The following is a 272,752-nucleotide window of genomic DNA, read 5'->3' as shown; positions in this document are numbered from 1 at the left end:
ATGCTGTATGCTTTAAGGGAACTTTGAACAACCAACAGCAACATCTTTATTAGTTATAAATATAACCTTATTCTCAATGCATAAATCTAAACATGCTAAATTAGAACTTAACAAATTGAACAAACACGACTCCCACTATTCCACAGCTTCAAAACCTGCTAGCACACCCATTTTAGCAACATGCCCTTTGAACACTGCAGCTGGCACCGGCTTATTCAAAGGATCTGCAATCATAGAACCAGTTGCCAAGTAATCAATCTTAACAAGTCCTGCCATTACCTTTTCTCGAGCAATGAGATATTTAATCTCCAAATTCCTTGTTGCAGTTGACCTTTTGTTGTTCTTAGAGAAAAAGATGGCTGCATTGTTATCACAGAATATCTGAATAGGCCTTTGAATTGAGTCTACCACTCTCAATCCTGTAATAAAATTTTTCATCCATATTGCCTGATTGACTGTTTCACAACATGACAAGTACTCAGCAACCATAGTTGAGGCTGCAACTATATCTTGTTTAGAACTTTTCCACGACACAGCTCCTCCTGCCATAGTGAAGACAAAACCCGAAGTTGATTTTAAATCATCAGGACATCCTGCAAAGTCAGCATCACTATAACCTTCCAAAACCAAACGTTCAGTTTTCTTGTAAATGAGCATGTGAGATTTAGTTCTTTGAAGGTATCTCATAACCCTTTTCCCTGCATTCCAATGTGCTTCTCCAGGGTTGGACTGAAATCTCCCTAGAACACTAATGGTAAATGCAAGGTCAGGCCTTGTACAGACCTGAACATACATCAAACTTCCCACTAATGAAGCATATGGTTTGTCCTTCATGTTCTCCCTTTCAATCTCGTTTCTTGGACTTTGTTCTTTGCTCAGTTTATCACCCTTCGAAATTGGCATTTCTGTGGTTCCACATGATGCCATATTGAATCTTTTTAACACTTTCTCTATGTACCCTTTCTGCGATAGTCCCAGAAGTCCTCTCTCTCTATCTCTTTTGATTTCAATTCCCAAGACATACGAAGCTTCACCCAAATCTTTCATTTCAAACTTGCACTGCAAGAAAGACTTAGTTTCATCCAATAGGCTAGAACAATTTGCTGCTAAAAGAATATCATCCACATAGAGCACTAATATGATATAAGTGCTCCCACTGACTTTCAAATATATACAAGCATCAGATGGATTTTCTGTAAACCCATGCTCCTTAACAACATGATGAAACTTCAAATACCACTGCCTAGATGCCTGTTTTAAACCGTAAATTGATTTATTCAGTTTACATACCATATTTTCCTTCCCTTCTTCTTTGAAGCCCTCAGGTTGTACCATATAAATATCCTCCTCTAATTCACCATTTAAGAAGGCTGTTTTTACATCCATTTGATGTAAAAACAAATCATAGTGTGCTACCATTGCCATGATGACTCTGAATGCATCTTTAGTAGACACTGGACTAAATGTTTCTTTGTAGTCAATGCCCTCTTTCTGTGTAAAACCCTTGGCAACAAGCCTTGCTTTGTGTCTTTCCACATTTCCATTTGAGTCTCTTTTGGTTTTAAAAACCCATTTACAACCTATGGGTTTTATTCCTTCTTTTAACTCTACCAAGCCCCAAACTTTGTTTTCCTCCATCGAGGACAACTCACTCCTCATTGCATCCATCCACTTATCTGCATGAATGTTTGAGGTTGCTTCTTTGTAACTCCCAGGATCATTAAACTCTGACATATTAAAGTCTAATTCTGCCATATATACAAAATCTGAACAGAAAGTGGATTTTCTTACCCTACCCGATTTCCTCACAAGCGGTGCAACCTCACCAATACCCATACCATCGTGTCGGTGTTCATTGCCATTCACCTCAACCATCTCCACGTGCTCTCCATAAACATTTGCATGCTGCTCTAGTCGGTGCTCCAGTCGGTGCTCTTGACGGTGCTCTTGTCGGTTCACATGGCTGCCATTTGCAGCTGCATTTTCCACGTGCCCTTCCTCATTCTCTTCATGTTGTTCATCATTTAATAATGCCTCAATTTCATTACCATTCACTAGTGCGTGGTTGCTGCCATGTTGAATTAAATAATCATCATTTCCCATGCTATGGTCCACGTGATTTGGAAGTTCAACCACTGACTTGGGTACAGTTTGTTGTTGGTCATATTCAGCCCATATATCTCCTTGTTCTTCAAAAACAAATTCTTCTGTCCTCGAACAGTTTTCAGCATCCATCCCTAGTTCCATAAATATTGCTTTGCCAGTCTCAACAATTTTCATGTCATGATTGGGACAATAAAACCTAAAACCTTTAGACCTCTCAGCATATCCCACGAAATAACAAGAGAGTGTCTTAGGATCGAGCTTCTTGCCATTAGGGTTGTAAACCTTAGCTTCAGCCTTGCATCCCCAGATATGTAAATGATTAAGGCTAGGTCGCCTACCTGTCCACAATTCAAAAGGTGTATTCACAACTGCTTTGGATGGCACTCTGTTAATAATGTAGTTAGCAGTCTTGACTGCTTCTCCCCACAAAAAATTTGGCAAGTTCACCTTGCACATCATGCTTCTAACCATGTCCATAAGGGTTCTGTTTCTTCTCTCCGAGACTCCATTCTGCTCAGGTGTACCAGGAGTGGTATACTGTGCTACAATGCCATGATCTTGAAGATACAATGCAAATGGTCCTGGTTGCCTGCCAGTTTGACTTTGCTTACCATAGTACTCACCTCCTCTATCAGACCTAACCACTTTGATCTTCCTTTCCAATTGGTTTTCAGTTTCAGTTTTAAAAATTTTAAAGACTTCAAGAGCTTTTGACTTCTCAGGGATTAAATATATACAACAGAAACGTGAAAAATCATCTATAAATGTTATAAAGTACTTGTTTCCATCGATTGTTTTTGTAGGAAAGGGGCCACAAATATCTGTATGAATGATCTCTAAAAGTTGTTTGCTTCTAGTTGATCCTTCTTTTCTTGAATTAGTCATTTTTCCCTTGATGCATTCTATACAAAGTTCGAAATCATTAAAATTCAAGGGTGGTAAAATTTCACTTTTGATCAAGAGTTCCATTCTCGGTTTTGAAACATGTCCGAGTCTTTTATGCCAAAGATGGGATGACTGTTGTGGTTTTTCATGGTTCTTTTCAACATTAAAAATCACGTTTTCAACTCTTAATTTGAACTGAAACATCCCGTCACATATAGAACCAGTGCCAATGTGAGAAGAATTGTAAAAGATGTTGAAGCCAATTTTATTTAATGTAAAATAATAACCTAGCAAAACAAGTTTTGAAACCGACACTAATTTCCTCCTCATGGAAGGTACATAAGCAACATTTTCCAAATCCAAATGAAAACCAAATTCTAACTTAAGTCTAACAGTTCCTAAAGCTTTGACTTCAACCCTTCTTCCATTGCCCACCAAGACCTTCACTTCATCTTTATTTGGTGTTCTCCTTATTGTGAAGTCCTGCAATGAATTCGTAACATGAATAGAAGAGCCAGAGTCAAGCCACCATGCATTACTAGGTATGTCAACTGAATTAGACTCAAAACAAACGAAAACATTTTTACCTTTTTTCACTTCTTGCTTGGCAAGCCAAGCTTTGTATTTTGGACAATTTTTCTTCATGTGGCCTGCCTTTTTGCAGAAAAAACATTTGAAAATACTTGGTTTGTTAGGTTTAAAAACTTTCTTAGAGGAGGAAGTACTTCTGGTAGCATCTTTTCTGACAGTATCATGGTTACCATGCTTGGGGTTTTGGTTGTAGCTTTGGACATAATTCACTGATTCAGCCCTTTCTTTCTCAGCCCTTTCTTTCTTAATTCTGACTTCCTCACCCACACATATGGAAATCAATTCATTGATGTCCCACTTAGCTTGCAGTGCATTATATGAGACTTTTAACTGAGTGTAACTTTCAGGTAGAGAATTCATAACTACATGAACCAAAAAAGTCTCAGAAATTGGTACCTCAAGCATCTTCAATTTTCCAGCAATGTCCACCACTTTGAGAATATATTCCCGAACACTTTCAACTCCATCATATCTAATAGTGGTGAGAGAATTCATCAGGTTACCTGTCTCGGTCTTCTCGGACTCCTTGTATTTTTCTTCAATGGATTTCATAAGATCCTTGGCTTTGGATGTTTCTGGGAAACCCCCGCGCACAACATCAGTCATGGTCCTTCTGATAATCATGAGAGAGATTCTGTTTGCTTTCTGCCATTTCTCATGCTTAGACCTTTGACTTGCTGTGCATCCTTCATCGGGCAGCAGTGGTTCATCACTCCTTAGTGCCAAATCCATATCCATCACCCCAAGAACAATCTCAAGGTCTTGCTTCCACTTCTTATAATTCATTCCAGTCAGTGGCTCAATGGTATTGAGATTCATGGAGCTTGGATTGACACCTTTAAAACCGCAATATGCAAAGAAATTAAACTTTAGTCCCATATCCATATGTCACAGTTTCAACATCTTTGAATGTTAAAATTTATGAACAATTTTCTTTATCACAATGCCAACATATCCCATGAACGAACCTGACTTTGATCATGACTATAAACCTTTGTGGTTTTGTGGTCATGTCGGTGGTCATTCATGGTTTTAATGAAGCATTCTGCCACTTAGAATTTGATATATAAACAACGGTTCATCTTTAGATGATCAGTGTTTACATATCAAACTCTAGTGCAACTACTGATGTCCAAGTTTTTGAAGATATGCATTTGAACACAAACAGCTTTAGCTGATATATGCTCAGTACATGAATTCCCTGATAACTTGTCATCAGTCCATATTCTGTAGAAACAAAATTGTTCTTGATGCTTTCATCTTAGGGTTAATTGGTATGTGAAAGCTCTGATACCAAATGTAAGATTAGATTAATACATAACTTGTTCACTAAAACCAAATAACCACTAACCTGTAGAAACCATGTCGGCTAGAATGCGATCGAGATAGGCTTCTTCTGCAACTCGTCAATCTCAGAATGCAATTGCTCAATACTATGGGGCGTGAGGCTCTTTTATTGCGTGTCAATTGAGAGTGCAGGGACCCTATATTTATACCTTATGCAATGGTGTTCAACTAGGAGACTTCCCATAATGTTAGTCCTAATTGAACTCAACCTTATCATGCAATCCCAAGTATCCATATCAGATAATATAACAGTAGTATAGTTTATCAGGATTGTTTAGCTACATTCCTTATCGTACACACCTTTTGGTAGCTTACAAACAAAGTCATACTCGAACTCTATAACCTCAAACCTTAGATACATGTATTAACAAGTGTGCAGCTCTCATGAGACTTACAAGTAATGCTTTAGAGAGACCATCTATTTAAATCATATTTATAAGCTGAGTAATGCATTTTTTTGGTGGAAGCAAAATGGTTCAAATCCGGGCAGTTGCCTAGGGCTGAAGGGTACTTGAAGAATAATGGAATTATTTTTTGGGAGGTGAATGTGGTGATGGCCCACATTGTCTCTCTCTTGGGTGAAGGTATATAACCAATCGAAGTGTGGAGCTCTTGAATGGCATTGCAGCCATTATATCTTCAACAGCAGCAATTCTTCGGCTTTGGGACGAGTTGAAAAGTGAAAAGGTAACTATATGTGAGAGGATGTGAAGGTAAAAGAGTCTCAAATTGGTGAAATGAGAAGCTTTGCAAGGATTTATAAGAAGTTGGGTACCTCCCATATGTTGCCAATTGGTTTTATGGTGGAGCTTCAACTTTTTTCATGACATCAGAGCATGTTGGCCACGTGTGAAGCCCAACGGCTACATGTGCTCAATGTCACCCAATTCATATTATTTACGTGTATGGCTTGAAAATTTGTCTCACATGAGTGGCCGTATAAGGATATGGAGATAAAAGAGTTTCACATCGGTGAAAAGAGAAACTTTGTAAGGGTTTATAAGAGATTGAACAATTCTCCATATTATCAATTCAATTTATGGTGGAACTTCAACTTTACTCATTGCATATTTACAGTACCATTTATATCAAGCACCCAAGTAACTAAATGTCTGTTCATCATTGCATATCTGAGGTTCTATATTATGTGTGGTGGATTTCTTACCGGCTTCATCACACAAAAACTATTTGTCCATCAAAATTTGTGGCATGCGGGTCTGCACATAAAGCACGTGAGATTTTCTTATCGTGATACTGATTGTAGAATGAGAATCAAGATGGGCACGAAGCTGAACAAAGAATTGGTGTATCCTACAAGCAGCCTTGAATCTTGCAAGAATGGTGCAATTAATGTATGGCAACGAGGACAACCTACGCCTTCCATGAATTTGGGAAAATATCTTGTGGCCCCAACATTTAGTAGTTTTGTGGTAGATTCTCTCTAAAGCCACGTGTTCATAAATTACTCTAATTTCTAAAACGTGATTTTTTGTGTAGTTTTGGGGTTTTTTTTCGTACCGTCGAATTTTTTTGCACATGGGATTTCGTCGTATAGCCTTGTACAGTTGTACTGGTAGACTTGTAGTCCACACAAATAAATCAAATACAAAAATACCACATAGTACATTTGGAATGGACAACACATTCTAAACGCAAAAAAATAAAATGTTTTCATCTAAAATTTATTATGTTGAAAGTATGAGTAAATTAGGTGATGCAAAGCATGTGTGGTCGTTAAGCTTCACACAGATTAATTTATCAAAAGTAACCTAATTCCTTATAAACACATTCGAAGTCCTTTATATTCCTTTTAAACACATGCAAGTTTGCTCAAGTGATGCGGGAGGGCCAAGGCCACCTACAATCTCTGCATGGCTCCGCTCCTAGTTAGAAAGAGTGTTTCACATTTTTTTTGTTATCAAATTTCTATTGTATGGTCGAGATTTTCTTAAAAGAAAAAAAAACAAAAAGAGTCACATGACTAGTGATTTACACACCATCTTTCCATTATAAATATAATCCAAGACTCTTTGGGTTTGTCATTCTCATTCACTTTGGGTTTGCTCCATTTCTCTCTTCCTACTATGGCATTTTCTTCTCAGGCCATCTTTGCTATGTCCACTCCTCCAAATATTGCTCAAAAAATGAACCTACATCTTGGGCACTCTAATCTCATTCAGCTAGATATATCCAAACCTATGTCCACTATTCCATTAACTCCACCTTGTTTGCAGGATGACATTCGTTTCCAGCATGAACAAAAGTTGGAGGTATTCAGGAATCTATTGAGCAGAGTAGGAGAAGAAAGTTTGAACATGATCGATGCCATTCAACGTCTAGGTATCGATTACCACTTTGAAGAACAAATTGACCTAATCATATCTAGTCATGCTAATGCCCTTTCTCATCAACAAAATGACCTTCATGAAGTTTCCCTTCGATTCCGGCTTCTCAGACAACATGGTCACTTCGTGCCCGAGGGTGAGTAGTATAATAAAATTTCGGTAACAATTTGTTTCATATATGTACATAGTTTTGTAGATTGATACCCGGTACCAGTCCATCACTCCCGAGCATAACTTTTGTTATTAATTACAGATGTGTTTAACAATTTCAAGGAAAGAGAAGGAAAGTATTTTAAGCAAATATTAAACAGTGAAGAGGTCAAGGGACTGATGAGTGTGTATGAAGCTTCACAACTAAGCATGGAAGGAGAAGATGCACTTGATGAAGCTGGAAAATTGAGTGGTCATCTCCTAAACAGATCACTGTCATATCTCGGTCCTCATGAGGCCAGACTTGTGGAGAACACACTGGGGTGCCCCCATCACCAAAGCTTGGCCGCATTCATGGCCAAGAACTTTTTGCTTCCTAATTCCCAAGCTGGCATGAATAATAGATGGCTAAATATGCTACAAGAAGTGGCAAAAACGGATTTTAATTTGGTTCAGTCCCTACACCACAAGGAGATTGTTCAAATTTCCAAGTAAGTTAATTAACAATGACTTTAGAAGTAGCAGAGATATACATATATGGGGTGTTTTTCTGTCGTGCGTTTAACTGCACCTTTTAAAATACTGTTAAACTTATTAGAGATCATGTTGGATACATATCTATGAGGTTGAAGTACCAACAATATCAGTAATATTGAGAATATATCCGCATTTAAAAAGTATACGTTTAACTGCACTACTTTAGAAACCCTAATTTGTCTGTTTATTTTATCCAACAAATTAATTAGGTGGTGGAAAGAGCTGGGATTGACAAGGGAACTGAAATTTGCAAGAGACGAGCCAGTTAAATGGTACATTTGGTCCATGGCATGCCTAACAGATCCAAACTTGTCAGAGGAGAGGATTCAGCTCACAAAACCTATCTCATTCATCTATTTGATTGATGACATTTTTGATGTTTACGGGACGCTTGATGAACTCACTCTCTTCACTGAGGCTGTCAATAGGTAAAATGTCCTGTAATTTCTTAATTGGCTTCACCAGTTTTCACCACAAATTGGTCAGTAAATGTTATGCTGCAGATGGGAAATTGGTGCTATAGAGCACTTACCGGACTACATGAAGATATGTTTCGAGGCTCTCTACAATATAACGAATGAAATCAGCTGCGAGGTTTATCAAAAGCACGGGTGGAACCCGTTACATTCGTTGAAGAAAGCGGTGATATATTAAACCAGATTAGTGTCATGAAATTTAACTACTAGTTTGCTCAAGAAAGGTTTAACAGATATTTCGTTCTACGATTACGTGCAGTGGGGGAGTCTGTGCAATGCATTTTTAGTAGAAGCAAAATGGTTCAAATCCGGGCACTTTCCGAAGGCAGAAGACTACTTAAAGAATGGTATTGTTTCTTCTGGTGTCAATGTGGTGATGGTGCATATCTTCTTTCTCTTGGGTCAAGGTATAACCAAACAAAGTGTGGAGCTGGTGAATGAAACTCCAGCAATTGTGTCTTCCACAGCAGCAATTCTTCGGCTTTGGGACGATTTCGGAAGCGCAGAGGTGATTATATATCATTAGATTCATATCAAACACTACAAATAGAGTAAATGTCTTGTTCATATCTCTCAAAATGTGATTATTTTGGCTGAAGGATGAGAATCAAAGTGGGCACGACGGGTCATATGTAAGGTGCTACTTACAAGAACATCCAGGTTCTTCCATGGAGGAAGCACAAGAAAATACAGTGAATATGATTTCAAAAGAATGGAAGAACCTGAACAAGGAACTGGTCTCTCCAAATTACCCTTTTCCGGCGACGTTCACCAACGCTTCCCTTAATCTTGCAAGAATGGTCCCGTTGATGTATAATTACGATGACAACCAGCACCTTCCATCTCTTGAGGTGTATATGAAATCCATGCTGTATGAAACTGAATCTGTGTACTAATTATTCAACGCTATAAAATTGAAGAAATTATTGAAGCTTTCACGAATTTAAATAGTAAAATTTAAAAGGTCTAGCAACAAAACCACAAATGTTTCGACAAGCAAAACAGAACAAAGAACAACAGAAATACATTAGTCCGAAGGCAACTGCAAATTGTAACGCCGGTAAGTATTTGTGTTCCCAAGCTTCACAATCTTCTTTGCTTCATTGATTCTGGAAGCCTTAGCCAGGCCGTCCACCACAACCTGCAATAGCTCCACATCGATAAGGAGGCGCCTTTTGAAAATTTCCTCGCCGAGTTCAAAGGCAAAGTCCAAGTCACCCTTCTCACAAACAAAGGGAACAAGCGTCTGGAAAGTCCATTTCTGCAGAGCACAACTACTCTTCACCAGTTCTCGGTACCACTGTTTAGCTTCTTCCAATTTCCCCTCATTAACAAATCCCTTGATCAAGGCATTGAAGCTAAACACATCAGGTTTCACTTCCTTGTTCCTCATTTCCTCGAATAACTCAACCATCTCGTTAGTTTTCTTCTCCGAAGCCAATCCCAGCAACCTGGCATTGTAGCTCCTAACATCAGGCACAACATTCTTCTCCCCCATTCGACTCCATATTTTTTCGGCTGCCAAAAACTGATTATTCGCATACAACCCATTCATGATCGTGTTGAATGTGATCACATCCGGCTCAACACCCTTATTCTCCATCTCAACAAGCATTGAAACCGCCGATTCCAACGAACCCATTTCACAAAACGCCTTGACCACAGTATTATACGACACCACATCCGGCTCAATTGACAACTTCTGCGAGACCCCTCTAAAAACCTCAGCAACCTTGTCGAATTTCTTGGAGTTAACACAAGCACCCAAGAGGGCATTAAAGGACAAGATGGTGCGCTCACAGCTTTTCTCAGGCATTTCGTCGAACACCTTCTGGGCATTTTCGAACATGCCAGCTTTCCCGTAAAGCGTAACCAGTCGAACAGCGAATCCCTCCGTGGAAAAGTCCGGGTACTGCTTCTGGTCCTCCAGGATCTCCTCGATCCATTTGAAACGTTTGGCGGCTGCGAGACGGCGGACGGCGTCCTCGTAAATGGGGGTTTTGGTACGGAAGCGGTAGAGTTCGGAGGACTTCTTAAACTTCTCGACGAGGCGTTTCAGGTTGCGCTCTTTGTAGAGGTTGGTGGAGATGACGCCAATGCTGTTGGTGGTGGCGGCGTTGGATTGGGTGGCGGTGCAGAAGGCGCGCTGGAGGAGGCGAGAGAACGACATCGTCTCGGAAGTGGTGGCCGCCGGGTTGTGGGTTCTTTTTGTTTATACTCTCTTTGGGTGTGGGCTTGACCGCAGCCCAAAAGAAAATTGAACCCGTTAAGCATATTGGACTACGTCAAGTGATGGTTTAAGGTCAACGAACGCAAAGAGAAGCCCAGTCTTTTGCCGTAGAAGTTTTGGGGTAAATGATGAACCGCGAACAAATTAGGGCTCGTTTGGAATTATTTTTGACATAGCTGAAGCGTTTTTGTGAAAATATTTTTAAAACCAATATTTAGTAAAAATATCAGTAAATCGCAGAAAATCACTTGAAATACTTTCTACAAAAAGCACATAACTAGTGGCTTTTTGCAGGAAGCACTTTAATTGCTTTTGGAACTTATAAATATTTTCTCTAAAAGCTCTTTCAATTATTTTAAAAACAGTTCCAAACGAGTCCTTATTTGAAGATATGTACAATTTGGTTCGAGTCCCGCTCCCTTTTAGTGGGCGATTTATAAAAATAATAAAAAAAAGGACTAAACCCCCCTTTGCAAGTCTTCAGAGCTTTGTGGTATGTCCCAACCCTAAGACGATAGCTTCCCCTCCCCGTAAACTTTTAGAAAACAAGAAGATATGTACCATTTGGGGTAGCGTAGTGGTGCATGTTTTGAATTGCAGATGAACTTGTTTGGTTTTTGCCCTTCCTCTGTTGGCAAAAGTAATGTGACATGAATAAGTACACGGAGCACAGCTGAGTTGCTAGACAATATTTAGAAAGAATGGCCTTACAAAATGTACTCTACACTCTACGAGAAAGGAATATTGTCTGCCCTAACAAACCTTCAAACGTTTATGTACTTTTTCCGGTCAACAAGACCACCAGGCATGACATGAATATATTCAAAAACAAAAACAATCATTGTGATTTTTGCACTCTATTTTTTATTATCCACTCTTACTCGTTCGTTTAAACTATTTGATATGATCAATTAAAGGAGAAATAAGGGTTAGATAAAAGCGTATAAAGAGAAAACTAGTGTGAAAATTTACTGCCAAACACAAACCTCACACACGTGTGAATGCTAGATGTTGAAATCAAGCTACTTCTTGTTCCTCTCTTTAAACTCATCCGACGGATTAAATTGAACGATCAAGATAACTACAGTAAGTGTATATATTAAAACAACCCCTAACCAATTGGACGTACTAAACTGAATGTCTAGGACATTTCTCTCTCCCTTCCTCTCTCTCTCTAGTTAGTTAGACTCTAAAAAATTCCTCTCCCTCACACACAATGGAATGATACCCTTGTGAGGACCATCTATATGATTTCATAACAGAAACTACTCTCTCTCTCTCTCTCTCTCTCTCCCACTTGTTAAAACTAACTTTGATCAAAACATATCCAGAAATATGAACTCTGTGAGTTGTGTCTTGGATGAATTATGCTTAGCAGAAGAAGAAGGCAGCGGAGGGGGAACGATGAGCTTCAAATCCAAAACTGACAGCGAATTCAAATCCAAAAATCTGTTCGCCGAGAGGAGGAGAAGGGAGAAGCTAAGTGGAAGGCTCCTTGCACTACGCTCATTGGTCCCAAATATAACAAATGCAAGTACTCAAAGCCCTTGATTGCCTGCCTTAAATTTTAACAGTTTCCATTATTAACATGAGTATCTCATCTATGGTTTTTCGCCGTGTTTCAGATGAACAAAGCAACCATTGTTGAGGATGCCATCACTTACATCCAGGAGCTGCAGCAGAAAGTAGACCTCCTCCAGGACCAGATTTTTGAGATGGAAGCATCATCAGAAGAAACACTGGAGCCAAACACAGACGAAACTCATGCTGATGCAGCAGAAGAGATGAAGAAATTCGGGATTCAGGTTTCAACAACCAGCTAACAACTAAGCATATTCAATCTCTTAGAACAATATAGGAGTTTTTTTCAGCTCATATATTTTCAATGTTGTTGCTGGTTTGGCAGACAGAGGTGAATGTGACCAAGATTGATGGGAACAAACTCTGGGTGAAGGTAGTCCTCGAGAAGAAACGAGGAGGGTTCACAAAACTGATGGGAGCCATGACCACCTTTGGCTTCGAACTCACTGACACCAGCATCACTACCTCCAGTGGAGCAATGATGGTTTCATCCTGTGTAACGGTAAGTCATCGCAAAAACAAAGAAAGCTGTGAAATTTTATCTGTACCAGAAGTTAATATAAATTCTAATCATTTTCAGGGATTCTCCTGCGAAATGCTCGAAGTTGAGCAAACCAGGGAATTGATGCTGAAGATCATCAATGACATATAGAGCAAAATGGAAGGATCAGATCATACAATCACTTTCAAACTACAACACAACACAACTTGAAAAACAACTAACATTGTTTTCTGTTTTGATTACTTGTTAATTTCACTTGGCATATGGCAATCCAGAAGGTTCTAGGACATCATGTTTTTATCGGAGCGATATTCTAATTTAATCTAGATGAAGTTATTAATTAAAGAAATGGAAAATTGTTTGGCTATAGCTTGACAACATAAAAGAACATAAGGGACTGCACCATCCCACGAACGTGTCAACAAAAACAAACACAAGCAAATACCACAAGACAGCTAACCAATATTGCAGGCTTAGGGACCAAGCAACTACTGAGACAAAAATATAAAAACCCCAAAATTTCCAATTGAGCAAAATTCCAAAATTGCACCATTTGATTCCAAATCTTAGCCTCACTTTTCCATTCCTTTTGTTTACAATCCTAACAAGCTTCTATGAACATTCAATCTTTTTTTGCGCAAAATTAAAAGAGAAAAATACCCACAAAACAAAAAGAGGAGAAAGATTATCTGTCAAGTGACAAAAGATCAAATCTTCATCTCTGGGCCTGAAATCCAATCTTCCTTCCTCCTTCACTCTTCAGTGAAATGCCTGCATTGCATGGTTCTAATGTCAATTTTACAACCTTAATGCTAAAAATTGCAATAATGCATAGGAAACGATTTCCACATACTCATTTTCTCATTCAACGCACCCTCCTAAGATTTATTCAATTAAAACGCCACATAAAAACCAGGATGTACTTAGGAGAAAAGGGTGTGCGGAAATTACTTCCCTTCACTAATACATTGGATCAAAATATCAAATAGACAATTGGAATTCAATTGTGGGGAATAAGAATTCCCAAAGTCACATTTCATTTCAAAGATCTGTACTATTGACTAAATTTGTAGAGAGAGGAGAGAGAAAAAAGATGGGATTTTTTTGTACCTTGAGATTGAGGCTTGCAGACCGGGGGGTCTTCAAAGAGAGAGAGAGAAAGCTGCTTATGGGCAACACCAATGTCAAACAAAATCAGCCCAGAAGACGGATCGCTCACTGAGATTCCCTTCACCGGCAGCCAAAGAAAAAGCTCCTCCTGAGTCAAACCCTCCAAGCCTCTGAGCACTCCATAGCTGAGATTAGCTCTGACTACGCTTTCAAAGTAGACTCTGGTCTCAAACTTGGTCATGCACGAGCGGTCCAGATGCACCTCCAGGCGGCCCGTCTGGTCGAGATTGTATGACTTCACATTGTCCGGGAAGAGCCCGGCGGGGAGGCCTTGGCTTTGGAGGAGGTTGTGGAGGGTTGAGGTGGCGGTGGGAGGAAGAAGGAAGAGAAGGAGATAGAGAGTGAGCAAAGATATTGGTGTCAGAGACATTGTGCGAAGGAAGGACAGACAAAAGCTGAATGTCTGAGGTTTCAAAGAGGGTTTTTATTTAAGGTCATTAATATACAAATTGAAAAAAGGGTACAATTTATTTACTAGTTTTTTCATTTCTTTTTTATAAGTAATATTTTACAGTAATTTATTACACAAAGTGTCTGGACGGACATACCAAAAATGTGATGTGGTAAGAGTAATATTTTTTATATGTTAAAATTTTATTATATACTTTTCGAAATCATGTGATTGTCCATCCACACACACAAAATATCCTTATTCTCTCCGTATTTTGGTTACACTCACCTATCCTAGCTAGGAGAACTTTTTTAGTGTGTTAAGAACATGACCCGGTACCAAGTGTCATAATATAAGCGGTTGAAAATTATTTTTTCAAGTATCCAACAATTTATATTATGACACTTGTTGTACATGACCGTGTTTCCAGCACACTAAAAAATCCATCCCTTGCTAGTTGCACATCCTTGTGTCTAGTGTCATGTACTTCCGTCAAAGACAATTAGACAAGAATCTCTCATGTTTAAGAGAGTAAAATGTGATACTTCTAGGAGGTGCACACTAGTTAATGATTTAGTGATACTTCTTTTCCTAATTAGACAAGAATCTGTCATGTTTAAGAAAAAATGTACTCAAATTGAGGTCTACTGTCTACCCTGTAACGGTACTCAAATCAAATTAATGATCAGATATAGAATACTCCAAATTACCATAAAACCACGAAAAGTGAGTTCCTTCTTTTTAAATGCTTCAGTTAGATTTTTTCACAAGGTTCAAATTCGTTTTCTTAAATACACAAGTGAAAATTGGTGTATGTAATCATATTTCCGTACATAAACTTCATTATTGTTGTCAAATTTTTAAGGAAGATTATTTTGTTGATGCATCAAGCAGCATGATCGTTTATAAACCATCAAATCCGACGTATGCTTTCTTGATGAACCTTTTATCATTATGTCTTCATAAGGTACACATGCTTCCATTCGATGATTTTGATCCATGCATGCTAATGGTCCTTTCCCTCCCAAGTTTGCCTGCTGATGCCTTAACTGCTGTCATTAATGTCGCCTTAACAGAGAATGTAATTAGTAACAAGAATTGATTAAGAACAAACAAAGATTTGGAGAATGTTTTGGAGTGCTTTTACTCTTTCGAAACGCTTTTGATATTGTTCGAAAGAAAAACTTAAAAGTATTTTTGGATTGTTAATGTCATTCATAGTGCTTTTTGGATGGCACCTACCAAATGCATTTTCATGAAACACTAATTTTTAGTGAAATTTTCTTTGTGCTAGCTTCTAACAAAAACACTTTCAGTAAAAACACTTCAAAAACAAAAGTGCTTACCACTTTATAAATAAGCACTTCCAAAGAAGCTTTTATTAAGAAGGCTTTGTCCAACATTATTATTCATTCTTACAAACAAAGATTCTGACTTGAAAAAGTTGTGGATAACAAGAAGACAGAGTTCTTACAATCTCCAAAATATATTCAGTTTATCCAATCCTGCCTATTGTAAATAGTTGCTTCCTTCATCCCTTATTTCTCCATACGGATTTGAGCTTCCGAAAAGATAATCTGCAGTTCCTTTCCATGGATTCCCATATCTTCCTTCACCACTACCAAATTCATAGCATGAATCACCATTTCCATTGCCTCTCTTAAAATCACGAGCCAGGCAAGGCCAATACCCAAACAAACTCTCACAAATATCCATGGCCTCCAGTCCATATCCACTAGGAACTTGATTATACACTTCCTGCCCATGTTCATAACTACCCTGCACAACTTCTTCACTTTCCTCAACTTGATTAGGGCTTTCTTCGACTTGACTTGGCTGATCTTCTCTCCTCTCTTGGTGCTGCTTCTCTTCTTCAACCGCTTGCATCGGTTGGCTTCCATTGATGGGTTTTGGTGCTTGCTGAGAAGGTTCTTGCTTACCACTCAACGGCACGATAGAGCCATCAGTGACACCTTCTAAAGAGGGGGGATTTAGTGCAGCAGGCCCAGAAGAACGAGGATAACAAGTTTCAAGTGAAGGCGAAAGGGGCTTTCCGTAAGTTTGAACAATATCAAATCCACCACCATAAGGTGTAGGATCATACTCTTCAAATTCAAGCTCATTAAACTTGGAAGAAACGGAATAAGATATCATAAACTGAGTCACTTCAGCATCATAACTCGGGTTATAAACATTTGGGTAGTAATTGATGGATAGAGGTTTTGTGTAAGAATTTTGACAAGCATAATAATATTGAGATGGAGTTGGATCATACTGAAACAAGTTTTGGGTGGGGGGCTGATGGCTAGAATAATAATACGAGTTTTGGGTGGGGGGCTCATGGCTAGAATAATAATAAGATGTTGGTCCTTGATCTAGAGAAGCATGATGATCATGAATATCAGCATAAGGGGTTAAACTATACTCACCAAGATCACCAGCCTCATAGTAGTTGGAGCTGTAGAATGCCATTTATGAATCAATCGACACGATCCGTAGACGATTTTCTCTCCTTTGATGGATTCCAGATGTTCTAGGATTCGTGTTTCCACAACTTCAGAGGAATTACACTGAATTCTACAACATCAAAGTGAACCCTAATTTTACAATTGCTTGTGATATCTATTGATCTTCTAACTGAATTCCCATACACACAAATCTTATCCAGTTGGGAAGAAAATGTGCGCCTCACCAACTCATGTGCAAGAAAAAGGAAAAGTGGGTTCACTTATGAGAGAGATCAACATGTGAAGAGGACAAAGGATTAAGGATTTCATAAACATATGATTAGAGAGGATTACCTTTGCCAGAAAGTGGATTGAGATGTGACTGAAAAGGAATCCTGAGAAATTTCGCTTGAAAGATGATGAGATTCAACAAATTTTCTAGCCTTTTTGTATTTTTTCGGTTGCATAATTTCCTTTGCTTAGGAAGGTGGCAAGCGTATAAAGTCATGGCAGCATGTGCGGATTGCACTCTGGTCAAGTGCTGTTGGCTTGTCAATGTCATATTGGTCCCCACTAGAAGAAATGGGCACATCAGACGCTACTTGTGCTTGGCTTTTGACACCGAAACCCTTGGATTGGATAATGGCCTGGTTGCCACTTGACAGAATAGTGCAAGCGGAAGTGCAATTAATTAGGGAATGACCTTACTAGTTTTGATTTAATTTTCAGTGCATATTCCAAAGAAAAACTAATGAAAATTGTTTGAAAACTTTGAGTTTTAACGATAAGGACAAAATAAAGGGTAAAATGTATAGTACTATGATTGACTTTTTAGTGTAAAAATATGGTTTTTCGTTAAAGTAAATAGTACCAGAAGATTTTCGTTAAAGTTCTCTATTCCAAATAAATAATGATTTTGTTTTCAACACAATGCATCAAATAGCTAACTATTGATTTAGTGATATTCTTCTCTTAATTGTGATTTTGAATCTCACACAATCAGCAACTATGAGAAAGAAAAAGCATCAGTTGAACATTAGAGAGAGGGAGGTGTGGATGATGTCGTTTGAACTATCACCCTGCGTTGAGTTTTTTTAATTAACTAATTAAGGCTCATTGTGTTCTTTTTTTATTTATCGAAAAACTAATAACATGTTTACCAACTTAGAACGAGAAATGTATTGGATTAAAAAATAGATGTAATATCAGGAAATTTTCCAAGTAAACGTGTAATATCAAATAATTTTTGCTGAATATAAGCTCTAGTCTTTGATTTGTTATGGTTATGCGGAGAGTCAAGACATTGTGCAATTTTTGGCGAGATCGACAGGACAATGGGCCAATAGAAAAAACATCAACCCATATACAATATGAACTGGGTCAGAAAAAGGAAAAAGCAACTCAACTCAACTACAAAACCTCCAACTTCTTTTGGGTTGAACCAAATCAGGTTCCAAGCCTAAACCCTAAGGGGAGCCCAAGGCGTTGAATTCAACCATGCAAGGTCTGACCTTGGTTGCTTGACTTCTTCTTCACAATTGACTTAATATAATAGGTTCCAAATCTGAGAGGATCTTTGTGAAGGAAACAAGCATGAATTATCAACTATTGCAACTGCCTTTACGTATTTGGTACATGATTTTCTGAGTACTTACAAGATTAGGTGCATATTACATCACTAATGTTGTCGAGTACAATTGAAGAAAAAGCCTAACCGAATACGTCAACGACAATTTTATCTCCTAAACTTATGAGTCTAAGGGATATATTTTGTGATATTTAAAATTAAAACAAATGGCCTCTAATTTTATTGATTATTATTTTTCCAAATCTTATAAGTAATAGTAGTTCAACAAAACTTGTTTATTTTAATGCAAGGACAAGAACACAGGAAGGTACGTAAAACATATAAACCTTTGTTTATAAGATTGGGTTGTTTTTCTAGTTTATGTATACAATTAAGTAAAGAAATTGGTTAATTTTGAACCTTTATGGAGATGTTGATTCGGATTTATGACCTAATTTAAAAGTGAAAAGAGCAGTCCCACTAAACTAATATCACTTTGTGTTGAGAATCTCACGTTTGATCAAAATTGACAAAACAAATTTCAATATATTATACAAGTCTATTCCTAAATACATCGAGGTTTATTAGGATAAAATCTCACTCTTGATGGGCTAACGGGTGATTAAGTGTTGAATCATACATACAGTATGAAATTTGGCAATTTTTCTATAAAAAAAATACTGATCCGTCTAGGACAAGGGGTATATCACATATTTTGATTTCCTTAATAAAATTAGCATAAATGACAATGTTGTCTCGTCTTATTCCCCTTGCATAATTGTCTCTTAGCTGTTGTATATATGTGCAACCCTCTTTGATATTTAGTACTTTTATATCATGATATGTACAGGGCAAATGACTTAACCATCCGACTTCTTCTGTTCTCCACCAGCTACGTACAGAAGCTGCAACTTTTGCCATAATTATATGTGAATCTTCCTGTACTATTAGTTTTAGAGCAACCTAATCTTGAGATCAATTGTCAGCTCTCTCACGGTCATGCTTGTGATGTGGGCTACACATTTTATACATAAAACTTAGATTTGAGAAACCATGCATGACCTCAGATAAGGGACAAGAAAGAGAAAATCAAGAAGAAATGTATATATTTTTGTTGCTTTTGAAGAAAGAAAAGAGAGTGAGAAAATGTTCATTCGTTGTGCCAAAATATTTCTTTAACAATTATGACATTAGAGAAAGAAACAGAAAGAGCAGGTCCAACCCATCTCTTTTTTTTTTTGGACAAACTAAGATACTTTTTCATTAAACAAAGAGATTAATACGAGGAATAGAGAGTCCAAAAAACATCTCCAACCGAAATACAAGTCCATCAAGAAAAAGCAAATACAACACAAAGTCGAAAAGGCATAGCTAAAAGACAACAAAAACCCTAAAAATAAAGAGGAAACCAGCAACCACCACCAAATTTGACGCGCCTCCATCGAAAGGCCGCCACCACCAAAAATCGAACCAATAGCAGCAATCGGATCAAAGGAAAATGGGGGTGAGCGAGCCACCCGCGCTATGAGCGTTCCCATAATCCTACCAAATAGTGCAAAAAGCATTTTAACAGCCACCCAAAACCCAAGCACATCACTGAGGAGAAACACCCGAGGTTGAGAAGCAGTGGTTGGTAGTTGTGGACTCACGACGGAATGAAACATCGGAGCAGAAAGGTGTCTACAGGTTCTGATCTGAGACAAGCTTAGAGAATTGAGACAAAGCTCAAACAAACTGAGACAAAACTCAAAGAAAGCCAAAATGAAAACAGAAAAAAAAAAAAAAAAAAAAAAAGCACCGTAGGAAAAAAAACAGAGGAGGGAAAACGTGACAGGGGAAGAGGTAGGACTTGAGGGTATGTGGTAGAGGGTTGGGTTGCACATGAGAGAAAAGGGAAGAAGGGGAATGAGGATGACCAGAGGGCGAGGGTAACAGGCTAGAGAGGAGAAGAAAAGGGGTAGCAGCAAGGGAAAGTCGGCCGACTCCAACCAGAGTAAGGAGTCGACGACGAAGGCTGGGAATTTAGGGGGGGGTTCCTGCAAGAGAGAAAAGCAGGAGCGGCTAGGTCCAACCCATCTCTCAACTCCATTTTAATTACCACCATGAAACCAACAAAAACTACTTCCTCATGTTACTTTTAAGTCCATTGAGATATATTCCAAGTCCTTTGATAAATTACAAGAAAGTTGACTTGCTTAAGAATTTTATGTATCATGCACAATCACAATCACAATATACATGTATGATATCATATGTACGGGACGGTCATCTATCGACCCACATCTTGTAATCAGCCCTATAAATTTAGAATCATGTATTATTTGGGCACATATACCTTATTCAGAGATTATTACTTCTACTCATAAGTACTTTTGCCATAATTTTTATTAGAAATACGTTGAAAGTTTACTGAAATTCCAACTACTAGCAATCTAAGAGACACTACTTGAAAGTGCTTCTCGAAGAAAAGCAATAAAATTTGAGAAAGACCTAAAGGCTAGTAAAATGAACTATATAGGATACATTTTGTCATTTGAGAAACCTAGGATACATTATTACAACCATGAATGATGAGCTCTACTCTACATCTACATGAAATGAACGCTACATGCTTTTAATTAGTTTAAGACGTAAAAAAGAGCATAATGAGCTGGGGATATTGAAAGATTTGCTTGAAGAGCATGAGACAGGGCATGACACATATTTCAATCAATGTCCCAGTTAATTAAACCGAGCGAGGATCCTCACGAGATCCTCTTTGTGAGGATCTTGGGGATCTCCAATTACATTCTTTCATTATATATCGTGCGGTCAGTTTTTGTCAAGTACTGTTTATATTCAATTTTAAATAAAAAATTTACAATAATTTTTTACCACACGATGTACGATAAACGGATGTGATTGAAGGATTCAGCGAGGATCCTCCTGGAATTAAACCTACATATTAGATTAGACTTAAGAATTTTTCTTAATTAAAGGGTTTAGCAGATGTGGGACCTAATGATTGATGACTAAGGGAATGTTTTTATCTAACATATCCATGTCAACCTCATCACACCACACGAAGGAGGACCAAAGGGGGGTGACTAACTTGGTGACGTTTCATATATTGGAGGTCAACAAAGCTAATGATTAATGACTTGTCATTCTTTGGAATATAGGAGCCTCCTCTTTGGTGGAAAATGTATTAGAAATTAGTTGAATTAGACTCGTGGAAGTCAATCTTGAGAGAGATGGCTATTGAGAGGGAACAAAACCTTATTTAGAATATAATTGCAATTTGGGTAATTAGAGAGAGAGAGAGTTGGTGAAGACGAAAAAGATTAGAACAAGTAGACACAACAGCTGTCCGATCAATCAAAATGATAAATTAAAGAAGTAGTAGGACTGCACGAAAAAGCAAATTTTAGAGCTTTAATTTTGCACTTTAATCATTTTTCAGTTGAACATGCCTTATCCCCACAGATGAATACAAATTAATACGCTTAGTTGCTCACTAAGATAAACATAATGTATTATTGCGTGTCTATAAATACCATTAGCTGATCCAATTCCCATTAAACTACTATAACCACTGCTATGGCCTTGCCTTTTCAAATCATATTTAATCGAATTTCTTGTTAGTAACAACGGCAATCAAAACTAGATTAATTGACAGAATACGATACAAATACACCGTTATATGTGGACAAATTTATACTTGTATTTGTATCATTAGCAAAAAATAAAAATAAAAAAGCCTTAATAAAAAGTATCATAGAAGCCTTACTCATAAAAACTCAAATTGACGGGGAATCTGCTCTCGGGTCGTTGCTCTGCTGCGTCTGGCCCGTCCTTTAGGCACCACAGCCTTCGACCACTCATCGCAAGGGCAAGAGAGGCAAAGGTACTAGGGCTCATGCTTGAAACAAGGTTTAAGTCCCTCACTTTCATTACATCGATATGGATTGCCTCGCGAAATAGTAATAAAGCTTTTCTATAGACATTTGAAACAAGAAAATAAAATAAATGCAAACAAGAAAAAAGAAAGAATGGACGGCTCTCACTTTGGTGCGTGTTTAACTTAGTTTGGGGTTGACTATAAGGATACTTAGCTAGACAAACACGTTTGATTTACAACACAAATGGTCCACTACCTTAGATTGGACATAAAAATCGCATGGTCAACTGGTGGCCATTCGAACTCCTATTGTTTTTATAATGAAAAAAACAAAACAAAAAAAACCATCACTGATCAATTTCTCATTTTTCCACCTTGTTCTCATTTTTCTTGTTAATATCATTTTTATTAGGCATGCCACGTGATGGCGACTATTCCAAGAACCGCGTAATTTGGGTTGTTCAAGAGAGAGAAATATTTGGATATTGGAGAGAGATTGTGTGTAAGGTGGGTCAATGGGATGGATTAATAGGGATTGCATGATTTAGATTGAACGGTTTGGATTATTTGGTTCACGAACTCTGGAGTGTCAGATTCTGAAAGGATTTCAATATGCTATTCTTACTACATGTGAATTCATTTTGTGCACACCTCAAGACTTGCTCAGCATGACATCATTACTTTCGTTATACAATTGCATAGTCGATAACAATATGAAATAGTAAATTATCACCAGTGCTAGCTAAGGTTAAATAATCACTTAATTTCATATTATTGCATGTATGAGAGAATGTTGAAGATCATACACGCATTATGATTATAATAAACTTAGGAACATATCGAAATAATTACGTTCTTCTTTTTATGTTTGAGATAACCCAATTAGTGCACGCGCCTATAATAATAGATGCAACTTAGTGCAATGATCGTAGTTAATTGCATAACATATATAATTAATTAATATTAAGCAATTAGTTATAAGAACAAAGATGAACAAAAACATTCGAAGGTGTGGTAGGGAGTCACAAGGCGTGACATGAGCATGAGGGTCCAAAGTGGTCAGTTTTTTGGAGGAACATTTCTGAATGCATAAAAATACAAGAAGAAGATCCAAAAGTTGGATGGCTGTGACCTAATTTCCATGTCTTTATCAAGACAAAAAAGAAAGCGAGTACATCGTGTCTTACTCTCAAGTGCAAAGTCGACTCTTCTCTTATCCCATGCCATTAATTAGGGTAACGACTTTAAGTTATAAGAGAAAATATTTTTAATGCAGCATCTTGTGCCAAAAAACACTTAAGGAAGTAAACATTTTGTAATTAGTACTCGGTAAAAATTTGACGTAACTGTCGAGACTAGTGGTCGATACTATTTGACATAATTAACTTCTAATAGTTGCAAAAGATTTAAGACTTGTTTGAAAGTAATTTTAAAAACATAAAAAAATTGATTCTAAAAATATTTTTAACAAAAAAATTTTTCAGTCATTTTAAAAGCTTCCAAATGAAGCCCTTATAATTTAACTATAGAATGTTTAATCTGGCCTCCTAATTAAACTATATAATTAAACTATATAATTTAAAATCTTCTCTCCCTAGATCGCTTAATCTGGCCTCCTAATTAAGTCGCATTTCTAATTGTCCTGCGGGATTACCATGGTTTTTCTTCTACATTTCCCTCTATTTTGCAGGAATACCACGTTTTGAATAATGGATTATTTAATGAACAAAGATGCCGCCCATGATTTGGTTATGAGATTGGACGGCTGTGATTGGATGAGAGGTGGGCGGTCTGGCTGGCTTCGTCGTGTTAGCTACGGGAAATGACAAAAATTGAAGGAAAACCCGTCTCTCAAATCTCAGGGCCATTTGACTGTTGTCGAGCTCAGCCAAAGTTTGAGAGGCCCCAGTGTCGACGCACGCGTGGCTGCCCCAATGGGTCCCGGTTGACTCATTTTGCTCTCAAAGGATAAGTCATAAGCATGCTTAACCAGTTAAATACTCTCTAATTTAAATCAAACAAGGCATATCTGTAATTTACTTGAATCCTTTTTTTTTCTTCTGCTGGAGTTTTTTATTAGCAGTCCGAAGATCTTCTTTTATATCCTCTTTTTCCCTTTATTAATTTTTTATTTTTATTTTTTAAAAAGTTTTTTTGAACCCGAAGCTTTTTTGAGAATTTTTTTTTTTTAATAAAGTGATAGTGTTAATGAGAGTTAAATAGTTAGTTGCGGAAGAGTAATCGTTAGAGTTAGAGTTCGAACCCAAACCAAAATGCATATGCATAAATCATGATTGCTTTTCACCACTACTATACACAATTTGGGATGCACATTTTTGTATCATTTCATTAAAAGAAACAAATTATTCCACACGTGTGCCGAAGCTGACAATTTTGTATGATCAGGATGTGTCAAAATATATTTGCTAATTCTTTACATCATTATTAAGGAAAGCAGTTGAAGAAACTCATGGATCTGACCTAACACTCCTTTTTAGCTCCATGTATAATTGCAGTCAACCATTTTCTTATTATTTTTTGTGAAGAATTAGGTGAACATCATAGTCACTAACATCTGAATGAAATGTCAAAAAATATGGGCTGTAAGAATGCGTTTTGCTTAGTTGAGAATGAAAACTCGTCCCTGCACATTTGCCCTAATTGACCGCCATCAATAATATTTATTCATTAGAAAACTAGATTTTAATCCTTAAATAAGATGAAGTTTAGAAAAATATCTTATACAAGATTAAAAATTAATTTTAGTCCCTAGACTCTATTTAATGTCAACATATGTATTCAATCTCTTTCCTTTTTATTTATAACTGTATGGTGTTTATAAATTAAATTTTATGAAAATATTATAAATTTTAATTCTCTCTAGCATATGGGCACACACAAAGTGTGAGAAATTTTTTTATTTTTGTTTTTGAAATAGAAGGAGAGAGGAAGAGAGTGATGGGGAATGTGGGAGTGGGAAGTTTTTTTTTTTTTTTTAATTATAGATATGTTATGATTACATGTAGGTGAGCCTTTGAAAAAAAAAATAGCAAAATTTGGTTGTGTGAAATTACATTTTTACCCCATATTTCTTATTCATGTTATGTTTTAATTAGAGGGTTAAACTGATAATTTAATAGGGTTTTGGTTGACAATGAGTGTTTCATTAATTAGTACAGATTATGGTAAGTACCTTATATAAGATAATATTTTCGTAGAGATTTTTCGGTAACTTATGTTTTTGCATATTTTCTTATGTGCCACTAATTCATTACAATATATTTAGATAAGAACATTTCAGTACACTAGTTTAGTATAATATACTTAGGTACTGACATTTTGGTACACTAGTTTAGTATCATATATTTAGGTACGGAATTTTCGGTACGCTTATGTTTTTGCATATTTTCTTTATATTTAGGTATGGACATATTAGTACACTAGTTTAATAAAATATATTATGACACAGACGTTTTGGTACACTAATTAGAGAAAGTTAAATAAAATTAATGAATTAAAATCTGTATAATAATAAATTTAAAATTTAATGTAATAATATTAAATAAGATATCCATTAAATATTAAAAATATATATATAATATGAATTTTAATTTGAATTAAGTACACGTTAATGACTAAAATCAATGTTCAATCTAACGTCAGGTTTTTATTAAATTTTAATATTCTTTAAAAATTAAAGTTCAAAAACCCCTTATTCATTATATATAAATGTGGTCCTTGCTAGTTTAAAAGCCCCAATTTTAGTGACACATCCGGACCCGGATTGTCCACTAGGACTCCGAATCGAGTTGTATTGGCTGACACCTGAAATGTAACAAAGTCATAAGGTGTAATGATATGGGATATGTGAATAAATTAAAACCTAGAAGTGTCTAAATACAAGAGTGCGTTGTGAGCGGGAATGAACCAATTTCACATGTGACGTCAGGGCATGAGTAAAGTACAGTAGAGTGGATTGAAATCATACCATCGGAGGTAATCTCCAATACCAAAATTTGCCACGAATCCTCGTCGATATGAAAACTCTGCTACTAGAACCTGAAGGGAAAAAGAAACAAGAGTGAGTGGGCCTGAAATAACGCTTTGATAAAAACCTTCTAATGTTATAATCCCTCGCTGTAATACTTGTATAATTTTCAGGAAATCATACTACGTATAAGTATGAAATCAAATGTAAATCAATAATAAATCCAGGAATATTCCAATCACTACATATCGGCAGTAGCATAAAAATCAGGTACTCATCAATCTATGATAACACGTTAGTTGGAGTTGCCTAACGCAACATGTACGACTCATAAATCAATCTATGATAACACATGAGTAGGAGTTGCCTAACGCAACCTGTACGACAGTGTCGGAGTTGTCTATTGCAACATGTACGACAGTGTCGGAGTTGCCTATTGCAACCTGTACGACAGTGTCGGAGTTGCCTAGTATTGCAACTTGTACGACAGTGTCGAAGTTGCATAAAACACAAATATATTCATGCCATAACTCATTCATTCCAGATAACACCATAAACTCACCTGAACTTACCTGCACAACCCGAGTTCACCTTAGCACTTCAAAGCATTCACAACAATTATATATAGGTAATATGCGTATGGATATGCCATGATGCAAACTCAACAACTTCATAGTATTTTAGAATATATAAAGGGAATTGTTGTTGGCATAAAATGCATAAATCAATTTAAGAGCGTTTGTGGAACTATCATTTTTATATATACGATTAAAAAAAAAAGACCCACTTACCTAAGGTCCGCGCTACGACTCCCTAGCACGAATATCAAGACGTCACGAACAACCATCACCTAGAACAAATATTCAATTACGTCTCAAAACTCTTATCAATAAAACACGTAACTTACATAAAACACATCCCAAGGACGTTCTAGAATGATTTGAGACCCATTGACCAAAAGTCAACCATCGGTCAAAGATCAACGGTAGGGTAACAACCCTACATAACTAAATTCGGAAGATCTGTATCTCGAATTTCCAATTTGTAACTTCTAAAGATCCACATTATACTTCTACGACATCATACTAAAGTTTCATTACGATCCAACAGTTGGATCTCTACCAATTGCCAATTCAAGAGGAGGTCAACAACTAATTTTACTAACTTTGAAATCCAATTCGGGAAGATCCGTTCATAGGATTCCTGATCCGTTAGTTCCAGCAATCCTCAAATATTATATTCTTTAACACATTAAAGTTTGGTGGGGATCCAACGGTCGAATCGTCAATTCAAGTTTTGATCAAGTGATGTATCATAATGAAACTAAGTTCAAATAATCAAACCACTTCATACAGATTTCAATTATGAATTCAGGGCATCTAATTGGACTTAGAAAGATATCGTCGGCCCACTGGCCATGCGCCGCCGTCGCGTATGGCGGTTGGCAGCCCCGACTCGCCGAAAAAGTTCAACTATTTCCAAAAATTACCAAAAATTACAGACAAATAGATCTCAGTGAGTGGAGAAAGTTTCAAACCTGTGGTCAAGTCCAATTTGGCTGGAAAAAGCTCCAATTTCACTCAAACCCGCCGGAAACCCTAAGATGGGTGTTCTTCGATTCAACTTCCTCGATCTTCCAACGCCCTTAAAACTGATTGGGTCTTGTTCCTAGGTCCAAGGGGAGTTGATTAAGGGTGGTGGTGAGTGGTGAGACTCGCCGGAATGGCGGAATCACCGTCAAAACTTCATTGGTCACCCGCATGGTTTTACACGGTTTTGGACCTAAAAACCCTCAACTTTGGGTGGAATTGGAAGATGGGAGATGGTGGAAGAGGTTGCAAGTGATGGATAGTTGAATTTCGCCTGGAAAAATGGTGGAAGTGGCCAAAAGCCACTCCGGGTCGGCGCGGGTAAATGGGTCCACAGGATGGAGGGGAAAAATCCTTTTTTTCCTCTCCTAATTGGCTGATTGGTTGCTCCTCTCTCCTCTCATTGGTCCCTATCTTCTCTCCTTGAAGCTGATTGGCTTCTTTCCCACAAGGTGGGAGTTCAAATAATTGAATAATCTAAAATGTAAATAACCAATTTCAAACGTCCATAACTATACCGTTATAATCCAGAATCGCAAATGGCTTTCACCTATGCGTTCGTACCAACAAGTACTACACAAATACACCAAAATAATAAGTCATACGTTTCTCTAGATAATGATCAATGGAAGTCAAAGTTCTTGCCTCTAGGGCATTTTCGCCAATTCACGCTTTTAAAATAAATAAAAACGTAAAATTAGGGATTGGTTGTCACAAACACCTTGACCCTAATTGTCCACTAAGGCTTCGAATTGAGCTGTGTTAGCCGACACCTAGAAGGTGACGAAGCCATAAAGTGTAGTGATGTGGAAAATGTGAATAAATTTAAACCTACAAGTGCCTAAATACGAGAGTGCAATGTGAGCAGGAATGAACCTATTTCACACGTGATGTCAGAGTATAAGTAAAGTACAGTAGAGTGGATTGAAAATTATACTATCGAAGGTAATCTCCAATACCAAGATTTGCCACGAATCCTTGTCGATACGAAAACTCTACTTCTAGAACCTGGAGGGATAAAAACAAGAGTGAGTGGCCCTGAAAATAAAGCTTTAATAAAGACCTTCTAAAATATATAACCCCTCGCTGTAATACCTATATAGGGTGTAGGAAATCATACTACATATAAGTATGAAATCAAAAGTAAATCAATAGTAAATCCAAGAATATTCCAATTTCTACATATCGGTAACAACATAATAAATCAAGTGCTCATCAATCTATGGTAACCCATGAGTAGGAGTTGCCTAACGCAACCTGTATGACTCATAAATCAGTATATGATAACACATGAGTCGGAGTTGCCTAATGCAACCTGTACAACTCATAGGCAACTCCGGCACTGTCGTATAGGTTGCAATAATAGGTAACTCTGACGCCGTCGTACAGGGGGCCTAAAGCGGACAATATCGTGTTACGGCGGAGTCAAGTTGGGGATGTGGTGGGGGCCCGAGCTGGGATGTGACAATTTGGTATAAGAGCCAATCCTGGCCGGAAGTGTGTCGACGAGGACATCAGACCCTTAAGGGGGGTGGATTGTAACATCCCACATCATCAAGGGGAATGGATCCTGTAAGCCTTATATGTATATTCTCATTTCTACGTAGTATGAGGCATTTTGGGAGCTCAATGGCTTCAGGATCCATCGGAACTCCAAGGTTAACCGAGTTCACGCGAGAGCAATCCTAGAATGGGTGACCCACTGGGAAGTTCTCGTGTGAGTTCCCATAAACAAAACCGTGAGGGTGTGGTCGGGGCCCAAAGTAGACAATATCATGTTACGGCGAAGTCGAGCCCGGAATGTAGTGGAGGCCCAGACCGAGATGTGACATTTAGTCTATCAGCCACAAATTTGATGCTCTTCTTAAATTTTCAAAGTGATCCGAATTTAGAAATATCAGACTCCCACTATGGAAAATTGGAGCAGCAACTCTATTATTTGTCAAGTCAACTGCGCTTGCTGAATTAACCACCACACTTCAAGGAGTAGCTAGTGTTGTAGAGCTAGCCTTCTTGAGTAGCTAGTGTTATAGAGCTAGCCTTCTTGAGTAGCTAGTGTTATAGAGCTAGCCTTCTTCTCCCGTAACTTCCCAAAGTCCCCAACTTGCTGGCTTAAAATCCTAATCCTTTTGATCTTTGTGGTGAGATAAGCATGGCTGATTGCATTCGGTATTTTTTATGGTTACATAAACTTCTGATTCAACATTGTTGGGGCTGTCTAATACAGCGTTAGAATGACAAATTTACTGTCGAAATTTAAGAGATAAGACTGATGATCATTTGACCCAGTGATATTCAGTGCTAAAAGAGGTCTTGAAGTTTGTTAGAATAGGAAAAAAAGATTTGATGAAAGGAAGAAGCCTATGTTTTAAAGATTTCAAACCATGAAAATATTAAGTTATTTTGAAAATAAGCATACACAACACACCATTTTCCTATACAAGGCGTTAGGCAAATATGGTGTGCTTCACAAATTACAGTCGTTAGGTTTGCTTTATCATATGTTAGTTTCTTTAATCTGAATAGTTTGAGATGTCATTGATATCATTTTAATCGCTCTTTTATATGAAGATTATAATCAAGTCAAGTAAATACTTTGTTTTGAATTTAGTTAATGTAAACTACTCATCATCCTTCATTGAAGATGCGAATAAAAATGCAAAATTACAAGTGCCACATTACATTTGTTGAGGATCAAATAGCATATGAAGACTCTGAAAGTCACTCGCCCCTTGCGATGTCGTGGGGTTAGAAATTCGAAACATAGAAGCGTAGCCTAATAACCCATAATCATTTATACGTGGTCCAGTAGTCCCCCATGGGTCCTAATCTTTGGATTTTAATACTAGGGCTTGGACTTTTCCATTATTATTCTAAGACCCTGATCAAATTTCTACCGTCTGATTTCAACACAGACCATTTAAAAAGAAGTAAGTTATTCGTCTAAAACAGTGAGGTGGTGGTCAGATCAAACACCATCATCATCATCATCATTCATCCCTTTATTCACAAGCATCACCATAAGAATTTTCCACACAAAAAAAAAAAAATATATAGAATAAAATAACTATAAAAAATGAAAGGCAAGAGACGAGGGCATAAAAAATATATGGATAAAATATAATAAATAACAATAAATTCAAAGCTAAAAGAAAACGCAAAGAAAATTCGATTCAGGACGCTCTTTGTCCAATCATCTCTCTTAAAAAAATGTCAACCGGATTCCCGTAAAATAATTTGCATCTACTGTATCCGTGCCCACCGTAAGGTCCTAACCGTATGAGATATATACTTGTATAAATTGCAACTTTGCAAAGCTCACATAACCATATTTCATATTTCCTAATTGTGTGTGTGTGTGTGTGTGTGTGTATATATAGTTATAGCCCCTCCCTCTCACTCTTATATGATCAATACTTCTACTTCATGAGACCTCAAACTAAAGGCAAATTAAGAACACGGGACAAGGGTGACCGAATCGTTATACTTTTGCGCTGAATACTATTATGGCGGAGGAGTTTCAAGCCAGGATTTGTGGCGGCAACCCATGGTGGAGTTCATCGAGACACGTGCTGGCGGCGTCACCGTGTTCTGTGGGTTTTAATGATCATATGGGGGGCTTCGGGTACCCCAACGACATGGTGGACATCAAGGCAACAAGGTCTTCCTGCGGTGAGATTAATAACTCGGTTTCTGATGACCATGACGGTGGTGATCATAGTAATTCTATTGCTAATTTTGATCAATATCAAGATGTTCAAAAGCCTGATCATGATTCCACCTTGCAAATGATAGGTTTTGGTCTTTCATCATCGTTATCTTCAACACCCTCAGATTTCAACCAAGCTTTGCTCCTGTAAGTTCTTTTAATTCATTTGCTAGCTAAATAGCTACTTTTCTTAATTAGTTGAAATTCATGCATGAGAAGACCCTTAATTATTTAGTCTTAGTTGTATTCATTGATTTAGAAAAAAAGATCAATATGATATGAACCTTCATGATTGGGAAATTGAATTCATATATAGTACTAATTAGCTTTATGTGGAAATTGAATTTTATATCAACATCACTAACTTTTATCATCTTAATTATCTTGCTGTAGTCGCAGTAGTAGTGGAAGAGGTGAGAGCAATTTTCATAATTCTATGCTCCAAGAAGATATGGGTATGAACACCAAGTTGAACACTGGCGCCCTAGGCGATGAAGAATCATCTTCTATCATAAATGTTTTCAAGCCCATGAATCAAGATTTATCTTTAGACCAATTAGGTTCACCATCGTCTTCTGGCTTTCCTATAAGCTCATCGTCATCAGCTGCTATTTCTTATGGCTTCTCCTCAGCCTTAATGTTGCAAACTCTATTTGATTCTGAACCAGTACCTCAAACCCAACCCCAACAATCAGTTTTCAACAACAATCAGTTTTCAAATGGCCCGTTATTATCACCTTCTCCTACTAGTAATTGTTGGCCGCCGAGATACTCTCCAAACAGTTGCCTAAGACCCTCATCGCTACCAAAGCAGTTACAACCTGGTGTTGGTGGCGGTAGCTTGCACTTTTCCAATAACATTAGTACACCCTTCTGGAACGCCCCCACTCCCGCGGCTTTAAATCAAGACAATACTATTCGATCTAGTAATGATCTGTTTTCCTCCTCACAAGCACAGTATACAACACCTTCTCTGTCACCTTTTCATGAAAAGAAACCCAATTCCAACAACTTTACCACCAAGGTAAGTAATGAACCTTACAGTTTACCTCTTCAACATATAGCTAGCTAGCTAGGGTTTATGACCATATGTATGACAAAAGGGTTTGAGACTAATAATTTAGATGTTGAAATTTATGACAAAAGGGTTTGAGACTAATAATTTAGATGTTGAAATTTCGAAATTTCAGGCCAATACTAATGGAGATGTCCAAGACTCAAGCTCCTCTGTTGTAAAGAAAAGTAGCAGCAGCGCCTGTGAACCTGTATTCAAAAGAGCTCGAATTGAAACACCTTCACCCTTACCGACTTTTAAGGTACGACAAACATATCTAATCAAAAGCTTTTGGCAGCAGCCATCGATTGATGAGCTAGCAAGCTTTTCTTTGTCAAAGTGATTTTTAAAATTTTAATTAAAGCTTGATTAATTTGTTATTGATTAGGTTCGGAAGGAGAAGCTTGGGGACCGGATCACTGCTCTCCAGCAATTGGTTTCACCTTTCGGAAAGGTAGAGTTTTGTTGTTTTCTTCTGTACCTTTTCAAGAAAAAAACACTTTACTAATTTGCTAAATAGAGGAATTCATCAAACTTACCTTGAATCCTTTTTGTTTTTCTTTTTCAGACTGATACAGCTTCTGTCCTCCACGAAGCTATTGAGTACATCAAATTCCTCCACGATCAAGTCAGTGTACGTTCCTTTTAGTAACTCTATTTATTTTTTTTGGGCTTAGACTTGTTAAATTAAGAAACCCTAGTTGCCTACAGAAACAAAATAATTAATTGATTAATTTGTTTTCCGGGTTGTTCTTCATAAAGAAGGTAGACCTAATGAAATTCTTTATGCAAGTCTGGACTTAGTTCTGATATAAAAGTTTTTCTTTATGTAATATTTCAGGTTTTAAGTACTCCATATATGAAAAATGGAGCTCCCATGCAACAGCAACAGGGTACTGATAAAATGGAGGAGGCCTCGGAAGGAGCACAACAAGATCTACAAAGCCGAGGACTCTGTTTGGTTCCAATTTCAAGCACATTCCCGGTTGCTAATGAGACCACAGCTGATTTTTGGACACCATCATTTGGAGCAACTTTCAGGTGATCAGAAGAGAAGAGCTGAGGAAGCCAAGGCCTAAAGTGCATGCTGAGCCAACTGCTAGCAGGACTAATGATCGATGTAGAGCTAGCAAGCGATTAAATATTATAGACCATTTCAATTTTTATGTAAAACTAATTAATATAAGTTATCAGTTAGGAGATGAGTTTGGAACAGGAACAGGTGCTAAATTTAGCGGAAGTTGATATTATATTAGGGTTTAGGGATATTAAGTTGTTGACAATAGCTGAATTTAGCAGATGGGGTGTAAAGAGCTGCCTTTTGTTCCTGTTCATGTATGTTGAGGGTTGGCACCACCACCTTTCCATTATCTCAGAGAAGAGAAAAATAAATAGATTTAAAGCGATTTGAATTGTAGTTAATTGATTTATATAATGTATGTATTGTTGATTGTTGTAAGAACAGGAGGGAAAGATGAGTGAGTGGAGGTCATTTGATTGGCGTTTTCACTTTTTCAATTTGTTTAATTTATATGTTTGGAATGTGGTAGTGGGAAGTCAGAGGACGGCCCACTGTGCCTGTTTTTAGGGTTTCTGGTGAATCTGGTCATGAGTCGTGAGAAAGAGAGAGTGAGAGAAAGAAAGATAGTGCATGCGCGAGTGCATGTATTTGCGCGTGTAAAACATCAACCCTGACAATTTATTTATTTTGGGTCAAAATCAACCCTAACATTAATATATGTTTTTATCCTTCAATTTCTTCCTATGGAATGGCTAAGCAATTATAAGGATCGTCCATTAAACATGTAAAGAAAAATTAGTTGAAATGATGAATTTATAAATTTTAATAGTTGACATAATCAGGTTTTTTTTCTTCTCGTATTTGACCGATATTTTTTTAATATTTTGGTAGATATGATGTTTGTATTTAATCCATATATCATCAATATGATCTATAAGTCATCAATATTTGGGTTTGATGAGTTTATCAATTAAAATTTGTAAAATAATTATTTCAGTTAATTTTCTTATATTATATATAGCGTAACACCTCATACATGTATGCATGTTTGTGAAGAAATACATTATGTGTTGATCAGGTTGTGAATCTGAATCATCAATTATTTGCTTGGCAATATAAATGTATGTCCGGTAAAATAACGTTATCCTCTAGTGTTGATTATTATTTTTTTTTTTGAACAAAATGTTGATTATCTTTTAACTTCTACGATTCCATAATCTACATAATATTAATTATATCCTTGGTGGCAACTAGAACCAGCAGCTTCCTTTGATTTAAGGAAATTTTAACAAAAAACTCATAATACTGTTCACTTTAACGAAAAATCATATTTTTACACTAAAAAGTCAATCCTAATACTATTCACTTTATCATTTTTTTTGTCTTTATCGTTAAAACTTAAAATTTTCAAATTTTTTTCATTAGTTTTCCTTTGATTTAATTATTCATTTTGTTTTCTTGTTTTTTGGTGTTTGTTTATGTATTGGAACTTTTGTCAAAGCATGGCTGCATGGGGTGAAAGTTTACACCGCTTTTCCCAACACGAACAGTGCCGATGTAACACTATATATGTGTTGTTACTTTCAGAATTATGGCTCATCATTTGCAATCTAAACGACATATTTGATAATATCAAATATTAACCAAATATATACAAAACTCCTGACCAACTATAGTCAATAGAGCTTACAAACTTGTGCTGTCTAGTAAACATGAATTATATTCGTTAACTCCATATATACACAATGGCGAGGCTACATAGAGACAAGGTGGGGCATCCGCCACCTCCTATTGCTGGAAATTAAGCCTAGGAGCGGTAGTTCCGCCCCTCTGGTTCCGTCGGAAGTTATGGTTGTTTGGCCTGCTTTCTAGTTTCTGGGTTCCTACCGCACTGTTTTTTTTTTTTTTTTTGAAAAATCCTTAACCAAACGAAGCGTTTCAATTAGTTGATTAAAAGAAAATAATTGAAGTGGGGACCACTGGTCCCCGTTACCTCTGCCTTCACACGTCCCCCATTCCCTTTTTAAAACCAATAAAAAAGTAAAGGTTTTCGTGTTTTCTTTTTTTCTTAATTTCTTAATTTATATTATAATTAACCCTAATTGATTAGTTAATATGAAATTTTGTTTAGAGTAATACACTAATATAGTTATTGATTACTGATTATTGATTATAGATATGAATCCTATTGTCACATTCCGGTTCGGGGTCCACCACATCCCGGCCCCGCTCCACCACCGTAATACGATATTATCCGCTTTGGGCCCTGACCACTCCCTCACGGTTTTGTTTCTGGGAACTCACACGAAAACTTCCCAGTGGGTGATCATGGGAGTGCTCTCGTGCGCTACTCGCTTAACTTCAAAGTTCCGATGAACTCCGAAGCCAATGTGCTCCCAAAATGCCTCGTGCTAGGTAGGGATAATAATATACATTTAAGGATCACTCCCCTGGATGATGTGGGATGTTACACCTATAAATGATTATAGATATGAATCCAATAAATGATTATTGATGAATGAAATTGTTTTTTAGGGTAAAATTTGAATTCTTGATTCTTGATTAATTGAATTGAATTTTGTTATAATGAATAATTCATATGATTATTGGTATTGATTAATTGAATTGTTGGTTTAATTAGTTAGTAGTCATATGGTATATTTTACTCTAGGATTAAGAGTCTAAGACCGGGAGGAAGTAGTGATCTTGCAAAGGAGTTGGTGAAGATCGAGAGGTGTGCAAGCTATATGATAGTGTATAAGCTTCTTACATTAGTTTCGATGTTACTGGCTGCAACCGCTTTAGTGGAGAGAGTTTTTTCTGCTATAATGTTGTGAAAACACCATAGCGTACAAAATGGGAGATTAATGATTGAGTAATAGCATGATTGTTTATATTGAGAGAGATGTATTTGCTTTTATTGATAACGAGTCTATCATGCGACATTTTTATGACATGAAATCTCGTCGGCAACAATTGAAATTTGTTTGTATTGATAAATTATGGAAGACACTACTATATAAAAGGATTAGGTTGTTGCCATTTTCTTTAACCTTGCACTCTTTTAAGTTCGCACCTCCTCCCGATAATTCCTGGCTTCGTCATTGTATATATATGCTATAACTTCGAAAAAGATTCGTACCATATAAGAGTTCTTTTTTATTTTTTAATTGTCAAAATATCCAAATCAGCATTAACAATAAAAAAAGACAGCAACAATGTTTTTCTATCGAAAAGTCAAATCTAATGTGGTATGACATGAATTGGCAGCCCTCACCCTTGTTGCCAAGATTGAATCCAGGTTCAAATTTTCTTAATTGATTATTAAATGTATTTTATTAATTTTATTATTGTTTTTTGTTTAAAATATTTATTATAATAGTTTAATTTGACATATTGGGTGGAGAACAAAACTCTAAAAAATGTCAAAGTGCCATATAAGCTGTCAAATTTAAGATTTATATTTAAAATTTGACATCTTAAGTACTAAAAAAAATGACATCTTATTTAGAGATGCTCTAAGGTGCATGTATGTGTGTGTGTGTGTGTATATATATATATATATATATTACTAGTCATTGTTTGTTGAAAGTTGCTCTGAACAAATTTTGAAACAAAGAGCCTAATCAAGAAGAAGCTTAAAATTGAAGAATCCCTATCAAAGATGACTAATCATGAGAGAAAGCAAAAGAAAGGTACTTTAATGGTTCAAAATCTGTTGGGATTGGTATCTCTTGGCGCCCACTCTTTTTGTGACTTGTGAAATTGATCGGCGAAAGGGTGTGATACCGAACACTTTGAAGCATCGGGATCAATACCATTTGATATAGCTAGCTCCTCTCTCTCTCTCTCTCTCTCTCTCTCTCTCTCTCTCTCTCTCTCTCTCTCTCTCTCTCTCTCGATAGAATATTGGAATTCTTTAATTATTTTTACTAGATTGAGATCCTATCCGGATTTCACACTCAAGAGTTTGCAGATTGAACAATTTGAACTGTTTAATTTAAATCTTGCAGTCTCTATTAGTAGATTCTACTAACCCACCTCACACACAATCTCTCTCTAACCTTCAAATATCTCTCTCTCTTAAACGTTCCAAGTTGCTTGGTCTGTAAGCTTTGGAGTGTGAGATCTGAAGAGGATATTAATCGCGTACTACTAGGGTTTACTTATTTGAAAAGAAGAAACATAAAACGAATACTTAAAAGGAAAGCATCTTGGCATCATTGTGTTGTGTTGTTATAAATAAAGCAAAATCTACGACTTCCAGCAATTACAAAACTTTACTTTAATGGATCAATACTTCTTTTTCTTGTTTTGGCTAATCAATGTAAAACTCTATTTTCGTCTTCTCCTTGACGTTTTCCAGCTTCGAAAGGCTTATTTCTTTCTAAAATTGAATCTTATTTTCCAACCCTTAAATTTTAACCCTCATTATCATTACATAAAAGCTTATAATTGAGTTCTGAGTTTGAATTACACATACGTGAGTTAGACTAGTTAGTTATAATAGTGTGTTCACTTTTTGGCACACGGTATGAATCTTCTTTTTAAATGTTAAGAGTAATTTAGAGAATTACGTTTTTAAAGAAAACACAGCAAAATTTGAAATACATCTACTTATGTTTTGAGCCCAAGTTAGCCGATATTGGCCATGGGCTCACTATTTTATGTGGGTGCCTAATTTACTCTTTTAGATGAACATCCCATGGGATAGCATGAAAACCCCTGTGAAAGTAACCCTTTGAGCTCAATATTCGATTCCTCCAATGTAACCAAAAAAAAATAAATCCTGTAAACGTGGGACAACAAACGCCTTCTGCGTATTATGAACTCCATGACCATAACTAGAATATCCTGGACCTGAAGTGAATGTGATAAGATCGCATAGACCACACTCAATCACTCATCATGTATGTTACAACCCGTCCATAATTTTATTTTATTTTATTTAAATGTGAAACGATCAAAATGTCCTTAGAGGGTATGTGTCGACTTTCATTGACTTACTGGTCAGGACACGTGTGACATATTAATTAGTATATTCTGACAGCACTCGTTATTATGAACGATTGATCATAAGCGTAACGAAAATTAGAACTAGAAGAAAGATTTTACAGAACACGTATAAATCATTTTATGTAAAGTGGAAAAGATAATAGTACTAGATATAAAATATTAATGATAGAATAAAATATAAAGAAAGAAGAAAAATGAGAGGTGGAGAAGGATTGAGAAAGGAGTCCCTCTTCTCTTTATTTTTTTGGGGTTGGTTTGAGAGGACACCCATGGGGAACGAGTCCTGCAAGTCTTGTCACGCCCCGATCCCGACATACATCTAGGATCGACACATGACATCACCAAATACCCGTATCTCAACCTACCCCGCCTTCGAGATATGTACATAGCATAATTCAAGATCCAAATCTCATAGAAATTTTTGTATAATTTATGGCTGCATCTAACCTCCTCGTTAGACTGCCTATGTACCCTCAATAGAGATCAAGCCATTTGTAGTTCATTGTTTCACTACAATCGAATATCCATCACATAAAACGTTTTGTCCCAACAATATACCACAATTCATATTATGCGATATATCAAAGAACAACAACGAAACACAACATATTTTCTAGCCATATTTATCAACAAGTCTAATCATAACAAATACAATGATATCCAACATAACAATCCCACATGACGATTAACATTTCCACTTCATCCATCACATAAATCATCATGTTTCACATATCACCACAAATCATAGTATGCAACATCTCAAAGAATGGTCAACGAAGCACAATGTTATTATCTAGCCACATTGGTCAACAAGTCTAGTCATAATGGCAACAATCACAACCAACATGATTCACAGTCACATTAATCAATATCACATATCATAGATCGAAATGCAGGGCTAGAGCGACACAGTTTGGCCTAAGACTACATTTCTGGAAAGGGGATTTTGGACCATCCAACAGAATCAAAGCACCAAAGGGGACTCCGGACCATCACTCAACGGAATCCAAATTAGGATACGATTCCAGACCATCACTCAATGGAATCACGAAGTAGAAGAGATTCCGGACCATCACTCAACGGAATCCAAGCAGAATTCAGTTCCGGACCACTCAACAGAACCGAACGGAAGTCCAAGAAGCATAACTACGGCTCGAAGGAACAAGACATGATTCAAGTTAGTCAATTCACGAAGACTAAACGAAACGAAACAATATCGAGCAACAAATCCCCATCACAATGGGTTATCAGTCTATTACCAGACCTCACATCACCCAAGCAATTCAATAAGTATTTCAATCACATGTCACAACCATTTCAAATACATATAAAGTCAAATTACATTTCCCTACATCATACCAATCACTATGTTTCCAACATTATATCTCAATCCATAGCTTGTAACATATCAAGGAATCATGAAGCACAATATTAATATTTCATTACGTTAATCAATCAGTGAGATAGCATATCATTTCACGAATTTAATTAAAGAACTTTACATAATTCCCTACTTGGGTTATGAATAATAACATGGAAATTCTAATTTATATTCACAAGATCCATTGTGGGTAATTCCTATTCACTTGAATCTAGGGTTCTAGACTAATCTTATGGGAATTAGCGAAAATAAGGATTTCGGACCACTCAACGGAATCCAACAACATCAGGTTCCAGACCATTATCTTATCATACAAGCATAAAAGTTCTACATAAACTTCTCATAAGATTTTGGGTTCACATCTTCATAAAAACAATCATATACATCATACTAATCATACATATCTAACCACATTTCATAAACGTTTCCAAGCTACAGTCGATTCACAATTAATAAACATAGATCGATGCTAAAAAAAATAAAGATAACAATTCAATAGAAAGTACATTTAATAAACAAGTATAACTCAATATGGTGCCACTAATACATATATCGAGACACGTCAACTGGAAACGACACGTCATCGTGATGAGCCAACTAAGCTCCATCAAGCCTCAACAACAAACTAGAGATAAGCGACACCCTAGAGTAGAGCACGTTGACTAGAACATCAACCGTCGATAAGGTAGGTTCATTAAGGTCAACAACCTAAGGTTATTCAATCCAGAAGATCCGCACATCGGATTTTCGATCTGTAAGTTCTCAAAGGTCCAACAACTGACAACTAGGGTGTTCACAAAATTGTACAACAAACCAATGATCGGATTGTCATCAATCACACAAATAAGTAGCGGTCCAATTTGATCACCACACCAAACAATTGAATTTCGGGAAACCGAGCTAGACATAGGTTCACTAGGTCACTAAAAGGTATTTGGTACTTAGACAACACTCATGGACAGTCCCACGCACCGCCACACACGGGTTAGTCAAGGTGGAGGGTTTAGAAACCCCAAATTTTCAACATTAACTAAATAAGCTCAAATTTACATGGTAACTAGAGCTCAGCAAGGGAAACACTTTTCACAACTAGGCCGATGACAAATTCTAACCGGAAACCGTCCAAAATCACCGATGAAAACCGGATTTCTAAGGTTCTACACACCCAACTCTAAAATGAAAACGAAAGCAAAAACTAAGCATACCAACTTGAAGATTATAAAGAGTAGATGAAGTTTCATAACTCACTTGAAGGAAATGGTTGCCGGAATCGCCGGAAAAATGACAAAACCGCCGGAAAACCCACGGGACTTTGCTGCCTCGAACTGGAAAAATGGATAAGAAAATGGAAAATATAACACTACAAAGTTGTAGGGTTTGTCAAGAGCTTTCCATGGACACCAAAATCACCCAAAACAGAGATCGGATGAAGGAGATACAAGCAGGTCAAGTTTATGGTTTTATGGGTCGAAAACGCCCCAAAACAGGTCAAAAAAAATCAAACCCCTCCTTCCTTTTTTTTTCTTTCAGAAAACTCCCCCCTTTCTAATTGGTCAATCCCTCTTTTATTAAACTCCCTTAACCTTTAATTCACATGTGAGAATTACATAATTCCCACAATATATAGTTCACAACTTCAAACGTCCGTAATTATACCGTTATAACTCGGACTCGCAAACGGCTTTCGCCTATGCGCTCGTGGCTTCGAGACCTATTCGAAAACGTTACTTGTGATCTCAAAAGGTCAATGAATTTTTGATAATTACCTTCCAAACCTCAAACTTCGTTAACTAATTTAATTAAAATCTAAATCCAAATAAATTAATATAATTTCTCAAAAATAAATCTCATTAATAAAAATATGTAGATTATAATAGTGAAATCTAGGAACGGGATCTCACAAGTCTGATCACCAAAAGAGTACCAGGGAAGAGAGAAAGAACTGGGAGAGGATGTGCAGATAGTCCTGACGAGCAGCCTTACGAGCTTATTGGTTTCTCCCCATTAGTCGACCCAAAAATAAAGAGAAGAAAGGACAAATGGAAGGAAGGGATTAGAAATTAATTAGGAGCGAGAGAAGGGAGTTGAGGATATTCGTATCCTTCTCGCTTGGGATGTTAACCTGCAGTATGGGTTCATATTCTCAACTCTCTTTATCCTTTCCATTTAGCTAATTCTTATTAATATTTCTTTCGGTTAATCTGTCGTGGATTAGCTATTGTTTGCAAAACTAGTATTATATATATGCAAATGCCTAAACCCTGGAATGGTATAAAAGCCGAAAGGGATGTTTTGTTTAATAGCCCTGTTTCTGAAGACTTGTATTATACAGAAAGCTATATTGTTGTATTACTACCCTTGGCAAAGTATTTCGACTAGTCCACTTCAGGAAGCTGGTTGTTTTCCAAACGATTGTATACTGAATACATAATTACTTATAAAGAGAATATATATGCAGGTGGTTTTATCTACATGTGTATCAAAGTATATGCATATCTTCCTCAATAAATGTTTACAATCCAATCGGATTGGTTTTGAAGAAAACAAGCTATTTTATTTGCTACAATTAGTCCAGTTAATTATTATCAAACCATAGTTAGATTATTGCATTTATATGTACTATTGGCTCTATGTTTTGATATAGAATTTGAAAGGGGTATGCATATAGTAATTGATTGTGATTGTATTTAAATTATATTGGTTGGTAAGGTTAGTGCTGGTATATATATCAATAGTATGACAAATCTGATTCGGTGTGATTACTATTTTGATAAAGTGCTTCATGTTTATACGTCACTTTCTTTGTTTGAATGTTAAAATGGGTGTCTTAATAAGTATACATATCTATATGCATTACTACACTGAAACCAAAACCAATTTGATGATTCACGTTCTGAAGCTATGTGCCTATATGTTTCATAAGGGTTACTATGTTTACATGTATGTAGTAATGACTTGCAGTGGTGATAGGAGTTTATTGAAATGGTGAACTACAAATAGCTTGATCCCTATTTAGGGTACGTAGGTAGTCTAACTATAAAGTTAGATGCAGCCATAAAGCATACGAAAAATTACTACAAAATTGGGACTTGAGTTGTGCTTTGTTCATAGCCCGAAGGCAAGGTAAGTTAGATATACGGGTTTTTGGTGGTGTCACGTGTCGATCCTGGAAGTATGTCGGGATTGAGGCGTGACAACGTAGATATTCAGCAATGGGAAGCCACTCGTGCCTTTGATAATTGTGGCTCGTAGGCCATGTTTGGTGCATATGATTGGATAGCTTACAAGATTCTAAGTTACGTTGTTTGGAATGCTGAGGCTTAGGCCATGATTGTGTATTGGATTGGATAGCTCACCAGATTCAAAGCTATGTTGCATCACCTTAGCGTTCATGGGATAACTTCTGTTTTACATGGGAGGACTGGCCTCATTTGATATCCGAATGTGAAACTTCCCACAGCCAATGGTATATCCAAGTTAAAATGAAAGGTGTAGCAACCGGTAAGAGACCTATTCTCCTGTAAATTTTACATTGTATAAGGTATCCAAACTTTAATCTTCAGTAATAGGCACAGTTTATTCGATATAAAACCTGTTACAACAAATACATTCGACAAAGCAATTTATTCTTTACGAAAACACGAAAATGCAAATTGAAAACTGGACTCAGAATCAAGAACAAAAGAAATGCAAGTATAGAATGCTAAACAGCGATTGTCTAATATATCATCATAATCAGGCAGATCCCTTAAGCTTCTTCGCGATGCCAGCGAAGTACTTTCCCTGGTGACAAGCAATTTCTAGTTCTAGATCAGAAGGTTGTCTTGTGCCATCCCCAGCAAAAGTTCCCGCACCATAGGGGCTGCCACCCTTGACCTGCTCCATCTCGAACATGCCAGCTCCGGCCGTGTATCCGATTGGGACAAAGATCATTCCATGGTGAGTAAACTGAGTAATGGCTGTCAAGCTGCACAGTTTCAAATAAATCAAAAACAGGTGAAGAAAAATCACATCGCAAGTATTTCAGTAAAGAGCAACGCCATAGGGATAGAACGAGAACAGTTCAAGAAATCCATTTTCGTTTTATTCTTGTACATCAAGACACCTAACGGAAAGAAATACTCATGTTAGCTGAAAACTTACGGGGTAGTCTCTTGTCCACCACCTTGAGATCCAGTGCAGTAGAAAAGTCCAGCAGGCTTGCCTGCAAGTGCGCCTTTGTGCCATAAACTTCCAGTTGAATCAAAAAATGCTTTAAATTGTGCAGCCATCATTCCAAATCTGGTAGGGAAACCAAAGATTATCCCATCAGCCTCAGCAAGTTGCTCAGGTGAAATTACAGGCACTTCACTCTTTGGTGGTGCACCCATCTTTGCAAGAACTTCTGCTGGCAGAGTTTCTGGTACCTGTTAAGGGGGCCAAGTATATTGAACCGGGTTAATCACGTTGAAATTTTGCAGGGGAGAAATCAATATCCCTTTAAAAGACAAATCCCCAAATCATCATGAACAGTACAAACTCGAGTCAGCTTATTTTTTATCCAAAACTACGTGATTCTCCGACATCTAAACTGCGCAAACCAAAATGTGAGGTTTAAGTAAGCTAGCGATTCTGGACATCTATGTATTCTAGAACCTTAGTTTCTATACATCAAAGATCAAACTAGACATTTTGAAAGAAGGTGCCGCTTTGAGATAAACTACAAGTCTACAATTGGTCGTTGCCAAAATGTGAAAGGAACGTTTATGTTTCTCAAAGGGGTAAAAAAAGAAAGAAAAAAACAAACCATTTCCTGAGATAACTTGCTAAGAACAAAATTAATGTAGCCAAAATAGTACTCTGGCTAACAAATGTTTTCTGTAGCTGTGATAATTTAGCATGTTGATTCGATGAAAGAGAGTGACAATTTCGTACCTGCCATAGTTTGGCCTCTACTCCTTCGACAGATTGAGCTCCTTTCAGTATCTCTTGTGCCAACTTGGCAACGTGTCCGTACGTAGAATAGTACCTGTAAAATGCATAACAATATTTTAAAATTAACTCAAATTTGTAATAGCAGTTAACATTTGGTGCTAAAATGTAACAATCTTCTTCGAAAACAAAAACAAAACATGATTTTGCCCTTGAAGTTGCTTGCGCATTCTTTCATTACATGATATAATCGAATAAATGTGGTGTAAAAATGAAAGTTCTGTAGTACTACAACGAAAAATGTTTTTATTCAACTGGCCAAAAGAATATGGTAGGACAATGACCAATGGGAGACGAAGCTCTGAACCAAGCTTGCCAATGACAAAACATGATTACACTACCTTCAAAGAGCCATAAACTTCACCTGTATGATTAAGTGTTTGATCATTTCACAAGAGTGTAAAATAGAAGAAATGTAAAACAGTTCAGAAGCAAATGTATATGTTGAAAGGAACTAACATGCATATCAATATGAACAGAAAGAAAGATGCATAAAATGATGCATGCTGGGACCATGGAAAGTAGGAAAGCAGAGGCCGTGCATCTCTCACTCTCTCTCTCTCTCTCTCTCTCTCTCTCTCTCTCTCTCTCGGTTTATGATTTCAAAAGGTAGGTCAGATATCACAATCACTTTGCGGTTGTTACTGGACATCAGCACAATATCCTTTAAACCTCAAGTCTTTTAATCTATTCCAATTACTAATCCCTCCTTTTCTAGTTATTGACCGATACACACGGTAGCGTAAAGTTCACTTTCATGCATCGATCATGAAAATTGAAGAAAAACAGGCCTCTGTCTCCCACTACCCTCACCCCACTCAAGACCAGGAGCAAGAACACAAATAATTGGAAATTTAGAACATTAAAAATACCTAGAAGAATACAAGCTAGACACTTAAGGCCCTTAGCCGCAACCTCACTTATTTTGAGAGCAGATAAATTTCCCCTAATCTTTTTAGAACTGGATGATAAACTGAAATCGATGGGACGATACAAAAATTGCAATACTTTCTCCCCGGATTCTTTAAGTTTGACTTTGATTAAACAAGAGGAAATTCTCCCAGAAAGTTGTATTTTCTTTTCCTAAGGAAGATTAAGGAAACAAATTAGCACTCCCAAAGTAAAGTAATTAACACCAAATTGATTAACCTTAGCAGATGTTAAGGAGTGATCATTTACAAATAAATGTTTCAATATATGTTCATCCCAAAAACAAGTCAACACAAAATACCAATGCAAATTCCCCACCAACCATCTCAATCAAAATGCCAATCTTTTTAATTACTTATCTCACAACAACTCAATCCATCACCTCCCAAGAAGCAAACTTGATCAACACAGAAAAAGAGATTTCACCTTTATTCATAAAAAATCATACATATTTACTTAATATAATGAAATAAGCAAAACCCAGAAATCACAATATGGGAGGAAATAAAAACACTGATTAACCCAGAAAAGGTTTCATCTTTATTCATATACAAGTCAATGAAAAAAACTCAGAGAGCATAAAATGGTAGCAACCAGAAACACCATGTATCTTCCACTCTTGGCACTAAAACATGTTAATGAATCACTCAGCACCAACATGCAGAGAGACAGAGAGAGAGGGAGAGAGAGACGAGACGAGAGAGAAACTTACACAATGTAGATTTTGGTGGCCATTGATGGAAGAGTTTCTTTTTTGTGCGTGCGCTGGTGTTTGTGAGTGAATGAAGCTTTGACAGGAGTGCACCAACCATTGGGGGGGACCCCTATTTATAACGCATCCTAAGCCTAAGCTTTGTGTGTCCAAAGACTTGGATTAATCCTTAATTTTATTTTGTATTTAGTAAAATCCTTATTTTATTTTAAATGAAATTTATTTGACTTTGTTAATGAAGAGCTTACTCTATCAATTAGTGGATCCGTGTTTCTTGATACGTAATGTATGTGGTATTGTTGATGTCATACTTAATACTTATCTACCCCATAATATTCTTAGTATTCTCCAATATACACCTCGGAAATGATTTTTGTATATATTTTTTCTCCTTATATTCATATATATTTTATTTTTGTCGCTTGATTCTTTTTTAATTTGCTCACTCTAAAGGCAAGAAATATACGAAAATGAGCATGGGAGAGAAAAAAAAGTGTAACGAAAATCAATTCCCTACCTTATTCTATCACATGCTTGATTTTTTTTTCTTCAATTTTTTTTCTTCTTATGGTGCATTTCGTGTTCCGACTATAGTATAAATAGATACTTAATACTGGAAACATAATCCTCATAACGTAAGTCGTATGTCATTCATAATAGAAAATCAATAAATTTCACTCAAAATTTTCATTTTCAAAATAATTTTTTTTATAGATTGAAAACGTATTGATCAAAACACATGGCTTGACTTTGACAATATCAAGTATTCTAGCACAAATCCATCCCATAGTTGATTATTGTGTGTAATAAATAAGTAAGGTTGAATATTAATTTAGGGTGCTGTTAATTTGCTATCTAACACACATTTTTTTTAACTTTCCACACATCCTTTGTTATTTTATCTCTTTTGATCATCTTTAATTCATTTGATTCGACTACAAAAAATTGAGATGCGTGAAAGATCAAAAAAGGTAGGTGAATAGCTCCACCCTTAAATTAAAAATAATATAGTGGTGTATTATTATTGTTATTATTTTAAAGATAGAGTGCAATGTGCTTAAACATAATTTGCAGAAAAGTCAGGTGCCTACGATAAAAATACAATATATATGAATATATTTGACTATAATGTGGTACACCATTAGGGATATTTGACTTTGTCGATGCCTCCAGAAGCTCGTAAAATATAAAATAAATATAAAAAAAAAGAAGAAAAATATATTTCAAATAATTAACTAATTCAATTTCTAAATAAAAAAATGGATATTTCCCGAAATGTGCGACCAATACTTTTTGTAAATTGGAAGAAGAAGCAGCCCAGAAGAAGAGGAAGCTGCCCAGATTCAAAGGTTACAAAATGTCTGAGCCGCCCAACCATCTTGGTCTAAATTAATACTCTCCTCGTTCCTTTGTTGTTATCCAAATAATTTGGAACATTATCGAACAAATTGCGTGTACTTTAGAAATATATATATATATATATATATATGTGTATATATTATATATTGTTTAACTTTCTGCTTTGCTCATTGATGACGCAATGTATGGTGGAGGTCTGCAGGAGAAGAGTTTGGAGGCTTCGTTATGACGTATTGTGATTATAACTTTATGCAAATATTTTCAAACAGACTTTCAATAAAAATACAAGTGAATCAAGAAAAAATAATTGAAGTACTTTTAGAATTTAAAAATATTTTAACTAAAAGCGCTTTTAGTAATTAAAAGCATTTACAAACACTCACTAACATTGATTCCTCTGTTCTATATAAAGTTTTCAAAAAGCTTTTGTTAGGCAGAAGAAAATAAAAATGAAAAAAAATGGAAAAGAAAATTACTAAATGGGTCTTTAGTTGTCACAAGATCTTTCAGTCTAATAAAACAAAGGAGTATACACTCACGTGCAGGAAAAATTCTTTCATCCAACGCTTTAGATTAGATGGAGTGTCTCTTTAACCTTAAATAAAATCACCGCCCTATAGTAACCTTCTTTTATAAGTTGGTTGGGTAATCCACTTAGTCTGGTCGTTCGAGAACATAAGACTTCGCAAGTTTCTCCTTTTCATGAGGGTTCACGATATGGAGAAATTTTTCATTATGACTAGAATCATTTGTTGGGTAACACGTGATGTACTACCGTGTATTTTAATCACACTGAAAAATCTTCCACGATATGCTTGTTTCAAGTGGTCAAACCAGATATCATGACGGTGGAGTGTTTGAATGCCCTAAAAGCAAATTTTGACAGGAAAAATGTTTTATCATCTTACGTCTTAATTAATTAACTATAATCCTTTTTAAAACGAAATGATTTTGGCATGAAAAATGTGGCAAAGGTTAAATGATGAGTGAGTGTCTTTGCTGTTAAGTTCTCTCTCTCTCTCTCTCTCTCTCTCTCTAGAGAATGCATATAATATGGAGAGGGAACCATCTGAAGAAACAGAGGGCATCATCGATGGCTCTTGTCTTTAAGCGTGCTTCTCTTCTTATTTCCAATCTTCCATGATTGATGATTCCTTCCATGCCCTCATCGATTTCATACAGTTTACGCATTATTCTTAATTTGAGTGTACACATGCCTCTCAATTTTCAGTTGTCTAATCGAATGAATTAAAGATAATCAAAACAGTAAAAATTTACAAAGGGTGTGTGAGAGGTAAAAGTAGGGTTGTGGATAGCACCACCCTAATTTGAACTCCAAACCAAAATGACATTGCCCTTTCATCATATAATATAATATCCAAGAGAAGAGAAGAGCATTGCTTGTTAGAGTATAAAGAACTTTAGATAAGACAATATGATCAGCTGGATGGTCGGATACTAGACCCTATCGTATTTGGGCACTATCCAACTTCATGTAGTACAATCTGATCATGCTGTCTTACCAAAAGTTTTCTTCTTCTTGAAGAGAAAACTAGAGATAGACAATGACTCATTTAGTACTTTTGAATTTAAAAACTCCATTTCAACTTTCTAATGCAGAAATGCCACCTGAATCTACTACCCCATAATTATGGCTTTGGTTTTGGCTTTTGTTGGTGTTTGTTTGAAGCTTGGGGCCACTGTTCACAAGTGAAGACCACAGGAGATAATTCGGTAATGTGGGTTAGTTTTTTTTGTCAACGTAATGGGGGTTAGTTGGGACCAAAATCAGAGAGTTTCCTATTTTGCCACAGTCAAACGACTGATATGATCCGAGTGTTCAAACTATTGGAATGATGCAATCCTTCACTTTGAATCGTTTGATCAGCCACCAAAACTGTCATCGGTCAAATTATTCGCGTGTTTCAGAATTGACCCAACAAGAGCCATCAAAAAAAGAACAATGCCATCAGAACCGCAACATTCTACGGTGATGTAACCTGGTATGTCTCCTCCTCAGTAACTCTTTTCGTCACATGACATGAACAAAAAGATATTAACGGAAAAATACACCTCTACTTGTACCCAAATTTGAGATTTTCCTCGTAATGTATGCTCACAAGTTCAAATCCACATAAATGGCACTTTACTAAATAAGCAAAAACAAAACAAGAACACAAGAAGGCATTATATGTAAATCTCCAACACGAACAAACATCTCTCATCAATTTCATGTATTAATTTCGCGTAATGTCGTCTCGTACCAATTTCGTACAATGTCAACTTCATACTAAATTTTGCACCATGTGTGGTCTTCTAAATTACAAGCCCTACATAGAGGTAATTGTACAAATTCCACAATCCATACATTACATACATTTATTTGGATAAGTGGAAGGCCGGCAATAGCGACTGCCCCCACCAAAGATAGAACTGTCATGGGTGACTCAGTGGTTGAGGACGAATTACATACTTATCGATTCTTAACATTAGTGAATCATACGGTGATAGTTAAGAGAAGACTGAAATGTCTATGAGTCTTTTTAGCCCGCGAAATGGTGGACTGCCGTGGCAAAACCACCAGCTGATCCCTTTAGAGAAAAAGGAAAAAAAAATCATTCGTCAAATATTGAGGGCCCCTGGACAAATATAAAACAAGGTCGACTTTGCGAAGGAGATAGAGGCGGCTGTCCATGAATTCAAGTATTTCACAAGCTCCTATTTTTATATATGCTGCTTCAAAAGCCAGAAGAAGAAGAAGAAGAAGAAGAACATTTATCAGGAAAGGAATACGAAAAAAATAGAAGAATGAAACTTTAAACAACCGACCAGGTTTAGGTCCCGAAAGGGAATGCCCCTCTGGGTGCCGACCAAACAGGGGCCGAGGGATGCCACCTTGTATCAGATAAACCAACATCATAAGCAACGCCGGAAACTCAGTTACCTCATCTCCTCATCCACAGACAGTATTGCACAAGAACAAAATACAGTGGAATGTATCCATTTCAGCATTCCTGACCTCATGCTGAAGACAGATATGCAAGGAGCCTTCGTAACACACCCTAAAATACTGAACACAGTTCACGTAATGACATTTATTAACTTGCTAGCGACTCACATGAAAGATATGAATTACTTGAGCAGACTGCCATAGTAGCGCAGCCATCAGAAACATGCACGAGAGGCCAACACAGAAAGATCATTGCCTATGCCTGAAAATCCTCCCTATCAAACGAAGCCTAAAGGATAATAATTAAGAAAACTACAGTTAGATTACAATAAATGGACCAAATACAAAATTTCTAACAAGAAATACCCTCGATTTTAGAAGAAACTGCAGCAAAATGCGGTAGCTTTTAAATTACGTCATGTACACACCAAAATTAAAGTCAACTAGTGGTATTCTTCAGAATAACTATGAAAGCAGTGGTTTAGGATACATAGCTGAGCTGCCTTGGGACACAGACTACCCATATAAGCATAGGAATCCCAAATAAAAAACTGACGATATTAAAAGTTTGTCGAACAAAATAACTAGGAAAGGAGAATCCAATAAACACCTATAAGAAATTAAGGATCATGTGACGTAAAGCATACAAAGACCCGAGTCTGTGTATCAATAGTTACTCCACAAACGAAACTGAGCTTAGGTAAGAAGCATCTTAAGAGAAACAACTTCTCGGCCATTTATGCTCCCCAGAGTAAAGGCACCAGAACAATCAGAAGCGCCTTTGATCGGAAATATGAAAGCATTCTTACATAAAGACATATGAGAAACATAAATGTTTCTGATCACCACAACTACCACCAATACATACCCAAAGAAGGTAGCATGGAAAAAACTTGTAAAATACTTTCCCTTTGCAACCTTCTTGATCTCGTCATTACTAAAAATATGTCACTGACCGCACTTTCCTTAACTTTCTACAATCCTAATCATATATTGATTTATGGAAAATCCAACAGTAGAGATTCATCATTCATATCCCATACGAACACTTCCGTAACTGTTGATTGACTGGTTTACTAGTTTAAACACTAGTGTTCGCATCCGAGAATCACCGTTGAATCTAATCATTTGGATACGATTTCATACTATAAATTGAATCTCGAGCTATAAGTTCATAGCACAAAAGATGCATAAGTAGACAGTATTCGGAAACTACGAGCTGGCACGGAAGTATCTAAGATAGGACAGAGGAATCCATTTCTTGGAAGCCAATAAAATTCAATAAGCTGAGGCAACTTACAATTCAGATTACCAATGTAAAACTTTCATAATCCAAACTTCAATAACAGAAATCCATCTCATCTGTGTACATTTTCTTATTCAGAATGTACAAGAAACGAAGAACGATGTCCCAACAAAAATCTAAATCCTTTTTCTTTTGTACATAATACTATCGCAACAGAAGGAGAAACAATAAACCAAAAACGCAACTCACCTCCCCTGACGCTGATCATTCTAACCCGCAAAATCGACCATTTCTTGGACTTCCATTCACAATTCACCTCATGGATTGGTTCCCACTGAGAATCTGAACCAAATTAGAAGCATTTTTTCCAATCCTTTCATTATCATCTTCAACCAAACCTACACAAATTGCCAAAGCCCCTTCATTTTTTGCTTCCACACGCATTCGTTCGCTATAAGAACAAAGCAAATTCAAAGTAAGCAAGGCATACTGAACTCCCCTGGAGCTCCCATTTTCTAAAACCCTCACTAAAATCCCCACACAACCATTAAACCTCTCCATCTCTTCTCTACCTTCCTTGCACTTTGCCAAAAGACCCAGAACTTCAACCGCCCGTTCGAGGCCCGATTCAGCAATTCGGATCAAAATCGACACCACCCCACATTCCACAGCCCGCCGCCGGTTATCCGGGAACAAACAGATGGTGTAAAGCGCCGTGGCCGCCTCTTTCTGCTCTCGACTTTTGCCGTCCCTGAGAAGCGAAACTAGAGCCCGAATTGCACACGGGTATGCCCCGATTGTGGCCTTGTTGACCTCCACCACTGCCAAGCTCGTCAACATCGTCGCTGCCACGGCACGGCTGTTGGGGGACCCACCTTGGAGTACCTCCACGATTCGAGCGATTGCTCCCTCGGCGACAAGACCCACTTTGTTATCGTCGTCCAAGCTGACATTGAGCAGCAAAGTCAGCGCCTTTTCTTGGAGGCGGGGCTCCTCCGAGTCGACGCACTTGAGGACGGTGGAGACGGCGCCGGACTCAGTGAGCTTGGCGCGAAAGTCGGCGTCGCGCTTGGAGAGGCGAGTGAGCTGGTCAAGCGATTCGAGCTTGGACTCGAGGGTGGAAGCTGGAGAGGTAAGCGTCGATATTGGGTTTTGGGGCTGGGAGTGGCGCTGCTGGCGGTGGTGATGGTATTGGTGGTGGTGGTGGTACTGGTGTTGTAATTTGGCAGGGGAGAGAAGGGTATAAGTGGAAATCAGGCTGCGGAGGGCGTGGTTGGGGATGAGGGAAGGGTGGTCGGGGAGGGGCAGTTTGGTAATTGGGCAGGTGCGGTGACCGGCGTCGAGCCAGCGTTGGATGGAGGCCCGATCAAAGGTGTGACCCGAGGAGAGTATAACAGGGTCGGACATTATTTCGAGGGAAATCGGGCACTTGAAATCGTCCGGGAACTGAGTCGCCATTTCTCAACTCGCTCGCTCGCTCGCGTCACTCGGTAAAGAAATGAAATGGAAGAAAAAGGGTTTACAAGGTTTTAGCGTGCTACTGGTGGAGTGTGTCTTTGACAGAGACTTCGAGACTTCGAGACTTCGAGCTAGAGGGAGAGAGGGAGAGAGAGAGAGAGAGAGAGAGAGAGACTTTCACCACCAAATCCTACACTCACAACACATTAGTACACATTTTCATGCCAAAAAAGAAACGCACAATTGTAATACACCTGTTGGATTATTCAAATTTTGGAATGCCATAAGTTTATAACTACTGTATTTCAAATTAATCGCGTTTTTTTATATAATTCGATTTTAAAACGCATAACGTTGAATAATTATTTGCATAATTGGAATATAAATCGCATAACAGTAGGTGCTTATTTTAAATTACTCAACAATTATAATGGTAAGTAAGTTTTTGTTCTTAAGGGCGTCTCTCAAAATACCTTGAAATTGACATTGTATATCTTTTCTTTGCTAAAAAATTATCCAATGGCGAAATATGAATTATCCATATTCGTCGAAAGATGTAAACAAAAACCTAAATTTAGTATATTTTTTTTTACATGAGTCCCACTAATCAAAGAGAAAAAAATTAAATAGGATCTCAAATTTTTAACATTCCCATTGGAGTATAGCTTCATTTACATCTATGAGAAATGTAAATATGATTTTTTCCATCTCAAAACTTGTATTTTCTCATTGGAAATCCCCTAAACGCTGATTCGGATTTGTTGCGTCTATGGTATTTTGTGACATATTTGGATTAAGGATTTTACTCTTCTTGTGTTTTTGTGCAAACTCTATCCAAGTTAATTGCTTGGTCACTGAAATTATCTATCCAGTCAGCATCTCTATTTATTGGAGAAAGAAAGTCATCATTCACTCGTCTTTTCAACCTAACGACACAAAAAGGTCCCGTCTTTGGCCAATACTACAGAGGGGTGTTTTCGTAACTTTGATTTTTCCTTTCGTTTCTAACGGTTGTCTGCTTTTAATCACTGTCACGGAAAAACATCAACAGTTACCATTACTTTGATTTTGAATTTACTTAAAAGCCCCTATTAGAGTCAACATTGCCAGCCGTAAACATTTGCCACCTTGGAATACACGTGTTTCCTCCCTCTATTATCACGTAACCAATTATCCACGTCATTTTCACATTATAATTGAAGACGCGATAGATTTTTTAATGTATTCAGAACATTAATTGTACCTCGTATGTTATTATGTAATTGAAGTGACACTTAAAAAAAACTTAAAAAAAACTTTCTTCCGATCACAAATTGAAGTCACATTGAAATTTTTTGAAAGCACAAATCTCACATTAAGTTTGACAAGTCTTCTAACCAAGTTGGGGAAGGATTTTGGGACACAATGATCCTCGACCTAGTAATATAAATATGATAGCTCTTTTTTATTTCTCGTATATATTTTTTTTAATTTTTAGCTTTGAATTGAATGAATTAAAGAAGATTAATGACAAAAAATTAACAAATATGTGTGAGAAGTAAAAATAAGTATATGAATATATCACTTTCATCTTCATATAATGTGCGAGTCGATTTGAGAAATTTTATACTAATTAGAGGTGAAACATTGTAAGACTAACTTATCACGTAGTTAAAAAATCTCAAACTCTGCTAAACTTTGATCAAATCATTCCAAGTAAACGTGATTCGATGGACCTTAAGTTCTCCGTCCAAATTTGTTTTGAAAACACAAACGATATCAACACAAGCATCATGAAATGTGTACACTCTGATTCAAGCGTGATTAATAACTTGGTTATATCGTCACGGTTGACAAAAGAGCATAGTTTATTATTTTCTAGGTTGAATGAGACGCAATCCGTGCTTAATTTTTTAGTCGTTAGGATTATCGTCGAATGTTTTCTTCCATATTTATAATGCAACTACGCAAGGTCTGCCTCTCACCGTTATTAAATCAATTTCTTAATTATGATACTTTCTTTTTTGTTGTCAAAAGATTTAATAAAGACATTTAATTGATAAGTTTATAAACTTCATTAGGGGTGGTTTTGAATCTTTGATGTGGCCTAGAGAAAGATGAGGCCTAGTGACTAATGTGGACCAGCGCGTGATCGGTAGTTTTGATTTGGCTTTGTTTGTTAGCGATAATTGATGTGGTCTCGTTTGTAGGGCCGTGACTTTACGGGTGAGTTGGTATAAGTCTGTTATGCTTGTCATCTTTGTGGCAGATTTGTACTGAGAATGCTTGTATTAGTGTGCGCACGCTTGTGGTAGCCAATGAAGGATTATTTTTATTGCTCGTTTGTGCGAATTACATCCAGATCATGTATTTAGTCACTAGAAATTGTTTCCATGGGGTAACCTAGTAATTGCTACTGTTCACTAATAGAAAATTGCTATCATTTCTTGTTAAAAAAAAAAAAAACTTCATGAGGAAAATGATGTGCATGCATAATTAAATCTCGTGACGACACTCAGCCTTTGAATATTTTAACGCACAAAAACGGTGGATGATGTGACTTGTATAAAAGACACATAAGATAAAAGCCTAATTTTGATCAAGATTTCATAGATGGCAATAAGGACAGATTGTTCAATTTATCGATTTATCGTTTAAAAAAAGAAAAAAAAAACTTTATCTGTTTATTGTTAAAGAGGAATTGTTCATCTTTAGTTTAAACATTACTATTGGATAGGACCTTATGTCGGGGCTGGAAAATATGTTTTAATACATATTACTATTTGGATGCAGAAAACTGACACGTTATATGTGAGTTCTAATATGAAGAAACCGTCATATATTAAAGAGTATTTCACTAAGTAAATTAAATTTGTGTGTCTAAATAGCTTGATTGTATATTTAAATATACATCAAAGAGAAACGACTAAAATCGACCCATGGAACTAAGAATGGTCCCACTGGAAATGGATCATTCAACTGTGTATATCGTGGCTAGCTACCTTACTCTATGTGTGTTTTATATGAATAGAAGATAATGATCATACATTAATTTAAGAATATATTTATATTTATGTTATAATCAACTATGAGCTCGTTTGGAAATACATTTTAAAATGACAAAAAACATTTTTAGAAAAAAATTACGGGTTGAAAAGCACTTGAAGTGTTTCCTACAGAAGCACCACATAACTAGTAATTCTTATAGGAGACACTTTAAGTACTATTTCAGAATTTATTTGCATTTTTACAAATATTGGTTCCAAAAATATTTTTATAAAAACCATTTTTCAGTAATTTTAAAAGTTCTTACAAAAGTGCCTCATAACTTTTCTCTTTTGATCAACGAGATAGAAGATATGAATTTAGTACCATCTTCCCAAATTAATGAGAAAAATGTCACCAAACCAACTTGGTGACGGTCAATTTTAGTTAGTTCATGGTATTTTACTTCAGTATTCAGTAGCTCATGTAGATAAAAACAATTCTCAACCTCCTTCGTGTTATAATAATTTATTTAACTCTTTTGCTTTCTTTTGTCAAAGTTTAAATTCATGGTATACCTCTCCTTCACGTTACCAAAGTGGACAAGTAAATTATGTGGAACTAGAACAATGCCACCCTTTGAATACAATATTTGGTGTACGTGTTAACCGAAATGCTCATCTTATTACATAGTTTTGTTTTCATTTTTAGTGTTTTTATTGCTCATTTAGAAGTATTTTAAAATAATTGAAAATATTTTTTATAAGAATGTTTTGGAACCAATCCTTAATCAAAATGCAAGTGAATCTCAGATAAGCACTTAAAATGTTTCCTGCAAAAAGCATCAGTCGCATAACTGATGCTTCTTACAGAATATACTTGAAGCACTTTTAGAATTCAAAAATAATTTCGCCAAAAACACTTTAAAAGAACTTGTAAACGAGCCTTATTTATTTTGAAAAATCATATGATTCTATTGATTGGTCAACATTATACGCTTTTCTCTTGCAAGAAACAATTTTATAGAAAAGAAGTAACGAGCAAATCCCAACAAATAAGTAAATGTAGGACTGCAAATTAGTCTAGCGGAACCGAACACTATTGTTCTCAAATTTGACTTGTTTAATTATTTTTGAGCTCGCGAGCTAAGCTTGACTTGATTTTTAAGAAAGACGAGCTAGAGTGAGCTTAAAAAATTCCAGCCCGATTCTACACTCAAACAGTTTTGAACTGCCACACGAATGAGCCACACAAAACACACTAACCCGAATGTCCTATTTATAGTGCATAGGACTTAGGTTACAATAAGAATCCTAATAGGAAGTAAATACAAATCCTAATCAAATAGGTAATTAACAAAATCTCTCCACCAAGGAAACCAACTAAGAAGTCAAAATCCAAACCCAAATATAGGACACCAAAACCAAATAGGTAACACAAACATAATTTTTTGCATCATCCTAATTTTGAGCCGTAAAACCCAACATTGTCATTATGATTAGACTCATTGACCAATATGGCTAGAGATTTATGTTGCACTTCGTCAAATGTTCCTCGTGATGTTGCCTGCCGGTTGTGTGGTATTATGTTGAGACATAGTGATTTATGTGATGATTGTTCGAGTGTAGTGAAGGACGAACTACGAATGGCTTGATCCCTGCTTAGGGTACGTAGGCAGTCTAACAACGAAGTTAGATACATCCATAAAGTGTACGAAAAATTATTACGCAGTTGGATCTCGAGCTGTGCTTTGCCCATGTCTAGGAGGCGAGGCATGTTAGAGATACGGGTATTTGGTAACGTCACGTGTCGATTCTGGATGCATGTCCGGATCGGGGCGTGATAGATGACGAGTGTTGCAAATAATTTATATCTTTGCATTTACAACAAGACAAATGATGAGTATTGCAAATATAGAACTTAGATCCCTAGTTATAAGGCACACAATTTATAGCATGTATTTACAACAAGACAGATGATAAGTGTTCTAGATATAGAACTTAGATCCCTAGTTAAAAGGCAAATTATTATCTCACTCATCACATGACCATACTCTCGTTTCAATGATGGTCTTTCCGAGTATACGTCTGGTTCTCTCCTTAGCGACCTTCTACTTCTGTATGGGTTATGTCATTTATAGAGTAAGCTCCTTCATTATTGGTTGATGGGTCTCCACTAGTATGATAACTTCTCCATTCTTAAACTCTAATAAATGTGAATGTGTCATATGTGGTGGACGGATTTACATTTCAAATCCAAGGCTGTTAGCTAGCATCCACTATAGTATAAACAACAACAACAATAAAGTCTTATCTCATTAAGTGAAATCGATTGTATGAATTATAAAACGTCACTGTGCTCGATTTTGTGCCAAATTTTCTGTTAGCTAAGCCCCCACCATAGTACCTGTCACATAATTTATAGAATTAGCTAACTAGACTAGTATAATTTCTCTTCAATTACGTTTCAATCGAGACCAATAATTCTGACATGCCCCACATGTCAATGCATTAGAAAGAAAATTGGTAACTACTTATTTGAAGCAAAATTTTTGTGGTTAATAACATTTTACAAGCTGCCAATAGTTGCTTAACATGCAACATTTCGGAATATCTTAGGAGTTTTAGCGAGGTTCTACGCTAGTACATGTCACATCACTTACAGAATTTTCTCCTTCAATACTGTGGTAAAGGGTCTCCACCGTTATATTTAACTCCAATAAAAATGCTGGTTGTTTTGGTGAAGGAGCTGCTGCTTCATTACCTAGCATGAAAACAACCGCCGACATTGTTAGCCGCTCAGTGGCATACTCAAACCTAATATGTTCATGTGAATCAGAACACCATGGAAACACTAACCTTGAGAAACCATTCTCAACAGCACAGAAAGCCACAAATTGTAGCAAGCACACGTGCACACTAAGAACACAAGCAAGGACTTCTGCACACTCACCTATGGGGAATTCTTTTGGGTTGTGATTTAGTGGTATGTGCAGGGACTTATGTTTAGTATTTATACTAACTCAATCCTAATGCATCCTCCTGCCACTTAGTACTGCAGTCTAATGATATTATTCTTCACTGGTAAGTGAGAGGTTTAGGTTCGATTCGTGCCAAAGGCGAATTTGAACCCCATTGTGAGGCTTATCCTACTCCCCACCATCTTAGTGTAGATAATAGCGTTTGTTCAAAAAAAACAACAACAACCTAATTCATCCTCCCATAATGATGTCAGTAGGATTCCTTTTTGTACGAGGAAATAATCTACCAAATCTGAAACAAAAAAGGATAATATCAGGAGCTCTTATTCTCCAAGAATAACCAGAATATTATCTTTTCAAGGAGCGCAAGTTATAGCTTATAACTAAACCCTAATCCTACTTACATTCCATAACAATCCTTATTAACTGTAGTGACCTATTAGCCGTTGGATTAAAGTCTAATATCCAACATACTCTTGCACACATAAGAGGGCAATTTAGATGCATCTCACAACTTTGTTGACAGGGTACGATTCGCCCAGAGATGAATCGACAATTTCAAAGGCATTGCCTTTTCTCTCCACAAGGAATTTCGATTTGAGTACAAATACTTGAGAAGTAATGCAAAATCTCTATAAGAGCCAGAAAAGTGCAAACTCAACGAGCTTCAATAATTGTTACTGTTACATCATTTACAGAAGAAGCTCCTTTAGACGTTGAAGAATCTGGACCACTGTTTTTCATGCTAAACGCTGCCTTTTTCGGATGTGGAAGAGTCGTTTCATTCCCCAACATGAACAAAACATCTAGCATGGTTGGCCGATCTGTTGGGTATTCTTGGACGCACAAAAGCCCAATCTGAATGTATCTCATAACTTCAGAAATCGAATACGACTGGTTCAGTGATGAATCAATTATGTCCAAGACTTTTCCTTCTGTCCACAAGTCCCATATCTGAAACAATTTTGAGCACAATCTTTAGATAATTGGACTACTCGATAGTTAGATTCACCGTCTAAAAAATTATTTGTTTACTTACTATTCCAACCAAATTCAGAGGTGAGTTTTCAAATTGGAAGCTGTTCTTCCTTCCACTAATGATCTCTAGTGCCAAGACTCCAAAGCTAAACACATCAGATTTTGTGGAATATAACCCATCCATAGCATACTCTGGTGACATATAACCGCTGCATGCAATAACACAATATCAGTAAAAAAAAAAAATCGGTTCTACTGGAATTTTTTTTTTCGAGGGAGAGAAGACAATTACTAGGTGCCAACAATTTTATTCGTGTTTGCTTCAATTTGATCATCCCCGAACATCCTTGCTATGCCAAAATCTGATATTTTTGGGTTCAATGAACCATCCAGTAAAACATTGCTCGCTTTCAAATCCCTGTGGATTATTTTTAGTCTCGAATCTTGATGAAGATATAGGACGCCTCGAGCAATCCCAATGATAATTTGAAATCTTTTTCTCCAATCTAACAACGACTTTCTGTTTTTATCTGAACACAACACATAAAAGCTTCTATTAGCTACAAGTTTAGGATTTCTTAATTTCAGCATGTATTCATAGATTGCATACCGAAAAGGCATAAGTCCAAGCTGCGATTCGGCATGTATTCGTAGATTAGCATCCTCTCTTCTTTATGTATGCAGCAACCCAAAAGCCTCACAAGATTTCTATGCTGAAGCTTTGCAATAAGCATTACTTCGTTCTTGAATTCGTCTATGCCTTGTCCTGAATTTCTCGATAATCTTTTAACAGCTATTTCCTGTCCTTCAGCTAGACATCCCTGAAATCATGGTCCAGACTCGAAAATCTTAATAACACAGATGCCGAAGCCACACAATGCTGAGATACTCAAAATGTTCCAGGGATATTACCTTATATACCGTGCCGAAGCCTCCATGTCCAAGCATGTTAGCAGAAGAGAAGTTTTCTGTGGCTGCAACCACGGTGGTTAAATCGAAAAAAGGTAAATCTGTTTCTCCTCTGTGTTCATCAACCTCATATTTTATTGGCGAATCTTCATAGTTTCGTACACCAGAAGTAGTGGGATCATTCAGAAATTTGGGTTGTCCTCCTCTCCCTGTTTCAGTTCCATTGAAATTTCAGGCTATAATTTCCAAGATGAAAGAAAATGAAACTTGAGCCGAAATAAAGCTGCAAAACAAATTTAAGACGAAAGAAGAGGAAACTTTTCGTATACCTTTCACGCTCCTTTTCCTGAACCAACATAGAACTGCGAGGATGAGCATTGAGGCGACAGAAATTGACACTACCAATATAATAGCCAGTCGCCTTTTCCCAGAAAAATACCCTCCTACTGACTTGTTTTTATACTGAGCTGAAATTAAAAAAAAAAAAGAAAAATTTATGCAACAGTGGCATGAATGGTATGAAGTTGAAGCATGTAGTTGAGGCAATTTCTTAGAAAATAAGGTACCTAAAACTACTGCATCTGCACGAACGTACAAATCTTGCCCGCCTACTGTGAACTGCTTAGTATCCATCAAATCTCTATACCATGTCATGCATCCAGTCCCTCCATTCGTCACATCTTCAATCGCGTACGCCAAGCACGTGCAGTTCTTCAAGCACTCCTCCTCGCACGCTTCCAAGCTCAAATTCTTCTCCAATTTTATGGAGGAAGTGTCTGGAACCTCTACATTTTTCATCTTCACAAACCCCTCGCCACTCCTGCACATGGACCGCGAACCCTGCTGCCTCTTGCACCCACCTCTCCCATCTTTCGAATCCCAATCCTGCGGTGATATTGGTTCATATCCGGGGTAGCATGTGCAGTTGAATCCACTTTCAGTATGATTGCAATTGCCAAATTTACCACACTTGCCATAGCTGTTACAGTGATCATAAGATTGCGACGACCAAAGCACAACCCACTGGTGCTGCTGCCTCTGCCATGCTCGGAGGTTGAGTGTTCCCGAATAGTCTACTGTGTACACTGAGTAAATTGAAGGGTCGAGATCAGTCCACTGCGAAGTAATTTCATCTTTGTTGTTTACAAAATTGATCTTAAACACATCCTTCGGCACGTCAGGTATCCCACTCCATTGAATCCCGTTCCACTGTCCTGACCTCCACAATTTAGCCTCATTCTTGTACAAGATCAACTGAGGCGATCCATACGGGTCAATTCTCAATGAAACATTCCCTGTCCCAGGATCATTTTCCGAGTTCCAACTCGTGAGGAACCGGTTTATGCCACTTCTTCTGTCCAACCCCATTTTTGTATTCGGAAGAAGAATATTTGTAGGGTGATCAGTGCTCTGCCAAAAAACATGCCGGCTGCCTTGTTGAGCCAAAACAAGGTTTCCTGAATCAAGAATTTGCGCAAAAATATTATCGTTGCTTGCTGATGATATCGAAACATTTGTTGACCACAGAGGAATAAGGCCTTCGCTAGTATCGGCTTGCAGCGCTAGGTTTCCATCAGAACCTATTGAAAGAACTCCTGAGCTGCCATTGATTGGATTATCTCTGTTGGCTACCCACACAACCATGCCTTCCGAGAACTTGTACCAAATTCCGACATAGCTGTTGTTTGACATTTTGGGCCTAAAGAATCCCAGGACAAAGGTCTTATTCTTGGACTCCAAGAAATCACCTTCTCGGATGCGTTGATCAAATTTTATGGTGTCCAAGGAAGAGCAGAGCTGGAGAAGGAGAAGCTGAAGAACTAAAACATTCAGCAGACCTTTCACAAAATCCATTATTGCAGAACAAGGGTTTGCGAAGCACTACTGATTGCTTACTAAATATATTAATATATTGATTAAGTAATCTTGTAAGTTTGCCATGGGTACCACAGATAACTTTGCCAAAGTTCTCTGCCAAAGTTGAGCACGTGAAGCTTGCAGCTCCCACTACATCGCTCTGACCAAGAAGGGTAAAAGAATAGCAAAGAAACAGCACTAACAAAGTTTAGACCCATAAATTTTGAAGGTCTAGCTACCATATTATTACCCACAAGGGTAAAGGAACAGTACCACTGTTGGATAATTGGAAAGTCCCTGTGTGTCAACCTCTGTGCCTCGTGGCAAGGTAGACTAGCAAACATGCCCAACCTTTATTCACATTCGAGAAAACACTCCCAATAAGATTGCTTGCTCCAAAATCGAAGAGGCACCGTCCTCCGAATCTCGAGAGCCAGACTCCCAACATGACTACTTTCTCAAAAATCGAAGAGAGGGTAAAGGAACAGTACCATTGCTGGATAATTGGAAAGTCCCTGTGTGTCAACCTCTGTGCTTCGTGGCAAGGTAGACTAGCAAACATGCCCAACCTTTACTCACATTCGAGAAAACACTCCCAACAAGATTGCTTGCTCCAAAATCGAAGAGGCACCGCCCTCCGAATCTCGAGAGCCAGACTCCCAACATGATTACTTTCTCAAAAATCGAAGAGACACTGCTCCCCGAATCTCGAGAGCCAGACCCCCAGCATGATTGCTTTCTCAAAAATCGAAGAGGCATCGTTCTCCGAATCAATCGAAGAGGCGCTCGCTTTCTCAAAAGTTGGGCTGCTCAGAGACCACGAGGGCCGATCTCAGAAATCGAAGAGGCACCTTCTTTTCTAGCCTTGTCAGCACCTGTCACACGCACACTTAGCTTTGCGGAAATTATGGGCATTCTGTCGAAGACTTCTGGTAAAGTAGAAAGCACATGAATCTTACTGTTCAATCACCCACTTCCCACACGCAACAATAGCTCATGGGTACCACAGATAACTTTGTCAAAGTCTCTGCCAAAGTTGAGCACGTGAAGCTTGCAGCTCCCACTACATCGCTCTGACCAAGAAAGGTAAAAGAATAGCAAAGAAACAGCACTAACAAAGTTTAGACACATAAATTTTGAAGGTCTAGCTACCATATTATTACCCACAAGGGTAAAGGAACAGTACCACTGCTGGATAATTGGAAAGTCCCTGTGTGTCAACCTCCGTGCTTCGTGGCAAGGTAGACTAGCAAACATGCCCAACCTTTACTCACATCCGAGAAAACACTCCCAACAAGATTGCTTACTCCAAAATCGAAGAGGCACCGTCTTCCGAATCTCGAGAGCCAGACTCCCAACATGATTACTTTCTCAAAAATCGAAGAGACACTGCTCCCCGAATCTCGAGAGCCAGACCCCCACCATGATTGCTTTCTCAAAAATCGAAGAAGCATCGTTCTCCGAATCTCGAGAGCCAGATACCACATACCACTTTTTCAAAGTGCTCTGACAGAGTTAAAACATGTGAAGCTGGCAGCTCCCACTACCGTGCTATGACCAAGCAAGGTAAAGGAATAGCATTACTACTTGTTGTTAGGGAGACTCCTATATATGTCGACCTCCATCCCCAACGGACAGGCAGACCTGCAAAAATGCTCAACCCTTCCTCATATCTGAGAGGGCACTCCCAACGAAGCCTTTCGAAATATTCAGCTTTCTTTCCCCCCGATAATACCTTTGCAAACAAGCTATACTAGAGCAAGAATATCTCATATCATCAGGGTTAAAAGCAAGAGTATCCCATATCATGCTTTTTCCCTGTCTTTTCCTTTGGCCTTGTTTTTACCTGCAAGACAAGGAGAAAGAGAGCAATCAGTCAGCACTTGAAATCAAGCTCCCAGCCAGGAACTGACAGCCTGGAACCCCTTACCTGATTACTTACCTGGCATTGCTCTCGAGTACTCATCTTCAACATCTTATGTTGCCAGGGAAGATACCGCATCTGCTTGAGGAACAGATAGGGCAAGTGCGAAGGATACAAGGAAGCATGTGGAGACAAGCGTAACAGCACACGTGCCGATCCATCCATTACTCTGTCAAAAGCAAAAGTATCCCATATCAGCAAGGTCGAACGTACTCTAGATTTGATGGACTTGTTTTGACCCTCAAATTCTTCAGTCGGCCTTATACTCTGGAGGAAACCAGAAAACCCTCCAGCTCAGTTCAAGAATAAGCCTGTGGAAAGTTACTTCTTCAAAAGCAAAAGTATCCCATATCATCTCTTCTCATTTTTCTTCTCTTTATCCTTCATGCTGCTGCAAGATGGGGAGAAGGTGAACAATCAGCCGGAGCTCTGATTGCTTACCTTGTCTGTCACCTCTTTCAGCAAATCCCCTAGCTCGGCGACTTGGGGGACTCCTACTACATGGTTTGTATCGTGCTTGACCAAGCCTGAAACTACAAGTAAGCTTCAAGTGAAATTGATACATTACCTTGTGCATCTCCACCAGTTAAAGATACCACCCCTGGATGAAGGAAAAGTACTTCCAGAGAAGCTGCCACATCTACCTATGAGACAGATAAGGCAAGTCAAGATGATACCACACTCCGATACTTAGAAGTTTCGTGATTACGAGATCATTCTCCCACAATATTTCCTAATGTCATTTGTACTCTAATGTCATTTGTACTAAATCATTCACTTGTACTCACTAAAGGAGAGCTTGAACCTATGTACTTGTGTAAACCCTTCACAATTAATGAGAACTCTTCTATTCCGTGGACGTAGCCAATCTGGGTGAACCACGTACATCTTGTGTTTGCTTTCCTATCTCTATCCATTTATATACTTATCCACACTAATGACCGGAGCAATTTAGCGAAGATCACAAAAAGCGACCGTTTTCGCTACCTAGGATCTATCTTACAAGAGAACGGAGAATTAGATGGAGATCTCAACCATAGAATACGAGCTGGATGGATGAAGTGTAAGAGTGCATCCAGCATGTTGTGTGACCGTCGTAGGCCACTGAAGCTCAAGGGAAAATTTTATAAGACGGCAATAAGGCCAGCGATGTTGTATGGCACAGAATGTTGGGCGGTGAAACATCAACACTTACACAAAATGGGTGTAGCAGAGATGAGGATGCTTCGTGGGATGTGTGGGCACACGAGAAAGGATAAGATTGAGAATGAGGATATCCGAGGTAAAGTAGGAGTAGCCGAAATTGAAGGAAAGATGAGAGAAATCGGTTTCGGTGATTTGGACATGTGCAAAGAAGGCCGACTGACGCTCCGGTTCGAAGATGTGACTACGGGACAGAGGTTCAGGGCCGAAGGGGTAGAGGAAGACCTAGGAAAACTTTGGAAGAGACTCTAAGAAAAGGCTTAGAGTACTTGGATCTAACGGAGGACATGACACAAAACCGAGCGCAATGGCGTTCTAGGATTCATATAGCCGACCCCACTTAGTGGGAAAAGGCTTTGTTGTTGTTGTTGTTGTTATTTTTGTCATTGATGCAACGTGAACCTACCCGCAATTTCCAGTCATTGATGCAACAGTCAACTCACCTGCGACTCCCAATTATACACCGCAGTTTGAAATTTCCACTTCATTAATTCTGACCACCCCAGTTGTATCAAGTAGATCGATAGACATTGTGAATGTGTCACACGTCATTTGCGGAATTTTCTCCTTCAGTACTGGGTGATGGGTCTCCTCTGCAATAACATGATGGTTGTTTTGGTGAAAGGGCCGCTGCTTCATTAACTAGCATGCAAACAACCGCCGACATTGTTGGCCTTTCAGTGGCATACTATTGCACACATAAGATAGCAATTTGGATGCATCTCACAACTTCTTTGACGGGTACGATTCACCCAGAGATGAATAAATTATTTCCAGGGCATCGCGTTCTCTCCACAAGTTTCATACCTAAAAGAACTTGCATACTAGTTTTTATCACAAATAATCCCTGAAATTGACCCACCCAATTAAGATGTTCCTTGAAATTGAAAATTTGATAAATGTGACGTTTGAAAATAGTTGTTGCAAATCAATGTGTTCATTCTGTCACGATTTTATAAAAACTTTTGTTATATGATGATATGATACATAACTGGGTCGCACAACTCTAATTAAATATTAAAGTGCAAATTAAAAATAGGGAATTGTTATTAGGATTTCAAAAATCTCATTCTACACTCCAAACTTTTTATATTAGGAAAAAAAAAACAGTTGTGAGGAGTGTAAAATGAGTTTTTTAGAGTACCAACAACACTTCCCTTAAAAATATTATAACAAAAAACAATTTTGTTTTTATATTTAAAAACTTAAAAAGTAAAAAAAAAAAAACAAACAAACAAACAAACAAACAAGGAAGACTATGATCTCTCTCTCCATTCACCGACCCTCCATCTCTTCTCCCCGCTCGTTCTATTTTCTCTCTCGCAATCCCGCAAAGCGTTTTCCCCAATCTAAAAGCATTCTTTATGTTTCATCTTGATCGTAAAGCACGAAGATGGTGACTAAGAGGATGCTAAAATGCCTCTGTGAATTTTTTTCGTTTCTGGAAAAGTAGATTGCAGTGACGAAGTTTTTTAGAAAAAAAAAATGAATTCGTACTTCCTTAGTTTCAAGTGACAAGTGAAGAAATTAAAAGCAAGAATAAGACAGTACAAAAAATGAAAGAGTTGTCCAAACTTTTTTGGAAAGTATTCGTAGATTTCTTTTCTTCGCCTTGAACGCAGCAACCAAAAATCTTGACAGAAAGGGGTATTTTTGGTCATTTCCCATAGATGGCAAGGCCTCCACGATCTCTGTTAATGGCTAATATAGTTGTCCTCGTTTGAAACCCAAACGATAGTTCGCTCTAGAATTTTTTGTTTTACCAAACTCCGACATAGTGGTTTGAAGTATTTCTGGGGCTGAAGAACCCGATTGGATTTTCCTGCTAGAGACTAGTACCTTGCCGTCTTTAATGGGTTGATTTTGAGCAAAGAATACTGCAGCTGTATTATCACAATAAAGCTTGATTGGCCTTTCAATGCTTCTCGCAATCTTTATCTCATAAATTAAGTTTTTCATCCAATTACACTGTTTCATTGCCTCAAAACAGCCAATATATTCAGACTCCATAGTAGATACTGCCCTTGTAGTTTGTTTCTTGCTCCTTCATGAAACAGCACTACCACACAGTAAGAAAATGTATCCATTTGTAGACATTCTATCATCAATGCATCCACCTAAGTCAGCATCAGTGTAGCATACCAATTCCTTTTGGTCACAAGATACTGCAGATAATTTGTAATTGTGTGAAGAAAGGGTGAACCAAATTTACCATGCTTTGAAAATGAAGATTCTCCAAGCAAAGTGAACCTTGTTGATGTTAAACAAACAACAATCAAGCTTTATCCAATTAAGTGGAGTTGACTGTATGAATTCTAAAATGTCACTGCATCCAGTTTTACTCTTAAGTCTTATGTTAGATAGCCTTATCGATGCTAGAGCTCATGATTTTTATTTTTTATTTTTTAAAAAGGCGACTTCTTGTGGCTTTTTGGTTGATGCATGCATGCCTTCAAACAAAAGCTTGGACTTTTTCAAATTTGGCGGAGCTTTTAATTCCCAGTATTCCTAATTCAAGTATGCTACAGTCAATCTCAGGCGTGTATATAAAAGGTGGAGGATGGAGCAATGTGCATGTCTACGTACAGAAATCAATTCTCTGAAATGAAGTTCAACTAACCATAAATTATTGGAATGAGACAGTGAACGGTGTATAAATGGCCGTGTGCAATTTTTTTAGAAAAATCAAACAACTTTATTTTAAGATCATCCATTGGCTAATTAACAAGTTTAGAATTCTCATGAAGTAGTTAAAACTTTGAGTTCTACGGTGGCAGCTAATGAAGTCAGTATTATGTTGCTCATCTTTCTTGTACTTCTCCCACCTTGCATTTTTACCTAGACACATTACTCCAAACCAAACCATTAGACTATCTCCAACCCTTGGCCTAAAATCTAAAATTTTTTGCCTAGAAAATTTAGGTTTTAACTCATAAACAGCTTTTCTGCTCCAACCCTTCTGACCTAAAATTTTAGCCCCAGATTATTAAAGAATGAATTTAGACTAATTTTTTTTCTTAAAGTAACTTTTTTAAAATAAAAAATTATGTAAACTATCCTAATTTAATTTTATGAACATTTTAACCTAAAAATATTTAGATTCTGACAAATACTGAAAAATCACTAACCGACACTATGAAACTCGTTAAACACTACGAAAAAATGTGAAACAAATGAAAGATTTTAGTTTTTTCGTAGTGTTTAACGAGTTTCATAGTGTCGGTTAGTGATTTTTCAGTATTTGTCAGAATCTAAATATTTTTAGGTTAAAATGTTCATAAAATTAAATTAGGATAGTTTACATAATTTTTTATTTTAAAAAAGTTACTTTAAGAAAAAAAATTAGTCTAAATTCATTCTTTAATAATCTGGGGCTAAAATTTTAGGTCAGAAGGGTTGGAGCAGAAAAGCTGTTTATGAGTTAAAACCTAAATTTTCTAGGCAAAAAATTTTAGATTTTAGGCCAAGGGTTTGAGATAGTCTAATGGTTTGGTTTGGAGTAATGTGTCTAGGTAAAAATGCAAGGTGGGAGAAGTACAAGAAAGATGAGCAACATAATACTGACTTCATTAGCTGCCACCGTAGAACTCAAAGTTTTAACTACTTCATGAGAATTCTAAACTTGTTAATTAGCCAATGGATGATCTTAAAATAAAGTTGTTTGATTTTTCTAAAAAAATTGCACACGGCCATTTATACACCGTTCACTGTCTCATTCCAATAATTTATGGTTAGTTGAACTTCATTTCAGAGAATTGATTTCTGTACGTAGACATGCACATTGCTCCATCCTCCACCTTTTATATACACGCCTGAGATTGACTGTAGCATACTTGAATTAGGAATACTGGGAATTAAAAGCTCCGCCAAATTTGAAAAAGTCCAAGCTTTTGTGTGAAGGCATGCATGCATCAACCAAAAAGCCACAAGAAGTCGCCTTTTTAAAATATAAAAAATAAAAATCATGAGCTCTAACATCGATAAGGCTATCTAACATAAGACTTAAGAGTAAAACTGGATGCAGTGACATTTTAGAATTCATACAGTCAACTCCACTTAATTGGATAAAGCTTGATTGTTGTTTGTTTAACATCAACAAGGTTCACTTTGCTTGGAGAATCTTCATTTTCAAAGCATGGTAAATTTGGTTCACCCTTTCTTCACACAATTACAAATTATCTGCAGTATCTTGTGACCAAAAGGAATTGGTATGCTACACTGATGCTGACTTAGGTGGATGCATTGATGATAGAATGTCTACAAATGGATACATTTTCTTACTGTGTGGTAGTGCTGTTTCATGAAGGAGCAAGAAACAAACTACAAGGGCAGTATCTACTATGGAGTCTGAATATATTGGCTGTTTTGAGGCAATGAAACAGTGTAATTGGATGAAAAACTTAATTTATGAGATAAAGATTGCGAGAAGCATTGAAAGGCCAATCAAGCTTTATTGTGATAATACAGCTGCAGTATTCTTTGCTCAAAATCAACCCATTAAAGACGGCAAGGTACTAGTCTCTAGCAGGAAAATCCAATCGGATTCTTCAGCCCCAGAAATACTTCAAACCACTATGTCGGAGTTTGGTAAAACAAAAAATTCTAGAGCGAACTATCGTTTGGGTTTCAAACGAGGACAACTATATTAGCCATTAACAGAGATCGTGGAGGCCTTGCCATCTATGGGAAATGACCAAAAATACCCCTTTCTGTCAAGATTTTTGGTTGCTGCGTTCAAGGCGAAGAAAAGAAATCTACGAATACTTTCCAAAAAAGTTTGGACAACTCTTTCATTTTTTGTACTGTCTTATTCTTGCTTTTAATTTCTTCACTTGTCACTTGAAACTAAGGAAGTACGAATTCATTTTTTTTTTCTAAAAAACTTCGTCACTGCAATCTACTTTTCCAGAAACGAAAAAAATTCACAGAGGCATTTTAGCATCCTCTTAGTCACCATCTTCGTGCTTTACGATCAAGATGAAACATAAAGAATGCTTTTAGATTGGGGAAAACGCTTTGCGGGATTGCGAGAGAGAAAATAGAACGAGCGGGGAGAAGAGATGGAGGGTCGGTGAATGGAGAGAGAGATCATAGTCTTCCTTGTTTGTTTGTTTGTTTGTTTGTTTTTTTTTTTTACTTTTTAAGTTTTTAAATATAAAAACAAAATTGTTTTTTGTTATAATATTTTTAAGTGAAGTGTTGTTGGTACTCTAAAAATCTCATTTTACACTCCTCACAAGTGTTTTTTTTTTCCTAATATAAAAAGTTTGGAGTGTAGAATGAGATTTTTGAAATCCTAATAACAATTCCCTATTTTTAATTTGCACTTTAATATTTAATTAGAGTTGTGCGACCCAGTTATGTATCATATCATCATATAACAAAAGTTTTTATAAAATCGTGACAGAATGAACACATTGATTTGCAACAACTATTTTCAAACGTCACATTTATCAAATTTTCAATTTCAAAGAACATCTTAATTGGGTGGGTCAATTTCAGGGATTATTTGTGATAAAAACTAGTATGCAAGTTCTTTTAGGTATGAAACTTGTGGAGAGAACGCGATGCCCTGGAAATAATTTATTCATCTCTGGGTGAATCGTACCCGTCAAAGAAGTTGTGAGATGCATCCAAATTGCTATCTTATGTGTGCAATAGTATGCCACTGAAAGGCCAACAATGTCGGCGGTTGTTTGCATGCTAGTTAATGAAGCAGCGGCCCTTTCACCAAAACAACCATCATGTTATTGCAGAGGAGACCCATCACCCAGTACTGAAGGAGAAAATTCCGCAAATGACGTGTGACACATTCACAATGTCTATCGATCTACTTGATACAACTGGGGTGGTCAGAATTAATGAAGTGGAAATTTCAAACTGCGGTGTATAATTGGGAGTCGCAGGTGAGTTCACTGTTGCATCAATGACTGGAAATTGCGGGTAGGTTCACGTTGCATCAATGACAAAAATAAAAAACAAAAAAATAATTACAACTTACAAGATTACTTAATCAATATATTAATATATTTAGTAAGCAATCAGTAGTGCTTCGCAAACCCTTGTTCTGCAATAATGGATTTTGTGAAAGGTCTGCTGAATGTTTTAGTTCTTCAGCTTCTCCTTCTCCAGCTCTGCTCTTCCTTGGACACCATAAAATTTGATCAACCCTTCCGAGAAGGTGATTTCTTGGTGTCCAAGAATGAGACCTTTGTCCTGGGATTCTTTAGGCCCAAAATGTCAAACAACAGCTATGTCGGAATTTGGTACAAGTTCTCGGAATTTGGTACACTTCCCTTAAAAATATTATAACAAAAAACAATTTTGTTTTTATATTTAAAAACTTAAAAAGTAAAAAAAAAAAAAACAAACAAACAAACAAACAAGGAAGACTATGATCTCTCTCTCCATTCACCGACCCTCCATCTCTTCTCCCCGCTCGTTCTATTTTCTCTCTCGCAATCCCGCAAAGCGTTTTCCCCAATCTAAAAGCATTCTTTATGTTTCATCTTGATCGTAAAGCACGAAGATGGTGACTAAGAGGATGCTGAAATGCCTCTGTGAATTTTTTTCGTTTCTGGAAAAGTAGATTGCAGTGACGAAGTTTTTTAGAAAAAAAAAATGAATTCGTACTTCCTTAGTTTCAAGTGACAAGTGAAGAAATTAAAAGCAAGAATAAGACAGTACAAAAAATGAAAGAGTTGTCCAAACTTTTTTGGAAAGTATTCGTAGATTTCTTTTCTTCGCCTTGAACGCAGCAACCAAAAATCTTGACAGAAAGGGGTATTTTTGGTCATTTCCCATAGATGGCAAGGCCTCCACGATCTCTGTTAATGGCTAATATAGTTGTCCTCGTTTGAAACCCAAACGATAGTTCGCTCTAGAATTTTTTGTTTTACCAAACTCCGACATAGTGGTTTGAAGTATTTCTGGGGCTGAAGAACCCGATTGGATTTTCCTGCTAGAGACTAGTACCTTGCCGTCTTTAATGGGTTGATTTTGAGCAAAGAATACTGCAGCTGTATTATCACAATAAAGCTTGATTGGCCTTTCAATGCTTCTCGCAATCTTTATCTCATAAATTAAGTTTTTCATCCAATTACACTGTTTCATTGCCTCAAAACAGCCAATATATTCAGACTCCATAGTAGATACTGCCCTTGTAGTTTGTTTCTTGCTCCTTCATGAAACAGCACTACCACACAGTAAGAAAATGTATCCATTTGTAGACATTCTATCATCAATGCATCCACCTAAGTCAGCATCAGTGTAGCATACCAATTCCTTTTGGTCACAAGATACTGCAGATAATTTGTAATTGTGTGAAGAAAGGGTGAACCAAATTTACCATGCTTTGAAAATGAAGATTCTCCAAGCAAAGTGAACCTTGTTGATGTTAAACAAACAACAATCAAGCTTTATCCAATTAAGTGGAGTTGACTGTATGAATTCTAAAATGTCACTGCATCCAGTTTTACTCTTAAGTCTTATGTTAGATAGCCTTATCGATGTTAGAGCTCATGATTTTTATTTTTTATTTTTTAAAAAGGCGACTTCTTGTGGCTTTTTGGTTGATGCATGCATGCCTTCAAACAAAAGCTTGGACTTTTTCAAATTTGGCGGAGCTTTTAATTCCCAGTATTCCTAATTCAAGTATGCTACAGTCAATCTCAGGCGTGTATATAAAAGGTGGAGGATGGAGCAATGTGCATGTCTACGTACAGAAATCAATTCTCTGAAATGAAGTTCAACTAACCATAAATTATTGGAATGAGACAGTGAACGGTGTATAAATGGCCGTGTGCAATTTTTTTTAGAAAAATCAAACAACTTTATTTTAAGATCATCCATTGGCTAATTAACAAGTTTAGAATTCTCATGAAGTAGTTAAAACTTTGAGTTCTACGGTGGCAGCTAATGAAGTCAGTATTATGTTGCTCATCTTTCTTGTACTTCTCCCACCTTGCATTTTTACCTAGACACATTACTCCAAACCAAACCATTAGACTATCTCCAACCCTTGGCCTAAAATCTAAAATTTTTTGCCTAGAAAATTTAGGTTTTAACTCATAAACAGCTTTTCTGCTCCAACCCTTCTGACCTAAAATTTTAGCCCCAGATTATTAAAGAATGAATTTAGACTAATTTTTTTTCTTAAAGTAACTTTTTTAAAATAAAAAATTATGTAAACTATCCTAATTTAATTTTATGAACATTTTAACCTAAAAATATTTAGATTCTGACAAATACTGAAAAATCACTAACCGACACTATGAAACTCGTTAAACACTACGAAAAAATGTGAAACAAATGAAAGATTTTAGTTTTTTCGTAGTGTTTAACGAGTTTCATAGTGTCGGTTAGTGATTTTTCAGTATTTGTCAGAATCTAAATATTTTTAGGTTAAAATGTTCATAAAATTAAATTAGGATAGTTTACATAATTTTTTATTTTAAAAAAGTTACTTTAAGAAAAAAAATTAGTCTAAATTCATTCTTTAATAATCTGGGGCTAAAATTTTAGGTCAGAAGGGTTGGAGCAGAAAAGCTGTTTATGAGTTAAAACCTAAATTTTCTAGGCAAAAAATTTTAGATTTTAGGCCAAGGGTTTGAGATAGTCTAATGGTTTGGTTTGGAGTAATGTGTCTAGGTAAAAATGCAAGGTGGGAGAAGTACAAGAAAGATGAGCAACATAATACTGACTTCATTAGCTGCCACCGTAGAACTCAAAGTTTTAACTACTTCATGAGAATTCTAAACTTGTTAATTAGCCAATGGATGATCTTAAAATAAAGTTGTTTGATTTTTCTAAAAAAATTGCACACGGCCATTTATACACCGTTCACTGTCTCATTCCAATAATTTATGGTTAGTTGAACTTCATTTCAGAGAATTGATTTCTGTACGTAGACATGCACATTGCTCCATCCTCCACCTTTTATATACACGCCTGAGATTGACTGTAGCATACTTGAATTAGGAATACTGGGAATTAAAAGCTCCGCCAAATTTGAAAAAGTCCAAGCTTTTGTGTGAAGGCATGCATGCATCAACCAAAAAGCCACAAGAAGTCGCCTTTTTAAAAAATAAAAAATAAAAATCATGAGCTCTAACATCGATAAGGCTATCTAACATAAGACTTAAGAGTAAAACTGGATGTAGTGACATTTTAGAATTCATACAGTCAACTCCACTTAATTGGATAAAGCTTGATTGTTGTTTGTTTAACATCAACAAGGTTCACTTTGCTTGGAGAATCTTCATTTTCAAAGCATGGAAAATTTGGTTCACCCTTTCTTCACACAGTTACAAATTATCTGCAGTATCTTGTGACCAAAAGGAATTGGTATGCTACACTGATGCTGACTTAGGTGGATGCATTGATGATAGAATGTCTACAAATGGATACATTTTCTTACTGTGTGGTGGTGCTGTCTCATGAAGGAGCAAGAAACAAACTACAAGGGCAGTATCTACTATGGAGTCTGAATATATTGGCTGTTTTGAGGCAATGAAACAGTGTAATTGGATGAAAAACTTAATTTATGAGATGAAGATTGCGAGAAGCATTGAAAGGCCAATCAAGCTTTATTGTGATAATACAGCTGCAGTATTCTTTGCTAAAAACAACAAGAGATCAGAGGCATCAAGGCTTATGGATATTAAATACTTGAAAGTTCAAGATAAAATCAGAGAGGGTGTGATTGATATACAACATGTCAGTACACAGGACATGGTCGCAGATCCATTGGCAAAAGCCTTAAATGTTAGTCTTCAACAAGCATGTATTAAGAATGGGGTTGCAGTCAGTTTTTGATGCTCTTTAAATGTGGGAGTAATCTGCACAAGCATGTATTTAAGTTGCAAAAGCTGTTGAGTAATGTTTAATATGAATTCATATGTTGTGTTACTGTTGATTAATGCAAATTGCAAATGTTTAAAGCAATCAAGATATCTGCAGTATCTTGTGACCAAAAGAAATGTGGGAGTGCTTGATTTACAAGCAATTAAGTCCCAAAATCATTTATTCTCTCGGCTACAACAAGAATGTGCTGGAACTTAATCAGTATGTGGTTTTGAGGTATAAACATTGTATTCAATGTTGTGTAGCCTTAATACTCGACAGATGAACTCGCAGTATATAGTTGTAAGAGTCAGTTAATTTATACAATCTGTGATCACATTTCACCTTTATATTTTGCAATTAAGAATGATGGTTTAATCTCTCTCATGTGGGAGAATGTAAGAATGACTTATATGTGAGTGTCATTTAAACCACAGTGCAAATATACAAGTGAAAGGGTTGTATTATGTAAGGACTCAATTATATGAATTACACCGGATTAATTCTATATTAGAGGGAAAACTAAAGGTGGTTATCAATTCAAATAAAGAGCAGTTGTAACCTACACAAACTGACAGCAACTGCATCTCTGATAGGGTGATGCAGTTGCAGCATATAAAGTCGATTTTGGTCTCTCTTCTCGGGTACTACTTGTTCTCATATCGAATACCAGTCCTATTGAGAGTATTGAGATACTATTTCTATTGAGAGTTACTAACCCACCCTAGACAGATTATGTAGATTATGTAATCCGGAAATCATGGCATTTCTTTGTCAACTTTGGCTGCCTAGTTGCAGCATGGGCTGCTGTGTTTTCCTTGACAGAAGAGTGTGAATCACTCCTCCTACTTGTGGTTGGTTTCCTCCAATTAAGGAGTATGGCTGGTCACTAGTATTTGGTGTAATCTCCTTCAATTAGGGAGGATGGCCGGTCTCTAGGGTTAAGTCTAAGGATAGTTGGTTGTAGTACTTCTTTCTCATATATATGTGTATCCTTGTACATTCAGCAAAAAATGAAATATACAAGAAAAAACCAAATTGCAACAATTTCTGAATCCAAGAGAAGAGAAGACAAGATCATGGCTTCACTGTCTTCCACTCCAAGTAAATATATTCCTTATACTGTCATGAACACTAATCATGTGTGTACTGCATTTAATTAATATGATCATGCATGGTTCTAATTATTGTTGCAAGCACTGTAGTATAGGTTTAGTTGTTATCGATCTTTATACATGTCTACAGGTATAGTACCCCTCGAGCAATTCCGAGAATAATCTCAAAACGATTTTCCCAGTCCAAGAATGAGCTTCGATTTCTATCTGGTACGAAAACATGAAACCTTGAGTCAGGTCATGGAGAGAGAGGAAAGACAACATGTTCCAGTTTGCTTCTATTTAATCACTTATGCTTTGTTCATTTGAGTTTTTCTTGTTAATTTGATTAGATTATAAAGTGTTAAACTAATTCCTGGAATTCATATCTGTAATATCAAACTATATCAGTTGGATTTTACTGGTAAGTAAAGCAGTTGTATAATGAACAAACAATGAAAGAAGGAAGCCAAATAATGACAATGAAAGAAGAGAATTCAAACACATTGAGAATATTAGTTTCAGATTTTGAGAACAGATTTATTCCATTACCTTCTACCTTCCCTCTCTTTTAGCAACATACAATAGTCATTAAATTTCTTCTCATGGCGTGTGTGCTGTGAGTTTGGCGAAGCCATGTGACCCTAATTTCTTTTTTTTTTTTTTTTTAAATTATACAAATGGTACGGTTTCAACTGTACATGTTTAACCTAGGTTTTTTCAATTTCAGTTCTACCTCTACCATCCATTAATTTTCCTATCCAAAATGTTTTGAAAATAAATCTATAGCTGCTAACGGTCTATATGCTTCATGCTGTCGACTCTGCAATCTAAAAATTCATGTAAATGCAAAGGTTTGGCTGAAGGAGAGGCATCGAAGAAATCCAGAAATCCTTGCATGGCAAACTTAGTTGTACACCCATGGCGTGTGTGTTGTATGCTAGATGCCCCCTCTCTCTTTTAAAGCACAATAGCTTATGCAAATGCAAAGAGACTTCAACATGTTTCATTTAAAATAAGTTTACATTTTGTAGCAAATGCATATAGCGAGTCTATAAGTAATCATATTGGCAACCAAATAAAACAGTTCAAAAACTTCAATGGAAATCTAAATTGCAGAAAGAAAAAAAAAACTTGAATTTCCAAACCAACAAAATAAAAAAATTCAACCAGATTAAATGTAAGAAGAAATACCAAGAACTGAGAGCTGCAAACAATCAAAATGTTCATGATCTTGGTCGTGCTGATGAAATCCAAATCTGTACTTTCATGTCCCTCGGTCAATTCCTTGAGAAGCTTCGCTATCGCCAACAATGTCTCATCTTCATGGCCGTGCCAACTGCCATGGATCTCTCTCCTTACCAGACACCACTTCAACCCTTTCTCCTTTCAAACTTACCAGACACCACTTCAACTGCCATGGCCGTGGTTTAGTTTTTTAATAGAAGAAGAAGAAGAACAGTTCCCCTGATTCCCTTGCCAGCTTGGGGCAAACATGAGGAGATTGGCGATTAGGGGATAAGAAAACGGCCGTGGTTTAGTTTTTTTAGAGAGGGAGATCAGTGATTAGGGGATAAGAAGACGACCGTGGTTTAGTTTTTGGATACCTCTGATAGTCTGAGCTCTGTTCCCCTGATTCCTTTGCCGGCTTGGGGCAAACCTGAGGATATCGGCGATTAGGGAATAAGAAAACGGTCGTGGTTTAGTTTTTTAGAAGAAGAAAAAGATGAACCGTTCCCCTGATTCCTTTGCCAGCTTGGGGCAAACCTGAGGAGGTCGGCGATTAGGGGATAAGAAAACGGCCGTGGTTTAGTTTTTGGATACCTCTGATAGTCTGAGCTCCGTTCCCCTGATTCCTTTGCCGGCTTGGGCAAACCTGAGGAGATCGGCGATTAGGGGATAAGAAAACGGCCGTGGTTTGGTTTTTTGAGAAGAAGAAGAAAACGACCGTGGTTTAGTTTTTTGAGAAGAAGAAAAGAAGAAGAAGAAGAAGAAGAACCCTTTCCCTTTTGAGATCGTCCCCCTTCCCTTCTGAGATTCGTCGATAATATCTGAAGTACTTAACACCCATACACCATATTTGCACACATACACTAATCAGCACTCATACCATAGCATTGTTGCTTTAGTATGTGTTTTCAATGAGAAGAAAAGGAAATAGCATCATGAAAAATTTAGTTCCAATATACCTGAGAACAATTATAATAGCACAGATAGAAAAACGCACTATCAAAGAAATCAAAGGTTGTTTTTAATAGAAAGGGAACAAAACAGTAATATGAAAAATTCACATGTTATTACCTTAAACTGGAGTTAAAATTACTCACCCACTTTTTTTTTCATTGCACGAAGACAAAAAATAAAGGAAGACTTCTAATCCCATAAATTATCAAAAACTCTACTATCCTAAATTCCTAATCCCACTTGACTTCGCTGCCCCACACCCTTGTCCTATGTCTGCCATTAACTAAAAACACTCCAAAATCACACCAGCCAGCCAGCCATACAAAGCCATTGGCCACATCAAACAGTAGGCACGGTTCCGGTAACCAAATTCAAAGAACATATTTTAGATAATGAAATGCAAAGAACACTATACATATAGTAAAATTCAAGAACATGATTTAGAGGATTTGAACTATATTGTGTTGAAAACTTACCGAAGAGTGACGCTTCCAGGGGCAGTAGCAGTCATGCTTCTTGACTCCTCCAGTTGCGGGTGCTGATTTAATTGCAGCATATACAAAATTAAAACAATTAGCAACTTAGATTCAATAATCTGATTGTTTTTCGGAAAAAATCGCTTGCAATTATCAATTCTAATTTTCTAGACATTAGAATAGAAACCCAAATGAAACGCACCTTGGTGGCAAGTGCCTTACCACTTCGTATGACCCATTTCTTCACAAATGAATGATAAAAAACGCAAAGAATCTGAAGTAAGAGAGACGAAGAACCGTAAGAACCCAGAGGTTACGAACACAACCAAGCAATAAACTTTGAAAGCAAAAAGAATTACGAAAACAACATATTATGTTTGATTATCATCATATACAAATTCAGTCTACAAACTCATCGTTTCTACCAGATTCCTCCACTAACAGCACCGCTCCAATTTGGTATCTGCATCACCTCAGTCAGAGAAGCCTAACATGGGAAAAGCAGTATCCAATCAGGAGGCTTCAATTGAAATTCTTGATGCATAAAAATCAAACCTAAATACAATCAATTAGGGGGCTTCAATCAAACCAATTCCGAATTCAAAATAAAAATTCCTAGTAGTCATCGTCCTCAGATTTGTCCGACCACAAAAACCTAATGGCGGCCGGAGAGCCACAGAACCAAGAGTAAAAAAGGGAGTGCGGGTTAGAGAAGCAGCCAAAATACAGAGAAGATGGCAAGAGAGAGGAGAAATGGAAAGCAAACAAACAAAAAGCAACATGGCTGCTAGCCAATTTCCCAAACCCCACTTCTGCTAAAGCTACATGCCATTGATTATGATTAAAAACTAAATTAATCAGATCATTAATCGCTAATAAATAATGGGTTATGTTTGTTTTCATGAATTCAGGCTTGAACTGTAAATCCAAATTTTGAAATTTAATTGCTTTATCTCCTTACCAGATAAAGTCAGACAATTACTGATCACTAAGCATGCAATTCTTGAAAACTACCAAAATCAAAACAACAACTTCCACTCAATTTCTCAGCAACAGAAAGATCAAGCCAAATCAAAACCAACAACTTTCAACTAAATTGCACAAAAGAGTCAAAATTTAATTGTTATACAGAACTATCGGTTCAATCGAAAACAATTAGAATTCGAGACCCTACCTCCTCCATTCTCTGAGAGCGAAGCCCTCCTCAGGCAGCATCTCCGATGGAGCCGGAAAAAGTGGATCGTCGAACCCGCCAAACCCTCCATGAAAGCCCTGGCCGTTCGATTTGGCGTAGATCGATGGAGGAGAGAAGGCCTCCGACGCCGTTTGAGTGGCAAAAGTGTCGTCTACGGTGGAGCCGTGGAAGATTGGGGAATCGGTGGCGGAGTCCATGAGCGACTCGGAGGGGAGTCGAATCGCTGGGAGGAGGAGTCGGGGGTCGTAGCCCAGGTAACCGTCGTGCAGGTGTGTTGAGGGTTCTTGAGTTAATTGAAACATTAAACGTGCAACTGCTTTACAAACCTGAGAGTCAGTAATTGGTAAAACATGAGCTTGTACTGGCGAAAGCCATAATGGAAAATCCCCGGCATAATGCTCTATAAGGACCCAAAAAAATCGCTCCAATGACCCAAGAACAGCTCTATGAATCATGATAGGCCGCTTCTTTTCAGAGTTTGAGTCAGCATATGTTAAGTCAAAACGCTGTGGTAGGTTAAAATCAACCTGTACAATTTGGGAAATACAAAAGATCAAGCAATTTAAAATAACAATAATAAGTGGCTTTAGTCTATCAAACAAATCCATGTAATTCGCTCAATTAAAAAAAAAAGATGCTCAAATCTCCAATGAACATTTTACAAACTTATACAGAGATAGACGGAGAGACTACCGATTAAAAAACAAAGCACACATTAGAATTATCCTGTCATGAGTTCAGGATTAACCTGTATGGTTGAGCACTGCCACTTCCTTCCAAGGGCATCCTCAATCTTAAGATCAATCTTTGGACCATAAAAGGCACCACCACCTTCATCAATTTGATAGCTCCAACCTTTATCATCCAAAGCATCTCTTAAGGGCAGATGTTGCTTTTACCCATATATCATCATCTCCAACAGCTTTCTCTGGCCTCGTAGAGAGATTGACCTCATATTTGTTGAAGCCAAATTGCAACAAAAGTTCTTCGGTAAGATCTAGGACACCCCTAATTTCAGCTTTGATCTGATCTTCTAGACAAAATATGTAGGCATCATCGTGCAACAGGTCCCGAGGTTAAACAAAAAAAAAAACACTTCATACACCTAGGATTATAGACTAACAGTTTGCAAATACTAACACCATACCTGAGTAAAACCTCTTACACAAAAAAGACCATGCAAGCTTCCACATAATTCGTATCTATATACGGTTCCCAACTCAGCAACTCGAATAGGAAATTCATGATATGAGTGAGGCTTCCTTTTGTAAACCAAGATATGATAGGGGCAGTTCATCGGTCGAAAGTTGATAAAGTTCATCCTCAACATTCATTTGATCATACATATTCTCCTTGTAGTAATCCAGATGACCACTTAGGTTCGCCTTTGCAACATGTGGAGTATACAGCAGATCGTAACCACATTCTATGTGGATCTTTTTCCACAAATCTTCCATTACATGCCTCATAATAGCACCCTTTGGATGGCAGAACACTAAACCCCCACCAGTATCATTCTGTGAAAATTCAACAATGAAGATGTTCAATGCAAGAATCCTCATAATTACAAATAATTTGATTTCTAACTGATAAATCTGTGTAAACAGCAGAAAGAGATTCAGGGCAATTCTGAGTACCCGTATAGAAAATAGGTCAAGAAGTTGACCAAGGCACCAGTAATAGACTCAAGTTCGACAGCTTTTTGTTAATATTTCCAGTTTTTTCAACATGGGGCCCCGCACATAGGTCCCACCATTAATCACCTAAGAAGAATTTGGCATACTATGAGGAATTATGACATAAAGACAGTCTAATATGACAGGATGCTAGTTCAAAACACAATCAAATCCCAGTACAAGCATGCATATGTATAAACATAAGTATAATTTGGTTAGCTTGACCAAAAGGTTCCTCCCACCTTCAAATTAGTCTTCTTTTCAATCTGCATATCAATAACTCATTTTTAAAGAGCACCAAGAACATTGTTTTCCCTGAGCACACCCCCGCCCTCTCTTTTTTATTCCTTTAAATTTCCATCTTAAGACTCGACACAAACACTGTACATTTCACTTGTGTAGCTAATAAAAATATCATTTACGCACAGGTCCTGCACGTTAAATCATCACCTTCCATACTATATTGAGGCTGAAAATGTGAAACCCTTACCAATATGATATATGGTAATGGGATCTTCTTTAATACTATTCAAAATTTCCAATTTGTGTGGTTCGTTGAGAGCGGTTATTCTTTTGTGAGCTTCATCCCTTGAAACTTCTTCTCTTATGAGTGGTAAGTTTCTACCAATGATGCGATCCTACAAATCACAAAAGAAATGTTCATGAATAGTTTTCAATAGTTTCATTGTTCCAAAACTTTGATACAAACATGATAACTTATACAGAAATTCCACTTACCATCTCCTTCTTGATTCTCTTCAACTCTTTGTCCATCAAAGGCTCCATATCAAAATCATAATAGAACCCATTTTCTATCCATGGACCAATTGTCACTTTTGCATCCAGGAAGAGCTTTTGAACAGCCATGGCCATCACGTGTGCACACTGTAGTCAAACACATATAAATAGTTCATCACCATAACAGCGGAAAAGGCGCCATTATTACCAAACTACAAGGAAATTCAGAAAAAAAATGAACATAGCTCGACCTCAACACTTTATCAAAAGACAGAAACCCATGTATCTTCTCACATTCCCAAAAACAGGATGAAAATTTTCATAGCTTATCTACTGTTGTACACCCATTTTTCCATGTCCTATTCGATCAAATTTCAAATTACCGAAAAGTTATGTTCTTATTTTCTTCATCCTCACTTACTCATTCTTCACAACAGAATCAGGTGACAAATAGTGACGTGGATTGAAAATAGTTGATTAAAAGCATCAAACTTTCAAAAATGGAAGCTCCTAAGAATCTAAAAATTCAAAAAATTCAACAGGAAAGCACCTCCTACTTTAATTTAACATAACACAATCATAAATCCAATCCAAAGCAATGAAATTTCAATAAATACCGTGTGTCGAATTCTGATGCGGCTTTCGGAGGACTCGTTGGTTGGAAGCACGACTTTCTCAGTTATATCAGCTACATCCATCTGGGGGCATCCTTCAATTTGTCGTCTTGGGTCGCGACCTGAGCCTCCGTGGCCATCGCCGAGGAGGTGGAGACTCCATTTCTACCGCCGTAGAGGGACAGAGCCCTGAACTCGGAGTTCAGTGGCGAAGCGCAGTGTTTAACTGGGGAAAGCAAAGAAGAGGTCTTTAGGAGAGGGATTGAGAGGAAGGAAGAAGAAGTGGCCATTGCCATTCTCTGAAGGATTACCATCTGGTTTGTGTTTGGATTTCAGAATTATGATTGGGTTCGTATGCAACGGTGGAGGGTGAGTGAGAGTGGCGTTCGTGACTTCGTTTCTTGTGGCGGTTTGGCTTTCGGTTTTTGTCCCATCCCCCTCATTACACATCGATGATCAACGCGTGGATCGAAAAACCGAAAATTTCGCCAAATACCCAAAACCCTTTCCGAAGCCCAGTAGCAATTTTGCAAATAACGTTAAATCAGGGGGCAGAGAGACTCAGTGGCAATTTCGTAATAACATATGAGGACATTTGAGTCCATTCTCAACGAAACATTCCCCGTCCCAGGATCATTGTCCGAGTTCCAACACGTGAGGAACCGGTTTATGCCACTTCTTCTGTCCAACCCGACTTTCATATTCGGAAGGAAGAATATTAGTAGGGTGATCAGTGCTCTGCCAAAACACATCCTAGCTGCCAGCCAAAACAAGGTTTCCTAAATCAAGAATTTGCGCAAAAATATTATCGTTGCTCTCTGATGATATCGAAAAATTTGTTGACCACAGAGGAATAAGGCCTTGGCTAGTATTGGCTTGCAGCACTAGGTTTCCATCAGAACCTATTGAGAGAACTCCTGACCTGCCATTGATGGGATTATCTCAGTTGGCCACCCACACAACCAAGTCTTCCGAAAATTTGTACCAAATTCCGACATAGCGGTAGGTAGATGTTTTGGGACTTAATGTTAAGCAATATGCAGATGGAGAAACAGAGAGATCACAGAGGAAAAAGAAGAAGGAATCAGAGAGAATTTAGAGAGGAAGAAAAAAAGAATTGCACTGATATTTTCTTGATTAATTCAATGGTTACAATGATATGCTTATTAGATGAGTGCTAGGCTAACCACCTTAACCGACTCACTCCCTAACCAACAATCCTAACTAATTATTATAACAGTCACATTCCTAACTGCCTTATATACTCTAACATCCCCCCGCAAGCTCATGGTGGTTCAAGCATGAGATAGTTACAATTAGAGAGTATAGGATTTGGTCACTGATGCACACATACCCTGCAATAAGAAACCTCCTAGCATCTGGAGCTTGTATGTTACCATTATACCGTGTATACCATAGTACCCAAATCAGCATAGACTCGGTGCCCCCACCCTTATCAGAAATTCGCATATGGTAGCCTAACTGAATATCAAATATACTTCCACCATTGCATAACTGAAGTACATAAAATCCCCAGAACTCATGTACAACAATTTGAGTAGGAACACCAATTTTCGTCTTATAGTCAGCATCAAAATGATATTTCTGCGAACAAATGGTATGTGATCTGCTAATTTGTGAACTTTCTGCACCAACAGAACTAGGTGGCTGCTCCTCGGTTGCAAAGGATCTTAAATGACTCAAACCTAACAGTGCATAGTGATCTTGTTCTTTACCTTCGCCACCAGATTTCTTCTTACCTTGGCTGCTGGACTAATCAAATGATGATACAGAAGTCTGTTCCTTGTTATTAACCACATTCTCATCTTCAACTGCTGTCTTTTCCTCCACATACCTTGTTCGGGACAAACTGTGATAGTTCTTCCAATCCAACTGTTGTTCTTGTTCTTGTTTTAGTTCTTGTTCTTGTTCTTGTTCTTGTTCTTTGAAGCTTCTTTCTGAGAAGTTTCTGTAATAATTGTCTGAAGGCTGGCGCATGAAGTTTGGAGGATCAAGAAAGCTTGACTGAGGTTGTTTGCCGTGTTGGGCAAAATCTGGAGGCTCGAGAAAACTTAATTGAGGCTGTGTACCATGTTGACCAATTCTAGCCCACCAATGACTCCGCATTGGATGTGCGGAAGTACCAGGGTCATGATGCTGAAGTACACTCTCTCGGTGGAAAGGTGCTGATGTAGAAGCCCCCATATTAGACTGTGAACGATCATCATAGCGTTGAGCCCAAATATCTTCAAATTTCAGTTGATTATCTACAAAGTTGGTTGGATTCCAATCAGCAGAATAATCCACAATGGCTTCCTCAGCAAGCAATTGTGCACGAAAGTCCTTGAGTGAAATAATACTTTCACGCCCTCTGAGTACACATTTAAATGTGTTGTATTTTGGAGGGAGTCCATTCAGCGCAAAGACCATAAAGTCATCATCAGGAAATGTAACACCAAGAATAGAAAGTCTATCCATTGCTTCTTTAAGCCGTCGAAGATATTAGGAAACAGAATCGGATCCTTTCTTCATGTTGTACATATCAGTCTTTAACTTGATGATACTAGTTCTTGTGACTGGTAAGAAAAATTTGTCTTGAAGACGAACCCACATCTTTTGAGAACTCTTGCTACCAATCACATAAGAAATTGCATATGAAGAAAGGGTTGCAGTAAGTAACAACATCAAAGCATGATCATGCATTTTCCACACTTTAAATTCATCTAATTCTGGTCTGGCAGATGATTCAAATGTGATTACATAATGTGTAGATGTTGCCGCATCCTGAGGAGGACAAGTATTCGATCCATCAATGAATCCCCTAATGCCATGACCTTGTAGCATCATCTTCATCAGAAAATGCCACTGCAAGTAGTTAGTCTCATCTAATTTTACACAAGTAGAGGAAGAAACTGACGTAATTAACGATACAATTGGGGAGTGCAAAAGTTGCAATTGTGCAACGGTAACCATAACTTTTGTTGTAGAAATGAACAACCCAGATAGAGATTTAGAAGAGAAACCCCAAATTTGTTGCTGACAAATCAAACTGGTTGATCAGTTTTCTTTGAGAACAAAGAGAAAACACCTTGTGTGCACAACTTTGTTGAATGTAGAATGCAGAAATGGGTAGTCGGAGATGCCCAAAAAAACAGAGAAGACATACCCAATATCTTCTGGTCAATCAGAAACTGAAAGGATCGAAGAAGCTGATCAAGCTTTAACGGCTCTTGATACCATGTTAAGCAATATGCAGAAGGAGAAACAGATAGATCACAGAGGAAAAAGAAGAAGGAATCAGAGAGAATTTAGAGAGGAAGAAACAAAGAATTGCACTGATATTTTCTTGATTAATTCAATGGTTACAATGATATGCTTACTATATAGATGAGTGCTAGGCTAACCACCTTAACCGACTCACTCCTTTACCAACAATCCTAACTAATTATTCTAACAGTCATATTCCTAACTGCTTTATATACTCTAACACTTAAGAATCCCAGGACAAAGGTCTCATTCTTGGACACTAAGAAATCACCGTCTCTGACGGGTTGATCAAATTTTATGGTGTCCGAGGAAGAGCAGAGCTGGAGAAGGAGGAGCTGAAGAACTAAAACATTCAGCAGACCTTTCACAAAATGCATTATTGCATAACAAAGGTTTGCCAACCATTACTGATTGCTTACTAAATGTATTAATATATTGATTAAGTAATCTTGTAAGTTGTAATTATTATTATTTTTTTCATTGATGCAACATGAACCTACCCGCGACTTCCAGCCGTTGATGCAACAGTGAACTCACTTGTGACTCCGAATCACACACCGCAGTTTGAAATTTCCACTTCATTAATTCTGACCACACCCTAGTTGTATCAAGTAGATTGATAGACAATGTCAATGTGTCAAACTTCATTTGCGGAATTTTCTCCTTCAGTACTGGATGATGGGTCTCCTCTGCAATAACATGCTGGTTGTTTTGATGAAGGAGCCGCTGCTTCATTAACTAGCATGAAAACAACCGCCGACATTATTGGCCAGTCAGTGGCGCATACTCTTGCACATATAAGATAGCAATTTGGATGCATCTCACAACTTCTTTGATGGGTATGATTCACCCAAAGATGAATCAATTATTTCCAGGGCATCGCGTTCTCTCCACAAGTTCCATACCTTAAAGAATTTACATGCCGGGAATAATCTTTGAAATTAACTCACCCAATCAAGGTGGTCGTTGAAATTGAAAATCGATAAATGCAACCCTTCAAAATGGTTGTCACAAATTAATGTGTTCTCTTTGTCACAATTTTTTAAATACTTACATGTTAATATAACACGTAACTGAGTCCAACAATTCTAATTAAAATAACAAGTAAAAAAAAAAAAAGCTCCCCACTATTTCTACTTTCACTCTGGCAATCCCGCGGATAATAAGGAATTCGTGCTTCCTTAGTTTCAAGTGACAAGTAGAGAAATTAAAAGCAAAAATAAGATAGTGCATGAAAGAGTAGTCCATATTAAACTAAACATGGTAAATACCAAAAAAATATATATGACAATATTTGGAAATTTCTTATCTATTCATTAATCTTCAAAGTGGAGTATATATAGGAGTTACAATTGGTATTACATATGTACTTCACTCACGTGAGACAATAAACTACCATTTACACTTTAACTAATATATAACTCGCAACACTCATCCTCAAGTTGGTGCAAAGATGTCACGCATGCCTAACTTGTCAATCGAGTTGGAAAACACACTATTAGACACAACCTTAGTAAGAACATCAGCAAGTTGATCTTCAGATCCCACAAACGGAAACATAACAATTCCAGCATCCAATTTTTCCTTAATGAAATGTCGTTCAATCTCCACAAGTTTTGGTCGATCATGTTGCACTAGATTATGAGCAATCTCAATAGTAGCTTTGTTATCACAATGAAGTTTCATAGCACCCTTGGGTTTAAACCCAAGATCTCTCAACAATTTTTTCAACCACAACAACTTATATACACCATGAGACATACCACGAAACTCAACTTCTGCACTTAACCTAGCCACCACTTTTTGTTTCTTGCTTCTCTAAGTAACTAAATTACCACCCACAAACGTAAAGTATCCAGATATAGATCACCGATCAGTAATAGAACCTGCCAAATTTGCATATGTATACCCTTCGACATTCAAATGACCATTCTTGGAGAAAAACCAAGTCTCTGCCATGAGCCATCTTCAAGTACCTTAAAATATGGGTTACTACATCCATATAAGCTTCACTAGGTGAGTGCATAAACTAACTTACCACACTAACTGCATAAGCAATGTCAGGGCGATTGTGAGACAAATAAATTAATCTCCCCACAAGCCTCTGATACCGTTCCTTATGAGTAGGAACTGATCTGGAAATAAGCCCAAATGATGATTCTGCTCAATTGAAGTATCAACAGGTTTGCAATCTAACATACCTATTTCAGCTAACAAATCAAGAACATACTTCTGTTGAGACAGAAAAATACCATGCTTGGATCGTGCAACCTCGATTCCAAGAAAATACTTCAATTCACCCAATTCTTTCATCTCAAATTCAGTAACTAGATACTTTTGAAGGTGTTGTATCTCTTTCTGATCATCACCAATCACAATCATGTCATCAACATAAATAATCAATGCAATTAGCTTAACATTTTGTCACTTTAGAAATAAAGTATGATCTGAATGACTCTGGATATACCCAAACTTCTTCATTGAACTTGTAAACCTCCCAAACCACGCTCTAGAAGATTGTTTTAAACCATACAAAGCCTTTTGTAACCTGCATACAACACCTTTTCCAAGAGATGTTCCAATACTAGGTGGGAGATCCATATAAACTTCCTCCTTAAGATCACTATGAAGGAAATCATTCTTAACATCAAACTGCAACAGAGGCAATCCTGGTTTGCTGCTAAGGACAGAAGAACACACACAGTATTAAGTTTGGCAACAGGAGCAAAAGTCTCCTGATAGTCTACCCCATAGGTTTGAGTATAACCCTTAACAACTAATCTGGCTTTATATCGATCACTGGAACCATCTGTTTTGTGCTTAATAGTAAACACTCATCTACATCCAACAACTTTCTTCTCATTTGGTAAAAGAACCAAATCCCAAGTAGAATTCTTTTCCAAAGCTTCCATCTCAACTTCATGGCTTTAACCCACTTAGGGTTAGACAAATCATCTTGCAATTTTGTTGGAATTAATACACTAGATAGTTGACATCTGTAAGATGCATATGGTTTGGACAAATGATGAGTAGATACATAATTGTTAATAGGATATTTGGCTTTGGCATGCATATCAGACTCATATTGTACTTTAGGTTTTCCACTATTAGCTCGTAGAGGCAACTGATAAGTAGAAGAATCGTCAGAATTTACCTTATATATGCCATCATCTTGTACCAAATTGTTAGAAGAATCATCACTAGACGAACCATCATCAAGCAACTTGTTAGACATATCAGCAGCAGGCAACCAATCATCAGAAGGTAATTCGTCAGACATACTAACAGACAACTCACTGGGCACATCTAATATGTCGTCAGTAGAAATAGTTCCTGGAATGACAGGTGATTGATCATTATCTGTAGCCGAATGATCTGTATCACGTAACATAATAGATTCTGTTCCCAACTCTGCCTGTAACACATCATCCATACCATATCTTCGAATCTACACTTCACTCCCTCTCTCCCTCTGAAGTGGAGAGTCGAAAAAGGGCTTAACAAAATACGAAACTTCCTCGTGGAATGTGACATCCATGGTAATATAAGTTTTTTTTGAGTCGGATAATGATAACACTTATAGCCTTTTTTATTGTTAGCATACCTAATAAAGACACATCAAAGAGCATATGCATCAAGTTTACTTTGCTGATGAGAGTAGACATGCACATACGCAATACACCCAAACACTTTCGGAGGAAGCTTTGATACAGAAACAAGAAAAACATGTTTTTTTAGCACATCAAACGGTGTCTGAAAATCAAGAACCCTACTTGGAACACGATTGATTAAATACACAGCAGCCAAAACAACATGACCCCACAAATGATTAGGAACACATTTATCCAACATCAAGGAGTGATCAACCTCCATTATTTGACGATTCTTCCGTTCGGACACAACATTTTGTTGGGATGTAAATGGAGTAGTCGTCTGGTGAATAATACCATGATCACGAAAAAAACATGCCAAGGTGTGATTCACATATTATCCTCCGTTATTAGACCTGAAGACCTTAACTTTGGTCTGAAATTGAGTAGACACCATTGTACAAAATTCTTAAAGAAGTAACGGACCATCACTCTTATTCTTCATTAAGAACACCCAAGTTAACCGAGTACAATCATCAATAAAAGTAACAAACCACCGAAATCCATTAGAAGTAACTTTCGTCGGACCCCACACATCAGAATGTATCAAATCAAATGGCAAAGTAGCTTTAGAATCACTTATGGGAAATGAAGTACGATGACTTTTAGCCATGACACATGTTTCACACTTGAACTCTGAATCACTACAAGTGCGAAACAAAGAAGGAAATAGATGTTTCATATAACTGAATGATGGATGTCCCAATCGTTGATGCCACAACCAAATTTGATGTCTGTCATCCACTTTAGCACTTAAAACTTGATGATTATTTGAATCGAAAACAACAGTATCCTTCATAGTCAAGATGTACAAATCCCCTATTCTTTTACGACAACCAATTATCTTCTGAGTTTGAATATCTTGAAAATAACCATATGTAGGGTAGAAGTGAATAAAACAACATAAGGTATCAAGAAGTTTTCCTACCGACAAAAAATTGCACTTAACATCAAGAACAAGTAAAACACAGACCAGTGATAAGGTTGGAGTCAGAGAGATAGTGTATTCGCCCTTCACAGGGGAAGGTGCTTCATTTGCACTAGTAATATACGAATCATAAACATAGTCACATAACTCATCAAACACTCTAGGATCACTAGTCACATGATCAGTTGTCCCAATATCAATTATCTATTTATTTGTTCCACCAAGATGCATAACAATACTATGATTATATTGAGCTATTGAACAAAATCATGAACAATAAAGGCACAAAAGATAGGTAGCGGAATAAAAATAATTTACCAGACACTGCAGCAATTACTGTTTACGGCACTGTAGCGGAACTATTCACGTACTGTAGCAATCACTGTTTACAGCACTGTAGAGGACCATTGTTCATGCACTGTAGCAAACGCGACACTATTCACCTTTTTTTTCAACGAAGGAAATCACAAAAAATGAGGCACAAAATTAAAGCACACAGGTTACCAAGAGCGAACTGCTCTGATGCCATATTAAACTAAATATGGTAAATACCAAAAATATATATGACAATATTTAGAAATTTCTTATCTATTCATTAATCTTCAAAGTGGAGTATATATAGGAGTTACAATTGGTATTACATACGTATTTCACCAATGTGGAACAATAAACTACTATTTACACTTTAACTAATTTATAACTCGCAACAGTCCAAACCTTTGTTCGGAACGTATTCATAGGTTATAACGTCTTTTCTTCGTCTCGAACGCAGCAACCTAAAATCTTGACAGAGAGGGATATTTTGGTCATTTACATAGAGGCCTCCATGATCTCTGTTAATGGCTAAAACGGTTGTCCCTGTTTGAAACCCAAATGATGGTTTGCTCTGGAATTTTGTTATCCCAAACATAGTAGTTTGAAGAATTTCTGGGGCTGAAGAATCCGATTGCGAATATTATCCAGCTAGGGTAAAAATCATGGACGAAGGGAGGTAAGGCCTAGTGGGGGCTAGGGGTGGGCAAACGGGTACAGGAACCGCGGGTCGGGGCGGGTAATGGCGGTTCGGGGCGGGTACAGGCCGGTTCCTATTTTTAAAAAAGAGAAACGGGGCGGGCCGGGGCGGGCCTTTGTGATTTTCGGTTCGGGCCGGTTCCTAGAATATAAGAACCGTGGGTACCCGGACCGACCCGTTTGTAATTAAAATGGACGGACCAGATTGATGAATAAGCTACCATATCTCATCTGAACCGTTAGTTTTAGTTTTACCCTAAGTTCTCTATCCGTCTCTCTCATCTCGATTCTCACTCTCTCACTCTCAGACTCTCAGTCAGTCCCTCGATAGTTCCCTTCCCTCGACTACTCCGATCATCCTCCCCCTCACCAACCGTCAATTCTCCTCGGCGAAGACAACGGCACCACCACCCATCATCCTTCTCGCCATCACCCCTGCAGTCGATTCTCTCCTCTTCGACAGCAACCCCCGCCGTTGTGACCGCCATCACCCCATCAGCCCATCAGCCCATCACCGTCGTCGAGAACACTGGTACCAGCCATCATCCCTCTAAAATTTAGGTAATTTTGAATTAGGGTTTTGTTATTAATTTGAAATTTTGAATTTTGGGTGTAGGGTTTTTAAATTGGAATTTGAGATTTTAGGGTTTTTTTTCTTCCGAATTCTGATGCCTCTGCATAACATGTTGTTGTATATGTGTATATATATACATGTGTGTGTTTGTGTGTTTATGCAGAATCCAGTGTTTACCTGCTCAAATTTCGACAATTGCAGGTATGATTTGCAAGAGCGTTGATTAGATGAATAGTATAGAATGGAGATTGTCTTCTAGTAAGATTAGTTTTGACCTCTCCTTCAGTAATATATAGTTTACTTGTTTTGGACAGTCTCGAGCCTTGGGAATGATTCGTTCTCATGTACCTTCAGTTCTCAAAGGTGCTTCTTCTCAGGTAATGTTACCTTATTGAACTGAGTTACCATTAACACATTGTAGTAGACTTCAGTCTTAATATGCATTAGTGTATATTACCTGGCTTTGAATTATGGCCACTGTCATCAGGTACAGGCAGCTATCCGGGGCAGTGGTGGCAATAACGCATCTGTTTCTGAGGGTGTAGAAGCATCTGTTATATATGTCCGTTTCAAAGCAGCAGCAAGTGAGGTAACATTGATGATTCTATTGAATTAGTTAAAATTTGATTAAAGCATTTAACCAACCAGGGTGTGAAAAGCTGAAAGCAAGATGTGTCTAAAAAGCATTTTTAGTTCTATCCAATTATTTGAAGCGGGCATGCAATTTTCTGCATTAAGTTTTTAACTTCACACTCGTTTAAGTGTTGATGTCTAACAAATAGAATCTCTGCAGCTTAAGCCAGTGCTGGAGGAAATTGAAAGCAGAGCATCAAGGAAAGAATATACTCAGATCCTTACAGAATGCCACAAACTATATTGTGAACAGAGACTTTCCTTGGTGAGCTAATGAATTTTTTATTTATATTTGAAAAGGATCAGTAGTTGTTTACCATATTTGATAAGGATCATTAGTTGTTTTTCCGAATTCTGATGCCTCTGCATAACGATGCAATGTTATTTTAGATGTATTGAATTTGTGCAACTACAATTTGTGTGTGCAGTACTGCAATCTGTGCTTTTTTTTTTCAATCTGTGCAATCTGTGCACTGCAAACTGCATTCTGTGAAATATGTTCTTTGCAAACTGCAATCTGTTCTGTGCAGCAATTTGTGCAATTTTTTTTCAAACTGCAATCTGTGATTTTTTCCAAACTGGAATCTGTGCAGTTTTTTCAAACTGCAATTTGTGCAATTTGTGCAATTTTTTTTAAACTGCTATCTATGCAGTTTTTTGAAACTGCAATCTGTGCAGCAAATACTTTTAAACAGCAAAAAAAAAAAAAAAAGGGGACCCGTGTACCCGGACCGAACCGGCCCGTTTCAATAGGGCCGGGTAAGGTCCGGTTCCTATTTTCAAAATTGTAATGCCCGGCCCGCCCCGTCTCCTTTAATTCCGGGTCCAGTCCGGTCCCTTCAAAAATAGGCCCGGCCCGGCCCGTGCCCAGCCCTAGTGGGGGCACATGCCCCCTCTCATCTCTTTTTTTCATTACAAATTATTCAATTAATCATTCCTATTTTTTTTGCTTTGCAGATTATTTAATTAATCATATTAAAATAGTGAAAATCTGCTTTTAGTTTTTAAATGTCCCTCTATCTTATATATTTTTCTCACGCACTAATGTCTAAATCTTGTTGAGTTGTATTTATTTGATTAATTAGTACAAATGAGCATTAGATTGTCAACAATTAGAGACAAAATTAGACAATAGAGTAATAAAATTAGGCATTTTGTAATTAATTTTTTCAGCATTTGTAAAAGAACTAGCTTTATTTGTCCAAAAAAAAGAACTCAAATATTTTAAGGTGCCCCCCTTAGTTAAATTTCTGGCTTCGTCCCTGGTAAAAATGCAAGATGGGAGAAGTACAAGAAAGATAAGCAACATAATACTGACTTCATTAGCCGCCACTGTAGAACTCATACTTTTATTAGCCAATGGATGATCTTAAAATGAAGCTAGGGTAAAAATGCAAGATGGGAGAAGTACAAGAAAGATAAGCAACATAAATAAACAAAAAAATAAACTTGTTAATTAGCCAATGGATGATCTTAAAATGAAGCTGTTTGATTTTTCTAAACAAGTTGCACAAGGCCATTTATATAGGGGTATGCTATCTACACACCTCTTTTTACTTCTCACACACTCTTGTTAATTTTTGTTAGTTGATCTTCTTCAATTCATCTGATCCGACGACCGAAAACCAAAAAGGTGTGAGAGAAGTAAAAAGGGGTATGTGGATATCATACCCTTTTATATACCGTTGATTGTTTCATTCCAAGAATTTATGGCTAGTAATTTTTTTTCAGAGAATTGATATCTATTCGTAGACATGCACATTGCTCCATCCTCCACCTTTTATATACACGCCTGAGATTGACCGTAACATACTTGTATTAGGAATACTAGGAATTAAAAGGTCCGCCAAATTTGAAAGAGTCCAAGCTTTTGTGTGAAGGCATGCATGCGTCAACCAAAAAGCCACAAGAAGTCACGTTTCTTTTTTTCTTAAATTTTATGAGCTCTAATATCAATAAGGTTACCTAACGAAAGACTTTGAGTAAAATCGAGTGATGTGACATTTTATGATTCATACAGTCGACTTCATTTAATGGAATAATGCTTGGTTGTTGTTTATTTAACATCAGCAAGGTTCACTTTGTTGTGAGAATCTTCATTTTCAAAGCATGGTAAATTTGGTTCACGCTTTCTTCACACAGTAACAAATTGTATGCACTTAATATTATCTTTTGCAAGCTACTACTATTACATATATTTCATGGAACATTTTCAAATTTAAGACCTCTTACTTACAAGTAAAGAATAATATCACCAAACCATAATATTGAATGTCAATATGAGAGTGTGAAATAGAAAGATTAAAATAACTAAAAACATTTTAATTTTTTTATTTAAAAACTTAAAAAGTAAAAAAAAGGAAAAGAAAGAGAAAAAAAGGCTCCCCGCCATTTCTACTTTCTCTCTGGCAATCCCGCGGATAATATCAAAAAGGTTATCTAACATCAAGAAGGTTATCTAACAAAAGATTTGGAGCAAAACCGAGTGCTGTAATGTTCAAAGATTCATACAACCGACTCAACTTAAAGTGGGGTAAAGCTTGGTTGTTGTGTGTTTAATAACATCAGCAAGGTTCACTTTGCTTGGAGAATCTTCATTTTCAAAGCATGGTAAATTTGGTTCACCCTTTCTTCACACAATATCAAATTGTATGCGCTTAATATTGTCTTTTGCAAACTACTACTATTACATATGTATCTTGTGGAACATTTTCGATATCCTACGTCTTGTTTTTAGGGAGCTTCTTTTTCTGTACATGTCACCTTCAGTACTTGTTGGTTGATCTCCACTAGTACAATTCCTCCTCAATAAAAATGCAGGCTGTTTTGGAAAACATCCGACGACATGGTTGGCCGGTCAGTAGCATACTCTTGAGCACAGAAGAGGGCAATTGTATGCATCTCACAATTTCGTTTATGACATAATCTTTTATATCATTTATACATAATGTTTCATACAATTTGTATTCCCGCATCAACGCCTGGGCAACATTTCTAGTAACATCCAAAGGTCCAATGTGTTCCTAGCATCCCATTCGACCTTGATTAATTAACCACGTACGTCACTCAGAACAGGCCGGACCACCTTTGTGTCCCGTCCTAGACTTTTTCTTTTAATTGCGGGTTGACAGTGGCATGATTAGTGTCTAAGTAGGTTTACTCCTAAAACCTTGTGTCATAAAGTTATCAGTCTTCCTACATGTCTTTGGCGGTCGAAAAGTACTTCTATGTAGCCTTGTCACGCCCCGATCTCGACCTACGTCCATGATCGACACATGACGTCACCAAGTAACCATAAACCTAACAGATCCCATTTTTGGGATATGTACGAAGCATAACTCAAGAATCGAATCGCATAGTAATTTTTTTCGTATACTTTATGGATGCATCTAACCTCCTCGTTAGACTGCCTACGTACCCTCAATAAGGATCAAGCCATTTGTAGTTCACCATTCACAAAATCATACATTTATCCCACTGAGTTCAAGCAGAAAAGCATAACATTCCTCAATCATTTAATATAACCTAATAGCATGAAATTCCTGGGCTCAGGCTACATAACAAACCCTCATGAAATCATGATTTCTCTTCCATCCTATACATAAATCATTATGTCTCATCATGATATCACAATTCACAACATACATCGTATTTAAGAACCGACGAAACACAAAAACATTCTCTAGCCACATTAATTAATTAATTTGATCAAAGTAATAACAATCATTCCCATATCTTCTAAATTCATACCTTATGAAATCATAATCGAATTGTAGCAAATCCCAAAGGAATCACCCAGACGTCCAACATCTTTTCTAACTCAATTCACAAGATTCTCGAAACCATTGGCACAAATATATATATATATATATATATATAACTATGGCTAGAGTGACACAGTTAGCCCAAGCCTACTTCTCCAAATAATGGGATTTTAGATCACTCTACGAAATCCAACAACCTCGGATTCCGGACTACTCAACGGAACCAAACTAAATATGATCGCCTATCAAATATACCAAGTACAACTAATCATCATCACCTCTAGAATGCATATGGTCCCCCATCGCGGATATACCAAGCAGAACCATAGGCCTAATCTCATCGTGCAGACAGTGATCATCTATCGCGGATATACCAAGCATGATTACCCCTAACAGTCCCCCATCACGAATATACCAAGCAGGATTATATCATATAACTCTAGGTAGTGATCACCCATTGCGGATATACCAAGCATGATCACTCCTAACATACGTATGGTCCCTCATCCCGGATATATCAAGCAGGACCATCCATGTACCACTACTACATGGTGCGGTCTCATCATCACACATTATACTCAATTATACGTATACACACTATCGATTCCACATATCAACCAACATCTAGTCATATGGAGCACAGTACAAGGAATTCCCCTAATTACTATTTTTACTATAAAAAAAAATCTAATAAAGTACCTAACTCATCTCCTGACTTTCATCCCTATCACATACTAGGTAGTAATGCCAAGTTCAAATAGGTATTCAGTTGGCAATCATATCCAAATAATTATCAAACAATAATTAGATCCCATAATTGTCATAACATTCATCATAATTATCATTCACATTATTAAAAAGATAATTAAACACACACACACACACACACACACACACACACACATATATATATATATATATATATATATATATATCACAAACATCATCATTACACAAGCCAAATCATATGTAATAAGCATAGGTCTATGGCTAAATATATAAAAATCACATTTCAATAGAAATCATATTTATAAGACCAAATCATATTCACAAATGATACCAATATAAGAAATCAAGATAATAATAATATCTCATATATTCAAGTCACTATCTAACCAATATAGGCCCACTAGACTTCAATTGGTCCGTAGTACTAATTTTATTATTTAGAACGTTTCAAGACATGTTGACCACAAATCAACTCTCTGTCGATGATAGGGTCCACAACTCTACGTAATTTGATCCTGAAGATCCGCACATCAGATTTCTGATCCATAACTTCCCAAAGTTCACATTATGCTTCTAGAATAACATACTAAAATTTCATTATGATCCAACTGTCAAATCTCCGCCAATCACGAATTTAAATGGCGGTCGACGTTTTATTTTACAAAATTATAAATCCAATTCAAGAAGATCCATATGTCAGATTCCCGATCCGTAAGTTCCTGTTATCCTCAAATATTACGTACTATAACATATTAAATTTTGGTGACGATCCAACGATCTAATCATCGATTCATATAATGTCTAAGTTGCGGTCTCCATCAAATCTATAGTCATATGATGAAATTTCATCAATCAGACTTCACATATCGAATTGGGGTATCAAATTTATCCTAGGAAGGTCAGGGGTTAATTCGGCCCACGCGCCGCCGACTTGTCAAAAAATTCAACTAATTCCAAAAATTACCAAATTTTACAGGCATGTAGATCTCAATGAGGGGAGTAATTTTTATACCTGTGGCTAAGGCCAATTTGGCCTGGAAATGCCTGAAATCACTCACAAACAGCCGGAACCCTAGAATTGGGTGTGCTTCGATTCGAACTCCATACTTGCTCCGACGTCTCCAAGGTTGTTTGGGCTTTATTCCTGGGTTCAAGGAGAGTCTAATGGTGGTGGTAACAGAATGAAATCGTTTCACAAATGATGAATCACGACGAGGTTTCCCGCGGCACCCATGGTGTGTTTTTCACCAAACTACAACTAAATTTCCTATGATTTTGGGTGGGAATGGTAGAGGAGATGTTGTAGAAGAGGTTGTAGGTGTTGGTTAGTGGTGGTTCAACCGAAAAAATAATGAAAACCGCCGGAATTAGAACCGGGTCAAAGCTAGTTAGGTGGGTCGACGGGAAAGGGGTATTTTTCCCTCCTTCCTTTTTCCTTTTTCTTTCTCCTTTTGTTTCCTCCTTTTCCTGATTGGTTGCTTCCCCCCCCCCCCCAACTTTATTTATTTATTTTTTTTTTCTTTTCAATTTTGATGGTCCACTTAAGCCCATATCGATCTGGGCCCTTACCCACAAAGTGGGAGATAATCAATTTCTAAAATTTATAGTATCACAACTTCAAACGTCTGTAATTATACCGTTATAATCCGGACTCGCAAACGGCTTTCGCCTATGCGTTCGTAGGATTGAGCTATATTCAAAAACGTTACTTGTGACCTCAAAAGGTCAACGAGTAAATAATAATTTCCCAAACTTCACTCTTCGTAACTAGTTTAATTGAAATCTAAATTCAAATAAATTAAAAAAAATTCTCAAAAAATAATATAAAATCTCAATACTACAAATACGTAGATTATAACAATGAAATCCAGGGACATGATTTCACAAGCCTGGTCAGACTGATGCTGAATGTTGCAAATAATTTATAGCTTGTATTTACAACAAGACAAATGATGAGTATAGCTGATGTAGAACTTAGATCCCCAATTATAGGGCATATATTTTATAACGTGTATTTACAACATGACAGATGATGAGTGTTGCAAATTAATATAGAACTTAGATCCCTGGTTATAAGGCAAATTATTGAGTGAAATCGGGGTATATCCTCTCTTCTTATCTCACTCATCATGTGATTCTCAATTGAATAATATAGTCTGTCTGATTATAAGTCTGGTTCTCCCCTTAGCGACCTTCTGCTTCTGTATAGGTCATGTCATTTACAGAGCAAGCTCCATCAGTATTGGTTGATGGGTCTCCACTAGTATGATAACCTCTCTTCAACAAAAATCCAGGTTGCTTTGGTGAAGGAATTGCTGCATCATTACCCAACATGGAAACCACTGCTGACATGAGTGGACGATCCTTCGCTTGCTCTTGCACGCACAAGAGGGCAATGTGAATACATCTTAGAACTTCATTGACAGGGTATGATTCTCCTAGAGATGAATCAATGATTTCCAAGGCTTTATTTTCCTTCCACAAGTCCCAAACCTAAAAACCATTTACAAATTAATCATCAAGTTATAAAAGCAGATGGAGAGAAGTTTGGTAATGTCTTAATGTTATGCTTACATGTCCAATTATATTTGAGTAAGGACTATCTTGGTAGTAGCCGGTGTTCTTTCTGCCAGTAACAATTTCTAGTAGTAAAATGCCGAAGCTATATACGTCAGACTTTACTGAAAAAAATCCTTCCATTGCGTACTCTGGTGACATATAACCACTGAAACAACAAAATAAAATTGCTTAATTATCACAGCTTCTTTCTGTATTATTCAACAAAAGTTAATTGTACTTGTAGGGATGAAACTTTTAAAAAACAAGTGTACTTTCAGTTTTGAATGAAACTTACTATGTCCCAACCACACGGTTTGTATTTGCTTCAATTTGTTCAGCTCCAAATATCCTAGCCATACCAAAATCTGAAATCTTGGGGTTCATAGCAGAATCCAACAGAACATTGCTGGCCTTTAGATCTTTATGGATGATTCTTAATCTCGAATCCTGATGAAGATATAAGATCCCTCTAGCAATCCCACAGATTATCTCAAAGCATCTTGTCCAATCCAAGAACGCCTCTTTTGCTTTGTATGGGAAAAAAAATAATCAAAGTAAATTAGATTGTATTCTTGCTTGGTTCAAGGTTTCTAACCGACAATTTTAGATACACAAGTTAAAAGAAAGGCAGTTGTAACTAAGTTGAGTTAAGAGCATTCAATCCTACACCTGAGGTCCTGAGCTTGATTTCCCCTCCACAATATTGCTTGTATAAAAAGAATAACAAAAGTGAACGAAAGACATACCGAAAATGAAAAAGTCAAGACTTTTGTTTGGCAAGTATTCATAGATCAGCATCTTCTCTTCATCTTGAACGCAGCAACCCATGATCCTTACAAGGTTCCTGTGTTGGAGCTTTGAAAGCAGCACAACTTCATTCTTAAACTCTCCAATTCCTTGGCCAGAATTCTTGGCTAGTCTTTTCACTGCTATGTCCTTTCCATTATCAAGCACACCCTGAATTTATAATCCAAATTCAACTTATAGTGCACTTACCTTTCAGGAAAATTATCAACATAATCGTAGCTCTATATATATATATCCTCCCCTTGAAATTGCATTTATACATTAACAAAGGAGTAAAACTCAATGCATATGCATAAAAATGCTTTGACTACTTCAAGTGAAGGAGAAATGCGATTGAAATAACAAAAGATTGCAGTATTTTGAATTATTACTTTAATCTAAAGTAAGGTTTTCAATTGCACTATTTTGTTGTATTTACAACTCTGCCACTATTTTGTTTGTTGACCAAAATGCCCACAATTTTCTCCAGAGGGTTTGGTACGGTTGGGAATCGGTTTAGACGCGCTCTCCTCTCACCTCTATTCCTCTTTCTCTCCTACGCGTGCGCTCTCCTGTCATCTCTCATCCCTCCTCTCGCTCCTTCTCTACTGGAAAACCCACAATGTTTCATCTTCCTCTGCTCTTCTTTTCTCTCCGATTCCCGTATCTCTTGATGTCAGAAAGCGTCTTACGGTATGTTGAATTTCTCGAATTTCCCTTTATTTGGGCTTCCTCTATCCTTTTTGCGTTTGATTGGGAGTTTATAATTAGGGTTCTTGGGATGTGAGAGTCGATCTTCCTAGCGCTGGCGGCAACGGCCGGAAACAATATCGGCAAAATTCTGCTGAAGAAGGGCACCGTCGTTCTTCTTCCTCTCTCTTTCAAGCTCAAGGTAGGTGCTTTCTCATTGTTTTTGTTTGCCCATTTTGTCCTTTTTGATTTTGTGATTGCGTTCGAATGGGGTTGAGTTGATGGTCTCAAATGACTCCTTATCATCTTAGGCATCTTCTACAACTATTGCATGTGAAAATCTGCTTCAGATGGAGTTCTTCGTTTAAATTGGGTTTTATTAAGTTTTTCATGTTTTTCTAGAATTCTTCGTTATTGGTCCAAATATTTGTTCAGAATGGAATTTTGGGTAATGATCATTTTCCTCAGCATTTTTTTGTTTCGTCTAAGATGTAGTCCGACAATTGCTCGGGTGACAATGTCCATTGGTGAGATTGGTTGGATTAGCCCACTTTTTGGTTGGTATATGTTTACTTATGCGGCTTTCTGTATATATTAGACTTCTCCTGCTGTAATTTAACAGATTTAATTGTTACTTCATTCAACGAATAGCTCTTCAGTTTCCATTTTGAAATCGGCATTGTTTACTTTCATATTGATTCACCATCACCTAACAAGGTTTCTTTGGACCCAAAACAAATCATAATTAACTATTCACTAATCTATTCGCTAATCTGCTGCTTTAGTGTCATTGACTTTTTAGATTGGGAAGCACCATACTGTTTCCAATCAATTAGTTTGATAGGTGCTTAACAATTTCCTAGGGTGGGAAACACTTGCTTTTTCTGTGTAGAAGATTAATACCATGCAACCATCACTTGTATATAAGTAGTATGGCTTAACAATAGGTTTGTGAATAGATTTCCACACACACACACACACACACACATATATATATAAGTAGTATGGCTTATCATATATAGATTTAAAACTTTCTACGTGTTTTATACAGTTTCAAAATCCACATCACTGTGTGGGATAATTGTGAAAAGTCGAAACAAGATAGTTCCCATCACTTATCGATTATTGATTGGGTTTGAATTTTAATGAAATATATTTTTGAGTCAGCCTTTCCAGTCTTTATTGGACGGGTCTCTTGATTTTTGTTAAACTGTAATGGTCTTGTAATCCTATTGTTTGCAAGTGTCAATAGCCTGTGAGCTAAATGTTAGCTTAGCTTGTAAGCAATATAGTTTGGATATATATCCTTATGGATCACTACCTTGTATTTTTTCTGAAATCATTAACAAAGATTCACTTTTTCTGTCTAAGATCTCTCTCTCTCTCCCTAAATCTTGCTCCCTCTCTCTTCTTGATTCTCTTTCTTTCTCTGCAAGATTTCTTCATTATGTTCTTCTGTTTAAACTACAAGGGTGAGTAGAGGTAAAAATAATTGATTTGGAGTGCAGATGGCTAAAAAATAAATCTAAGAAATGTCTATTCAAAGTTTGATTTATGATTTGAGACATTATCTGAGGGCAACAACGTACCTTATAAACGGAGCCAAAACCACCTGTTCCAAGCTTGTTGTTGGAAGCGAAATTATTTGTGGCCTTAACTATGGTACTTAGTTCAAAGAATGGTAATTCAGAGTTTATTCCACTTTCATCAATATTTGTTCTAGCAGAAGAATCTTCCCAGGCGGTTGATGCTACGGTCACATTGAAAAATTTATCCTGACTTCTCTGACCTGTGATAAAAGTACATAAACAGATAATGTTGTGTTCTTATATAATTCATAATTGTGAATGATTAGAGGGCAACCTAGTAAAAGGAAATTTGTTTACCTTTTCTCTTCCTCTTTACCAACCAACATGCAAGGGAAAACAAGAGGAAGAACAATAGACCACATGCTACTGAAACTTCCAGCTTCCTCTTCTTGCCAAAAGAACTGTTTGACTTCTTTGCATTTTGAGCTGCAAATATACAAGCATTTATTTCCATGTTTAAAAACCTTGAAAAAATTTGGGAAAAAAAACCTTGTAAAAAGCTCCAATGACCATAAGAACTAAATTTTTAGTATTAATTTATAGAAATTTCTGAATTTTTTTATAAAAAAAATTAGTACTCTAAAAAAGTCATCTTACACTCTTGATGAAACAATTTCACTTTTATTATTTGGCAAGAGATCAGTGCCAAATGATTTTTTTTTTTAAATGATAACAAACGTACAATTACCAAACTAAATAATAATTCCTCAAATTTTTTAATGAAATAAAGAAAGAAGATTTTTTTTCTTTTTTATATGGAACCTTGGCGTTATGAGGGGAATTATTGATAAGGAAAAGAGAGGAGAGAAGATAAATTGATAATGGAAATATACCTGAAACATTTGCATGAACTCGCACATATAAATCTTGACCCGTATCCAAATAAGTCCTTGTGTCCATCAAGTCCCCATGCCATGTTATACAGCCACTCCCTCCCTGCCTTTCATCTGCATTTGCGTATGCCGTGCAAGAACAATTTCTCAGGCATTCTTCTTTACATGCTTCCCGACTCCTACTCATGTTCACACGTGCCGTAGAAGTGTCCGGCACCTTCACACGTTCCAACTTCACGAACCCTTCCCCGTTTTGGCAAACGGATGATCCTTTTTGCCTCACGCACCCGCCTGACCAATCTCTCAAATACCACTCATGTCGCAACTTGGGTTCGAATCCAGGTAGGCATTTGCACTCAAATTTATCGGCAAATTTTGGGTATGGGTCACAAATGCTATTCGGACCACACTTCCCGTAAAAATCACACTGCCCATCCGGCGCGGACCAATACTGGACCCATTTATTATCTTGCCATGCGGACCGTTCAATGTTTCCTGATTCATCGATCACCATCTTTACGAAGATTGATTCATAAACAACACTATACATGATGGATACCTCATCTTGATTGTTCTTAAAAGTAACGTTGAAGAAGATCTTATTTTGCATTTGAGGCACCCCGGACCATCTTTCACCGATCCAAGGTCCAGTCCGCCACAATGGAGTCTGACCCATGTATAAGAACCCCTGTGGACTCTCACTTGGCTCTATCCGGTACGAACAGTTGCCCATTCCCGGGTCATCCTGGGATTTCCAAGATGTGAGGAACCAGTTGAACCCGGATCGCCTGTCCAGCCCAAGTTTCATAACAGGAAGCATCGTATTTGTGGGATAATCAAAACCTTGCCACAACACCTTTTCACTACTACCGCCATTAATTTCAACTACAACAAGATTTCCCGTATCCAAAAGCTTGGCTATCACGGAATTGTTTGGAGAAGAGACGGTGAGATTAGTGGACCAGATAGGGGTATTTTGGTCCTCCCCATACAAAACAAGGCCACCGTGATCTGCATGAATGGCTAGAAGTCCAGTTCCAGCAGTAGGAACTATGGGGTTTTCTCTGTTTGCAATCCAAACAATGGTTTGGATTGGAATTTTGTTGTACCAAACTCCGATGTAACGGTTACGAGAATTGCCTGGCTTAAAAAACCCTAGTGCAAAGAATTTAGTGGTGGAGAGAAGAACGTCGTCCTCTCTTAGGGGTTGGTTTGGTGTAATGGCGTCTAGGGTAACCGAAATGGAAGAGGGAAGAATCACAAGGAAGAGGAGCAATACAGTACTGACAAAAAAGTATTCAGTAGAATTCATTGTTAGCTTTCTCATGGAGGAGTTTAAGTGCTAAAATGGCTGCTTCTTTTGACATGCAGAAACAAAAAGCCGGAAAGGTTGGATTTTGTTTTCTTGGATTGAGTTTCAGTAACTCTAAGGGCATACGGGCGACTTCCAGTCGTTGATGCAACGGTGAACGCACCCTCGATTTCCAGTCGTTGATGCAACATGAACTTACACGCAACTTCCAGGCAAACATGTGGACGAGACATAACAATTCCCTCAAACTGATCCTAGCTAGAAAGTTCCACTTCATCAATTCTGACCACACCAGTTGTATTCAGTAGATTGATAAGACAAATTGGCTCCGAATGGGGCCAAGTACGACCCGTAGTGGCCAGGGAGAGAGATGTTCACGCTGTTGAAGAATGCAAAAATATATGTCGAAAAATTGATAAATAAATTACAATATATAATAAATGATTTTAACTTTCATTTTTGTCATAAAATTCAACACCCCGTAATGTGCTAGTAGATAGTAAAATGCTAGGTGTGATTAGTATGGACATTATGGTAAAAGCGATCTGTTATAAAATGAAATAAAGGTCAACCAATTTGAAAAGTCTTGGAATTTATTTACGGGAGTTTTAACGAAATACTTTTGGTACTGTTTACTTTAACGAATTTACTCTAAAAAGTCACTCCTCGTACTATTCACTTACAACATCTTTTTGTCATTTTTGTTAAAATTCAAAGTTTTCAAGTCATTTTCATTAATTTTCCTTTTATTTATTTGGCAAGCAAAGCATCACAGATCAACATCTTCTCTCCTGTACATGAAGTTTGACTAACACAAATCTCTCATTCTTAAACTCTAATAAATGTGAATGTGTCATATGTAGTGGACGGATTTACATTTCAAATCCAAGGCTGTTAGCAATCAAGCATCCACCATAGTACAAACAACAACAACAATAAAGTCTTATCTTATTAAGTAAAGTCAGTTGTATGAATTCTATAATGTCATTGTGCTCGATTTCTCGCCAAGTTTTCTGTTAGCTAAGGCCCCACCATAATATATGTCACATAATTTACAGAATTAGCTAACTAGACTAGTATAATTTCTCTTCAATTACGTTGTAATCGAGACCAATAATTTTGACATGCCCTGCATGTCAATGCACTAGAAAGAAAATTGGAACCTACTTATTTGAGGCAAAATTTTTGTGGTTAATAACCTTTTACAAGCTACCAATAGTTGCTTAACATACAGCATTTCGGAATATCTTAAGAGTTTTAGCGAGGTTCTACGCTACTACATCTCACATCGTTTACAAAATTTTATCCTTCAGTATTGTGGTGATGGGTCTCCATTGTTATATATAACTCCAATAAAAATGCTGGTTGTTTTGGTGATGGAGCTGCTGCTTCATTACCTAGCATGAAAACAACCACCGACATTGTTGGCAGCTCAGTGGCATACTCTGTTAAACCTAATATGTTCATGTGAATCAAAACGCCATGAAAACACTAACCTTGAGAAGCCATTCTCAATAGCACAACAAGCCACGAATTGCAGCAAGCACACGAGCACACTAAGAACACAAGCAAGGCCGCCTACACACTCACCACCATTGTATAACTCAAACCTCTGGGGAATTCTTTTGGGTTGTTATTTAGTGGTATGTGCAGGGACTTATGTTTAGTATTTATACTAACTCAATCCTAATGCATCCTCCCGCCACTTAGTACTACAGTCTAATGATATTCTTCTTCACTGGTAAGTGAGAGGTTTAGATTCGATTCTCGCCAAAGGCAAATTTGAACCCTATTATGAGGCATAGCCCACTCTGCCACCCCCTTAGTGTAGATAATATCGTTTGTTAAAAAAAAAACCTAATTCATCCTCCCATAATGATGTCAGTAGGACTCGTTATTGTACGAGGAAATAATCTACCAAATCTAAATCAAAATAGGATAATATCAGGAGCTCTTATTCTCCAAGAATAACTAGAATATTATCTTTACATGGAACCCAAGTTATAGCTTATAACTAAACTCTAATCCTACTTACAGTCCATAACAGGGCAATTTAGATGCATCTCACAACTTCGTTGACAGGGTACGATTTGCCCAGAGATGAATCAACAATTTCAAAGGCATTGCCTCTTCTCTCCACAAGGAATCTCGATTTGAGTAAAAAAACTTGAGAAGTAATGCAAAATCTCTACAAGAGCCCGCAAAGTGCGAACTCAACGAGCTTCAATAACTATTATTGTTACATCATTTACAAAAGAAGAACCTTTACAAATTGAAGAATCCAGACCACTGTTTTTCAAGCTAAACGTTGCCTTTTTCGGATGTGGAAGAATCGTTTCATTCCCCAACATGAACACAACATCTAGCATGGTTGGCCGGTCTGTTAGGTACTCTTGCACGCACAAAAGCCCAATCTGAATGTATTTCATAACTTCATGAGTCGAATATGACTGCTTCAGTGATGAATCAATTATGTCCAAAACTTTTCCTTCTGTCCACAAATCCCATATTTGAAACAATTTTGAGCACAATGTTTAGATCATTGGACTACTCGAAAGTTAGATTCATCGTCTGAAAAATTATTTGTTTACTTACTATTCCAACCAAATTCAAAGATGACTTTTCGAATTGGAAGCTGTTCTTCCTTCCACTAATGATCTCTAGTGCCAAGCATCCAAAGCTAAACACATCGGATTTTGTGGAATATAACCCATCCATAGCATACTATGGTGACATGTAACCGCTGCAATCACACAATATCAAAAAAAATGTATATATATATATATATCGGTTCTACTTAATTTTATTTTTTTTATAGGGAGAGGAGACAATTACTAGGTGCCAACAACTTTGTTCGTGTTTGCTTCAATTTGGTCATCCCCAAACATTCTTACTATGCCAAAATCTGATATTTTTGGGTTCATTGAACCATCCAGTAATAATTTATTCAACTCTTTTGCTTTCTTCTGCCAAAGTTTAAATTCGTGGTTTACCACTTCTTTACGTTACCAAAGTGGATAGACTAAATTATGTTAGTGCCGCCATTAGAATGCCAAAGTGGATAGACTAAATTATGTACATGTTAACCGAAAAGCTCATCCTATTACGCTGTTTTGTTTTTATTTTTTTCTGTATTTTAGGGTTCATTTAAAAGTGTTTAAATAATTGAAAGTTCTTTTAATAAGAGTGCTTTGGTATCAATGATCTGTAAAAATGCAAGTAAATATTAAAAAAAACACTTAAAATGCTTCTACAAAAAGCACATAACAAAGCCCTTATTTAGTTTGAAAAACCATATAATAATATACAAGAGTTATGCTAGACCATTATAATTCTATTGCTGGGTCAACATTATACGCTTTTCTTTTGCAAGAAACAATTTTATAGAAAAGAAGTAAAGAGCAAATATCAACAAATAAATAAATAAATGTAGGATTGGAAACTAGTCAAGCCGAACCGAATACTATTGTGTTTAAATTTGGCTTGATTAATTTTTTCGAGCTCGCAAGTAGGCTTGGCTTGATTCTTATGAGATATGAGCTAGAGTCAGTTTAAAAAATTCAAGTCCAATACCGCACTCAAACAATTTTGAACTATTTCTAATCAGTAAAAACTTTTGCACTATCATAAGAGAGTTTTATGCATAAGATTTGACTACCATCTCAAATATTTTTGATATAATTTTATGTAGAAATCACTATAATATAGTTTTATGTAAAAATCACCATTTGTACAGTGTTTTGTATAAATCACCGTACAGATAAGAGGATTATAATTTTTAACAAAGGTTAATCTCAATTTACTACTCTGAAGTTTCTTGATTTTCAACATTTGGTACATGAAGTTTTTTTCATCCCAGAATGGTACCTGAAGTCATAAGTTTGGGACAGTTTCATACATATGTTAATATTGCTGTTAAATCAGCAGTTAACTGTGTAGGAAAAACCTTAGTTATTAGCATGCATACTAGGTCACGATGTGAAATTAGATAAGAAAGACTTACCTAGTGCAGCCATGGTTACTGTTAACACACTCAAGAATTCTTCTACTCACTCAAGACCTTATGTTCCAATGGTGATAGAACCCTAATTACAGAATGTTTTCTTTGTGAGCAGAGTCCTTTTATAAGTATAACCTTTGCCAACTTCCATCTGTCGTGGAGTGTTGGTTCTTTACAGTTATTTGCAGTTTCAGATTGCAAGTTGTTTCCTGATCACAATCACCACATATTCCTTGATTATAGGAAGCAGTTTTGCACGCCGCCAGCACCATAGTTTGATCTCGTACCACAACTTGCACACACTACCGAAATCAAGTTCCGGTCCTGGTTCGTCTATATGAATGAGAACACATGGTCCAGCACCTCCTCGAGAAAGGAGTTTGCCATTTTCGGCATTTCCCCCAATTGAATCCATGATCATTGGAGCAGTCATTATCGCAGCAAAATGGAAGTCTTCGTAATGTCTACCGGAAACGTCGTCTCCGCCACCATGGCCAAGACCGAGGCCAGTAAGATCTTCTTGAGGCCCTGCGATCTTTGCTTGGTTTCGTCGTCAACAAGAGTTAAAGCCTTGGAAATTGAATCACTCCATGCTTCCTGTCCCAGACCAAAATTTCCATAAAATCCCACTTTGGTGAAGATTTAATAAACATTTGTCCAATGGTTAAAATAGCATGATTATCTGTTCCTTCAACCAAGCATCAACAAAACCAAGACACCATCCAGCCGATTGAGAGAGTGAGAATTTCAGATTGGGCAACATGCTTGAACCACACATGCACGATGGAATTTGAAGCTCCAATTCAAAAGATCCAAAAAACCCAACTCCACCAACCAACACAAACACAGAGAAGAGAAATACATATTAGTGGAAGAATTATAGTGCCCACGATAAAAATAAACTGCAGCAATCACCATACAAATTTTGTACATTCTTAAAGCATTAGGATTTTTTATTAATTCATCCGACCTAGGGGCTTGCTAACATAGCTTTGATACCAAATGTTGGAAAAACCTTAGTTATTAGCATGCATACTAGGTCACAATTTGAAATTAGATAAGAAAGACTTACCTAGTGCAGCCATGGTTACTGTTAACACACTCAAGAATTCTTCTACTCACTCAAGACCTTATGTTCCAATGGTGATAGAACCCTAATTACAGAACGTTTTCTTTGTGAGCAGGGAGTCCTTTTATAAGTATAACCTTTGCCAACTTCCATCTATCGTGGACCGTTGGTTCTTTACAGTTATTTGCAGTTTCAGATTGCAAGTTGTTTCCTGATCAGAATCACCACATATTCCTTGATTATAGTAAGCAGTTTTGCACGTTTACAACTCCCACCAGTTTGTACAATTGGCAAATGCATTTCTTTCTTATACAATTTAATTTAGTCCAATTAGGTTTCTTACAAACTGGTGATATGGCGCTATTAAGACAACTCCCACCTTTCAATTCAACCTTCCTGCCGCCGATTCACTGTCGTTGCTCCTGGGCACAACCACCTTAGCAAATCCCCTCAGTCGTCGCTCCTGGGCACACCCACTTTCGGTTGTTGGTCGAAATCAGGTCCCTCGGGGATTTGGTTCTTCGAATTTGCTGAAGGAGGGTTTCCGAGGGCTAGGTTCCTTAAATTTTTTTTATCAGAACGTGATCCCGAAGGAGGAGGCGAGTTCACGGGAGTAGGCGCGCCGGGGGGAGGGGGGGGGGGACGCGCGGGGTGAGGTAGGAGACGCCCAGAAAAAAAAAGAGTTAAAATTTTCTTTTTTTGTCACAGAGAGAGGGAGAGCGTAGAATTGAAGAGGAATTGAAGGTTGGTGTGCGGAAGGGTCGGTGCAGAGGTGGGAGAAGGGAGAAGAGACGGAGGGGGTGAGGTAGGAGAAGCCTTGAATTTTTTTTATTTTTAATGTCCACGTGGGCCCATTGACACGTGGCGCTTAATTATTATCCACGTAAGCATCACGTCACCAGTTAACGGTTGATTTAATAACAATTTTAACAGATGTATGAAACTCAATTTTTAGCGTGAGAACTTATATTAATTTCCAAAATTTATGAGTACTCCAAAAAAATCATCTTACACTCTTAATGAAACAATTTCACTTTTATTATTTGTCAAGAGACCCGTGCCAAATGATTTCTTTAGAACGTTAACAAACGTACGGCTCCCAAACTAAATAATAATTCCTCAAATATTTTATGAAATAAAAGAAAGAAGAGTTTTTTTTTCATGGAACGTCGACGGTACGAGGAAAATTATTGATAATGTAAAGAAAGAAAGAAGATAAATTGATAATGAAAATATACCTAAAACAATTGCATCAACTTGCACATATAAATCTAGACCCGTATCCGAATAAGTCCTTGTGTCCATCGAGTCCCCATGCCATGTTATACACCCACTCCCTCCCTGCCCTTCATCTGCAATTGCGTATGCCATGCAAGAACAATTTCTCAGGCATTCTTCTTCACATGCTTTCAGACTCATACTCATGCTCTCCCGTGTCATAGAAGCGTTCGGCACCTTCACACGTTCCAACTTCACAAACCCTTCCCCGTTTTGGCAAACGGATGATCCTTTTTGCCTCACTCACCTGCCTGACCCATCTCTCAAATACCACTCATGTTGCAACTTGGGTTCGAATCCAGGTAGGCAATTGCACTCAAATTTATCCGCAATGTAAAAATCACACTTCCAGTAAAAATCACATTGCTTAACCGGGGCGGACCAAAACTTGACCCATTGATGCGCTTGATCTTGCCATTTGGTCCGTTCAAGGATTCCTGATTCATCGATCACCAATTTTGAGAAGATTGATTCATCAACAATACCATACATGACGGATACCTCATCTTGATTGTTCACAAAAGTAGCGTTGAAGATGAAAATTTTCGTCATTGCAGGCACCCTGGACCATCTTTCACTGGTCCAAGATCCAGCCCCCCACCAGTGGCGAAGCCAGGAATTCTTGGGGGGAGGGGCGAAATTTAAAAAATTTAGGGTCCCGAAAAATGTGAACATTCATTCGAGGTGTAAGTCTTGCATTTGCAAGAAGATTATTTGAACCACCCGTAATATTCATAGGAGAATTTGCACTAACCGAAATATTCAAAAGAGGATTTGGACTACTCAAAATAGTCGAAGGAGGGTTTGAAAAACAATATTATTTGAAGGATGATTTAGCACCGTTTCTCGTTGTATCGTCCTATTACTTAACTGTATAATTAGCAAAGTTTTAAAAGATGTTAAGCTCTAGTCAGACGATGGACATGACTTTACACTTCGGCAAGGACCTAGGCAAATTTGAATAAATTTATTATACACCGTATAAATAATTGTCTATTTATTATATAGTTTGTAATATCCAAAAAACATTGATTATAAAACATATAATATATAAAAATATTGACAAATTTTCTTCATTACTTTGTTGAATTTGATGGTAAGAGAAGAAAAAACAAATAATTACAAGTTTTTAATATTTTACAAATTATTTTTTGAAGCTCGTATAAATTATAGTGAATTTTAAGATAAATAACAGTGTCAAACAAGTGGTTTAATAAATATTGAAAGATTGGTCAAATTAATTGGACAATAATTAAAAAATAAAATAAATTCCAATATAAATCAACAAAAGCAGGTTAGGTGGCGCATATTGGTTGGCCAATATTTAAAAAAAAAACAAATTGTAAAGGTCACGTGGGGTGGGATGGGAGAGAGAGAGTCTCTCTCTTCTTCCTTTCTCCTCTTCTTCGTTAGAACCAAACCAGAACATTTCCAATATCCAGAAGCTGCTAAATGCAGATCTTCATTCCTCATTTCTTTGGCCTAGGTTTTTTTTTTTGGAAAAAAAAAGAGAGCCCGTGATCAGCCTGTGCTGTGATAGAACAGGGAAACCCAAAAGGCCAGAAAACCAAACGGAATTTCATCACTTCCGACGAGATCGGAGGGGCGGAATCGCCGCTCCTGTGCTTGATTTCCGGCGAGGGGAGGGGCGGCTGCCACTCCTCGTCCTCACGTAGCTTCGCCACTGCCCCCCATAATGGAGTCTGACCCTTGCATAAGAACTGCTGTGGACTCTCACTTGACTCTATCCGGTACTAACAGTTGCCCGTTCCCGGGTCATTTTGGGACTTCCAAGATGTGGGGAACCGGTTTAGCCCGGACTGCCTGTCCAGCCCGTATCCAAAAGCTTGGCTACCACGAATTTGTTTGGAGAAGAGACGGTGACATTAGCGGACCAGAAAGGGGTATTTTGGTCCTCCCCATATATGACAAGGCCACCATGATCTCCATGAATGGCTAGGGTATTAAGGATAGTTGTTTATCTTGATTTTGTTGTAATTAGTCATTGGATAGTTAGTGATTTATGTTGTAATTAGTCATTGGACAGTTAGTTTGGTATTGGATAGTTATAGGTTAGTTTTGATGAGCTATCAAATATAGCTCTCTGTATAAATACCAAATGTACTATAATTATTCATTCAATGAGAATACTTTTCTAATATGGTATCACCTGCCTTTGTCTTTTGACTTCTCCCTCTTCGATCCAATCCTTCTCGCTTCTCCCTACAATTTTTCTCTTTTCTGATTCTCTGATTCTCTGATCGATTTCTCGATCGCGTTTGATCTCTTCAAGTTTCTCTCATCAATTCAGCCATGGCGTATCCTTCGTCGGAATCGGCTACACATGTTCATCCCATTCCGACTTCTTCCTCAAACCCTAATTCTTCTCTTTCTACCTCCATTATGATCCAAAACATCGGATCTATGGTGCCAATCAAGCTCACCACTACAAATTACTTGACCTGGAGTGCTCTCTTTGCCCCAATCTTCCGTCGCTACAATCTTACCGGTCTCATTGATGGATCTATGGCGGCACCGCCTCAATTTCTTCTTGATTCTTCCGGTAATCGCAATTTCAACCCTGACTATGTTTCTTGGTATGCGAATGATCAAAATATTCTCATATGGATCAACTCTACACTTTCTGAATCCCTAATTCCCTATACTATGGGTGTAAATTCCTCTCGAGAGCTATGGTCTAAGCTTGAATCGTGCCTTGCAGCAGCTTCTCAATCACATATTCATGAACTCCGATCTCGTCTTCATAATATTTCAAAAGGTGATTCCACCGCCTTTGCTTATCTTCAACAAATTGAAGACATTGCTGATGCTCTTGCCAGCGCCGAAGCTCCGACTGAAGACTCTGATCTGATTTCTATAACTCTTCATAGCCTGCCGCCGGAGTATGATTCCTTTGTTGATGCGATCCAATTCCGTCTTGGCTCTACAACACTTGATGAGTTACATGGCTTACTTCTAAGTAAAGAAATTCAGCTTACCACTCGCAAGAAAGCTACTACATCCTCTGGCGTTTTTCAGGCCTCAATTCGAATCTTGCATTATCCTCTGGCATTCTTCCTACACCGACTTCCAATACTGGCTCTCAGGCCTTTCTTGCTCAGAATTCATCTTAGTTTAATCAGTATCAAGGTTGTTCTCAAGCTCGCATTTTGTCTAACCCTAGGAATTCTCAAAATAAGGGCAATTTCTCCGGTTATTGTGGTAACAGTCAGCGTCCAAATTACTCTCGCTATACTCAGAGGAACAATTGTGGAGGTCGCTCGGGCTTTAATTTCAGTGGCAGAATATCAACTTGTCAAATATGTCGTCAGTATAATCATGAAGCCTATGATTGCCCTCATTGTATGAATCCTCAGTTTGGCAATCGACATTCTTAGATGGCTATGTGTGCTAATCCTTCACAGAGTACTTCTCATTCCTGGCTTCTTGATTCAGAAGCTAGCTCACATATGACAAGTTCTCTGGCGAATCTTCAAAATCCAGCACCATACACCGGCCCTGAACAAGTCTACATTGGTGAAGGTTTGCCTATATCTAATTCTGGTTCTACCTCTATATCTACTCCTCATCATCGTTTTGATTTGCATGATGTGTTACATGTGCCTGATTTGAAGCAAGATTTACTCTCTGCAAATAAATTTACACTTGATAATTGGTGTTCAATTCGCCTATATCATTTTCACTTCGCTGTGAAGGATCATATTTCGAAGAGGACGCTTTTTAAAGGACCTGTGCAAAATGGATTTTATCCATTCATTACATCTGTCAATGATGGTTCACATAAGATTTTTGCAGCTACTATCAAAGCTTCTCCAGAGATTTGGCGTCAAAGATTGGGTCATCTCTCTTTCAAAGTTTTACATAAACTTGTGTCTAAGTCTAGTATTCCTCTCACTACTATTATGAATAAAACCTTCTGTTCAAATTGTGCATTGGGTAAAAGTTCAAAACTGCCATTTGTATCAGCTTCTAGTGTTACCACTAGACCTTTGGAACTTTTACATGCAGATGTTTGGGGTCCAGCTCCATTTCTCTCTGTATCTGGTTATCGGTTTTATCTTTTTATAGTGGATGATTTCAGTCGATATAACTGGTTCTTTCCGATCAAATGTAAATCTGAGGTCTTTAAAACCTTTGTTGAATTCAAAGTTCTTGTCGAATCTTTGTTAAATACTAAAGTTGTCACTTTACGATCTAACTCTGATGGTGAATTTCTTAGTTCCGTGTTTATTCAATATCTTAAAGACAATGGCATTCATCATCAACTCTCATGCCCTCACACACCAAAACAAAATGACTGTGTGGAGCGCAAGCATAGACATTTAGTATAAGTTGCTCGCACACTTTTAGCTGCTTCTCATGTTCCTCATGTTTACTAGGTTGAAGCATTCTCCACAGCATTTTATCTCATAAACAGGTTGCCTACTATGTCTAGATCCTGTCCTTGGGAACAACTTTTCAGCAAGCCTCCAGATTATACAACACGTAAAGTGTTTGGGTGCAGGTGTTTTCCTTGGCTAAAACCTTATGTAGCTTCCAAACTTGAACCCAAAAGCAAGCCCTGTGTCTTTCTTGGCTTTAGTCTCAATCACAATGGCTATAGATGTCTTGATCTTCAATCCAACAAGATTTATATTTCAAGGCATGTCATCTTTGATGAGCTGACTTTCCCATTTCATCAAGTTTCTCCAGTTTCATCTTCTTCATCCTCAGCCTCAATCTTTTCCTCTCCCATACCTTCAACTCTTACCTTCACCAAATTCCCTGCAGCATCTTATCCTATGCAACTTGTAATCAACCTAAATCAATATGCACCTTTTTCTACTTCAACTTTTTCACCTCCTCTCCCTCATTCTCCTCACCCTGTCTCTCCTCATTCCTCACACATATCACCAACCCCACCTTTAAACACTCATCCTATGCAAACAAGATCAAAATCCAACATTTTTAAACCAAAAGCCTATTCAGCTACCAAACACCCTCTTCCTTCCCAAATTTCTGCAGATAATCTTCCTGCTACTTATCTCCAAGCTTCAAAACATCCTCACTGGAGACAAGATATGCAAGAGGAATTTAATGTCCTGGTTCACATAGGCACTTGGTTTCTTGTTCCCCCACATCCTTCTCATAATCATGTTGGTTGTAAATGAGTGTTCCGTATTAAAAGGAAAGCTGATGGCACTATTGACAGATACAAGGCTCGTTTAGTAGCCAAGGGTTTTCATTAACATGAGGGTTTAGATTATACAGAAACATTCAACCATGTGGCTAAACCAGTAACCATCAGGCTTCTTCTCACACTAGCATCTCAGTATGATTAGTTTCTCAATCAGTTTGATGTTAGTAATGCCTTTTTACATGGTAATCTATCTGAGAATGTGTTTATGCAGCAACCATATGGTTTTCAAGATCCTACAAAGCCCCACTATGTTTGCAAACTTCACAAGAGTCTTTATGGACTAAAGCAGGCTCCTCGCGCCTGGTATGAGAGGCTTCATGGTGCACTTAAATCAATGAGATTTCATGGATAACATAATGATCATTCTCTTTTTGTCAAGAATGAACCTTCTCTGGTTTTTATCCTAGTCTATATTGATGACATCTTGGTCACGGGTCCCTCTTCACAGGCTTGCAAAGACACAATAGCTCAACTGAGTTCTCTATTTCCAATCAAGGACTTGGGTCCTCTTCATTTCTTTCTTGGAATTGAGGTTAAAAGGTCATTATCTGGTATTTTTATCTCACAACCCAAGTATATTCTTGATCTACTTACCAAGACCAACATGGCTGGTGCAAAACCATGTGCAACACCTCTCAGTACATCAAAACTTGACCACTCTTCTCCATTGCTCTCTCATCCAGATGAGTACAAATCAATTGTAGGAAGGTTACAATACCTTACTTGGTCTCGACCTGATCTATCCTTTGCTGTTAACTTGGTCTGTCAGCTTATGCATCAACCCAGACAGTCTCACTTGCAGGCAGTTAAAAGAATATTGAGATACTTGAAGGGCACTCTTGATTTGGGACTATGGTTTCCAAAAACATCATCTTCACTCATTACAAATGCCTTTTCAGATGATGATTGGGCAGGGTAAGCCTTGGACCGAAGATCAACTGGAGGTTATTGCATATTTCTTGGAAACTCTCTTATTAGTTGGAGTGCTAAAAAGCAACCAACAGTGGCTCGCTCATCCACTGAAGCAGAGTATCGATCTCTTGCTAACACTGCTGCTAAGCTTTCATGGCTTTGTAAATTGCTTGTTGATGTTGGTCTATCTCTTCCATATCCACCAAAATTGTGGTGTGATAACATTTCTGCGATTTCCTTAGCAAAAAATCCTTTATTTCATGCAAGGACTAAACATGTGGAGATTGACTATCATTTTATCAGGGAAAAAGTTCTCTCTAAAGCTGTAACTGTTCAGTTTGTATGTTCACATGATCAAATTGCAGATATATGTACTAAATCTCTGTCCAAGTCTCGTTTTCTGTTGCTTAAGACAAACTATCACTTCGGTTGCCCAAGTTCAGTTTGAGGGGGCATATTAAGGATAATTGTTTATCTTGATTTTGTTGTAATTAGTCATTGGATAGTTAGTGATTTCTGTTGTAATTAGTCATTGGAAAGTTAGTTTGTTATTAGATAGTTATAGGTTAGTTTTGATGAGCTGTCAAATATAGCTCTTTGTATAAATACCAAATGTACTCTAATTATTCATTCAATGAGAATACTTTTCTAATATAGGGCGCGTCCAGTTCCAGCAATAGGGGAATTATGGGGTTTTCTCTGTTTGCAACCTAGACAACAGTTTTGATTGGAATTTTGTTTTACCAAACTCCGACGTAACGGTTATGAGAATTGCTTGGCTTTAAAAAACCCTAGTGCAAAGATTTTAGTGGTGGAGAGAAGAACGTCGCCCTCTCTTAGGGGTTGGTTTGGTGTAATGGCGTCTAGAGCAGCCGAAATGGAAGAGGGAAGAATCACAAGGAAGATGAGCAACACAATATTGACAAAAAAAAAATTAGTAGGATTCATGGTTAGCTTTCTCATTGAGGAGTTTAAGTGCTACCCGTAGCGACTAGGTTGAGAGATGTGCACGCTGTTGAAGAATGCAAAAATATCTCATGTCGAAAAATTGGTAAAATAAATTACAAAATACAATGAATGGTTTTGTTTTTAATTTTTGTGATAAAATCTAACACCTAATAAATGTGCTAGAAGGTGGTAAGATGCTAGCAGGGCCGGCCCTGAGAATTTGGGGGCCCTAGGCGAGTCTTCAAAGTGGGGCCCTAAAGTTCTCGGACCTCCGACTCTTTGTATATTGGTATGTAGTAAGAAGAATTCGCTAATTACATAAAAAGTATATTTCTTCATCGAATATTGATAGGATTAAAAGCACACCATAAAATAGCACACAAATGTCTTATTGATTTTCCTCATTAACACTAAGATTTGTCAATTGTAGCATATGAAAATAAGGGTAAACTAGTTGCTGTCCCTACTGACCAGCCACCGAAAAATAATTATTAGACCAACTTACACTTACCTAAATTCTACGAAATTACTCTTTCTTATGTAGTATGTTAAGAGAATGACGTTTTCAACTTAACTTAGTCCCTAGCATGCAATCTAGAATGGCATCGTAAGTACTGACGTTGTCTTACTTATCCTAGAAATTAGTTCACATGTTAATCGCAATTGACAAGTACTACTCTAGAACATATGTAGGTTCTCATTCGACAAGGGCAGGCACATACATATTCATAGCTTTAGAATCCTAGATATGCTTACTAAGTATGCATCCGTAGAAAACACATAAATAATTCATCAATGAGACAAGTAGTGAATCAATTTTCATCCATTCATAAAAGTAATTCAAACAAAATGTCATAACAAACTTGTAATCATATTTGGGGCTTCAAAACAGCCCCTAACTACTAAGAATTTAGTTACACATTATTATCAAATAAAACCAAAAGAAAGACATGAGTTTGAGAAGATAAAACCGAGAGAAGAGAATGTCAAGATTTCCTCCTTCCTTTCCTTCCTTCCCCAACACTGCTGCCTTGTCCTCTTTCTTTTCTTTTCTTTTTTCTTCTCCTATTCCCCCCCCCCCACTTTGCAGCTGCAACCTGCACCTTTTTGTTCTTGCTTGATATCCCAGTTTTGTTTTCCATCACTCACCCCACTAACAATCATTTAGTGATGACCATAAGTGAGAGGAAATGGTAAAACAATTGTAACTCTTTGGGTAGCCTTTATGCCCATTACTCCCACTTAATTCTCATCTTTATTTCCATTTCCCCTGATATTTGAATAGGTATCAGCTGACTTGTTCTTGGCTGCATCAGTTTTGGATGTTAGACTTATTGGGTTTATTGCTTTCATTGTAGTTACAAACTGCTCAGTCTCTTGTGAACCTTTTAGTGTTAAAATGGCCATAACTTCTTCTACAAAAATGATATTAACAATCTGCGAAATGCTCCAGAAAATAGACATCCGTAGATTTCCAAGCATATAAGGCTCATTCTCTAATTCATTCTGAGCTGTTCGCAACTTGCTTCCAAAGTCAGCTGATCTGCACAGGCAGTTTTGACGAATTTGTTACTAAAAATCCTATTTGTGCTATTTTTCTTTTCTTGGCTTGACAAATCCCACAAAACACAAAAACAATGTAAATAGCTCAAAAATATAAGGAACTAACTAAGAAAAGACAAGTGAATTTGATGTAAAATATATATAAATATGAGCTTATCCAATATCATTATAAATTAATATCAAAAGAAAAAAAAAATATATACTAACATTACTTAATATTCCATGTCACATGTCTTTAGACGCAAATGCACTAAGATTGAGAGTGAAGAGCAATAAAACTTGATGATCAAGAGAGTAAAAAACAATAAAACTTGATTGACGAATATAATAATTCAACAACGCCTAGTGGTTCTCTTGTGTTCTTTCTAAAATCAACACACACTAGCAAATCAAATTTTAGAATAACCTAGTTTAACAATAAATTATTGAAAAAGAAAATTTAAATTCAAAGTTATGGTTACCTCAAATTACAATCTTCAGGACCAAGTGATAGTTGCTTAAACATTCAACAGAAATAGAAAGACTGGAAAGTTGAAAGAAAAAGGATTACAAAGTTATGATTATTCTGGTTTTTGTTATTTTTTTTAGGTTATTTTCAAAAGCAAAAGAAAAAAAAATGCATTTGGACAAATTGAGGCCATTAATTTCACTAGCTTCTTACAATTGGCCTTTGTATGTTTTTTATTTAAGAAACTCAAGTTTTTTCTATTTATACAATTTTTATTTAAAATATTTTTGAAAATAAATAAGAATTTAAACATAAACCACTCACTACCATGAGGTTTTTTTTTTTTTTTTTTCTAAAGTTGAAAATTTTAAATTCATTCAAAATTAATATTTGTTGAATTATTTTAACTCCTTTTGATTCTTGTAATTTTACAATTTTTAAAGAGCAATTTATCTTTAATTTTAATCTTTAATTTCATAGATTTGAAAAACGCAAAAACTAATACCTACAAGGTGTTTCGAACTGCCCACCTCAATGAAAACAGAGTGGAACCGTTTCCACTGCACCAACAAAATAATTGTGGTGTTTCTTACGTTTTCTTTATTTATATTTTATATGCAGGATGTATAAAAAAATTTGGGGGCCCCCCGAACTTGGGGGCACTAGGCGGCCTACCTCGGCTACCCTCAGGGCTGGCCTGAATGCTAAGATGTGATTAGTAATTTAGTAATGGATACTATGGTAAAAGCGATCCGTAATAAAATAAATAATGGTAAACCAATTTGAAAAGTCCTAGGATTATTTATTTGGCATTAAAGCATCACTGATCAACATCTTCTTTCCTGTACATGAAGTTTGATTAACACAAATCTCTCATTCTTAAACTCTAATAAATGTGAATGTGTCATATGTAGAGGACGGATTTACATTTCAAATCCAAGGCTGTTAGAAATCAAGCATCATCCATAGTACAAACAACAACAATAAAGTCTTATCTCATTAAATGAGGTCGGCGCTGTATGAATTTTAGAACATCATTAAGCTCAATTTTGTGCCAAATTTTATGTTAGCTAAGCCTCCACAATAGTACATGTCACATAATTTAAAGAACTAGCCAAGTAGACTAGTACAATTTCTCTTCAATTACGTCACAATCGAGACCAATAATTCTGACGTCCCGCATGTCAATGCACTAGAAAGAAAATTGGAACTACTTATTAGAAGCAAAATTTTTGTGGTTAATAACCTTTTACAAGCTGCTACCAATAGTAGTTTAACATACAACGTTTAGGAATATCTCAGGAGTTTTAAGTTTAGCGAGGTTCTACGCTACTACAAGTCACATCATTTACAGAATTATCTCCTTCAATACTGTGGTGATGGGTCCCCACTGTTACAACTCTAATAAAAATGCTGGTTGTTTTATTGAAGAAGCTACTGCTTCATTACATAGCATGAAAATGACAGCCGACATTGTTGGCCGCTCGCTCAGTTGCATACTCTGTAAATCCTAATATGTGCATGTGAATAAAAACAGCATGAAAATACTAGCCTGGAGAAACCATTTTCGACAGCAGAGCAAGCCACGAACTGCAGCAAGCACACGAACACACTAAGAACACAAGCAAGGCCTTTTGCACACTCACCACCATTGTATAGGTAACAACTAAGGATGGGCAACGGTTATGGCGGGCGGGTAACCGCGGTTATTTACCCATAACCGTTTATATTCATACCCCCATAATCGTTTACCTGTTGGGTAATTACATAAACGATTATACTCATACTCATAACCGTTTATAAACAATTAACCATACCCATAACCGTTTACCTATTTAACCATAACCGTTTACCTGTTTACCTATTTTTGAACCCGTTTATCCTTTTTCACCCATTTACCCTTTTTTCACCCTCTACATGTTTTTTTTTTAACAACTTGAAAATTATAAAAGAAAAATTTGTCATAATTTTTATTTTCTGACAATTAAACACCGTTATAGTCTCAGTCTTTGAAAGATAGTTTTGATAGGTATGAATCGTACAATGTGAGGAATCAGAAGAGGGCGACATAAGCGAGAGAGAGGGCAGAGTTGCTTGGAAGAGCTGTATTAAACCCGAAATCCCTTTTAACATTTTGTTTACTGCTTCAGTATCATGTATGTCTTCTAATTTTATATATGCCTATGTTACATATATATAATATATAGTTTTCTGCTTCAGTATCATGTATGCCTTCTAATTTTATATATGCCTATGTTATATATATATATATATATATATATAAAATATTCGGTTGGTTCGGGATTACCGAACACTTTTAAAGATGTGGCCGAATCGCAAGCCGAAACTTTTGGGATCGGTTCGGAGATGAGAGAGAGGGCAGCAAGGAGGGAGAGATGAGCGGGGACGGGGCGTTTAAGACTCTGAGTTTCATGAAAAGATTGAAAATTTAGGGTTTTTACTTTTTTTTTTAATTTTACATATATTAAATTAAATGGGTAAATGGATATCCGTTATAACCGCGGGTAATAACCATAACTGATGGATACCCGTTATAACCGTGGGTAATACCCATAATCGCCCATTTAAATTTCACGGATAAACAGTTATGCCCATAACCGTTTATTCATCCAAACAGTTACCCATAACCATAACCGTGAGCTTTAAATGGACGGATAACCGTGGTTACCCAAACCCATAGGTATTTTGCCCATCCCTAGTAACAACCCACCGTAAAAATTTAAGTGTAAAATTACGAATTTGCCCATGTGTTGGGTTTTATCAAATTGGTCCAGTTCTTTGGGCTGTGACAAGCCCAAAACCCAACCCATTATTCCTTCCCTCTCCCGTGATCCCCCACTATCTGAACACTCTCTCTTCTTCCTAATTCTTTTCTGCATTCACTCTCTATATCCGAGAAGGACCAAACCAACTTCTAGAAACTTGAACTTCGAATCTTTAGGACCTAGGGAACTCACCTGTAAGGTTGCATGTGGCATCTGTGCACTTTTACGTACTCTGCCATTGACACTGAGAGCTTGAACTCTCTTGAATTGTCATCGCAGGTATGAACTATTTTTCCTTCTTGGTTGTGTTGGTTTCTAATCCATCTAGACGAGTATTATGTGGAAAAATCTGGGGTTTAACTCTCTGCATGCACCTACTCTTTTGGTCTCAGATGTCGACGGTGAACCCGTGGTTTTTTCCGGCGATTTTGAGGGTGTTGACAATCGAAATCAATTGGACACGACCCTAGGTCACTAGATACCTTGTTGCATGTGAATTTTGGTGGAAGATCATTGAGATTTATTATGCATGCACTCTGTTTCCTTTTTCCAGAATCCGGCGAGGAAACCCGACGGGTTTCGTGACGAATCCCGGCCAATTCTGACACGGTCAAGCCAATTCTGACCCGACAGGTTCCAGCATCATTGTTTAATGTTTGAATTGTGATTTTTCAGCAAGTTTAACCCCAGATCGAAGTTGGGAGAATTTCCGGCCAAAAAGCCGGTGTTCTCTTTCGATGGGTCCGGTGACCCACGAGTAACTCGTGTCGTCCCAACCCGCATGCCAACTCAGCCCAGAGCCCAAATGATTTAGCCCACAACGGGCTAAGCCCGCCCTTTTATTTCATAGCATAAGCCCAAAACTTAAAATTAAAATAGGCCCAAGTCCTTTTACTTAACCCGGCCCAAAGACCCTCGGCCCAACCCAACCAAACATGTCCAACCCATTTGACCCGTTGACTGTGACCCATTGACCGTTGACTTTATGGTCAACGTTGACCGTCGACTTTTTCGAGTTTTTCGATCGGGACCCTTCTAGACTAATTTCGACATTCTGATTCCAAATCTACACTCCGTTTTCACAAATTCAATCGCTTTAGCGTTTTATTAAATAGTCTCTATTTTGTGTATAGGTGCACCGATGGAAGATGATCCAGTTCTCCCTAATTCGAGCAGCTCCCCGAGAGCGGAGTACTTGTGAGTGGACCCCTTATCAAATGTATATTTTATAATTAACCATCTAGCATGCAAATTCATATTACCTGATTTGAATACGTTTTATATTATACTTTGCTTTACGAATTTCTATATTATGATTTATTTAAATTACATTTTATGAAATGTTATAACTATTGATTTCACACTTAGAAAAGGTTTACGACTATTTCTTTTATGCCTTATGAGATATTGCGGATTTATGATATATTATGGATTTGTGGTTTATGAGAATGATTTGAGTTGTTGACTTGAGCTTTGAGATTTGAGTTATATTTTGGGTATATATATCTAGTGAGTTATCATACAACACATCCACACAACACGGGTATTAGATGTCTATGGTCATAGGACACTGTGATGAGGAGGAGTGGGATATATGTTATACCCCTAGTTTCATTGCCAAAAGCAGTGTCGGACAGCTTCACTAGTCACAACTAGTGTCAATGTGAGATGTTATAGAGTTTATTCTCCAGCGTAACCCGGAGTAGTATAGCTTCACCTTCGGGTGATGGGGCCTACCATGTTTCTTGACTGACGTAACCCAGTGTCGTACAGCTTCGCTTTCGGACGATGGACAGGTACTGCCTTCGGGCGACTATGATACCCCTAGAGAATACAACTTTGATGGGATTTATGGTTTTGCCTTCGGGCATTTCGAGATGCATGTTTTAGAGATGATTTTATGGTTACAAACTTTTCTAGCATGCTAGAGTTTTAGAAAAACCTATACGTAGTATTATATCTGTTTTCAAAGCAGGGGGTTATTATGTTAAGAAAGAATTTGGGTTTGAATAGTATTAGTATAAATATAACTATGGTCCACTCACCTTTTCTGTTTTGTGCCCACTTAGGACCTTGTGACGAGGAGTACGACCCGAGTGTCGAGGTATTTCCCTACCAGTGACTTTGAGCTCTTCCATTTGGGTATGATTTTCTTGCTGAATTGTAATCTGAATTCTTATTTGCACTTGTAGTTCCGTGTAGTAGTATGCTCTGGACATATTTGTATTTCTTTTGTTTCGAATCTATGATCATTGAACTTTCCGATACCCTTATGTTTAATTCAGGATCTTGTTATTGTTTATTATTTTTGATCTTCAGGTGCTGATATTTTCTTGTGCTTGTATGGAATTATGGCTTTCGTCACTTCCGAGTGTCGGTCAGCACGTGCCATGCAGGTATCATTAGGATATTTGGGTTGGGGCGTGTCAGTATACCTCAAACCTATGGGGAATTCTTTTGAGTTGTGTTTCAGAGGTATGTGCAGGGACCTATGTTTAGCATTTATACTAACTTAACCCTAATGCATTCTCTCGTCACTTACTACGGTTTAGTAATATTCCGATCTTCACTGGTAATTGAGAGGTTTAAGGTTTGATTATTGTCAAAGGTGAATTTGAACCCCATTTTGAGGCTTACCCTACTCCCAACCTCTTAGTGTAAATAATATTGTTTATTCAAAAAAAAAAAAAAAAAAACTGAATGCATAATCCCATAATGATGTCATTAGGATTCTGTTCTGATGTCATTAGGATGCCTTATTGTACAAACAAATAATCTACCAAACCTCAATCCAAATAGGATAGTATCAAGAACTCTTATTCTTCAAGAATAACCGGAATATTATCTTTACTTGGAGTCCAAGTTAAACTCTAATCCTACTTACATTCCATAACTATAGTGACCTATTAGCCGTTGGATTAAAGTATAATATCCAAAATACTCTTGCACACATAAGAGGGCAATTTAGATACATCTCACAACTTCGTTGATAGGGTACGATCCGTCCAGAGATGAATCGACAATTTCAAAGGCATTGCCTTCTCTACACAAGGAATCTCGATTTGAGTACAAATACTTGAGAAGTAACACAAAATCTCTACAAGAACTGGCAAAGTGCAAACTCAACGAGCTTCAATAACTGCTACTGTTACATCATTTACAGAAGGAGCTTCTTTAGACGTTGAACAATCCGGACCACTGTTTTTCAAGCTAAATGCTGCCTTTTTCGGACGTGGAAGAGTAGTTTCATTCCCCAACATGAACACAACATCTAGCATGGTTGGCCGGTCTGTTGGGTATTCTTGAACGCACAAGAGCCCAATCTGAATGCATCTCATAACTTCAGGAGTCGAATACGACTGGTTCAATGATGAATCAATTATGTCCAAGACTTTTCCTTTTGTCCACAAGCCCCATATCTGAAACAATTTTGAGCACAAAGTTTAGATCATTGGACTACTCGAAAGTTAGATTCATCGGTTGAAAAATTATCTGTTTACTTACTAGTCCAACTAGATTTAGAGATGAGTTTTCAAATTGGAAGGTATTCTTCCTTCCACTAATGATCTCTAGTGTCAAGACTCTGAAGCTAAACACATCGGATTTTGTGGAATATAGCCCATCCATAGCATACTCCGGTGACATGTAACCGCTGCAATTACACAATATGAGTAAAAAAAAATATTGGTTCTACTTGAATTTTTTTTTTCAAGGGAGATGAGACAATTACTAGGTGCCAACAACTTTGTTCGTGTTTGCTTCAATTTGGTCATCCCCGAACATTCTTGCTATGCCAAAATTTGATATTTTTGGGTTCATTGAACCATCGAGTAAAACATTGCCCGCTTTCAAATCCCTGTGGATTATTTTTAGTCTCGAATCTTGATGAAGATATAGGACGCCTCGAGCAATCCCAATGATAATTTGAAACCTTTTTCTCCAATCTAACGACGAATTTCCGTTTTTATCTGAACACCACACATAAAAGCTTCTATTATCTACAAGTTTATGATTTCTTAATTTCAGGGTTTATGTCAGAAAACTTAAAGTATTTAATAGCAGTGTGTAAAGATGGCATACCAAAAATGCATAAGTCGAAGCTACGATTTGGCATGTATTCATAGATTAGCATCATCTCTTCTTTATGTATGCAGCAACCCAAAAGCCTCACAAGATTTCTATGCTGAAGCTTTGCAATAAGCATTACTTCGTTCTTGAATTCGTCTATGCCTTGTCCTGAATTTCTCGATAATCTTTTAACAGCTATTTCTTGTCCATCAGCTAGACATCCCTGAAATCATGGTGCAGACTCGAAAATCTTAATGACAACAGAGATGCCGAAGCCACATAATGCACAGATCTCAAAATGTTCTAGGGGAAGTACCTTATATACCATGCCGAAGCCGCCATGGCCAAGCATGTTAGCATAAGAGAAGTTTTCTGTGGCTGCTACCAAGGTGGTTAAATCGAAAGAAGGTAAATCTGTTTCTCCTCTGTGTTCATCAATTGGCAAATCTTCATATCTTCGTACACCAGAAGCAGTGGGATCATTCAGAAATTTGGGTTGTCCTCCTCTCCCTATTTCAGTTCCATTGAAATTTCAGGCTATAAAAATTTCCTAGACGAAAGAAAATGAAACTTGAGCCGAAATAAAGCTGCAAAACAAATTTAAGACGAAAGAAGGGGAAACTTTTTGTATACCTTCCAGAACCATATAATTTTTTCAGTTTCATTGTGTTCTTAATATTTATACAATTCTGATTTTTGTTGTAATTGGGGACCCGGGAGAAGATTAAAGTATGTTTGTACCATACTTGACCAATCCCCGAAACTACTGAGCACCGGTCAACGTTATACAGTCAAGGACTCAGAAGAGTTTCCCTCCAACCAGGAGGCCAATCACAGCTCGACGCGTGTCGACATCAGAAGCCAATCATAGCGCGACACGTGTCAACATCTGAAGCTAATCACAACACGACACTTGTCAATGTCAGAATGAAACTAGAAACTCTCTTCTATAAATAGAGATCATTCTCTCACAATATTTCCTAATGTCATTTGTACTAAACCATTCACTAGTACTCACAAAATGAGAGCCTGAACCTATGTACTTGTGTAAACCCTTCACAATTAATGAGAACTCCTCTACTCCGTGGACGTAGCCAATCTGGGTGAACCACGTATATCTTGTGTTTGCTTCCCTGTCCATATCCATTTACATACTTATCCACACTAGTAACCGGAGCAATCTAGCGAATGTCACAAACTTAACACTTTCTGTTGTACCAAAGTCCTCACTGATTTTGTGCATCATCATTCACCTACAAAAGCTTCACCCATAAAAGCTTCACCCACCACAAAAGCTTCGCCCACCACAAAAACTTCACCTACAAAAGCTTCACCCACAATAGCTTCACCTACAAAAGCTTCACCCATAAAAGCTTCACCAACAAAAGCTTCACCCACAAAAGCTTCACCCACCACAAAAGCTTCACCCACAAAAGCTTCACCCACCACAAAAGCTTCACCTACAAAAGATTCACCCATAAAAGCTTCACCAACAAAAGCTTCACTCACAAAAGTCTCACACCACAAAAGCTTCTCCCACAAAAGCTTCCCCCACCACAAAAGCTTCACCAACAAAAGCTTCATCAATGGAGGACAACTACAAATTGCTTCATCAATGGAGGACAACTACAAATTCTCAAAAGCTTCACATTATCTTGACAAGATAGTGTGAAGCAAAATCAATTCATGGTACCCAACAAAGTTTCAACCTCAAAACTTCACCTACAAAGCTTTATATATATATATATATATATATATATATATATATATTCGGAAATTCAAAAATTCAAAAATTTGAAAATTTGAAAAAATAAATAAATAAATAAATTGCCTAGGCTCCTCTTATTTGAAAAAAAAAAATAAATATATATTCGGAGTTTTGGGTTGCCACTTAGAAAGGAAAATGGTGAAATTTTGTTACTTTGGAAACTTGGCTACTAGCAAGACACCTTATTCGTCAACTCTCTTGACCGGAGACTTGGGGGACTCCTACCATATGCTACTGTACCTTGATACTCAGAAGTCTCATGACCACTCAGTGACTTGGATTTTTTCAAGTCTCCAACCAAGCAGTTTTCCTCACTCGGGAAATTAAGGGAGCACTACCTCAACATACAGGCTTCACTCATAAAGCTTCAACATACAAGATTCAACAAAAGGAAAAATTCAAAGAACTTAATGAAGAAGGCCTTGGTGTATTTAACATAATACGTTGAAATGAAGCAAAGCTTGTTTATTGATATCTCCGATAAGTTACAAATATGTACATATACATGAATCAAAATAAACAAACAAGAGGGAGCCTTCACAAAGGTTGCTCAGGAGAAGTCTCAGTAGTCGGGAGAGCCCCAGAATTAGGAGGCACCAGAGGGTGGTTATTCGGAGCCTTAGTACTAGGCAGAACCCCAGAAAGATGAGGCACCAAATGTTGATCGTTTGGAGCTTCATTACGCGGTACAGCCCCAGAAGACGAAGGCAATAAATGCCTTTGGAACAAACCCACAAATCTCTGATGATTAAGTAAAATTTGACCATTAGATTCCTGCAGCTGGTCGAGCTTCCTCTTCATGTTTGTAGCATAGTCATGTGCGAGCATGTGTAACTGTTTATTCTCATGCTTGAGCCCTTTGATCTCCTGTTTGAAACTTATCACTTCAGCTGCCAATGATTCAACTTGGCGGGTTCGAGCAAATAGGCGTTGGGCCATATTAGACACAGAACCTGCACACTGAACACTTTGAGCCAGATAATCCTTAATAGCTAACTCATCAGACCGTTTGGAAAGTAGTCTGTTATCTTTGGGAGTGAGAAGGTTCCTGGCCACCACCGCAGCGGTCATATCATTCTTCATCATAGAGTCCCCAACGGTAAGAGGACCAGTAGGGGATAAGAAAGATGGGCGTCATATGTTGTCTTAAGAAGGCATGGCTGCCTCTTCACCAAAGTTCAAGTCAAAACAATGGTCGGATGAGCCAGACATTCTCAGAAATGATGAATGAGAAATGAGGTGCAATAAATCTCTGAAGTAAGGGGAAAATTCCTACAAGCAATAACTCTCTAAATGTACTTCTAGCACAAAATTGGTGCCCTTATAAAAGAAAAGGCAACAGGGCCGTTGGTTCAAAAATCGAAGAGGCACCACTCTCCGGATTCCGAATAGAGACCACTTTCCACATGCAACATCATCTCCTCGGGTACCACAGATAACTTTGCCAAAAATCTCTGACAAAGTTTAGACATATAAATTTTGAAGGTCCAGCTACCCTACTATTACCCACAAAGGTAAAGGAACAACACCACTGCTTGATAACTAGAAAGTCTCAATGTGTGTCAACCTTCATGCTCCGTGGCAAGGCAGACTGGCAAAAATGTCAAACCTTTACTCACATTCGAGAAAACACTCCCAATAAGATTGCTTGCTCAAAAATTGAAGAGGCACCGCCCTCCGAATCTCGAGAGTCAGACTTCCAACAAGATTGCTTTCTCAAAAATCGAAGATGCACCATTCTCCAAATCTCGAGAGCCAGACTCCCAATAGGATTACGTGCTCAAACATCGAAGAGGCACCACCCTCCGAATCTCAAGAGCCAGACTCCCAATAAGATTACTTTCTAAAAAATCGACTGTTCTCCGAATCTCAAGAGTCAGACTCCCAACAAGATTGCTTTCTCAAAAATTGAAGAGGCACCGTTATCTGAATCTCGAGAGTAAGATCCCTGACAGGATTGCTTGTTCAAAAATCGAAGAGGCACTGCTTTTCGAACTTCGAGAGCCAGATTTCCTTGGATAAAGCTTGTCTGCAATCTTCACACGCAACATCAGCTTTTCAGATACCACATACCAGTTTTTCAAAGTGCTCTGACAAAGTTAAAACACGTGAAGCTTGCAGCTCCCACTACATTGCTATGACCAAGAAGGGTAAAGGAATAGCACTACTACTTGTTATTAAGGAGACTCTTATATATGTCGACCTTCATCCTCCATAGCCAGGCAGACCTGCAAATAAAAAAAAATGCTCAACTTTTCCTCACATCCGAGAGGGCACTCTCAGCAGAGTTTCTCGAAATACTCAGCTTCTTTTCCTCCCCATAATACCTCTGCAAACAAGCCACACCAGAGCAAGAGTATCTCATATCATCACGGTTAAAAGCAAGAGTATCCCATATCATGCTTTTTCCCTGTCTTTTCCTTTGGCCTTGTTCTTACCTGTAAGACAAGGAGAAAGAGAGCAATCAGTCAGCACTTGGAATCAAGCTTCCAGTTAGAAACTGATTGCCTGTAACCCCTTGCCTGATTACTTACCTGGCATTGCTCTTGAGTACTCATCTTCAACATCTTATGCTTCCAAAGAAGATACCATATCTGCCTGAGGAACAGATAGGGCAAGTGAGAAGGATACAAGGAAGCATGTGGAGACAAGCGTAACAGAACACGTGTCGATACATCCACTACTTTGTCAACAACAAAAGTATCCCATATCATCAGGGTCGAACGTACTCCAGATTTGATGGACTTGTTTTGACCCTTAAATTCTTGAGTCAGCCTTATACTCTAGAGGAAACCAGAAAACCCTCCAGCCCAGTTCAAGAATAAACTGGTGGAAAGTTACTTCTTCAAAAGCAAAAGTATCTCATATCATTTATTCTCCATTTGCTTCTCCTTATCTTTGTTGCTGTTTACAACACAAGAAGAAGGAGAACAATCAACCGGAAGCTGAAGTCGAACCTCCGATCTAGGTTGCTTGCTTGGAAGTCTGATTGCTTACCTTGTCTGTTACCTCATTCCGAAAATCTCCTAGCTCGGCGACTTAGGGGACTCCTACTATAGGGTTTGTATCGCACTTGACCAAGCCCAAAACTACAACTAAGCTTCAAGTGAAATTGATACATTACCTTGTGCATCTTCATCGGTTAAAGATACCACCCCTGGATGGAGAAAAAGTACTTCCAGAGAAAATGACACATCTACATATGAGACAGATAAGGCAAGTGAAAATGATACCACACTTCGGTACTTAGAAGTTTCGTGATTACTCAATAGCTTGGATCTTGCAAGTCCCCAACCGAGGAGCTTCCCTCACTTGGGAATTTAGGGGAGCAGTGTTTGTACCATACTTGACCAATCCCGAAACTACTGAGCATCGGTCAACGTTATACCATCAAAGACCTAGAAGAGTTTCCCTCCAACCAGGAGGCCAATCACAGCTCGACACGTGTCGACATCAGAAGCCAATCGTAGCGTGACACGTGTCAACATAAAAAGCCAATCACAACACGACACGTGTCAATGTCAGAATGAAACTAGAAACTCTATTCTATAAATAGAGATCATTCTCTCACAATATTTCCTAATGTCATTTGTACTAAACCATTCATTAGAACTCACAAAAGGAGAGCTTGAACCTATGTACTTGTGTAAACCCTTCACAATTAATGAAAACTCATCTACTCCGTGGACGTAGAAAATCTGGGTGAACTACGTACATCTTATGTTTGCTTCCATGTCCCTATCCATTTACATACTTATCCACACTAGTGACCGGAGCAATCTAGCGAAGGTCACAAACTTAACACTTTCTGTTATACCAAAGTCCTTATTGATTTTGTGCATCAACAAAGTACAACGGTCTATCACAAATGCCTTGGAAAAAAACCTTCATACATCTGGGTGCCTCGGCTTTGGCTTTGGTATCAGGTGAGCTATGCTGGGGTAAATGGCCGCGCATGTGGCATTCAAGGGCGTGTATGTCTCATACCTTGGGGTAGGGGGTATCTTGACGCGGGTTTGACCCACTGCATTGACTGCCTGGGGGCGAGCGTTATTGTGGCGATACCCTTGGTTATCGGGATAGTGTCCCTTACTCTTTTTACTGGAAGGAGAGTGGTGAGGATGGAAATCCTTCCTCTTGCCTTGAAATTGATATGTATGTTGATTCGGTGAAGCATTATGCACGGCATGGGGAGGTGCCACTGCTGTTTGGAAAGTCGAGGTCTTCTCATTTAGGTGAGTCTGGCTTCCACCTCCCACTTGTTGATAAAGGATGGTTGTAGGGGGTTTCTCCTGATATGTCTTTGCCTCGGCGGAGGCATGGTTATAAGCCTGCGCCATCACCTTAGAGTAAGTCTTCCAAGTATTGGCATTGATCATGTATTTAAAGAAACAATCACGTAGACCTGCCGTGAAGGCTTTGAGGGCAGTCTTGTCGTCTGCCTCGGCACACCGGGAGTATTCATGGCTGAAGCGGCCAGCATACATACGTAATGACTCGTCTGGCTTCTGGCGGATAGTGTACAGGTCATCTGCAGAGTGCAAGCGATCGGTTTGGAAAATGTGTTGGGAAACAAATAGTTTCCTCAATTCCTCAAATGAGTCTACCGTCTCAGGTGTAAGACGACAATACCAATTTAGAGCTCCGCCAGAGAGGGTGGAGGGGAAGAGAAGACATCGCTCTTCGTCGGTGTGCATCCGGTATGCCATGGTGGACTCAAAGAGGTTAAGGTGCTCAATCGGGTCCTCTTTCCCAGTATAAAGTTGCAAGCCAAGCTTCTGCTTTGTCTTTGCTTGAAGGGGGGTGTTGAGGATCCTCCTTGTAAGAGGGCCAGGCCTGGGTTGGTTCCAGTCAGGTATTTTAGCCTGACGTTCAGCCTTCAACTTGTTTACTTCCTCAAGAAGTTGTAGGACAAGGGGGTCCTGAGCGGAGTTATGTGCCACTGGAGCTTTCTTTCGTAAATCTCCATCTCCTCTTGGAATTAGGAAGGTTTGATCAAGGGCATGTGATTTTTCCCTGGACTCGCTGTACTGGCTTCCAGGGTATGTCTGTCGGAACACCTCTGAGTCCCCTGTACCCTCATGTCTCTCTAGGACTTGTTGCCCCTTCCCCAAGTTGGTGGCCGGCTCGGGCCGTGGCAGGGGACCGAGTCTCTCAGAAATCCTTGGGTCATTGATCTTTGAGCTTATATGGATGGAATTCTCTCGACGTTGCTTCAGGAAATCCCGACAATCGCGAAAGACAGCTTTCGATCCTTCTGCCCCTTCAGCAAAGAGGTGTCTCCCTCCGCTTCTCATGGTTCGGGTCGAAGCAACTGGGTTAAGAGAAGCCTCATGTTGATTATCAAATCGAGGGGTAATTTGTTCCCTATCAGGGATATCTATGTCGAATGCATGTGACCCTCCATGTTGGAGGGCACCCAGTTGATGGTTGACTTCCACGGGGGCAACAAGCTCGCGTGTCTGAGCTTGCCTAGCTTCGTGAAGTGTCTCGAAGAGCTTCTCATATTGCTCCTGGAGGACCTCATTCCTCATTGCTATCTTGTTGTTCTAAGCTTCCAACTCATCGACTTTAGCTTGAAGAATAACTCGTTTTCCTTCCTTCTTTCGTTGTTTCGCACTATGTGCAAGGGGGGTGTCATTCTGTGTGCTGTGGCTTCCTTCGCTTCCCATGCTGGAGAGGGATGCCAGATCAAAAGAAAGTGTACGAATGATAGAAACCAGCTTGACACAGCTGAAGAGAGTAGGAATAAGTGTCGTTTCCCACAGACGGCGCCAAATGTTGATGCACAAAATCAGCGAAGACTTTGGTACAACAGAAAGTGTCAGGTTTTGTGACCTTCGCTTGGTTGCTTCCGTCACTAGTGAGGATAAGTACGTAAATGAATAGAGACAGAGAAGCAAACACAGGATGTACGTGGTTCACCCAGATTGGCTACGTCCACGGAGTAGAGGAGTTCTTATTAGTAGTGAAGGGCTTACACAAGTACAAAGGATCAAGCTCTCAATTTAGTGAGTTCTTGTGAATGATTTAACACAAAATGGCATTAGGCGATATTGTGGGGGAATGACCCCTATTTATAGAAAAACTTGTAGCTTTGTCACATTGACATGTGTCATGTTATGATTGGTTCTTGATGTCGACACGTGCTGCGCTCTGATTGGCTTCTAATCTTGACACGTGTCGAGTAGTGATTGGCCTCATGGTCGGAGGGGAACTCTTCTGGGTCCTTGACAGTATAGCGTTGGCCGGTGCTCGGTAGTTTCGGGATTGGTCAAGTATGGTACAAACAGTGCTCCTCTAAAATGTTGATGCACAAAATCAGCGAAGACTTTGGTACAACAGAAAGTGTCAGGTTTTGTGACCTTCGCTTGGTTGCTTCCGTCACTAGTGAGGATAAGTACGTAAATTAATAGAGACAGAGAAGCAAACACAGGATGTACGTGGTTCACCCAGATTGGCTACGTCCACGGAGTAGAGGAGTTCTTATTAGTAGTGAAGGGCTTACACAAGTACAAAGGATCAAGCTCTCAATTTAGTGAGTTCTTGTGAATGATTTAACACAAAATGGCATTAGGCGATATTGTGGGGGAATGACCCCTATTTATAGAAAAACTTGTAGCTTTGTCACATTGACATGTGTCATGTTATGATTGGTTCTTGATGTCGACACGTGCTGCGCTCTGATTGGCTTCTAATCTTGACACGTGTCGAGTAGTGATTGGCCTCATGGTCGGAGGGGAACTCTTCTGGGTCCTTGACAGTATAGCGTTGGCCGGTGCTCGGTAGTTTCGGGATTGGTCAAGTATGGTACAAACAGTGCTCCTCTAAAATGTTGATGCACAAAATCAGCGAAGACTTTGGTACAACAGAAAGTGTCAGGTTTTGTGACCTTCGCTTGGTTGCTTCCGTCACTAGTGAGGATAAGTACGTAAATTAATAGAGACAGAGAAGCAAACACAGGATGTACGTGGTTCACCCAGATTGGCTACGTCCACGGAGTAGAGGAGTTCTTATTAGTAGTGAAGGGCTTACACAAGTACAAAGGATCAAGCTCTCAATTTAGTGAGTTCTTGTGAATGATTTAACACAAAATGGCATTAGGCGATATTGTGGGGGAATGACCCCTATTTATAGAAAAACTTGTAGCTTTGTCACATTGACATGTGTCATGCTATGATTGGTTCTTGATGTCGACACGTGCTGCACTCTGATTGGCTTCTAATCTTGACACGTGTCGAGTAGTGATTGGCCTCCTGGTCGGAGGGGAACTCTTCTGGGTCCTTGACAGTATAGCGTTGGCCGGTGCTCGGTAGTTTCGGGATTGGTCAAGTATGGTACAAACAGTGCTCCCCTAAGTTCCCGAGTGAGGGAAACTCCTCGGTTGGGGACTTGCAAGATCCAATCCCTTGAGTAATCACGAAACTTCTAAGTACCGAAGTGTGGTCTGATCTTCATCTGCCCTTCTCTGGAAGTACCTTTCCTCCATCCGGGAATGGTGTACTTAGCTGATGTTGACGCACAAGGTAATGTATCAATTTCACTTAAAGCTTAGTTGTAGTTTCGGGCTTAGTCAAGTGTGATACAAACCCTATAGTAGGAGTCCCCCAAGTCGCCGAGCTAGGAGATCTGCCGAAAGAGGTGACAGACAAGGTAAGCAGTCAAACTTCCAAGTAAGCAACCCAGGGTCAGAGGTTTGACTTCGGCTTCCGGTTGATTGTTCTCCTTCTCCTTGTCTCTCATTCAACTGCCAGGATAAGGAGAAGCAAATGGATAAGAGATGATATGAGATACTTTTGCTTTTGAAGAAGTAACTTTCCACAGGCTTATTCTTGAACTGTGCTGGAGGGTTTTCTGGTGCCCTTTAGAGTATAAGGCCGACTCAAAAATTTGAGGGTCAAAACAAGTCCATCAAATCTAGAGTACGTTCGACCTTGATGATATGGGATACTTTTGCTGTTGACGGAATAATGAATGTGGTATGGAAAGGTGTCGTGCTGTAGTGATCTGTTTCAGCTCACCGTTGAACCTTCTGCTTCAATCTTTTGCATGGCAGAAGTGGTGTGCAACCTTTGCATTTAAATGGTCATTCAGAACATTCCTTCATAGTGACTCATCCACGCTTGGCAGCTTCAGTGTAAAGAGCCAATATCTGATCAACTGTCATGAGGTATTTGCCGGTGGAATTCGTGACCTTGACAGCAGTTGAGGATGAGTACTCGAGAGCAATGCTAAGTAAGCAACCAGGCAAAGGCTCCAGGCAGTCAGTTCCAAATTGGAGGTTTGATTTCAGGTTCCGACTGACTGCTCTCTTTCTCCTTGTCCTGCAGGTGTGGACAAGGACAAAGACAAAGACAGGGAGAAAGCATGATATGAGATACTCTTGCTTTCGACCCTGATGATATGAGATACTCTTGTTCTTGGTGTGGCTTATTTGCTGAGGTATTATCGGGGGGAAATAAAGCTGAGTATTTCGAGAGGTTATGTTGAGGGTGCCTTTTCGAACGCGAGAAAGGGTTGAGCATTTTTGCAGGTTTGCCTGTCCGTTGAGGAGGGAGGTCAATGTATATAGGGATTTCCCAATAACAAGTAGTAATGATATTCCTTTACCCTTCTTGGTCACAGTAATGTAGTGGGAGCTGCCAGCTTCACGTGTTTTAATTTTGTCAGAGCACTTTGAAAAAGTGGTATGTGGTATCTGGAAAGCTGATGTTACGTGTGAAGATTACAGACAAGCTTTATCTAAGGAAATCTGGCTCTCGAAGTTCTGAGAGTTGTGCCTCTTCGGTTTTCGAACAAGCAATCCCGTCGAGGATCTGACTCTCGAGATTCGGAAAGCGGTGCTACTCCGGTTTTTGAGAAAGTAATTATGTTGGGAGTCTTTTCTCGAATGTGAGTAAAGGTTGGACGTTCTTGCCAACCTGTCTTGCCGCAAAACACGGAGGTCGACACACATAGGGACTTTCCAGTTGTCAAGCAGTGGTGCTGTTCCTTTACCCTTATGGGTAATAGTAGGGTAGCTGGAACTTCGAAATTCTCGTGCCTAAACTTTGTCAGAGATCTTTGACAAAGTTATATGTGGTACCCGAGGAGTTGATGGTGCATATGGAGAACGGTGATTGAACAATAAGATTCACGTGCTTTCTACTTCACCAGAAATCTTCGACAAATTGCCCGTAATTTCCGCAAAGCTGAGTGTGCATGTGACAGGTGCTGACGAGGCTGAAAAAGCAGGTGTTTCTTCGATTTCTGAGATCGGCCCTCGTGGTCTCTGAGCAGCCCAGCTTTTGAGAAAGCAAACGCCTCTTCGATTTCTGAAGCTCCGTCGAGTGCAGATTTTTATAGAGGCTGGCATTAAGTTCCACAGCACACTTGAATCTCTACCAGTAGAAGCTCATTTCTTGCACTTCTAAGATCTTGATTTGTCTGACCTTTTCCCTCTTCAACACATTTGAAAATGTCTGGACCCTCCGACCGTCGTTTTGACTTGAACCTTGGAGAAGAGACAGCCACGCCTTCTCCAGACAACATATGGCGCCCATCCTTCATATCCCCTACTGGTCCTCTTACCGTTGGGGATTCTGTGATGAAGAATGATATGACCGCTGCAGTGGTGGCCAGGAACCTTCTCACTCCCAAAGATAACAGACTACTTTCCAAACGGTCTGATGAGTTGGCTGTTAAGGACTCTCTGGCTCTTAGTGTTCAGTGTGCAGGTTCTGTGTCTAATATGGCCCAACGCCTATTTGCTAGAACCCGCCAAGTTGAATCATTGGCTGCTGAAGTGATGAGTCTCAAACAGGAGATTAGAGGGCTCAAGCATGAGAATAAGCAGTTGCACCGGCTCGCCCATGACTATGCTACAAACATGAAGAGGAAGCTTGACCAGATGAAGGAATCTGATGGTAAGGTTTTACTTGATCATCAGCGGTTTGTGGGTTTGTTCCAAAGGCATTTATTGCCTTCGTCTTCTGGGGCTGTACCTGGTAATGAAGCTTCAAATGATGACCCTCCAATGCCTCCTCCTTCTGGGGTTTTGTCAAGTACTGAGGCTCCGGATAACCACCCTCCGGTGCTTTCTCTTTCTGGGGCTCTACCGACTGCTGAGACTTCCCCTAAGCAACCTTTGTGAAGGCTTCCTTTTGTTTGTTTATTTTGACTCATGTATATGTACATATTTGTGGCTTATCGAAAATATTAATAAATAAGCTTTGCTTCATTTCAACATATTGTGTTAAATACACCAAAGCCTTCTTCATAAAGTTCTTTGAATTTTTGCTTTTGTTGGAACCTGTATTGTTGAAGCTTTGTGAGTGAAGCATGTAGTTTGAGGTAGTGTTCCCTTAATTTCCCGAGTGAGGAAAACTTCTCGGTTGGAGACTTGAAAAATCCAAGTCACTGAGTGGTTGTGAGACTGCCGAGTGTCAAGGTGCAGTAGCATATGGTGGGAGTCCCCCAAGTCTTCAGGCGAAGAGAGTTGCCGAATGAGGTGTCTAGCTAGTAGTCAATGTCATGAGTAGGAAAACTTCACTTGTTTCTTTTCGAAGTGGTAACCCAGGGCTCTTTCTTCATATATTGTTTTTTTTTTTTGTTATGAAGATGTGTTAGGCCCAAAGAAGTGGAGGCCTAGGCCCTTTTTTTTTTTTTTTTTTTTTTTTTTTTTTTTGTCGACTGAGTGGGATGTTTTCAGCTGAATCCAAATAGGGGGATGTTTTCAGCCGAATCCAAGGAGGGGGAAAGCATGACTCATCATCATTTGTCATGATGTTGTTCCCACACTTCATCATCATTTACTACTTTTCCTTTTCTTCTTTCATAATATGCCATCAATGTGTTTAATTTTCTTTTGCTTTGCCTTTCCTTTTTGGCTGGAAAGATTGCCATCTTTCCTCACAATCTGATTTGCTGCAGTCTTGTTGAAGGAAATGTGGGTGGTGGAGCTAGGTAAACCAAGGAGGGTGTCTACGTAGAGGGAGTGGTAGCTCTTCAATATAACACCATTTTCTGTGGCTCAAATCGCAAAACCATCTTCATGAAAGTTGTTCCTTAGCTCGTGAACTACAACATATCCGAATTGGAGATCCACCGGAGTAGTACAACTCCAGAAATTCAGGTATGATGAGTGATTGTTCGTCATTTGTATATCAACGCGTCAGACTTGTTGTGAGCTTCAAAAACTCCATTTTCTCTTGCTCAGATCAACATACTTTCTTCATCGAAGTTGTTCCTTAACTTGTGAAATACAACATATCCAAAATTGAGATCCCTCGGAGCTGTATAACTCAAGAAATTCAGGTATGATGAATGACTGGTTATTTTTCTGTCAACCCGTCAGATTTGTTGTGAGCTTCGAAACTCCATTTTCTATTGTTCAGATCAGCATGCTTTCTTCATTGAAGTTGTTCCTCATCGTCTCTTTCATAACATATCCAAAATTCAGAATGAACTAATGGTTAAATATTTCCAGATCTTCGAAACATCACAGCAGCTTCGAAATCTGCAAGAATCCGACTGTCATGTTTGGAGCTTCAACACTTTAATTTCCGTCGCTCAAACAGAAATGGTTCCTTCTTGAAAGTTGTTCATATGCTCAAGAACTATAGGGTGTCCAAAATTCAGCTCCATTGGAGAAGAGCAGAGGTTGCAGAAATTTGATAGATGAAAGGAGGCGGAAGAGGGAGAGAGAGAAAAAGTCTCTTGGGTTGGATTTCTATTTTGGGGCAGATTCCAATTTTTGTAGCACCTTCATTATTGATGAATTGCTTGTACTTTTGTCCATTATGAAACTTGGGACTTTGGCTTGTTGTTGGATCTATTATAATATGTTTGGGAACATATATAAGTGAATAAATAAGAAGGAAAATTTTGGGCCCTTGTGGGTGTAAAACAAAAAATGTTTATGTTTACCCAAGTGTTTTTGTACAAGTTCAAGGGCATCTTGGGTTTTGTGAACAAAATTTGTTTATTTGGAGCAAGGTTTTGTGTTGAAGCTTTGTAGGTGAAGCTTTGGTGTTGAAGCTTTCTAGGTGAAGCTTTGATGGTGAAGCTTTGATGGTGAAAGTATGTAGAGGGAGCTTTCTAGGTGAAGCTTTTTTAGGTGAAGCTGTGTAGGTGAAGCTTTTTTAAGTGAAGCTTTTCGGTTGGAGTTTTTTGGGTGAAGCTTTGTGGGTGAAGCTTTTTAGGTGAAGCTTTGTGGGTGAAGCTTTTTTAGGTGAAGCTGTTTGGGTGAAGCTTTTTGGAGGTGAAGTTTTTTTAGGTGAAGCTGTGTAGGTGAAGCTTTTTTAAGTGAAGCTTTTCGGTTGGAGTTTTTTGGGTGAAGCTTTGTGGGTGAAGCTTTTTAGGTGAAGCTTTGTGGGTGAAACTTTTTTAGGTGAAGCTGTTTGGGTGAAGCTTTTTGGAGGTGAAGTTTTTTTAGGTGAAGTTGTGTAGGTGAAGCTTTTTTAAGTGAAGCTTTTCGGTTGGAGTTTTTTGGGTGAAGCTTTGTGGGTGAAGCTTTTTAGGTGAAGTTTTGTGGGTGAAGCTTTTTTAGGTGAAGCTGTTTGGGTGAAGCTTTTTGGAGGTGAAGTTTTTTTTTTTTTTTTTTTTTTTTTTTTTTTTTTTTTGGTGAAGCTTTTTTAGGTGAAGCTTTTTGGGTGAAACTTTTTGGATGAAGCTTTTTGGATGAAGTTTTGGAGGAAGCTGTTTTTTTTTTTTTTTTTTTTTTTTTTTTTTGGCGCTTGACACGGTCTTCATTTGCTTGTTTTGTAGTGACTGTGGAAGACGGATTGCTTTCTGATTGAGAAGGGTTCCGGCATCGCTTTGCACCATCTTCATGTGGGTAATATAGGAACTTCCTTATGTTTTGATCATGCATGTAGTGATAGAATTTGTTTCTTCTTATTGTAGATGTCAGAGCCTGGAAGTTCTAGTGATGAGGGCTCTTCTAGCTTTAGCTCTAAGTCTGAGTCTGCAATGTCGGAGTCTTCAGGGTCTTTGTTAGAGTCCTGTACTAGAGAAACATTGGATGATCTTCCCAACCGTCAAACTTTAGCTATTGCTAGTTCTTCCTCCGTGGCGTTGGGTGAGGGGGTTGTTTTTGATGCCATACCCATAGTTCGCTCTGAGTTCACAGCAGACCATCTAAAGAATAACTTGTTAAATAATGAGAAGCAGGTTGAGGCGCTAAGGCAGTCATGTAATATCCCTCGTAGTGTAGGGATACGTTTGGTACATGATGAAGAATGGCCTTCTGAGCCTCCCCAGGGTCATGTTATGTTCTACACCCAGATATTACTGACTTTAGGGGTGAGACTACCTTTACATCCGTGGTTGCAAAAGATGTTATCTTTGATCGGATATGCACCTGGGCAACTCAATCCTGGTTTCTGGGATACTTTGATTGGATTTTATATCATTTGGATGGAGTGTGGGTTGTGTGAGCCTTCCTTCCATCAGTGGCGTTACTGTTACAAGATGCGCCCAGCAAAATCATGCACTGGTTATGCCGAGTGTGCATGTCGGAGTGAGAGAGAGCGTATTGTGTATGGTAAGAAAAAGGCATACTACACATGGAAAAACCGTTGGTGCTTTCTGTATAATGATTGGGAGTATGATAAGGGTGTCACGCCTGAGCGACGTGTGCTTACTCACTTCCAGACTATAGGTTGTAACGTATCAACCGTTCGTACTATTTGCTATTTGTTGTGGTCTTTTCTTGCTTCTAACACTTTGCTTCATGTAGTGACGCGGGGCACCATCCAACTGTTTGGGCAGGAGCTATCTGACATAGAGAAGGTGTTGAGGGTGCCCAAAGAGGATAGACACTTAAGCAAGCTACGACCCTTATTTCGTCGGTACGAATTCCAACCCTTAGTTTCCGAGAGCCAGGGACGATCGAGTAAGTTGTATCCTTCATGTAAACTTAGCTCAATTCCTTACTTTATTTGGAAAGTTGTATTTCTTATTTTGATTTTCCTTATGCAGTGGAGAAGGTAAGCAAGAAAACAGGGACTAGCACCAATAAAAGGAAAGCACCAGTGTTAGTTCCTTCGGAAGACATCCTACCGCATAAGAAAATTCATAAGTTCCGAGGGGAACCATCCGTTAGACCTAAGTCCCAAGATGGGGTCCTTAAGGGGCCTGCCTTTAGGAAGACTGGAGTCGAGGCCGTTGAAAATGCTGCTGCCGTAGTTGCAGGAGAAGGGAGCCGACTGTTGCCTCCTCCTCTTACTATGGAGCACACTGTCCAGGAAAGTGATCCTGGTTCCCGCCATGAGGGGAAAGGCAAGGAAAGAGCTGGCAGTGTCCCGTGGAAGGACTTGAGGGTTGCCACGCGGCCAAAGGATTTTGGGGATATCAACAATTGCTTGGCAGGGCGTCGATTCGCCTTCGATGAGCTCGGAGAGCCCTTAGCTAAGGATGAATCGGATTGCGACCGGATGTTGAAGCTGTCTTCATATGTGAGTGTTACTTTGTCATTTCCTTACTTTTTCCTCTTTATTATCATTATTTAGGTAGTGATGATCGTCTTGCCATGCAGGTCATGGCCGAGTATCACGACAGACTGCAAGAGGTTGAGCGGTACAAGGCAAAACTGAAGGAGAATAAGCAGCTTGTGGACGAGGCCCGAAGGAATAAGGGACTTTTGACTCAGGCTCTCCAACTGAAGGACGAAACCATGGAGAGCTTGAAAAGGCGAAATGGTGAGAACCTAAGGCTTAAGAAATTGTTTGAGGCAACTAAAAAACAGTTGGAGGTGGCTACCTTGGAGGTATCCAAGGTTAGGGGAGAATTGGATGGTGCCTTAGTTGAGATTTCTGAACTGGAGAAGAGCATTCCAACTGAAAGGGAGGCCGCTGTGCAAGAATACTTAAGTTCTTCGACCTTTCACCTTGCTATTAAACCCTACTGTGCTCAAGAAGCTCGCTTTGAAAAAAGGAAATGGATGGCCGTCCTTGATCGTTATGATGATGGGAGCATTCTTCGAAAATACCACGAAGATATAGATGAGCATCATCGAAAGGGCGAGACATTTGTCCTTGCTGTTGATCCTAGTAGCGAAGATGAGTCTGATAATGAAGGTAGTGCTGATGCACAGACTCAGCATGGTGAAGAGGATCTTGGGGATGCAGAGGATGATGGTAGGACGCGGAGTGATACTGCCAGGGGTTCGGCTTCAGATGAGAATGAATAGCAGTGTCTTTACTATCTGCATGTATTCTGGATGTAGTAGTCTGATGTGTGTATAACATGTGCCCATGTTATAAGCTTGAGAGTTTTGGATTTTAGGTGTTTATGAGTGTTTGCACTATTATTAATGCATGTTTGGCTATGTATGAATAGATCTATTGTTTAGATATAAGCCCTTGTTTGGTTGTTCCTTTCTTTGTATAGTCTTGTCGACACATACTTAGATTTTGTTTCGTGTTGGATATATCTGCTTTGAGGTTTCAACACTTGAGTGTTCCATTGCTAGGAATGTAAAAGAGTGAGGGCTGAGTTGGCTAAATTACCTCTTTATTGAATTCATTGCCAAATGGCCTTCATTACATAGGATGCCGAACGGCTATAGCTCAACACTTGTACATCGTGAGTCTATTTGTAGTAGTACTTCAAGTGATCAGCGTTCCATGGATGGCCAAGGGTCTTGCCATCGGAGCTTCTAAGTGTGTAAGAGCCAGGGCGACTGATGCCAATGACTTCATACGGTCCATCCCAGTTTGGACTAAGTGTGCCTTCACTCGGGACTCTGTCGCAGAGTAATCTTTTCTTTAAGACCCAGTCTCCTATTTTGAAAGAACGAGGCTTGACCCTAGAGTCATAATAGTTGGAGATGCGGTGCTTGTAGGCGACATTCCTCAAGTGAGCTTGGTTTCTGTGTTCCTCGACTAAATCCAAGTTGAGGGTGAGTTGTTTGTCATTTTCACTTTGAATGTAGTTCTGGACTCGGAATGTTGCTTGCTCGAGCTCAACAGGGACAACCGCCTCTGTGCCAAAGGCAAGTGAGAATGGAGTTTCTCCTGTTGAAGTCCGATATGAAGTGCGATATGACCAAAGAACTTGGGGTACAAATTCTGGCCAACAGCCTTTAGCTTTGTCCAAGCTGGTTTTCAAAGTGCGCTTGATTATTTTGTTGATGGCCTCAACTTGTCCATTAGACTGGGGATGAGCTGGAGAGGCAAAGCATAAGTTGATGTTGAACTTAGAGCAGAACAACCTGAACTTCTTGTTGTCAAACTGTCGCCCATTGTCAGTGACTATCGCATTGGGAATGCCGAATCTACAAAGGATGTTCTTCCACACGAAGTCTTCTATCTTTGCCTCAATAATGGTTGCCAAGGGTTCAACTTCGGCCCACTTTGTGAAGTAGTCCACTGCAACGACTGCGTAACAGACTTTGCCCTTCCCTGCCGGCATTGGGCCGATCAAATCAAGTCCCCACTGGGCGAAGGGCCAAGGGCTGATCATAGGAGTAAGAGGCTCTGGAGGGGAATGAGGAATAGTCGCATATCGTTGACATTTGTCACATGAGCGGGATACTTTGATGGCATCCTGGTGGAGTGTTGGCCAGTAATATCCTTGGCGAAAAGTCTTGTGTGCTAGGGACCGAGATCCAGCATGATCTCCACAGACTCCCTCATGTATTTCCCGAAGGACGATTTCCGCCTCGGCAGGCGTAAAACACCTTAAGTATGGCAGGCTAAAACCTCGCTTATAGAGTTGATCATTGATGATCAGGTAGCGGGTAGACTTGTATCGAATTTGCTTAGCCTGGACTTTATCATTTGGGAGGGTGCCATGAGCAAGGAAATTATAGATCGGGGTGATCCAACTATCCCCCTGTTGTAAGTTGCATACTTCTGCGGCCATGGTGCTTGGTGTTGCCAACAGTTCGACATGAATTTTTCTTCCAATCTTGTCTTCCACAGCTGAGGCGAGGCGAGCCAGGGCGTCTGCATGACTGTTTGCCGCTCGAGGAACTTGGGTGATCTGGTAGTGGAAGTGTTTGAGCAAAAGTTGTGTTTGCGCAAGATATGCTGCCATGGAGCTGTCCTTAGCATCAAAGTTGTTGGTAACCTGGTTGACCACTAATTGGGAGTCACTGAAAATATCAATTTGTTTAACCCCGAGGTGTTTGGCCAAACGTAATCCTGCTAGAAGGGCTTCATACTCGGCCTCATTGTTTGATGCCTTGAATTTGAAACGAAGAGCATACTCCATTGCTACTTTGTCGGGCGTAGTCAAGACTAGTCCCGCTCCACAGCCTTGTTGGTTGGATGAGCCATCAACATACAGACTCCATGCTGGGGTTGTTGGTTCTATCTTCTGAGCTTTCGATGGTAATGAAGCTACTGCTTTAGGTGTAGAAGCAATGTCAACAGGATATGTGAAGTCGGCGATGAAATCTGCTACTGCTTGGCCTTTTTCGGCTGGTTTTGGTTGGTAGGAGATGTCAAACTCACCCAATGCTATCGCCCATTTGATCATTCGTCCAGACGTGTTAGGACTCTGGAGTATCTGTCGAAGAGGGTGATTGGTAAGCACGATGATGGCGTGTGCTTGGAAATAAGGGCGAAGTTTCCGAGCAGACATGACCAATGCTAGAGCTAATTTCTCAATGTTGGAGTATCGTGTCTCCGCATCTTGTAGGGCCTTGCTAGCGTAGTAGACGGGCCGTTCGACACCACTGTCCATTCGAATAAGAACAGAACTGACTGCTGAAGCCGAAACCGATAGATAGATGATGAGAGTGTCACCAACTTCTGGTTTGGAGAGCAGATGGGCTTTACTCATGTACTCTTTGAGGTTCCTGAATGCCTTGGCACATTCCTCCGTCCATGTAATGTACTTCTTATTTCCCTTGAGTGCTTTGAAGAAAGGAGCACATCTGTCTGTGGCCTTAGAGATGAATCTGGTTAAGGCGTCCACCTTGCCAGTAAGGCTTTGGATGTCTTTTGAAGTTATTGGCTCTTTCATGTCGAGGATTGCTTTGATCTTTTCAGGGTTAGCTTCAATGCCTCGTTGGCTAATCATGAAGCCTAAGAATTTGCCAGAGCCCACGCCGAAGGCACATTTGTTGGGGTTCAACCTCATTCGATACCTCTTTAGAATGGTGAAAGTTTCAGATAGGTTGGTGATGTGTTGGTCAGCATGTTTGCTTTTGACTAGCATATCATCAACGTAAACTTCCATGTTCTTCCCAATTTGTTCGGCGAACATTGAATTGACCAGTCTCTGATAAGTTGCTCCTGCATTCTTTAGGCCGAAAGGCATGACTTTATAGCAATATAGTCCCCTGTCAGTAGTGAAGGCCGTGTGTTCTTGGTCTGAGGGGTTCATGAGGATTTGGTTGTATCCTGAATAAGCGTCCATAAAGCTCAAGAGCTCACACCCTGCCGTAGAGTCTATAAGCCTGTCAATAAGAGGAAGAGGGAAACTATCTTTCGGACACCCTTTGTTTAGGTCGGTGTAGTCAACACACATCCTCCACAAGACCTTTTGAAGCGAAAGACTTTCTTTGGTCGGATTTTTCCTAACAAGGACCACATTTGCTACCCATGTCGGGTAATTGACTTCGCGGACAAAGCCTATGCCTTTGAGTTTTTCAACTTCTGCTTTCATTGCCTCGTATCGTTCAGCGTCATAAGATCTTCGCTTCTGTCTCACCGGCTTGATCTTGGGGTCAATACTCAAACGATGACAGATGACATCGGGAGAGATGCCTGGCATGTCCTCGTATGACCAGGCGAAGACTTCAGTGTTCTCTTTCAAAAAAGATATCAATGCTAACCGAAGGGGTGGTGACAATGTGGTGCCAATCTTCACCATGCGATCTGGATAATCTCTTGAGATAGGTACCTTCTCCAACTCTTCAGCAGGTTGGGCTTGCTGGGTGAAAGAGTCATCTCGAGGATCATCGGGTTGATTGTTGCTATCAGGAAGATCCAAGTTCGCTTCATCTAGGCTGGTCTTTGTGACTTGGTCATGTACAGACAGGGTTTCCTTGGGTCCGGGCAAGTGTTGTTGCTTAACTGAAGTGTTGTAACATGATCGTGCAGTAAGCTGATCTCCTCTGATGTAGTCGTTGCCATGGGGGGTTGGAAATTTCATCAACAGCATATGCGTGGATACCATAGCCTTGAGATCATTGATGCCTGTGCGCCCAAAGATGACATTGTATGCCGTTGGGCAGTCAACCACTAGGAAGTTAGTGGTAATGGTAGCCGTGTAAGGGCCTGTACCAATAGTAAAGGGTAAATGTATGCTCCCTAAGGGTTGCACGATATCACCGGAGAAGCTTATCAGAGGAGAAATCGAGCGATCGAGCAAGTGTTCAGCTACACTGAGTGCCCTGAAAGCTTCGGCAAACATGATATTGACCGAAGCCCCTGTGTCTACGAGGATTCGTCGAACATCAAAGTTGGCTATGTGAGCCTCCACGATCAATGGGTCGTTATGAGGGTAGATGATGCCTCTTTCTTCCTCAGGGTAGAAACATATCGGATCCCAGTTAGGCTTTTGATACTTCCCTCCCCTGATGTCTTCCACGTGAAACACTTGGTGACCAGGCCTCAGAATTCGTTCACTGTTTTTCATGGCCCTATTGGAAGATTCAGATATGGGTGTGCCGCCGCTTATGGAATATATGACATTCACCTGGCGTTGGTTACGGTTATCCCTTTGAGGGTGAAGGAGGAATTGATCAATTTTTCCTTCTCGTGCCAAAGCTTCAATACGATCACGGAGGATGATACATTTCTCGCTATCATGGCCGTTATGCTCATGGTAGCAACAAAACATGCCCGCGTTATTCGGGGGCGTGTAATCTGGGTGCCTCGGCTTTGGCTTTGGTATCAGGTGAGCTATGCTGGGGTAAATGGCCGCGCATGTGGCATTCAAGGGCGTGTATGTCTCATACCTTGGGGTAGGGGGTATCTTGACGCGGGTTTGACCCACTGCATTGACTGCCTGGGGGCGAGCGTTATTGTGGCGATACCCTTGGTTATCGGGATAGTGTCCCTTACTCTTTTTACTGGAAGGAGAGTGGTGAGGATGGAAATCCTTCCTCTTGCCTTGAAATTGATATGTCTGTTGATTCGGTGAAGCATTATGCACGGCATGGGGAGGTGCCACTGCTGTTTGGAAAGTCGAGGTCTTCTCATTTAGGTGAGTCTGGCTTCCACCTCCCACTTGTTGATAAAGGATGGTTGTAGGGGGTTTCTCCTGATATGTCTTTGCCTCGGCGGAGGCATGGTTATAAGCCTGCGCCATCACCTCAGAGTAAGTCTTCCAAGTATTGACATTGATCATGTATTTAAAGAAACAATCACGTAGGCCTGCCGTGAAGGCTTTGAGGGCAGTCTTGTCGTCTGCCTCGGCACACCGGGAGTATTCATGGCTGAAGCGGCCAGCATACATACGTAATGACTCGTCTGGCTTCTGGCGGATAGTGTACAGGTCATCTGCAGAGTGCAAGCGATCGGTTTGGAAAATGTGTTGGGAAACAAATAGTTTCCTCAATTCCTCAAATGAGTCTACCGTCTCAGGTGTAAGACGACAATACCAATTTAGAGCTCCGCCAGAGAGGGTGGAGGGGAAGAGAAGACATCGCTCTTCGTCGGTGTGCATCCGGTATGCCATGGTGGACTCAAAGAGGTTAAGGTGCTCAATCGGGTCCTCTTTCCCAGTATAAAGTTGCAAGCCAAGCTTCTGCTTTGTCTTTGCTTGAAGGGGGGTGTTGAGGATCCTCCTTGTAAGAGGGCCAGGCCTGGGTTGGTTCCAGTCAGGTATTTTAGCCTGACGTTCAGCCTTCAACTTGTTTACTTCCTCAAGAAGTTGTAGGACAAGGGGGTCCTGAGCGGAGTTATGTGCCACTGGAGCTTTCTTTCGTAAATCTCCATCTCCTCTTGGAATTAGGAAGGTTTGATCAAGGGCATGTGATTTTTCCCTGGACTCGCTGTACTGGCTTCCAGGGTATGTCTGTCGGAACACCTCTGAGTCCCCTGTACCCTCATGTCTCTCTAGGACTTGTTGCCCCTTCCCCAAGTTGGTGGCCGGCTCGGGCCGTGGCAGGGGACCGAGTCTCTCAGAAATCCTTGGGTCATTGATCTTTGAGCTTATATGGATGGAATTCTCTCGACGTTGCTTCAGGAAATCCCGACAATCGCGAAAGACAGCTTTCGATCCTTCTGCCCCTTCAGCAAAGAGGTGTCTCCCTCCGCTTCTCATGGTTCGGGTCGAAGCAACTGGGTTAAGAGAAGCCTCATGTTGATTATCAAATCGAGGGGTAATTTGTTCCCTATCAGGGATATCTATGTCGAATGCATGTGACCCTCCATGTTGGAGGGCACCCAGTTGATGGTTGACTTCCACGGGGGCAACAAGCTCGCGTGTCTGAGCTTGCCTAGCTTCGTGAAGTGTCTCGAAGAGCTTCTCATATTGCTCCTGGAGGACCTCATTCCTCATTGCTATCTTGTTGTTCTAAGCTTCCAACTCATCGACTTTAGCTTGAAGAATAACTCGTTTTCCTTCCTTCTTTCGTTGTTTCGCACTATGTGCAAGGGGGGTGTCATTCTGTGTGCTGTGGCTTCCTTCGCTTCCCATGCTGGAGAGGGATGCCAGATCAAAAGAAAGTGTACGAATGATAGAAACCAGCTTGACACAGCTGAAGAGAGTAGGAATAAGTGTCGTTTCCCACAGACGGCGCCAAATGTTGATGCACAAAATCAGCGAAGACTTTGGTACAACAGAAAGTGTCAGGTTTTGTGACCTTCGCTTGGTTGCTTCCGTCACTAGTGAGGATAAGTACGTAAATGAATAGAGACAGAGAAGCAAACACAGGATGTACGTGGTTCACCCAGATTGGCTACGTCCACGGAGTAGAGGAGTTCTTATTAGTAGTGAAGGGCTTACACAAGTACAAAGGATCAAGCTCTCAATTTAGTGAGTTCTTGTGAATGATTTAACACAAAATGGCATTAGGCGATATTGTGGGGGAATGACCCCTATTTATAGAAAAACTTGTAGCTTTGTCACATTGACATGTGTCATGTTATGATTGGTTCTTGATGTCGACACGTGCTGCGCTCTGATTGGCTTCTAATCTTGACACGTGTCGAGTAGTGATTGGCCTCCTGGTCGGAGGGGAACTCTTCTGGGTCCTTGACAGTATAGCGTTGGCCGGTGCTCGGTAGTTTCGGGATTGGTCAAGTATGGTACAAACAAACTGTAACAGTTATGCCTATAGTAATTTTAAGGCAAGCATTGAAGCTACTAAGGCATCAATTTGGAAGTCTAACCATATGCCTGACTTCAAGCACAGAATCACAGTAGGTTAATCTATAAATTAGCAACTTAACAATACACATATGGGAACAGGTTTAAGAACTTTCTTGATGAGGAGGGCATAGAGGAGACTAAGAAAACAAAGATTATAACGATCATCAAGGGAATGGGTGAACTGGTTACTGCTTCTTTCTGTCATGTTATTTTACCCATGAAGAAGACGAATAAGCTGCAGGGTTTATTAGATTAGTACATAATATTGCAGTATCAGACTCCACCTAAGGTCAGTGGCTCAAAGAGGCATAAAAAAGTGTAAGAAGTTTGAGAAGTACAAATTATAATTTCTTGAAAGGTGAAACAGTACCTTGATGGCTAATGCTCTGTCAAAGCTTTGAATGGCACTATCAGCCTCCCCAAAGTTTAACTTTGCTCTACCAAGGGTAACCCAAGCCTAAACATATGATGGCAAGTGAAGTTAGGACAAAAGAAAATCATTACACAACCAAAGGAAATGTGAGAGGAAATTGCCTAGTTATGAATCATAACAGCCTCAGCCACAATTATCACCGTATGCATAGTAAGTGAAAGTACCCATGAGTTTTGTTTATACCATACTTGACCAATCCCAAAACTACTAAGCACTAATCAACGTTATACCGTCAAGGACCCAAAAGAGTTTCCCTCCAACCAAAAGGCCAATCACAGTGCACCACATGTCGACATCAGAAGCCAATCATAGCACGACACGTGTCAACATCAGAAGCTAATCACAACACGACACGTGTTAACGTCAAAACAAAACTAGAAACTCTCTTTTATAAAAGGAGATCATTCTCCCACAATATTTCCTAATGTCATTTGTACTAAATCATTCACTTGTACTCACTAAATGAGAGCTTGAACCTATGTACTTGTGTAAACCCTTCACAATTAATGAGAACTTCTCTACTCCGTGGACGTAGCCAATCTGGGTGAACCACGTACATCTTGTGTTTGCTTCCTTGTCTCTGTCCATTTACATACTTATCCACACTAGTGACCGGAGCAATCTAGCGAAGGTCACAAACTTAACATTTTCTGTTATACCAAATTCCCCACTGATTTTGTGCATCAACAAGTTTCAGGGACCATTAAGAATCATGGCTAAACCTTTATCTTCTTTCATCAGCAACACACATAGATCGCAACAGAATTTATCAGAAAAAAAAAAAACTAATGGGAGGGGTCAAATTTAAAATGCTAATTGCATCAAAGATTCCACAAAGCATATGAAAATTTCCCCTCCCAATTTTCCTAGAGCAATGAGCACCATCAGAACTTGGCACTGGCACATAAACAAATAATAAGGTGACAATCATTTCAGAAGTAAAAAATTGCCATTGTTTAGGAACAAAAGCAAAATACCAATACAAAAACTTTTTATTTGTTTTAAGGGTTATTATACAAAATGGTCCCTGAGATTGTCCAACATCCATGATTTTGTCCTTTAGTTAAAAACGATTTTGGGCAACTTTCAAAGCTTTGTAACTCAATTGTTTCTTAAATTCGACCCATAATATATCAAAATGAAGATAGGAAAGTGGAGAATAAGATTATATCTATTTAGAAGCCCAATGGTTGCCGGAGATGGCCGAAAAATAGCCTAAAAGGTGACTGGTCCATGGGAAAACTGGAAAACTCGCCGGAAACTGGGTAAACTTTAAAAATTCATAACTTATTCAATACTCAACCAAATCGAGTGATTCAAAAATGAAAATAATACTTCTTGATGAGACGAAGAGAATGGTACTTTTTTTGAAGGCTAAATCGCTGTGTTTTGGTTGAACAACGGCTCAAATGTGGCTAACCATTTTTGAGTTAGCCACTTTCGAGCAGTTTTCCGGCTAAATCATGGCAAGTTAGTAGTAAAGAAAGATACCATTCTCTTCGTATCTTTGAGAAGTATGATTTTCATTTTTGAATCACTTGATTTCGTTGAGTATTGAAGAAGTTATGAACGCTTAAAGTTTACTTAGTTTCTGGCGAGTTTTCCAGTTTTCCCACGGACCAGTCACCTTTCAGGCTATTTTCAAGCCATCTCTGGAAATCATTGGGCTTCCAAATAGGTATAATCTTGTTCTACACTTTCTTATATTCATTTTTATATATTATGGGTCAAATTTGGTTAAGAATCAATTAAGTTACGAAGCTTTGAAAATTGCCCAAAGAGTTTTTAACGGAATGACCAAAATCATGGATGGTGGACAATCTCAGGGATTATTTATATTGATTTTCAATCTCAAGGACCATTTCTATTGATCATGCAAATCTCAGGGACCATTTTGTAGAATAACCCTTGTTTTAAACCAACATACAAAAACAAAAAGACCAAAATTTTGAGGGAAAAAAGCTTCACAACTTCCATATAGAATCCAGATGGCAGATTCCATATTTGGGTTGTTGTATGAAAGCGACAGTTATGAGATCAATACATAAGCAAGGCAAAGTTTGATAAATACTGAAATCCAAATAACCCAAGAATTTATACTATACTTGAGAATAAGCCTAAGTTTAACCAACCTTCCAACATAATTTCTACACATATACATCCATTCTTTCCTTCTATATTCATGTTAAAGATTATGCCAAATTTTATTAAAACAGTGGCTTCTTGATTAATAAGTTCGGGGTGATCAAAATTAAGTTTGCAGATAAATCCGGTGTTGGTGAAGATGGTCTTCTTCATATGCAAAAATAATTGGGAACTTGTCTGAATGTGATAAATGATTTGACCGAGGATTGCATTAATTCTATTCATTTGCAGGGAAATAAGAGATCTGGCTTATACATACTATTGCAAACAAAGCTTGCAAACAAAGTTGGATTACGAAATAAATTATCTTGAAGAGAACAGAGATGGTGATTTTGTCTATTATACTATGTTAGGTGACATTACATCTAACTGAAGTAACCAAAACAAAAGTATAGCAAATTATATACCTAAAAATGTCAAGAAACCAAGGCCATAATAAAAATGTTTTGCTTTAAGCAGATAATAGTGAAAGGGTGAGGCTGCTACTATGAATTGCATATTCGAGGGGATGAAGCTCTGTGTTTCAAAACAACATTAATGTAGCTCACCTGCAAGGATCATCACATAGCCAAAAATTAGACAGATTTGTACCAAGGAATACATAAGGAACCAAGAAATGGGGAAAAATCTACCAACAAAGGGATGAGAAGCAAACACCAGGAAGTTATTAAGAAGCACATAAATGAGCACAATGAAACCAAAAAAATTGAAATATGGTTTTAACAAAGCAAACGGAAAACAAAACAATAAACAATGATTTTCAAACAGTGCATAACCTGTTGAATCAGAGCAAAAAAGTGAAAACCCATACCCTCCTATACACCCCTTTGTCACTCTCCTCACTGACCCTGTGCGCTAACCCATTAATTAACCCAAAAAAATGCACACAACCATGCTTTTTCTTCCCTCTGTCAATCTCTATCTCCCTATCCATCTCTCTCTATAAAATCACAAATCCCCTAAAACTGGACCTAACATACTAAACAATTAGAAAATCTAAGGCACCATTAAAGAAAACAATTTTAAAAAGGAACTAACCTTTGGATTTGAGGCATGCAACGCAAGATCCGGCACACCTTACCCTCGGTAGGGTTTGTTGATGACCCCTTCCCTATCTCCCTGAAATCCTGACGACCCATATGGTTTTCTTTGACCATACCGACCCTCTCATCTGCAGCAACAGTGTCGAGACCCCTACCCCTCCCCCTCTCTCTTCTTCCATCGCCATCTCTCTCTCTATCTATCTCTCTCTCGCAGACCCTTCCCGAAACCCTAATTGAACGACAGCAAATGATACCTAACCAGTGACCCCCTATCTCGCCCAAAACAGAGAGGACAAAATTGCCCTTCGTAATAAACCATCCCTACTATCAGATTGTAATCCTAGATGTCACATCCCGACCCGGGCCCTCACCACATCCCCGGCTCAACTCCACTGTAGCACGATATTGTCCGTTTTGGGCTCCGACCATGCCTTCACGATTTTATTTCTGGGAACTCACACGAGAACTTCCCAGTGGGTCACCCATCATGGGATTGCTCTCACGAGCTACTCGCTTAACTTCGGAGTTCCTACGGAACCCAAAGCCATTGAGTTCCCAAAAAGCCTCGTGCTAGGTAGAGATGAGAATATACATATAAGGCTTACATGATTTACTCCCCTGGGCGATGTGGGATGTTACACTAGATGGGCAAAAATGTAGTTAAATAATTTAGGCCTCATTGAGGGCCTTGCTTCCCAGCTAAAACCAACACATTTGGGCCTGGCTGAAGGCTGGGCTGCTGACCCAAAACCAACAGAAAGATCAATGGCATGGTAGTAATTAATCTGAAATTCGAATTGAAACACTATTCATTTCTACAGTGTCAATTCCAAACCTTTCTTTAGACTAAAGTAATAATAAATCTTATCATTTAATAGATAATTATTGATAATTAAATAATTAAATTTAAAGAATTGGACTTATTTAAATAAATTGGACTATTCCTACTATCGGCTAAAAAAAATTGCTTATATCAAGTTTCCCCTTGTATAAATCACCGTTCAAATAAGAGCATTATAATTTTTAACAATATTGTACCTCTAAAATTATTTGAAGCATATACTAGCACATGTGATAGTCAACAATATTCTACCTCTAAATTATTATTTCTGACACTAAATTATCATAACATCCAAAGGTCTAATGTGTGTCGAGCATTAGACCTGGTATTCATGTTGTGTTTTTCGTGTTCATGTCGTTTTCGTGACATACCCAATATCTTAACGGGTCGTGTCAGGCAATATCCGTTAAAGTAAACGGGTAATATGACCTGATTCGAAATCAACCCGTTAATATTATTAGGTAATATGACCTGACCTGTTACAATTTACTCGTTGTTGGGGCCTAAAAATGTCACGCATCGATCCTACCAAGTCTCAAAGCCCAATTATCATGCAAAGCCTACATTCAAGCCCAAGCACATGCCAAGGCACGGGACCAACAAGGAATATATTTACAAGCATGCCATGCCACAAGAATTAAGCGGAATACTCACACCATGCTCACGTATTATTCATCACGCCATGCCTCCTTAGTCAATATTCACGCTAAGCCCAAGTCACATATTCGAGACTTGCTAAGTGGATTGTGGTGTGGATGATTACATAAGGTTATCGGGCCTATGTGGAATTAGGGTCATGGAAGACTTTGGGCTGCTTAGGAGCCTAAAGATCCAAGCCTATACCCTTTGTATTTCACGCAGGCATCATTGGGAATGAGAGCTAGCCTAGTTTATCCATTTCCCTAGTAAGCCAATCCCCTTAATTAGAATTAAACTAGATTCTTACATTAAATGCATGTCAAGCTTAGCAAGTCAGGCATTTAATGCTGACTTTCCATTCCCAGCCTGCACAGACAGCGAATGCACAAAAGCCCAGAAGCGCGCTACTAGATTTAGCGCTTGCGGAAGGCCGCCCTAGGAAAGCTGCATCTCAAGAAACAGCAATCTGCATAACTCAAACAGTGCATCTAGTTTACACCAAAAGGGAAATACTGGGATAGCTAGGGAGAAATGAGGGGAAGACCAAGCCACAAAGAGATATTTCTTGAAATCTAAAGAGAAGCTCTTCACCTATCTAAAGAGGGGGAGAAGCTATTAGAAATGAGGAGGTTAGAACGCAGAGAGAAATACATAGAGAGAGATAGACAAAACATAGTAAGATGTTTCCACCCAGGAAGAAGCCCAAAGAGTTCCATCTAGTCCAGATGCATACTCTAAGCTTCAAGTATCACCATTCATGCAATTGTAGTGATTTCCACAGCCCTCCATCAAACATCTCAGCCACTAGAAGCCTTGCTATCACCCTAGGAAAGCCCGAAACATGCAACTAAGAATGCCATGCAACCATGCAAACCTTCTTTCTCTCATGTAAACCGATAATCTTCTAGCTTCCACACCATGCTTTGCTTGAGCAAGTCATTATCTTGATCTTTTGTGCTATCTTTGAGCCGTTGATGTTACCAGGGTGTTTCCTAGGACAAGCTACCTCCTTCGAGATATCCCAGACTTGTCACGAACTTGCACCAAGGGTGACGTTCTCAAAGCCCAAGTCCGCCTCGACCTAAAAGTCCCCCAACACCAGTTAAAAAAATATATTTTAAATCAATAAATAATGAAAATGAAAAACATAATTTGACCCCCAAAAAATTGAAAACATAATACTAAATTAGTATATGTATACCATATAGTCACATAAATATTACTTCAAAATATAAAAACAACATTTGTCTTTTAAGTATTACATACCCCAAAATAAGAGTCTAATGAAAAAACATTAGTACATTATTACAAAATACCAAAAGTTCAATGATATGCAAAATGAAAGGAGCGGCATTTCAAGACAGATGACGAGTGTTGTAGATATAGAACTTAGATCAATAGTTATAAGGCAAATTATTGAGTGAAATCAGGGCATATCCTTTCTTCTAATCTCACTCATAAGAGACCATACTCTTAATTGATTGATATAATCTTTTCGAGTATATGTCTGGTTCTCTCCTTAGCGACCTTCTACTTCTGTATGGGTCATGTCATTTATAGAGTAAGCTCCTTCAGTATTGTCTGATGGGTCTCCACTAGTATGATAACTTCTCTTCAACAAAAATCCAGGTTGCTTTGGTGAAGGAATTGCTGCATCATTAGCCAACATGGAAACCACTACTAACATGAGTGGATGATCCTTTGCATGCTCTTGCACGCACAAAAGGGCAATGTGAACACACCTTAGAACTTCATTGACAGGGTATGGTTCTCCCAGAGATGAATCAATGATTTCCAAGGCTCTACTTTCCTTTCACAAGTCCCAAACCTAAAAACCATTTACAAATTAATCATCAAGTTATAAAAGCAGACGGAGAGAACGTTGGTAATGTCTTAATGTTATGCTCTAAATTTAAGTAAAGACTATCTTGGTAGTAACCGGTGTTCTTTCTGTCGGTAACAATTTCTAGTAGTAAAATGCTGAAGCTATATACATCGGACTTTACTGAAAAAAGTCTTTCTATTGCGTACTCAGGTGACATATAACCACTGAAGCAACAAAGTAAAAGTGATTAATTATCACAGCATCTCTCTGTATTATTCAACAAAAGTTGTACTCACGTTTGTGGCCTTGTGACATAGGGATGAAAATTGTAAAAAATAAGTGTACTTTCAGTTTTGAAGGAAACTTACTATGTCCCAACCTCAAGGTTTGTATTTGCTTCAATTTGTTCAGCTCCAAATATCCTAGCCATACCAAAATCTAAAATCTTAGGGTTCATGACAGAATCCAACAGAACATTGATGGCCTTTAGATCTCTATGGACGATTCTTAATCTCGAATCCTGATGAAGATATAAGATCCCACTAGCAAAGTAAGCAAAGTAAATTAGATTGTATTCTTGCTTGGTTCAAGGCTTTTAACCGACAATTTTAGATACATAAGTGAAAAGAATGGCGCTTGTAACTGAGTTGAGTTAAGAGCATTCAATCCTGCACCTGAGGTCTTGAGCTCGATTTCCCCTCCACAATATTTCCAGTATCTAAGAGCTGAGCTTTGTAATTAGGCTCATGTGTGGAATTGGATGGTAATGATGCGATTGAAACATTGGATATGGCAGACCAGAGGGGAATATCGCTTTGGTTTTCGGCATAGAGGAAGAGGTTACCATTTGCACCAGTTGAGAGGATTCCTGAAGTGTCATTGACAGGATTGTCTCTGTTTTCAACCCATACAACTCTTTTTTCTACATCTTTCTTATACCAGATTCCAACATAGTGTTCGTAGATTTTCTGGGGCTGAAGATCAACCAAGCTCAAACACTTCTCCACTAGAGAATAGAACTTCGCCATCCCTGATCGCTTGATCAGTTGTTATACTATCGATTGAAGCGCAGCACCGGATCAGAAGAACGAACTGAACAAGTGCAATAGCAATCAACCCTTTTGTAACCGGGTGTGACCGGCGTCGAGCCAGCGTTGGATGGAGGCCCGATCAAAGGTGTGACCCGAGGAGAGTATAACCGGGTCCGACATTATTTCGAGGGAAGTTGGGCACTTGAAATCGTCCGGGAACCGAGTCGCCATTTCTCAACTCGCTCGCTCGTGTCACTCGGTAAAGAAATGAAATGGAAGAAAAAGGTTTACGAGGTTTTCGGGTGCTACTGGTGGAGTGTGTTTTTGAGACTTCGAGCGAAGAGAGAGAGAGAGAGAGAGAGAGAGACAGACAGAGACAGACAGAGACAGACAGAGACTTTCACCACCAAATCATACACTCACAACACATTAATACGCCCAAAAAAGAAAAATAACAATTGTAATACAGTGATGAAATTACTATTACACCTTTTCACATTTTGTTTTCAGAGGTTTTTTTTCTTCATTCTTTCTTTGTTTCGAGAACTACCAGATTATTCGAAATTTGGAATGTTATAACTACTCTATCTCGAGTTAATCACATATCTTTACATAACTGGATTTTAGCACATAACATTGAATAATTATTTACACAATAGATTCTAAAATGCATAGCGGTAAATAATTATTTCAGATTACTAAACAATTATAACGGTAAGTAAGCTTTTCTTCTCAAGGGCATCTCTCAAAGTACTTTGAAATGGACATTTTATATTTTTTTCTTTGCTGAAAAATTATCCAATGGCGAAATATAAATTATTCATCTTCGTTGAAGGATGTAAATAAAAACTTAAATTTATATTCTTTTTTACATCTTTTGGTGGTGAGTCCCACTAATCAAGGAGACAAAATTAAATGGGATCTCAAATTTTCATCATTCTCATTGGAGTATAGCTTCATTTACATCGATCAGAAACGTAAATATGATTTTTCCTCTCAAATTTTGTATTTTCTCATTAGAGATGCCCCTAAACACCGATTCGGATTTGTCACGTATATAGTATTTTGTGACATATTTGCATTAAGGGTTTTAATCTTCTTGTGTTTTTGTGCAAACTCTATCCAAGTTAAAGTTAAATATCAGAGTGCGCAACGAACAAGACTAACAAATAATAAGAATATTATTAAACAAACGAGAATGTCGAAACGGTTACAAAACCCTAAGGGACTACATTGTGGCTAACTTGTTCTCTAATGAATAACAAAGCACCCTATTTATAATAAACTAACCCTAATCTCTAACAAAACCTAATTCTAACGGGCTAAGCCCATAAAACCAAACATTCAAATAAACCAAAATACTAATATTTTCCAACACCCCCTATCAAACTCATGGCGGTAGACGACATGAGTTTGCCAACAAGCAGATGTGGATGCAAGCCTTCAAATTCCAATGCTGATGCCGATGCCAATACCAATGCTGATGCCGATGCCGATTCCAATGCCGATTCCAATGCCGATTCCGATGCTGATGCCAATACCAATGCCGATGCCGATACCAATGTCGATGCCAAATTTCCATTCCAAGTTCAAGTTACCATGCCCAATGCAAGAATACACGGACCACAAAACAACCATATTTTTTTCCTTCCTTTTTTTTTCCCATTTTTTTCTTCCTTCTTCTTCCTTTCCGTGGTTCCTCTTTTTTTTCCTTCTTTTTCTTCTTTTCTCCTTCGTCCCCTTTTTTTTATAGGAAAACTAATGAAAAGGGCTTGAAAACTTTGAGTTTTAATGATAAGGACAAAATAAAGGGTAAAGTGAATAGTACCAGGATTGACTTTTTAGTGTAAAAATGTGGTTTTTCGTTAAAGTGAACAGTACCGGGTGCTTTTCGTTAAAGTTCCATTTTTTTATTTGCTGGGGAATCTTCTCCTCTGCAAGCAAAACTTTTTTTTTTCCTTTCATTTTTCTTTTCCTTGCAAACAATCAATACCAACTAACAAATCTAAAACGAACGACGACAAAGGCAAACAAATTGATACCAATGAGAACGGGTTGAACCCTAAGGATCGAACCCGCTCTGATACCAAGTTGAATATCAGAGTGCGCAACGAACAAGACTAACAAATAATAAGAATATTATTAAACAAACGAGAATGCCGAAACGGCTACAAAACCCTAAGAGACTACATTGTGGCTAACTTGTTCTCTAATGAATAACAAAGCACCCTATTTATAATAAATTAACCCTAATCTCTAACAAACCTAATTCTAACGGGCTAAACCCATAAAACCAAACATTCAAATAAACCAAAATACTAATATTTTCCAACAGTTAATTGATTGGTCAGTGGAATTATCTATCCAATTATCATCTCTGGATTTATTGGAGAAAGTCATAATTCACTCAGCTTTTCAACTTAAAGATACAAAAAGGTCCCGTCTTTGGGTAATAATTCAGAGGGGTGTTTTAAATAAATGTAGGACTGCAAACTAGTCAAGCCGAACTGAATACTATTATGTTTAAATTTGGCTTATTTAATTTTTTCGAGCTTGCGGGTAAGCTTGACTTGATTCTTATGGGAGATGAGCAAGAGTGAGGTTAAAAAATTCGAGCCCGATACCGCACTCAAACAATTTTGGACTATTTCTAATCTGTAAAAACTTTTGCACTATCACAACAGAGTTTATGCATAAGATTTGACTACCATCTCAAATATTTTTAATATAATTTTATGTAGAAATCACTATTCGCTAATCACTATGATATAGTTTTATGTAAATATCACCATTAATACAGTGTTTTGTATAAATCACCGTACAAATAAGAGCATCATAATTTTTAACAATATTTTGCCTCTAAAATTTTTTGAAGCATATACTAGCACATGTGATAGTGAACAATATTCAAGCTCTAAATTATCATTTCTAACACTAAATTATCATAACATCCAAATGTCCAATGTGTGCCGAGCGTCCCGCTAGGCCTTGATTAATTAGTCATGTCACTTCGAGCAGGCCAGACCAGCTTCATGTCCCGCTCTAGACTTTTGTTTTTGAGTCTTGACTGTTAGTTGACACGTGGCTTGATTAGTGTCTGAGTATGCCTGCTTCTAAAACCTTGAGCCACAAAGTTCTCAGCCCTCCTAAATGTCTATGGCGGTTAGAAAGTACTTTTATGTAGCCTCGTCGAACTGATGACGAGTGTTGCAATTAATTTATATTTTGTATTTACAACAAGACAGATGATGAGTATTGCAAATATAGAACTTAGATCCCTAGTTATAAGGCACACAATTTATAGCATGTATTTACAACAAGAGAGATGATGAGTGTTGTAGATATAGAACTTAGATCCCTAATTAAAAGGCAAATTATTGAGTGAAATCGGAGTATATCATCTATTCTTATCTCACTTATCACGTGATCGTACTCTAAATTCAATGATGGTATTTCCGAGTATTCGTCTAGTTCTCCCCTTAGCGACCTTCTACTTCTGTATGGGTCATGTCATTTATAGAGGAAGCTCCTTTTGTATTGGCTGATGGGTCCCCACTCTTCAACAAAAATCCAGGTTGCTTTGGTGAAGGAATTGCTGCATCATTACCCAACATGGAAACCACTGCTGACATGAGTGGACGATCCTTCGCTTGCTCTTGCACGCACAAGAGGGCAATGTGAATACACCTTAGAACTTCATTGACATGGTATGATTCTCCCAGCGATGAATCAATGATTTCCAAGGCTCTACTTTCCTTCCATAAGTCCCAAACCTAAAAACCATTTACAAATTAATCATCAAGTTATAAAAGCAGACGGAGAGAAGTTTGGTACGTCTTAATGTTATGCTTACATGTCCAACTAAATTTGAGTAAGAACTATCGTGGTAGTAGCTAGTGTTCTTTCTGCCAGTAACAATTTCTAGTAGTAAAACGCCAAAGCTATATACGTCAGACTTTACTGAAAAAAATCCTTCCATTGCGTACTCTGGTGACATATAACCGCTGAAGCAACAAAATAAAATTGATTAAGTATCACAGCTTCTTTCTGTAGTATTCAACAAAAGTTGTACTCACGTTTGTGGCCTTGTGAAATAGGGATGAAAATTGTAAAAAACAGGTGTACTTTTAGTCTTGAATGAAACTTACTATGTCCCAACCACACGGTTTGTATTTGCTTCAATTTGTTCAGCTCCAAATATCCTAGCCATACCAAAATCTGAAATCTTGGGGTTCATAGCAGAATCCAACAAAACATTGCTGGCCTTTAGATCTCTATGGATGATTCTTAATCTTGAATCCTGATGAAGATATAAAATCCCTCTAGCAATCCCACATATTATCTCAAGGCGTCTTGTCCAATCCAAGAACGCCTCTTTTGCTTCGTATGGGAAAAAAGTAAGCAAAGTAAATTAGATTGTATTCTTGCTTGGTTCAAGGTTTTTAACCGACAATTTTAGATACACAAGTGAAAAGAAAGGTGCTTGTAACCGAGTTGAGTTTAGAGCATTCAATCCTGCACCCGAGGTCCTGAGCTCGATTTCCCCTCCACAATATTGCTTGTATAAAAAGAAGAACAAAAGTAAAAGAAAGACATACCGAAAATGAAAAAGTCAAGACTTTTGTTTGCCAAGTATTCATAGATCAGCATCTTCTCTTCATCTTGAACGCAGCAACCCATGATCCTCACAAGGTTCCTGTGTTGGAGCTTTGAAAGCAACACAACTTCATTCTTAAACTCTCCAATTCCTTGGCCAGAATTCTTGGCTAGTCTTTTCACTGCTATCTCCTTTCCATTATCAAGCACACCCTGAATTTATAATCCAAATTCAACTTATAGTGCACTTACCTTTCAAGAAAATTATCAACATAATCGTAGCTCTATATATATATCCTCCCCTTGAAATTGCATTTATACATTAACAAAGGAGTAAAACTCAATGCATGTACATAAAAATGCTTTGATTTTGTTTGCCCATTTTGTCCTTTTTGATTTTGGGATTGCGTTCGAATGGGGTTGAGTTGATGGTCTCAAATGACTCCTTGTCATCTTAGGCATCTTCTAGAACTATTGCATGTGAAAATCTGCTTCAGATTGAGTTCTTCGTTCAAATTGGGTTTTATTAAGTTTTTCATGTCATAATTCTTCGTCTTACTTCAGATTGGTCCATATATTTGTTCAGAATGGAATTTTGGGTAATGATCATTTTCCTCAGCATTTTTTTGTTTCATCAAAGATTTAGTCCGAATTGCTCGGGTGACAATGTCCATTGGTGAGATTGGTTGGATTAGCCCACTTTTCTGTTGGTATGTATTTACTTATGCGGATGAATAGCTCTTTAGTATCCATTTTGAAATCGGCATTGTTTACTTTCATATTGATTCACCATCACCTAACAAGGTTTCTTTGGACCCAAAACAAATCATAATTAACTATTCGCTAATCTATTCACTAATCTGCTGCTTTAGTGTCATTGACTCTTTAGATTGGGAAGCACCATACTGTTTCCAATTAATTAGTTTGATAGGTGCTTAACAATTTCCTAGGGTGGAAAACGTTTGCTTTTTTTGTGTAGAAGATCAATACCATGCAACCATCACTTATATATAATTAGTATGGCTTAGGAATAGGTTTGTGAATAGATTTCCACATGTATATAAGTAGTATGGCTTATCATATATAGATTTAAAACTTTCTATGTGTTTTATACAATTTCAAAACCCGCATCACCGTGTGGGATAATTGTGAAAAGTCGAAACAAGATAGTTCCCATCACTTATCGATTATTGATTGGGTATGAATTTTAATGAAATATATTTTTGAGTCAGCCTTTCCAGTCTTTATTGGACGGGTCTCTTGATTTTTGTTAACTGTAATATTGTTTGCAAGTGTCAATAACCTGTGAGCTAAATGTTAGCTTAGCTTGTAAGCAATATAGTTTGGATATATATCCTTATGGATCACTACCTTGTATTTTTTCTGAAACCATTAACAAAGATTCACTTTTTCTGTCTAAAATCTCTCTCTCTCTCTCTCTCTCTCTCTCTCTATAAATCTTGCTCCCTCTCTCTTCTTGATTCTCTTTCTCTCTCTCTCTCTATAAATCTTGCTCCCTCTCTCTTCTTGATTCTATTTCTTTCTCTGCAAGATTTATTCATTATGTTCTTTTGTTTAAACTACAAGTAGGCCTGGCAATTCCTGACACGACCCAATAACTCGACACAACACAACACGAAATTAACAGGTGTTCGGGTCGACACGATAACGAATCGGGTCGTTATCGGGTAACCCGATAATCACCTGTTAAGATAACTGGTTGGTTCGGGTATATACGTGGGTAACACGATACACGATAAGCAGAATATTAATTTAATAATTTTATAACCCTAAAAAATACTATAATTATATATATATATTAAATTAACTATAATAATTATAATAATTATATACACTATAATAAGGCTAATTATATTAACACCCCACAAATTGTTGAATAAACCCCACATACTTAATACACCCCATATTTGCTTTTTCACTTAAAAATTATCTAAATACACCCCACATACTTTCCCATAATACCCCCACACCCCACATTCTCAATATACATCTTATATTTTGTACATACACCCCACATTTTCTTTACACCCCACATTTCTCAAATCTTATAACACTCATTTTTAATTTTCAGGGATTGAATCTAACCATTTGAACGTTTAATTTGTCAAAATATTTCAAATCATCTGAACGTTTAGTTTACCGAATGATTTCAAAATGATGATTTGAAATCATCTTAGTATAGTTTGAAATCATCTTATTCAACTTCTAAAAAGCCTTAAAAATGACCCGTGGTGCTGAGTCTTTTCGAGTAAAAAAAAAGAAAAAAAAAAGACTCTCTCGTTACTGCTAACAAAGAATGCTTCTATATATATTTCACAAGTCTTTAGACTTAGTCTTGAACAAAATAAATAAAGACCCTCTCTCTGCTAATGATCCAGGTGTAGAAGTTAATTAATAAATCAAAACTGAATCGGTCTCAGATTTCTTTAAATATAGGCCATGTCTCTCCTCATTTTCCACTGATCATCTCCCAGTGACAAGAAAAGAAGAAGAAAAAAGAAAGAAAAACTCACAATGAGAAATGTACGTCAATCAAACAGCTAAAGATTGAGAGTAGGAGTTCATGTGGAGAATGGCTATCGTCAATTTGTAAAAGTAGTATATGACTCTAGCACTAATACGACTCATGTTACTAGGTTCGCAAGATTAATATGAACCCTAAAAGATGAATATGAATATATAGAAGTTTAAATAATGCGGCAAACGCAAGATTAAATAATTATTGATGTCATCGAAATCACTAAAACAATGAAAAATGTGAAGTCTTATCTCATGTAAAGCTTCAGAAACATCGATTTTGTATTCCATTCGTCAAAAACAATTTTTCTCAATCAACATGTTTGTAGTTTCATTGGTTAGAGTTTTATTCAACAATGGAAGATGAAAGGGTTTTGATAGTTGAGAAAATAAATAATATGCTAAAAGTGATTTGAGGTGTATTTATAAATTTTTATTTTTTTTAAAACCTAATAAGGTCAAAATTGTCATTGCATAGTGGAGTAAATAAGTCATTTAATATTAAATTTTAATATGGGGTGCATTCAACATTTTGTGGGGTGCTAATATAAAAAGCCTATAATAATTATACCCCCAAAATATTAACTATAATAATTATATATATATATAATTTTAAATTAAATTTTATACCCCAAAAAACTATAATAATTATACGTACAAAATAAATAGAATTAAATCTACTTAATATATATATATATATATATATATATATATATATATATATACCATTGAACTTGATGGGATATGAATTATACAAAACTAATTTCAACGATCCAACCGTCAAACTTATTTGTATATGCTTCTAGATCGCACCATTAAAAAATCGCAAAAAACAAACATTCAGATATCAAGTAACTGAACAAAACTTTTCGATAGTTATAAAACTAAAAATCACAATTTAACGGTTATTTTAATTCCGATTTTGATGATTTTTTACAGCTACACTCCTTGACCCTATATGAATATAATGAATGAATTCGATCTTCAATTTAAAATATTTACAATAGTGGATACCACAAAATCTTATGTTATACTTAATGAAAGTATGAATAAACTCTTAAGTGTTAGTGAATCTATTGTTTTGAAGGGATACGCATCCTACGAAACTAGTTTCAACGATCAAACCGTCAAACATGTTTGTATATACTTCAAGATCGCATACGCCAAAAATTGCAAAAAACAAACATTCAGAGATTAAGTAACAGAACAAAACTTTTCAACAGTTATAAAACGAAAAATCATTATTTAACGGTTATTTTAACTCCGATTTTGATGATTTTTTTACAGCTACACTCCTTGACCCTATATGAATACAATGAATGAATTCGATCTTCAATTTAAAATATTTACACTAGTGGATACCACAAAATCTTATGTTATATTTAATGAAAGTATGAATAAACTCTTAAGTGTTAGTGAATCTATTGTTTTGATGGGATACACATTCTACAAAACTAGTTTCAACGATCCAACCGTCAAACTTGTTTGTATATACTTCGAGATCGCATATGCCAAAAATTGCAAAAAACAAACATATAAAGATCAAGTAACGGGACAAAACCTTTCAACGGTTATAAAAAGAAAAATCACATTTTTGATGATTTTTTACAGCTACACTCCTTGACCCTATATGAATACAATGAATGAATTTGATCTTCAATTTAAAATATTTACACTAGTGGATACCACAAAATCTTATGTTATACTTAATGAAAGTATGAATAAACTCTTAAGTGTTAGTGAATCTATTGTTTTGATGGGATATGCATTCTACGAAACTAGTTTCAACGATCCAACCGTCAAACATATTTGTATATACTTCGAGATCGTATACACCAAAAATTACAAAAAACAAACATATAGAGATCAAGTAATGGGACAAAACCTTTCAACGGTTATAAAAAGAAAAATCACGATTTAACGGTTATTTTAACTCCGATTTTGATGATTTTTTACAGCTACACTCCTTGACCCTATATGAATATAATGAATGAATTCAATCTTCAATTTAAAATATTTATACTAGTGGATACCACAAAATCTTATGTTATACTTAATGAAAGTAAGAATAAACTAAGTGTTAGTGAATCTATTGTTTTGATAGGATACGCATTATACGAAACTAGTTTCAACAATCCAACTGTCATACATGTTTGTATATACTTCGAGATCGCATACGCCAAAAATTGCAAAGAACAAACATTCAGAGATCAAGTAACGAGACAAAACTTTTCGACGATTATAAAACGAAAAATCACTATTTAACGGTTATTTTAACTCCGATTTTGATGATTTTTTACAGTTACACTCCTTGACTCTATATGAATACAATGAATGAATTCGATCTTCAATTTAAAAAATTACATTAGTGGATACCACAAAATCTTATGTTATACTTAATGAAAGTATGAATAAACTATAATAATTATATGTATATATATATATATATATATTAATTTAACAATTTTATACCCCTAAAAACTAAAATAATTATATATATATATATTAAATTATGTGTTTTAATGTTTTGAAGTAATATTTATGTGGCAAAGTGTGGTATGTGCAAATTTAAGAAAAAAAATATATTTTTCTTAACGGGTCGGGTCACTTTACCCGACCCGACTTGTTAAGGACCTGTTAAGATAACATGTATGACACAACACGACCCGTTAAGATAACAGGTGCTACACGAAAACGACAAGAACACGACAGACACGACCCGTTTGCCAGGCCTAACTACAAGGGTGAGTAGAGGAAAAAATAATAAAATAATTGATTTGGAGTGCAGATGGCTAAAAAATAAATCTAAAAAATGTCTATTCAAAGTCTGATTTATGATTTGAGACATTATCTCAGGGCAACTACGCACCTTATAAACGGAGCCGAAACCACCTGTTCCAAGCTTGTTGTTGGAAGCGAAATTATGTGTGGCTTTAACTATGGTACTTAGTTCAAAGAATGGTAATTCAGAGTTTATTCCACTTTCATCAATATTTGTTCTAGCAGAAGAATCTTCCCAGGAGGTTGATGCTATGGTCACATTGAAAAGTTTATCCTGACTTCTCTTACCTGTGATAAAAGTACATAAATAAATAATATTGTGTTCTTAAATAATTAAAACCAATATCCAGTTACATAATTGTGAATGATTAGAGGGCAACCTAGTAAAAGGAAATTTGTTTACCTTTTCTCTTCCTCTTTACCAACCAACATGCAAGGGAAAACAAAAGGAAGAACAATAGACCACATGCTACTGAAACTTCCAGCTTCCTCTTCTTGCCAAAAGAACTGTTTGACTTCTTTGCGTATTGAGCTGCAGATATACACGCATTTATTTCCATGTTTAAAAAACCTTGTAAAAATTCGGGAAAAAAAAAACCCTGTAAAAAGCTCCAATGAACATAAGAACTAAATTTTTAGTATTAATTTATAGATATTTCTGAATTTTTTATAAAAAAAATTAGTACTCTAAAAAAGTCATCTTACACTCTTGACGAAACAATTTCACTTTTATTATTTGGCAAGAGACCAGTGCCAAATGATTTTTTTTAGAATGATAACAAACGTACAACTACCAAACTAAATAATAATTCCTCAAATTTGTTAATGACATAAAGAAAGAAGATCTTTTTTTTCATGGAACCTCGGCGTTATAAGAGGAATTATTGATAAGGAAAAGAGAAGAAAGAAGATAAATTGATAATGGAAATATACCTGAAACATTTGCATCAACTCGCACATACAAATCTTGACCCGTATACAAAAAGGTCCTCGTGTCAATCAAGTCGCCATGCCATGTTATACAGCCACTCCCTCCCTGCCTTTCATCTGCATTTGCGTATGCCGTGCAAGAACAATTTCTCAGGCATTCTTCTTTACATGCTTCCCCACTCCTACTCATGTTCACACGTGCCGTAGAAGTGTCCGGCACCTTCACACTTTCCAACTTCAAGAACCCTTCCCCGTTTTGGCAAACGGATGATCCTTTTTGCCTCACGCACCCGCCTGACCAATCTCCCAAATACCACTCATGTTGCAACTTGGGTTCGAATCCAGGTAGGCATTTGCACTCAAATTTATCCGCAAAGTTTGGGTTTGGGTAACAAATGCTATTCGGACCACACTTCCCGTAAAAATCACACTGCCGATCCGGCGACCAATACGGGACCCATTTATTATCATGCCATGCGGACCGTTCAATGTTTCCTGATTCATTGATCACCATTTTAAAGAAGATTGATTCATAAACAGTACCATCCATGATGGATACCTCATCTTGAGTGTTCACAAAAGTAACGTTGGAGTAGAAAGTTTTTTTAATTTGAGGCACCCCGGACCATCTTTCACCGATCCAAGGTCCAGTCCGCCACAATGGAGTCTGACCCATGTATAAGAACCCCTGTGGACTCTCACTTGTCTCTATCCGGTACGAGCAGTTGCCCATTCCCGGGTCATCTTGGGACTTCCAAGATGTGAGGAACCAGTTCAACCCGGATCGCCTGTCCAGCCCAAGTTTCATAAAAGGAAGCATCGTATTTGTGGGATAATCAAAACCTTGCCACAACACCTTTTCACTACTACCGCCATTAATTTCAACTACAACAAGATTTCCCGTATCCCAAAGCTTGGCTATCACGGAATTGTTTGGAGAAGAGACGGTGAGATTAGTGGACCAGAAAGGGGTATTTTGGTCCTCCCCATACATAACAAGGCCACCATGATCTGCATGAATGGCTAGAAGTCCAGTTCCAGCAGTAGGAACTATGGGGTTTTCTCTGTTTGCAATCCAGACAATGGTTTTGATTGGAATTTTGTTGTACCAAACTCCGATGTAACGGTTATGAGAATTGCCTGGCTTAAAAAACCCTAGTGCAAAGAATTCAGTGGTGGAGAGAAGAACGTCGCCCTCTCTTAGGGGTTGGTTTGGTGTAATGGCGTCTAGGGTAACCGAAATGGAAGAGGGAAGAATCACAAGGAAGAGGAACAATACAGTACTGACAAAAAAGAATTTAGTAGAATTCATTGTTAGCTTTCTCATGGAGGAGTTTAAGTGCTAAAATGGCTGCTTCTTTCGACATGCAGAAACAAAAAGCCGGAAAGGTTGGATTTTCTTTTTCTTTGATTGAGTTTCAGTAACGCTAATTTAAGGGCATACGCTTGACTTCCAGTTGTCGATGCAACGGCAAACGCGCCCTCGATTTCCAGTCGTTGATGCAACGTGAACTTACCCGCAACTTCCAGGCATACATGTTGGAGCAGTTATGTTTTTATTTAATATATGTATATATATAATTTTTTTGATTTGTATTATTAGAAATATTAAATATATGTATATATAAATAGATACCTAACACACTCATGTGGAAATACAATCCTCATAATGTAAGTCATATGTCATTCATAGGTCATCGTACTTAACACGTATTTATACTATAGGAAAAATCAATATATTTCACTCAAAATTTTCATTTTCAACATAATTTTTTTCTAGATTGAAAACATATTGATCCAAATACATGGCTTGACCTTGACAATATCAAGAATTCTAGCACAAATCCATCCTATACTTGATTATTGGGTGTAATAACTAAGTAAGGTTGATATTAATTTAGGATGTTGTTAATTTGCTATCCACACATTTTTTATTTTTACTTTTTACACATCTTTTATTACCTTATGTATTTTCATCATTTTTAATTCATATAATCCGACGATTAAAAATTAAGAAATATACGTCAAAGATAAAAAAAAGGTAGGTGGATAGCTCCACCCTTAACTTAAAAATAATATACAGTGATGTATTATTATTGTTATTATTTTAAAGATAGAGTGCAATGTGCTTAAACATAATTGCAGGAAAAGTCAGGTGCTTATGGGTTATGGCCAAACGATGAGGTATCCACATCCCCGTTAGGGATATTTGACTTTGTCGATGCCTCCAGAAACTCGGAAAATATTATAAAATAAAATAAAAAAACTATATTTCAAGTAATTAACTAATTCAATTTCTAATAAAACAAAAGAGCATATACTTTCGTGCAGGAAAAATTCTTTTGTCCAACACTTAGATTAGATGGAGTGCCTATCTAAGGTGTGACGTAAGGAGAGTATAACCGGGTCGGACATTATTTCGAGGGAAATTGGGCACTTGAAATCGTCCGGTAACTGAGTCGCCATTTCTTAACTCGCTCGCGTCACTCGGTAAAGAAATGAAATGGAAGAAAAAGGGTTTACGAGGTTTTTGGGTGCTCAACTGGTGGAGTGTCTTTGAGAATTCAAGACTTCAAGACTTCGAGCGAAGAGAGAGAGAGAGAGAGAGAGAGAGAGAGAGAGAGACTTTCACCACCAAATCCTACACTCACAACACATTAATACGCATTTTCATGCCAAAAAAGAAAAATAACAATTGTAATACACCTGATGAAATTACTATTACACCCTTCTCACATTTTGTTTTCAAAAGTGTTTTTTTTTTTGGAATCTTAATCAAACACTCCTAGTACTGTTCACTTTTAACGTGAATGACATTTTTTACCTTGAAAAGTCACTTCTGGTACTATTCACTTACAATTTATATTGTCCTTTTGATTAAAAACTAAAGTTTTTGAGAACTTTTCGTTAGTTTTTATTTTCTTTTTTCTTTCTTTGTTTCGAGAACTACCAGATTATTCGCAATTTGGAATGTTATAACTATTGTATCTCGAGTTAATCACATATCTTTACATAACTAGATTTTAGCACATAATATTGAATGATTATTTACATAATTGGATTCTAAAATGCATAACGGTATACAATTATTTCAGATTACTAAACAATTATAACGGTAAGTAAGTTTTCTTCTCAAGGGCATCTCTCAAAAGTACTTTGAAATGGACATTTTATAATTTTTTTCTTTGCTGGAAAATTATCCAATGGTGAAATATAAATTATCCATCTTCGTCGAAAAATGTAAATATAAACTTAAATTTATTTCTTTTTTTACATATTTTGGTGATGAGTCCCGCTAATCAAAGAGACAAAATTAAATGGGATCTCAAATTTCCATTATTCTCATTGGAGTATAGCTTCATTTACATCTATCAGAAACATAAATAAGATTTTTCTATCACAAATTTTTATTTTCTCATTAGAGTATAGATGCCCTAAACATCGATTCGGATTTGTTGCGTATATAATACTTTGTGACATATTTGCTTTAAGGATTTTACTCTTCTTGTGTTTTTGTGCAAACTCTATCCAAGTTAATTGCTTGGTCACTGAAATTATCTATCCAGTTAGCATCTCTGTATTTATTGGAGAAAGTCATCATTTATCTGCTTTTCAACTTAACGACACAAAAAGGTCCCGTCTTTGGCTAAAACTTCAGGGGGGGTGTTTTCGTAACTTTGTTTTTTTCCTTTGGTTTCTAACCTCAACAGTTACCCTACAGTTGAAGCATGGAATCAATCGCGATTCGCGACTATACTTCTGCTATGGAATTTACTTAAATGCCCCTATTAGAGTCAACATTGCCAGCTATAAACATTTGCCGACTCAGAATACACGTGTTTCTTCCCCTATTGTCACGTGACCAATTATACACGCCCCCCCTTTCATACAATAAGGCCCGACAGATTTTTCAAGATATGTGGCACATGAGTGAAATATCATATATTATTATTCAATTAAGGAGATAATTAAAAAAAAATCTTTAATTAGATAATGACATGTAAAGTACCACTTTGTGTTTTGATTACACTAAATATTTCAAAAGCACTAATCTCACATTAGGGCTGGTTTGATATTGTTGTACTTTAAAAAAAAAATTGTTTCTGCTGTGCTATGAGAATAAGCAGCTGTGAAATAAAGCAGCAGAGTGTTTGATAAACTTTTTTGTAAATGTGCTTTTGAAAAAAAAACAATATTATAGTGTTTGATAAACTTTTATGTAAAACAGATGTAAAAAAAAAACTGGTTTTTCAAAGCTGGGTTTTGCAGCTTTGTGTTTTTGGGTTTTTTTCACCAAAAACTGTGAAAAAAAACTAAAGCTGAATGTTTACCAAACATAAAAAAACTCCCAGTTTTTTTTAATAGCCACTTTTTTTCAGAATCACCTTAGTACTAAACTAAGGCTAAGTTTGACAAGTCCTCTAATCAAGTTTGGGACACAATGATCCTCGACCTAGTAATATAAGTAAGATAGTGCTATTCATGCACTTATTTTTATTTTTTGTACACCTCTTTTAATTTTCAGTTTCGAATCAAATGAATCGAAGAAGATCAATAACAAACAATTAACAAAGTTCTGTGTAAAGTAAAATTGAGTTATGAGTGTATAAATATATCACTTTCATCTTTCTATAACGTCCAAGTCAATTTAAGAAATTTTATACTTATTAGAGATAAAACATCGTAAGACTAACTGATCACGTAGTTAAAAAATTTCTCGCTCTGCTAAACTTTGATCAAATCATTCCAAGTAAACGTGTTTCGACGGACCTTAAGTTCTCCGTCCAAATTTGTTTAGGAAACACAAACGATATCAACACAAGCATCATGAAATGTGAACCCTCTGATCCAAGCGTGATTAATAACTTGGTTACGACTTCACGGTTGACAAAAGAACACAGTTTATTATTTTCTAGGTTGAATAAAACGCAGTCCGTGCTTTTTTTTATTTTTTTTATTTTTTGTTGAGATATTCCGTGCTTAATTTTTTTAGTCGATAGGATTACCGTCGAATGTTTTCTTCCATATTTATAATGCAACTACGCAAGGTCTGCCTCGTTAATATCTCACTGTTATTAAATCAATTTCTTAATTATGACGCTTTCTTTTCTGTTGTCAAAAGATTTAATAAAGACATTTAATTGATAAGATTATAAACTTTGGTAGCGGTGGTTTTGATGTGGCCTAGTTTGTTAGTGATAATTTAATGTGGTCTCGTTTATATGACAGTGACATTATGGGTGCACTGGTATAATTAAGTATGTTGCACCTGCCGTCTTTGTGGCAGATTTGTACTGATTGTGCTTGTGCTAGTTCACACGCTTGTGGTATCCAATAAAGGATTAGCATTATTGCTCGTTTGTGTGAACTACCTCCAAATCATATATTTGTGAGTCTTGTGACTAGAAATTGTATCCATGCGACAACCTAAATATTTGCTATCGTTCGTTAATAGAAAATTACTATCATTTCTTGTTAAAAGAAAAATTCATGAGGAAAATGACATGCATGCATAATTAAATCTTGTGACGCCACTCGGCCTTTGAATATTAAAAGCCTAATTTTGATCAAGAATTGGACACATTACATGTCTTATTTAAGAGAGTATCTTATCAAGTAAATTAATTTTGTGTCTAAATAGTTTGATTGTATATGTAAATATCCATCAAAGAGTAACGACTGAAATCGAACCATGGAACTAAGAATGGTGTGAAAATGATTCTTTCCCACAAGAAATGGATCATTCAACTGTGTATATCTTGGTTGGCTACCTTACTCTGTGTGTTTTGTATGAATAGATGATAATGATCATACATTATTTTAAAAAACTATTTATGTTTATAATTAACTATGAGCTCGTTTGGAAGTATTTTTGAAATAATAGAAAACACTTGTAAAAAAAATACTTTTGGGCCTAAAATTATTTGAAATTTTTCTTACAAAAAATTGATTTTAAAAATATTTTTACTAAAAATGTTTTCAACAATTTTAAATGTACTTTCAACCGAGGCATATAAGTTTTTCCTTTTGATCAACAAGATAGAAAATATGAATTTAGTACCATCTTCCAAAATTAATAAGAAAAAGTCACCCAACTAACTTGGTGATGACGACCCATTTTTGTTAGCTCATGCTTTTTGACTTTTCAATTGCTCGTGTAGATAAAAACAAATCTCAACCTCCTTCATGGTTCAATAATTTATTTAACTCTTTTGCTTTCTTCTGCCAAAGTACCAAAGTTTAAAAGAGCAGATTGTCTGCCATTTTTTTCCCATATCCTTCTCATCTTCTTCTATTTGTAGGATCACGGTTAAGCCACGTCAATATTTTATATTAATTTTTTAATAGAGATAATAAAACAAAAAGCAATATGAATATAAAATGTTGACGTGGCTTAACCATGACCGCACAAATAGAAAGGGATGAGAAGGGCATGGGAAAGAAAGGGCAGACAATCTGCCTCCAAGTTTAAATTCATGGTTTACCTCTTCTTTACGTTACCAAAGTGGATAGACTAAATTATGTTAGTACTGGAAATGTGCCGCCATTTGAATACAATTGTTTGGTGTACGTGTTAACCGAAATGCTCATCTTATTATGCAGTTTTGTTTTTATTTTTTGGTGTGTTTTAGGGCTTGTTTAGAAGTATTTAAAATAACTGAGTGTGATTTTAGTAAGAATGCTTTACGCAGGGTCTGGGAGAGGTGAATGTCGGCTAGCCTTACCCCCATTTATGGAGAGGCTGCTCCCAAGTCTCGAACCCGAGACCTACCGCTCATGGGCGAAGGCACTTGTATGTTATTCGCAGACTCATCGTTGTGCACTCATCGTTGACCATGAATTTTCCCAGACTGTGGTGAAGGAGGTTATTCGCTCTACTTGGAACAAGATGGCGGTTATTCGCGTTCTTTGTGCAAAAGCAAACTTGTATGTTATCACAGTTGGGGAAGAAGCTGTCGCCATGAGGCTTTTGGAAGGAAATCCCTGGTTCATCAGGGACTATACCTTCTCAGTGAAACTATGGCCGTCATTTCACTTTCTCGATGATATAATCCCTAACAGGGCCATTTATTGGGATCTAGGAGCACGGTATCCCTAGGAACTAATGCACCTTGAAGAATGTGAGATGCCTGGGTTTTAAGATGGGGGAAATTCTAGAGGTTGAGGATCCTCTGGAAATGGGGTTTAGAGGCTTTCTCCGCATGCGAGTCGATTTTGATACCTCGAAACCATTGCTCACCAGCTTCTCGGTGTCATGCCCAAAGCTGTGTTCATATACTATTCGGCTACGCTATGAAGGTTTCAGAATTTTCTACTATAAGTATGGTCGCCTAGGTCATTCAAGCGGCTGCCCTCGTCCGACTCCCATTCTGCCGTCTGGTGAAAGCCGATTCAACCAATCATTTTGCATCGAAAGTCTGTTTAGGGCGAGTTTTCTACTATTCCCAATTTCGAGGCTGTTTAGCAGAGATGGGGCTAATAAGCACCATTGGAGATGCAAATGGGAAATCGACGATTATGGTTTCTACGACCTGCTGGACGAAGATTCAGACATTCCGACTACCGTATTCCTGGCTAGACAGGCCAAACTTGATCAATCCAGACTGGCAGAGTACACCGATAATTCTCTGACCGTCAGACCTGCCATCACTGCGACTGCTAACTCGTTGTCCCCCTACGATCCAATTGTTGCATCAGAAAGAAGTACGTGTCCCCTCTTATCATCAGTACTGATCGGCAGCCACATTTTAATCACAGAACCCTTTCTCTAACGACACCATGTCCATAGCTGTTAATGGGCTTTCCTTGGAAAAAAAACTAGTGTGACCCCAACAAGCTTCCTCTATGGGCCTTAAAAGATGTGGATGAGTTTTTACGAGCCTCAGATCATGTTCAAACCAGCCCCTCTAAGTTCTTAGCCCAAGGTTGTTTTCCACCTGGCACCAACTTATTACACATCAGCAATCTTGAGCTCAAGCATACATCTCATCTGGCTGAGCAATCCAACGGTAAAAGCGTGAAGTCAATTTTGGTCTCTCCCTTGACCAAAAAACCTCGACTTTCCCTCAACTTAAAAAAGGGTCGTCCCCTCTATCTCTTAAATCTGAACCTTCGTAGCTCCAAATCCAGGTCTGGTAGTCGTATGGATGCTGAATCCCCCTGTCTCAGGTCAGCACATGACGATGAGGTTTTAGATTCTGATCATCTTTGCGACATCGCTATTAGCCCTTCTAAAGAGCTGGAATAGGCTGAGAATAGGGGCTAGCTGGGCAGGAACATTCACCTACCTTCGACATCATTGGCGACGGTTAACAGGGTGCAACCGCATCATAAACCATGAAATTCTTATTCTGGAACTGCTGGGGGCTTAGGAACCCCTGGAAAGTTCAGGCACTGCAAGACATCATCAAGTAGCAAGATCCCATCCTAGTTTTCTTGTGTGAAACCAAATCTTCGCGTCATAGTATTTTGTCTCTGAAATTCAAGTTAAGTTTTGACAGGTCATTTTGTGTCAAGTCTCGAGGAAGTGCGTGAGGCCTCTATTTGCTATGGCACTCCAGCATTGACTTAAGGATTCTCTCTGCTTCTGATAATCACATCAATTGAGAGATTGGATGCAACACCGACCCTCTACACTGGAGATTTACTAGCTTTTATGGCAACCCGATTACAACCGAAAAGGCAACCACCTGGAACCTCCTTCGCTCTTTAGCATCAGCTAGTTCCCTCCCTGAATTATGAGATGGGACTTCAATGAGCTTCTCAGCGCTAACAAGAATGAGGGCGGCCCATCTAGGCCTATCAAGCAGATTCTCGACTTCAGGTTGGCGGTGTCTAATTGCAATCTCCTGGACCTTGGTTTCTCTGGAAACTAATTCACCTGGATCACCACGCAGTCGGGAGGCATAAAAGAACGTTTGGACCGGGTGGTCTTGGCATTCCCTCTATGGAGATTCTTATTCTGTAATGCCAAAGTTCACCATATGGATCCCACAAAACTTGATCATGTTCCTATTATTCTCTTCATAGACGGGAAACTTGTTCCCAGGAGGAAATGTCGACATGGATTCTAATTCAAGAAGTTTTGGGCCTCCCACGAAAACTGCGAGAATGTTATAGAGGAGGCATTAAGTCGTCCTGTAACCAGGGTACACATCCAAGTGGTCCACAAAATTAAGGCCACCAGGATTGCCCTTCTTAAGTGGCAACATATGGTCTTCAAAGGACGTATTGAGGATATAAACGAAATACGTTTGAAACTTGGTTTTATTCTTGCTTAACCACTGTCAGAGGCGGCCTTAGCTGAAAGGAAGCTTCCAATGGAGTGTCTCGATGTCTTATTGGGTCAAGAAGAAACTTACTGGCACCAACAATCTCGATCTCTATGGCTCAGCCAAGGCGATAGGAACACTCGCTTCTTTCACAAACGGGCTAAAAACCGCAAGTCCAAAAATCTTATCAAAGGGTTATATGGTAGCAATGGCAATTGGATTTCTGATGAAAAGGGTATCGAGTCCTCGATCTTAAACTATTTTGAAGACTTATTTAAAGCTGGTCCGACGGGGGGTGGTGAGGAGGTGCTCCAAACCATCGATCGTCGGGTGACTTCGGAGATGAATCTCAGATTGGATTTGCATGTATCTGCTGAAGAGGTTCGGGATGCTATCTTTAATATGCAACCTTCAACAGTGCTGGGGCTCGATGGAATGTCCCCTTTTTTCTTCTAACGATATTAGGCCATTGTTGGAGCGAATGTGACGAACGCCATCCAATGCATTTTCCAATCGGACAGGTTACTAAAAAAAAAAATTCACCCATGTTTGCCTCATCCCCAAAGTAAATGACCCTAATGATATCTCTCAATACAGGCCCATAAGCTTTTGTAACGTCCTGTTTAAGATTGCTTCCAAGTTATGGCAAATAGGTTGAAAGGAATTCTAAACCACATCATATCTCCTGCTCAGAACGCATTTGTTCCGGGAAGAATGATATCAGACAATTTGATTCTGGCTTCAGAAATCTCCCATTCCCTCATGAAGCGCCATCGAGGAAAAAAAGAGTTTTTATCCTTAAAATTGGACATTAACAAAGCATATGACAGAATTGAGTGGGATTATCTCAAGAGTATTTTAGTTCGTATGGGGTTCTCATTGAATTAGACCAATCTGGTGATGGAATTCGTATGCTCAGTATCGTACTCTTTTGTCATCAACAGTCGTCTTTGTGGCTACCTCCTCCCCTCTCGTGGGATTCAACAGGGCGACCCCATTTCACCATATCTTTTCCTACTCTACACAAAAGGCTTATCTAGCCTCATACATTATACCCAATTATACGTATACACGCTATCGATTCCACATATCAACCAGCATCTAGTCATATGGAGCACATCATAAGGAATTCCCCTAATTACTATTTCTACTAAAAAAATCTAATAAAGTACCTAACTCATCTCCAGACTTTCATCCCTATCACATACTAGGTAGTAATGCCAAGTTCAAATAGGTATTCAGTTGGCAATCATATCCAAATAATTATCAAGCAATAATTAGATCCCATACTTGTCATAACATTCATCATAATTATCATTCATATTATTAAAAAGATAATTAAACACATATATATCACAAACATCATCAGTACACAAGCCAAATCATATGTAATAAGCATAGGCCTATGGCTAAATATATAAAAATCACATTTCAATAGAAATCATATTTATAAGACCAAATCATATTCACAAATGATACCAACATAAGAAATCAAGATAATAATCATATCTCATATATTCAAGTCACTATCTAACCAATATAGGCCCACTAGACTTCAATTAGTCTCGTAGTACTAATTTTATTATTTAGAACGTTTCGAGACATGTTGACCACAAATCAACTCTCTGTCAACGATAGGGTCCACAACTCTACGTAATTCGATCCTAAAGATCCGCACATTAGATTTCTGATCCATAACTTCCCAAAGTCCACATTATGCTTCTAGAATAACATACTAAAATTTCATTATGATCAAACGGTCGGATCTCCGCCAATCACGAATTTAAATGGTTGTCGACGTTTTATTTTACAAACTTGTAAATCCAATTCGGGAAGATCCGTACATCTATTCCCAATCCGTAAGTTCCTGTTATCCTCAAATATTACATACTATAACATATTAAATTTTGGTGACGATCCAACAATCTAATCATCGATTCATATAATGTCTAAGTGGCGGTCTCCATCAAATCTATAACCATATGACGAGATTTCGTCAATCAGACTTCACATATGGAATTGGGGTATCAAATTTATCCTAGGAAGGTCAGGGGTTACTTCGGCCTATGCGCCGCCGCACATGGCAGTCGGCCGCCCCGACTTGTCGGAAAATTCAACTAATTCCAAAAATTACCAAATTTTACAGGCATGTAGATCTCAATGAGGGGAGTAATTTTTATACCTATGGCTAAGGCCAATTTGGCCTGGAAACTCCTGAAATCACCCACGAACATCCAGAACCCTAGAATTAGGTGTGCTTCAATACGAACTCCATACTTGCTCCGACGTCTCCAAGGTTGTTTGGGCTTTATTCCTGGGTTCAAGGAGAGTCTAATGGTGGTGGTAATTGAATGAAATCGTTTCACAAATGATGAATCATGACGAGGTTTCCCACGGTACCCATGGTGTGTTTTTCACCAAACTACAACTAAATTTCCTATGATTTTGGGTGGGAATGGTAGATGAGATGTTGTAGAAGAGGTTGCAGTTGTTGGTTGGTGGTGGTTCGACGGAAAAAATAGCGGAAACCGCCGGAATTAGAACCGGGTCAAACCTAGTTGGGTGGGTCGACGGGAAAGGGGCATTTTCCCCTCCTTCCTTTTTCCTTTTTCTTTCTCATTTCTTTCCTCCTCTTTCCTGATTGGTTGCTTCCCCCCCCCCCCCTTTTTTTTTCAATTCTGATGGTCCACTTAACCCCATATCTATCTGGGCCCTTACCCACAAAGTGGGAGATAATCAATTCCTAAAATTTATAGTATCACAACTTCAAACGTCTTTAACTATACCGTTATAATCCAGACTTGCAAACGCCTTTCGCCTATGCATTCGTGGGATCAAGCTTTATTCGAAAACGTTACTTATGACCTCAAAAGGTCAACAAGTATATAATAACTTTCCAAACTTCACTCTTCGTAACTAGTTTAATTGAAATCTAAATTCAAATAAATTAATATAAATTCTTGAAAAATAATATAAAATCTCAATACTACAAACATGTAGATTATAACAGTGAAATCCAGGAACGGGATTTCACAAGCTTGGTTGGACTGATGCTGAATGTTGCAAATAATTTATAGCTTGTATTTACAACAAGACAGATGATGAGTATAACAGCTATAGAACTTAGATCCCCAATTATAGGGCATATATTTTATAACGTGTATTTACAATAAGACAGATGATGAGTGTTGCATATTAATATAGAACTTAGATCCCTAGTTATAAGGAAAATTATTGAGTGAAATCGGGGTATATCCTCTCTTCTTATCTCACTCATCATGTGATTCTCAATTGAATAATATAAGTCGGTCTGATTATACGTCTGGTTCTCCCCTTAGCGACCTTCTGCTTCTGTATAGGTCATGTCATTTACAGAGCAAGCTCCATCAGTATTGGTTGATGGGTCTCCACTACTATGATAACCACTCTTCAACAAAAATCCAGGTTGCTTTGGTGAAGGAATTGCAGCATCATTACCCAACATGGAAACCACTGCTGACATGAGTGGACGATCCTTCGCTTGCTCTTGCACGCACAAGAGGGCAATGTGAATACATCTTAGAACTTTGTTGACAGGGTATGATTCTCCTAAAGATGAATCAATGATTTCCAAGGCTCTATTTTCCTTCCACAAGTCCCAAACCTAAAAACCATTTACAAATTAATCATCAAGTTATAAAAGCAGATGGAGAGAAGTTTGGTAATGTTTTAATGTTATGCTTACATGTCCAACTAAATTTGAGTAAGGACTATCGTGGTGGTAGCCGATGTTCTTTCTGCCAGTAACAATTTCTAGTAGTAAAACACCGAAGCTATATACGTCAGACTTTACTGAAAAAAGTCCTTCCATTGCGTACTCTGGTGACATATAACCGCTGAAACAACAAAATAAAATTGATTAATTATCACAGCTTCTTTCTGTATTATTCAACAAAAGTTAATTGTATAACTCGTAGGGATGAAACTTAAAAAAAAACAGGTGTACTTTCAGTTTTGAATGAAACTTACTATGTCCCAACCACACGGTTTGTATTTGCTTCAATTTGTTCAGCTCCAAATATCCTAGCCATACCAAAATCTGAAATCTTGGGGTTCATAGCAGAATCCAACAGAACATTGCTGGCCTTTAGATCTCTATGGATGATTCTTAATCTTGAATCCTGATGAAGATATAAGATCCCTCTAGCAATCCCACAGATTATCTCAAAGCATCTTGTCCAATCCAAGAACTCCCCTTTTGCTTCATATGGGAACAAAATAAGCAAAGTAAATTAGATTGTATTCTTGCTTGGTTCAAGGTTTCTAACCGACAATTTTAGATACACAAGGGAAAAGAAAAGTGCTTGTAACTAAGTTGAGTTAAGAGCATTCAATCCTACACCTGAGGTCCTGAGCTTGATTTCCCCTCCACAATATTGCTTGTATAAAAAGAATAACAAAAGTAAAAGAAAGACATACCGAAAATGAAAAAGTCAAGACTTTTGTTTGGCAAGTATTCATAGATCAACATCTTCTCTTCATCTTGAACGCAGCAACCCATGATCCTCACAAGGTTCCTGTGTTGGAGCTTTGAAAGCAGCAGAACTTCATTCTTAAACTCTCCAATTCCTTGGCCAGAATTCTTGGCTAGTCTTTTCACTGCTATCTCCTTTCCATTATCAAGCACACCCTGAATTTATAATCCAAATTCAACTTATAGTGCACTTACCTTTCATGAAAATTGTCAACATAATCATAGCTCTATATATATATATCCTCTCCTTGAAATTGCATTTATACATTAACAAAGGAGTAAAACTCAATGCATATGCATAAAAATGCTTTGACTACATCAAGTGAAGGAGAAACGCGATTGAAATAACAAAAGATCGCAGTATTGTGAATTATTACTTTAATCTAAAGTAAGGTTTTCAATTGCATTATTTTGTTGTATTTACAACTCTGCCACTATTTTGTTTGTTGACCAAAATGCCCACAATTTTGTACAGAGGGTTTGGGACGGGATTGGGAATCAGGTTAGACGCGCTCTCCTCTCACCTCTTTTCCTCTTTCTCTCCTACGCGTGCGCTTTCCTGCCATATCTCATCCCTCATCTCTCTATTGGAAAACCCACAATGTTTCATCTGCCTCTGCTCTTTTTTTCTCTCCGATTCCCGTATCTCTCGATGTTAGAAAGCGTTTTACGGTATGTTGAATTTCTCGAATTTCCCTTTATTTGGGTTTCCTCTATCCTTTTTGCGTTTGATTGGGAGTTTATAAATTAGGGTTCTTGGGATGTGGGAATTTATATATACTACATATATATTAGTATGGCTTACCATATATAGATTTAAAACTTTCTACGTGTTTTATACAGTTTCAAAATCCACATCACCGTGTGGGATAATTGTGAAAAGTAGAAATAAGATAGTTCCCATCACTTATCGATTATTGATTGAGTTTGAATTTTAATGAAATATATTTTTGAGTCAGCCTTTCCAGTCTTTATTGGACGGGTCTCTTGATTTTTGTTAACTGTAATGGTCTTGTAATCCTATTGTTTGCAAGTGTCAATTACCTGTGAGCTAAATGTTAGCTTAGCTTGAGCAATATAGTTTGGATATATATCCTTATGGAACACTACCTTGTATTTTTCTGAAACCATTAACAAAGATTCACTTTTTGTCTAAAATCTCTCTCTCTCTCTCTCTCTCTCTCTCTCTCTCTAAATCTTGCTCCCTCTCTCTTCTTGATTCTCTTTCTTTCTCTGCAAGATTTCTTCATTATGTTCTTCTGTTTAAACTACAAGGGTATGTTCTTATGTTTAAAGTACAAGGGTGAGTAGAGGAAAAAGTAATAAAAAATTTGATTTGGAGTGCAGATGGCTAAAAAATATATCTAAAAAATGTCTATTCAAAGTTTGATTTGTGATTTGAGACATTATCTGAGGGCAACTACGTACCTTATAAACGGAGCCGAAACCACCTGTTCCAAGCTTGTTGTTGGAAGCAAAATTATTTGTGGCCTTAACTATGGCACTTAGTTCAAAGAATGGTAATTCGGAGTTTATTCCACTTTCATCAATATTTGTTCTAGCAGAAGAATCTTCTCGGGAGGTTGATGCTATGGTCGTATTGAAAAATTTATCCTGACTTCTCTTACCTGTGAAAAAAGTACATAAACAGATAATATTGTGTTCTTAATTAATTAAAACCAATATCCAGTTAGATAATTGTGAATGATTAGAGGGCAACCTAGTAAAAGGAAATTTGTTTACCTTTTCTCTTCCTCTTTACCAACCAACATGCAAGGGAAAACAAGAGGAAGAACAATAGACCAAATGCTACTGAAACTTCCAGCTTCCTCTTCTTGCCAAAAAAACTGTTTGACTTCTTTGCGTATTGAGCTGTAGATATACAAGCATTTATTTCCATGTTTAAAAAACCTTGTAAAAATTCGGGAAAAAAAAAACCTTGTAAAAAGCTCCAATCAACATAAGAACTAAATTTTTAGTATTAATTTATAGAAATTTCAGAATTTTTTATAAAAAAAATTAGTCCTCTAAAAAAGTCATCTTACACGCTTGACTGAATAATTTCACATTTATTATTCGGCAAGAGACCAGTGCCAAATGATTTTTTTAGAATGACAACAAACGTACAACTACCAAACTAAAGAATAATTCCTTAAATTTTTTAATGAAATAAAGAAAGAAGATTTTTTTTTTTTCATGGAACCTCGGTGTTACGAGGGGAATTATTGATAAGGAAAATATAAGAAAGAAGATAAATTGATAATGGAAATATACCTGAAACATTTGCATCAACTCGCACATATAAATCTTGACCCGTATCCAAATAAGTCCTTGCGTCCATCAAGTCCCCATGCCATGTTATACAGCCACTCCCTCCCTGCCTTTCATCTGCATTTGCGTATGCCGTGCAAGAACAATTTCTCAGGCATTCTTCTTTACATGCTTCCCGACTCCTACTCATGTTCACACGTGCCGTAGAAGTGTCCGGCACCTTCACACGTTCCAACTTCACGAACCCTTCCCCGTTTTGGCAAACGGATGGACCCTTTTGCCTCACGCACCCGCCTGACCAATCTCTCAAATACCACTCATGTTGCAACTTGGGTTCGAATCCAGGTAGGCATTTGCACTCAAATTTATCTTCAAAGTTTGGGTATGGGTAACAAATGCTATTCGGACCACACACCCCGTAAGAATCACACTGCCAATCCGGCGACCAATGCGGGACCCATTTATGCACTTCATCGTCCCATGCGGACCGTTCAATGTTTCCTGATTCATCGATCACCAATTTTACGAAGCTTGATTCAGGAACTAGATCCATGATGGATACCTCATCTTGATTGTTCACAAAAGTAACGTTGGTGAAGAATAGTTTTACCATTGCAGGCACCCCGGACCATCTTTCACCGGTCCAAGGTCCAGTCCGCCACAATCGAGTCTGACCCTTGTATAAGAACTCCTGTGGACTCTCACTTGGCTCCATCCGGAACGAACAGTTGCCCATTCCCGGATCATCTTGGGACTTCCAAGATGTGAGGAAACGGTTCAATCTGGACCGCCTGTCCAGCCCAATTTTCATAAAGGGAAGCATCGTATTTGTGGGATAATCAAAACCTTGCCACACCTTTTCACCATTAATTTCAACAACAAGATTTCCCTTATTCGAAAGCTTGGCTATCACGGAATTGTTTGGAGAAGAGACGGTGAGATTAGCGGACCAGATAGGGGTGTTTTGGTCCTCCCCATAAATAACAAGGCCACCATGATCTCCATGAATGGCTAGAAGTCCATTTCCAGCAGTAGGAACTATGGGGTTTTCTCTGTTTGCAATCCAGACAATGGTTTTGATTGGAATTTTGTTGTACCAAACTCCGATGTAACGGTTACGAGAACTGCCTGGCTTAAAAAACCCTAGTGCAAAGATTTTAGTGGTGGAGAGAAGAACGTCGTCCTCTCTTAGGGGTTGGCTTGATGTAATGGCGTCTAGGGTAACCGAAATGGAAGAGGGAAGAATCACAAGGAAGACGAGCAATACAGTACTGACAAAAAAGAATTCAGTAGAATTCATTGTTAGCTTTCTCATGGAGGAGTTTAAGTGCTACAATGGTTGCTTCTTTCTCATACGCTCGACTTCCAGTTGTATTCAGTAGATAGATAAGACAAATTGGCTCTGAATGGGGCCAAGTCTGTACGAGTACGACCCGTAATGAATGATTTTACGTTTCATTTTTGTCATAAAATTCAACACCACGTAATGCCTTGTGAAAGTAACTTCCGCCATGGTTGGCCTATCTGATGCCCTTTCTTGCACGCAAAGTACGTCCGACCCAAAGATGGATCGACTATACCTAATCCCTTCTCCTCTCCATATATCCGATGCATTTTTTTCTACCAAGAGTTTTGTTATCTTTGAATATGTCGACAAATCTTTATGTTGCTTTCCATCGTTGTTCAAAGAAAATATAATTACCTTCAGTGCCGCGAGGAGACTATTGCAATCATTAAAAGAAAATTAACAGTATGTACCATGCATAGAAGTACAGTACATTGTCTGAAGTGTAATAACACATGAACGCATAATTGAAAGAAGAAGAAATGTTGTATAACCTAACCATTACCGTGCTACAAACGTAGTTATCGTCCCGTTGTTTAGAGAGGAAGCTCCTCTGTTTGACACTGCTGAGTTTGGATTGTTGGATTGTAATATAAAAGCAAGTTTCTTGGGAGAGGGAAGAGTTGTTTTATTACCCAACAGAAGAAAACTTCGGACATGGTTGGCCTATCTGATGCACTTTCTTGCACGCAAAGTTGCCCGATGTGGATGCATCTTGAAACCTCGTGACCAGGATACGTCTGACCCAAAGATGGACCAGCGGCGAAGTGCAGTGTTTAACTGGGGAAAGCAAAGAAGAGGTCTTTAGGAGAGGGACTGAGAGGAAGGAAGAAGAAGTGGCCATTGCCATCTGGGTCGTGTTTGGATTTCAGAATTATGATTGGGTTCGTGTGCAACGGTGGAGGGTGAGTGAGAGTGGCGTTCGTGACTTCGTTTGTGGCGGAGGTTTGGCTTTCCGTTTTTGTCCCATCCCCTCACCAAATCCCACACAGCCGGCGATCTTACACAGCGATCATCAACGCGTGGATCGCAAAACCGAAAATTCCGCCCAAAGACCCAAAACCCATTCCGAAGCCCAGTGGCAATTTTGCAAATAACGTTAAATCAGGGGGCAGATAGACTCAGTAGTAATTTCATAAAGTAATATAATTGCCTTCAGTGCCGCGAGGTGACTATTAAAATCATTAAAAAAAAAAAAGAGTGTAGATAAGCATAAAATTATAGTATGTCTGAAGTGTTATAATATATGAGGGCATCATTTTTTGGGTCCACATAAGAAGACGTCCTTGAAAGAAGAAGAAATGTTTTATAACCTAAGTCTTTAGCATGTGGTCCAATAATTTAGTATTAATAATAATTTAACAAAAAAGTCATTAGCGTGTTACCAGCGTAGTTATCGAAAACTGAGAATTTCAATTTAGCTTTACACTGAACAAAGAAATTTAAAATTATTAAGGAATTTCAAAATGATGGAATTTTATTTTTTAGAATTTGTAAAAAATTTGATTTTTTTTTTGTTTGGTTAACCTACAAGAACGATCGAATCTGAACAGGAATTTTTTATTTTTAAACTTCCACTCATAAAAATTTAGAAATGACATTCATTTACATAGAATTTAAAACACTTGGAGTCCCAAATTCCAATTTTTTTTCACGCGAAAATTCAAAATTTCTATGTTTATGAATCCAAAATAAATGAATTGGTGCATATTAATTTATAAGTTCTAACTTTTGTCAAAATTCCAAGCTTATTTTTGTAATAAAAAAAAGTTAAAAACTCAAACTTGTTTTGTTAAGAAGGGGAATTCGCACGCTACCTGTCACGCCCAAGATTTTTGTTTACAACTGAGAATTTCAATTTGTTACTCACATGTCTTCATGTTAAACATTTGGGCCTCGTTTGGATTCTAGGATTTGAATTTGAATTTAAAATCCTCACATACAAAGAAATCTCGATTTGAGTACAAATACTTTAAGAAGTAAAGCAAAATCTCTACAAGGGCCTAAAAAGTGCAAACTCAACGAGCTTCAATAACTGTTACTGTTATATCATTTACAGAGGAAGCTCCTCTAGACGTTGAAGAATCTGGACCGCCGGTTTTGAAGCTAGACGCTGCCTTTTTGGATGTGGAAGATTCGTTTCATTCCCCAGCATGAATACAACATCTAGCATGGCTGGCCGGTCCGTTGCGTTTTCTTGCACGCACAAGAGCCCAATCTAAATGCATCTCATAACTTCATGAGTCGAATACGACTGGTTCAGTGATGAATCAATTATGTCCAAGACTTTTCCTTCTGTCCACAAGTCCCATATCTGAAACAAGTGTGAGCACAATGTTTAGATCATTGGACTATGCAAGAGTTAGATTCAATGTCTAAAAAATTATTTGTCTACTTACAAGTCCAACCAAATTCAGAAAGGTGTTTTCGAATTGGAAATTGTTCTTTCTGCCGCTAATGATCTCTAGTGCCAAGACTCCGAAGCTAAACACATCGGATTTTGTAGAATATAGCCCATCCATAGCATACTCTGGTGACCTGTAACCACTGCAATCACACATTATCAGTACTAAAAAAAATATCAACTCCAGAGTTTTATTTCAAGTGAGAGGAGAGAATTACTAGGTGCCAACAACTCTATTCGTGTTTGCTTCAATTTGGTCATCCCCAAACATTCTTGCCATGCCAAAATGTGATATTTTTGGATTCATTGAACCATCCAGTAAAACATTGCTTGCTTTCAAATCCCTGTGGAATATTTTTAGTCTCGAATCTTGATGAAGATATAGGACGCCTCGAGCAATCCCAATGATAATTTGAAACCGCTTTCTCCAATCTAACAACGACTTTCTGTCTTTATCTGAACACAACACATAAAAACTTCTATTAGCTACAAGTTTAGGATTTCTTAATTTCAGCATGTATTCATAGATTGCATACCGAAAATGCATAAGTCCAAGCTGCGATTCGGCATGTATTCATAGATTAGCATCCTCTCTTCTTTATATATGCTGCAACCCAAAAGCCTAACAAGATTTCTATGCTGAAGCTTTGCTATAAGCATTACTTCGTTCTTGAATTCATCTACGCCTTGTCCTGAATTTCTCGATAATCTTTTGACAGCTATATCCTGTCCATCAGCTAGACATCCCTGAAATCACAGTGAAGACTCGACAATCTTAATGGCAACTTCAGATCGATATAATGTTTACATCCAATTCTGTCTTATCTGCCTCAATGTCACAGAGCTTATGTATTGGTATATTTGCAGCAGAGTAAACAAAGTACACGGAAGCGTATTTCATATTTTATTTGAAGCCACACAACGCTGAGACACTCAAAATGATCTAGGGAAAGTACCTTGTATACCGTGCCGAAGCCGCCATGTCCAAGCTTGTTAGCAGAAGAGAAGTTTTCTGTGGCTGCAACCACAGTGGTTAAATCGAAAAAAGGTAAATCTGTGTCTCCTCTGTGTTCATCAACCTCATTTTTTGTTGGCAAATCTTCATAGCTTCGTACACGAGAAGCAGCGGGATCGTTCAGAAATCTGGGTTCTCCTCCTCTCCCTGTTTCAATTCCATTGAAATTTCAGGGTATAAAAAATTTCACAAAGAAAATGAAATTTGAGCTGAAATAAAGCTGCAAACAAATTTACAAGACGATAGAAGGGGAAACTTTTCCTTTTCGCATACCTTTCCTTCTCCTTTTCCTGAACCAATATAGAACTGCGAGGATGAGCAATGAGGCGACAGAAATTGACACTACCAATATAATAGCAAGTCGCCTTCTCCCGGAAAAATACCCTCCTCCTGACTTGTTTTTATACTGAGCTGAAAAAATGAAAAAAAGATCAATTCACCAGTGCTATGAATGGTATGAATTTGAAACATGTAATTGACGCAATCTGTAGGAAAATAAGGTACCTAAAACTACTGCATCAACGCGAATGTACAAATCTTGCCCGCCTTCTGTGAACTGCTTAGTATCCATCAAATCTCTATACCATGTCATGCATCCAGTCCCTCCATTCCTCACATCTGCACTCGCATATGCCAAGCACGAGCAGTTCTTCAAGCACTCCTCCTCACACGCTTCTAAGCTCAAATTATTCTCCAATTTTATAGAGGACGTGTCTGGAACCTTTACATTTTCCATCTTCACAAAATCCTTGCCGTTCCTGCACATGGACGGCGAACCCTGCGGCCTCTTGCACCCATCTGTCCCATCTCTTAAATCCCAATCCTGCGGTGAGGTTGGTTCATATCCGGGGTAGCATGTGCAGTTGAACCCACTGTTGGTGTAAGGATTGCAATTGCCAAATTGACCACACTTGCCATAGCTGTCACAGGCATCCAATGGTGCGGACCAAAGCGAAACCCACTGGTGCTGCTGGTCCTGCCATGATAGCTGGTTGAGTGTTCCCGACCCGTCTATTGTGATCACCGAGTAAATTAAAAGGTCGAGAACAGTCCACTGCACAGAAATTCATCTTTGTTGTTCAGAAAATTGATCTTAAACACAACGCTCCGATGCATGGCAGGTATGCCGCCCCATTGAATCCCGTTCCACTGTCCTGACCTCCACCACTTAGCGTCATCCTTGTACAAGATCAACTGAGGCGATCCATTCGAGTCCATTCTCAACGAAACATTCCCCGTCCCAGGATCATTGTCCGAGTTCCAACACGTGAGGAACCGGTTTATGCCACTTCTTCTGTCCAACCCGGCTTTCATATTCGGAAGAAGAATATTTGTAGGGTGATCAGTGCTCTGCCAAAACACATCCTGGCTGCCAACCAAAACAAGGTTTCCTGAATCAAGAATTTGCGCAAAAATATTATCGTTGCTCTCTGATGATATCGAAACATTTGTTGACCACAGAGGAATAAGGCCTTGGCTAGTATTGGCTTGCAGCACTAGGTTTCCATCAGAACCTATTGAGAGAACTCCTTGTTGGTATATGGTCCAGCCTATGATCAATGTTCTAGATTATTCTAGTAAGCAAGAGAGGAGGCGGGAGCATGTTAGACAATTCTTGCATGTTATTAAGTTGATGGAAGAAGTTAGAGAGTACTAGCTTCCTTGGTTGCAAATGGAAAGATCTAGAAGCTACAATTATGTGGCTAGTCTAGAATTTTCTATACTAGAGGTTTGAAGAAGGAAATAGAAACTAGTAGAATGTCAAGCTCTCACCTATAAATATGGGTGTGATGTAACCAATTAAGAACCAAGTGTGAGTAGCAAAGGATCAAGTCCAAAGCTAGAGTTCCACTCCAAGAGTGAGAGTGAGAGTGTTCCACTACACATTGTGAGTGAAGTTTAGAGTAATAGAAAGTGTGTGTCATACTTTCTTGTATCCATCAAGCCTTGTCTTTGGCTTGGTAAGACTACTCTTGTTGTACTCATCTTTTTCATATAGTGAAGATTGATCCTTGTCTTATGGACGTAGGCATAAATTGCCGAACCACATAAATTCTTGGTGTCCATTTTCTACTTTACCTTGTGCATTCTCTATCTTGTAGTACTGACATTCCTAACAAGTGGTATCAGAGCCAAGTTGGCTCGTACTACGAGATGGAAGGAAGTGGCACTATGATCAAACTCACCAACTCCAATTGGGTAACATGAAAGCCAAGGATGAAGGACATTCTTTATTGCAAGGATCTGCATGAGCCAATTGAAGGAGATGCCGCCAAGCCCGAGAGCATGTTCGATGCCGAGTGGAAGAAGATGAATCGTAAGGCTATTGGTACAATTAGACAATGGGTGGACGATAGTGTTTTTCACCATGTGTCTAATGAAACCAATGCCCGCGAGTTTTGGACGAAGCTTGAGTCCTTGTTCGAGAAGAAAACTCCAGCTAAGAAAGCATTCTTGATCAAAGAGCTCATCAATGTGAAGTACAAGGATGGTTTAAGTGTAGCAGAACACTTGAACAATTTCCAGAATATCATCAACCAGTTGGCTACTATGAAAATGACGATCGAGGATGAGCTACAAGCGCTCTTGTTACTTGGATCCTTGCCAGACAGTTGTGAGACCTTTGTGGTGAGTATAACTAACTCTGCTTCTAATGGTGTTCTTACCCTTGATAATGTTAAAAATAGCATGCTCAATGAAGAAACAAGGAGAAAGACTTCTGGCACAGATAGCAGCCAAGTATTTGTCACAGAGAACCGTGGAAGAAGCAAGAGTAAAGGGCCTAGAGGTCATGGCAGGAGTCCTAGTCGATCCAAGTCAAGGTTCAGGAGTGCATGCCACCATTGTGGCAAACAAGGCCATATGAAGAAAAATTGTCGAGTTTGGAAGAGAGAGCAAAAAGAAGGAAACAATCAGAAGAAATATGATATTGGCAATACCACTGCTGTCATATGTGGTGATGTACCAGAAATATTGTCTGTTGGTGAATGTCTGCATATGGGCAACTCTGACAGAGACATTGAATGGATCTTTGACAATGGAGCTTCCTTCCATGCTACGTCCAAACGGGAGTTCTTCAGTACATACAAAGAAGGTGACTTTGGCATAGTGAAGATGGGGAATGAAAGCTATTCCAAAATTCTTGGAATTGGTGATATCTGCCTAAGAACTAATCTTGGCTGCCAGTTGATGTTGAAAGATGTGAGACATATTCCTGATATACGTCTCAATCTAATATCCATCGGTACCCTTGATCGACAAGGATATTATCACCATATTGGCGAAGGAAAATTGAAGCTTACCAAAGGCTTAATGGTGGTAGCAAGAGCACGACTTTGTTGTACGTTGTATCGGTCAAATGCCAAGGTTTTGAAAGGTGAGTTGAATGCTGTGGAGGACTCATCTCTAGACTTGTGGCATAAGAGACTAGGCCACATGAGCGAGAAAGGCCTACAAGTTTTGGTAAATAAGTCTCACATTCCTTTTGCCAAAGGTACGTCGTTAAACTCTTATGAGCACTGTTTATTCGGAAAACAAAGAAGAATTAGTTTTTCTGTTCCATCTACAAAGAAAGGAAATTTGTTAGATCTTGTTTATTCAGATGTGTGTGGTCCCATGGAAGTCGAGTCACTCGGAAGAAATAAATATTTTGTTACTTATATTGATGATGTTTCACGAAAGGTTTGGGTGTATTTGTTGAAATCCAAAGACCATGTGTTTCAGACATTCCAGGAGTTCCATGTCATGATGGAGATGGAAATTGGGAAACCTCTCAAGTGCCTTCGTAACGACAACGGCAACGAGTACACATCTCACCAGTTTAGAGAGTATTGTGTAAAACATGGCATACGTCATGAGAAGACAGTTCCTGGAACTCCACAACATAATGGTGTTGCTGAAAGAATGAACCAAACCATCATGGAGAAAGGCAGGTGTATGATGAGGACTGCAAAGTTATCTAAGCAGTTCTGGGGTGAAGCTGTAAGGACAGCCTGCTATTTGATCAACCGATCTCCATCAGTACCATTAGGTCTTGATGTTCCGGATAGATTATGGACTGGTAATGATGTGTCTTACTCTCATCTGAATGTGTTTGGCTGCAAAGCTTTTGTGCATGTGCCCAAAGAGCAGAGATCGAAGTTAGACTACAAAGCTACACCGTGCATCTTTCTTGTTTATGGCGGTGAAAATTTTGGTTACAGATTATGGGACCCATACCAGAAGAAGTTTATCCGAAGTAGAGACGTGGTCTTTTATGAAGATCAAACAATTAGGGATTCGGATAAAGAGGCACAACCAGATGGCGCAGTCAGAGGAGTTGATCCATTAGCTTCAGATGAAAAGTCATGATGACATCCCTGAAGCAGCTGCAAATGAAGTGCCTGCAGAACCAGATAATGCTGATCAGGGGGAGCCTGATCAAGATATGCCAGACCATGAGATTACTGATCAAAAGGAGTCTAGTCAAGAAGAGCAGATTCAAGAAGAACCCAATCAGGATGAACCTCCAGCCCTGCAAGAGCATGAAGATCAGGTCAGAAGATCCAGCAGAAGTCGAAGACCATCTACTAAGTATTCTTCATCAGAGTATATCATGTTGACTAATTATGGAGAGCCTGAAACTTATAAGAAGTCCAGAGCTCATAACGACAGTGATAAATGGATGAAGGCAATGAAGTCAGAGATGGATTCCTTATTAAAGAATGATACCTATGAGCTGGTGGAGCTTCCAAAGGGCAGAAAAGCATTGAAAAACAAGTGGGTATTCAAATTGAAAAGGAACGACAACATGACAAGGTACAAGGCTCGTTTGGTTGTCAAAGGTTTTGGTCAAAAGAAAGGAGTTAACTTTGATGAGATTTTGAGCTCGAGTTATCCTTGGTATGGCAGCAAGCATGGATCTTGAGCTTGAGCAGTTAGATGTTAAAACTGCATTTCTCCACGGCAATTTAGAAGAGGAGATATACATGGAGCAACCCAAAGGCTTTGAAGTCAAAGGTAAAGAAAATTTGGTGTGCAAGCTCAAGAAAAGCTTATATGGTCTTAAGCAGACTCCGAGACAGTGAAATAAGAAGTTCAACTCATTCATGGTGAGTAATGGGTACAAGAGAACTCATGCTGACTCTTGTGCCTATATCAAACAATTTTCTGGAGGTAAATTCATCATTTTATTGATTTATGTTGATGACATGTTGATTGTCGGTCAAGATGCTTCTATGATTAAAAAGCTCAAAGAAGAGTTATCTAAGTCCTTTGACATGAAGGACTTAGGGCCAGCCAAGCAGATTTTGGGCATGGAGATAATTCGTGACAGAAAATCCAAGAAGTTGTGGCTGTCACAAGAAAAGTATGTTGAATGGGTGCTTGAAAGGTTTAACATGAAAGCAGCCAAATCGGTAAGCTCACCTTTAGCCAATCATATCAAGTTGAGCAAAGAGTCGTGTCCAAAAACATATGAAGAAAATGAGAAAATGGCAGTTATTCCCTACTCTTCAGCAGTAGGAAGTATCATGTATGCAATGGTGTGCACACAGCCAGATATTGCTCATGCAGTATGTGTGGTGAGCAGGTTTCTCTCTAATCCAGGGAAGGACCACTGGGAAGCTGTTAAGTGGATTCTCAGATATTTGAAGGGGATTTCTAAGATGTGCTTGTGCTTTGGCGGTTCCAAACCAATCTTGGAAGGATTTACAGATGCTGACATGAGAGGTGACCTGGATGGTAGAAAATCTACGTCTGGGTACTTGTTTACTTTTGCAGGGGGCGTGTCTTGGCAATCCAAGTTGCAAAAGTGTGTTGCTTTGTCCACAACCAAGGCTAAATACATAGCCGCTACAGAAGCATGCAAGGAGTTGTTGTGGCTAAAACGGTTTCTCCAAGAGTTGGGTTTGAAGCAAAGTGATTATGGCGTTTATTGTGATAGTCAGAGTGCTCTGGATTTGAGCAAGAACACTACATATCACTCACGCACTAAGCACATTGTTATTCGTTATCACTGGATTAGAGATGCTATCGAGAACAAGTTGCTACAGCTGAAGAAGATTCATACCGATAATAATTCTTCAAACATGTTGACAAAGGTAATCACAAAATCAAAGTTGGAATTCTGCATTAAGGCTGCTGGGATGGACTCCAGGTACTTGGAGTCATGATCGAAATTCCTCCCTCATGGACTGGAGGGGGAGATTGTTGGTATATGGTCCAGCCCATGATCAATGTTCTGGATTATTCTAGTAAGCAAGAGAAGAGGCTGGAGCATGCTAGAAAATTCTAGCATGTTATTAAGTTGATGGAAGAAGCTAGAGAGTACTAGCTTCCTTGGTTGCAAATGGAAAGATCTAGAAGCTATAATTATGTGGCTAGTCTAGAATTTTCTATACTAAAGGTTTGAAAAAGGAACTAGAAACTAGTAGAATGCCAATCCCTCACCTATAAATATGGGTGTGATGTAACCAATTAAGAACCAAGTGTGAGTAGCAAAGGATCAAGTCCAAAGCTAGAGTTCCACTCCAAGAGTGAGAGTGAGAGTGTTCCACTACACATTGTGAGTGAAGTTTAGAGTGATAGAAAGTGTGTGTCATACTTTCTTGTATCCATCAAGCCTTGTTTTTGGCTTGGTAAGACTAATCTTGTTGTACTCATCTTTTTCATATAGTGAAGATTGATCCTTGTCTTGTGGACGTAGGCATAAATTGCCGAACCACATAAATTCTTGGTGTCCATTTTCTACTTTACCTTGTGCATTCTCTATCTTGTAGTACCGACATTCCTAACACTCCTGACCTGCCATTGATGGGATTATCTCTATTGGCCACCCACACAACCAAGTCTTCCGAAAATTTGTACCAAATTCCTAAAGAACGATAAAGAACGATAAAACTTCTTCTACAAGATTGTATTTCACTCAATGAATTTACAATTACACAAAAGAGAATATATATAGCCTTTAGCTCTTTACAAATATACCCTTGACTATCTTAACTAAACTTGTAACCATTCTAACTAACTATAGTTAATAACAAACTGACCACATTTAGCTTTTACTAATCTATTTAACATCAATAGAAATGGAAGACTTGGTATCTTCCTTAATACACCCCCTAAAGCGAGAGGAGGAATCCGAGTTGATTCCATTGGGAAGCTTAGAACACAAGTATCAGAATTGATTTTTAGACAAAGATTTTGTATGAAGATTAGCCAATTGATCAGCACTGCAAACAAATTGGACTTTGAGAAGATTAGCTAGAACCAGTTCGCGACTGTAATGATAATCAATCTTAACATGCTTCGTGCGAGCATGAAAAACAGGATTAGAGGCTAAAGAGATGGCTGAAATGTTATCACACCACAGGATAGGCAGTTTAGGGAGAGGACAGTGAAGATCACGAAGGATTTTACAAACCCAAGTGAGTTCTGCAGCCGTATGAGCCAAAGATCTATATTCAGATTCTGTAGAAGAACGGGCGACAGTACTTTGTTTCTTGGCACTCCAGCTGATGAGGTTGGGACCAAGAAAGACACAATAGCCACTAGTTGATCGCCTATCAAACGTGCTTCCAGCCTAATCAGCGTCGGAGTATGCGAAGAGATCGACATGACCCTTTGTAAACCATAATCCCTGGGAAACAGAACCTTTTAGAAATCGAAGAACTCGTTTGGCAGTTTGAAAATGTTGTTCACGTGGAGCATGCATGAACTGGCAAAGATGATTGACAGCAAAAGCAAGGTCCGAGCAAGTCCACGTGAGATAATGAAGGCTGCCAACAATTGAGCAATACTCAGTAGGATTGGGTAAAAGAGAACCAATATGATCCAGTTTATGGGAGCCAAGAGGTTTGCAACAAAGTTTGGCACCCTACATATTTGTCCGTTAAAGAAGATCAAGCAAATATTTAGTTTGAAGAAGAAAGATCCCTTTAGAAGAACGCTGGACTTCCAACCCCAAGAAATAGTGTAAAGGACCAAGATCCTTCACTGGAAATCGATTACTAAGCTGTTGAATGAATTGATGACAAAAATGAGAATTAGGGCCAGTGACGAGAATGTCATCCACATAAACGAGAACTATAACCAACCGAGGACCATTAAGTACAAACAAAGATGCATCAGAGGAAGATTGATAGAAGCCAAGGTCCTGCAGAGCTTGAAATAGTTTGTCAAACGAAGCTCTAGGGGATTGCTTAAGACCATACAGCGATTTTTGAAGTTTGCACACATGACTGGGAAAGAGATGATCAATAAAACACGGGGGTTAAAGCATGTAGACATCCTCTTTTAAATCCCCATGAAGAAAGGCATTGCTGATGTCTAACTGATTTAAAAACCAATTATGTTGAACAGCAAGACTAAGGAGTATTCGAATGGTAATCGGTTTAGCAACCGGACTGAAAGTCTTTTGGAAATCAATGCCCTCTTATTGATGAAAGCCCTTGACAACAAGCCAGGCCTTGTAACGATCCACAGTACCATCAGGTTTCTTCTTAACACAAAACACCCACTTGCAGCCAACAATGTTTTGAGAAGAATGAGAATGAACTAAGGACCAAGTTCCTGTAGACAGTAAGGCATTGTATTCATCCTGCATCGCAGCGCGCTAGTGAGGAAACTTAGATGCTTGTAAATAAGTGCTAGGAACATAATCCAATGCAATGGATAAATGATGCTTAGTTGCTGCATAAGCCTTAGGTTTATAGATGCCTACTTTTGATCGGGTAACCATAGGATGAGTATTAACCATAGAGGTAGAAATAGGGTGAGAAGCAGCTGGAGTTGGAGAAGCATCTGGAGGTGGAGAAGCATCGGGAGCTGGAGAAGTATCGGGAGTTGGAGAAGGATCGGAAGGTGGAGAAGAGGCAGGATGAGTATACTTGCTAAAATAGAGAACCATTGAAGGAGAAGTAACTGGAGAAACAATGTCAGAGCTAGAAGTATGAAGGGGCAGAGACTGAAAAGGATAAAGTTCTTCATTAAAAATCACATGTCTAGAGATATAGACGAGGTTGCAATCGGATCAAAGCACCGATAACCTTTGTGCTGAAGACTGTAGCCCAAAAACACACAACTCTTGCTTTTAGCATCCAATTTACTGTGAATATAAGATTTAAGCCATGGAAAGCATTAGCAACCAAAAACTTTGAGTTTGGAATAATCTGGGTGCTGATGAAATAAAATTTCCCAAGGAGATCGTGAGACACCAGAGACGGGAAGACGATTAATGAGATATAAGGAGGTAGAGAAAGCATCGAACCAAAACACATGAGGGACATAAGAAGCAACAAGTAAGGTCCTAGCTTTCTCAACACGATGGCGGTGTTTTCTCTTGGCACAACCGTTTTGTTCAGGCGTGTGTCGACAGCTGAATTGATGAAAATACCATGTGCACTAAGAAAATATGCAAAAGAATGACCAGTAAATTCATCCCCTGAATCTGAACGCAACACTTTGATTTTATTACCAAGCAAATTTTCGACATAGTTCTTGAACACAACAAACGTAGAAAGTACATCCGACTTTGCTTTCAAGGGAAAAAACCAACTGTATTTACTAAAATCATCAACAAAAAGTAAGTAATATCTGAAACCACTGCTAGATGTAACAGAAGCAGGTCCCCACAAATCACAGTGTAAAAGTTGAAGGCTGTGAATAGTTGCTGAAGAAGACAGACCAAAAGGAAGCTTGTGGTTTTTTGCCAATGCACAATCTGAACAGAAAAAATCAACTGTAGACTTGCCTTGCACTACAAGAGTATTTGTAGATATTACCCGACGAAAAATGGCAGAAGATGGATGACCTAAGCGCCTATGCCATATCTTTATTGGAGCTTTAATACTGACAAAAGCTGATGCAACAAGGGAAGGAGAAGCTTTACCAGAGACGAAACTAGAAGATGTAGTAGACTGCAAAAGATAGAAGTCGTCTTTAACTGATCCCCACAAAAACGTATTCCCCGTGGAACGATCCTTAACAACGGATCCATCAGAATCAAGAGTCAATGAACAATAATTGTCCTAGAGAAATTGAAACGCAGATAACAAATTGTGTTGTATTTGATGAACATGAAGAACATTTGACAGTGTAAAAGAAGAAGTAGGGGTTCGTAATGTAGATGAAATGGTTCAGACATACTGGAAGATACACCTTTCTTGCGACGATTCATAGAGAGCTCTTTGGTAAGGAGCAAGCCATGCAATTCATCCAAAGATGTAGAAGTTAACCTGTTGATGCACAAAATCAGCGAAGACTTTGGTACAACAGAAAGTGTCAGGTTTTGTGACCTTCGCTTGGTTGCTTCGGTCACTAGTGAGGATAAGTACGTAAATGAATAGAGACAGAGAAGCAAACACAGGATGTACGTGGTTCACCCAGATTGGCTACGTCCACGGAGTAGAGGAGTTCTTATTAGTAGTGAAGGGCTTACACAAGTACAAGGGATCAAGCTCTCAATTTAGTGAGTTCTTGTGAATGATTTAACACAAATGGCATTAGGCAATATTGTGGGGGAATGACCCCTATTTATAGAAAAACTTGTAGCTTTGTCACATTGACATGTGTCATGTTATGATTGGTTCTTGATGTCGACACGTGCTGCGCTCTGATTGGCTTCTAATCTTGACACGTGTCGAGTAGTGATTGGCCTCCTGGTCGGAGGGGAACTCTTCTGGGTCCTTGACAGTATAGCGTTGGCCGGTGCTCGGTAGTTTCGGGATTGGTCAAGTATGGTACAAACAGTGCTCCCCTAAGTTCCCGAGTGAGGGAAACTCCTCGGTTGGGGACTTGCAAGATCCAATCCCTTGAGTAATCACGAAACTTCTAAGTACCGAAGTGTGGTCTGATCTTCATCTGCCCTTCTCTGGAAGTACCTTTCCTCCATCCGGGAATGGTGTATTTAGCTGATGTTGACGCACAAGGTAATGTATCAATTTCACTTGAAGCTTAGTTGTAGTTTCGGGCTTAGTCAAGTGTGATACAAACCCTATAGTAGGAGTCCCCCAAGTCGCCGAGCTAGGAGATCTGCCGAAAGAGGTGACAGACAAGGTAAGCAATCAAACTTCCAAGTAAGCAACCCAGGATCAGAGGTTTGACTTCGGCTTCCGGTTGATTGTTCTCCTTCTCCTTGTCTCTCATTCAACTGCCAGGATAAGGAGAAGCAAATGGATAAGAGATGATATGAGATACTTTTGCTTTTGAAGAAGTAACTTTCCACAGGCTTATTCTTGAACTGTGCTGGAGGGTTTTCTGGTGCCCTTCAGAGTATAAGGCCGACTCAAAAATTTGAGGGTCAAAACAAGTCCATCAAATCTAGAGTACGTTCGACCTTGATGATATGGGATACTTTTGCTGTTGACGGAATAATGAATGTGGTATGGAAAGGTGTCGTGCTGTAGTGATCTGTTTCAGCTCACCGTTGAACCTTCTGCTTCAATCTTTTGCATGGCAGAAGTGGTGTGTAACCTTTGCATTTAAATGGTCCTTCAGAACATTCCTTCATAGTGACTCATCCACGCTTGGCAGCTTCAGTGTAAAGAGCCAATATCTGATCAACTGTCATGAGGTATTTGCCGGTGGAATTCGTGACCTTGACAGCAGTTGACGATGAGTACTCGAGAGCAATGCTAAGTAAGCAACCAGGCAAAGGCTCCAGGCAGTCAGTTCCAAATTGGAGGTTTGATTTCAGGTTCCGACTGACTGCTCTCTTTCTCCTTGTCCTGCAGGTGTGGACAAGGACAAAGACAAAGATAGGGAGAAAGCATGATATGGGATACTCTTGCTTTCGACCCTGATGATATGAGATACTCTTGTTCTTGGTGTGGCTTATTTGCTGAGGTATTATCGGGGGGAAATAAAGCTGAGTATTTCGAGAGGTTATGTTGAGGGTGCCTTTTCGAATGCGAGAAAGGGTTGAGCATTTTTGCAGGTTTGCCTGTCCGTTGAGGAGGGAGGTCAATGTATATAGGGATTTCCCAATAACAAGTAGTAATGCTATTCCTTTACCCTTCTTGGTCACAGCAATGTAGTGGGAGCTGCCAGCTTCACGTGTTTTAATTTTGTCAGAGCACTTTGAAAAAGTGGTATGTGGTATCTGGAAAGCTGATGTTACGTGTGAAGATTACAGACAAGCTTTATCTAAGGAAATCTGGCTCTCGAAGTTCTGAGAGTTGTGCCTCTTCGGTTTTCGAACAAGCAATCCCGTCGAGGATCTGACTCTCGAGATTCGGAAAGCGGTGCTACTCCGGTTTTTGAGAAAGTAATTATGTTGGGAGTCTTTTCTTGAATGTGAGTAAAGGTTGGACGTTCTTGCCAACCTGTCTTGCCGCAAAACACGGAGGTCGACACACATAGGGACTTTCCAGTTGTCAAGCAGTGGTGCTGTTCCTTTACCCTTATGGGTAATAGTAGGGTAGCTGGAACTTCGAAATTCTCGTGCCTAAACTTTGTCAGAGATCTTTGACAAAGTTAAATGTGGTACCCGAGGAGTTGATGGTGCATATGGAGAGCGGTGATTGAACAGTAAGATTCACGTGCTTTTTACTTCACCAGAAATCTTCGACAGATTGGCCGTAATTTTCACAAAGCTGATTGTGCATGTGACAGGTGCTGACGAGGCTGAAAAAGCAGGTGCTTCTTCGATTTCTGAGATCGGCCCTCGTGGTCTCTGAGCAGCCCAGCTTTTGAGAAAGCAAACGCCTCTTCGATTTCTGAGATCGGCCCTCGTGGTCTCTGAGCAGCCCAGCTTTTGAGAAAGCAAACGCCTCTTCGATTTCTGAAGCTCCGTCGAGTGCAGATTTTTATAGAGGCTGGCATTAAGTTCCACAGCACACCTGAATCTCTACCAGTAGAAGCTCATTTCTTGCACTTCTAAGATCTTGATTTGTCTGACCTCTTCCTTCTTCAACACATTTGAAAATGTCTGGACCCTCCGACCGTCGTTTTGACCTGAACCTTGGAGAAGAGACAGCCACGCCTTCTCCAGACAACATATGGCGCCCATCCTTCATATCCCCTACTGGTCCTCTTACCGTTGGGGATTCTGTGATGAAGAATGATATGACCGCTGCAGTGGTGGCCAGGAACCTTCTCACTCCCAAAGATAACAGACTACTTTCCAAACGGTCTGATGAGTTGGCTGTTAAGGACTCTCTGGCTCTTAGTGTTCAGTGTGCAGGTTCTGTGTCTAATATGGCCCAACGCCTATTTGCTAGAACCCGCCAAGTTGAATCATTGGCTGCTGAAGTGATGAGTCTCAAACAGGAGATTAGAGGGCTCAAGCATGAGAATAAGCAGTTGCACCGGCTCGCCCATGACTATGCTACAAACATGAAGAGGAAGCTTGACCAGATGAAGGAATCTGATGGTAAGGTTTTACTTGATCATCAGCGGTTTGTGGGTTTGTTCCAAAGGCATTTATTGCCTTCGTCCTCTGGGGCTGTACCTGGTAATGAAGCTTCAAATGATGAACCTCCAATGCCTCCTCCTTCTGGGGTTTTGTCAAGTACTGAGGCTCCGGATAACCACCCTCCGGTGCTTTCTCTTTCTGGGGCTCTACCGACTGCTGAGACTTCCCCTAAGCAACCTTTGTGAAGGCTCCCTTTTGTTTGTTTATTTTGACTCATGTATATGTACATATTTGTGGCTTATCGAAAATATTAATAAATAAGCTTTGCTTCATTTCAACATATTGTGTTAAATACACCAAAGCCTTCTTCATAAAGTTCTTTGAATTTTTGCTTTTGTTGAAACCTGTATTGTTGAAGCTTTGTGAGTGAAGCATGTAGTTTGAGGTAGTGTTCCCTTAATTTCCCGAGTGAGGAAAACTTCTCGGTTGGAGACTTGAAAAATCCAAGTCACTAAGTAGTCACGAACTTTTGAGTACCAAGGCGTAGTAGCATATGGTGGGAGTCCCCCAAGTCTCTAGTCGAGGGAGTTGACGAATGAGGTGTCTTGCTAATAGTCCATGTCGTAAGTACCAAAACTTCATTCTTTTGTTTTCTAAGTGGTAGCCCCGGACTTTTTCTTCATATATTTTGTTTATGAAGGTTGCTAGGCCCAAATAAGTGGAATGGCAGAAGGTGTAACGGTTGGTAGCTGTTTTATGGAAAGCCATCTGACTACGATAGTCTTGCACATGATGACTGTAGGGAGATACACACACATACTGCTATGATAGAGGGTGTAACCGTTGGTGCATTACAATCATAATGGAAGCATCACAATGATGGAAGCATCACCATGATGAAAGCATCATAATGATGAAAACACCATAATGATGAAACATCATAATGATGTTTCTTTGGTGGAATTGTTTTTCATTTCCCCTAACACCCTGAATTGGTTTTCAATATAAGACCATCATCTGTAGCTCGAATCACAAAGTTGTCTTCATGAAAGTTGTTCTTTAATTCTTTAACGACAACATATCCAAATTTGAGAGCCATCAGATCAGTACAACTCCAGAAATCCAGGTATGATGAATGACTGGTTATTATTTTTCTGTCAACCCGTCAGATTTGTTGTGAGCTTCGAAACTCCATTTTCTCTTGCTCAGATCAGCATGCTTTCTTCATTGAAGTTGTTCCTCAGCTTGTGAACTACAACATATCCAAATTTGAGGTCCCTCGGAGCAGTATAACTCCAGAAATCCAGGTATGATGAGTGACTGGTTATTATTTTTCTGTCAACCCGTCAGATTTGTTGTGAGCTTTGAAACTCCATTTTCTCTTGCTCAGATCAGCATGCTTTCTTCATTGAAGTTGTTCCTCATCGTCTCTTTCATAACATATCAAAAATTCAGAGTGAACTAATGGTTAAATATTTCCAGATCTTCGAAACATCACAGCAGCTTCGAAATCTGCAAGAATCCGACTGTCATGCTTGGAGCTTCAACACTTTAATTTCCGTGGCTCAAACAGAAATGGTTCCTTCTTGAAAGTTGTTCATCTGCTCAAGAACTAGAGGGTGTCCAAAATTCAGCTCCATTGGAGAAAAGCAGCAGCTGCAAAAATTTGATAGAGAAAAGGAGGCGAAGCTTTGTTGGATTTCTAGGCTGGGGAAGATTCCAGTTTTTGTAGCAACTTCAGTACTGGTGAATTGCTTGTATTTTTGTCCATAACTAAATTTTGGACTTTGAATTATTATTTGATCTATTATAATATGTTTGGGAACATATATAAGTGAATAAATAAGAAAGAAGATTTTGGGCCCTTGTGGGTGTAAAACAAAAAATGTTTATGTTTACCCAAGTGTTTTTGTACAAGTTCAAGGGCATCTTGGGTTTTGTGAACAAAATTTGTTTATTTGGAGCAAGGTTTTGTGTTGAAGCTTTCTAGGTGAAGCGTTGATGGTGAAGCTTTGTAGATGAAGCTTTGTAGATGAAGCTTCCTAGGTGAAGCTTTGATGGTGAAGCTTGGATGGTGAAAGTATGTAGAGGGAGCTTTCTAGGTGAAGCTTTTTTAGGTGAAGCTTTGTAGGTGAAGCTTTTTTAAGTGAAGCTTTTCGGGTGAAGTTTTTTGGGTGAAGCTTTTTAGGTGAAGCTTTGTGGGTGAAGCTTTGGAGGTGAAGCTTGGATGGTGAAAGTATGTAGAGGGAGCTTTCTAGGTGAAACTTTTTTAGGTGAAGCTTTGTAGGTGAAGCTTTTTTAAGTGAAGCTTTTCGGGTGAAGTTTTTTGGGTGAAGCTTTTTAGGTGAAGCTTTGTGGGTGAAGCTTTCGAGGTGAAGCTTTTTTTTTTTTTTTTTTTTTTTTTTTTTGGCGCTTGACACGGTCTTCATTTGCTTGTTTTGTAGTGACTGTGGAAGACGGATTGCTTTCTGATTGAGAAGGGTTCCGGCCTCGCTTTGCACCATCTTCATGTGGGTAATATAGGAACTTCCTTATGTTTTGATCATGCATGTAGTGATAGAATTTGTTTCTTCTTATTGTAGATGTCAAAGCCTGGAAGTTCTAGTGATGAGGGCTCTTCTAGCTTTAGCTCTAAGTCTGAGTCTGCAATGTCGGAGTCTTCAGGGTCTTTGTTAGAGTCCGGTACTAGAGAAACATTGGATGATCTTCCCAACCGTCAAACTTTAGCTATTGCTAGTTCTTCCTCCATGGCGTTGGGTGAGGGGGTTGTTTTTGATGCCATACCCATAGTTCGCTCTGAGTTCACAGCAGACCATCTAAAGAATAACTTGTTAGATAATGAGAAGCAGGTTGAGGCGCTAAGGCAGTCATGTAATATCCCTCGTAGTGTAGGGATACGTTTGGTACATGATGAAGAATGGCCTTCTGAGCCTCCCCAGGGTCATGTTATGTTCTACACCCAGATATTACTGACTTTAGGGGTGAGACTACCTTTACATCCGTGGTTGCAAAAGATGTTATCTTTGATCGGATATGCACCTGGGCAACTCAATCCTGGTTTCTGGGATACTTTGATTGGATTTTATATCATTTGGATGGAGTGTGGGTTGTGTGAGCCTTCCTTCCATCAGTGGCGTTACTGTTACAAGATGCGCCCAGCAAAATCATGCACTGGTTATGCCGAGTGTGCATGTCGGAGTGAGAGAGAGCGTATTGTGTATGGTAAGAAAAAGGTATACTACACATGGAAAAACCGTTGGTGCTTTCTGTATAATGATTGGGAGTATGATAAGGGTGTCACGCCTGAGCGACGTGTGCTTACTCACTTCCAGACTGTAGGTTGTAACGTATCAACCGTTCGTACTATTTGCTATTTGTTGTGGTCTTTTCTTGCTTCTAACACTTTGCTTCATGTAGTGACGCGGGGCACCATCAAACTGTTTGGGCAGGAGCTATCTGACATAGAGAAGGTGTTGAGGGTGCCCAAAGAGGATAGACACTTAAGCAAGCTACGACCCTTATTTCGTCGGTACGGTTTCCAACCCTTAGTTTCCGAGAGCCAGGGACGATCGAGTAAGTTGTATCCTTCATGTAAACTTTGCTCTTTTCCTTACTTTATTTGGAAAGTTGTATTTCTTATTTTGATTTTCCTTATGCAGTGGAGAAGGTAAGCAAGAAAACAGGGACTAGCACCCATAAAAGGAAAGCACCAGTGTTAGTTCCTTCGGAAGACATCCTACCGCATAAGAAAATTCATAAGTTCCGAGGGGAACCATCCGTTAGACCTAAGTCCCAAGATGGGGTCCTTAAGGGGCCTGCCTTTAGGAAGACTGGAGTCGAGGCCGTTGAAAATGCTGCTGCCGTAGTTGCAGGAGAAGGGAGCCGACTGTTGCCTCATCCTCTTACTATGGAGCACACTGTCCAGGAAAGTGATCCTGGTTCCCGCCATGAGGGGAAAGGCAAGGAAAGAGCTGGCAGTGTCCCGTGGAAGGACTTGAGGGTTGCCACGCGGCCAAAGGATTTTGGGGATATCAACAATTGCTTGGCAGGGCGTCGATTCGCCTTCGATGAGCTCGGAGAGCCCTTAGCTAAGGATGAATCGGATTGTGACCGGATGTTGAAGCTGTCTTCATATGTGAGTGTTACTTTGTCATTTCCTTACTTTTTCCTCTTTATTATCATTATTTAGGTAGTGATGATCGTCTTGCCATGCAGGTCATGGCCGAGTATCACGACAGACTGCAAGAGGTTGAGCGGTACAAGGCAAAACTGAAGGAGAATAAGCAGCTTGTGGACGAGGCCCGAAGGAATAAGGGACTTTTGACTCAGACCCTCCAACTGAAGGACGAAACCATGGAGAGCTTGAAAAGGCGAAATGGTGAGAACCTAAGGCTTAAGAAATTGTTTGAGGCAACTAAAAAACAGTTGGAGGTGGCTACCTTGGAGGTATCCAAGGTTAGGGGAGAATTGGATGGTGCCTTAGTTGAGATTTCTGAACTGGAGAAGAGCATTCCAACTGAAAGGGAGGCTGCTGTGCAAGAATACTTAAGTTCTTCGACCTTTCATCTTGCTATTAAACCCTACTGTGCTCAAGAAGCTCGCTTTGAAAAAAAGAAATGGATGGCCGTCCTTGATCGTTATGATGATGGGAGCATTCTTCGAAAATACCACGAAGATATAGATGAGCACCATCGAAAGGGCGAGACATTTGTCCTTGCTGTTGATCCTAGCAGCGAAGATGAGTCTGATAATGAAGGTAATGCTGATGTACAGACTCAGCATGGTGAAGAGGATCTTGGGGATGCAGAGGATGATGGTAGGACGCGGAGTGATACTGCCAGGGGTTCGGCTTCAGATGAGAATGAATAGCAGTGTCTTTACTATCTGCATGTATTCCGGATGTAGTAGTCTGATGTGTGTATAACATGTGCCCATGTTATAAGCTCGAGAGTTTTGGATTTTAGGTGTTTATGAGTGTTTGCACTATTATTAATGCATGTTTGGCTATGTATGAATAGATCTATTGTTTGGATATAAGCCATTGTTTGGTTGTTCCTTTCTTTGTATAGTCTTGTCGACACATACTTAGATTTTGTTTCGTGTTGGATATATCTGCTTTGAGGTTTCAACACTTGAGTGTTCCCTTGCTAGGAATGTAAAAGAGTGAGGGCTGGGTTGGCTAAATTACCTCTTTATTGAATTCATTGCCAAATGGCCTTCATTACATAGGATGCCGAACGGCTATAGCTCAACACTTGTACATCGTGAGTCTATTTGTAGTAGTACTTCAAGTGATCAGCGTTCCATGGATGGCCAAGGGTCTTGCCATCGGAGCTTCTAAGTGTGTAAGAGCCAGGGCGACTGATGCCAATGACTTCATACGGTCCATCCCAGTTTGGACTAAGTGTGCCTTCACTCGGGACTCTGTCGCAGAGTAATCTTTTCTTTAAGACCCAGTCTCCTATTTTGAAAGAACGAGGCTTGACCCTAGAGTCATAATAGTTGGAGATGCACTGCTTGTAGGCGACATTCCTCAAGTGAGCTTGGTTTCTGTGTTCCTCGACTAAATCCAAGTTGAGGGTGAGTTGTTTGTCATTTTCACTTTGAATGTAGTTCTGGACTCGGAATGTTGCTTGCTCGAGCTCAACAGGGACAACCGCCTCTGTGCCAAAGGCAAGTGAGAATGGAGTTTCTCCTGTTGAAGTCCGATATGAAGTGCGATATGACCAAAGAACTTGGGGTACAAATTCTGGCCAACAGCCTTTAGCTTTGTCCAAGCTGGTTTTCAAAGTGCGCTTGATTATTTTGTTGATGGCCTCAACTTGTCCATTAGACTGGGGATGAGCTAGAGAGGCAAAGCATAAGTTGATGTTGAACTTAGAGCAGAACAACCTGAACTTCTTGTTGTCAAACTGTCGCCCATTGTCAGTGACTATCGCATTGGGAATGCCGAATCTACAAAGGATGTTCTTCCACACGAAGTCTTCTATCTTTGCCTCAGTAATGGTTGCCAAGGGTTCTACTTCGGCCCACTTTGTGAAGTAGTCCACTGCAACGACTGCATAACAGACTTTGCCCTTCCCTGCCGGCATTGGGCCAATCAAATCAAGTCCCCACTGGGCGAAGGGCCAAGGGCTGATCATAGGAGTAAGAGGCTCTGGAGGGGAATGAGGAATAGTTGCATATCGTTGACATTTGTCACATGAGCGGGATACTTTGATGGCATCCTGGTGGAGTGTTGGCCAGTAATATCCTTGGCGAAAAGTCTTGTGTGCTAGGGACCGAGATCCAGCATGATCTCCACAGACTCCCTCATGTATTTCCCGAAGGACGATTTCCGCCTCGGCAGGCGTAAGACACCTTAAGTATGGCAGGCTAAAACCTCGCTTATAGAGTTGATCATTGATGATCAGGTAGCGGGTAGACTTGTATCGAATTTGCTTAGCCTGGACTTTATCATTTGGGAGGGTGCCATGAGCAAGGAAATTATAGATCGGGGTGATCCAACTATCCCCCTGTTGTAAGTTGCATACTTCTGCGGCCATGGTGCTTGGTGTTGCCAACAGTTCGACATGAATTTTTCTTCCAATCTTGTCTTCCACAGCTGAGGCGAGGCGAGCCAGGGCGTCTGCATGACTGTTTGCCGCTCGAGGAACTTGGGTGATCTGGTAGTGGAAGTGCTTGAGCAAAAGTTGTGTTTGCGCAAGATATGCTGCCATGGAGCTGTCCTTAGCATCAAAGTTGTTGGTAACCTGGTTGACCACTAATTGGGAGTCACTGAAAATATCAATTTGTTTAACCCCGAGGTGTTTGGCCAAACGTAATCCTGCTAGAAGGGCTTCATACTTGGCCTCATTGTTTGATGCCTTGAATTTGAAACGAAGAGCATACTCCATTGCTACTTTGTCGGGCGTAGTCAAGACTAGTCCCGCTCCACAGCCCTGTTGGTTGGATGAGCCATCAACATACAGACTCCATGCTGAGGTCGTTGATTCTACTTTCTGAGCTTCCGATGGTAATGAAGCTACTGCTTCAGGTGTAGAAGCAATGTCAACAGGATATGTGAAGTCGGCTATGAAATCTGCTACTGCTTGACCTTTTTCGGCTGGTTTTGGTTGGTAGGAGATGTCAAACTCACCCAATGCTATCGCCCATTTGATCATTCGTCCAGACGTGTCAGGACTCTGGAGTATCTGTCGAAGAGGGTGATTGGTAAGCACGATGATGGCGTGTGCTTGGAAATAAGGGCGAAGTTTCCGAGCAGACATGACCAATGCTAGAGCTAATTTCTCAATGTTGGAGTATCGTGTCTCCGCATCTTGTAGGGCCTTGCTAGCGTAGTAGACGGGTCGTTCGACACCACTGTCCATTCGAATAAGAACAGAACTGACTGCTGAAGCCGAAACCGATAGATAGATGATGAGAGTGTCACCAACTTCTGGTTTGGAGAGCAGAGGGGCTTTACTCATGTACTCTTTGAGATTCCTGAATGCCTTGGCACATTCCTCCGTCCATGTAATGTACTTCTTATTTCCCTTGAGTGCTTTGAAGAAAGGAGCACATCTGTCTGTGGCCTTAGAGATGAATCTGGTTAAGGCTGCCACCTTGCCAGTAAGGCTTTGGATGTCTTTTGAAGTTATTGGCTCTTTCATGTCGAGGATTGCTTTGATCTTTTCAGGGTTAGCTTCAATGCCTCGTTGGCTAATCATGAAGCCTAAGAATTTGCCAGAGCCCACGCCGAAGGCACATTTGTTGGGGTTCAACCTCATTCGATACCTCTTTAGAATGGTGAAAGTTTCAGATAGGTTGGTGATGTGTTGGTCAGCATGTTTGCTCTTGACTAGCATATCATCAACGTAAACTTCCATGCTCTTCCCAATCTGTTCGACGAACATTGAATTGACCAGTCTCTGATAAGTTGCTCCTGCATTCTTTAGGCCGAAAGGCATGACCTTATAGCAATACAGTCCCCTGTCAGTAGTGAAAGCCGTATGTTCTTGGTCTGAGGGGTTCATGAGGATTTGGTTGTATCCTGAATAAGCGTCCATGAAGCTCAAGAGCTCACACCCTGCCGTAGAGTCTATAAGTCTATCAATGAGAGGAAGAGGGAAACTATCCTTCGGGCATCCTTTGTTTAGGTCGGTGTAGTCGACACACATTCTCCACAAGACCTTTTGAAGCAGGAGACTTTCCTTGGTCGGATTTTTCTTAACAAGGACAACATTTGCTACCCATGTTGGGTAATTGACTTCACGGACGAAGCCTATGTCCTTGAGTTTTTCAACTTCTGCTTTCATCGCCTCGTATCGCTCAACATCATAAGATCTTCGCCTCTGTTTTACTCGTTTGGTCTTGGGATCAATACTCAAGTGGTGACAGATGATATCGGGAGAGATGCCCGGCATATCTTTATATGACCAAGCGAAGACCTCGGCGTTCTCTTGCAAAAAGGAGATCAGCGACAACCGAAGGGGTGGTGACAAAGTAGTGCCAATCTTCACCATGCGGTCTGGATGGTCTTTGGAGATAGAGACATTCTCTAACTCTTCAGCGGGTTGTGCTTGCTGGGTGAAGGAGTCATCTCGAGGGTCGTCGGGTTGACTGTTGCTATCAGGAGGATCCAAGTTCGCTTCATCTAGGCTGGTCTTTACGACTTGGTTATGTATAGAGAGAGTCTCCTTGGGGACAGACAGGTGTTGTTGTTTGACTGAAGTGTTGTAACATGATCGTGCACTAAGCTGATCTCCTCTGATGTAGCCGTTGCCATGGGGGGTTGGAAATTTCATCAACAGCATATGCGTGGATACCATAGCCTTGAGATCATTGATGCCTGTGCGCCCAAAGATGACATTGTATGCCGTCGGGCAATTGACCACTAAGAAGTTAGTGGTAATAGTAGCTGTGTAGGGGCCTGTACCAATGGTGAAGGGTAAGTGTATACTCCCTAAAGGTTGCACGATATCGCCAGAGAAGCTTATCAGAGGAGAAATCGAGCGATCTAGCAAGTGTTCAGCTACATTAAGTGCCTTGAAAGCTTCAGCAAACATGATATTGACTGAAGCACCTGTGTCTATCAGGATTCGTTTCACATCAAAATTTGCTATGTGAGCTTCCACGATCAGCGGGTCATTGTGAGGGTAGATTATACCTCTTTCTTCATCAGGGTAGAAACATATTGGATCCCAGTTAGGCTTTTGATACTTGCCTCCTCTGATGTCTTCCACGTGAAACACTTGATGGCCAGGTCTCAAAGTTCGTTCACTGCTTTTCATGGCCCTATTGGAAGATTCAGATATGGGTGTGCCGCCGCTTATAGAATATATGACATTCACCTGGCGTTGGTTACGGTTATCCCTTTGAGGGTGAAGAAGGAATTGATCAATTTTTCCTTCTCGTGCCAAAGCTTCAATACGATCACGGAGGATGATACATTTTTCGCTATCATGGCCGTTATGCTCATGGTAGCAACAAAACATGCTCGCGTTATTCGGGGGCGTGTAATCTGGGTGCCTCGGCTTTGGCTTTGGTATCAGGTGAGCTATGCTGGGGTAAATGGCCGCGCATGTGGCATTCAAGGGCGTGTATGTCTCATACCTTGGGGTAGGGGGTATCTTGACGCGGGTTTGACCCACTGCATTGACTGCCTGGGGGCGAGCGTTATTGTGGCGATACCCTTGGTTATCGGGATAGTGTCCCTTACTCTTTTTACTGAAAGGAGAGTGGTGAGGATGGAAATCCTTCCTCTTGCCTTGAAATTGATATGTCTGTTGATTCGGTGAAGCATTATGCAAGGCATGGGGAGGTGCCACTGCTGTTTGGGAAGTCGAGGTCTTCTCATTTAGGTGAGTCTGGCTTCCACCTCCCACTTGTTGATAAAGGATGGTTGTAGGGGGTTTCTCCTGATATGTCTTTGCCTCGGCGGAGGCATGGTTATAAGCCTGCGCCATTACCTCAGAGTAAGTCTTCCAAGTATTGGCATTGATCATGTATTTAAAGAAACAATCACGTAGGCCTGCCGTGAAGGCTTTGAGGGCAGTCTTGTCGTCTGCCTCGGCATACCGGGAGTATTCATGGCTGAAGCGGCCAGCATACATACGTAATGACTCGTCTGGCTTCTGGCGGATAGTGTACAAGTCATCTGCAGAGTGCAAGCGATCGGTTTGGAAAATGTGTTGGGAAACAAATAGTTTCCTCAATTTCTCAAATGAGTCTACCGTCTCAGGTGTAAGACGACAATACCAATTTAGAGCTCCACCAGAGAGGGTGGAAGGGAAGAGAAGACATCGCTCGTCGTCGGTGTGCATCCGGTATGCCATGGTGGACTCAAAGAGGTTAAGGTGCTCAATCGGGTCCTCTTTTCCAGTATAAAGTTGCAAGCCAAGCTTTTGCTTTGTCTTTGCTTGAAGGGGGGTGTTGAGGATCTTCCTTGTAAGAGGGCCAGGCCTGGGTTGGTTCCAGTCAGGTATTTCAGCCTGACGTTCAGCTTTCAACTTGTTTACTTCCTCAAGAAGTTGTAGGACAAGGGGGTCCTGAGCGGAGTTATGTGTCACTGGAGCTTTCTTTCGTAAATCTCCATCTCCTATTGGAATTAGGAAGGTTTGATCAAGGGCATGTGATTTTTCCCTGGACTCGCTGTACTGGCTTCCAGGGTATGTCTGTCGGAACACCTCTGAGTCCCCTGTACCCTCATGTCTCTCTAGGACTTGTTGCCCCTTCCCCAAATTGGTGGCCGGCTTGGGCCGTGGCAGGGGACCGAGTCTCTCAGAAATCCTTGGGTCATTAATCTTTGAGCTTATATGGATGGAATTCTCTCGACGTTGCTTCAGGAAATCCCGACAATCGCGAAAGACGGCTTTCGATCCTTCTGCCCCTTCAGCAAAGAGGTGTCTCCCTCCACTTCTCATGGTTCGGGTCGAAGCAACTGGGTTAAGAAAAGCCTCATGTTGATTATCAAGTCGAGGGGTAATCTGTTCCCTATCAGGGATATCTATGTCGAATGCATGTGACCCTCCATGTTGGAGGGCACCCAGTTGATGGTTGACTTCCACGGGGGCAACAAGCTCGCGTGTCTGAGCTTGCCTAGCTTCGTGGAGTGTCTCGAAGAGCTTCTCATATTGCTCCTGGAGGACCTCATTCCTCATTGCTATCTTGTTGTTCTGAGCTTCCAACTCATCGACTTTAGCTTGAAGAAGAACTCGTTTTCCTTCCTTCTTTCGTTGTTTCGCACTATGTGCAAGGGGGGTGTCATTCTGTGTGCTGTGGCTTCCTTCGCTTCCCATGCTGGAGAGGGATGCCTGATCAAAAGAAAGTGTACGAATGATAGAAACCAGCTTGACACAGCTGAAGAGAGTAGGAATAAGTGTCGTTTCCCACAGACGGCGCCAAATGTTGATGCACAAAATCAGCGAAGACTTTGGTACAACAGAAAGTGTCAGGTTTTGTGACCTTCGCTTGGTTGCTTCGGTCACTAGTGAGGATAAGTACGTAAATGAATAGAGACAGAGAAGCAAACACAGGATGTACGTGGTTCACCCAGATTGGCTACGTCCACGGAGTAGAGGAGTTCTTATTAGTAGTGAAGGGCTTACACAAGTACAAGGGATCAAGCTCTCAATTTAGTGAGTTCTTGTGAATGATTTAACACAAATGGCATTAGGCAATATTGTGGGGGAATGACCCCTATTTATAGAAAAACTTGTAGCTTTGTCACATTGACATGTGTCATGTTATGATTGGTTCTTGATGTCGACACGTGCTGCGCTCTGATTGGCTTCTAATCTTGACACGTGTCGAGTAGTGATTGGCCTCCTGGTCGGAGGGGAACTCTTCTGGGTCCTTGACAGTATAGCGTTGGCCGGTGCTCGGTAGTTTCGGGATTGGTCAAGTATGGTACAAACATAACCGAAGCATGATTGAGTCAGTGAATGATTCAAACTCATCATGGAGACCAGCCAAAGTAGCAGCAATGAGATCGCAATCAGAAATTGAGGCACCAGCAGCAGTGAGAGAGTCGGATATCTCTTTGAGCTCTTGCAAATAATCAGACATGGATTGAGAGCCTTTCTGAACACTTTGAATGCAAGAGTGAAGCTGATGAACATGCGCATCAGAAACACCCCCAAATCTTTGTTCGATCTTAAGCCATAGATCACGAGAAGACGAAACGCCAACTGTGAAAGGAATCACCTCTTCAGACAACGTGGAATTAAACCAAATCAGGAGATTCTGATCCTTCTCATACCAAACTTCGAAGGCCAGATTAAGAGTGCGATCAGGCAGAAGAGGGGCGGGACAGGGTTCCGTGCCATCAACGATACCAAGAAGACGATAACGCCGAAGAATCGGAGCAAACAGAGCACACCATGGCAGATAATTGGTCCTCTTGAGCTTGATTGGCACCATGCTGCCAATATTTTGGATTGTGAGAGAGGAATATGAAGAGGAATTAGGGTTAGAAAAGGGATTGATTGGCACTGACTCAGACGAAGTCGCCATGGGAGATCAAGATCCACAAACGCAGAACAAAATCACCACAGAGAACAATCAAATCAAGGTACAGATCATAAAATCGGAACGGAAGAGAAAAGGATCGAGAAGAGCCGTGAGGCGACTGGCGATGAAACCATAAAGAACGATAAAACTTCTTCTACAAGATTGTATTTCACTCAATGAATTTACAATTACACAGAAGAGAATATATATAGCCTTTGGCTCTTTACAAATATACCCTTGACTATCTTAACTAAACTTGTAACCATTCTAAATAACTATAGTTAATAACAAACTAACCACATTTAGCTTTTACTAATCTATTTAACATCAACGGAAATGGAAGACTTGGTATCTTCCTTAATAATTCCGACATAGCGGTTGGTAGATGTTTTGGGACTAAAGAATCCCAAGACAAAGGTCTCATTCTTGGACACTAAGAAATCACCGTCTCTAACGGGTTCATCAAATTTTACGGTGTCCGAGGAAGAGCAGAGCTGGAGAATGAGGAGCTAAAGAACTAAAACATTCAGCAAACCTTTCAAAAATTGCATTATTGTAGAACAAAGGTTTGTCAACCACTACTGATTGCTTACTAAATGTATTAATATATTGATTAAGTAATCTTGTAAGTTGTAATAATTTTTTTTTTCATTGATGCAACGTGAACCTACCCGCGACTTACAACCGTTGATGCAACAGTGAACTCACCTGCAACTCCGAATCGCACACCGCAGTTTGAAATTTCCACTTCATTAATTCTGACCACACCCCAGTTGTATCAAGTAGATTGATAGACAATGTCAATGTGTCACACGTCATTTGCGGAATTTTCTCCTTCAGTACTGGTGATGGGTCTCCTCTGCAATAACATGCTGGTTGTTTTGATGAAGGAGCCGCTGCTTCATTAACTAGCATGAAAACAACCGCCGACATTGTTGGCCGGTCAGTGTCATACTCTTGCACACATAAGATAGCAATTTGGATGCATCTCACAACTTCTTTGACGAGTACGATTCACCCTGAGATGAATCAATTATTTCCAGGGCATCGCGTTCTCTCCACAAGTTCCATACCTAAAAAAATTTGCATGCCGGGTTTTTATCACAAATAGTCTCTAAAATTAACTCATCCGATCAAGGTGGTCGTTGAAATTGAAAACCGATAAATGCAGCCCTTCAAAATGGTTGTCACAAATTAATGTGTTCTTTTTGTCACAATTTTTTAAATACTTCTGTTACGTGCTAATATAACACATAGCTGAGTCCAACAATTCTAATTAAAGTAACAAGTAAAAAAAAAAAAAAAAAGAGGCTCCCCACTATTTCTAGTTTCACTCTGGCAATCCCGTGGATAATATTAAAAATTAAAAAGCTAATAAGGATTTCGTGCTTCCTTAGTTTCAAGTGACAAGTAGAGAAATTAAAAGAAAAAAATAAGATAGTGCATGAAAGAGTAGTCCATATTAAACTAAACATGGTAAATACCAAAAATATATATGACAAAAATTGGAAATTTCTTATCTATTCATTAATCTCCAAAGTGGAGTATATATAGGAGTTACAATTGGTATTACATATGTACTTCACTAATGTGGGACAATAAACTACTATTTACACTTTAACTAATATATAACTCGCAACACTCCCTCTTAAGTTGGTGCAAAGATGCCACACATGCCCAACTTGTCAAGCGAGTTGGAAAACACACTATTAGACACAGACTTAGTAAGAACATCAGCAAGTTGATCTTCAGATCCCACAAACGGAAACATAACAATTCTAGCATCTAATTTTTCCTTAATGAAATGTCGATCAATCTCCACATGTTTTGTTCGATCATGTTGCACTGGATTATGAGCAATCTCAATAGCAGCCTTGTTATCACAATGAAGTTTCATAGCACCCTTGGGTTTGAACCCAAGATCTCTCAACAATTTTTTCAACCACAACAACTCACATACACCATGAGACATACTGCACTTAACCTAGCCACCACGTTTTGTTTCTTGCTTCTCCAAGTAACTAAATTACCACCCACAAACATAAAGTATCCAGATGTAGATCGTCGATCAGTGATAGAACCTGCCCAATCTGCATCTGTATACCCTTCGACATCCAAATGACCATTCTTGGAGAAAACCAAGCCTCTGCCAGGAGCCATTTTCAACTACCTCAAAATACGGGTTACTACATCCATATGAGCTTCACTAGGTGAGTACATAAACTGACTTACCACACTAACTGCATAAGCAATGTCAGGGTGAGTGTGAGACAAATAAATTAATCTCCCCACAAGCCTCTAATACCGTTCCTTATGAGTAGGAACTTGATCTGGAAATAAGCCCAGATGATGATTCTGCTCAATCGAAGTATCAATAGGTTTGCAATCTAACATACCTGTTTTAGCTAACAAATCAAGAACATACTTCCGTTAAGTAAAAAAAAATACCATTCTTGGATCGTGTAACCTCAATTCCAAGAAAATACTTCAATTCACCCAATTCTTTCATCTCAAATTTAGTATCTAGGTACTTTTGAAGGCGTTGTATCTCCTTCTAATCATCACCAATCACTATCATGTTATCAACATAATAAATCAATGCAATTAGCTTACCATTTTGTCGCTTTAGAAACAAAGTATAATCTGAATGACTCTGTATATACCCAAACTTCTTCATTGAACTTGTAAACCTCTCAAACCACGCTATAGAAGATTGTTTCAAACCATACAAAGCCTTTCGTAACCTACATATAACACCTTTTCCAGGAGATGTTCCAATACCAGGTGGGATATCCATATAAACTTCCTCCTTAAGATCACCATGAAGGAAAACATTCTTAACATCAAACTGCAACAGAGGCCAATCCTAGTTTGCTGCTAAGGACAGAAGAACACGCACATTATTAAGTTTGGCAACAGGAGCAAAAGTCTCATGATAGTCCACCTCATAGGTTTGAGTATAACCCTTAGCAACTAATCTGGCTTTATATCGGTCAATGGAACCATTTGTTTTGTACTTAATAGTAAACACTCATCTACATCCAACGGCTTTCTTCCCGTTTAGTAAAAGAACCAAATCCCAAGTAGAATTCTTTTCCAAAGCTTCCGTCTCAACTTTCATAGCATTAACCCATTTAGGGTCAGACAAAGCATCATGCAATTTTGTTGGAATTGATACACTAGATAGCTGACATATGTAAGATGCATATGGTTTGGACAAACGATGAGTAGATACATAATTGTTGATCAGATATTTGGCTTTGGCATGCATATTAGGCTCATATTGTACTTTAGGTTTTCCACAATTAGCTCGTGGAGACAACAAATAAGTAGAAGAATCGTCAGAATTTACCTCATGTATGCCACCATCTTGTACCAAACTGTTAGAAGAATCATCACTGGACGAACCATCATCAGGCAACTCGTTAGACATATTAGCAGCATGCAACTGATCATCAGAAGGTAATTCGTCAGACATACTAACAAGCAACTCGCGGGCAAATCTGATCTGTCGTCAGTAGAAATAGTTCCCGGAATGACAGGTGACCGATCACTATCTGTAGCCGATTGATCAGTATCACGCAACATAATAGGTTATGTTCCCAACTTGCCTGTAACACATCATTCATACCATATCTTCGAATCTGTACTTCACTCCCCCTCTCCCCTTGAAGTGGAGAATCGGAAGAGGGCTTAACAAAAATACGAAAATTCCTTATAGAAGGTGACATCCATGGTAATATAAGTTTTTTTAGTCGGAGGATGATAACACTTATAGCCTTTTTATTGTTAGCATACCTAATAAAGACACATCAGAAAGCACATGCATTAAGTTTACTCTGCTGATGAGAGTAGACATGCACATACGCAATACACCCAAACACTCTCGAGGAAGCTTTGATACAGAAACAAGAGAAACATGTTTTTGTAGCACATCAAACGGTATCTGAAAAATCAAGAACCCTACTTGGAACACGATTGATTAAATACACAGCAGCCAAAACAGCATGATCCCACAAATGATTAGGAACACATTTATCCAACATCAAGGAGCGAGCAACCTCTATTATTTGACGATTCTTCCGTTCGGACACACCATTTCGTTGGGGTGTAAACGGTAGTCATCTGGTGAATAATATCATGATCACGAAAAAAGCATGTCAATGTGTGATTCACATATTCTCCTCCGTTATCAGACCTAAAGACCTTAACTTTGGTCTGAAACTGACTAAATACCATTGTACAAAATTCTTAAATAAATAATGGAACATCACTCTTATTCTTCATCAAGAACACCCAAGTTAACCGAGTACAATCATCAATAAAAGTAACAAACCAACGGAATCCATTAGAAATAACTTTCGTCGGACCCCACACATCAGAATGTATCAAATCAAATAGCAAAATAGCTTTAGAATTACTTACGGGAAAGGAAGCAAGATGACTCTTAGCCATGACGCATGTTTCACACTTAAACTCTGAATCATTACAAGTGCGAAACAAAGAAGGAAATAAATTATTCATATAAATGAATGATAAATGTCCCTATCATCGATGCCATAACCAAATTTGATGTCTATCATCCATTTTAGCACTTAAAATTTGATGATTATTTGAACCAGAAACAACAGTATCCTCCATAGTCAAGATGTACAAACCCCCTATTCTTTTACGAAGACCAATTATCTTCTGAGTTTGAATGTCTTGAAAATAACAATACGTATGGTAGAAGTGAGTAGAACAATATAAGGTATCAAGAAGTTTTCCTACCGACAAAAGATTACACTTAACATCAGGAACAAGTAAAGCACGGATCAATGATAAGGTTGGAGTCAGAGAGATAGTGCATTCACCCTTTACATGGGAATGTGTTCCATTTGCACTAGTAATATATGGATAACGAATATAGTCACATAACTCATTAAACACTCTAGGGTCACTAGTCACATGATCAGTGGCCCCAGTATTAATTATCCATTTATTTGTTCCATCAAGATGCATAACAATACTATGATTATATTGAGCCATTGAACAAAATCACGAACAGGCACAAAAGATACGCAGCAGAATGAAAACAATTTACCAGAACACTATAGCAATCACTATTCACAGTACTGTAGCAATAAATGTTTACGGCACCGTAGAGGATCACTGTTCACAAGCAGACCACTGTTCACGCATTGTAGCAAGCGCGACACTATTCACTTTTTTTTTTTTTTTTTCAGAAAAGGAAATCACGAAAAATGTGGGCACAAAATTAAAGCACACAGGTCACCAAGAGTGAACTGCTTTGATGCCATATTAAACTAAACATGGTAAATACCAAAAATATATATGACAATATTTGAAAATTTCTTATCTATTTATTAATCTCCAAAGTAGAGTATATATAGGAGTTACAATTAGTATTGCATATGTACTTCATCAATATGGAACAATAAACTACTATTTACATTTTAACTAATATATAATTTGCAACAGTCCAAACCTTTGTTCGGAACGTATTCATAGGTTATAACGTCTTTTCTTCATCTCAAACGCAGCAACCTAAAATCTTGACAGAGAGGGATATTTTGGTCATTGACATAGAGGCCTCCATGATTTCTGTTAATGGCTAATACGGTTGTCCCTGTTTAAAACACAAATGATGGTTTGCTCTGGAATTTTGTTATCCCAAACTCCAACATAGAAGTTTGAAAAAAAAAAAAAAAAAAAAAGCTAGGGTAAAAATGCAAGATGGGAGAATTACAAGAAAGATAAGCAACATAATATTGACTTCATTAGCCGCCACTGTAGAACTCATACTTTTATTTACTTCATGAGAATTCTAAACTTGTTAATTAGCCAAAATAAATAAATAAATAAAAAATAAACTTGTTAATTAGCCAATGGATGATCTTAAAATGAAGCTGTTTGATTTTTCTAAACAAGTTGCACACGGCCATTTATATGGGAGTGTGCTATCCATACACCTCTTTTTATTTCTTACACACCCTTGTTAATTTCTATCCGTTGATCTTCTTCAATTCATTTGATCCGACAGCCGAAAACCGAAAAGGTATGGGAAAAGTAAAAAAGAATATGTGGATATCATACCCTTTTATATACCGTTGATTGTTTCATTCCGAGAATTTATGGCTAGTACTTTTTTTTTTTCCAGAGAATTGATTTCTATACGTAGACATGCACATTGCTCCATCCTCCACCTTTTATATGCACGCCTGAGATTGACCGTAACATACTTGAATTAGGAATACTAGGAATTAAAAGTCCAAGCTTTTGTGAGAAGGCATGCATGCGTCAACCAAAAAGCCACAAGAAGTCACATTTCTTTTTGTAGACATCGTAATTTCGGTAAAATAAATGTTGACCAATAGTTACAATTTCAACGCTCACGTATCACATAAATTTTACACGTAGTGTGTGACTAAACGAAAAATCAAAATAAATCGGAAAAGTTATCAAATATGACACATGTCAACACCTGACAGAAACGATTTATTTCATCTGCATATTATATTCAAAACTAGGCCTTGGAAAATTCTATAAATAGGAAGCCAATGCATTCATTTTGAGGATCAATTCACATTACACCAAAACCTTGAAGTTTTGAAACTCTAAAGCTCCCAAGCAAATCCCAAAGGATCAAGAAAGCTCTCTTCGTTCTTCGTCAAATCCTCCTTCAAGATCAAGCCCCGACGGCCCTTGAAGAAAATATTCATCATCCGTTCCTCCCAAGATCAAGCCCCGACGGCCCTTTGGATCAACGACATCAACAAATCCACACATCCAACCGTTCTTCAAGATAAAGCCCAAAAGCCCTTGAAGATCCATTCATCAATTGTTCATCAAGATCAAGCCCCAAAGGCCCTTGAAGATCCGTTCATCAACAGTTCTTCAAGATCAAGCCCAAAAGCCCTTGAAGATCCATCCATCAACTGTTCATCAAGACCAAGCCTCAAAGGCCTCTTGAAGATCCGTTCATCAACAGTTCTTCAAAATCAAGCCCAAAAGCCCTTGAAGATCCGTTCATTCATCAACCTTCAAGATTAAGCCAAAAGGCCCCCTTGAAGAAACTTCCAACCATTCATCCGAGATCAAGCCTCGACAGTCCTTGGATCAGCATCACAATCCACAAATCAACACCTTACGGAGATCGAATCAGAGGATCAAATTTGAGAGAGATTGTAACCCCTAAATCATTAAAACAAATTTTATTTTGTACACGTGTTCTTGTCTCGTTTGTTTTAGGGAAATTTCGTGTTTACACTTTTTTTCTTAAATTTTATGAGCTCTAATATCAATAAGGTTACCTAACGAAAGACTTTGAATAAAATCGAGTGATGTGACATTTTAGGATTCATACAGTCGATTTCACTTAATGGGATAAAGCTTGGTTGTTGTTTATTTAACATCAGCAAGGTTCACTTTGCTGTGAGAATCTTCATTTTCAAAGCATGGTAAATTTGGTTCACGCTTTCTTCACACAGTAACAAATTGTATGCACTTAATATTATCTTTTGCAAGCTGCTACTATTACATATATCTCGTGGAACATTTTCAAACTTAATACCTTTTACTTACAAGTAAAAAATAATACCACCAAACCATAATATTGAGTGTCAATATGAGAGTGGAATAGAAAGATTAAGATAACAAAAAACAATTTAGTTTTTATATTTAAAAACTTAAAAAGTAAAAAAAAAAAAGAAAAGAAAGAGAAAAAAAGGCTCCCCGCCATTTCTACTTTCTCTCTGGGAATCCCGCGGATAATATCAAAAAGTAAAAAGCCAATAAGGAATTCGTGCTTAATATTGTATGCGCTTAATATTGTCTTTTGCAAACTACTACTATTACATATATATCTTCTGGAACATTTTCGATATCCTAGGTCTTTTTTTAGCGAGCTTCTTTTTCTGTACATGTCACCTTCAGTACTTGTTGATTGATCTCCACAAGTACAATTCCTCCTCAATAAAAATGCAGGCTGTTTTGGAAAACAACCGACGACATGGTTGGCCGGTCAGTAGCATACTCTTGAGCACACAAGAGGGCAACTGTATGCATCTCACAATTTCGTTTATGACATAACCTTTTATATCATTCATACATACTGTTTCATACAATTTGTATTCCCGCATCAACGCCTGGGCAACATTTCTAGTAACATCCAAAGGTCCAATGTGTTCCCAGCGTCCCGTTCGGCCTTTATTAATTAACCACTTACGTCACTCAGAACAAGCCAGACCACCTTTGTGTCCCGTCCTAGACTTTTTCTTTTGATTGCAGGTTGACATGTGGCATGATTAGTGTTTGAGTATGTTTGCTTCTAAAACCTTGTGTCATAAAGTTATCAGCCTTCCTACATGTCTTTGGCGGTCGAAAATTACTTCTATGTAGCCTGGTCGGACTGATGCTGAATGTTGCAAATAATTTATAGCTTGTATTTACAACAAGACAGATGATGAGTATAGCAGCTATAGAACTTAGATCCCCAATTATAGGGCATATATTTTATAACGTGTATTTACAACAAGACAGATGATGAGTGTTGCATATTAATATAGAACTTAGATCCCTAGTTATAAGGCAAATTATTGAGTGAAATCGGGGTATATCCTCTCTTCTTATCTCACTCATCATGTGATTCTCAATTGAATAATATAGTATGTCCGATTATACGTCTGGTTCTCCCCTTAGCGACCTTCTGCTTCTGTATAGGTCATCTCATTTACAGAGCAAGCTCCATCAGTATTGGTTGATGGGTCTCCACTAGTATGATAACCTCTCTTCAACAAAAATCCAGGTTGCTTTGGTGAAGGAATTGCTGCATCATTACCCAACATGGAAACCACTGCTGACATGAGTGGACGATCCTTCGCTTGCTCTTGCACGCACAAAAGGGCAATGTGAATACATCTTAGAACTTCGTTGACAGGGTATGATTCTCCCAGAGATGAATCAATGATTTCCAAGGCTGTATTTTCCTTCCACAAGTCCCAAACCTAAAAACCATTTACAAATTAATCATCAAGTTATAAAAGCAGATGGAGAGAAGTTTGGTAATGTCATAATGTTATGCTTACATGTCCAACTAAATTTGAGTAAGGACTATCGTGGTGGTAGCCAGTGTTCTTTCTGCCAGTAACAATTTCTAGTAGTAAAACACCGAAGCTATATACGTCAGACTTTACTGAAAAAAGTCCTTCCATTGCGTACTCTGGTGACATATAACCGCTGAAACAACAAAATAAAATTGATTAATTATCACAGCTTCTTTCTGTATTATTCAACAAAAGTTAATTGTATAACTCATAGGGATGAAACTTTTAAAAAACAGGTGTACTTTCAGTTTTGAATGAAACTTACTATGTCCCAACCACACGGTTTGTATTTGCTTCAATTTGTTCAGCTCCAAATATCCTAGCCATACCAAAATCTGAAATCTTGGGGTTCATAGCAGAATCCAACAGAACATTGCTGGCCTTTAGATCTCTATGGATGATTCTTAATCTCGAATCCTGATGAAGATATAAGATCCCTCTAGCAATCCCACAGATTATCTCAAAGCATCTTGTCCAATCCAAGAACGCCCCTTTTGCTTCGTATGGGAAAAAAATAAGCAAAGTAAATTAGATTGTATTCTTGCTTGGTTCAAGGTTTCTAACCGACAATTTTAGATACACAAGTGAAAAGAAAGGTGCTTGTAACTAAGTTGAGTTAAGAGTATTCAATCCTACACCTGAGGTCCTGAGCTTGATTTCCCCTCCACAATATTGCTTGTATAAAAAGAATAACAAAAGTATAAAAAAAAAAACATACCGAAAATGAAAAAGTCAAGACTTTTGTTTGGCAAGTATTCATAGATCAACATCTTCTCTTCATCTTGAACGCAGCAACCCATGATCCTCACAAGGTTCCTGTGTTGGAGCTTTGAAAGCAGCACAACTTCATTCTTAAACTCTCCAATTCCTTGGCCAGAATTCTTGGCTAGTCTTTTCACTGCTATCTCATTTCCATTATCAAGCACACCCTGAATTTATAATCCAAATTCAACTTATAGTGCACTTACCTTTCAGGAAAATTACCTACATAATCGTAGCTCTATATATATATCCTCCCCTTGAAATTGCATTTATACATTAACAAAGGAGTAAAACTCAATGCATATGCATAAAAATGCTTTGACTACTTCAAGTGAAGGAGAAACGCAATTGAAATAACAAAAGATCGTAGTATTTTGAATTATTACTTTAATCTAAAGTAAGGTTTTCAATTGCATTATTTTGTTGTATTTACAAATCTGCCACTGTTTTGTTTGTTGACCAAAATGCCCACAATTTTGTACAGAGGGTTTGGGACGGGATTGGGAAATCGGGTTAGACGCGCAATGTTTCATCTTCCTCTGCTCTTTTCCTCTTTCTCTCCTACGTGTGCGCTCTCCTTCCATATCTCGTCCCTCCTCTCTCTCTCCTTCTCTACTGGAAAACCTACAATGTTTCATCTTCCTCTGCTCTTCTTTTCTCTCCGATTCCCGTATCTCTCGATGTCAGAAAGCGTCTTACGGTATGTTGAATTTCTCAATCCTTTATTTGGGTTTCCTCTATCCTTTTTGAGTTGGATTGGGAGTTTATAAATTAGGGTTCTTGGGATGTGAGAGTCGATCTTCCTAGCACTGGCGGCGACGGCCGGAAACAACATCGGCAAAATTCTGCAGAAGAAGGGCACCGTCGTTCTTCCTCCTCTCTCTTTCAAGCTCAAGGTAGGTACCATACTGTTTCCACTCAATTAGTTTGATAGGTGCTTAACAATTTCCTACTGTTTAGATTGGGAAGCACCATACTGTTTCCACTCAATTAGTTTGATAGGTGCTTAACAATTTCCTAGGGTGGGAAACACTTGTTTTTTTTGTGTAGAAGATTAATACCATCCAACCATCACTTATATAAGTAGTATAGCTTAACAATAGGTTTGTGAATAGATTTCCACACACACACACACACACACACACACACACATATATATATATATATATATATATATATATGTAGTATGGCTTACCATATATAGATTTAAAACTTTCTACGTGTTTTATACAGTTTCAAAACCCACATCACCATGTGGGATAATTGTGAAAAGTAGAAACAAGATAGTTCCCATCACTTATCGATTATTGATTGAGTTTGAATTTTAATGAAATATATTTTTGAGTCAGCCTTTCCAGTCATTATTGGACGGGTCTCTTGATTTTTGTTAACTATAATGGTCTTGTAATCCTATTGTTTGCAAGTGTCAATAACCTGTGAGCTAAATGTTAGCTTAGCTTGTAAGCAATATAGTTTGGATATATATCCTTATGGAAGGGTGAGTAGAGGAAAAATAATAAAATATTTGATTTGGAGTGCAGATGGCTAAAAAATATATCTAAAAAATGTCTATTCAAAGTTTGATTTGTGATTTGAGACATTATCTGAGGGCAACTACGTACCTTATAAACAGAGCCGAAACCACCTGTTCCAAGCTTGTTGTTGGAAGCGAAATTATTTGTGGCCTTAACTATGGCACTTAGTTCAAAGAATGGTAATTCGGAGTTTATTCCACTTTCATCAATATTTGTTCTAGTAGAAGAATCTTCCCAGGAGGTTGATGCTATGGTCGCATTGAAAAATTTATCCTGACTTCTCTGACCTGTGATAAAAGTACATAAACAGATAATATTGTGTTCTTAATTAATTAAAACCAATATCCAGTTACATAATTGTGAATGATTAGAGGGCAACCTAGTAAAAGGAAATTTGTTTACCTTTTCTCTTCCTCTTACCAACCAACATGCAAGGGAAAACAACAGGAAGAACAATAGACCACATGCTACTGAAACTTCCAGCTTCCTCTTCTTGCCCAAAGAACTGTTTGACTTCTTCGCGTATTGAGCTGCAGATATACAAGCATTTATTTCCATGTTTAAAAAACCTTGTAAAAACTCGGGGAAAAAACCTTGTAAAAAGCTCCAATGAACATAAGAACTAAATTTTTAGTATTAATTTATAGAAATTTCAGAATTTTTTATTAAAAAAAAATTAGTCCTCTAAAAAAGCCATCTTACACTCATTGCGGAATAATTTCACTTTTATTATTTGGCAAGAGACCAGTGTCAAATGACTTTTTTAGAATGACAACAAATGTACAACTACCAAACTAAATAATAATTCCTCAAATTTTTTAATGAAATAAAGAAAGAAGATTTTTTTTCATGGAACCTCGGTGTTATGAGGGTAATTATTGATAAGGAAAAGAGAAGAAAGAAGATAAATTGATAATGAAAATATACCTGAAACATTTGCATCAACTCGCACATATAAATCTTGACCCGTATCCAAATAAGTCCTTGCGTCCATCAAGTCCCCATGCCATGTTATACAGCCACTCCCTCCCTGCCTTTCATCTGCATTTGCGTATGCCGTGCAAGAACAGTTTCTCAGGCATTCTTCTTTACATGCTTCCCGACTCCTACTCATGTTCACACGTGCCGTAGAAGTGTCCGGCACCTTCACACGTTCCAACTTCACGAACCCTTCCCCGTTTTGGCAAACGGATGGACCCTTTTGCCTCACGCACCCGCCTGACCAATCTCTCAAATACCACTCATGTTGCAACTTGGGTTCGAATCCAGGTAGGCATTTGCACTCAAATTTATCCTCAAAGTTTGGGTATGGGTAACAAATGCTATTCGGACCACACACCCCGTAAGAATCACACTGCCAATCCGGCGACCAATGGGGGACCCATTTATGCACTTCATCGTCCCATGGGGACCGTTCAATGTTTCCTGATTCATCGATCACGAATTTTACGAAGCTTGATTCAACAACTACTTCCATGATGGATACCTCATCTTGATTGTTCACAAAAGTAACGTTGGTGAAGAATAGTTTTACCATTGCAGGCACCCCGGACCATCTTTCACCGGTCCAAGGTCCAGTCCGCCACAATCGAGTCTGACCCTTGTATAAGAACTCCTGTGGACTCTCACTGGGCTCCATCCGGAACGAACAGTTGCCCATTCCCGGATCATCTTGGGACTTCCAAGATGTGAGGAACCGGTTCAACCTGGACCGCCTGTCCAGCCCAATTTTCATAAAAGGAAGCATCGTATTTGTGGGATAATCAAAACCTTGCCACACATTTTCACCATTAATTTCAACAAGAAGATTTCCCTTATTCGAAAGCTTGGCTATCACGGAATTGTTTGGAGAAGAGACGGTGAGATTAGCGGACCAGATAGGGGTGTTTTGGTCCTCCCCATAAATAACAAGGCCACCATGATCTCCATGAATGGCTAGAAGTCCAGTTCCAGCAGTAGGAACTATGGGGTTTTCTCTGTTTGCAATCCAGACAACGGTTTTGATTGGAATTTTGTTGTACCAAACTCCGATGTAACGGTTACGAGAATTGCCTGGCTTAAAAAACCCTAGTGCAAAGATTTTAGTGGTGGAGAGAAGAACATCGTCCTCTCTTAGGGGTTGGCTTGATGTAATGGCGTCTAGGGTAACCGAAATGGAAGAGGGAAGAATCACAAGGAAGATGAGCAAAACAGTACTGACAAAAAAGAATTCAGTAGAATTCATTGTTAGCTTTCTCATGGAGGAGTTTAAGTGCTTAAATGGCTGCTTCTTTCTCGTGGAGGAGTTTCAGTAACGCTAATTTAAGGGCATACGCTCGACTTCCAGTTGTATTCAATAGATAGATAAGACAAATTGGCTCTGAATGGGGCCAAGTCTGTACGAGTACGACCGTAATGAATGATTTTACCTTTTATTTTTGTCATAAAATTCAACACCACGTAATGCCTTGTGAAAGTAACTTCTGCCACGGTTGGCCTATCTGATGCCCTTTCTTGCACGCAAAGTACGTCCGACCCAAAGATGGATCGACTATAGCTAATCCCTTCTCCTCTCCACATATCCGATGCATTTTTTTCTACCAAGAGTTTTGTTATCTTTGAATATGTCGACAATCTTTATGTTGCTTTCCACCGTTGTTCAAAGAAAATATAATTACCTTCAGTGCCGCGAGGAGACTATTACAATCATTAAAAGAAAATTAACAGTATGTACCATGCATAGAAGTACAGTACATTGTCTGAAGTGTAATAACACATGAACACATAATTGAAAGAAGAAGAAATGTTTATAACCTAACCATTACCGTGCTACAACCGTAGTTATCGTCCCGTTGTTTAGAGAGGAAGCTCCTCTGTTTGACACTGCTGAGTTTGGATTGTTGGATTGTAATATAAAAGCAAGTTTCTTGGGAGAGGGAAGAGTTGTTTTATTACCCAACAGAAAAAAAACTTCGGACATGGTGGTTGGCCTATCTGATGCACTTTCTTGCACGCAAAGTAGCCCGATGTGGATGTGTGAAAATTAGGAACACAAAAAGGTTTTGTATATTTCTCTATATATTTTAGAACTACAAGAGAGGGCTCCTTTTCACACTTACAATCGGAAATCAAGGAACAATTTACAAGAAAGATAAAGGGCAAAGATACTAAAAAACATAAACCTAGAATTAAGGGATATGGACCAAGGGTGACGGTAGTGGCAGTAGCCACTTTACTTGAAAATATGAGATAAAGTTGCAGTGATATGGACTAAGGGTGACGGTAGTGGCTACTGAAAATATGGATAAAGTTGCAGTGATATGGACTAAGGGTGACGGTTGCAGTGATATGGACTAAGGGTGACGGTAGTGGCTACTGAAAATATGGGATAAAGTTGCAGTGATATGGACTAAGGGTGACGGTAGTGGCAGTAGCCACTTTACTTGAAAATATTGGATAAAGTTGCAGCTGCAACTTGACATCATAGAGCATGTTGTGTCTAGTTTCAATAGGATGCATCTTGAAACCTCGTGAGCAGGATACGTCTGACCCAAAGATGGATCGACTATACCTAAGGTCATCTCTAATCGAAGGGTCCAGAGGGCCAGAAGGTCGAAAATAGCTCTAAAATCGTCTCCAACCAAGGGCTAGGCCAGAGGGCTCTGGAATCTGGGAGGGCCCCACGGGATCAGAGAGGGCTGGAGGGCTGGCTGCTTTCGGCCAGCCAGCCAGCCCCGGGCTGGCTATTTTTTTTTTAATGTTTTCCTATTGCTGTCGGTTATAACCGACAGCATTAAAGAAGAATTTTTTAATACTGTCGGTTATAACCGATAATAATAGTTATTCAAAGCAAAAATTTTATTTTTAATTACTATTAGTGTCGGTTATAACCGACACTAATAGTTTGAATTTTTTTCAATATAACGGCTAGTAGCCGTTGTATTAACTTTTTTTTTTTTATGAATTTAAACTTCTTTTTTCCCTTCTTTTTTTTTCCTTTTCATATGAATCAAATTATGTTTCATATGTTTTTTCAATTCTATTTTACAAAATTTGTTTCTATTTTTTTTTAAATTCTATTTTTTTTCCTATACCTTCTATTTTACAAAATTTGTTTCATATTTTTTTTAAATTCCATTTTTTTCCTATAACTTTTATTTCACAAAATTTGTTTCAATTTTTTTTTAAATTCTATTTTTTTCTTATAACTTCTATTTTACAAAATTTGTTTCATATTTTTTAAAATTCCATTTTTTTTTTCCTATAACTTCTATTTCACAAAATTTGTTTCATATTTTTTTTCGATTCTATTTTTTTTTCCTATAACTTCCTAGGCCATTTATACAACATTAAATTAAATTAAGTAACATGAAACAACATTAAACAATATGAAATTGTAGTTTTTAAATAATAAATTATGTTTGGCCTTATGGCCCTTTGGCCCTCGGTTGGAGACGGTTTTTTGTGACAGGGCTAAAACGAGCCCTCTGGCCCTTTGGCCCTCGGTTGGAGACGAAGGCCAATATGGCCATGTACTGTTCATTAAAATATTAATATCTTGGGGAATCTTGGAGGGCCAGAGGGCTAAAACGAGCCATCTGGCCAACCCTCGGTTAGAGATGGCCTAAGGCTTTCTCTTCTCTCCATATATCCCAAATCTGATGCGATCGTTTAGCATAAACATTCAAAGTGAGAATTGGCAAGTCATTATATTTTACATATAGCTTTGAATTGCTTACTTGTCCCCTGTGGATAATTTTTAGTCTCAGAGTCTTAATGAAGGTATGGTACCTCTCGAGCAATTCCGAGAATAATCTCAAAATTCCCAGTCCAAGAATGAGCTTCGATTTCTATCTGGTACGAAAACATGAAACCTTGAGTCAGGTCGTGGAGAGAGATGAAAGACAACATGTTCCAGCTTGCTTCTATTTAATCACTTATGCTTTGTTCGTTTGAGTTTTTCTTGTTAATTTGATTAGATTATAAAGTGTTTAACTAATTCCTGGAATTCATGTCTGTAATATCAAACTATATCAAACAGTTGTATAATGAAAAAACAATGGAAGAAGGAAGCCAAATAATGACAACGAAAATATCGTGTGTCGAATTCTGATGAGGCTTTCGGAGGACTCGTTGGTTGGAAGCACGACTTTCTCAGGCTTATCAGCTACCTCCATCTGGGGGCATCCTTCAATTTGTCGTCTTGGGTCGCGACCTGAGCCTCCGTGGCCATCGCCGAGGAGGTGGAGACTCCATCTCTACCGCCGTAGAGGGACAGAGCCCTGAACTCGGAGCTCAGTGGCGAAGCGCAGTGTTTAACTGGGGAAAGCAAAGAAGAGGACTTTAGGAGAGGGACTGAGAGGAAGGAAGAAGAAGTGGCCATTGCCATTCTCTGAAGGATTACCATCTGGGTCGTGTTTGGATTTCAGAATTATGATTGGGTTCGTGTGCAACGGTGGAGGGTGAGTGAGAGTGGCGTTCGTGACTTCGTTTGTGGCGGAGGTTTGGCTTTCCGTTTTTGTCCCATCCCCTCACCAAATCCCACACAGCCGGCGATCCCACACAGCGATCATCAACGCGTGGATCGCAAAACCGAAAATTCCGCCCAAAGACCCAAAACCCATTCCGAAGCCCAGTGGCAATTTTGCAAATAACGTTAAATCAGGGGGCGGATAGACTCGGTGGTAATTTCATAAATAAACTGAAATCTGCCCCAAAATTGCACAGCACCACCCCCTACTGTAAAATAAAGTAATATAATTGCCTTCAGTGCCGCGAGGTGACTATTAAAATCATTAAAAAAATAAGAGTGCAGATAAGCATAAAATTACAGTATATTGTCTGAAGTGTTATAATGTATGAGGACATCATTTTTTGGGTCCACATAAGAAGACATCGTTGAAAGAAGAAGAAATGTTTTATAACCTAAGTCATTAGCACGTGGTCCAATAATTTAGTATTAATAATAATTTAACAAAAAAGTCATTAGCGTGTTACCAGCGTAGTTATCGAAAACTGAGAATTTCAATTTAGCTTTACACTGGACAAAGAAATTTAAAATTATTAAGGAATTTCAAAATGACAGAATTTTATTTTTTAGAATTTGTAAAGAATTTGAATTCTTTTTTGTTTGGTTAACCTACAAGAATGATCGAATCTGAATAGGAATTTTTTATTTTTAAGCTCCCACTCATAAAAATTTAGAAATGACATTCATTTACATAGAATTTAAAACCCTTGGAGTCCCAAATTCCAAATTTTTTTTACGCGAAAATTCAAAATTTCTATGTTTATGAATCCAAAACAAAGGAATTGGTGCATATTAATTTATAATTTCTAACTTTTGTCAAAATTCCAAGCTTATTTTTGTAATAAAAAAAAGTTAAAAACTAAAACTTGTTTTGTTAAGAAGGGGAATTCGCACGCTACCTATCATGGCCAAGATTTTTGTTTACAACTAAGAATTTAAATTTGTTACTCACACGTCTTCATGTTTGATCTAAAATTTAAACATTTGGGCCTCTTTTGGATTCTGGGATTTGAATTTGAATTTAAAAATCTTCACGTACAAAGAAATCTCGATTTGAGTACAAATACTTGAAGTAAAGCAAAATCTCTACAAGGGCCTAAAAAGTGCAAACTCAATGAGCTTCAATAACCGTTACTGTTATATCATTTACAGAGGAAGCTCCTCTAGACGTTGAAGAATCCAGACCACTGGTTTTGAAGCTAAACGCTGCCTTTTTTGGATGTGGAAGATTCGTTTTATTCCCCAACATGAACACAACATCTAGCATGGTTGGCCGGTCCGTTGCGTTTTCTTGCACGCACAAGAGCCCAATTTGAATGCATCTCATAACTTCATGAGTCGAATACGACTGGTTCAGTGATGAACCAACTATGTCCAAGACTTTTCCTTCTGTCCACAAGTCCCATATCTGAAACAAGTGTGAGCACAATGCTTAGATTATTGGACTATTCAAGAGTTAGATTTATCATCTGAATAATTATCTGTTTACTTACAAGTCCAACCAAATTCAGAGAGGTGTTTTCGAATTGGAAGCTGTTCTTTCTGCCGCTAATGATCTCTAATGCCAAGACTCCGAAGCTAAACACATCGGATTTTGTGGAATATAGCCCATCCATAGCATACTCCGATGACATGTAACCACTGCAATCATACATTATCAGTACTAAAAAAATATATCAGCTCTAGAGTTTCATTTCAAGTGAGAGAAGAGAATTACTAGGTGCCAACAATTCTATTCGTGTTTGCTTCAATTTGGTCATCCCCGAACATTCTTGCCATGCCAAAATCAGATATTTTTGGGTTCATTGAACCATCCAGTAAAACATTGCTTGCTTTCAAATCCCTGTGGATTATTTTTAGTCTCGAATCTTGATGAAGATATAGGACGCCTCGAGCAATCCCAATGATAATTTGAAATCTTTTTCTCCAATCTAACAACGACTTTCTGTTTTTATCTGAACACAACACATAAAAGCTTCTATGAGCTACAAGTTTAGGATTTCTTAATTTCAGCATGTATTCATAGATTGCATACCGAAAATGCATAAGTCCAAGCTGCGATTCGGCATGTATTCATAGATTAGCATCCTCTCTTCTTTATGTATGCACCAACCCAAAAGCCTCACAAGATTTCTATGCTGAAGCTTTGCTATAAGCATTACTTCGTTCTTAAATTCATCTACGCCTTGTCCTGAATTTCTCGATAATCTTTTGACAGCTATGTCCTGTCCATCAGCTAGACATCCCTGAAATCACAGTGAAGACTCGACAATCTTAATGACAACTTCAGATCGATATAATGTTTACATCCAATTCTGTATTATCTGCCTCAATGTCACAGAGCTTATGTATTGGTATATTTGCAGCAGAGTAAACAAAGTACACGGAAGCGTATTTCACATTTTATTTGAAGCCACACAATGCTGAGACACTCAAAATGTTCTAGGGAAAGTACCTTATATACCGTGCCGAAGCCGCCGTGTCCAAGCTTGTTAGCAGAAGAGAAGTTTTCTGTGGCTGCAACCACAGTGGTTAAATCGAAAAAAGGTAAATCTGTGTCTCCTCTGTGTTCATCAACCTCATTTTTTATTGGCAAATCTTCATAGCTTCGAACACCAGAAGCAGCGGGATCGTTCAGAAATCTGGGTTCTCCTCCTCTCCCTGTCTCAATTCCATTGAAATTTCAGGGTATAAAAAATTTCACAAAGAAAATGAAATTTGAGCTGAAATAAAGCTGCAAACAAATTTACAAGACGACAGAAGGGGAAACTTTTCCTTTTCGCATACCTTTCCTGCTCCTTTTCCCGAACCAGCATAGAACTGCGAGGATGAGCAATGAGGGGACAGAAATTGACACTACCAATATAATAGCCAGTCGCCTTCTCCCGGAAAAATACCCTCCTCCTGACTTGTTTTTATACTGAGCTGAAAATATGAAAAAAAAGGTCAATTCACCAGTGCTATGAAAGTTATGAAGTTGAAACATGTAATTGACGCAATCTGAATGAAAATAAGGTACCTAAAACTACTGCATCAACGCGAATGTACAAATCTTGCCGGCCTTCTGTGAACTGCTTAGTATCCACCAAATCTCTGTACCATGTCATGCATCCAGTCCCTCCATTCCTCACATTTGCACTCGCATATGCCAAGCACGAGCAGTTCTTCAAGCACTCCTCCTCGCACGCTTCTAAGCTCAAATTATTCTCCAATTTTATAGAGGACGTGTCTGGAACCTTTACATTTTCCATCTTCACAAAGCCCTCGCCGTTCCTGCACATGGACGGCGAGCCCTGCGGCCTCTTGCACCCATCTGTCCCATCTCTTAAATCCCAATCCTGCGGTGAGGTTGGTTCATATCCGGGGTAGCATGTGCAGTTGAACCCACTGTTGGTGTAAGGATTGCAATTGCCAAATTGACCACACTTGCCATAGCTGTCACAAGCATCCAATGGTGCCGACCAAAGCGAAACCCACTGGTGCTGCTGGTCCTGCCATGATAGATGGTTGAGTGTTCCCGACCCGTCTATTGTGATCACCGAGTAAATTAAAAGGTCGAGAACAGTCCACTGCACAGAAATTCATCTTTGTTGTTCACAAAATAGATCTTAAACACAACGCTCCGATGCATGGCTGGTATGCGGCCCCATTGAATCCCGTTCCACTGTCCTGACCTCCACCACTTAGCGTCATCCTTGTACAAGATCAACTGAGGCGATCCATTCGAGTCCATTCTCAACGAAACATTCCCCGTCCCAGGATCATTGTCCGAGTTCCAACACGTGAGGAACCGGTTTATGCCACTTCTTCTGTCCAACCCGACTTTCATATTCGGAAGAAGAATATTTGTACGGTGATCAGTGCTCTGCCAAAACACATCCTGGTTGCCAGCCAAAACAAGGTTTCCTGAATCAAGAATTTGCGCAAAAATATTATCGTTGCTGTCTGATGATATCGAAACATTTGTTGACCATAGAGGAATAAAGCCTTGACTAGTATTGGCTTGCAGCACTAGGTTTCCATCAGAACCTATTGAGAGAACTCCTGACCTACCATTGATGGGCTTATCTCTGTTGGCCACCCACACAACCAAGTCTTCCGAAAATTTGTACCAAATTCCTAAAGAACGATAAAGAACGATAAAACTTCTTCTACAAGATTGTATTTCACTCAATGAATTTACAATTACACAGAAGAGAATATATATAGCCTTTAGCTCTTTACAAATATACCCTTGACTATCTTAACTAAACTTGTAACCATTCTAACTAACTATAGTTAATAACAAACTAACCACATTTAGCTTTTACTAATCTATTTAACATCAACATTTAGCTTTTGTAAAATATCCGACAGTAAGAGCTGTTTTTTGTCGATTATAGTAACGACATTATTAAATGGTTTTGTAGTAGTGATATACCCCCTCAAGCGAGAGGAGGAATCCGAGTTGATTCCAATGGGAAGCTTGGAACACAAGTATCGGAACTGATTTTTAGACAAAGATTTTGTATGAAGATCAGCCAATTGATTAGCACTACAAACAAACTGGACTTTGAGAAGATTAGCTAGAACCAGTTCGCGAATGTAATGATAATCAATCTCAACATGCTTCGTGCGAGCATGAAAAATTGGATTAGAGGCTAAAGAGATGGCTGAAATGTTATCACACCACAGGATAGGCAGTTTAGGGACACACCATTTTGTTGGGGTGTAAACGGTAGTCGTCTGGTGACTAATATCATGAAGTTTTCCTACCGACAAAAGATTACACTTAACATCAGGAACAAGTAAAGCACGGATCAGTGATAAGGTTGGAGTCAGAGAGATAGTGCATTCATCCTTCATAGGGAAAGGTGTTCCATTTGCACTAGTAATATACGGATCACGAATATAGTCACATAACTCATCAAACACTCTAGGGTCACTAGTCACATGATCAGTGACCCCAGTATCAATTATCTATTTATTTGTTCCATCAAGATGCATAACAATATTATAATTATATTAAGCCATTGAACAAAATCACGAACAATAAAGGCACAAAAGATACGCAGCGAAATAAAAACAATTTACCAGAACACAATAGCAATCACTGTTGACGGCACTGTAGAGGATCGCTGTTCATGATACTGTAGCAATAATTATTTACGGCACTGTAGAGAATCACTGTTCACAAAGTAGACCACTGTTCACGCACTGTAGCAAGCGCGACACTATTCACTTCTTTTTTTCATAAAAGGAAATCACGAAAACTGTGGGCACAAAATTAAAGCACACAGGTCACCAAGAGCAAACTGCTCTGATATCTTATTAAACTAAACATAGTAAATACCAAAAATATATATGACAATATTTGAAATTTTCTTATCTATTTATTAATCTCCAAAGTGGAATATATATGAGTTACAATTAGTATTGCATATGTACTTCACCAATATGGAACAATAAACTACTATGTACACTTTAACTAATATATAATTCGCAACAGTCCAAACCTTTGTTCGGAACGTATTCATAGGTTATAACGTCTTTTCTTCATCTCGAACGCAGCAACCTAAAATCTTGATAGAGAGGGATATTTTGGTCATTTACATAGAGGCCTCCATGATCTCTGTTAATGGGTAATACGGTTGTCCCTGTTTAAAACCCAAATGATGGTTTGCACTGGAATTTTGTTATCCCAAACTCCAACATAGAAGTTTGAAGAATGTATGGGGCTGAAGAATCCGATTGCGAATATTATCCAGCTAGGGTAAAAATGCAAGATGGGAGAAGTACAAGAAAGATAAGCAACATAATACTGACTTCATTAGCCGCCACTGTAGAACTCATACTTTTATTTACTTCATGAGAATCCTAAACTTGTTAATTAGCCTAAATAAATAAATAATAAACTTGTTAATTAGCCAATGGATGATCTTAAAATGAAGCTGTTTGATTTTTCTAAACAAGTTGCACACGGACATTTATATGGGGGTGTGCTATTCACACTTTTTTTTATTTTTCACACATTTGTTAATTTTTATCCGTTGATCTTCTTCAATTCATTTGATCCGACAGCGGAAAATCGAAAATGTGTGAGAGAAGTAAAAAGGGATGTGTGGATATTATACCCCTTTATATGCCCCCTTTATATACCGTTGATTGTTTCATTCCGAGAATTTATGGCTAGTACTTTTTTTTTTTTTTCCAGAGAATTGATTTCTATACGTAGACATGCACATTGCTCCATCCTCCACCTTTTATATACACGCCTGAGATTGACCGTAACATACTTGAATTAGAAATACTAGGAATTAAAAGGTCCGCCAAATTTGAAAGAGTCCAAGCTTTTGTGTGAAGGCATGCATGCGTCAACCAAAAAGCCACAAGAAGTCACGTTTCTTTTTTTCTTAAATTTTATGAGCTCTAATATCAATAAGGTTACCTAACGAAAGACTTTGAATAAAATCAAGTGATGTGACATTTTAGGATTCATACAGTCGACTTCATTTAATGGGATAAAATTTAGTTGTTGTTTATTTAACATCAGCAAGGTTCACTTTGCTGTGAGAATCTTCATTTTCAAAGCATGGTAAATTTGGTTCACGCTTTCTTCACACAGTAACAAATTGTATGAGCTTAATATTATCTTTTGCAAGCTGCTACTATTACATATATCTCGTGAAACATTTTCAAACTTAATACATCTTACTTACAAGTAAAGAATAATACCATCAAACCATAACATTGAGTGTCAATATGAGAGTGTGAAATAGAAAGATAAAGATAACAAAAAACATTTTAGTTTTTATATTTAAAAACTTAAAAAGTAAAAAAAAGGAAAAGAAAGAGAAAAAAAGGCCCCCCGCCATTTCTACTTTCTCGCTGGCAATCCCGCGGTTAATATAAAAAAGTAAAAAGCCAATAAGGAATTCGTGCTTAATATTGTATGCGCTTAATATTGTCTTTTGCAAACTACTACTATTACATATATATCTTCTGGAACATTTTCGATATCCTAGGTCTTTTTTTAGCGAGCTTCTTTTTCTGTACATGTCACCTTCAGTACTTGTTGATTGATCTCCACAAGTACAATTCCTCCTCAATAAAAATGCAGGCTGTTTTGGAAAACAACCGACGACATGGTTGGCCGGTCAGTAGCATACTCTTGAGCACACAAGAGGGCAATTATATTTTATGCATCTCACAATTTCGTTTATGACATAACCTTTTATATCATTCATACATAATGTTTCATACAATTTGTATTCCCGCATCAATGTCTGGGCAACATTTCTAGTAACATCCATAGGTCCAATGTGTTCCCAGCGTCCCATCCTAGACTTTTTCTTTTGATTGCAGGTTGACATGTGGCATGATTAGTGTTTGAGTAGGTTTGCTCCTAAAACCTTGTGTCATAAAATTATCAGCCTTCCTACATGTCTTTGGCGGTCGAAAAGTACTTCTATGTAGCCTAGTCGGACTGATGTTGAATGTTGCAAATAATTTATAGCTTGTATTTACAACAAGACAAATGATGAGTATAGCAGCTATAGAACTTAGATCCCCAATTATAGGGCATATATTTTATAACGTGTATTTACAACAAGACAGATGATGAGTGTTGCATATTAAAATAGAACTTAGATCCCTAGTTATAAGGCAAATTATTGAGGGAAATCGGGGTATATCCTCTCTTCTTATCTCACTCATCATGTGATTCTCAATTGAATAATATAGTATGTCCGATTATACGTCTGGTTCTCCCCTTAGCGACCTTCTGCTTCTGTATAGGTCATCTCATTTACAGAGCAAGCTTCATCAGTATTGGTTGATGGGTCTCCACTAGTATGATAACCTCTCTTCAACAAAAATCCAGGTTGCTTTGGTGAAGGAATTGTTGCATCATTACCCAACATGGAAACCACTGCTGACATGAGTGGACGATCCTTTGCTTGCTCTTGCACGCACAAAAGGGCAATGTGAATACATCTTAGAACTTCGTTGACAGGGTATGATTCTCCCAGAGATGAATCAATGATTTCCAAGGCTTTATTTTCCTTCCACAAGTCCCAAACCTAAAAACCATTTACAAATTAATCATCAAGTTATAAAAGCAGATGGAGAGAAGTTTGGTAATGTCTTAATGTTATGCTTACATGTCCAACTAAATTTGAGTAAGGACTATCGTGGTGGTAGCCAATGTTCTTTCTGCCAGTAACAATTTCTAGTAGTAAAACGCCGAAGCTATATACGTCAGACTTTACTGAAAAAAGTCCTTCCATTGCATACTCTGGTGACATATAACCGCTGAAATAACAAAATAAAATTGATTAATTATCACAGCTTCTTTTTGTATTATTCAACAAAAGTTAATTGTATAACTCGTAGGGATGAACTTTTAAAAAACAGGTGTACTTTCAGTTTTGAATGAAACTTACTATGTCCCAACCACACGGTTTGTATTTGCTTCAATTTGTTCAGCTCCAAATATCCTAGCCATACCAAAATCTGAAATCTTAGGGTTCATAGCAGAATCCAACAGAACATTGCTAGCCTTTAGATCTCTATGGATGATTTTTAATCTCGAATCCTGATGAAGATATAAGATCCCTCTAGCAATCCCACAGATTATCTCAAAGCATCTTGTCCAATCCAAGAACGCCCCTTTTGCTTCGTATGGGAAAAAAATAAGCAAAGTAAATTAGATTGTATTCTTGCTTGGTTCAAGGTTTCTAACCGACAATTTTAGATACACAAGTGAAAAGAAGGGTACTTGTAACTAAGTTGAGTTAAGAGTATTCAATCCTACACCTGAGGTCCTGAGCTCGATTTCCCCTCCACAATATTGCTTGTATAAAAAGAATAACAAAAGTAAAAGAAAGCATACCGAAAATGAAAAAGTCAAGACTTTTGTTTGGCAAGTATTCATAGATCAACATCTTCTCTTCATCTTGAACGCAGCAACCCATGATCCTCACAAGGTTCCTGTGTTGGAGCTTTGAAAGCAGCACAACTTCATTCTTAAACTCTCCAATTCCTTGGCCAGAATTCTTGGCTAGTCTTTTCACTGCTATCTCCTTTCCATTATCAAGCACACCCTGAATTTATAATCCAAATTCAACTTATAGTGCACTTACCTTTCAGGAAAATTATCAACATAATCGTAGCTCTATATATATATCCTCCCCTTGAAATTGCATTTATACATTAACAAAAGAGTAAAACTCAATGCATATGCATAAAAATGCTTTGACTACTTCAAGTGAAGGAGAAACGCGATTGAAATAACAAAAGATCGCAGTATTTTGAATTATTACTTTAATCTAAAGTAAGGTTTTCAATTGCACTATTTTGTTGTATTTACAACTCTGCCACTATTTTGTTTGTTGACCAAAATGCCCACAATTTTGTACAGAGGGTTTGGGACGGGATTGGGAAATCGGGTTAGACGCGCTCTCCTCTCACCTCTTTTCCTCTTTCTCTTCTACGCTTGCGCTCTCCTGCCATATTTCGTCTCTCCTCTCTCTCTCTCCTTCTCTACTGGAAAACCCACAATGTTTCATCTTCCTCTTTTCTTCTTTTCTCTCTGATTCCCGTATCTCTCGATGTCAGAAAGCGTCTTACGGTATGTTGAATTTCTCGAATTTCCCTTTATTTGGGTTTCCTCTATCCTTTTTGAGTTTGATTGGGAGTTTATAAATTAGGGTTCTTGGGATGTGAGAGTCGATCTTCCTAGCGCTGGCGGCGACGGCCGGAAACAACATCGGCAAAATTCTGCGGAAGAAGGGCACCGTCGTTCTTCCTCCTCTCTCTTTCAAGCTCAAGGTAGGTACCATACTGTTTCCACTCAATTAGTTTGATAGGTGCTTAACAATTTCCTACTGTTTAGATTGGGAAGCACCATACTGTTTCCACTCAATTAGTTGGATAGGTGCTTAACAATTTCCTAGGGTGGGAAACACTTGCTTTTTTTGTGTAGAAGATTAATACCATCCAACCATCACTTATATATAATTAGTATGGCTTAACAATAGGTTTGTGAATAGATTTCCACATATATATAAGTAGTATGGCTTACCATATATAGATTTAAAACTTTCTACGTGTTTTATACAGTTTCAAAACCTGCATCACCGTGTGGGATAATTGTGAAAAGTAGAAACAAGATAGTTCTCATCACTTATCGATTATTGATTGAGTTTGAATTTTAATGAAATATATTTTTGAGTCAGCCTTTCCAGTCTTTATTGGACGGGTCTCTTGATTTTTGTTAACTGTAATGGTCTTGTAATCCTATTGTTTGCAAGTGTCAATAGAGCTAAATGTTAGCTTAGCTTGTAAGCAATATAGTTTGGATATATATCCTTATGGAAGGGTGAGTAGAGGAAAAAATAATAAAATATTTGATTTGGAGTGTAGATGGCTAAAAAATATATCTAAAAAATGTCTATTCAAAGTTTGATTTGTGATTTGAGACATTATCTGAGGGCAACTACGTACCTTATAAACGGAGCCGAAACCACCTGTTCCAAGCTTGTTGTTGGAAGCGAAATTATTTGTGGCCTTAACTATGGCACTTAGTTCAAAGAATGGTAATTCGGAGTTTATTCCACTTTCATCAATATTTGTTCTAGCAGAAGAATCTTCCCAGGAGGTTGATGCTATGGTCACATTGAAAAATTTATCCTGACTTCTCTTACCTGTGATAAAAGTACATAAACAGATAATATTGTGTTCTTAATTAATTAAAACCAATATCCAGTTACATAATTGTGAATGATTAGAGGGCAACCTAGTAAAACGAAATTTGTTTACCTTTTCTCTTCCTCTTTACCAACCAACATGCAAGGGAAAACAAGAGGAAGAACAATAGACCACATGCTACTGAAACTTCCAGCTTCCTCTTCTTGCCAAAAGAACTGTTTGACTTCTTTGCGTATTGAGCTGCAGATATACAAGCATTTATTTCCATGTTTAAAAAACCTTGTAAAAATTCGGGAAAAAAAACCTTGTAAAAAGCTTCAATGAACATAAGAACTAAATTTTTAGTATTAATTTATAGAAATTTCAGAATTTTTTATAAAAAAAATTAGTCCTCTAAAAAAGTCATCGTACAGTCTTGACTGATTAATTTCACTTTTATTATTTGGCAAGAGACCAGTGCCAAATGATTTTTTTAGAATAACAACAAACGTACAACTACCAAACTAAATAATAATTCCTCAAAATTTTTAATGAAATAAAGAAAGAAGATTTTTTTTTTCTTCATGGAACCTCGGTGTTATGAGGGGAATTATTGATAAGGAAAAGAGAAGAAAGAAGATAAATTGATAATGGAAATATACCTGAAACATTTGCATCAACTCGCACATATAAATCTTGACCTGTATCCAAAAAAGTCCTTGTGTCAATCAAGTCCCCATGCCATGTTATACAGCCACTCCCTCCCTGCCTTTCATCTGCATTTGCGTATGCCGTGCAAGAACAATTTCTCAGGCATTCTTCTTTACATGCTTCCCGACTCCAACTCATGTTCACACGTGCCGTAGAAGTGTCCGGCATCTTCACACGTTCCAACTTCACGAACCCTTCCCCGTTTTGGCAAACGGATGGACCCTTTTGCCTCACGCACCCGCCTGACCAATCTCTCAAATACCACTCATGTTGCAACTTGGGTTCGAATCCAGGTAGGCATTTGCACTCAAATTTATCTTGAAAGTTTGGGTAACAAATGCTATTCGGACCACACACCCCGTAAGAATCACACTGCCAATCCGGCGACCAATGCGGGACCCATTTATGCACTTCATCGTCCCATGCGGACCGTTCAATGTTTCCTGATTCATCGATCACCAATTTTACGAAGCTTGATTCAGGAACTAGATCCATGATGGATACCTCATCTTGATTGTTCACAAAAGTAACGTTGGTGAAGAATAGTTTTACAATTCCAGGCACCCCGGACCATCTTTCACCGGTCCAAGGTCCAGTCCGCCACAATCGAGTCTGACCCTTGTATAAGAACTCCTGTGGACTCTCACTTGGCTCCATCCGGAACGAACAGTTGCCCATTCCCGGATCATCTTGGGACTTCCAAGATGTGAGGAACCGGTTCAACCTGGACCGCCTGTCCAGCCCAATTTTCATAAAAGGAAGCATCGTATTTGTGGGATAATCAAAACCTTGCCACACCTTTTCACCATTAATTTCAACAACAAGATTTCCCTTATTCGAAAGCTTGGCTATCACGGAATTGTTTGGAGAAGAGACGGTGAGATTAGCGGACCAGATAGGGGTGTTTTGGTCCTCCCCATAAATAACAAGGCCACCATGATCTCCATGAATGGCTAGAAGTCCAGTTCCAGCAGTAGGAACTATGGGGTTTTCTCTGTTTGCAATCCAGACAATGGTTTTGATTGGAATTTTGTTGTACCAAACTCCGATGTAACGGTTATGAGAATTGCCTGGCTTAAAAAACCCTAGTGCAAAGAATTTAGTGGTGGAGAGAAGAACGTCGCCCTCTCTTAGGGGTTGGTTTGTTGTAATGGCGTCTAGGGTAACCGAAATGGAAGAGGGAAGAATCACAAGGAAGAGGAGCAATACAGTACTGACAAAAAAGAATTCAGTAGAATTCATTGTTAGCTTTCTCATGGAGGAGTTTGAGTGCTTAAATGGCTGCTTCTTTCTCGTGGAGGAGTTTCAGTAACGCTTATTTAAGGGCATACGCTCGACTTCCAGTTGTATTCAATAGATAGATAAGATTGGCTCTGAATGGGGCCAAGTCTGTACGAGTACGACCGTAATGAATGATTTTACCTTTCATTTTTGTCATAAAATTCAACACCACGTAATGCCTTGTGAAAGTAACTTCCGCCATGGTTGGCCTATCTGATGCCCTTTCTTGCACACAAAGTACGTCCGACCCAAAGATGGATCGACTATACCTAATCCCTTCTCCTCTCCACGTATCCGATGCATTTTTTTCTACCAAGAGTTTTGTTATCTTTGAATATGTCGACAAATCTTTATGTTGCTTTCCACCGTTGTTCAAAGAAAATATAATTACCTTCATTGCCGCGAGGAGACTATTACAATCATTAAAAGAAAATTAACAGTATGTACCATGCATAGAAGTACGGTACATTGTCTGAAGTGTAATAACACATGAACACATAATTGAAAAAAGAAGAAATGTTGTATAACCTAACCATTACCGTGCTACAAGTTCCAGTTTGCTTCTATTTAATCACTTATGCTTTGTTCGTTTGAGTTTTTCTTGTTAATTTGATTAGATTATAAAGTGTTTAACTAATTCCTGGAATTCATGTCTGTAATATCGAACTATATCAAACAGTTGTATAATGAAAAAACAATGGAAGAAGGAAGCCAAATAATGACAACGAAAATACCGTGTGTCGAATTCTGATGAGGCTTTCGGAGGACTCATTGGTTGGAAGCACGACTTTCTCAGGCTTATCAACTACCTCCATCTGGGGGCATCCTTCAATTTGTCGTCTTGGGTAGCGACCTGAGCCTCTGTGGCCATCGCCGAGGAGGTGGAGACTGTAAGAATAACATGCCAGATCATAGATATGCCAATAAATCACCAATACTACCAACAAACAATGTGAACAACATAACCATAAATCTCAGCATTAAACCAATCAAAACATACCTGCAGAACTTGAACTCGAAGAAGCCATAGCAGCTTCACCACCAGACAATCTTCTCCTCTTTAGCAAAACTAGAGAGCTCTTTGAACAATAGGTATTCAACACAATATGAGCCGTATCTTTGCAAGAGCAGTGATTGTGGTTATATACAACATTAATCCAACACATTCTCCTATTAGAATTAGTGTTGGACTCTAAAACAGAAACCCTTTTGCACAATGAGTGCACAAGATCAATCCGAGAAGGATCCAAAACCTTTTCCCAAAGGAACACTAAAACCACTCATAATCCTACAAGAAATAGGATTTACACAAACACTTTATCAAGACTTTTCCATTCAAAATTCATTCAATATAATAGCTAATCCACAATCATGTTTTTATACTCATATTCCAACATTCTCCCACTTGAGTATAAAGACACAATGATTAACTAAATGAATCATGGAAGTGATCACTAAGTCCAGAATAAGGCTTCTAACCTCGTATACAACATTACCTATGCATATCAAAATATGGAACTCCAGGACTCTATCTGTACAATCTCAGACTTTATCCAAGAATCACAACATATCCAATTTTGCATTTTTGTAGTTATACGACAACAATCTCAGTAATGCCAAAATTCATTACTCCCACTCATTTAAACCAATTTCAACTCAATCACAGTTAAAATTTCAGCTTAAACGACAACCATCCATAACAGAACAATATACTAAACAGTTCCAAAGTATACTTCAGTAAAATCACAAACTGATTTACTAGCAAACTCAAACTATTTTATTGCAATGCTAACTATCTGAATCAATTAATCACAATACGGAAAAATTGAATTCATATAAAAAAAAACAAACTGAAATACTAACTAAGACAAGATATTAGTATGCCATAACTAACTTAACTCAGGAAATCTCCTACCGTAGTAACATAAGCAACACTACAGTTCCAAAGCCATCTCAAATCTGGTCACAATTACTCCCACTTGTCAAAAGCTTCTAAAATTCCCATTCTAGTAACATGTGCTTTAAACACATTGTTTGGCAAAGCTTTAGTAAGAGGATCTGCAATCATCTTCTCTGTAGATAAATGTAGAATTTCTATCTCTCATTTCTTCACCATTTCTCTAACTTTAAGAAACTTCACATCCATTAGTCTTGAAGCCGAAGTTCTCTTATTGTTCTTGGAGAAAAACACTGCAGCATTATTGTCACAAAACATCTTTAAAGGCCTTTTAACTGAGTCAACAATTCTCATCTCAGCCACAAAGTTTCTCAACCATACTGCCTGTTTCATTCCTTCAAAACACGCAACGAATTCAGCCTCCATTGTAGAAGTAGACACTATTGTTTGCTTAGCACTTTTCCAGGAGATAGCACCACCATTTAGCATAAAGATGTATCCCCCAGTTGATTTCCTCTCATCTACGTCCCCAGCAAGATCCGAATCTGTAAACCCAACCAATTCTAAGGAATCATCTCTGCCATAAACTAATTGATAAGCTTTTGTTCTCTGCATGTATCGTAATACTTTCTTTGCAGCCACCCAATGAGATTCTCCTGGATTTGATTGAAACCTTCCTAACATTCCAACAATGAATGCTAAGTCAGGCCTCGTACAAATATTAGCATACATAATGCTTCCAACTAATGAGGCATAAGGCTTCAACTTCATCAATTCGACCTCATTCTCATTCTTGGGACATTGATCTCTAGAAAACTTGTCACCTTTATTAACTGGAACATCTGCCTTATTGCATTTCTCCATATTAAATCTGTTCAATACCCTTTCAATGTATCCCTTTTGAGACAGCCCCAGAAGCTTTCTTTTCCTGTCTCTTATTATCTCAATCCCCAGAACATAATGTGCTTCCCCTAAATCCTTCATTTCAAAATTGGTACTCAGAACAGTCTTCGTCTCTCGAAGTAATTGCATATCGGAACTTGCAAGCAGAATATCATCAACGTATAGGACCAGAAAAATGAACTTTGATCCTTTGTGTTTTAAATATATGCAATCATCCATCTTGTTCTCAACAAAACCATGAGCAGTAACTACCTGATCAAATTTGAGGAACCACTGCCTAGATGCTTGTTTAAGTCCATAAATTGACTTGTTTAGCTTGCAGACCATATTATCTTTCCCCCTTTCAGAAAATCCAGGAGGTTGGACCATGTATATGTCTTCCTCTAAATCACCATTCAAAAAGGCGGTTTTAACATCCATCTGGTGTAGCTCCAGATCAAAATGAGATGTCAAAGCCATGATGATCCTCATAGAATCTTTGGAAGAAACAGGTGAAAACGTGTCATTGTAATCAATCCCTTCTCTCTGAGTAAAGCCTTTGGCTACTAACCGAGCCTTGTATCTCTCTATGCTCCCTGCAGCATCCCTTTTAGTTTTGTAGACCCACTTGCAACCTATTGGTTTAGCATTTGAATTGGAGTTCACAAGGGTCCATACTTTGTTCTTGGCCATGGAATCTAGCTCTTCCATCATTGCTTTCTTCCATAATGCAGCTTGAGAACATTGAATTGCTTGTTGATAAGTGGCTGGATCATCTATATCACCTATGTCAAATTCTGCCTCCTGGAGATAGACATAATCGGCTGAAATTGCAGGTTTCTTGGCTCTACTTGATTTCCTCAGATTCAATTGATCATTTACTGGACATGTATCTTTCTCAATGGGAGAACTTGGAGCACTTAGGGGTATATTTCGTGTAGAAAAGGTATCTCCATGTTCATTTTGTATTTCAGCAACTATTTCATGTGTCATCTCTTCATCAAGATCTTCTTCCTCTGTCTGATTTCTAGGCAATACTGAAATATGGTTGTAGGCCATTGGAACCGAGCCAACGAGTTGTTCTGATTCTTCAAACTCAAAAGTGTCATGCACTAAGTCTGATACATCTTGGTCTTCTAAGAAAACTGCATTGTGAGTCTCTTGAATTCTTGTCTGTGCTCGAGGACAATAAAACTTGAAACCCTTCGATTTCTCTGAATATCCCACAAAGTAGCATGAATTGGTTCTAGAATCGAGCTTCCTTTCATTTGGGTTGTAAAACCTAGCTTCTGCTTTGCAACCCCACACATGAAAATGATGAAAACTTGGTGTTCTGCCAGTCCATAGCTCAAAAGGTGTTTTTGGCACTGATTTTGTAGGCACTCGGTTCAACACATAGTTTGATGTCCTCAATGCTTCTCCCCACAGAAAACCAGGCAGCTTAGATCTTGAAATGAGACTTCTAACCATTCCCATCAAGGTTCGGTTTCTTCTCTCAGCCACTCCATTCTGTTGGGGTGTTCCCGGAGTAGTATACTGGGCCACAATACCTTGCTGCTCAAGAAACCGTGCAAAATGACCCTTTTGTTGTCCTGCTTCTGTGTGCCTGCCAAAGTATTCCCCTCCTCTATCTGATCTAACAATCTTAATCACTAGGTTTAGTTGTTTTTCTACCTCACATTTAAAAATTTTGAAACACTCAAGAACTGCTGACTTTTCTTTTATTAGAAATATGTAACCATGTCTGGAGAAATCATCTATAAAACTCACAAAGTATGAATTTCCACAAATAGTTTTGATAGGAAAAGGTCCACAAACATCGGTGTGTATAATCTCAAGCAAATTTTTACTTCTATTGGCATCCATTTTCCTAAAGTTGGTGGTTTTACCCTTCATACAGTCAATGCATTCAGATGCATTATGAAAATCTAAAGCAGGTATGAAATTTAATTTTGATAATTGCATGATCCTGTCCTTCGAAATATGTCCTAGTCTTTTATGCCACAACATATAAGAGTTGTCAAAATTTTGCATTCTTTTGGCAGTCGTATTTAAAACACTTAACTCATTGTCCAACAATGTGCACTGCATTTTCCATAACTGATCATGCAAAACTGCTTTTCCTATCAAGGCTCCCCTACAAAAAAATTTGATGCATTCTTTATCACCTATGAAAATAACACCTTCAGCTACTAACTTAGATGCAGAGATTAAACTTCTTCTCATTGCAGGCACATATAAAACATTGGACAGTTCCAACACAAATTCAGAAGCCAATTTTAGTTTCACTTTCCCTATCGATTCAACTACAACTCTGGTTCCTTCACCAACAAAAACGTTATAATCATTTGTTTGTTTTTGTTTTTCAAAACCATGCAGTGAATTGGTTATATGCACAGATGCACCAGTATCAAACCACCAGGAATTTGCCGGAATTTCAATGAGATTTGATTCCTCACAGACATATACATTAGTTCTACCTTTAGCCCTAAGCCATTCTTTGAATATTTCACAATCTTTTCTATAATGACCTTTAGTTTTGCAATGATGACACCTAACCTTTTCAATGTTTTTAGTTTTAACTTTAAGATTATTAGATTTAGAGGAATGGGAATTCTTAGCAGACACAAAAGATTTATCAGGATGTTTGAATTGAGGAGATTTACCAGAATTTGCATTGAGATCCCTCCTTTTAGAAGTCTGCACAAAATTGATGGTCTCAGCTTCCTTTCCTTTGTCTTGCTTCTGTCGATTTTCCTCTTGAACACATTGAGATATCAGTTCATCCACTGTCCATGACTTATCTTGAGTGTTGTAAGAGACTTTTAATTGACTGAACTTCAAAGGAAGCGCTTGCAGAATCATGAACACTAGCTGCTTTTCACAAATGTTCATGTCTAATGAATTAAGCTTCTCAGCCGCATCGGTCATCCTCATAATGTGATCTCTGACTGAACCACCACCTTCAAATTTGTAAGTTGTGAGAAGGGTCATATACTGAGCAATCTCAGCCTTTTGTGATTCCTTGAATTTGCTCTCAATAGCTTTGAAATAATCTTTTGCTAGATCACACCTTTTGATACCTCCACGAACAGTGTCCGTCATCCCGCTCTCCAAAATGGATAATGCCACTTTATTAGCTCTTGTCCATCTTTCGAACTCAACCTTCTCAGCCTTTGAACTCTTATCAGTAAGAGGCGCAGGTTGTGGTGTATCAAGTGCTATATCATACTCATTTAATGTCAAGAGCAATTCCATTTCCCTTCTCCATTTTTTGTAATTGCTCCCACCAGTGAGTATAGGTACAGCAGCCAAATTCATTGTTTTTAGTGAAACTGCAGAAGATAACAATGAAATCATCACATTGAATCTTTTCGGGATTCATGATTTCCATCTATTTCACTATGTAATCCTCATAATGAGTCAATTTTGTCATACACATGGTCTCAAACTTTAATAAAGACAACCATGTATAGAGTAAACAACTCACAGAAGATTGTATTCAAGAATCATGCTCGAAAGGGATGATATTCAAATATCACACCACATGCATTGAAAATCAAAAAATTCAATAAACCCAAACAAATTAGCAGCGGAAACATTAAAATAATTCTTCAGTTTATCCATTTAGATAATTTTGATTCAAATTGGCGAGATGCTAACAAATTTGCATATATACGGTGTTCTCTAGTTCAAATAAGCTTTTTAACCTAAATTCAAGTTTCAAGATTGCAGACATACCTGTTTGGAGAAATCAATGAATGAAATTGACACGAGAAGAATCAGAGAGAATCAGAAGAATCATTCATTGAATCGCCATATACCCAGAGACCATGAAAAGAAAAGATGCAAGGCAAAGCAAAAGACGCAAACCCGGCGATCATAACGGTATAAATTTAAATTTTTTTTTTTTTTTTAAACGGTGTCGTTTTTTACTGTTATGCTCAAAAACAGGTTATGCGTTTCTGGGTTTTAAGATTATGGTTTCTTGTCCAAATTGTTGTACAAAATTTCGAACTTAATGGCAATAATCTGTCCAGGCTCTGATACCACATGTAAGAATAACATGCCAGATCATAGATATGCCAATAAATCACCAATACTACCAACAAACAATGTGAACAACATAACCATAAATCTCAGCATTAAACCAATCAAAACATACCTGCAGAACTTGAACTCGAAGAAGCCATAGCAGCTTCACCACCAGACAATCTTCTCCTCTTTAGCAAAACTAGAGAGCTCTTTGAACAATAGGTATTCAACACAATATGAGCCGTATCTTTGCAAGAGCAGTGATTGTGGTTATATACAGCATTAATCCAACACATTCTCCTATTAGAATTAGTGTTGGACTCTAAAACAGAAACCCTTTTGCACAATGAGTGCACAAGATCAATCCGAGAAGGATCCAAAACCTTTTCCCAAAGGAACACTAAAACCACTCATAATCCTACAAGAAATAGGATTTACACAAACACTTTATCAAGACTTTTCCATTCAAAATTCATTCAATATAATAGCTAATCCACAATCATGTTTTTATACTCATATTCCAACAGAGACTCCATCTCTACCGCCGTAGAGGGACAGAGCCCTGAACTCGGAGCTCAGTGGCGAAGCGCAGTGTTTAACTGGGGAAAGCAAAGAAGAGGCCTTTAGGAGAGGGACTGAGAGGAAGGAAGAAGAAGTGGCCATTGCCATTCTCTGAAGGATTACCATCTAGGTCGTGTTTGGATTTCAGAATTATGATTGGGTTCGTGTGCAACGGTGGAGGGTGAGTGAGAGTGGCGTTCGTGACTTCGTTTGTGGCGGAGGTTTGGCTTTCCGTTTTTGTCCCATCCCCTCACCAAATCGGCGATCTTACACAGCGATCATCAACGCGTGGATCGCAAAACCGAAAATTCTGCCCAAAGACCCAAAACCCATTCTGAAGCCCAGTGGCAATTTTGCAAATAACGTTAAATCAGGGGGCAGATAGACTCAGTGGTAATTTCATAAATAAACTAAAATCTGCCCCAAAATTGCACAGCACCACCCCTACTTTAAAATAAAGTAATATAATTGCCTTCAGTGCTGCGAGGTGACTATTAAAATCATTAAAAAAATAAGAGTGTAGATAAGCATAAAATTACGGCCTAATCGGATAAATGGTTCCCCTGGTCATAAGGTATTCGGATGATAGCTCCTGTGGTAAAAAAATTCGGATTTAAACCTCTGTGGTCTAAGTCTGTTAGGATTTAAAGCCCTGTGATCTAAGTCTATTAGGATTTATGCTCTTCTGTTAAATAATGTTGACGTGGCTGCCACATATATGTCACGTGGCTGCCAAATGTCTGCCACGTGGCAAAAATAATAATTTTTAATTTTTTTTTAAAACCTGAATTTTTACAACCAAAAAAAAAAACAAAAACCCAGAAGCTCCCCCCGCCCTCTGCCCATTCCCCCCCCCCCCGCCAGAGCCCTCTCCCTGCGCGACCCTCCTCCCTCTCCTTCTTCCTTCTTCTTCTTCTTCCCGCCGGTCTCCCCGCGCGACTCCTCCCTTCTTCTTCTTCTTCTTCTTCCCGCCGGAGACCAACTCCCCCCTCGTCGGAGCCCTCTCCCCGCGCGACCCTCCTCCCTCTCCCTTTTCCTTCTTCTTCTTGTTCTTCTTGTAGATCTGGGTTTTTTTTTTTTTTTTGTAAAAATTCAGGTTTTTTTTTTTTAAATTAAAAATTATTATTTTTGCCATGTGGCAGACATTTGGTAGCCACGTGGCATATATGTGGCAGCCACGTCAGCATTATTTAACATAAGGGCATAAATCCTAACAGATTTATACCACAGGGGTTTAAATCCGACTTTTTTTACCACATGGGCTATCATCCGAATACCTTATGACCACGATGACCATTTATCCGATTAGGCCTAAAATTACAGTATATTGTCTGAAGTGTTATAATATATGAGGACATCATTTTTTGGGTCCACATAAGAAGACATCGTTGAAAGAAGAAGAAATGTTTTATAACCTAAGTCATTAGCATGTGGTCTCCAATAATTTAGTATCAATAATAATTTAACAAAAAAGTCATTAGTGTGCTACCAGCATAGTTATCGAAAACTGAGAATTTCAATTTAGCTTTACACTGGACAAAGAAATTTAAAATTATTAAGGAATTTCAAAATTACGGAATTTTATTTTTTAGAATTTGTAAAGAATTTGAATTTTTTTTTTTGTTTGGTTAAACTACAAGAATGATCGAATATGAATAGGAATTTTTTATTTTTAAACTCCCACTCATAAAAATTTAGAAATGACATTCATTTACATAGAATTCAAAACACTTGGAGTCCCAAATTCCAAATTTTTTTCACATGAAAATTCAAAATTTCTATGTTTATGAATCCAAAATAAATGAATTGGTGCATATCAATTTATAAGTTCTAACTTTTGTCAAAATTCCAAGCTTATTTTTGTAATAAAAAAAATTAAAAACTAAAACTTGTTTTGTTAAGAAGGGGAATTCGCACGCTACCTATCACGGCCAAGATTTTTGTTTACAACTGAGAATTTCAATTTGTTACTCACACGTCTTCATGTTTGATCTAAAATTTAAACATTTGGGCCTCGTTTGGATTCTGGGATTTGAATTTGAATTTAAAATCTTCACGTACAAAGAAATCTCGATTTGAGTACAAATACTTTATAGAGTAAAGCAAAATCTCTACAAGAGCCTAAAAAGTGCAAACTCAACGAGCTTCAATAACTGTTACTGTTATATCATTTACAGAGGAAGCTCCTCTAGACATTGAAGAATCTGGACCGCCGGTTTTGAAGCTAAACGCTGCCTTTTTTGGATGTGGAAGATTCGTTTCATTCCCCAGCATGAACACAACATCTAGCATGGTTGGCCGGTCTGTTGCATTTTCTTGCACGCACAAGAGCCCAATCTGAATGCATCTCATAACTTCATGAGTCGAATACGACTGGTTCAGTGATGAATCAATTATGTCCAAGACTTTTCCTTCTGTCCACAAGTCCCATATCTGAAAAAAGTGTGAGCACAATGTTTAGATCATTGGACTATGCGAGAGTTAGATTCAGCGTCTAAAAAATTATTTGTTTACTTACAAGTCCAACCAAATTCAGAGAGGTGTTTTCGAATTGGAAACTGTTCTTTCTGCCACTAATGATCTCTAGTGCCAAGACTCCGAAGCTAAACACATCGGATTTTGTGGAATATAGCCCATCCATAGCATACTCCGGTGACATGTAACCGCTGCAATCACACATTATCAGTACTAAAAAAAATATCAGCTCTAGAGTTTTATTTCAAGTGAGAGGAGAGAATTACTAGGTGCCAACAACTCTATTCGTGTTTGCTTCAATTTGGTCATCCCCGAACATTCTTGCCATGCCAAAATCTGATATTTTTGGGTTCATTGAACCATCCAGTAAAACATTGCTTGCTTTCAAATCCCTGTGGATTATTTTTAGTCTCGAATCTTGATGAAGATATAGGACGCCTCGAGCAATCCCAATGATAATTTGAAATCTTTTTCTCCAATCTAACAACGACTTTCTGTTTTTATCTGAACACAACACATAAAAGCTTCTATGAGCTACAAGTTTAGGATTTCTTAATTTCAGCATGTATTCATAGATTGCATACCGAAAATGCATAAGTCCAAGCTGCGATTCGGCATGTATTCATAGATTAGCATCCTCTCTTCTTTATGTATGCACCAACCCAAAAGCCTCACAAGATTTCTATGCTGAAGCTTTGCTATAAGCATTACTTCGTTCTTGAATTCATCTACGCCTTGTCCTGAATTTCTCGATAATCTTTTGACAGCTATGTCCTGTCCATCAGCTAGACATCCCTGAAATCACAGTGAAGACTCGACAATCTTAATGACAACTTCAGATCGATATAATGTTTATATCCAATTCTGTCTTATCTGCCTCAATATCACAGAGCTTATGTATTGATATATTTGCAGCAGAGTAAACAAAGTACACGGAAGCGTATTTCACATTTTATTTGAAGCCACAAAATGCTGAGACACTCAAAATGTTCTAGGGAAAGTACCTTATATACCGTGCCGAAGCCGCCGTGTCCAAGCTTGTTAGCAGAAGAGAAGTTTTCTGTGGCTGCAACCACAGTGGTTAAATCGAAAAAAGGTAAATCTGTGTCTCCTCTGTGTTCATCAACCTCATTTTTTATTGGCAAATCTTCATAGCTTCGTACACCAGAAGCAGCGGGATCGTTCAGAAATCTGGGTTCTCCTCCTCTCCCTGTCTCAATTCCATTGAAATTTCAGGGTATAAAAAATTTCACAAAGAAAATGAAATTTGAGCTGAAATAAAGCTGCAAACAAATTTACAAGACGACAGAAGGGGAAACTTTTCCTTTTCGCATACCTTTCCTGCTCCTTTTCCCGAACCAGCATAGAACTGCGAGGATGAGCAATGAGGGGACAGAAATTGACACTACCAATATAATAGCCAGTCGCCTTCTCCCGGAAAAATACCCTCCTCCTGACTTGTTTTTATACTGAGCTGAAAATATGAAAAAAAAGGTCAATTCACCAGTGCTATGAATGGTATGAAGTTGAAACATGTAATTGACGCAATCTGTAGGAAAATAAGGTACCTAAAACAACTGCATCAACGCGAATGTACAAATCTTGCCCGCCTTCTGTGAACTGCTTAGTATCCATCAAATCTCTATACCATGTCATGCATCCAGTCCCTCCATTCCTCACATCTGCACTCGCGTATGCCAAGCACGAGCAGTTCTTCAAGCACTCCTCCTCGCACGCTACTATGCTCAAATTATTCTCCAATTTTATAGAGGACGTGTCTGGAACCTTTACATTTTTCATCTTCACAAAACCCTCGCCGTTCCTGCACATGGACAGCGAGTCCTGCGGCCTCTTGCACCCATCTGTCCCATCTCTTAAATCCCAATCCTGCGGTGAGGTTGGTTCATATCCGGGGTAGCATGTGCAGTTGAACCCACTGTTGGTGTAAGGATTGCAATTGCCAAATTGACCACACTTGCCATAGCTGTCACAGGCATCCAATGGTGCCGACCAAAGTGAAACCCACTGGTGCTGCTGGTCCTGCCATGATAGCTGGTTGAGTGTTCCCGACCAGTCTATTGTGATCACCGAGTAAATTGAAGGGTCGAGAACAGTCCACTGCACAGCAATTTCATCTTGGTTGTTCACAAAATTGATCTTAAACACAACGTTCCGCTGCACGGCAGGTATGCCGCCCCATTGAATCCCGTTCCACTGTCCTGACCTCCACGACTTAGCATCATCCTTGTACAAGATCAACTGAGGCGATCCATTCGGTTCCATTCTCAACGAAACATTTCCCGTCCCAGGATCATTGTCCGAGTTCCAACACGTGAGGAACCGGTTTATGCCACTTCTTCTGTCCAACCCGATTTTCATATTCGAAAGAAGAATATTTGTAGGGTGATCAGTACTCTGCCAAAAAACATCCTGGCTGCCTTGTTGAGCCAAAACAAGGCTTCCTGAATCAAGAATTTGCGCAGAAATATTACCGTTGCTCGCTGATGATATCGAAACATTTGTTGACCACAGAGGCACAAGGCCTTGGCTAGTATTGGCTTGCAGCACTAGGTTTCCATCAGAACCTATTGAGAGAACTCCTGAGCTGCCATTGATGGGATTATCTCTGTTGGCCACCCACACAACCAAGTCTTCCGAAAATTTGTACCAAATTCCGACATAGCGGTTGGTAGATATCCCGGGACTAAAGAATCCCAGGACAAAGGTCTCGTTCTTGGACACCAAGAAATCACCGTCTCCGACGGGTTGATCAAATTTTATGGTGTCCAAGGAAGAGCAGAGCTGCAGAAGGAGGTGCTGAAGAACTAAAACATTTAGCAGACCTTTCAGAAAATTCATTATTGCAGAACCAAGGTTTGTCAAAGCACTACTGATTACTTGCTAAATGTATTAATATTGATTAAGGGGGGTTTTTGAACATTAATCTTTACAAATGATTAAAATTTAAAAAAAACCTGGTGCTAGATTAAATATTTAATTTAATCCCTTGAGTGTACTTTTATCAAAATTTACATTCAATTTTTGTTATTTAATGTGTATTTTTATTTAATCTCTCCATATTAAATTTTAATTTTATTAATATGCACATATTTAGTTTTTTTTTTTAATTAGAAATGAATGTAAATGAGAAAATATTAAAAAAAATTTGTGATACAAAAATATATAAATACATAAGTGTTCAGAAATGATTGTGTCAAAATATATAAAATTGACTTTTTTGTACCGAAATATTTGTACATACATGATTGTACCGAAATATATTATAATGAACCTAAATGTATGTACCGAAATGTATTATATTGAATTAATGTACCTAAATGTCAATACCGAAATGTATGTACCTAAATGTCAATACCGAAAATGTATGTACCTAAATATCAATACCAAAATGTATGTACCTAAATGTATTTACCGAAATATAATAATTGAATTAATGTACCTAAAAGTCGATACTCAAATATGTGTATCAAAGTGTACATAACGAAATACATTATATTGACCGAAATGCATTATATTGAATCAATGTAACTACATATTTGTACCGATGGATATACCAAAATATTCAAATGTATTAATTTACCTAAATAAAGAACATACAAAATTGTTATTGGAATATATATTATAAAAGAATTAGTTGCCTAAATGTAGACATTAAAATATATTATGATGAATGAAATAAAAATTAAATTTAAATGTAATTAATACATTAAAATAAAAATAAAAGGATAAAATAAAACATCAAAATACAACTAATAAATTATATGATTAAATGTGCTAGGGGCTAAAATTGGATTTTAATTTTACATATGGTTATAATCTAAAACTCATCTTTTTTAAGGATTAAAATGAAGTTTTCTAATTGATTAAGTAATCTTGTAATTATTATTTATTTGTTTAATTCATAAATTTAGGTAAAAGATACGTAAATAATAATTTTTGGTCCCCCACGAAAGGTACTCGTGGAAGAAAACTTGGATACAGACTCTACGTAGAATGCAATACCTTTTGGACTTTGAACAATTTGGTTGGATATTGCCACTTAAAGTCAAACATTTGCAGCATTTTTTTATTAGAAAATCCATGTATAAAATTTGGAAGTTTCGTCACTGAGATGGCGGAATAACACTGTTTGGGTTAGTCAGGTTAGACTTTAATAGCTAGGTGAATTTTTTAGGGCATACGAAGTCTCATTTTTGTTTAGTTTAAATTTTTTCTAATGACTGTTTTGGAATCATTAGAAATAGGCTCGCTGTTCTCTAGTGTTTCTTTTCCATTTTTCTTCCATGTTATCAGAAAAATGAAACAATAGCCTTTAAACTTTAGGGTTAACTCGTTGTCATAGTAAAAATGTACTTGAAGTACAATTTTGAAGAAAAAATACTTAGCAATCTTAACTGTTACGATCTGGTTGTTATTACACTGTGTGTGAGGGATTTTTGTATATAGTGTGAATCGTAAATGTTTTTTTTTTTTTTCACTATAACATTGTAATTTGTGAGGAGAACTAAGCTAATCAAGGGCTCCTTTGATGACAATTCTGTTTTCATGTTTTATTTTTATTTTCCATTTTCTATGCTGATGTGTATGGGATGATTTAACCAAATGAAAATCAAAACAAAATATGCATAAGATTTTTTATTTCACCTTCAGGTTTTTGTTTTATATAATCTCTTCTATTCCTTCCTCTTCCTTCCCACCACTTCCCTTTCTCTTTTTTTTTTTTTTTTTTTTTTTTTGCTCTATCTCTAGCGCTAAAAAAATAAAACATAAATAAAAAATAAAAAATAAAAAACTAAAAATGAAATAGCTAACAATCGAATCTTAAGTAAATCATTTTTAGAGGAAATTTTCTGTGTGGGACAAAATTTCGTTATGAATTTCTCCTATTTGGTACAAATTTTATGTCCAAAAGACAAAAATGTCACATACAGGAAAGTAAAATTACTGCATTTCTAGAAATGTTGGGCAAGATGAAAATTGGACTTGGTCAGGCATGAAGGTTTGACCTCATCAGGTTCAGACCAAATTTTAGAAGAAATTGACACCATGGCCCATCACTCGCTAGGACTAGTGTTTTTACAGCCTCAAAAAATCCACTTTGGAAATTTCCCCAAAAGAAATTAGAGATGTCCCAACTCCCAACAACTCTAGCACTAATTAGGCCATTGGCAAATGCACGTTGTTTAGTCAATAAGCTAAAAATACTAAATTCCTTTATAATATACATGTTATTGCTGGTGGCTGGTTGCTAATGGTGGGCGTGCGACTTTTAAAATATGATGAGGACAATAAGTCTTAAACCACAGTCAAGGTCGGTTCTCCATTTCACATTGGACAAGGATTGCCTACCCTCCTACTTTTGGTATTCTTCTGTGCCCTCCTATTTTATGTGGTCACGGTTAAGTCACGTTAACATTTTATATTATTTTTTTATAGAGATAATAAGACAAAAATAAATAATAATATAAAATGTTATCGTAGCTTAAACGTGACCACACAAACAAGAGGACACGGAAGAACACCAGAAATGGAATGGCTGACGATCCTTGTCCTTTCACATTTCACTTTCTAGAGCAAAGATCCCAAATATGAACGTACCGTGCTCAGTGGAGCATATGAGAATATATTATTGAAATTAATTAATAGCTAATAGCTTCTTAATGCCCGTTTATGCTTGATGGAATCGTTGTTATTTTTTATACAAAGAAAAACTATTTTTTTCTTGAAAAAGAGAGAAAATCTTTAGCCTGACTCTGAACTTTCTAACTCACGTCAATCGTCTAACTTTTCACGCCAACCCCACATTTCCTACACCCTTTTAACTTTTATGGCCTATACGAGTGTCTGCACGGAATCATCTCTCACGTTTTCACAACCTCTCTTATTTTAATTAGCTGACTCTTAAGATATGATTTTTGCAAAGGAGTATGATTCTTTCTCCTCTTTCATTCTCTCTTCTCATTTTTTTCCTCTCACATTTTTCTTTTTATTTTATTCTTTATATAAAAAAATTTAAAACAAGATGTAAACGTAACATAATTATAACCGTTTAAATAAGAGGAAATAGAAAATGAGAAAGATTAAGAAAGAAGAGAATTCTATTCCTATTGCAAGTACGATCTCAGGAAGGTCATATCATATGCCTTTTTTGGGGGGACCTGGATTGTATGCTCTCCCCATCTCATCCTTTCCGATTTGAACGGTCACGGTTAAGTCACGTTAACATTTTATATTAATTTTTTTATAGAAATAATAAGACAAAAAACATTAAAAAAGGTCGTACCCAGTGCACAAGGCTTCCGCTTTACGCAGGGTCTGGGAGAGGTGAATGTCGGCTAGCCTTACCCCCATTTATGGAGAGGCTGCTCCCAAGTCTCGAACCCAAGACCTACCGCTCATGGGCGAAGGCACTTGCCATCGCACCAAGTGCGACCTCTAATAAGACAAAAAACATTAAGAATATAAAATGTTGACGTAATTTAACCGTAACTGTTCAAATAAGAGGGGATGAAAGAAGAATGAGATGGGGAGAGCGGACAATCAAAGTCCTTTTTTGGGCACCATTTGCTTAAAAGGTGACGCCATGCTCAGCCTAGGTGTCTAGGTCCCCATGGTTGAATAGTCTAGACAGAAGCGGTTGACAAAATAAACACATAAAAATCCAAACTCCTCATGTGATGTGAGTAACTACCGATGGCTTGAAGCAGATTATTAGCCCGGGAGAGTGAGGATTATGAGTTTATATGGATTTTAGTGCCATATATAGCATCAACCCTTGTGATTTCTTTAAATGACATGACATTCAATTTACACGTGTATGATTTATATTTAGCTTTCATACTACGGACATAACATTCAACTTACACATGTATGTTTTATGTTGCAGTATATTCAGCTTGTCCTTACCTTGGATATGTCCATTCGTCTTACACCAGCTAGGACTAGTGTATGGTTACATTTTCCGCTTACACTACTTACCACCAGTACGCTATACTACCAGACTTAGGGGCAGAGATCTTGGCTTCAAGTTAACTTGCGAGAGCCCTAATAAGCTCCTACTAAGTAAAATCACTCCCTCATGTCCTTTTTAGTTTGTATTAACGTCCATCCGTGAATGGATGAGAAACTAAGGTTTCTCACATCTTATGTTTTTGTTGTAACCATGCTCTGAATAACTTATCATAGCGTGGGAAGAATTCAAAAATGAAGTTGCGTTGATAGCAAAACTTCAACACAGGAATGTTGTGAAAACTTTTAGGCTATTGTATAAAGGGGAAGAAATGATGTTAGCCCTTAAATAGTTGCCTATCCACATCTCTTTTTACCTCCCAAACACCTGTCTCAATTTCCGCTCATTGAATCGAATGAATTGAAGAAAATCAAAATACAATATTAAGTGTGAAATGAAAGATGGGTGTGTGGAAGAGCACCACCCTAGGGGTGAGTTCAAAAAACCGAAAACCGAAAACTGAGCCGAACCAAATTCTTTTGGTTTCAATGGTCTAGAAACCGAACAGAACCAAATTAATTAAATTAATATTTTTTATATTTAATTATCTGTTTTGGGTATTATTTTCTAAACCCAATTTGTAAGTCCAAATATGTTAAGCCTAATGTGTTGCCAAACTTTAAGCCCAAAATATTAAAAACAAAGCCTTTAGAAACTCTAAACCCAAACCTTAAGCCCAAAATATTGTTTATTTACCAATATCCAGATTTAAAAATAAATAAATAAATAAACAAGATGGAACTGGAAAACAAGAGTAAACTGTACTATATGCATGCCACATTTCAAATATTGTTTTGCATTGGATATGTATTTCTCTATATAGCAAATCTGCAACAAGTAACAATCATTAGGATGATAATAGGCATATATTCCTTTCCCAGCTCATTGATCTCCTATCCAATATATAACCAACCCACCCACGAATACTGCAACGAAAACCATAAGCTTCTCGGAGAGAATTTATAAATCACAGGTTGATGAGTGTTCTCTGCTTGGATGGACGCCATGCCATGATGATGGTTTTTCTTGCATACACGAAATAAGGAGATGCGTTGCCTGCAAAATAAGGAGGAAACAGAGAAAATTGAGATTTAGCGAGACATAAGAGAAGTTCCGCGGTATGAAGGCTGCGAAGCGTCTGGTGGAGTTCGCTGCGCGGACATCGCTCTTGTCGCCGACGCCAGCAGTGCACAGTCTAAGCTGATTTATTGACGTTGGGATTGGCCGTGACCAACATATTAGCTAAAATTTATATCTAAGGTGAATCGGGAAGGTGTCGAATGCGAGCAGATGTGTTGGAATCTCCCTCAGACTCTACTATCTGAGTTATTATGGCATTCTTTTCTCACAAAAGAAAAAGGTTTGTGAGAGTCTTGGAACTCAGTAAGGTGCCTTGTACCTGTTCGACGAATTGCCCCAGTCAATCTGAAAGCTCTCTTCGGTACTAGCACCTCCTCCTGCCGGAAGCTTGATCTGGCTCTGGTTGTTTGGTTGAGGTGCCTTGTACCTGCTCGACGAATTGCTCCAGAGAATCTGCCTTTTTTTTTTTTTTTTTTTTTTTCTCAGGGTGCCCAAGGTTTTCTGCGTTCAACCTTGCTTTATGGTGTTGACAACTCTAAACTGAATTATCATGGGCACAAATATCGTTTGTCCATGGGGTTTTCTTGCAGAGACGGTTATGCCAACAACTAATATGCCCCCCGCTCAACCAATTCTGAAGGCAAGGACTTTTGCTTCTGTGGTTTCCATCCCAATTGAAGACGTCCATCTCAGCCAACTTCCAACTCCGGTTGTGCGTGGGGACAAAACATATGTCAAAATTAGCGAGGATCTATACCAAGAACAGTTGAAGTTGTTTCAAAATAATCTCCTTGGGCGTTTGCTCCTAAAAAAGGGTTCTACGCCAATGAAGACCGGTGCTCTAAAATCTTGCTTAGAAGATGCATGGCGCCCTACTGCACCATGGAACCTGGTTCCTATAGGTCAAGGTTATTTTGATATCCATTTCAATAAGGAAGATGATATGCGACGGGCATGGGGTGGCGGTACGTGTACTCTTGCTACTGGTTTATTCAGGTTATCAAAATGGACGCCAGATTTTAAACCAGGTGATGTTCTCCCTCAAACTCATGCTCAGGTATGGATCAAAATTTTTTGTTTGAGTCAGGAATATTGGCATCCTAGACACTTGATGGAAATTGCGAGAGGGGTCGGCACTCCCTTGCAACTAGATTCAGCTACAAGGGAAAGGCAATATGGTTATTATGCACGTATATTAGTTGATGTCAATCTTGCAGATGATTTACCTACATCTCTTATGGTTGAAAGAGAAAGTCATGGCTTCCCAGTTGAGGTGGTTTATGAAAATTTACCGCCCAAATGTAGTCACTGTGGTTTGATAGGGCACTTGGCTAATTGTTGCAGACAACTTAAACAGATGTCGAGAGGTCGTTCTCGTAGCCGGACGCGAAAGGGTGGTAACATGGGGGACAACAAAACCGGAGATCACTCTCGCAGTCAACTGCACATGGAATATCGTCCCATAAAAGATACAACAATACCGGTTAATGTCTTTTGTGGGTCACATGCTTCTGAACCTCTTCAACAGGTTGATCAATTGTTGCCTGCATGTATTGAGGCAGCGGATGATGGCAATGCTGAGCCCATTCTTCAGTCTCCTCTTGGAATAACGCCAACTGTTTCTGGTAATGTCATACCAGAGACTGACACCGCTGATACGCATATTAGTATTCAATCCCCTGGGATTTCGCATATTAGCAATTCTATGACCGGATCGCTGTCTCCAGATGGATCACATCCTCAGAATGGTCTTTCTTATGGTCAGCATTTGGGCAACACCATTGTCCCAAACAATCTTGGCCCACATGATCTCTGTGACGACTCTAGCACTCCTCCTGGCTTTGAACAGGTCGAGACGGTAGCTCAGAATAGTCAGCAGTTGGGCAACACAGATGTCCCAAATAATTTTGGCATGCAGGATCCTCATGACAACCATAGCATTCCCCCTGGTTTTGAACATGTTGCGACATTAGCTAAGGATGTCATCGATATTGTCAATCACATAGAATGCTGTGATATGGATGGTTTTACTCCTGTGTTATCTAATAGTCAACGGAAAAAACAAAAGCAGCTTGCCAATCTTAATCAACCCTCTGATAAACCATATCCAAGTAGGGTCCGAGGAATACCAGCTCGTTATAAATGAAGGTTCTCTTCTGGAATATCCGTGGCATTGGTAATGATGACTCTCGGACGGAGCTCTCTAACATCTGTCGGTTGCATCACCCGAATTTGGTTTGCATTGCGGAGCCCATGGTGACTTTTAATTCTATTTCAGCTGCTTATTGGGATTCTTTAAATCTATCTGCTCTTACTTTTAATTCTAGAGGAACTCTTGCTTCCAACCTTTGGTTACTAACATCTTCGGCTTGTGCATACCCTTTAGTTATTTCTATCTCTGATCAACAGGTTACGGTTCGCTGTACTTTTGACCATATCCCAAGCCAGTTCACATTTGTTTATGCAAGCACTTCACCTATCAAAAGAAGAGACTTGTGGGCTGATTTTATCTCTCTGCGCCCACAAACACAAGTTCCATGAATGGCTATTGGCGATTTCAACGCTATCCTGGGCGCCCACGAGCAGATGGGAGGAGGCAGACCGTCCCAACCTTCATGCGCTCAGTTTAGTAATATGTCTGACACTTGTAACTTTACCCACTTGAACACATCTGGGGCAGCCTTTACATGGTCTAATGGCTGGAGGTCACGTGGTCGCACTGAAAGAAGGTTAGATCGCTCCTTGTGTGATATAAGCTGGTTTGATTCTTGGCCCCACTCTAAATGCATAGCATTGCCAAAGGTAGTCTCAGATCACAACCCCCTTATCTTCTCTGGTTCTAGAGTTTTGAGCAGTGGTCATCGTCCTTTCCGTTTTCAATCAATGTGGGTTCAACATCCATCTTTTCGAGAAACTGTAACTCATTACTGGAGAAATACAGTTGTCTATGGTTGTCCTATGTTTATCATTCTGCAAAAATTGAAAGCTCTAAAAACCTGCTTGCGCCAATGGAATTTTTCGGTCTTTGGTGACGTCCATAATAGAGTGGCTAATGCTCGGCATAATCTTTCTATGATTCAACAAAGAATTTCAACTGAGGGTATAAATAATGATCTTTTCGAGGAGGAGATTGTCGCCAAGACCACAGTAATGGAGTCTCTCCAAATGCAGAAGGCATTTTGGAAAGATAGAGCTCGTGTTAAGTGGTTAACTAAAGGGGATAGAAATTCTTCTTTCTTTCATGCCTATGCTCGTATTAAATCTTCCAGCTCTCATATCAGTTTTATTCATGATGGAAACAATCTTCTTACTGACCCGCTGGCAATTGAGAACCATATTGTTAATTTCTATCAGAATTTGTTCGGCTCCTCTTTCACCCCTTCAGGTATTGATGAGGTTTGTGAAGTCATCCAGCCGATGGTCACAGACTCTGAAAATGATCTCTTATCTGCATTACCTACTGATGAGGAAATTAAGGAGGCAGTTTTCTCATTAAGTGCTTCCAGTGCGCCAGGGCCAGATGGTTTTCCAGGTTTTTTCTATCACCACTGTTGGGATATTGTCAGCTTTGATGTTATTCAATTTGTGAAGCAATTCTTTCAATCAAATTGGTTATACCCCAATGGCAATAGTAATTTCTTAGTTTTGATTCCGAAGGTGGAAGACGCTATTTCCATGACTCATTTTAGACCTATTGCTTTGGCAAACTTTCTCTTTAAGATTATTCCCAAAATTTTGGCAGTTCGTCTTTCTCATGTTGTTCAACGCATTATTTCTCCGCATCAAGCTGCTTTTATACCTGGCCGACGTATCACAGATTGTATTGGCCTTGTTTCAGAATGTTTCAATGTGCTTGACAAAAAAACTCGTGGTGGCAATATGGGAGTCAAAGTTGATATAGCTAAGGCTTTTGATACTTTAGATTGGTCATTTCTATTGCGGGTGCTTACTAACTTTGGGTTCTCCACTTGTTTTATAGACTGGGTTTCTACCATCTTAAGATCTGCTAAATTGTCCATCCTAATTAATGGTTCCCCACATAGTTTTTTCTCTTGTTCCCGAGGAGTGCGCCAAGGGGATCCTCTCTCTCCGTTACTTTTCTGTCTAGCTGAGGAGGCTTTATCAAGGGGCCTGAGTTGTCTTCAACTTGATGGGCTTACTAAGCCAACTTTTGCTCCAAGAGGTTGTATCTCTCCTTCTCACGTTCTTTATACAGATGACTTATTCATTTTCTGTAGAAGTGATGGTGTCACTCTGCGTAATTTGCAAGGTTTCTTCGATAGATATAGTAGAGCCTCTGGTCAATTTATCAATAAGGCAAAATGTACTTTCTACTTGGGCTCTACCTCAAGGCATCGCAAAGCTGTGGTTGAGAGTTACTTGGGTTTCAAAGAAGGCAAAGCACCTTTTGTCTACCTTGGAGTTCCAATCTTCTGTGGCAAGCCTAAAAGGAGTCATCTTCAAGCCTTGGCAGATAAAGCTAAAGCGAAGTTAACTGGTTGGAAGGGGAAACTTTTATCTATGGCAGGAAGAGTTCAACTCACTCAATCAGTTTTTCAAAGTATGCTCTTGCATAGCTTTTCCGTCTATAAGTGGCCTTCTTCCTTGCTAAGGCCTCTTTCAAGATGTGCTCGCAATTTTATATGGTCTGGTGACGTAACCTCCAAGAAGTCTGTTACCGTTTCTTGGCGTCAGATTTGTGCTCCGAAGAATGAAGGTGGTTTGGGTTTGCGTGATCTTGGCTCTCTTAACACTACTGCTCTCTTAAAGCTTGGATGGCTTATTATTACTACTGATTCCCCTTGGAATATTTATCTTCGGGAACGTTTCAAGCTACATGGTCGCCTATATTCTTGTAGTTATAAGCGATCTTCTATATGGCCTGGTATTAAATCCATTCTTCATATCTTGTTTCAGAATTGTCGTTGGGTGATTGGAAATGGTTCTACTACTTCCCTTTGGGTTGATAAATGGCTGGATAAGCCTATTGTGGACGTCGTTGGTGCAACAGAGATTGCTCCCTCTTTATCTCGTACTAAGGTCTCAAATATTATTCGTATGGGAAAATGGGTTATTCCTTCTTTTTTTTCTTCTACTTTCCCAGACCTAACTAATGAGATTTTAGAAATGCCTCTTCCAATTGATGAGGATAAGGACGTTTTAATTTGGGAAGTTTCTACATCTGGTGTTTTTTCGTTCTCCGATGGCTATGAAATTGTTCGCCATCGGTTCCCTGTTAAGAGTTGGGCTTCCACTATCTGGCGTCCTTTCATCCCACCTCGTTACTCTATTTTAGTTTGGAAGATTCTATTCAACAAGCTCCCAACGGAGGATCAACTTCAGCGCCGAGGCATCCCGCTGGCTCCAATATGCCAACTATGTCACAAGAATTCTGAATCTATTGATCACTTATTTTCTAGCTGTGAATTTGCACAATGTGCTTGGCGTTGGCTAGCTACCCAATTTGGCACTATTATTCCACCTACGGGCTCCCTCTCTGATCTTTGGCTTGTTTTTCTGTCAAATCGGTTTTCTCCTCATCTTCGCAATGTCTGGCTAGCTTCAGGGTTTTTCTTACTAATGGCCATTTGGAAGATGCGTAATAAAGTGAAGTTTGAAGGCAAACCTCCCTCCTTCTCACGTCTATGCCGCTCTACCTCGGCCTGGATTAGGCAGGTTGGAGCTCTCACCCCTGGCCATGTACGAGGCATTTTGGATAGGCAACTTTTAGTTTCTCTTGGAATATCGCCTAACTCCTGTAAAGCTCCTTCTATTGTCCCTGTTCTTTGGCACCCCCCTCATTTTTCTTGGGTTAAAGTGAATACTGATGGCCTTGCTAAAGGTAATCCGGGTCCTGCGGCATGTGGCGGGGTTTTTCGTGACTCTGCAGGTTATTTTCTTGGTGGTTTCTCCCTAAGCTTGGGTCATCGTACTTCTTTCTATGCGGAGCTCCATGCTGTCATCCTTGCTGTCGAATTGGCCCACGCGCGGGGCTGGCAAAATTTATGGCTTGAAAGCGACTCTTCTAGTGTAATATCATGTTTTGCTTCTGGATCTTTCTCTCTCCCTTGGTCACTCCAGACACGCTGGAACAATTGTACTCTCCATTTGCAGAACATGGTCTTTCGTTGCTCTCATATTTTTCGAGAAGGGAATGTTGTTGCTGACAAATTAGCCAATTTAGGGCTTCTATCATCTTCACTTGTTTGGCACTCCACTCCCCCTATAGAGATCCTTCCTCCTCAGCACTCAGATTTCTTGGGCATGCCAACCTACAGGTTTGTCTCCTCTTCTTGATGTGTGTTCTCCTTTCTTTTCCTAACCTTTTTGGATTCCCTTTTGTTTTGCAGCTTGTCTTGCAGGTTATTACCTTTTAGGTTTTTAGAGGGGTTTGGGCTTATGTCCGCCCAGTCTTTTCCTTGTATTTTCTTTTCCAAGAGGGGTACGGTCTATGTCCCCCCCTCTTTTGTATTTCCTTTCTCAAAAGGGGTAAGGTGCATGTCCCCCCCTTTTTTGTATTTCTTTTCTCTTGTTCTATGAGGGGTTAGGTTTATGTCCCCCCTGTCTAGGTGTATCTTCTTTTTTCTTATCAATAAATTTCCCTCGTACCGCCGAGGTTCTCCAAAAAAAAAAAAAAAGAGCCTACTGTTCCAGGTAGTCATGAAAATGGCTTGATTAGATATTCATTTGTTCTAGTAGCTAGGTTTCAGTAATATTTATCACCCTATTTTATCAAGTTTAAGGTCTAAACGTTATTATATTTTTAGGAATGATTTTAGGGCAGCTAAATAACATGTCAATATCCAGATTAAAAAAATAAAATAATTTTATGAAAAAATCGAACCGAAAAAAAATTAACCGAACCGAAATTTTGATTCGGTTTCGATTTTGGTAAAAAACCGAACTGATTTGAACTGAATCCAGCCCTA

At 38.4% G+C, this 272,752-nt stretch overlaps 21 protein-coding genes, 8 long non-coding RNA genes and 1 pseudogene across 38 annotated transcripts; 12 read left to right on the top strand and 18 right to left on the bottom strand.

Moving 5' to 3' along the window:
- Positions 1–6,966: 6,966 nt before the first annotated feature.
- On the top strand, positions 6,967–9,368 carry LOC103434640 ((3S,6E)-nerolidol synthase 1-like). The gene is made up of 6 exons (XM_008372996.4): positions 6,967–7,410; positions 7,528–7,915; positions 8,171–8,389; positions 8,465–8,603; positions 8,697–8,945; positions 9,037–9,368. Exons 1-6 carry the CDS (start codon positions 7,014–7,016, stop codon positions 9,331–9,333), a joined length of 1,689 nt encoding a protein of 562 aa, XP_008371218.3. The 5' UTR covers positions 6,967–7,013; the 3' UTR covers positions 9,334–9,368.
- Positions 9,352–10,607, bottom strand: LOC103434639 (small ribosomal subunit protein mS79 (rPPR3b)-like). Its single transcript, XM_008372995.4, has one exon. The coding sequence runs from the start codon at positions 10,605–10,607 to the stop codon at positions 9,465–9,467; it is 1,143 nt and encodes a 380-aa protein (XP_008371217.2). The 3' UTR covers positions 9,352–9,464.
- A 1,148-nt stretch (positions 10,608–11,755) lies between these two features.
- On the top strand, positions 11,756–13,127 carry LOC103434652 (transcription factor DYT1-like). The gene is made up of 4 exons (XM_029103269.2): positions 11,756–12,197; positions 12,293–12,472; positions 12,574–12,750; positions 12,829–13,127. Exons 1-4 carry the CDS (start codon positions 12,003–12,005, stop codon positions 12,898–12,900), a joined length of 624 nt encoding a protein of 207 aa, XP_028959102.2. The 5' UTR covers positions 11,756–12,002; the 3' UTR covers positions 12,901–13,127.
- A 159-nt stretch (positions 13,128–13,286) lies between these two features.
- Positions 13,287–15,022, bottom strand: LOC103434641 (uncharacterized). The gene is made up of 2 exons (XM_008372997.4): positions 13,861–15,022; positions 13,287–13,521 (listed from the first exon to the last, which is right to left on the bottom strand). Exons 1-2 carry the CDS (start codon positions 14,288–14,290, stop codon positions 13,466–13,468), a joined length of 486 nt encoding a protein of 161 aa, XP_008371219.1. The 5' UTR covers positions 14,291–15,022; the 3' UTR covers positions 13,287–13,465.
- A 638-nt stretch (positions 15,023–15,660) lies between these two features.
- On the bottom strand, positions 15,661–17,278 carry LOC103434642 (uncharacterized protein At5g39570). Its single transcript, XM_008372998.4, has 2 exons — positions 17,113–17,278; positions 15,661–16,888 (listed from the first exon to the last, which is right to left on the bottom strand). The coding sequence occupies exon 2, from the start codon at positions 16,781–16,783 to the stop codon at positions 15,821–15,823; it is 963 nt and encodes a 320-aa protein (XP_008371220.2). The 5' UTR covers positions 16,784–16,888; positions 17,113–17,278; the 3' UTR covers positions 15,661–15,820.
- Positions 17,279–30,894: 13,616 nt separating this feature from the next.
- On the top strand, positions 30,895–33,951 carry LOC103419648 (transcription factor bHLH112-like). 3 transcript variants are annotated; one of them, XM_008357745.4, is made up of 7 exons: positions 30,895–31,454; positions 31,578–31,638; positions 31,885–32,515; positions 32,682–32,807; positions 32,934–32,999; positions 33,114–33,179; positions 33,387–33,951. In XM_008357745.4, exons 1-7 carry the CDS (start codon positions 31,289–31,291, stop codon positions 33,588–33,590), a joined length of 1,320 nt encoding a protein of 439 aa, XP_008355967.2. In that variant the 5' UTR covers positions 30,895–31,288; the 3' UTR covers positions 33,591–33,951. The 3 variants fall into 3 exon arrangements, with proteins under 3 accessions (XP_008355967.2, XP_008355969.2, XP_070678977.1); XM_008357747.4 differs by having other exon boundaries at positions 31,108–31,454; positions 33,114–33,173; XM_070822876.1 differs by having other exon boundaries at positions 31,127–31,638.
- A 5,228-nt stretch (positions 33,952–39,179) lies between these two features.
- LOC139195990 (uncharacterized) lies at positions 39,180–41,502 on the bottom strand. The gene is made up of 2 exons (XR_011581082.1): positions 41,212–41,502; positions 39,180–39,728 (listed from the first exon to the last, which is right to left on the bottom strand). It is a non-coding gene; the product is annotated as an uncharacterized lncRNA (long non-coding RNA).
- A 2,012-nt stretch (positions 41,503–43,514) lies between these two features.
- On the bottom strand, positions 43,515–46,733 carry LOC103434645 (NAD(P)H dehydrogenase (quinone) FQR1-like). 2 transcript variants are annotated; one of them, XM_070822875.1, is made up of 5 exons: positions 46,577–46,647; positions 45,276–45,298; positions 44,878–44,971; positions 44,107–44,369; positions 43,515–43,930 (listed from the first exon to the last, which is right to left on the bottom strand). In XM_070822875.1, the coding sequence occupies exons 4-5, from the start codon at positions 44,331–44,333 to the stop codon at positions 43,699–43,701; spliced, it is 459 nt and encodes a 152-aa protein (XP_070678976.1). In that variant the 5' UTR covers positions 44,334–44,369; positions 44,878–44,971; positions 45,276–45,298; positions 46,577–46,647; the 3' UTR covers positions 43,515–43,698. The 2 variants fall into 2 exon arrangements, with proteins under 2 accessions (XP_070678976.1, XP_008371222.1); XM_008373000.4 differs by lacking the exon at positions 45,276–45,298 and having other exon boundaries at positions 46,577–46,733.
- Positions 46,734–52,142: 5,409 nt separating this feature from the next.
- LOC103434643 (U-box domain-containing protein 8-like) lies at positions 52,143–53,876 on the bottom strand. Its single transcript, XM_008372999.4, has one exon. The coding sequence runs from the start codon at positions 53,587–53,589 to the stop codon at positions 52,444–52,446; it is 1,146 nt and encodes a 381-aa protein (XP_008371221.2). The 5' UTR covers positions 53,590–53,876; the 3' UTR covers positions 52,143–52,443.
- A 5,963-nt stretch (positions 53,877–59,839) lies between these two features.
- On the bottom strand, positions 59,840–63,345 carry LOC103434657 (G-type lectin S-receptor-like serine/threonine-protein kinase At1g11410). Its single transcript, XM_029103263.2, has 7 exons — positions 61,987–63,345; positions 61,750–61,887; positions 61,424–61,629; positions 61,122–61,332; positions 60,804–61,041; positions 60,573–60,720; positions 59,840–60,487 (listed from the first exon to the last, which is right to left on the bottom strand). The coding sequence occupies exons 1-7, from the start codon at positions 63,272–63,274 to the stop codon at positions 60,191–60,193; spliced, it is 2,526 nt and encodes an 841-aa protein (XP_028959096.2). The 5' UTR covers positions 63,275–63,345; the 3' UTR covers positions 59,840–60,190.
- A 13,569-nt stretch (positions 63,346–76,914) lies between these two features.
- On the top strand, positions 76,915–77,759 carry LOC139196595 (uncharacterized). Its single transcript, XR_011581668.1, has 2 exons — positions 76,915–77,351; positions 77,493–77,759. It is a non-coding gene; the product is annotated as an uncharacterized lncRNA (long non-coding RNA).
- On the bottom strand, positions 77,189–84,671 carry LOC103434648 (threonine--tRNA ligase, chloroplastic/mitochondrial 2-like; annotated as a pseudogene).
- Positions 84,672–93,799: 9,128 nt separating this feature from the next.
- On the top strand, positions 93,800–94,656 carry LOC139195989 (conserved oligomeric Golgi complex subunit 3-like). The gene is made up of 4 exons (XM_070821660.1): positions 93,800–93,855; positions 93,969–94,031; positions 94,142–94,243; positions 94,448–94,656. The coding sequence occupies exons 2-4, from the start codon at positions 93,984–93,986 to the stop codon at positions 94,559–94,561; spliced, it is 264 nt and encodes an 87-aa protein (XP_070677761.1). The 5' UTR covers positions 93,800–93,855; positions 93,969–93,983; the 3' UTR covers positions 94,562–94,656.
- A 6,023-nt stretch (positions 94,657–100,679) lies between these two features.
- On the bottom strand, positions 100,680–106,863 carry LOC103408821 (G-type lectin S-receptor-like serine/threonine-protein kinase At1g11410). Of its 2 annotated transcripts, none has more exons than XM_070822873.1 (7): positions 105,238–106,863; positions 104,702–104,830; positions 104,405–104,604; positions 102,086–102,296; positions 101,635–101,866; positions 101,355–101,505; positions 100,680–101,273 (listed from the first exon to the last, which is right to left on the bottom strand). In XM_070822873.1, exons 1-7 carry the CDS (start codon positions 106,562–106,564, stop codon positions 100,965–100,967), a joined length of 2,559 nt encoding a protein of 852 aa, XP_070678974.1. In that variant the 5' UTR covers positions 106,565–106,863; the 3' UTR covers positions 100,680–100,964. The 2 variants fall into 2 exon arrangements, with proteins under 2 accessions (XP_070678974.1, XP_070678975.1); XM_070822874.1 differs by having other exon boundaries at positions 105,277–106,863.
- Positions 102,679–103,463, top strand: LOC103408819 (uncharacterized). Its single transcript, XR_011581667.1, has 3 exons — positions 102,679–102,818; positions 102,897–103,017; positions 103,127–103,463. It is a non-coding gene; the product is annotated as an uncharacterized lncRNA (long non-coding RNA).
- Positions 106,864–112,966: 6,103 nt separating the features above from the next.
- On the bottom strand, positions 112,967–113,448 carry LOC139196291 (G-type lectin S-receptor-like serine/threonine-protein kinase At1g11410). The gene is made up of 2 exons (XM_070821980.1): positions 113,144–113,448; positions 112,967–112,970 (listed from the first exon to the last, which is right to left on the bottom strand). The coding sequence occupies exons 1-2, from the start codon at positions 113,446–113,448 to the stop codon at positions 112,967–112,969; spliced, it is 309 nt and encodes a 102-aa protein (XP_070678081.1).
- Positions 113,449–127,671: 14,223 nt separating this feature from the next.
- Positions 127,672–129,433, bottom strand: LOC103417452 (G-type lectin S-receptor-like serine/threonine-protein kinase SD1-1). Its single transcript, XM_070822872.1, has 5 exons — positions 129,138–129,433; positions 128,834–129,044; positions 128,484–128,721; positions 128,258–128,405; positions 127,672–128,172 (listed from the first exon to the last, which is right to left on the bottom strand). The coding sequence occupies exons 1-5, from the start codon at positions 129,171–129,173 to the stop codon at positions 127,876–127,878; spliced, it is 930 nt and encodes a 309-aa protein (XP_070678973.1). The 5' UTR covers positions 129,174–129,433; the 3' UTR covers positions 127,672–127,875.
- An 11,968-nt stretch (positions 129,434–141,401) lies between these two features.
- On the top strand, positions 141,402–142,461 carry LOC139195988 (uncharacterized). Its single transcript, XR_011581081.1, has 3 exons — positions 141,402–141,702; positions 141,787–141,884; positions 142,057–142,461. It is a non-coding gene; the product is annotated as an uncharacterized lncRNA (long non-coding RNA).
- Positions 142,462–144,593: 2,132 nt separating this feature from the next.
- LOC139196594 (uncharacterized) lies at positions 144,594–145,946 on the top strand. Its single transcript, XM_070822871.1, has 2 exons — positions 144,594–145,027; positions 145,108–145,946. The coding sequence occupies exons 1-2, from the start codon at positions 144,800–144,802 to the stop codon at positions 145,759–145,761; spliced, it is 882 nt and encodes a 293-aa protein (XP_070678972.1). The 5' UTR covers positions 144,594–144,799; the 3' UTR covers positions 145,762–145,946.
- A 13,199-nt stretch (positions 145,947–159,145) lies between these two features.
- LOC139196593 (uncharacterized) lies at positions 159,146–161,125 on the bottom strand. Its single transcript, XR_011581666.1, has 2 exons — positions 160,141–161,125; positions 159,146–159,775 (listed from the first exon to the last, which is right to left on the bottom strand). It is a non-coding gene; the product is annotated as an uncharacterized lncRNA (long non-coding RNA).
- A 2,885-nt stretch (positions 161,126–164,010) lies between these two features.
- LOC139187499 (G-type lectin S-receptor-like serine/threonine-protein kinase At1g11410) lies at positions 164,011–173,190 on the bottom strand. 2 transcript variants are annotated; one of them, XM_029103257.2, is made up of 7 exons: positions 171,652–173,189; positions 171,122–171,250; positions 170,807–171,006; positions 165,402–165,612; positions 164,952–165,183; positions 164,657–164,807; positions 164,011–164,576 (listed from the first exon to the last, which is right to left on the bottom strand). In XM_029103257.2, exons 1-7 carry the CDS (start codon positions 172,973–172,975, stop codon positions 164,283–164,285), a joined length of 2,541 nt encoding a protein of 846 aa, XP_028959090.2. In that variant the 5' UTR covers positions 172,976–173,189; the 3' UTR covers positions 164,011–164,282. The 2 variants fall into 2 exon arrangements, with proteins under 2 accessions (XP_028959090.2, XP_070678971.1); XM_070822870.1 differs by lacking the exon at positions 164,657–164,807 and having other exon boundaries at positions 164,437–164,576; positions 171,652–173,190.
- A 10,832-nt stretch (positions 173,191–184,022) lies between these two features.
- LOC103426251 (G-type lectin S-receptor-like serine/threonine-protein kinase At1g11410) lies at positions 184,023–189,050 on the bottom strand. 2 transcript variants are annotated; one of them, XM_029103260.2, is made up of 7 exons: positions 187,708–189,050; positions 187,177–187,305; positions 186,862–187,061; positions 185,379–185,589; positions 184,929–185,160; positions 184,645–184,795; positions 184,023–184,563 (listed from the first exon to the last, which is right to left on the bottom strand). In XM_029103260.2, the coding sequence occupies exons 1-7, from the start codon at positions 189,017–189,019 to the stop codon at positions 184,255–184,257; spliced, it is 2,544 nt and encodes an 847-aa protein (XP_028959093.2). In that variant the 5' UTR covers positions 189,020–189,050; the 3' UTR covers positions 184,023–184,254. The 2 variants fall into 2 exon arrangements, with proteins under 2 accessions (XP_028959093.2, XP_070678970.1); XM_070822869.1 differs by having other exon boundaries at positions 184,929–185,154.
- Positions 189,051–190,948: 1,898 nt separating this feature from the next.
- On the bottom strand, positions 190,949–193,927 carry LOC103419351 (G-type lectin S-receptor-like serine/threonine-protein kinase At1g11410). The gene is made up of 7 exons (XM_029103606.2): positions 192,973–193,927; positions 192,742–192,879; positions 192,410–192,615; positions 191,990–192,200; positions 191,672–191,909; positions 191,449–191,596; positions 190,949–191,363 (listed from the first exon to the last, which is right to left on the bottom strand). Exons 1-7 carry the CDS (start codon positions 193,232–193,234, stop codon positions 191,268–191,270), a joined length of 1,299 nt encoding a protein of 432 aa, XP_028959439.2. The 5' UTR covers positions 193,235–193,927; the 3' UTR covers positions 190,949–191,267.
- A 12,925-nt stretch (positions 193,928–206,852) lies between these two features.
- LOC139196592 (uncharacterized) lies at positions 206,853–207,665 on the top strand. Its single transcript, XR_011581665.1, has 3 exons — positions 206,853–206,927; positions 207,011–207,108; positions 207,284–207,665. It is a non-coding gene; the product is annotated as an uncharacterized lncRNA (long non-coding RNA).
- A 1,403-nt stretch (positions 207,666–209,068) lies between these two features.
- Positions 209,069–210,670, top strand: LOC139196614 (uncharacterized). Its single transcript, XM_070822939.1, has 3 exons — positions 209,069–209,374; positions 209,461–209,936; positions 210,017–210,670. Coding segments are annotated over exons 1-3 (1,131 nt in total). The 5' UTR covers positions 209,069–209,373.
- A 16,101-nt stretch (positions 210,671–226,771) lies between these two features.
- On the bottom strand, positions 226,772–247,976 carry LOC139196588 (G-type lectin S-receptor-like serine/threonine-protein kinase At1g11410). 2 transcript variants are annotated; one of them, XM_070822865.1, is made up of 7 exons: positions 246,534–247,903; positions 246,004–246,132; positions 229,782–229,981; positions 228,116–228,326; positions 227,663–227,894; positions 227,380–227,530; positions 226,772–227,298 (listed from the first exon to the last, which is right to left on the bottom strand). In XM_070822865.1, exons 1-7 carry the CDS (start codon positions 247,837–247,839, stop codon positions 226,990–226,992), a joined length of 2,538 nt encoding a protein of 845 aa, XP_070678966.1. In that variant the 5' UTR covers positions 247,840–247,903; the 3' UTR covers positions 226,772–226,989. The 2 variants fall into 2 exon arrangements, with proteins under 2 accessions (XP_070678966.1, XP_070678967.1); XM_070822866.1 differs by lacking the exons at positions 226,772–227,298; positions 227,380–227,530; positions 227,663–227,894; positions 228,116–228,326; positions 229,782–229,981 and adding exons at positions 242,737–243,263; positions 243,345–243,495; positions 243,627–243,858; positions 244,076–244,286; positions 245,689–245,888 and having other exon boundaries at positions 246,534–247,976.
- Positions 228,728–229,242, top strand: LOC139196591 (uncharacterized). The gene is made up of 2 exons (XR_011581664.1): positions 228,728–228,859; positions 228,935–229,242. It is a non-coding gene; the product is annotated as an uncharacterized lncRNA (long non-coding RNA).
- Positions 236,249–239,326, bottom strand: LOC139196589 (G-type lectin S-receptor-like serine/threonine-protein kinase At1g11410). The gene is made up of 7 exons (XM_070822868.1): positions 238,223–239,326; positions 237,991–238,128; positions 237,659–237,864; positions 237,239–237,449; positions 236,921–237,158; positions 236,697–236,844; positions 236,249–236,611 (listed from the first exon to the last, which is right to left on the bottom strand). Exons 1-7 carry the CDS (start codon positions 238,482–238,484, stop codon positions 236,315–236,317), a joined length of 1,500 nt encoding a protein of 499 aa, XP_070678969.1. The 5' UTR covers positions 238,485–239,326; the 3' UTR covers positions 236,249–236,314.
- Positions 244,599–255,715, top strand: LOC139196590 (uncharacterized). Of its 3 annotated transcripts, none has more exons than XR_011581663.1 (4): positions 244,610–244,813; positions 244,893–245,013; positions 254,364–254,530; positions 255,205–255,715. It is a non-coding gene; the product is annotated as an uncharacterized lncRNA (long non-coding RNA). The 3 variants fall into 3 exon arrangements; XR_011581662.1 differs by having other exon boundaries at positions 244,611–244,813; positions 254,378–254,530; XR_011581661.1 differs by lacking the exons at positions 254,364–254,530; positions 255,205–255,715 and having other exon boundaries at positions 244,599–244,813; positions 244,893–245,462.
- A 1,540-nt stretch (positions 255,716–257,255) lies between these two features.
- Positions 257,256–260,615, bottom strand: LOC103427762 (G-type lectin S-receptor-like serine/threonine-protein kinase At1g11410). The gene is made up of 7 exons (XM_070822867.1): positions 259,282–260,615; positions 259,050–259,187; positions 258,718–258,923; positions 258,298–258,508; positions 257,980–258,217; positions 257,757–257,904; positions 257,256–257,671 (listed from the first exon to the last, which is right to left on the bottom strand). The coding sequence occupies exons 1-7, from the start codon at positions 260,570–260,572 to the stop codon at positions 257,375–257,377; spliced, it is 2,529 nt and encodes an 842-aa protein (XP_070678968.1). The 5' UTR covers positions 260,573–260,615; the 3' UTR covers positions 257,256–257,374.
- Between the last annotated feature and the right edge of the window lie 12,137 nt (positions 260,616–272,752).

Source organism: Malus domestica, chromosome 05 (assembly GCF_042453785.1).
Source record: "Malus domestica chromosome 05, GDT2T_hap1".
NCBI lineage: Eukaryota > Viridiplantae > Streptophyta > Magnoliopsida > Rosales > Rosaceae > Malus > Malus domestica.
Note: the sequence above shows the minus strand (reverse complement) of the source record. Positions and strands in the feature narration are given on the sequence as shown.

Excerpts from the sequence above, each read along its gene's own strand:
- LOC103434640 (XM_008372996.4), top strand. The coding sequence starts at position 7,014 with ATGGCATTTTCTTCTCAGGCCATCTTTGCTATGTCCACTCCTCCAAAT. Across the intron at positions 7,916-8,170 it reads GAGATTGTTCAAATTTCCAA|GTGGTGGAAAGAGCTGGGAT; the intron begins GTAAGTTAATTA and ends CAAATTAATTAG. Across the intron at positions 8,946-9,036 it reads ACGATTTCGGAAGCGCAGAG|GATGAGAATCAAAGTGGGCA; the intron begins GTGATTATATAT and ends TTTTGGCTGAAG.
- LOC103434639 (XM_008372995.4), bottom strand. The coding sequence starts at position 10,607 with ATGTCGTTCTCTCGCCTCCTCCAGCGCGCCTTCTGCACCGCCACCCAA.
- LOC103434652 (XM_029103269.2), top strand. The coding sequence starts at position 12,003 with ATGAACTCTGTGAGTTGTGTCTTGGATGAATTATGCTTAGCAGAAGAA. Across the intron at positions 12,473-12,573 it reads TGAAGAAATTCGGGATTCAG|ACAGAGGTGAATGTGACCAA; the intron begins GTTTCAACAACC and ends CTGGTTTGGCAG. Across the intron at positions 12,751-12,828 it reads TGGTTTCATCCTGTGTAACG|GGATTCTCCTGCGAAATGCT; the intron begins GTAAGTCATCGC and ends AATCATTTTCAG.
- LOC103434641 (XM_008372997.4), bottom strand. The coding sequence starts at position 14,290 with ATGTCTCTGACACCAATATCTTTGCTCACTCTCTATCTCCTTCTCTTC. Across the intron at positions 13,522-13,860 it reads CTGCAAGCCTCAATCTCAAG|GCATTTCACTGAAGAGTGAA; the intron begins GTACAAAAAAAT and ends CATGCAATGCAG.
- LOC103434642 (XM_008372998.4), bottom strand. The coding sequence starts at position 16,783 with ATGGCATTCTACAGCTCCAACTACTATGAGGCTGGTGATCTTGGTGAG.
- LOC103419648 (XM_070822876.1), top strand. The coding sequence starts at position 31,289 with ATGGCGGAGGAGTTTCAAGCCAGGATTTGTGGCGGCAACCCATGGTGG. Across the intron at positions 32,516-32,681 it reads CCAACAACTTTACCACCAAG|GCCAATACTAATGGAGATGT; the intron begins GTAAGTAATGAA and ends TCGAAATTTCAG. Across the intron at positions 33,180-33,386 it reads TCCTCCACGATCAAGTCAGT|GTTTTAAGTACTCCATATAT; the intron begins GTACGTTCCTTT and ends GTAATATTTCAG.
- LOC103434645 (XM_008373000.4), bottom strand. The coding sequence starts at position 46,599 with ATGGCCACCAAAATCTACATTGT. Across the intron at positions 44,972-46,576 it reads GCCACCAAAATCTACATTGT|GTACTATTCTACGTACGGAC; the intron begins GTAAGTTTCTCT and ends TGCATTTTACAG. Across the intron at positions 44,370-44,877 it reads TAGAGGCCAAACTATGGCAG|GTACCAGAAACTCTGCCAGC; the intron begins GTACGAAATTGT and ends CCCCCTTAACAG.
- LOC103434643 (XM_008372999.4), bottom strand. The coding sequence starts at position 53,589 with ATGGCGACTCAGTTCCCGGACGATTTCAAGTGCCCGATTTCCCTCGAA.
- LOC103434657 (XM_029103263.2), bottom strand. The coding sequence starts at position 63,274 with ATGGATTTTGTGAAAGGTCTGCTGAATGTTTTAGTTCTTCAGCTTCTC. Across the intron at positions 61,333-61,423 it reads GCTTCGGCACGGTATATAAG|GGATGTCTAGCTGAAGGACA; the intron begins GTAATATCCCTG and ends CCATGATTTCAG. Across the intron at positions 60,488-60,572 it reads CTCTGAATTTGGTTGGAATA|ATATGGGACTTGTGGACAGA; the intron begins GTAAGTAAACAA and ends AAATTGTTTCAG.
- LOC139195989 (XM_070821660.1), top strand. The coding sequence starts at position 93,984 with ATGATTCGTTCTCATGTACCTTCAGTTCTCAAAGGTGCTTCTTCTCAG. Across the intron at positions 94,032-94,141 it reads TCAAAGGTGCTTCTTCTCAG|GTACAGGCAGCTATCCGGGG; the intron begins GTAATGTTACCT and ends CACTGTCATCAG. Across the intron at positions 94,244-94,447 it reads TCAAAGCAGCAGCAAGTGAG|CTTAAGCCAGTGCTGGAGGA; the intron begins GTAACATTGATG and ends GAATCTCTGCAG.
- LOC103408821 (XM_070822873.1), bottom strand. The coding sequence starts at position 106,564 with ATGAGAAAGCTAACAATGAATTCTACTGAATACTTTTTTGTCAGTACT. Across the intron at positions 101,867-102,085 it reads TCTTGACTTTTTCATTTTCG|CAAAAGAGGCGTTCTTGGAT; the intron begins GTATGTCTTTCG and ends TCCCATACAAAG. Across the intron at positions 101,506-101,634 it reads AACCGTGTGGTTGGGACATA|TGGTTATATGTCACCAGAGT; the intron begins GTAAGTTTCATT and ends TTGTTGTTTCAG.
- LOC139196291 (XM_070821980.1), bottom strand. The coding sequence starts at position 113,448 with ATGACGAAAATTTTCATCTTCAACGCTACTTTTGTGAACAATCAAGAT.
- LOC103417452 (XM_070822872.1), bottom strand. The coding sequence starts at position 129,173 with ATGCTTGGCCATGGCGGCTTCGGCATGGTATATAAG. Across the intron at positions 129,045-129,137 it reads GCTTCGGCATGGTATATAAG|GGATGTCTAGCTGATGGACA; the intron begins GTACTTCCCCTA and ends CCATGATTTCAG. Across the intron at positions 128,406-128,483 it reads AACAAAGTTGTTGGCACCTA|CGGTTACATGTCACCGGAGT; the intron begins GTAATTGTCTCA and ends GTGTAATTGCAG.
- LOC139196594 (XM_070822871.1), top strand. The coding sequence starts at position 144,800 with ATGGAGCACACTGTCCAGGAAAGTGATCCTGGTTCCCGCCATGAGGGG. Across the intron at positions 145,028-145,107 it reads TGTTGAAGCTGTCTTCATAT|GTCATGGCCGAGTATCACGA; the intron begins GTGAGTGTTACT and ends CTTGCCATGCAG.
- LOC139187499 (XM_029103257.2), bottom strand. The coding sequence starts at position 172,975 with ATGAGAAAGCTAACAATGAATTCTACTAAATTCTTTTTTGTCAGTACT. Across the intron at positions 171,251-171,651 it reads AGTTGATGCAAATGTTTCAG|CTCAATACGCAAAGAAGTCA; the intron begins GTATATTTCCAT and ends GTATATCTGCAG. Across the intron at positions 165,613-170,806 it reads GTTTCGGCTCCGTTTATAAG|GGTGTGCTTGATAATGGAAA; the intron begins GTGCGTAGTTGC and ends TTATAAATTCAG.
- LOC103426251 (XM_029103260.2), bottom strand. The coding sequence starts at position 189,019 with ATGAGAAAGCTAACAATGAATTCTACTGAATTCTTTTTTGTCAGTACT. Across the intron at positions 187,062-187,176 it reads GGTAAAGAGGAAGAGAAAAG|GTAAGAGAAGTCAGGATAAA; the intron begins GTAAACAAATTT and ends CTTTTTTCACAG. Across the intron at positions 185,590-186,861 it reads GTTTCGGCTCCGTTTATAAG|GGTGTGCTTGATAATGGAAA; the intron begins GTACGTAGTTGC and ends TTATAAATTCAG.
- LOC103419351 (XM_029103606.2), bottom strand. The coding sequence starts at position 193,234 with ATGTGCAGGAACGGCAAGGATTTTGTGAAGATGGAAAATGTAAAGGTT. Across the intron at positions 192,201-192,409 it reads GCTTCGGCACGGTATACAAG|GGATGTCTAGCTGATGGACA; the intron begins GTACTTTCCCTA and ends CTGTGATTTCAG. Across the intron at positions 191,910-191,989 it reads CTTGGACTTATGCATTTTCG|ATAAAGACAGAAAGTCGTTG; the intron begins GTATGCAATCTA and ends TGTTGTGTTCAG.
- LOC139196614 (XM_070822939.1), top strand. Across the intron at positions 209,937-210,016 it reads TGTTGAAGCTGTCTTCATAT|GTCATGGCCGAGTATCACGA; the intron begins GTGAGTGTTACT and ends CTTGCCATGCAG.
- LOC139196589 (XM_070822868.1), bottom strand. The coding sequence starts at position 238,484 with ATGTGCAGGAACGGCGAGGGCTTTGTGAAGATGGAAAATGTAAAGGTT. Across the intron at positions 238,129-238,222 it reads CGTTGATGCAGTAGTTTTAG|CTCAGTATAAAAACAAGTCA; the intron begins GTACCTTATTTT and ends TCATATTTTCAG. Across the intron at positions 237,159-237,238 it reads CTTGGACTTATGCATTTTCG|ATAAAAACAGAAAGTCGTTG; the intron begins GTATGCAATCTA and ends TGTTGTGTTCAG.
- LOC139196588 (XM_070822866.1), bottom strand. The coding sequence starts at position 247,839 with ATGAGAAAGCTAACAATGAATTCTACTGAATTCTTTTTTGTCAGTACT. Across the intron at positions 245,889-246,003 it reads GGTAAAGAGGAAGAGAAAAG|GTAAGAGAAGTCAGGATAAA; the intron begins GTAAACAAATTT and ends CTTTTATCACAG. Across the intron at positions 244,287-245,688 it reads GTTTCGGCTCCGTTTATAAG|GGTGTGCTTGATAATGGAAA; the intron begins GTACGTAGTTGC and ends TTATAAATTCAG.
- LOC103427762 (XM_070822867.1), bottom strand. The coding sequence starts at position 260,572 with ATGAATTTTCTGAAAGGTCTGCTAAATGTTTTAGTTCTTCAGCACCTC. Across the intron at positions 258,218-258,297 it reads CTTGGACTTATGCATTTTCG|ATAAAAACAGAAAGTCGTTG; the intron begins GTATGCAATCTA and ends TGTTGTGTTCAG. Across the intron at positions 257,672-257,756 it reads CTCTGAATTTGGTTGGACTT|ATATGGGACTTGTGGACAGA; the intron begins GTAAGTAAACAA and ends CACTTTTTTCAG.